We start from the raw sequence: 226,310 nt of genomic DNA on the forward strand, positions 1-226,310 counted from the left end.
CTATTTTCTATTTTTACCCAATTATATATTTCACATTTAATGTGGTCAACCTTAGCCTATGTCCACCCTGTTAAGGGACAAATGAAAAAAATTAGTAGAAAAATAATAGTTTTAAAATTACAATTTTAAAGACCATAAAATTATTTATTAGATAAACCTTATGTAGCTTATTTTTGCTCAGATATGGTGCATTTTAGGTCAGAATGTCCACTGTGTTAGTGTCCACCCTGTTAGAAGACCTCACAAAGGCTGATTGTGAAAATAATTTTTGTTTACAGTTGAAGAATTGTATTTTGGTAATGTTTTACATAGCCTATTGGTTCCCATCTAAATCCAGTTCAAACTAATGTAATAATGTAACTGGTTAAAACCACTTTCATTCTGTCATCACTTTGTCCACCCTGTTAAGCTTCTTTTTTTTTTTTTCTTCTTTTTTTTTTCAATAATTAAAACAATTCTGCATAAAAAAAAATATATAATTAAGTGACAATGAAAATAGAGTATCAATAATGCAGTACTTTTAAAAAGTAAACGATTTGTATCTGAAAACGAAAAATGTACAATTATGCTTTTGTGAGAAAATAAGTACAATTCATACACAATGTTTAGGATAGTTTTCTTTTGATAATTTATTAACTTTAAAGGGACATAAGTATATGAGCTGATGTCTAAGATAATGTGACCATAAATTAGAATCACAAGTATTTGTCCCTAACAGGGGGGACATTTTTTATCTTTTATTTTTTTAATAAATGGTTAAGTTTATTTACCCGAGCTTGACCGAAATCTTTATTCAATTGTTTTACATCACCCTATCATGACATCAGTTTTCATTTTCTACATTTTGTGATGGCCAAAAGTACATATTTATTCAGATACATTTTTTATGTCTTCTTCGGGACACTAAAGGACTTCTGAAGTTTCTGTAGCTCTTTGAAACGTTCTATTATCTTGGCTTATATAGCCAAGTAATTAAGAAAATAATACACAATAATAATTACTATTAGGTTATTTAAACTTTTGTTTTAAGTTTTAATTTACACCAAGGAGAAAACTTTCAGACCGTTTTGTGCCCGTGTCTTATGATGTGAAAAATGTCAGAGAAACACAAAATGCGAAACCCCGTTATGTCATTAATTAAAAGCGTTCTGAAAATGTGATCAAAACGAACGAGACTTATTTTATTTTTGGTTTCATTTTATTGCCTTTATATATTTTCCTTCATTATACCGTTTGGCATTTGTTATCACAAGAATTTACATCTTAAAACTGAATAACAATGTACAAACACTTTAAAGGTAACAATTCTGTACACATTTTAATCGAGGAGTTTTTCATAAATATTTTGTAGTACTTTTTATCAAGTATAACCATAATTTAAGAACAAGAGGCTTTTCTCAAAATTACTCTAACTCGAAGTGAATGATTTCCAGACATCTGTAACATACATACATGGAAATAAATTCTTACAATAAAATACATTCACAAATTGTATCCATTTTAACGCTCTACATTTGACTTCGGCACTTAGGATCCCCAATAATACGTTAATGGTAAGACAATCATGTAACGTCGAATAGCTCTAATCTACATGACAGGGATATTGTATACAAACATGGTAACTTGACACGACCTTACTGTAAAACAATTGACCTTACAGTCAAAAAAAATACATCCATCCTTCGTCTTTCGCAAACCAATTACCAGTAGGCTACATTTTATTCTTCATAGGCCTATAAAAAACATCCTTCATTTTAGTCACATAATACTTGTCGGCTTACTTCAGTCACAGTGCAACACTGAATCTTAGACATGCTGAGAACATAAACCCTCATTTAGGATACTATTTACAAATAATATTTTCTTTTATATGTCGTTTTGGTCCTCAAACGTACCACTCGCTAAAATTCGACGTTAAGCTGCTGTGCCCGCTGCTGTTGAGCGCAGCGGAGTCGGGCGACATGGTGCTGTGCGTCTCCGAGCATGGAGAGATCAAACTGGACGGAGTGGAGGACTCGTACCCGGAGCTTCCAGTAGGAGAGGAGTCGACTACCGGACCTTGGTCATCGTGAACCTACAAAAAAAAAAAAAAAAAAAAAAACCATCAAACGGTTAGTTAATTCTGTCTCAACAGAGAATGGCTGTCAGGCAGATTAAATTCTCACCTTCATGTGTTTCCTTAAAGAACTGGGATGTGTGTACGACTTGTCGCACAGTTTGCACAGATATGGCTTGTCAGACGTGTGAACGTGCATGTGCTTCTTCCGGTCACTGCTGTTGGCGAAACGTCTGTCGCAGCCGTCGAATTCACACTGGAACGGTTTTTCCCCTGCAAGACAAGAGTTTTTCTTTTTTTAAATGTTATACATAAGTTTTACCACCCTGGTTAAAACTAGCACGCAGAATCAATGAATGCTATTTCTACAACAACTCTCTGAAAAAGTAGGCTGACTTTGATGCTGCAAAAGGGGTGATGGCGCAATAGACCAATACAAATCCACGCATTCAAATATAACAGCAATTCGCACTGACAAAGCAACAGGCATAACTGATAAAATATCACTCTAGGATTTATGATGTTTAACTTGTCTAGCAGCTGCTCTAAACATACAGACAAAGTGTTGTTTTTGCTATTACTGAATGTCATTTATTGTAGTAGCCTAGATTATTCAGCAATACAACCAACTGAAATGTCAATTGAAAGTAATATTTAAAATAACTTTAACAAATAATCACCTGTGTGTGTCCGTTTGTGTATTTTCAAATTCTCTGAGCGCGCGAACACCTTGCCACATCCCGGGAAGGGGCACGCGAAGGGTTTCTCTCCCGTGTGGACTCGAATGTGATTCACCAGTTTGTATTTTGCCTTGAAGGGCTTGCTCTCCCGTGGACAGTCATCCCAAAAGCAGATGTGGTTACACTGTTCGGGACCGCCGACATGCTCCGTGGACACATGCGTGACCAGCTCGTGCATAGTGCTATAAGTTTTACTGCAGCATTTTTTTGGGTCACCAAGTTGCTCCGGGTCGATCCATTTACAAATGAGCTCTTGTTTGATGCACTGTTGTCGCATGTAGCGGAAGAAAGCGCCGGGATGGTGCGCCATGTTCATACTCATATTTAGGCCATACTGACTGTAAGGATCGGCCCGCGCATTGGGCACTTGGTGGTACTGCTCCGTTCGCCCGAAAACCTCACCGGGTAATCCAAGGCGTCCGTTCAGGATGTTTGGAGAGCCGTGATGGGACCCGTGCTGCTCATGAATTCCGGGGAAAAGTAGGTGACCCTGACCTTCTGGGTGAGAGTGATGGAGAGGCCCTGCTGTGGAGCTGAAGATGGGGTGTTGTCCGCTACCCGGATTCGAATCCCCAAAGCCTCGGCTGCGCAAGAGGAACTCCCTGGTGGAGTTGAAAGTGGAGCTGGCGTACGAGGCTGCGTGCGCCGCCGCATGCGCTCCAAGAGCGGCCGCGGAATAGCTGGTTGCTTGGGGCGCAAAAGCTGCGCTCTGGCCCGGGGACAAATCGGGGTGGTTCAGTTTGAACGCGCCCATGTGAGCAGATTCCATGAAACTCATATCTCTGTCCTGCGTCTCGCTCACAGCCGAGTGATGCCTTGTGAACGTGCCAACTCCTAAGCCAGAGATCTGGTGGCCGGCGTCCAGTAACATCTCCACGATTTTTGATTAAAGACGCGTAAAGAGATTACACCCGCGTTAAAAAAAAAAAAAAAGTAGGCTATGAACAAGCTGAGTGTCTGTTACTTGCCCGTAATAAGGTTAATTAAAACTCATTCCATGTGATGAAGTTAGAGTGAAATCAAAGAAATCATTTTGATACGATGGAAAAGCTCTAAAATTTTACAAAATGTGTACATCGGTACAATAAGTGCACCAAAGTGGAAATAGTAGCGGGTGCGCAGGTTCTCTGTGCGTCGTATATCCAACTGAGTGTTTTTGCGCTCCTGACTGCGCTTATCTCTGGGGTCTCTCCAGGGCACCCCACGCCCCCTCACAACAGTAACCCCGTTTCCCAAATCTAAGAATCTCATTGGTCTGTGTAACTCCCAAATCCTGTTCACTCGACCAATCACACGTTTACTCACCGTGAGTAATCAGGGCTGACGGTTCATGGTGCTCCGCCCAGTTTTATGCGTTTACGAGAGAAGAGTCTGCGCTTGATGTGAGGGGGAAAAAATCAATGAAATACAAAAATTGCAATGCTATTTTATATCGACACTTGGTTTGAATTCAGTAACTGTGTTAAACACATTGGGTTAGTGGGTTAACATATATTTGCCGGCCTCTCTTATTTACTTCTGTCAAAAATCTTTATTGACTCAAACAGAATCCATAAATCGCTCGCGTAGCCTATAGGCTACACAAAACAGCCGAGCAGTGATATTTTCCCGAGTTGAAGTTTCATTCAATCAAACATTTTATTTTAAACTAGGCCTACTATCTCATTTACAGCACATCACTAAATGTGGTTTTAATGTAATATGTCATGGGTGCATATTTTTGGAGTGCGCGCCATTGCGTTATGGAGAACTGCGCCATGTCAGTGCTGATTCGTCCTCGTTTTTGTATTTTGATCGGTGTTATCACCAAAATGCACAACTGCATAAAACGATAGATTTTGACTGATTGAAAGGGTTAGGCTATCAATTTTTTTTAAATCATCTAATGAAAACGTTTTAGTCTCCAGAGTAAAGACCGATGTGCAGTTTAAGTTAATTATTAATTATAGCTATATTCCACAATGTACCGTTTTTTTTTTAAACGAATAAACTGATATTTTAAAATCAGCTGTGTTAAAATAGATTATTAATTATGTGGGCCTACTAATTTTACTATACAAAATTACGTGTTACAAATTAATTATTTTTATTCATTCGAATCCGGCACATTATGGTATTTGATTTTTGGTGTTTATTAAACTACCATTTTAAGTTATAATCGACCTCAATGTGTTGCATTCGCATAATCTCTGACAGAATCTAGTCCAAAGCACACACACACTCCTTCTTTCCAGCGTCCCCGAAAACCAACACTTTTGTCTCTAGCTTATTTGGACAAGGGCTCAAGCCTTAAGTCTCAGAATGAGCAGTCAAAGAGAAGGAAGAGGGAGGACATGAGAGTGTTGTAAAGAGGTAAGTCACCGGCTTTGAACTGAAACTTATTATGGGGACGGATACCGCTCGGGTTGTCCTGACAACGGCGGTGAGATGGGAAGTCTTTCCATTGTGGATGAGTTGCTGCTCTTCAGAGGAGATCTAACCTTTAGACACATATTTACGCGGCGAGACTTGAATTGGTGACATACACAGACGAGGAGACGCCGCTATGCCATGAGTATAAACTCAACAGTGTCAAGAGGTTAAAATGGAACAACTGACCCTTTTCACCTTTTCTGGAGAGCACAGAACAACTTCATGCATATTTCAAAAACATTCACTCCACTTGTCAATTACAATATATGAGCCTCGCATAGTGCGTATAGTAATATAGTGTGTATAGGCTAATAATAATAAAGACATTCAGAATTTAAAATGGTTTGTTTTGCTTGTATCATTCGTCTAGACTTGAATTTTGAAAAGGAAAATGGTCAAGAGAAACGCAGCCTATATTTCCTGGCATGTTTCTCAATATGCAGTGGACGCCCTTAAGGTGAAGTTTAAATGTCAGCCAAAAAATGGTATAACAACTGACCTGTAAATGAATTCGAAATAGATTCATTAAACCAATTACCTTGAGCACGTCATCATCTATTGCCCTGTGTTTCTGTGAACCGTTTTGAACATCTTGCAAACTTACAAAAAAAAAGGTATTTGACTTATTTAATTTCATGGTCTGTCTTGAAGCAGCAGTTTCGTTTTAAAACACTTTTCATTATTTTAAAATTAAAAACAGATTATAAAAAAAAAAAAAAAAAGAGCAATAGGCTACAAGCTGCAGTGAAATTATTTTGTCAAACATAATCTTGTTTCGTAATCCTTAGAAAATTTAGATTATTTATCAAGTAAATAATGGCAATTTGTTGTATAAAACAACAACAACAACAACAACAACAACAAAACAAACAAACAAACAAACAAACAAAAAAAATCAAAGCTCATGAAAAAAGACGTTCAGGTTTGAATAGATTTTAACAGGCTATTAGAGGTGTTCCTGCGTAACGAACATACACCGTCACTCACATTTAAATCAAATCCGTTTATGTAATCTGAAATATGTCAGAGATGTGATTTATTGTATATTAGCTAATGTATATTAAGCCACATTTAGTAAATTTTTACCCATTGTTGATGGGATTTACTCAATATTGTGATAGAAATGAAAAATGTAAAATAATAGCTGGAGTGACGCAAAGGGTCTGCGAGAATTAATTTAAACATCCTCAGATCTATTAATTTTGGTTCATTAAATTTGTCTTCATTTAAAGAAAGTCTTCCTTCTTTAAATAATCATCATATATATTTCTATTGTATATGTATAAAGATAACTATTTAGAGACTAAATCGCATTTTCGCTGAATATGTCCGGAACAAGTTTTGATCAATTTACCAAATGAGTTTTGGAACAGGTGGTCGCTATTTTCCGCATCACGGAAGGACCAGGTTTGTGCATGGCTGGTCACAAGTTTTAAACAATTACAAATTCAATTTAGAATCATTTCATTTATTCACAAAAGCTATCTGTAGGCTATATATGGTACATTTGGGTCACAATAATGATCCCCGGATCTGTTGGTGTCTCTGACAAGCACTGTGTGTGTGTGTGTGTGTGTGTGTCTGTGTGTGTGTACGATTTTGATATTGAATAAGAGGCGGAAAATGTCCCATTAAGCAAATTGCAAAATGTGTGAACACACATAAATATGCACACACATTTGTAAAGCTCTGAGTGCACAATTACGAACTACAGTGTGTGTGTGTGTGTGTGTGTGTGTGTGTGTGTGTGTGTGTGTGTGTGTGTGTGTGTGTGTAAATGAGCTCATCATTCAGTGGACTAGTCCGTTTACAGAGATGCACTAATGAGCTGAATCACCCATATGCTGTTTAATGTTTCTGCACTGTCGACCAGTGAACCAGATCTCTCTCTCTCTCTCTCTCTCTCTCTCTCTCTCTCTCTCTCTCTCTCTCTCTCTCTCTCTCTCTCTCTCTCTCTCTCTCACACACACACACACACACACACACACACACACACACACCTGTGTGGGCAAAGTCAGTGGAGGAACCTCGACTCTAAAGCTCTGAAATTCTGCCATTCCTTGAGTTTCCTTTCAAACTGAGTGTCAGAAGATGTTGAAGTAGACCACAAAACAAAACCCCTATCAACAGATTTACTTGTGAATAAAAACAAACAAACCTTTCCCTCGGCTGATTCATTATTACTGGAGTCTGTGACGAATCTTACATATGGCACATCTGGTTTGCTGACTCGTATGCTTGACAAAAACCCCAGGAACTCATAAATAAATAAATAAATAAATACATACATAAAACCCTGTTTGGCTAAACATTGGCTGAGACTGGTCATTTAAAAGAGGATAGAAAAGATGTCTATCTGAAATTTGAGGTGGTTTGGTTATGATTATGGCATGAATGTGGTATAACTATAATCTGACACTTAGTTCTGACACAGATCTGGCAAATTTACATAAATAAATACCATAAAAAAGTTTTCCATCATCACCTTCATCTCTTTTCTCTCTCTCTCTGCCCCTTTTTCTCAGAGACACACATACATTTTTGAGGTTCAAACCCCAAAAGCCTCTAGAATCATTTGAAGTTGCTACTCCCCAGGAATAATGCTGCTATGGCAACCATATATATAAAGGATAGTTTGGAGGGCTTAGCATAATATCTGCACTGACAGACAGGACAGAACGGAACCACTGCAGGGAGAAACAGGGAACCGAGTTTGGTCCTATTGAAAACAGTAGCAGCAGGCGTCAGCGCCTCGTCCCACCTGCGTTTCTCAGGAGTGAGCACTTTGTGCACTTGTTTTAATTAAATGTATTAATTACACTTAAAGAGTTAAAATGTCAACTAAAACAAAAAAATAATAGTTTCTGCAGCAATGCCATATAAGAACCATTTTGGTTCCCCAAATTAACCTTTCAGTGAACATTTCTTAAAAGAACCATTATTTTTTTCTTAGAAGACTTTTTTTTTTACTGTATAAAGAGCTTTTTGTGTGAAGGAAAGTTTTCATGGATTTTGAAGGTTGTTCATGGAAACATCAATGTAAAGAACCTTTTTTAAAGAGTGAATCACAGTCTATTTATTAAAGTCATTGTTGTCCTAAATGAATGTTAAATAAATGATTTCATCACATAAACACTCAAAAATTTAGGGTTATGGATTTTTTTTATATAATATTTTTAAAAGTCTCTAATGATCCCCATTGTTGCATTTATTAAAAAATACAGAAAACACTAATATTATTATATATGAATATTATATAGTAATATTATTACAAATTAAATCATCTATTTTCTATTCTAATATTTTGAAAATGTAATTTATTCCTGCAATGACAAATCTGAATTTTCAGCATCATTACTCCAGTCTTCAGTGTCACATGATCCAGAAATCATTTTGCTGATAGAAACATTTCAGATTTTTACCCCATTTTGAAAACAGTTGTGCTGCTTCATATTTTTGTGGAAACCATGATACTTTTTCCTTTTCTTTTTTTATGAATAGAAAGTTCAAAATGACATAATTTAATTGAAATAATATCTTAGACATTGTCAGAGGTGTAAAGTCCAGGTTCAGAAAGTAAAAGTCCTCAGTATTTTGTTCCAATCACCTGGATTTGCTAATTGAGACAGGAGAGAGAACTAATTAGTGAAATCAGCGGACTGAGTTTATAGGTGGAATAAACATATGGCAGGACTTTTACTCTTTGGCCCCTGGATTACCCACCTCTGGACATTATAAATGTCTTTACTGTCTTTTGATCAATTTAATGCATCCTTACTGAAAAAAAAAAAAAAAAAAAAATTCTCTACAAATCTTACACATTCCAAACTTTTGAACAGTAGTGTAAATTAAAAACAACATCATTGTAAATAAAATTTGGGAAATGCCCAAACCGGAAACCATATTAAAATTGTATGCCCCAGTGCATGCTAGGAAGCAAGCAAACATTGTTTTTGGGGCCTATTCAGCAAAAAAAAAAAAAAAAAAAAAAAAAAAAGAAAACAATATTTTACGTATTTTTTAGTCATTTTTACAATTGAACTCCTCATGGCAGCAAAGGCACTACTTATAATATACAGTGTAAAGGCTGAAACATTTCATTTTCTTCCAGAAACACTCCCGCCTGAATCATCATGTTGCAGTGTCAATTATGTGGCAGACATGCTCATCTGACCATATAACCATTCATAACAGTGACCAAAGGTGTGGGAGCAGCTTCAATTAAAGCTCTCTGCTGGAGACAGAGGCACACAGGCTGAAGGGGGCAGATTAAATGTTTCTATAGAGCTGAGGAGATCATTTCACCATGGGGGGAGATCAGAAAGAGATTATGATGATGATGATGATGATGGTGGAGGGAATTTGGTACTAGAAAATGACATCTAAATAAACAGACATTAAACTAACATTACTGTGCAATTGTTGGAACAACATAATTTGGATCACTCTGAATCATTTTTGCTGTGAAATGGAATGTTATTATTGATTATCCAGATTTTAATCAAATTAAAATGTTTTCCAAGAGTGTAAGTTTGTTATTACATGGTTATAACATCTTTATGACATAGATTTTATGTCATATGACTGTTTTGCATATGTATCTCTCCAATCATATTTATACCAACACACCTACAATAATATGAGTGCAGTATCTGATTCGGTTAGAGCGATTCAAGAATAACCAAGGCTTTATGCTGAACTTCACATGAACAAATAGAAAAACAGGTCTCATTGCATCCACTTGTCAGAGTATGTGTTAACGGCAGAAATGATAACGATATCTATGGACTTCAAGGTTATCAGCTTACCTAGCTAGTTCTTTTTTATTGTTAGCATTTTATTCGATTTAAATATCTAAATGCTAGTGAGAAGAAAAAAAAAACTTTTAGATATCAATCTGCATTTGCAATCGACATCACTTATGCTCATCTTTGCTTGCTCCTTTGAAGGTATCTTTAGTAAAACAGCTCTATATTTAAAGGGTTAGTTAACCCAAAAATTATTTCAGTAATTACTCACCCTTGTGTAGTTCAAAACCCATAAGACTTTCGTTCATCTTCGGAACACAAATGAAGATTATTGATGAAATCTGAGAGCTTTCTGTCCCTCCATTGACAGACTACAACTACCACTTTGACACTTCAAAAAGTTCATAAAGAGATCGTAAAACTAATCCATATGAATTGAGCGGTTTAGTCCAAATTTTCTGAAGAGACTCGATTGCTTTAATGATGAACAGATTGAATTTAGGCTTTTATTCACATATAAACATTCATCAACTCACACATCAGTTGTGGTAAACGGAAGCTCAAGCATGTTTGTTTGATGCGTGTGAGAACCAATGAGGTTAATTCTCGTGTTACGCAGAACGTTTGAGCTTCTTGAAGAACCAATGAGGTTAATTCTCGTGTTACGCAGAACGTTTGAGCTTCTGCAAGAACCAATGAGGTTCAATCTTGTGTGTCACGCAGTACGTTTGAGCTTCTGCAAGAACCAATGAGGTTAATTCTCGTGTTACGCAGAACGTTTGAGCTTCTTGAAGAACCAATGAGGTTAATTCTCGTGTTACGCAGAACGTTTGAGCTTCTGCAAGAACCAATGAGGTTCAATCTTGTGTGTCACGCAGTACGTTTGAGCTTCTTGAAGAACCAATGAGGTTAATTCTCGTGTTACGCAGAACGTTTGAGCTTCTTGAAGAACCAATGAGGTTAATTCTCGTGTTACGCAGAACGTTTGAGCTTCTGCAAGAACCAATGAGGTTCAATCTTGTGTGTCACGCAGAACGTTTGAGCTTCTTGAAGAACCAATGAGGTTAATTCTCGTGTTACGCAGAACGTTTGAGCTTCTTGAAGAACCAATGAGGTTAATTCTCGTGTTACGCAGAACGTTTGAGCTTCTTGAAGAACCAATGAGGTTAATTCTCGTGTTACGCAGAACGTTTGAGCTTCTTGAAGAACCAATGAGGTTAATTCTCGTGTTACGCAGAACATTTGAGCTTCTGCAAGAACCAATGAGGTTCAATCTTGTGTGTCACGCAGTACGTTTGAGCTTCTTGAAGAACCAATGAGGTTAATTCTCGTGTTACGCAGAACATTTGAGCTTCTGCAAGAACCAGTGAGGTTCAATCTTGTGTGTCACGCAGAACGTTTGAGCTTCTTGAAGAACCAATGAGGTTAATTCTCGTGTTACGCAGTACGTTTGAGCTTCTTGAAGAACCAATGAGGTTAATTCTCGTGTTACGCAGAACGTTTGAGCTTCTTGAAGAACCAATGAGGTTAATTCTTGTGTTACGCAGAACGTTTGAGCTTCTTGAAGAACCAATGAGGTTAATTCTCGTGTTACGCAGAACGTTTGAGCTTCTTGAAGAACCAATGAGGTTAATTCTCGTGTTACGCAGAACGTTTGAGCTTCTTGAAGAACCAATGAGGTTAATTCTCGTGTTACGCAGTACGTTTGAGCTTCTTGAAGAACCAATGAGGTTAATTCTCGTGTTACGCAGAACGTTTGAGCTTCTTGAAGAACCAATGAGGTTAATTCTCGTGTTACGCTGAACGTTTGAGCTTCTTGAAGAACCAATGAGGTTAATTCTCGTGTTACGCAGAACGTTTGAGCTTCTGCAAGAACCAGTGAGGTTCAATCTTGTGTGTCACGCAGTACGTTTGAGCTTCTTGAAGAACCAATGAGGTTAATTCTCGTGTTACGCATAACGTTTGAGCTTCTTGAAGAACCAATGAGGTTAATTCTCGTGTTACGCAGTACGTTTGAGCTTCTTGAAGAACCAATGAGGTTAATTCTCGTGTTACGCAGAACGTTTGAGCTTCTGCAAGAACCAGTGAGGTTCAATCTTGTGTGTCACGCAGAACGTTTGAGCTTCTTGAAGAACCAATGAGGTTAATTCTCGTGTTACGCAGAACGTTTGAGTTTCTTGAAGAACCAATGAGGTTAATTCTCGTGTTACGCAGAACGTTTGAGCTTCTGCAAGAACCAGTGAGGTTCAATCTTGTGTGTCACGCAGAACGTTTGAGCTTCTTGAAGAACCAATGAGGTTAATTCTCGTGTTACGCAGAACGTTTGAGCTTCTGCAAGAACCAGTGAGGTTCAATCTTGTGTGTCACGCAGAACGTTTGAGCTTCTTGAAGAACCAATGAGGTTAATTCTCGTGTTAAGCAGAACGTTTGAGCTTCTGCAAGAACCAATGAGGTTCATACTCGTGTTAAACAGTATGTTGGAGCTAAATCACTAAATCACTCGATTGATATGGATTAGTTTTACGATCTCTTTATGAACTTTTTGAAGCGTCAAAGTGTTAGTTGCGTAGCTGTCAACATGAGTACAGAAAGCTTTCAGATTTAATCAAAAAGATCTTCATTTGTGTTACGAAGATGAACGAAAGTAATACAGGTTTGGAACGACATGAGGGTGAGTAATTAATGATAGAATTTTCATTTTTGGGTGAACTAACCCTTTAAGCACATACAAAAGACTTGAACCAGAAGTGATGCAACCTGTTTTACAGAATATGGTAGTTTGTTTCACATAACCCCTATTCACAATGAAATTATCTCCAGTGTGTGAAAGCAATAGATCCTGTAGCCTCTTAATTGTATCACCTGTTGCTAAATGACCAGGTCACACCACTAGACATGATAGAATCATCTGAGTTTTAGCCGAAGAAGGGGGGACAGTGGAACTGATGATCGGGCTGAAGAAGCTCTGAAGAGGCTAAAGGTCAGGGAACAATGCCTATAGAAAGAAGGGTTACCAAGATGGACGACACATGGCCTTAGGCCATCCACATCGGAAGAGGCTCTCACCCGCCAGGCATCTGTGGACAACAGGTGATGGAGGACAATACAATAGTGTTTCATAGGCTTTAGTTCAGCATTATCTTCATATAACTGCAAGTTAACACAGACTGATGCTGGAGCCACAGGCAAAGAGGACACTAATGGAGTCTCTAGCTGTGAAGATTGTTTCAGGTCATAAATGCCAGTTTCTTTCCAGGTTATTATGGGATCACACAGTGGAAGCTATATGATATGGTTATTTTAAACGTCTGGTTCACTGCAAGGGAATGACAAGACAATTGCTTCTGAAACTACTAGCTTCATTGCTGTTTTGCCTCCGAACGGAGAAAGAAAAAAAAAGAGTTGGTAGTGAAGTACTTTCATTAGACATTTTAGTTTGAAACATTTATGTATGAGAGATATATATAGAGAGGCAGAAACAAAGTGAAGCCAGAGGGTTTTAGCATAAACACTATCTGAGGTCCATCAGGTTATGATGCCACACTGAGATTCTACTGATGTGCACAATTTGCAGAGGTCTGTGTTTCTTCACCACACTTAGATCAAAGAAGATAGTCATTGTTAGTTAGAAATCTTGACCATAAACTGTCATTGTTTCATATTTTGCATTGTGTATCTATCTATCTATCTATCTATCTATCTATCTATCTATCTATCTATCTATCCATCTATCCATCCATCCATCCATCCATCCATCCATCCATCCATCCATCCATCCATCCATCCATCCAGAAATAAAATACGTTAAAGGAAAATGGTGGAACAAAGCATGGAACAGAAGCAAAACATTATGCACCAATATACATTTCTGGGAAATACCTAATAATCATTTTACTAGCCAAAAATCAATAAAATTCTATACTATTTTGTCTAAAGAGATTAACAATGAAACCTTATGGTTCTCACTTCCAAAGGTGCAACAGGATGACGTAAAATATTGAATTATATTAAAACTTTTCAATTAAAACTTTATTCAAATGCAAAAACCACAAAAAAAAAAAAAATCATACATTTTCCCCGAATATAACTGTTATTTTACTACATAATCATAAGTATAATTGTATTATACAATTACAAAAATAAATTGTTTCATTAAATGAACATACTAAAACTCCCAGTTTCTGTCAATAAAAAAGAAAAAGAAAAGCTAAGCTTTCATAATTACAACAGAAATACCAGAGGAAATATTTTAGGGCCTTTGAATATTGTGTTGTTTGGGCCAAAACGATCCACGACAACCACTGGTTTAAAATGTGCAAATGAATGCATGAATGAATCACAACATTATAATTTATGTAGGACAAAAACAAAAATTAATTTTGAGAATGGCTAAAGATTACATTTAACAGTGTTATTAGATTTTTGTTTTTTTACAGATCTATTTCCAGTGAGTGCTAGATGATGGCTAAGGTAAACTGAAAATGAGCATGCACAAATGAAATACCCAATTTAGTCCGATACCAATAAATTAAAAAAAGTCCAATAGCCAATATGGTACTGTGCATCACTACAGAACATCATGGAATAATAGAATAGAATAGAATAGAATAGAATAGAATAGAATAGAATAGAGCTTTATTTCCACAATCAATTAAACTTTGTGTTAAAAATAATCAATAGAGAGTAGATAAACTACACTTAAGCTGGGATGGAGGATATGCGTTCTACAGCTCTTAAGAGGCTTTAAATGAAGTAGATGATAGCTACTTCTCTTGAGGGTGTCAAGGATCCTCAGTGACTTCAATAGGGTCTAAATCCCATCATCCACGCTTCCAACCGGCCTCCAGCATCAATCAGCGTCAGACTTACTGGGACTCATCGCATAATTAACCCCAAGACAGGACACAGATTAACTGTACATACTGACCCTATGACGTTCTTATTCTTATTTATACTTCAGTGGCAACTCACTAAGTTTATGAATGGAAAAGAAACCTCAAAACTACAAAATAATCTCAAAGGACATGAAACAGGATTTTGTGGAGTCATTAGACAGGATTAAGGCAGTGTAGTGTATGAAACCGGATAAAGTGGGATTAATTAACTTCAGGAGTCTAATCTGATTTCTTCGAAAGGCCACTTCTACCTTAGCAAAGAAGCGACTACATACATACACTCTGCACTTACTCAACACCATCAGTTGTAATAATGTGGTAGAGAACAGAATAATTCAGTCTACACTGTTAAAAATAAAGGTTCTTTATTGACATTGATGGTTTAACATCCATGATTTTTTCCATTACACAAAAGGTGTTTGATAGTGAAAAAAGGTTCATCACACTTAGAAAAAAAAGAAGGTTCTTTTAAGAACTGACCAGTGAAATGTTCTTTGGGGAACAAAAAATGGTTCTTCAATGGCATCACTGCGGAAACCCCCTTTTGGTACCTTGATTTTTAGGAGTGTAAATGTTTGGAGAGAGATTATTCTCCCGTGGGATTGTTTGTGTATGTGGTGGAACAAACATCCTTTAATGAGTCAGTCCTCTTAATTAGTGAATAACCACCAACTGTATATCCATCCCTCTTCATAAATAAAGCGATTGAGAGCAAACGTGAGACAGGAGGGTCTGATCCGAGGGAGGACCTGTACAAGCACTGGGAGGGGTTCGCAGGCTGGACGGGGTCATCTTTTCAAGGCCTTGCGTTTTTATTGACTCCTGGCAAACCAAATAACCAGATTGTGCGATCCGTTATAGACACAGGGACATTGTGGGGCAAGTGAGGATTGGACACGGACACGCTGGCATTCCGCGGCCCTATTGTGACCCGAATGAAAGAGCACAAAGAGACACCCCACTGATCAGAATCTGACGGGACGCCCCAAGAGACACAGGGCCACAACTGACCCTCTTTTCCAGGTGAAAAGGGGGTGAAAGAGTGAGAAAGAGAGGGAGGAAAATAAGAAAGACAGCAAGAGAGAGAAAAAGGGGTTGAGGGGAGAAAAGAAGAAGGGGAGTGACGAACGTCTGCAGTGTGACGGAGGGACAAAGACTCTAGAAGACCCGTGACGGGAAAAAGAGAGCGAGTGGTTGTAGTGGGCGGAGGAAAGAGAAAGAGAGAGATAAAAGAGAGAGAAGGTGGACAAAAGTGTTTTGGTGAGGCAAAAAATCAAAGACAATATATGCCAGTTGGTCACTTCCGGCACAAGCATGGACAGTATGCATGATCAGGACTTTTAGATTTAGATGAAGTTATCCTAAAGATTGAATTGCAAACAAAATAGTGTATGATTTGAGAAGATGCTTGTATATATTAAAAGTATGATGGAGATTTGATGACTCGATTCACCCTTAAACAACATACAGAAATAAGTAGTGTTTACTTATTTATTTATTAATCTATTCATGATGGATGGATTTGTGCTCATAAAAGTAGTCGTAAAAGAGAACTCAAGCTGAATTTGAGTAATATATGTACATTATTTCGAGAGAGATTAAACAGACTCCATCAGCAAATCACTTCATCAAAGCTGAGGCTGAGTGGGAGAACAACATAAGGAGAGAAGGAGACAAAAGAGAGCGAGTGAGAGAAAAAGAGAGAGAAAGTCTTGGTGTCACTGGGTGACCGACATTCTTTGCATTTTATGACCTCATCAAAGTGTGTGACCTCCACAGTGCTATAGAACCGTGACAAACTCCATTATTTAATTTGGATTGATTTTCTCAGGACACCCTCAAAAAGCTGAATGAAAAGACAGATTTCATTCACATGCTCTTGTAATTTAAACAAATAATAACCGTACACTATCGTTCAAAAGTTTGGGGTCGGTAAGACTTTTTGTTTTTGAAAGAAGTCTCTTCTGCTCACCAGCTGCATTTATTTGATCGAAAAATACAGAAATGTTATTACAATTTAAAATGTTTTCTATTTTACAATATTTTCAATTGTAATTTATTTATTCAGAGTTTTTAGCAGTTATCTCCAGTCTTCAAGGTCATGTCACGTGATTGTACTGACCTCAAAAAAATCACACTCACAAACTTTTGAAAGCTATATGAAAGGTATACAGATGTGAAAATGTGATTTGAAATGATGGACTGGAGTGGAGCAGTAGTAGTGGAAAGTAGCACATCAGGCATCATTAAACTCTGTATAGCCACAAGGGGGCGATATAAAAATATGTGGAAACATTTCAGTTATGATATAAAGTAAGACCAAAGTCAATCAAAGACTTCAGTGGTCAAACACACCGCAGTGTCCGATGAGAATAAATATGGACAATGTTTTAATAGTAAGAGTGCAGGGATCTTATGAAGAGATGTAAGGATTACTTGCAGCTTCTTGATTCTTGATGCTGTCTACGTTTGCAAGAAAAACCCCACAAAGACTCTTTATCATGCTGAATGTGTTCATTAAACAAAAGAGGCTGGTGTTATTCACTCTTAAAGCCGACAACACGGCTGACTAACGCTGAGCTGTCCAGCAGACACACACTCTCAGGAGTTTTTATTCCGCCCTTAAAGAAAACCACTCAAGCCTTTGATCCAATGAATAGACCTTCCCTCATCTGGGTGTCTGAATACGAACAAGAGCCCCAAAATGAAGCGTTTAGCAAGCAGGATTAGAATAGAGAGTGATTCAGCCGTGAAAATCCCTCATTTTAATGGCTCTTGGTAAAAGTTGCACTTTATAGCTGATTTGAGAGCACTTGCGCAGTCTGTGTGACTAAGTTAAAAGTTTGAATTAGGAAAGAACCGGCTGATCTCAGATCAGGACACTGTGATGGAAGCCGGAAAGTGATCATTCATAAGGAGTGAGTTTGAAAGAGAAAGGCTGTCCACCCACACTATTTACGAACCACTGCCACAGTCAGCCATTGTTCAGAAGAACACGTTAACAAGAAAGGATGATGGTGAGGAAGGATCACAGAGAATCTTGAAAGGGAAAATATAGAACTGCTGATTTGGCCACTTCACTACAACACATTTCTTTGATAATATATTCACATTAAATCTTCATGTTCATCAATTCATATAAGATGTTTATTCATCTGAATTTGTTTTTTTCATTGAAAACAAAACAAAACAGAAAAAAGAAGAAAGAAGAAGATATAAAGAGGGGAAATGCAATAAAACCAGTTCCCACAAGGAACTAGTTTTATACACTATATAAGCATCATGTACAGTAACTATTTCCTAGTGGGCATTGGTTTTAGATGCAACCTAAAAAGTGGGACAGGCCCATTGGAACTTTCCTTTACTTTTTTGCAACCAGTGCTTCAAAGAAAGTTGTCTTCGCCATGAATCTAGTCTACTTAACCAGTGTCTTTGCAATGTTCAAAGATGATTCCTGCAATAATAAACCAGACATCAACAAAGTAAATTATCAAATGGTGTTTTGTGCTGAATAATACATTAAAAACAGAAAATGAATATTAAACTGTTTTTGTCCTATTTTTGAGAGAAAACATTTGTGAAGTTCGCCATAAAAGGATGCTATGACTCAACACAACTAAACATTGTATGATGCCAGGAAATGGCTGTTAATCATCAAAGTCTCTATTGTGTTGATTATAAATATCAGAGTGAACATTATACATTTCTGTAGAGTAAGTGAGTGAAAACGACAGGAAATCTGTCTGTTATTTTTGATGATAAAAAAAGAGAGAAATTGCAAGATATTGTCTGACTTGCATTTCTTGCAGGATACGTCTTTCCATCAAAAGCTGGTTGGCATTTTGTCAGGTGTGGAATATAGTCCAGACCCATTACGAGAAGCCATAAAACTCCCGTCTCCTGCAAAAGAAAAGGAACGCAACAAAAGAGTGACTGAAGCTGCCATCTGGAAGGGATAAACAAACAAGGCACACACACACACACGTGGGGTATCCATGTTTTATGGGGACAGACATAATGATTTTTATACAAAAAAAAAAAAAAATATATATATATATATATATGTATAGCCTATTCTATCCCCTAAACACAAACATCACAGAAAACTTTATGCATTTTTAAAAACATCACTAAGTATTACGTTTTTCTCATGGGACCAAAAAATGTCACCACAAGGACAAAGATTTTAGATATTGCCATATTTGTGGGGACATTGTGTCCCCATAAAGTAGGGTACAGCTACCTGAACCACACACACACACTGAACGTGTCTTAAACATTGAACCTAAACATTTTAGACAAAATATTTGGCATTTTTGTACACATACTAAATATATATATATTTTTTATACATAACAGTCATACATACAGGGTGTCAAATAATTGAAAATAAGCAATAGAATCTCTTTTTTTTTCTATACTCAATAAATCCTAACTTAGTGACACCTACTGGTCGTAAAACGTTCTCCTTTGCAAAGTTTTATTTCCTTTCTTTTCTTTTTTTTAACTTCCACTTTTTTCTCTAATTTATATTAAATAGAGAAGTTAAGGTTTGTTTTATTTTATTTACAGTTTCTGTGGCTTATCTTGGCCTTCTGTATGGCTGTTGGGAGCTTTGCAGGCTTGGACTGGACACCAATCACAACTGTGCTGATATTCAAACAAACAGGACAATGGCGAATGTGAGATTCCTTTTCATGCGACGGTTATAAACAGAAACTTACATTTTAAACACAATATTTACAGTTTCTCTAGAAGATGTCTCTAAAGAGACCAACACATAATTGACCTTACCCATGTCTGAACGCATGGCTCTGTATTCTGTACTGATATACAAATACTGCTGGAAACTGCAATCGGATTGACGAAAATCGGTGCATTGAATTGACGTATTTGAACAAATCGTTAGAGGGAATAACTCTAGTCAAAAGTAAAAAAAATTATTAAAAAAAAAAACCGGTCCATTATCGCCAGGTACTGACGTAACAATGTAACCTGCTGAAAGAAAGAAAGAAAAACCCACGAAGTAAAAAAATAAATAAAAAAAAGGTGAAAAGTCCCAGTACTTTTGGAATGGCGCTCGGCAAATCAAATTTAATAAGCAGAACTAACTGTTATATAATGATAGACTATTAATTTTGTAATTCTTGGAAATATCAACCTATTTATTAAGTGACCCTATTCTTAAAACAACAACAACAACAACAAAACACAGGGGCCTGTTTCAATAAGGAGGTTCAACCAACTCTGAGTTAAAACTTGAACTCTGAGTTGACTTACCCTGAGATGGGAGTTTTTGGTTTCAGAACAGCTGAAATGAGTTAGTTCAATCAACTCTGAGTTGACCTACTCTGAGTTAAGCGCGTGCACCACAACTATAAAAAGCCATTATCAATGGAGCACAGATATTATGAGTCACCATGGCAACAGCGCCAGACAAAAAGAGGTCTTCATATTTCTTCACATTTTAATTACTGTTATATAGTGATGGGTGTAATTAATTACAAAGTAATCTAAATACTGTAATTTAATTAAAGGGATTACTCTTAATTCTTCTGTAATTTAAAGTTAAATCTGATGTAATTGTATAAGACTATAGAACAATTCTGTATAGCCTATTTAACATACATTTTTAAAAGTTATATTTTTAATTTAACCTTCTCCCTCTACACACTTTGGTCAATTCAATAATAATTCATGCAATTGTATATTGTTTATTTGAAAGCATTAAAAGTGCTGTTTCTTGTCTCTCCTTGTATTGTTCAAGTGTTTAAGGTTGACATGGGATTTAGCAATTAGTAATAAGTAGACCAATAATTTCTAAAGATAGTCATTATTACATTAATCTAATTACACTGTTGAAGATGTCATTTGTAGTTAGTAATACAAGTAACTTGCCCAACTGTTATAATATCAGAGGTGAATCTGGAAGAACAGTATGTTATTCAACCTAATTTTTATTTTTCATGTAGGTGCAATCCTGCAGGCATTAAAAGAACATGGCAGCAGCTGAAATTTAAATATAAAAACATAATTTAGTCAAGTAAGGCTTGAGCATAGTATGGGTGTAGGCTACCTGACTTTACAAACATGTGACACATTAAATAACTAAAGCATCCAGTGTCTAGCAGTGCAGCGACATTTTTGGCTGAGGGAATTCCTGGACGGACTTCAGAGCCAGTCCCAAAGATCCAAGGGCCTTCATAAAATGTAAGAGGTTTACATATGTGTTACTTTTTATATCGGCTATTTTTGATATTTCCATTTATTTTACTTTGGGTTGGGATTTTTGTTGGTCCCAATAGATTCTGATGGTAATATCTGTCTTTTGGAGCATTCCTGTCCCAACAGAACCCCAAGCAGTTGTAAGTCGCCTATCAATACACCAGAAATTATGACAAATAGTGTTATAAAGTATAAGTGTACTCAACCAAATGCTCATCACATGGGGATAAAGAGTTTCTGCTGCCACAGAGAGGCCTACAGAGGTAATGTTAATATTATGAGTCTACACATCAAACAATCTACACATTCACATTTTTATGTGGAGTAGCCTATGGAATCTAAGGTTAAATCTAAGTATAAACGGGTATTCTTATCTCCCCCCGCACCCCCAGAGTGTGGAAGAACAGCAGGAGGACGGTCCATCAACTTCTGTTGCACAGATCAACACAGTTCAGTGATTTCCAGTAAACGCCAGTTTAATTCTGTAGAATTTTTTTGGAACTACATTATGTAACTCTAATCTACTACTGTGTTTTCAGTTGCCAGTTAAGGAGTTATATAGACTTCATCTTATTTAAAAAAAAAAAAAAAAAGCAATATTTTATTTATTAATAAAAGATTAATTTTATTAATAAAAATGTACTGAAAGAATGAATGTGGTGTTTAAACACCACTTCCTCTTTAAAAAAGGGGAGGAGACCAAAAGAAACTCTGGGTTTACCGAAGAAAACCTGCTCCCGACCAGGTTAGGTTCACAGAGTAAGTTACCATGGTAACTGACTCTGAGTATAAGTTACCTCTCTTTCTGAAACAGGCCCCTGATGTTTCAAGCAAGTTTGTATTTGTAGAGAATGTTTGTGTTTTCCCTGTCACCTGTCACATTAATACATTTTTTAACATTATGCAAGGGCAAAACATAAAAAGTAAAAGAAAAGAAAAAATGACAAATCATCAAGACAAAGAAATTCATACATTAAAACAAACAAGTAAACAAACATTTTTGTAGACAGGGAGGTTTTATTTCTAATTTTTTTTTTTTCTTGTAATCTCATTACCTCAAAATCAGAGAAGACAAAAACCAAAACTGAGTGACCAACCAAGCTAATGTAGTTTTATGGACACACGTTTAAATGCTGTGCTTGTATACAAAGGAAATCATTTCACACCAGCACCCCTGTGTATGGATGGGGCACTTCACATTTTCACAAACCTGTTCTTATCCAAAAACACAATGTCTTGATTTTCCTCTGTGATAATGAGGCACACAATGTGTTGAGGCATAAACAGAAACAAAGAGAAAAAAAAAAAAAGACCAAACAAAAAGTTAAATAGACATTCCCCCCCACTGGTTATACACAAGCATACGCAAGCAATAATTGTACAGTATCAACATGATGAAAGAATTCACACAGTCTCACTCTTAAATCAACTCTCAAAGAATGAAGTCCTTCCGTTTTTAACCTTTAGCTTCTTTTTTGATGCATTTAAGGAAAACATGCTATTTACAAAATCATACTTCTGAAACTGAAGATTCAGTAACTGGAGCTAGTTTTCTCTGTGATTTATGCATTACCCTTTCATTTGAATGCTAGCAAAAAAGAGAGGTAAGTCATATTTACAAGGGACAACTCGAAATCGTAATTACTCGAGCGAAATGTAATGGCCAATGTGTATGTTTGCTGTATTCCGTTCCAACTAAAGAAGCAGATGTGTCGATTTCTTCAAATCAAATATGCACTACTAATGTACACGCACACATACACAGCAAAGTAAATGGAATCTGTTGATTCAGAGTTATTGGTGTAAAGCAGGGTCGCCGTGGCAACAGCGTAAGTTAAACAGCGCTCGTGTCCCTCCCTCTGGGATCTCACATTGGGCGGAGAAGAGTTCAGTCTCATCTGAGATTGATTTCATTTAATCCACTTTGACCACGCTGTAGATCTTGGTGACAAACCAAAAGCAGGCAAAGAATCCAATTGTGCCTGGAAGAAAAAAAAACAAACAAACAAAAAAAAAAAAAAACAGATTGAGATTACTATCACACCACACAATATTACCTGAACTACTTTTCGCCTCCCTCGAGATGGCACATAAAGACTGTCTACAAACATCGAACGCTTGGAACAAAAAGACATCCCACAATTTTACCTGCCATTAGTTTAAAATAAAAGAGAGAGTTAAAGCTGAACTCAAAGAGTTGATAGCACAGTGATAAGTGCCATTTTTAAAAGTTTCTTGTTGACATTAAAATGGTTGCTAACGCCCGTCCAAGAAATAGCTTTGTTCTGAAATATTTATATACTTATACATGAGTTGTTGCTTTGATTTGACTGGTTCTTCCACACCAACAGGCGTATTATGATGTTACACTAAAATACTGTATGTTATATATACAAGGATGTTTTATTGCCATTCTCCATGACCTTTCTACTCGTCGTGACACAACAACAGTCACACATCCCTATGGGCATTCCACATTTAATCTCCCAAAACGCAGTCACTTCATTCCTAAATGTGAAATAATGAGTTATGAAATCGGTCTTAGATATTCAGTTGGCCCTTGGAGGTACACATAACCATGTGGCCCGAGCAGAAATTGAGTTCAACACTTCTGCTCTACACACACACACAGACCTGTAAAGAGGAAGAAGATGAGCGCCATGATCATGGTGTAGCCAAAGTAAAGAATAGTGCTGGCGAGTCCACTGATCTGTAGCTTAGAGAAGAAGTAATGGATGGCATAGACCAGAAAATAAACAGCTGTGAATCCGCTGGTCAGGAAGGAACGCCACTGCCAGTGATAGTCCTGCGAGATGACACACAAAACAAATGAATAAAAAAAATATTCACAATTCTCCAAAACATGCATATGGTCATGTGTATGTACTGTCACCTCAGCACACAGGTGGAAGTAGCACAGGAGGATGGTGGCCTCAGAGCAGGTGATGACCAGGATGATGAAGACCAGGAAGAGAAATCCAAACATATAGTACATCTGATGAGACCTGCAACATCAATGATTTACATTGGTTTGTAAACCTAAACCTATTGGTTTCATGGTCTGTAATTCATAAAGCCAAATAGAACAGGAGTACTGAGTAACCATTAATATACTCTGATTCTAAAGTGCACCATGAACTTCACATCAGCACTGACCAGATGCTGTTAAGGATGAAGAACAGCTGGATGAAGATGCAGCCAAATGGCAGGATTCCACCCATGACAATGCCAGGAAGAGGTTTAGTGTAGAAGGACTGCTCTGGAATCTGTCTGGGGATCTGATTGGTCCTCACGGGATGTTCAATGCCCTGATTTTAAACAAAAAAATACACATTTATAACTTCAATGAAAAGAGAGAATTATGGATAATTGATGGGGTTCTGGATTATTTGACAACAAACCAAATCAAGTTTTAAAAAAGGCTATTGGGAAACAATCTGAAAGCTTACGCTTTTCTTGAAACCGAAGTACGCTCCGATAAAGGTGAGGGGCACTGAGATACAGAACCACAGAGCCAGGATGGCCACCAGAGTGCCAAATGGCATGGCAGCTGATGAACCCTCACCCCACAAAATCAGATTCATAACGAAAAAATCAGCAAATACCACCCTGAAAAAGCATTAAAAAATATACATATTAACAACAACAAGCCGTATTTAATCAAGCTACATGTCAAAACACAAGAACACAAAAGTGCAAGTTCAACATTTTGTAAAATGGCTGAAATCTTCCATAACTGTTACATTTAAATGAAATTAAATCTAAAGGAAATTATGGATTTTTGATTTACCCACCCTGGACAGAGAAATGCTGTCAACAGAACGTTGGTCTTCCACTTCTCCCCACCGAAGGCTGGAAAAAGTGAGAGAGACCAGTTGACCTCACATTTTAACAAGGATACAAGCCAAATATTAAACCACAAAGAGAAAATACAGTCAACGTAATACTATAGTGCTGTATTCAATAAAGGAATTTGCTTGATCTGTTAACAGCAATGATCAGAGTTCATGTTTCATTAATTTTACATTTAATTAGGTGCATAAAAAAGGTGTGTCCAAAACTAGCATGCATCTTATATCACATACTTCTGTGGGTGGGAACTGGGAATCTTTAGAAACCTCTCAACCCAATCCAATTCTAATTCTGGGAGTCACAATCCAATTCTAAAACTATTCTTGATGTCTTATTAATTAGTTTACTGACTTCAAATCTTACATTTATTTGTAATTTAATTATACATGTAATTAAAAGTACTTTTTAAAATAATTACTGATTGAGATACCTTTAATACTTATTGAGTTACAGGCATGCAAACTTGAGGCAAAAAAACACAAGAAGTGCTTTTTCCCATTTTTTGACTGTCACCGTTAGCATATAATGCAACAAAGATTGCTAAAGTCAACAGATTTTACTAATAGAACTACCAATCTCTGTTTAAAAATAAAATCAAATAACGATGCTACCGTCTTTCTAAAGTTATTTTTTACCCCTGTAATTTGGCTCCAAATCTCAGGTGAAAACTGTCATTTTGACCCCCTTTTTAAAACAGTGGATTACTCTGTATACATCTGTGACATTTAATATTTTGGCTTTCATCACCATTTATGATTGTCTTTATACAGAAAAAATATTAACAAAATCAAAAATTTGAGCCGGGGACCTCTGGCTGAGTTGACACGGAATGACCCTATAATAACTCTGTGCTGCCTATTATTTCCTATGATCCTATGCATCAAGTTTGATGGAAAGAATTATAAAAATGGCTGATAGAACGATTAAAAGAAGTAAATTCATAAATGTTCATTTATGTTTTTGTTTCTAGCAAGAAATAAGCAGAGAGAAGATCAAAGGGGACCAATAAACAGCTGTTGTATGACTGATGTTAAAAAAGACAGAGCTGAGCAGATGTATCTACAACTGATATCATAGTAAGACACGGCAGGTCTGGAAAAAGAAGAGTAAGCTCTCATTGTAATCTGCACAAGCCGTCGAACACAACTAAAGCTAAAAAGCAGCAGGGGTGTGTATGCCTGCCTGTTCGTGTAGAGGGCTCCTTTGACACTAATTAAATCTAACGAACTGCAGACAGCCCAAATGAAGGGAGGATCAGAGGTCAAAGTTCAGACCTCTGCTGTGTACTTACATTTGTAGTAGCGGGCAGCCACATAACCAGCTGGAGTACCCAGCAGCACCCACAGCACTACCGCACATGTCATCAGAGCTCCACGATTGGCAGGTGACAGGAAACCCAAACAGGCAAAAACTACAGATCGAGAGAAAGGAGGAAAACATTGTCAAGTTTGGGGGTTGCATAAATGTATAAAATTTGACACATTAAGTAAATTCAGACAATGTTTTCAAAAAACTCATCAAATTCCATCACAGGACAGTCCATGTTCATACACTGTATCAGCCATCACAAAGCAAAAACATTTATCCTTATTGTATTTCTTGGTAACGTCTCTTTTTTTTAATCATTTACTATAAAAGTAATTGTCCAAACATCTTACTACACTGGTCACGCTGCATTTTATAAAAAGATATCTTGATTTCTTTTTTTTATTGTCAGTGTTTCTCTCTCATCAAGATCATGTTAATCAGGACATTATTTTGACATTTGTATATTTATCTTAGACGTGTCTTTTATGCCAAAGACACATTTCTAAAGAAAAGTAAACAAAGGAAAAACTGTATTCAATAATATCAATAAGGGCTTGAATTCTTTGCTACTGCTCAGCTCTCCATAAACTTACAGAGAGTAACAAATGTCATGATGAAGATCTGAGTCCCAGAGCCCAGAAACACAGACAGCAGCATGCCTTTCCTGGGAGGCCTGAAGACGTCTCCGTGAACAAGTTTCCAGCCAAATTCCTCCTGGGCATCCTCCTGGAAAAGATGGAGTGGAAAAGCGAGGCTTTAACAATAGCAGGAGCTAACGGAACCCAGTTCAGGCGTGGGTTTTGGCCTACAGCCCAATTACGGCTCTCAGAGATCAAAGAAAAGACGCCGGTTGCTGCTTAGACCAATGATACACTGTGTCACTCTCGATCTGTCCTTAATGAGTCTGATTTGTGTGGAGGGAGGAGGGGCCATGGTGAGACAGGAAAGAGAGAAGACGTAAAAGCAACAGAAAGCAACTGACCCCGCGTGACCTCAAACCCCACAGATGGGAGGGGCTAAATATAACAAGATATGAAGTGATTTGAATGCAAAGTGTGTGTATTTAAGGAGACTCATGTCAAGGGTGAAGGCCAGTGGCAGCACTAAGGCTGGGCTTGCCAGAGCTATAGCCCTGTCATTATACCAGCACAGCATATCCAAAGATTTTACCTTCTGAGTGTCACTATAAACAATTGTCTTGATGGGAGAAAAGTCAATTAGGCCTCACTCAGGTTAGGTCCGCATTAGCGATAATTTAAGTACATTATCAACAGCAAATCATCAAGCATATGCAGTGCTATTTAATTTCAAACAAAAGACTGTGGATTTCAGATAAATCTCAAAATAACTGTCACGTAATGCATCTGCCATTGGTAAGTACTACTTAGGGGGGCTTGAGCCTAAATAGAGATAGCGATCTTTTAACGATTAATCGTGCAACTCTAGTGCTTACTAATTTTGAGAACAACTCCCTTTAGAGTGTCCTTGTGCTTTGTAGCTTTGCAGACCTTTTTCATGCTCAAACAACTTTACATGCTAAAAAAATTTAAAATGCATAATAGGACTGCTTTAAGGGAAAATTAATCAAATGCAATAAATGCAGGAATTATTGACTCACTTAATTTGTTTTGGGGGGGGGGGGGATAACACCCCTACTGTGAAATGTTTTTCAAAGCTGTGTTGCATCTAAACAGCGCTAGATGACTGAAACTGCATGTTTAGATACCTGCATTTTAGGCGTTCTTTACCAACAGAATTCAATTATTTTATTATAGCACACCCTCTGAACTGTTAAACCCCTCTTACACCCCAAACAAAAACATCCTGGATCCGCCACTGGAGTAGGTAGATGTGTGTATATTTGTCTCTTCTCATCAGTGTGACCCTCATTGATGATCCAGGCCACATAAACACGAGTGACATACACATCCTGTAGGTTACGCTTGTTAACTTACAAGCACTGAGTGCTCCACACACTTTGTGTGCAACACAAAAACTTGGCTGTACTAAAACATACTCACACACACATACAGTCATATGAGAAGACTGATCACATATCAGACAGTGACGTGATAGTTGTAGAGCAGAACTCACCACAGAGTCCATCTGGTTGTATCGGGCGATGTCTTTATGGAGTGTTCGGAGCATGATCATAGCGACCATCCCCGAAAGGAAGAGCACAATGACCAGAGAGTTCATGATACTGGTGGCAGAGAACAGAACATCTGAGCATGAGTGTTTTATTTGCTAAAATACATCATGGGTTTATCAGGACATGGACCCTGAGCCAAATAACACCCTCAGTCCCTGCAATCCAACTTTGGTGACAAAATGCAAGGGGGCTGCATCTTTGGTAATGCAAACATCAACGTGCGTAATGGTAACGCACGTTGATGTTGCGTTTTCAATCGCATGTTTCAAGACACCAAAGAAAACAGACTCTTGAACTGCTCACACGGTTCGATCTGAAACACGCAATGGGAAGTTATTGACCAGCTGGTGACAATGATAATTTCATATACTCGCCAGTTGCCGAGAATTCATTTTAAACCCTAATTGTGTTCCAAACACAGACGCTAGATGGCTTGTGCAGTGCTGTGCAGAAGCTATGGTATCCATTTAATGAAATACATTTTAAAGGTATTTGAAAATGCAGTAATTTACGCTATACACATAGGTCATACTTAGGTGGAAAAAAGAAAATCTGTATGAATGAAAAAAAAAAAAAAAAAAAAAAAAAAATCACATCCCTGGTAACACCACGAACCCCACCACAATGGAGAGTATTCTGCAGTAAAGTGTACTAGGGCGCTGCAGCGGGTGCACTGCAACCGCAAATGGGGAGCTTGTAATAATGCAAGTCCGCTTTAAGTGTGTCATTTAGGACAGGGCCATATAATGTATGTAGTGTGTGATATGCGCTCTCACCTGAACCACTGAATGTTCGTGTGTGGCATAGACTCAAGAATATAATCCCATCTAGAGGCCCAGCGAATATGTTTCTCCTCCTGCAAACACCAAACCAGCAGTTATACAATAGTTCTGCAGACACACTGACATAATAAAACACAGCAAGGGTCTCCAATCTCTTACAGGCTAAATGACCTCTTGGTTGATAGAGAGACAGAGCAGGGACTCTGTTACATACTGTATCAAATTGATTGTTGCATTTTAAACCTGGTCTGTAATAATGCATATAAACCCAAATTGACATACTTGGTTATAAAGCCAAAGTAAAGCCTTTCAAATAATCAAATAATCAATTTAAATGTTATCATCATTTTAATTTTCATATACAGTGCATTATGAAGCTTTTAGCTGAACTTTAGCTATGGTTGAAGTTCATGTAATACTGTATTTCTATACATTTTAATTATTAGACAATAATTGGCAGACCCCCTGCAGGAAACCCCTGCTTTACAGAAAACGTGGCATGAAACCAGTACGCCACCTTTTGGAACAAAGCAGAACACTTCTCAATTTGAAATGAAGAGGAAGAGCAATAGAAACTGCATATGATATGTATAAAATCTACCATACAAAATAAAAAAAGAGATGGAAAACACTTAGATTCAGTTTAAAAATTCTGTTTCATTTAGCTCACACAAAAATGCTGTCATTCACTCACCCTGACCGTTCCAAACCCATTTGACATTCATTCATCTTCAGTACACAAATTAAAATATTTGTAATACTCTAATAATTTTTGTCCATACATTGAAAATTTAGTATGGACATTGCCTAAATTTTCAATGTATATGTATTTCAATCAACATTTTCAAGCTTTAAAAGTTAAAGACATCATAAAAGTAATCCATATGAATCAAGCGGTTTAATCCAAGCCTTCCAAAGAGTTCAGGGGCCGTATTCACAAAGCATTTTATCTTACCACTAGGAGTACTCCTAAATCGCACTAAAAGATTTTAGCTAGGAGTTTTCTCTTAAAAGTTATTCACAATGCCTTTCAGACCTACTCTTAGTAAAGAAAAATGACAACTCCTAAACTAAGAGTGAGTCTTCGTTGCTATGGATGACGTCATTACTCATGCACGAGCTTGACTGAAGTGACCACCTTGATTGGCTGATGATTGTAACGCGGGAATGATTCCAAACACCTCCCCTACGATGATGAGTGACAGGTGACAGGTCTGAGGATGCGTGCGCTACACAAGTAGTGCGAAGGACGGAAGATGATGAATAACTGAATAAATAGCCGAAATGAATAAAGAGTAAGGCAAAACAAATAGCCTAGTAGCCTAATGAAACACATGGATTGATGCAATATCTTTGCAACATTATTGAATTAATCTGTCACTACATGCCTCTGCCTACGTTTGCAAAGAGAAGAACATTTTAATTTGAGTCACAATGAAACGTTACAATTAGTTTACATGCAATGAGTAGCCTAGTTTTGGTTGTTGTTGGTGCCTACAATGCAAAATTGCCTAGTTCCTAGTTTATGCCTACAATGCAAAATTGTTCCCTCGCGATGTGTAGGGAAGCTCCTGTAGCCGCCGCAAACACATTTCAAAACATCGCAATGTGAAATGCCACAAAAAGCGGTTTGTGAATAGGTCTTAGTGAGTTAGGAGTCCTCTCGACTTCTTTTAAGCTGTCCCAGGCTTAGGTGCTACTTTTAGGGCTAAAATGCTTCGTGAATTACTCTTAGTGAAAAAAATTAGGAGTCCTAAAGTTACGAGTGACACGCCCATTATTTTTAGGAGTTGCTCCTAAATTCGCCAGTTAGGAGCTACTTTTAGCCTTAAAATTCTTTGTGAATACGGCCCCTGATCACTTTATATGATGAACAGATTTAACAGGCTTTTATCCACATATAAACATTGATCAGCGCACATACAGAGCACATCAATGGTAAGCGGAAGCTGAAAAGTGCTTGCTTGATGAGCAATCCTCATTGGTTCTTTCTTGCACATCAAGCACACATGGTTGAGTTTGTTTACCTTATTTAATGTGCTCTATGTATGTGTGGTAATCAATGTTTATATGCGTTTATAAACCTAAAATAAAACAAAAACCGATTGCCTCTGTTCACTGGACTTGGATTAAACTCCTCAATTCATAAGGATTAATTATACAACGTCTTTATGTACTTTTGAAGCTTGAAAATGTTGATTGATAGACAAAAGGATGAGAGAACATAAAAAAAATTCTTAATTTGTGTTTCAAAGATGAAAAAGTCTTATGGGTTTAGAACAATTTAAAGATAAGTAAATGAAGACAGAATTAAAATTTTGGGGTGAGCTATTCCTTTAAAGTGTTATGAAACCCCCCTGTTTTAGGATAGTCGTTCACACCTCAGAGTTGGAAAAAGTCTCAAGAAATGGGCGTGTAAAGCTGTAGAAAAATTGGAGAATAGAGGGTGGGAAAAGGGGAGACAACAACCAATAAAACACAGACCTGCAGCACAGAGTTGAGGGCATCTTGAAGCATTTTAAAAATCTAACCCTATGAACTGCCCAAACGAGGGAGAAAGGCAGGAAGAACATTTAAAAGGTCTAATAATATTTTCAATACATTTACGAACACTATAGTTTCTAAACAAACGACTTCAGTCAGTTTAACACAGAAAGAATAAAGACAGTTACTTTTTTGCCCATTCTTCTTTAAGAATGAATTTACAGTCTATATTATTGTCCTCTGTGTATCAGAATAATTCCTAGTGCCATCATGTTCATGATCAGATGTAAGGCTGTAACAGTGTCCTTATTTGCACATTTTTCATTTGAAGACGACGTGATTAAATGTATGTGGATACAGAGTGCTGGTTCATGTTTAGAGCACTAAAGTATATGTATATGAAATATGTCCACGCAGAAAATGCTCTCGCTCCGCATGTTGTTTGAATTCCCCGCTGTAATGCGATCTGATTGGTTTAAGAGAGTTCATTCACATGAATAAGTGCAGGGTGTCGCTCAGATAACGGCTGACATAGAATCGTGCCGGCAGCCAGTCACATACTCCGAAAGCACGCTTCTACCTCAGATTCCGTGGCGTTGCTTCGACTTTGCTTTTCAACCCGGAGAAAGGGAATTGCTCAGAAAAATGCAAAAATAACATCTCCACTTGTTGGTCAAATTTACGAGTGCTTTTAATGTTTTCAGTGATGAACCTATACATATCTGTTCGACCCTTTAAAGGAGAACTCCGGTCAATTTTAACATTGAGCTCATTTTTTTGTCAATTTGGAGTGCTGTCAATACAGAGAACAACGACAAAAATCGGTGTTGCCTACACCGTGTTATCCTCTTTTTAAAATTTGCACCCTGTTGACTTCAATGGGGCAATATTTACAATATTTGTGTCATTACAAGTGCACAGGTCATGTGAGTGATTCCTTCAGAGTGAACACGAGTGAATCTGACTGCAGTAGATGTGAAAAATATGTATAAAAATGATGTTATTTAAGCCAGCGCAAATACCTGTGTTTACATCCTGTTTTCGGTTGAAGTCCAAAGTAGTCGATTGCCGAGTTCACGCGCGTGATCATAGGTAACTAAACCTATGCGCGTGAACTCTGCAATCCAAATTGACAAAAAAATGAGCTCAATGTTAAAATTGACCGGAGTTCTCCTTTAAGGCTGATATGGAAGTATTTAAATCAGTGGTGCACGATATATCGGCCGATATGGTCATTTTCTTTACATATTGGTATAGTTCCGATGTCAAAATAGGGCCGATGTGAACAGGCCGATAATCATTCCTGTGTGTATGACGTGTGAAGTTGAAGATTAAGTTGACGATGCTGAATCGTGATCTTCGCAGTAGTGAACGCGCCTGAGAGAAATGCACATTTCATACGGATGACATAAGCAGAGAACAGTCTGTTTTCTTTCGTTTTGAATTGTTCTGTTTAAAACTAGCCTACACATTTCAAGCTTTCTATATATGTCTCAGATCTGTGAGGCAAGTCCGCATTTTTTTTTTTTGTGAAATAAATTTCTAACAATTAAAATATCCACTGTAGCTGCAGCCCAACTTTATTCTAGCCTACACGTAGCATGTACATGTAGAAAGTGTTCGTGTGTTGATGTGAACCATGGACATAATTGAAAGTTTATGCACTGGGATTTTGTTGGGATTCACTTAATATATCAGAGATTGCTGAGGGGTGTTTATAAAAATCTGGGAAATTTCTGGATGTTTCTTAATGACAGAGGTTAGGTACAGAGCAGCCTACACAATCGCTGAACTAGGCTGGAGGCGTAAGTTCAACAGCACAGTTTTTTAGCACGTCTTGTCAATCTCACCATTTAACCCAATGAGCATGTTATACAAAACTCTCAGACATTGACATTGCCTATTCATCCTTATTCATAGTGTGAATTCAGGACACACTTGTATCCTTTATAAAAAATTATTATTTCTTCTGAAAATCTGATGGCATATTTTGCACACAGGTAAAGGTGCCCAATATCAGTTATTTCTGAAAATAAATTACAAAAGTAAAAAAAAAAGAAAAGTGTTTTGGAAAATAGCTCTTTAGTCGATTATCATAAAAATGTGTTTTCTATACAGAGATATCGACATCGGTAAATATCGGTATCGGCCATAACAGCAATATTAATATCGGTTATCGTATCGGCCACAATTTTCACATCGGTGCATCACTAATTTAAATCACTGACCACAAACTTGACGGAGTAGGTGTAGGGAATCTTGAGTTCTCCAGTGAACTTGTTGCCCAGGCTCATGGGAGGTCCTGTACAGTCTGCTTTCTCTGGGTTTGTGTGCTTAAAGCTTTAAAAAGAGAGAGAAACACACTCCATTTGTACATATTAACATATGATAATCATTATCCTCAATTTGACAATTCAATATTTAAATATATTGTTGTGCTTTTTGTTAAATCTTTATGGGCTAAACGGTGATTTTCTCTGCTGCCTTATTTTTGGTTGAATTTTTTACCTTTTGGGCTCTAATTTAGCTGCGACCAGTCTGGCACCAGCAGCCTCGGTCTCCACCTTGTGGTAGAAGATGGTGATGTCCACATGGTTGAAGATGTAGAAGGTGTCTTTGTCATTGAAGTCAGCCTGTGTAAAAAAATGACCATTTCTTACACAAGTTGCATTAAACCGAACACTCAACATAAGACTTATGAAAATAATGTGGGTAAGTTTTACACACATTGACCACACAGGCATCTTTGGCCCGTCCCGTATCAGTGACATAGCAACCAATGGGGAAACCAGGATTACAGAACTTCTGATTGTCCTCCACATCATAACACCAGGTCACTGGCATATTATCAACAATCCTGAGAGAGACAATAAGTCATTAGATGCTATGCTTCATGGTCGTTCTGTGTTACTGCTGGAAGAGGAGAGAGACTGAGTGAATGCCTTACCAGTGATGTTGGTAATTGAGGAGCATTCCCTTTTTGAGGAAGTCCAGTTTGGCTTTATCCTCCGATTTGTCTGTTTTGTAAGGTTTAACACAGACAGTCTTGCATTCCAAATTTTTGTTGAAGGAAAACTAGAAAGAAAAAACAAAAAAAGGATACTCAATAAGGGGTGGGGATCTTTTGGTACCTCAATTCGATTCAAATCGTTTTTTGAGGTCACAATTCTATTAAAAAATCGATTCTCGATTTTTAATTAAATTTAATTTGATATCAGATTTTATTCTAGTTTACAGTTTGGTGTTAATTTTCCTATTTAACTGTGGTAGACAGTTTAACAGGTGTTGAAGAAAAAAAATCCCACTGAATCAAATGTGAACCTTTTCAGGCAATTTTATTTTTGATATTAAAAATAGGAAGAAAGAAGCAAATTACAAACAATAGGACAAATACAACAGAAAAAAAAATATATATAAAAATGAAATAAACTAAGTTTTTCAGGTACAGTAGCCTAGGTTTATTTAACATGTAGTAAGAAATACTACAAGTGAATAATCAAATGTAAAAATAAAACACTGTAAAGTATTCACTGTATGAATTAAATATAAATTGATTAAAGATACAAAAGTGATTCAGTCAAAAGCAGTTTTTAAGTATTGATATTAATGAAACAGACGGCAACAGTTTAGAGGCTGCTGTGAAGTTTGCGTAGAACATAACAGACTGTGGTGTTTACATACTCCACACGATGTGCGTTTTGACATAATTCTGTGTGTATTTGACCATGAACTGAATTCGGGATTGCATGCTTCTAAAAACGGCATCTGTGCTCGCGCTTCGTCTGTGTGTCCTTTAACGCGAGCACCGCATTGAGCTTTTTTCTTTCGCGAGCACCGCATTGAGCATCCTTTTTTGCGGCTTACTGTGATTAATAACACTCTAACGTGTCAATAGCTTTAAGTAGAACTGCAAAGTTTAAAAATGTAACACTTTAGAAAATCGATTTTTGAAATTTGTGAGTCAGAAGAAGATAGAATCGTGATTCATATGTGAATAGATTTCCACCCCACCGGTAATTCTCAAGCATACTGAATAAATTCTATGATAAAAAGAGAATAATAAAATAATTTTAGTGCAATGTACATTTTGAAGTAAGGACAAAGTCAGAGCTTGAGGGGGCATGCATTTTCATTTACGCATTTGCTTTTATCCCACGTGACTTAAGTTGCACTTAAGGTATACATTTTATGATCTTGGTGTTGCTAATATAGGAAAGCTGTGTGATATACCTTATAAGGTGACGGCTCAATTCTTTCTCCAAACAGCACCTGACCCAAGTTCTCAGATGGACGCTTCTCTGCCTCATCAGCACAAAAATCAAACCTGAAAGATTAAAAATAATGAAGTATAAAACTTTCTGGACACAATTAACTATCAAAATAAACCATACACAACAATGTGTTTTAAATGGCAGTCATAACATCACAAAACCTACCACTTGACAATCTGTCCAGTTTGACTGGTTAGTTTTCAGATATGCTTCCTTACTGCACTTCTAAGATGGATTTCTTGTTTAATAATTTATCAGGTGATATGTTTAAACTGAGTGAAAAATGTTTTGTCTGTCAATATTTGTCAACGTTGGCCTATTCTCTATGCAGTTGACTACTGAGTGGGTGCGGCCATTTTAAATGGATTCAAATTCTTAGTGAACAACTTTATTCGCTATGTATAATTATAAAATGTATGCTTGGGAAACAAATAATTTAACTGACAGTAACCCAAACATTAAAACATTCATGAAGCTACAGAGGTTTTTTTTTTTTTTGTATCACCGTAAGATCTATTGTATCACAGTAACAAAATACAGGTGAAAATCGAAAAATTTGAATATCGTGCAAAAGGTCATTTATTTCAGTAATTCAACTTAAAGGTGAAACTAATATATTATATAGACTCATTACATGCAAAGTGAGATATTTCAAGCCTTTATTTGTTATTATTTTTATGATTATGGCTTATAGCTTATGAAAACCCCCAATTTTGAAAATGTTCATAAGCTGTAAGTCATATTCATCAAAATGATAACAAATAAAGGCTTGAAATATCTTTGCATGTAATATATTAGTTTCTCCTTTTAAGTTGAATTACTGAAATAAATTAACTTTTGCACGATATTCAAATTTTTTGAGTTTCACCTGTAGGATATGTACAGTTTGCAACAAAGATGTTTCTGAAACATCTCAAGTGCTTCTCTGTGTGCATATTATTACATACTCTTTATAACTCTTGATTTTGAGGCCTTGGGTGGGTATAAGTATAGTTAACCCGAAACATTACAATTCTGTCATTATTTACTCACCCCCACGTCATGCCAAACCTGTTTGACTTTCTTTCTTTTGTGGAATGGTTTTAAAAGCATTAAAATGAAGTCAATAACTCTAAGTAAATGTTTGGTTACCGAGATACTTCAAAATATCTTCTTTCCTTAAGCAGAACCTATTTTTGCTGTTTTAAGTGTATTTTATTAAAAGAAAGCCATCACATGTGTACTCATGTTAATTCAGACAGAACAACCTCAGGCGTTTGAGCAGACAGTAAGTGCAAGGCTGATTAATAATGCAGAACATATGCCATATTGAATGTCTTGTGAGGAAAAGCAAGACATTTTTGCCTCCATTCGATTATACAGCAGTGGTTTGACTGAAAGGCCTCTGTGTTGTTAACACAACAGCACTCCCTCCTCAGCCTGAAGACGGTCTGAGCACGAATCTCTCCATTCTCCTCTCCTACCCTCCCTGTCCAGCGTCTCTCTAGAGTTTCGCCTCACACCATTTCATCCTTTTTAGGTTTCCCCCAGCTTTGTAAATGTCCAATGCAAAAGGAGTTACTCATGCAAAAACTGTGAGTACTAACTGGTTAACCATGCATAAAGCACAGCAAATTTTGAGCAAAGCCATGCTGAAAGTGAGATTTCTTCAGTGTTGTCCATTAACTAAAATTAAAACTATTAGATTTAGTTTACATTAATTAAAATGAAGCTGAAACAAACTAAAATATAACTATTAGATATAACCAACTAAAATAACATAAGTTTAAGTACTAAAATGATTAAAAGTAAAATTGATATAAAGAAATACAGCTAAACAGAAATATTTTTAAAACAAAAACTTACTGAAAATGAAAACTGAAAATATAAAAATAAAAGTTGATTATTAATAAATACTATAACACTTAACAAAAAATTACAAATGTTTTACTCACGCTGTGTATTCATAGGGCAAAACAGACTCCACAGAATCCAGCCTGTTCACAAACAGCTCAATGGATGACTGTTGAAAAGAGAAGCAGTGAGGGTTAAGGCAATGTCCTCTGTATTTTCTTCTTTCCTTAAGGCAGGGGTGCCCAACCCTGCTCCTGCCGATCGACTGTCCTGCACAGTTCATCTCCAACCCTAATCAAACACACCTGAAGCAACCAATTAAGGTCTTCAGGATCACTTGAAAATTAAAGGCAGGTGTGTTTGATTAGGGTTGGAGATGAACTGTGCAGGACAGTCGATCGGCAGGAGCAGGATTGGGCACCCCTATGTTAGAGTGTCACAGTTTGAAATTGATATTTACTTCTTTTTTTCACGCAAGTATACTATATTCCTGTCATGTGATGGCATCTGTACAAAACACATCTCTAAAAAATTATTAGAATAAAGGGTTTCGAAAAAAACAATTACCATGTGAACCATAGTTCCCACCAAAATGTCATAGTTACTACAGTAAAAGCACATTCATAAAGGATCTCCTCGTGTAAACAGGTTTTTGATGCCTTTTGTCTTCTTGATGATGGTGGTGTCATCACCATTTTATTGTAAAGTATTGTAGGATAAAAATATTAAGTTTAGTAACTATTATATTTGGGTGGAAACTATAGCTACTACAATAACCATAGTTAGTTATTAAAGAAATGCATTTAGCAATCAAATTGTTCACCGAGATTAATGAGCGACCCCCACACAAGAATAAGGAGAAATCACACCTGTTGAACCAGTTTCAATGTGGACATATCATCACCAATACGAGACCTTCTACCCCACTCCCCACTCCCCCCTTATTAAACACACTATTGCATTACATAATATAAAGAAAATTAACGTTACGTCATGCCACCATCTTTAACGAGTCAATGGGATTCATCCAATTCATTATCATGCTTATGATTCTGAAGATACTTTTAATTATCATTAATTGTTGTGTGCACTCACACTTCTGCTCCATTTCGGAAATATTCTGGTTTACTTCAAAATTCTGCGGTGGGAGAACGGAGTAATTCACTCAAAAATGAAAATCATGTCTTTATCACCATACATTAAAAATGAACTGAGGCTGTCAGTTGCTAACATTCTTCCAAATGTCTCATTTTGTGCTATATGAAAAAATAAACACATTTAAAAAGAAACCACAGTGTGGGGACGAACTTCGGCTGATTAAATGAATACAGAACTTTCATTATTTAAGATTCCTTAAGAGTCTACGCTCCGTTTGAGAAAAACACACGAGCATGACCGGAACCTCTTCTCAGTCTCGCAGGCCGCACAGACCCATCGGCAAAGAAAGTCCGTTTCATGGCAGTAGAAGTTTGTAAGAGCGGCGAAGCGAGCAGGTTTAGCTCGTATCTCTTTATAAAGGCAATAGCGTTTCCACAACTAACACACACCAATAGCATATCGAGCTTGCATCACGCAGCTTAGAGACTCCGTTAGAGAGAAACACGACACATCTCATACATTTTACCGAAATCATTTATTGTGCTTATTAATGTAAACATTTACCTTGCAGTCAGGTACATCGCTGTTTTTCTCGTTAGCGTCTTCCTCACAGAAGCTGACCGGGGCCAAACCAGGAAGATAGAAACTCAACGCGTCCCGCAGAGACCCGCACACAAAAAGCAACAATAAGACAACACGGACACGGTGGAACACGACCATTTTGCTTTGACCGACTAGTTAAGGATTCGGTAGATGTATTTACATGCGTAAAACGTAGATGTGTGTGTCAAAATCCAGACATTGGTGATAACTAAGCACAAGAGCTAGCGAAACTGCTGCCTGCGTAGCAGCATCTGACTCCTCAGACACGTCATCCGTTCCGAAATGCATGATGGGATAACGGAGGACTCCAATGCGGAAGAGAGTGAGAATGAAGTCATCGCATAAAAATCATGTCAGAAAATGACATGCTCTGTGAATTAGATATTGGAATTCTTACTTTTAATATCACCAATAATACAAGCCAATATTGTAATACACCCATTTGTTAATATTTACTACCAACATAATGTATGGGATATAAAATATTCTACGTCTGTAATCATATTTTATAGTCTTACAATAACTGATAGCACTTTAAAGCAAGGTTGATACAAGCGTCACAAAACCACATTTTCTTGAATCATCTTTTAATAAAACAAGGAACCACTGAGGACAAGAGTGCTGAAACAGACCGATCACAAAAATGTTTCAAAACAAAGCAGACAAACAAGGGGAACAAAAGTTAGATGCACATAACAAATAGGTACGGTCATTTTATTGTACATCTTCAGTACCCGTTATATATATCTCACAAACATTCGGCAACCATTGTTCACACATCTGACGTTACAAAAAAACTTCTCTAAAACAATTGTAAATGACAAAGTTCTTATGCAGTACATAATTATCACTTCTGATTCAAAGTTCAAGGGTCATGAAACCTTAGACAGCATCTCCACAGGCTAGTATTTCCAGTCTCTATGGTTCTGTGGTTCCTTTGAGGTTTAGGGCAGCAATCCTCCATCAGAACTGATTTAAAAGCAGTTTCAGTGTGTTATAATAATCGTTGATAGTATGGGTTAACAGCGATCTGAGATCAGTTCTTTCAGACTGTACTCACTGAGCGTGCTCAGGAGACGCACAGCTCTGCTGGTGCTGCAGAGGCGGAATCAGTCTTCTCCTGTCCACTCGACTGGCTGGAAGCCATTTTCTTTTTGAAGAGACGCAAACTCAGTTGCACAAGTTCATTGTCCACCACTGGAGCGCTGGTGTAGATCTGCTTGGTTGTGCCCTACACCAGGAATACAGAAGCATTAAACCAAACACTGAATCACGTACAATGGTAATGATTAGCAACACTTCACTGATACATTCCACACAAATAGCACCCCTCACAAGATGAGATTTATACAAGGTTTTTTGTTGTTGTTGAAAGAAATCAATACCTTTATTCAGTGTTTATAAAACTGATCAAAAGTGACAGTCAAGACTGTCAAATAAATGCTTTTGAACTTTCTATTTAGAAAAAAAAATCCTGAAAATATATTAGCCACTATGATGTTTCTTGAGCATCAAATCAGCATATCAGAATGATTTCTGAAGGATCATGTGACACTGAACACTGGAGTAATGATGCTAAAAAATCAGCTTTACCATCACAGGAATTAATTACATTGCAAAACATATTAAAATGGAAAACAGTTATATTAAATTGTAATAATATTTCACTATATTACTGTTTTTACTGTATTTTTGAGCAAATAAATGCAGCTTTAATGAGAATAAGAGATTTCTTTCAAAAACATCTTGCCAACCCCAAACTTTTAAACTGCAGTGCATATATGTTACTTTGTGTTACAGTCTTTTTATCTCATCACGTTAAATTTAGACTGAAAGCGTGGGTAAAACGGAATTTGTCTGAGACTTATTTGCAGCTTAAAGGGCACCTATTATGCCCATTTTTACAAGATTTAAAATAAGTCTCTGATGTCCCCAGAGTGTGTGGTGTATTTTGAGCTGAAACTTCACATACAGATAATTTTTTATAGCATGTTAAAATTGCCACTTTTTGAGGATGAGCAAAAACACACGCCGTTTTTGTTAGCGTCCCTTTAAATGCAAATGAGGCGCTGCTGTCCCTTTCATTACTGCCATGATGCTCTATGTCAGGAGTAAATGAAGACCACTTTGTAGTAATAATAGGTGCCCTTTAAAAGTGGTGTAGGAAACACCAGATGGAAGTTTTTATATATACTCTTCAGTATTTAAATGAAAAATCTAGTTAATAAAATACTCATTTTATTGTAATTTCTCTCAATTCTTTCTTTGATACCTTGAAAATCATGACTAAGTAGATAGTTCCAGAATAGAGCTCACTTTCTCAATACAGTTTCAGAAAGCCCAAGTTTTACAAAAGAGGTGGCCCCAATTAAAGACCATAAGAGCACCTTGTCATTTTTCAGGAGCTGTCTACGTATGGCAATGTCTCGGCGAGCACACAGCGCCTTGCAGCAAGGGCCCAGGCTCCTCAGTAGGTTGGCCCTCTCCATTCGTCTGTTGTATGCAGCCATGTTCAGAGCACCCAGATCATGCTCTAAGAGTTTATCAGCATCTATGGATTCATATTTTGAGATTCAAGTCACTTGTTATATACCCAAATTTGTATAACTACAATTGATTACCACAAAATTTATTTTCAATACATCTGCTGTCTGTAGAGCTTCGTTTCTATTAAAACTGGAGCATTCATTGAAAGGTAGATTTGCACATTCACCTTTAGGGTCTTCCAACTCTCTGGAGCACACTTCTTTAACTCTGGCAAGGAGCTGAGGCCCAGCTAAGCGTCTGGACACTCCTGCTCTGAGGAGCACAGCCCCTGGGGTGAACCGCAGCAGCGCTGCCCCGGGAGTTCTGGGCTCCTGTTTTTGCTTGGGCATCAAACTGGACCAATCTACATCAATCACATCCAGCGGCCCTGAAACAGAACATGCAAATGGTATATTATAAACAGTTCGAATGTGGGATAGAGGATTTTTGAGATGGACATTGCTTAGTTGTATATGCTTACGGCTTTGTCAGTGTGTGTGTATTAGTTTGTGAAATAGGAATCTGTGTATACTTTTAAATCTTTTGTTTTTCTTAATTTATTTAATCAACTGTTCCAACTGAAAAAGTTACGTGTGGCCAGATGTGATGTTTTGTTTTTTGCTAGAATGTCCATTCGTTGTTATAGTCACAACCTGCATGTTTTGCATTCAATCATATTTTTCACTATGGTAGGCGTTTCTCAACTGGTGGGTCGCGGAGTGTGCAGTCAAAGGAAGATATTTTGATGAATGTCGGTAACCTAACAGTTGATGGACCCCATTGACTTCCATAGTATTTTTTTTCCCACTATTGAAGGAAATTGGGTCCATCAACTGTCTGGTTACCGACATTCTTCAAAATATCTTCCTTTGTGTTCAGCAGAAGAAAGAAGTTCATACAGGTTTGAAACAACTTGAGGGTGAGTAAACGATGACAATTTTCATTTTGAAGTGAACTATACTTTTGTGGTGTTGCGTACCAGAAATCTTTTCTTCATCTTGTTGGTCATCCCTCTTCTGACTGTCTGCCAGAATCTCATCCAGTTCATCATCACTGATTGGCTCATATTCCTCACCACCTGACACAACAGACTGCACATCTTCCCCTTTTCCATCCTCTTCTTCTGAATGAAAAAACACACATACATTAGGTAAAATTGAACAATCTTCTTATACTTCAGACTATAGTGAGAAATAGTGGTGGGGGAGACTTACCATCAAGACTATCCATTTTCTCTAATTCAGATGTTTCCCCTTGCAGATGTGAATTGTCGGCTGGTTTATCTACATCCATGAGGGCTTCTCTGGGTAACAGAGGTTCATACTCTCCCCTCTCCATCTTAATTTCACCCCTGCTCTTTGGTTCCCGGTGAGCTTGAAGGTCAAACGGAAGCATCCTTTCCCGTTCACGCTCACGGTCCCTTTCACCACGCTCACGATCCATTCGCTCATGTGCCAGCAGCCCTTCAGGCAAGAGTCGTTCCCTATCGCGCATCTCCCGCAAGTCTCTCTCTCTCATTGGATCCCGGTTGCCACGGAGGAGGGGCTCTCTGCCCCGCCCACCCCACTCACGAGGTTCAGGTTCCCAATCTCTCTGTTGGGTTTGTTGATTTTGCAGCTGACGGTGATCCTTTTTCTCCCGCTCTCGATCCAACTGTTCACGATCTCGTTCCCGCTCTCGGTCACGTTCACGGCTGTCGTAGGAGCCGGCTCTGGAGCGAGCCTGACGCTCAGACTCTGGTGAACTACGACGAGAACTGTGACTCCGAGAGTCCTGCCGGTCTGTGCAAGCAGATAAAAGTTAACATGTTTTAATAAACATTAAAACATTTACAATAACAACCGTTTAGGTATTCTTTCACACATAATTTTTTGTTAGTTTTAAATCTTGCATTTTTATTAATGCATATTGTGTACAGTTACATTCTACACACAAGAAGCACGTTCAATCGGTTCCTGTGGTAACTTACAACAAGACCTGCTTGTAGTGTTGTCAAAAATATAGATATTTCGATAAATATCGATACTGAAATATCTGAACGGTACCAATACCAATGTCCCGAAGTATCGATACTCCCATACTAGCCGAGCTGTCACTTTCACTTCTCTCCAAAGGCGCGTTGACAAACACCACACGTGACCGCACTCGTCTCATTCGCTCTGTTTAAATAGCAAAAGTGAAGTGAATGGAAAGATGGCGAGTGCGGCGCCACGACCGGCTTTGGTTGATTGATAAAGAACACCGCGAGCGGGCATGTCAGAGAATAGCGCGGACACGCGTTAAAAACACACCGCGAGCGGGCATGTCGGAGAATAGCGTGGACACGCGCTTCACACTGCAAGCGGGCTGCGGGCACCCAAAAGATTGTTTGGCTATCAATATCCCTCACATCACTCATTTTTTTAAATTTTGAAAACAGACTTAACAAACAAGCTCCAGGGGGACCATTTAGCAGCATGTACCTGTATGCTACTCAGCATCAATGGGTCACCTCTTTCTGAATTCCCCTAACTGTAACTCCCCTGTAACTACTCACTTTAACTTTTCTGAAACATTAACCAAGATGGCCTAGTATTGTTGGTTTGAGTGTGTTGTCTCGTTTTTTCACTGTAATTCTTAAAGTTAATATAATCTGACTGAGGAATCTTAGAAGTAAATATTTTAACTGTGGTCAAATGTAAATTAACTTGTGCCTATTTAACTTTATTAAAAAAATAATTATTTATTAATTATTTAATTAAAATGATTTAAAGGGCACCTATTATGCCCCTTTTTACAAGATGTAATATTGGTCTTGGGTGTCCCCAGAATGTATTTGTGAAGTTTCAGCACAAAATACCCCACAGTTAATTTATTATAACCATTTGAAAATGTCATTTTTGGGGCCTGTTTTAAAAAGAGCTGTTTTGGTGTGTACCACCTTAAATGTAAATGAGCTGCATATCCCCGCCCTGCTGGACCCAGATGATGAAGAGAGTCCGGCACAGAATAAACACGAAAGAGAATGGACTAAACGTCTCGGAATGGTTATTTGATACATTTATGTACTTACAAAGTTTTAATCGCGTCCCCTTTGCAATTATGGATGTGCAACACACACACACACACACACACACACACACACACGAATTGTGATAACGTTCGCGCAATTTTTTGAAACTACACACACACAAATACTGTGATAACGTTTGCTAAGTACAAACGATTTTTTTTTTCTTAAGTACAAACGAAATTATATTTATGCCAGGGGTGCTGTTGCGTCATGTTGACATTACTTGTCGTACAAGTGCTTATGTGGCAAATGTGAGAAGATGGCTACAGAACCAGAAAACATATGCTGCAGGGAGATAGACGTTTATATAGGCTACTGTCTATGGAGATAGAGCAGACCTTAATTTATTTACATTTGTAATTGCTGCAAAAAATGATACGTGACATAAAACTGTGACGTTGTTTGTTGAGACATCCTATGACGACGACAATAAATAGCTTTAGACGCATTTGTTGTTGAACTGGCTGACATTGATTGAAATGACTATTTGCTCAAAAATCATAAAATACACTTACTTCTTCTGGAGGTGACGCTGGATCGCGAACAGTAGGCAACGATCCACACTTGAGGATTAACTTTAACCCTCGTTCACTAAACAGTCAGTCAGAAAATGATTCGCGCAAACATAAACGTATTTAGGAAGTTTAAGTGGCGCCTTTTCTTCATAAATAAAATCCATCCGCTGCGTTTTCAGTGGCTCTGATGTCAGTGAAGACTACTATGTCCATTCTTACATCCCACAACAGAACACCTAACGTTACTCTTCTTAGGAGACATTACCGGCTGTCGTTGAAACAATGGCGATGGTGTACAGATCACCGAGGGCGGGGTCTATGCCAAAACCAGATTGTCAATCAAACCACGACGGTGGGGCTTGCGCAATTCTACGTCACAGTGAGAGCAATCTTAGAACAGCTCGTTCTGAGACAGTGCTTATGATTTATTGAGATAGTAAAAAAACTACTGGGTGGATTTTTATCATTCTAGGGTGGTTTTGCTCACAGACTGCCAACACACATTTATGTTCAAACACCATGTAAAAGTGAATTTTGCATAATAGGTGCCCTTTAAATTTTAAAATTGTTTAATTCTGCAAATTGCCTTCATTAGCGATTATCGTCAATTTGATTACACAGATATAATTAAACTAAACTGAGCTAGACAATGACATCTCTGAATTCATTAAAGAAATGCCTTTAACTGAAAATTGAATGTTTAATCGTATTATCATACATTACTGACACTCTATCCTCCAATTTGATACTGTTAAGTGCTTTGACACAATCTTTATTGTTAAAAGCACTATATAAATAAAGGTGACTTGACTTAGTTCATGTCGAGCCAGTGAGCATTGTTTTCGCGTGTGATGCACGCACGTTTGTTTAAATCTGTTCATCAAATAACGTTAATGTATTAACCAGCATTTATGACCGATAAACAATGCATTTGTTACAGTATATTTTAATCTTTGATAACAGTAGGTCATAAAAATACAATGGCTCATATAGCTCTGGTCCAATGAAAAAATATTAACAGATAGAACTCAGGACATTTTTGTCAAATATACCTCATTGTCATGTTCTAGACTTGTTATATTCAGCTTTAAATAAAAAAATACCCCCTTAATATTGTGGCAGTTTTTTTCTCCGTGGTATCGAAAATCGATATTTTTTAAGGTATCGTATCGAAGTTTGAAATTCTAGTATCGTGACAACACTACCTGCTTGTGATAGCGAGTGAAAATATCCTGCATCTAATGCCAAATCACTAAATACTGAGAATGAAATGAGGCTGATTTTCCTCATGTAGTATATTTTGTATATAGTATATATATTGTTTTGATCGCTTGTCAATCTTCCCACACAGGCATTCTGAGACACTAGTTTCCTTCATTTTTGGTTAAACTAAATGTGAGATTCCAAACAATTCCCACCCCAAAAAATATTTTTCAACAAAAATACTAAGAAGAATACTAAGAAACTCAAATCTTCTGAGGAGTCTCACCTGAGGAAGTACTCCGACTGGGTTCTCCTCTCCGAAGCTGATCAATCCTCGACTTCCTCTCTCCTCCCATCTGTTCACTGACCGCTGCTCTCTCCCTCTCTCGTTCCCTCTCCCTCTCCCGTTCTCTGTCTCTCTCCCGGGAATTGCCACCTTGGAGAAGTCCTCTGCGGGGCCTAAGCCCCTGAGGGCCTTCATCCCGGTGAGCTGACTCATTGGAGGGCGAGCGTAGTCTTCGCGAAGACGCACGGCTTTGGTTGCTGCCCATGCTACTGCTACGCTGCTGTTGCATGTCTGCTTGCTGCGGTTTACGCAGCATGTGTTGTGGCAGTAACGGTTGTAAAGGAAGAGACTGTATCAGCATCGGAGGGTCAGGGAGCAGCGGGGCGATTGGGGGGTCCGTACGGTCCCGGACCCCGCCACGTGCACCCCTTCTGGGGAGACGCTCTGAGGGAAGCAACCTCTCCGGAGGCCTATCGGATGGCAGGGAGGCAGAGGAGCTCTCGCCTCGCTCTGGTACGTCTTCATCAGACCAGTCACTGAAGTTGGCTTCCAGTTTAGCTGGGAAAGAACTCTGTCCAGCCATTAAAGCCCTCTGGGAGGGAAGGTCATCCTTGTTGATTGGCGGGGGTGTACGTGGGCCTCGTCGTCTCTTGCTGACGGGGGGTTGGGCTACCAGCTCGTCCTCAGAAACATCCGACTCGGGACCTCGTGAGCGCTTGCGCTTCCTTTCTAAGGCTTTCTTCTTGGGTATCTTGCGAGGTGAGAGGAGAGCCTGGGGGGCTTCGGCCACAGTGGAGGAGGGCGGGGGCTCAGGGTTACTACGGTCTCCTTCTCCAGATGCCCCTTCCTCCTCTTTACGGTTCTTCTTCAGATTTTTCTTCTGAGATTTAGTCTTTTTCTTTCCCTCCTCATGAACTACTGGTAAAGGGTCTCTCTCCTCCATGGGAGGAGGAGTGAGGGCGGCAGAAGGGAGGTCCCTCTGCTCTTTTACCCTCCTGGAGTCAGAGATGACAGTAGCAGAAACGTCTGGAGCTTGTTCTCCACGTCGTTCTGCTCCTCTTCCTGCTCCTCTCTCACCACGGGAATCTACCTCTTCATGTCGGCCACGGCCATCTTTTTTATCGCCACGCCGCTCTTCATCCTTCCAGCGATTGGGTTTTTCATCAGTAAAGGAGCGGACAGGTGAGCGAGCGGTCTCCTGAGGACGAACCACTTGACTCAGCAGTCGGTGCTTTTCGCCTGAAACAAAACCATACATTTTATGTGCAAATATTCTGCATATGTGCACAATACACCTATGAGCCAGGTTATGCCAAGTGCATGTTTTCACAAAGGGGTGAAAACATAACCTTGCACTTGCTCAGTTGAAGTCTTACCTTTCTCCTCCGTGCTGTTGTAACCGTCACTGTCTGCAGGGCTAACCTCTCGCCCTCGTTTAGGAGATGGCCGTGGACTGGGAGTGTTCTCAGCACGATGTCTCTTACGGCTGCAAGCAAACAGAAGGGCAGACAGTTTTTAAAAAACCTGAGAAAGTCTATTTTTGTGCACTACTGTAAAAAATTTTATGTTTTTGAAAGGTGTCTTATGCCAAGTAAGGCTGCCTTTATTTGATCAGAAATACAGAAAAGTAAGATAAATAATATTGTAGAATATTACAATTTAATATATTTTAAAAAGTAATTCATTCCTGTGATGGCAAAGTTGAATATTCAGCATCATTACTTTAGTCTCATGGTCTATCAGAAATCATTCTAATTTTCTGATTTGGTGCTCAGAAAATATTTAATATTATTATCAATGTTGAAAACAGTAGTGCTGATTAGCCTAATATTTTTGTGGAAACCATGATACACTAAACTATGACTAATCTAATATGAAAAATACAGAATTTATTTGAAACAATTTAATGCATCTTTATTTAATTAAAGTATTAATTTCTTCACAAACTGAGTGTTACATAGGGCGTTTTCACACCTGAAAGTCCGCACCAAGGTCCGAATCAAAGTTCACGTTTTGATACATTTTATACATTCGGTAAGTTTTGGTTGGGTTTCACATTGCAATTATGCGAGCGCACTAAAGAACTTTACATGACACACTTACGTCCTGTCGTCATCATCCATGTGGGCTGCATCTAGACATTGGTTTGTAAACAGACGTGCGTCTGAAGTCAGCATGTTGTCAATTCAGCGGGTAACTTTGACAAGAATGAATGAACAGACGCATATCGTTGCCACTATACTGTTATTATTACGGCATTACTCCCTTCAGCACCAACTAGTTTGGCTAGTTCAAATTCGCCAAATGACCATCCTCGTTGTGTAAACATTTTATCGTCGCTGGCAAGAAAGGAGGAGAAGACTGCAAGCAATCTTCATTTATATAGCGCTTTTAACAATGTAGATTGTTTCAAAGCAGCTTTACAGAGATAAGCGTATAATTTAAGGTAACAGAGATTGTTTCGGCTTTACAGAGTTAAGTTATTTCCATCTAAAGTTAGTTTTGATTGATTTGCTTCCGTCGCAATGATCATTTGTTATTAAATTAGGGGCCGCTAAGACGACACCATTCTCTCTACACAGACTTTAAATGCGAACCTGTGAGAAACACTGATGGCGTTCACATGAGCATTTAGAATGAGTTCTATAGTTATGTGCGTTTGAATATATGCAGGTTTGGAATTCCCTACAAGCCAAGCCTAAACAAAGTACTTGTCTTTCCCTATAAATTTTGATAAAGAATTTTATTTAATTTTGTTGCTTTGGGGTAGGAACGCGAAACGGATTTTCCCGACAACGCCTCGCAATCCTGCGAGAACCACCGGAACTTCCTGTAAATGGTCTGAAAGTCCGAACCATACAGAAAATGCTTTCACACTAGAAAGAAACCAAACCTTTGTTCAGTTTGATCCAGACCGAGACTACCTCTTTTCGTCTGACCAAATTCGTCTGTTTGGTCCGGACCGTAGTCCGGGGGAGGTTTCACACCTGTAATTATGATTCGGATCAAACTGAAAAGTCCGAAAATCCGGACCAAACAAGGTAGGTGTGAAAGGCCCCTTAGTATTTCTTACTGACCCCAAAGTTTTGAGCAGTTGTGCAAGTGTACAGTAATTTTGTCAGGATCACAAAACATACTGCTTTATTAGAGAACTTCCGAGCTTTTAGGTGTATAAGAGATAAATTATGTCTGTGTTCACCATAATATTAAATTAATACTGAAGTCGTCTGCAAGATAACTTTTTCTATTTCCATAGCCAAACATTAAGTTGCAAGATGGAGCAAATTAGCTTCGGACTTAAAATATGATTAAATAGGAATGCATGATATATTAATACAATATACTGGTTATTGGCTGTTGTTAGAGATATTTAAATTTACTGGTATCAGTTGATATTAGATACATATCTCTGATACTGGATATTTTAAATTGATATTTTCCTGTATTTTTACATTTAAATGGCCTTTGAAATCGATTAAAGGTGTTGTAATCTTTGGCAAATCTCAAAATGAACATCCATTTTTCACAATGATGTGATGTCAATTCAGTTGTAGAACTTTAGTTTTTAATTTATGTAGATAAAGACACATTTTAATTTTATATGGCCAATAACATGAAGAATAATTATTGGCTAATCATCAGAAAGAAAATGGTGTTACCTTATTACGATAAGAAAGACGCTGTAAAATGATTTTAAAAAGTACCACCAGTATGTAGTTATGAATAACGAAGTGTTAAGCATTTTAGCAGCCATGCAGTAATATTTACTCAACACAAGTATTCCACAGAGTTTGTACTTAAAATGTGACCAATTACGCTACAGCACTTACGTGTTCTTTCTCTCTTCATGAGCATCTCGGGCAGAGCGGTCGTCTCGTGGCTCATCTCTTCTGTCCCGCCTTTCTTCCCTCCCTTTCTCTCTCTCCTCCCACTCCCTCTGCCTTTCCCTCTCTCTTAGCTCCCTCTCCCGTTCCCTCTCCTTTCTTTCTCGTTCCCTTTCTCTCTCTCGCTCCTCTCGCTCTCTTTCCCGCTCCTCCCTCTCTCTTTCCCGCTCCCTTTCCCTCTCCTCCCTCTCCCTCTCTCGTTCTCTTTCCTTCTCTCTCTCCCGCTCCCTCTCCCTGACTTGCTCACGTTCCCTTTCAGCCTCTCTTTCCCGCTCTTTCTCCCTCTCTCTCTCCTTCTCTCTTTCCCGTTCCCTCTCTCTTTCTCTTTCCCTGTCCTTCTCTCTGTCACGGGTGCGGTCGTCTCGTCTATCATCCCCTCGATCGTTCCTTCGATCATCTCTCCTTTCTTCACGCTCAAGGTCCTCGCCGCGGCTCTGCTGGCGGCCAGGAGAGGGCGCTCTTTGTTCTGTCGAACAAAGACAAATTTCCATCAACACCACAAAAAGTTGCTCTGATGTTAAAGGAATAGTTCACAAATGTATGCACTTAATTCAAAGTTTTGACTCCCCAATCTCGGAGCCCTTGAAGGCCGCTGTGTAGTTCGCTCCCTGACTTAACACATTAGGGGAAGCATTTAAATAATCCTATGAATGGATATAAAAAAAAAAAAATGCAGAATCGAATCGCATCGAATTTTAATGTGAATCGCCTCGAATTGTTCTGAATTGAATCGAAAACCTATGAATCGTGAATCAAATAAATTTACTGTCTACCCAAAGATTCACAGCCCAACTGCACAGTCTTCACTTTACAAATTAAAAATATACATTGATTCTTATTATAACTACTAAAGTTATTCAGTTAAGAGCAGTGAGTGATTTTATCTGCCTTTTGTTTAACATTAATGACACAAACAGCAGCAGATATTTGCATTAGGCTTTAAGATCGAATGTAAGACCGCCTGAAACCCCAAGTATACTTTACTCATCTGTGTTCTGCTCCATCTCACAGCGTGCACACAGAAAGCGTGCGGGAATCAGTCTCTTTCACAGTTTAATGCACTTTTATTAACTCTTTTTAAAATAAAGCATGTCCCACAATAGACTGCATTTTACGACAGTCACGTTACATGATTTGACTGATTTGGATTGAGCTTTTAAGGCTTTTATTGTATTCAAAAACAGTGTCAGTGTCTCTTTCAATTAGTAATACAACTTCAATTTCTATTATAAAGCGGCTCTCCAGTGTGTTCATGTTTTTAATCGTGGATATTTGACCTCGAGGGACTGAACAGAAGAAATGAACCGGAGAAGATTTCCACGTCAAAGAAGGCGGAGCCTCAGAGCACATCCACCTATTACATAATTGCCACGAACCAATGGTATTTCGGAGGCATTTACTGCTAGACTGTTTCAAACTGCTGAAACGAACACAAAACAAACTTGGCCTGATTTTGTTCAAATTGACGTCGCACCAGTTTGTTCTTCGATTTCGCTTGAGGTATATCGGGGCCTTTACGCTTTCTCCAAAAGCAGGGCCACAGAAGTTGGTATCTGCCAATAATAGGAACATGTCTTGCTTATCAGTCACCTCTTTCTCTGTTGTCACGGCGATCTCTCTCTGCATGTCCTCCTCGCCGTTCATCTCTAGGCTGTTCTCCTCTCGGTCTGTCGTTGTCATAGCGATCACGATCAGTGTTCCTCTCTGAGCTCCTCTCTCTCAGGCCACTGCTGCGGGACTCCCAGCTGTCATGCCCACTAGCACTGCTAGCGTCAGTCTGTGATGCTCTACCACCACGAGATGTACCTGAAACACAAAATTCATCACATCCTCATCCTCTGAGTATTTTAAATAAAATTTTCAAGTTCTCATTTTATTCCATTAATCCTTAAAAAGTAGCTAATTATTGTTACATTTAATGAAAAGTATGTGTTACATTGCTTTCAATTAGCATTTTTCAAGCTGAAGCGCTCCTCCAGCTTGCAAGTGCATCTTTTTAAACTTTAAAGTGGAATTTTTGCTGTGGACAAGCGCAAGACAGGATTCTGATGTGTAAAAACAGCTAAAGTAATTTAGCAACACAGTTGAAAGCTTGTTTTAGGATTTAGGTGTGTTGCAATGTACCAGTAAGATTACTGTTACTATGATATAAAAAAAAAGAGAAAAATTTCAGTTATTCCCACACATATACGATATCAAATTATTCACTGTCAGTATTTATCTTAAACTGAAATTTAAAGAATTTGACTAACATTAGTGCTGCATAATTATGGTGAAAATCATGATTATTTTTGGTCAATATTGAAATCACAATTATTGAAATCACGATCAAAGTCTTATTTCACTACATGAGTAATTTTAAATATCAATGAAATTTCACAATTATCGATATATCAGCAAAACTAATACTATTCAGATAAGTAGGCTAATAACAAAAAATTTAATAATCAAATGTAAAAATCAAAACAATGCATATAACACTGCAAAGTCTTACTGTACACATTAAATATAGACTAATCCTTATTAAAGCTATTCAGTCAAGATCAGTGAGTGATTTTCCTTTGGCATTTGTTTGATTATCATTAATGACAGACTGCAGGTTTATTAGGCTGCTGTCACTTTAAGAGCTAATGCACGGATCCAATATACTCTTACACACGCATTTTCTTTTTCAACTGTGTATGTTTACTTAAGACATTACCCACTGTGTTTGTGTGAATACTAGGGATGCACAGAAATGAAACCGAATGTGCCGAAACCGAAATAATTTCTAATTTTTCACGGGTTTTTTTTTTGTATAATTGTATAATTACTTTAATTAAATTCAGTCATTTTATTGAATCTGATATCTGATTGAAGCCAATAAAATAATATAACCACAATTTTATTTAAAGTAACACCAAAATTGGACAGAAATATATTAAAATAATATTAATTATCAATATATTATTTTTCATTCAGTTCTATGCAACAGAAACAGATTTATTTTTTGACCAATTATCAAAATAATAGTATAGTCCAACAAAGGCAAAGCTATTATTATCAGAGCATGTGAGCAGAGTGGGAAGCAGAGCAGTGAATGAGATAGTAGTATCATTTTACCAGCACTGCCAGGCACACTATACCACGTTACAGCACAGTATAGGGCTATTGCAAACAGAACAGTTTACTACAGATTCAAATTTCATGTTGGCAGGTTAATCGAGCAGATTTTGCTTTTCCGTTAAGCGTGAGTGGTACATGAGTGGAACGTTCGCTTGGGCCGTGAACATTGAGCAGAGCAAACTGGGTGCCGGTACAGACATACCTGCCTGGTCACGCGCGTGAACTCGACAATCGACTACTGTGGACTTCGACCGAAAACAGGATGTAAATACAGGTATGTGCGCTGGCTGAATTAACATCACTTTTATTCATATCTTTCACATCTACTGCAGTCAGATTCACCCGTGTTCACTCTGAAGGAATCACTCACATGGCTGGGCACTTGTAATGACACATCAAGGATGTTAAGAGGCTAAAAGCAGGTTTAAAACTTGCCCCATTGAAGTCAACAGGGTGCAAATTTTAAAAAGAGGATAACACGGTGTAGGCAACACCGATTTTTGTCGTTGTTCTCTGTACTGACAGCACTCCAAATTTACAAAAAAATGAGCTCAAATGTTAAAATTGACCGGAGTTCTCCTTTAATGTGCTTTTAATAACACTGTTTAATATTAAACACGTCCCACAGTTACAGTAGACACCATTTTACAATACTCACTTATTTGGCTGATTTGGAGGTTAAGTTTGAGAGCACTTTGAAGGAAAGGAAGGTGTGTTGGCTGGAGGGAATGCGGCACAATAACCGTATTACCTCGATTATCTTGTTTTCAGAATCGTTGGAAGCCAAAAATCGAAATTGAAAAACAATTCTGATTAATCACACAGCCCCAACTGATATCATTACTCATTCATTTCAAAATAAATAGATATCACAATAATATTGTTATCGTGAATTCTTTTGGCCACAATAACCATGTAGCGAAATTCTAATATCGTCACAGTTTTTTGGATGTAGCTGACAAAGAATGTGAGCAAGCATCTTCTCACCTTTCTCTGTGGCGTCTGATCCACGGCCCCTCCCTCTGCCTGTTCTTTCAGCTCGGGATTCGTTCCTGTTGTCCACTCTGCTCTCATTTCTCATTTCCTCCCTTCCATGTCCTCTTCCATAATTCCTTTCCTCTTGGGTTGTTGTATCTTTCTTTCTATGGGGTTCATTTCTTTCTCTCTCTCTTTCCCTCTCTCTTTCTCTTTCCCTTTCCCGGTCCCTTTCCCTATGCTCCAGGGATTCCCGTCCTGAACGGTCTCGCGTTTCTGCTGCACGGGCATCCCGAGTGTCTTTGACCTCCCCGCGGTGCTGCCGATCTTCTCGGACATCTCGTCTATCCCGTTCACTGCGGCGGTCTCGGCTGTCCCTGCAATCACGCTCATCTCGGGAAGAACTCTGCTCGATATCGTAGTCTCGCTCATCACGGCTGCTGTCTTTCTCACGTTTCCCACGGCTCTCTAAGGGCAGAAAGGAAATTAATTTTGCATCACGTGTATCACCGTTTCCACAAAAATAATAAGCAGCACAACGGTTTTCAACATTGATAATAATAAGAAATGTTTCTTGAGCACCAAATCAGCATATTACAATGATTTCTGAAGGATCATGGGACACTGAAGACTGGAGTAATGGCTGCTGAAAATTCAGCTTTACCATCACAGGAATAAATACATTTTAAAATATATTGAAATACAAACAGGTATTTTTAATTGTAATAATATTTTTTACAATATTTCTGTTTTTAAGATCAAATAAATGCAGCCTTGGTTAGCATAATAGACTTCTTTCAAAAACAATTTTAAAATTTGTACAAATCCCAAACTTTTGAACGGTAGTATATTTTTATTTGCATTTTGTCATAGGAACCAGTCAACAAATAGAATAATGCATGTGTCATGAACCTAAAATGATTTGTTATATGGTTCCCAGTTAATTTTGATTGTGTGTCGTGTTTCAATGAAGTCAGTTCAGTCAGCTGAGGCTCTGAACAAGTCACTGACTTTATGGATGGACTCATTAAAAAAAGAATTGGCTCATTTGTTCGTAAGTCAAGTCAAGTCAAGTTTATTTATATAGCGCTAGGGCTGCACGATATTGAAAAAAAAAATACATTGCGATATTTTTTTCCCAACGATATATATTGCGATATTGCGAGCCATCAATCCAGGCTTAAGTCAATAATTACCATTCCATGATATTAATAATTTCACTAATAAACAAGCTTCATTACAAATGACAAAAAGGTCACTTAATATTTTATTTCAAAATTAGAACATATTTCTGTAAGAATTTGGTGAACGTTCTACACAATCCAACGTGGCGGCGCTCTTAACAGATGTTTGTTGTTCATTAGGCTATAATTCCTCAAAATAAGTCAAAAAAATATTATTCTCTCTTGATACTGATGATACTGACTCGCGATCTTCGCAGTAGTGAACACGCCGGAGAGAAATGCACATTTCATACAGTTTTATTTTGTTTTGAATGGTTATGTTTAAAAGTAGAGATTTCTGTAGATAATAGATATATTTAGATAGATAGATATAAGCTAGCCTACCTTATACGCTGAGTTTCGGTTCATGGATGATAGCTTAAGCTCCAGTTCAGTCGCTGGCGCCTCCGTGTCATGATTATTTATTGTCTGCTATATTTACTTTTTATTTATTAAATCCAGAAAATTGGATAATGAAACACTGATTAAAATTAAGATACAATTAATACAAAACGAAATTAGTTTTATAGAAAGGCTTTGTGCTTTCTGTTTGAGGTCTCTTTGAAAGTTTTAAAGCAGTCTTTTAGTGCCGCATCATAACGGTCGCGTCCGTAATGGAGAACTGTCACGTAACATTGTTTTTTCCTCATAAATGCGAACACTAAAAAATAAAAGACTTTTTAAAAAAGACAACCATCCACAACTTTATAACACTCCAGGCAAAGTAGCCTACCTCTTTTTGGTCAACATCCTCCTTTTTGTTGCCGAAATAGTTCCAAATAGCTGATTTTGACGTACGAAATCATAACTTTTTTGCGGCGGATCCTCTTCGTCGTCCATTTTTAGCTACAGGATTGCCAGTGAATGTTGGCTGTGAGCAGTGAGCAGCGGCACAGCGAACCAATCACTGTGCAGGAACGCGGAACGTGCAAATGTCACCGCAGCAACAAGCCATAGCCTACAACAAACTCGTGTTTACTGTGTTCTACCGTTCTTTTAATACACCATGGGTGCTACTAACCTTCACATCGCATGTTCCGGCGATGTGACTATCGCTCATTCGCACATCGCGATGTCGATGTTAAAACAGAATATCGTTCAGCCCTATATAGCGCTTTTCACAACATAGGTTGTATCAAAGCAGCTTCACAGTATTAAATTAAAACAATACATCAATGTTTGTTTCTAGTGGAACGTCCACGTTTGGTAATGCTGATCAATAGTATCGTTGATTGATTAATTAAATTAAATATCCCCAACTGAGCAAGCCAAAGGCAACAGAGTTATTGTAAGTCATTAACATCAAAAGCCAAATACTCTCTAATGACTGTGTAATATATAAATATGTGTCTCTCACCATCTCTGCGCTCATGCCGCCTCTCCTGCAGTGCTGGACTCCTGTCTCGCTCTGATCTCCCCCTCTCCCTGCCCTGCGAACGGTGACTGGCACTGGGGCTGGACCTGCGATGGGCGGGTGTTGGTGAGGTGTCTCTCTGAGGGGTGAGTGGAGAGCGGGAGCGACGTGAAGACTGAGCGGGAGGGGGTGAGGATGTGGATGGAGGAGGAAGGTCTCGGTAAAGAGGAGAGACAGAACCCCGTCTGTGGCGAGGGGATGGGGAGTGTCTCTGAGCCGAGGAGCCAGAGTGTGAAGAGGGAGAGTGGTGTTGTCGAGAGAGAGGGGAGGGGCTGCGGCGGTGACGGGGTGGAGTTCTAGACCTGAGAGGGGAAACGCATCAGATGAAATTGATAGCTGTACCCACAATATCTCTAAAACAAAACAGTTATGCAAGTTAAACGTCAGGATATTCCACTTATATCTGTCAGCTTGTAGGGCCTTAAGGCCGTGACACACCAAACCTACATCAAAGAACAAGCAGCGACAAAAGCCGACTGTGCTGTCACCTCCCGTTTGGACCAAAAGATTGAGCTTGAACACACAGAAGACAACAGACAACTAGCATGAACATTCTGTGCCTGTGTTAGAGGAAATAACTGTCTATAGCAGCAAGTGGCAGTAGTCTATTCATCATTCAAAATGGAAAACAAAACTAGGACTGCAGCTATACAAACCGTAAACAAAGAAGCTCTTGCTTACCATTTGAGTATGAATCATGTCGATCACTTTCTTAATTTCGGACAGTCATGCCGTTATGAAAATATTTGCGTATTGGAATGCTCAGGTAAGATTAATATGTACAATTAGAAAAGCCTTCTGTGTGTGCACTCTTCACTTTCGCTATTCTCCTTGTGCAGTGGTTTGCAAAGCTGACTAACACTGATTCAACATGATCAATTGACCAAAACGCCACCGGCTGGCTCCGACACCCCAAAAACTGATCTGACAGATGCTTACCAATGGCCCATCGGCTTGGTGTGTCAAGGCCTAAAGAGCCATTACTCCAATCAGATGTGTCACACATGAACCTTTAGAAATCATTCTAATTTTTGATGAATAAAAAGGTTTTTTGTAACAATGTAAAAGACTTTACTGTCAATTTTGACCAATTTTTTTACCAAAATGTATCTTAAAGAATTATATTAAAGAATTAGAATTTTCTTTTCTTTTTTTTTATTCATTTTGTTTAGGATTTGATTGATTTTGATAGTTAACTGATCAAAATACTGCAAGGCTCAATGATATCTCAAAGATATGTCAGAAGGGACACTGGATTAACAATTATTTAATTGCAGCTCTTCTCACCTCTGCTGCGAGGCTTGTTTTTGGGAGGTGGGCTTGGGGGATGATGACTTCCTTCTGGTTGGGGGAGACACTTCCCTGGAGGGTGGGGAAAGGCTTCCAGATCGTTCCTCTGATGTTATTGAGCGTTTGGCTTTGTGGGAACTATCTGATCGGTCCCTGTAATCAAGGAAAGGTCAAAGATTGATATATTGTTTTATTATATTCAAACTAAATTATATTTAATTTGTTTTCACACACCGATAAAGCAGATAGTATCAACTGAATCTGGCCCAGCACTAATGAAATGAGCAAATACAACACATAATAGCTGCATTTCCACTGTTGGGCCAAAAGCAAGCGTGCTAGTACGTAACAGGGCCAGTTGCATTTCCACTTGGTACTTCCGGGGCTTAATCAGGCCTCTTTTGGGCTTCCTCAGCCCAACTGCCAGGGGTTTTTGGTCGCTGAATACCTTGGTCCAAAGCAGACAAACTGGGACTTAACCGGTTAACTCATATAACTCCTGTTTTCTGTCAGTGAGCTCCCTCTGTTGCCCTGGCTAAAAGGATAACAGTATAGTGAGACAGATCTCTCAAACATCCTCAGGTCGCATAATGGTGGAAAATTAATAGAAATGTTCATTCTTTTTAAAGAACTTTGACAAATGTCTAATTTTATCAATATTTTTCTAAATGTGTAAGCCTTTGGACTTTGTGCGATCCTGCGACAAATAAATGGAAGCACGAGCAACTGAATAAGCACGTGTTCTCTTTATATGTAGTTTTCAGTCAGCTAGTTGTGTGATGTTGTTCTATGGAAACATGTTAAGGACAGGTTTTAGAGTAGCGCTGCAGGGCTACTGGCCCAACAGTGGAAACAGCCTGATTTTACCCTCTCATCTCGAGGTTCAAGGGTATTGGCACCGCCCGACACATTAGCCGTGTTTCCACTGTGCTATTGCATGCCAGGGCCAGTCTTGTTTCCACTGTCACTTCCGGGGCTTGATCGGGGCTTACTCTGGGCCAACGGCCAGGGTTTTCTGGCCCGCTGAATACTTATGCATAGCACTGTATATATTCTTAAGGACATCAAAACCTAAATAAAACTCCAGAAAGTACAATATGGGACCTTTAACAATACTACAATGTATGAAACTATGTTTTGTGGATTTCTTTTTAAGGTGACCATACCTGCGCTTTTCTTTTTTCTCTTTGTGTTTCTCCACATCTCGTCCTCTTTCTTTGCCTTCTTTAGGTTTGTCCTCACATTTCTCCTTGTTTTTGTGTTTATTTTTGTGTTTCTTCCCAATCACTGGGTTCTCCACAGGGACAGGTGGAGGAGGACTGGGCGTCCGTGGCCCTTTTCTTTTTCCATGGCCACTCTTAGATGACCTGGTCAAAAAAGTAAATAGCAGTCAAGTATTTAAATTGATAAAAATCTGTTTAAGTTCAACTAAATGCAGATAATTTTCCTAACCTGCTGTCTGTCTCCTCTATCCTGTTCTGGTCAGATACTGGAGAGGAGATGACTGAGGAAGTGGAGGACTTTTTTTCTTTCTTTCCGGAGTTCCCACCTTTCCCTGCTCTATGTTTGGGTGAGCCGCTGGATTTACGGGACGAGGGTGAACCCTTAGAACTGGTGCGCTCAGGAGAAGCCTAAGACAGATCAAGAGCACACCAAAATAAAACTCCAAAGATAACAGTCAGTAATAAAAGGCTAATTAATACTAAAATGAACATTAATTTAGACTTTCTTTTGTCTGTGTTCAAATAACTTACCCTGTCCTTAGAAGAACTACTGGTCCTGGTTTTGGAGACTGGTTCCTGTTGAGAACATGCATACAGATTACTATCTGTATTGATAAATTCAGGATAACTCACATTAACCTTCTTTAAATATTTGGAGTTAATGCAGTAAAATGTCGATGGTAACACTTTAATCAGTAAAATGACTGCAAAAGCCATGATTTAAACAACTTTACAGTTCAAATGTAGATTGACAAAATATACTCTATATCTAATTCCTCCTTTATTAAGCATTATATGGAGGTATTATGAAAATAATATGCCATCAAATCTTTTCTGAGGACAGTCCATTCCCTTCAGATAAACATTCATAGAAAAAAACCAGCTCCACGTTTTTACTTTGAACAAAGTACCTGACACAAACCTTTGTTTAAAAAAAACATTATGTGGGTTTAAATTGCTGGGCTCCAATTGACCCCAGTGGGTAAAAAATATTGGTAAATTTGAGGGTAACAGGAGGGCCAAGAGAGGGAATGGAATATGTTTCACATGTTGCTTGCTAATAAAAAGTTGTCAATTCGTGACACTTTCTCGTCTCATAATTGTTTTATACTTAAAATATACTTAAATATACAATAGAATTGTTTAATTCAGTGAGTGGTATTGGTGATCGTATTGGCCAACATTGCTTCCAATGATCGTAATCGGCCCCAAAAATCTTGAACGGAGCACCCTTATTCTGAAAGTTTAGTCATCAGATTAAGTCATATTGCAATTCCTGTTTTTCCATCCCCAAATTTAAGAACTCTTGAAATTATAAAGAAAAAGTCTAATACCATTTAAGATATTGAAGACTTTTTATGGCCTTAAATTTAATATAACTGAATTAAGACTTTAAGGACCCGTGAGGACCCTGCAACGTGCAACCCAATCTAATATACCTCTTTCTTGATGATGATCTCTTCTCGTTTGTCCATGTTTTCCTGTTCCAGCTTCATCAGCTCACGTTGAATCTTCTGTCTCTTCATTTCAAGAGATAACTCGTAATCGTAGTCACCGTTATCGGAATCTAGTAAAATCAATGACAAATATATAACTGCTGGGAAAAAATGGCAAGGAGACAACGAAGCATTACCTGTGATGAGAGGAGAGACTGTACTGCATTCAAAACCCCTTCATCAATCATCCATCAAGTTCACCCAAAAATGACAATTCTGTTATTTACTCACCTTCATGTTGATCCAAACACAATTCATCTTCAAAACACAATAGAAGATTTTTTTTTTTAATTTAGTCTTATTCACAAATAAAAACTGATCAAAACACATACATAGAATAGAGCACATCAAAAATGGAAGCTTTAACGTGCTTGCTTGACATGCAAGAACATGTCAAGTACAGTTTAGTTTACCATTAGAGCTGCACAATTAATCGTAAAAAGGTTGCGATCTCAAAACATCCACACGACTGACTCGGCTATGTCTATTAAACCTTTGACAAATATGTATAGGTATTCATGTAAAGCAGGGTTTCTCAAACTCGGTCCTGGAGGGCCACTGTCCTGCACAGTTTAGTTTCAACCCTGATCAAACACACCTAGCTGTGAGTTTCTAGTGATCCTGAAGACATTGATTAGCTTGCTCAGGTGTGTTTGATCAGGGTTGGAGCTAAACTGTGCAGGACAGTGGCCCTCCAGGACCGAGTTTGAGAAACCCTGATGTAAAGGAATGAAACAGCTTAGAAAAACAGTCTTTTCAACCACACAGTATCATTATTTCTGTGTTATAATGAATACATTTTAACGGAAGTACTGGGATAAAAGTTTATAGCTCAGATATAAACACTGAAGTCTACAGTAGCGACCAAAATAGAGTAATTTACCTATTGAAACTAACTTGATGCTTCAAATAAAGATTGTATTATTACATTGTTATATCAGAAAGTGGAGAAAAGGGACAGTTAAAAAAATGTAAATGTCATTGAATCATTAATTCAAAAGATTTGTTCGTGAAGTCTTTGTGAGTGAGTCATTGAGTCATTCATTGGATCTGTTTTTTTTTTTTTAATTATTAAAATAATTTTATATCAATAGTATTTTTTTTTTTCTGTTTAGTTGTCTGTTCAGAATTGTGGGAGAATCGTGATCTTCGTTTGAAACGTGCAGCTCTACTTACCATATTTGATGTGCTCTATGTGTGTACATTGATCAATGTTTATATGCGAATAAAAGTCTAAATTAAATCTGTTCATATAAAGCGATCAAGTCTCTTCAGAAGACTTGGATTAAACTGTTCGATTAAAATTCTTGTTTAAAAAAATGTGTTTCAAAGATGAAAAAAAGTATTCTGGGTTTGGAATGACACGAGGGTGAGTAATTGATGACAGAATTTTCATTTTTGGGTGAACTATCCCTTTAAATGTCTTCTAATCAGATACATCAACTTTGTGGGTACTTTGGAGAATCTTCACCTTCTCGACTGGCTTCCCAATCTGCTGTCTCCTCCTCACTAGCAGGAGTGCGTTCCTTTGTGATTTTAATATCCTCTTTCTCCCTGTGTCTGCCTCGGGATGAATCTCGCTGCTAATGAGAAACAAAATGTCAAAGAACTCACCAAAAACAATCAACCAACAATGGCAAATTGTCCAAGCAAATGTAAGCTGTTAGAGCAGCCTACTCTGGTTGTAGGTGAAGTGGGTTCGTCTGCGTCTCTTTTCTGTGTGTCACCATCTACATCCTGTCTCTTATTCTTCATCCTCTCCCTGAGATCCCCAGGGGGCCTCTCGGCTGACCTGCAGACCAGCACACATGCAGAACGTCAAGCATTCGGCCAAGAATTTGAGCAGGTACATTTACGAAACAGCATCTCTTCAATGGAATCTCACCTGCTGAACGTTCCAGAGAAGCCTTTTCCTCGTGATGGGGTTCCATGTGTGTACCGACACGTGTTACCGTAACTGCAGTTCCCAGTTTTTAACCAGTTTCTACAATGAGTCTGCAAGGGAAGACAAATGTGGGACAGTCTGTTGCATTTATACACTTTACAAGGGCACCTGGACCAAAAAAGAATTTTTTAAACCCAGTGAGCTACCACCTAGACACCAGAAATACTTTCTAGGTAAGCAGCTCACCAAGTTTCCATTGCTCAATAGTGGGTGACGAGTATCCCTACCTCTGCTGCATTACTGGCCGTGCTGGGCCCGAGTCTCTCAAACACGCTGGGCCTGCGGGAGGGGGTGGTTGTGCTACTGCTGCTGTCCGATATGGTCTTTGAATTCTCCACTGTAACCTTCCGCCTGATCTTGGACATTCTGCAGGGCTGCATTAGAAAAATGGCAAATAAAAGGCACCAGCATTTTGAAGCTGAATGCAGTGTTGTAGTTAAGACCAGCTCACTGAGTCAAGTCACAGAGACCAGAAGATGGTCAAGTTCGAGTCAAGAATAAGACCAGAAGTTCGATTCAAGACACAGTCCACACGCTCCAGAGTGCATGACCAATATGGCCTACTAGGCCTAGGCTTTGTTAGAGACCAAGAAAACATGGCCTGTTGAGTCATGTACTTGGAAGCATGTGGACTATGTCTTGGCTCAAACTCAACTCTCTTCTGGGTTTGGTCTTGACTCTTATTCTCAACTACAACACTGGATGAATTACATTACATTAATTCTAAGGTCACATTCATATCTAACTACCTCAGCCTACAGCCTATATTATTGTGCCATTCAAGTGGAGTCTGAAATCTGGAAATGGCGACTTCCGAGCACATGAACGACCAATTGAAGACATATTTAAAAAGGTGGGAAGCTCGGAATTCTAAATGAGACACGAGTTCCTGTGTTGTGACGTTGGAAGGCAAGTGTTGATTTGAAACATGGCAGCAACAATGATAATATAGGCTATATAATATAGCTTTAGTCTCAATAGAGACTAAGCCTGTTAAATCACTAAATTTTCAGTTTCAAATCTAGCTTTTGGGATTTATTGTTCACAATATAATTCATTTGTTTGGTCTTATGTACTTTAGTGAGTGGGCTTCCACACTTTTTGACCAGACAATGAATGTCCCTGACTTTTCCAGTCGTTCATGATTACTGCGTGTATTTTTTTTTTTAAAACTGTGCAAAGATTGCAAAGGAAGATTGATATCAGGTACCAATGCCTAATATTAAGAGATTTACACATTTATAATCTACTTATTTGTGAACAAACGTCTCCAAAACGACAACAAACTTCCATGACTTAAATATTTTTCTTTTTTCAGACAGAAAAAATAATAATAAATCACAATTTTAAAATTATTTGATAGTTCCTGTTTTCCCGTGGGAGCCCCGTTCATTGTAAACACTCGCACAAGCACAATAACGTTAGTCACATTTGTGCAAATGCGACTGCCTACCTCTCTCTATAAGGTGCATTAACAATATTATAGCTAGTGCTACTAGCAAGGCATGCGAGGTTTCACTAAAAAGGTGTTTTATAATCATTCGCGTGTTTTAAGCAGCCATTCATTCGCTGAATGCCGCGGTAAGAGCAGCATGTAAGTTAATGCCGCGCGGCCTACATTGATAGCACAAGCCTCGATAACGACCCCGCTGAAACTGCTGCTGATTTACCCGTAAACAAATACAAACAGGAACTTTACCCGAATATGAATGATGCGTCAAGTCCAGTTTCACAGACTGTTGGGGATAAACTCCTAATCACATGCAAAAGTCTTGCAAAGCGGTCTTCCCCTTAGCCGCCGTCATGATGCTGGCGAGACAGCGCAAACTGCACACATACAGCTTCCCGAAGTACTGAGGAGAGGAGGATTATGGGAAACTGGAGGGGGTATTTTCGGTTTGTTTGTTTTATATTTCGTTTAAACTGTTACTTTAAAAATAAACAAATACAATATACATGGAAAATATAGTTAGTAATGTAATATATTAGATTACGTTTTTAGATAATGATTTCTGACTAGGTTTTTCTTTACTTTTAGATAACTTTTGATCTTACTCATTTGTCAACTTCAGCAATATTTTGTACCATATGAGACAAATATAGTGCATTTTTTGTTATAAAAATGGAGATGTCTGCAACAACACCCATTCATTTTTTTTTTTTTTTTTTAATGTGCTAATGTTTTTCTTTGAAAGTCTTTGAAACTGTTGACTGGAATAAATGTATCTTTGGTGGCATACTAAATTCTGTACCATTCATTTTGCTTGCTTAGTTGGTAGCCTACATAACTACAACCAGACTTTAGTATTTAAATCAATGTTAGCCTACTCTTTTTCACATGTGTGCATCCAAATATAAAGATTCTTAATATTTTTATTTATTTATTTTTATACTACTCCATATGGTTAAAAACATGCTATAATGTAAATAAATAGCAACCCTACAGTAGGCTACTTTTGCAACATTTAGTTCCATTCTACAAGCTAATTACCATGACAATTTAAATCTTGACATTTTAATTAAGTGGCTAAAATATTTGGCCACATAATGTTTTGCACATTTATTTTTCCGATAAATGTCGCTCATGGGGATATTTTGCATAGGCCTATATTAACAGAATAAAGTGAGCAATTTTTTGTTAAAGTTTTTTTTTCTTCTTTTTTTTCACAAATGTGTTTATGGAGAAGGCAGGACACTAATTGGCCAAAGTAATAGGGATTTTACTAATTATTCTGTGCCACAGTCTCAGGCTTATTTGGCAAATAGCAAGCTTAAATATGATGCAAGAGCCTTTTCTTATAGATTTCTATTGTTTACCTGGATTAAAAACAATTTCACATACAACCTTTACAACTTAAAAGTAAAAAGTAAGCAGCAAGCCACATTTTTTTATGATCAATCTGAGACCAAGGCTATGTTGAAATCACATAAAGGCCCTCCAATGTAAATGAGAAGGCAGAGACCAGTGGTGCACAATTACATGTCATCTAAAGTATGATACAATTCAACATACAAGTTAAAATAACAAGGTAATGACAAAATGAATAACAAGTTAAAAATGAATGAGGCAAAAGTGAAAGCATTGACTGAATTTAAAAGTTTTGGAAAGATATCTGAGGGTCTTTCACAACAAATTCCTGTTACTCAGAAGGGCTAAAAGCTTCATTATTATTAATATGTCATTTACTTCACTATAATGATCATTACTTTAATGATCAACAAAGTTTTGTATTCTGTATTAATATATGGTAGCCTAATATATGGCAAAAGTGGACAACAACAACTAAAACAACAAAAAAGTACCCAAGAAATGTTTGAGGACTTTCACAGTAGGTGCTTATTGTGGCATTAAAAAAACTATGCCACAAGCAAGCTCTTTGAATGACCATTGTCTGTGTGGAATTTAATTATGTGAATACTTAGTGTGTTATATACTGTATTTCCATTGAGGGTGTTTTTTTTTTACTCTGAAGAGATTATTTTTTACTCTTTTCTCTGAAGAATCCAAATGAATGATATCTTGATATCTTAAACTTTTAAATTCAGTCAGCTCTTTCACTTTTGCCTCATTCATTTTCAACATTGCACAGAGAAATGGTCGTATTGGTGTTATTTTAACTTGTATTGATTGTTGAATTGTTTCACATCATACCTGTTGTGGTTAGTCATGTTTGTATGAAGAACACAAGGAATGTTTTTAATTTATGATAGCAATCTTACATGTATATTTTGAGCATGAATGTTTATCAGGTGGTCCAGCCATGGGAGATTGTAGGGATGGATTTAGAGGGAAAGCTCACACCAACAAAAGAAGCAGTACATAGTTATTACAAAGTGTTGTTAGGCTTTCCCACTGAAAACAAATTTGGAGTGCCCTCTTAACAGATCAAGGCACTCAATTTGTAAAGAAGTTTAGTGTTTTACCTTTTTATATATATTTTTTATTATATCATGTTATGCTATTAATAAAGGGTTACTCTATTTAAAGATGTCCTTGTTACAGTGTAATTATACATTTAAGTACTATTAATTAACATGTGCTAAATGAACACGTACTCTCTCTTCTCCCTCATCATCATTTTAATTTATTTCCTCCAATGGCAAGTTCAGATCTGTTCATGGCAGTCACATATAATGGCATGTGTATTTTTATATCTAAATGAGACAAAAACTTGTTTGGCAATGTCTTGTAGGCTTTGCAATGGGATCTTGTAAAGATCTTAGACTTTTTCAAGATTATTACACACAAATATATTAAAGAGATGGGTTTAAGAGCTGTTTAAACTGCTATTTATTTTTACTTCTTATCACCTTGCTCCAAAACTGATAAGCATCGGTGAACATGATTTCACCAAGTACAACATGATCAACACCTTTGTCTGCCTTGTCCCCAGAGGAAGCACCAGTGCCCTCCTTGTCCCCTTAAAATGCACCTGGGCTTGCCTCGTCCCCAAGAAGAAGAACCTACGTCCTCATCCCCAGAAGAAGCACCTGTGCCTGTCGCCTCCCCACAGGGAGCACCCACTCGAAAGAGACCAGCCTATGGTCTATCAGCCTGTATATATATATATATATATATATATATATATATATATATATATTTGTGTGTGTAGATATTGATGCCATTATGCCATTCCAAAGACTTTGGCCATACTTCCACTTGTTTGTTTTCTTGACTTTCTTGACCATTATTCTGAAACTGAATGTATTAAGAAGCAAATTAGAGACCAATACCGTGTGAACAATGTTTTATTGTGGTAAAAACAGCTGTAGTATATTATGATAGGCTACTTGGTATATTAGAACACACTTGCATACACACAAAACAATAACCTCACTCTAAAAAAAGTTATCAGTTGATGTTAGCACATTTTAAGTACACATTTTGTTTAGTTTAGACTAAAAGTTAAGAATCTGAATCTGTACTGTGTGCTCAGGTTGTTGATGGAAGCCCTTTATTGAGTTTTCTTGATCACATGTAAGGCTATGATCTTTGATGCCAGTAGAGCCTCATTACAGGCCTGAGGGATAAAGCTGGGAGGAAGAAGAAACCCATATCGACCACGATCCTGAAGCTCAAAGGTGAAGGAATATTTTATCCCAAGATTATACGCCCAGTCATCAGAGCCTCCTGGGGCTAAATCTTGTGAAAGAAAAACAGAAGTATTAATATAACAAAGAAAAAGGCAAAAGTTCAAATACAGTTATCAATAAAATATTTGTATTCTAAGAACAGCAGAAAGCTTACAAATGGTTTTTGCACCCGGACCATATTTATAGATATTCCTGTAGTATCTGCGTATTTTTGTTGAAGCTTCCTTAACAAGTTCAAACTGTCAGAAAGAAGTTATAGAAGTTTAAAAAAACATTATTTACTAGAATGTCCCACCACAAACACAAACGCTCATGCATTAACTTCATCACACACCAACTCATTGTGGTTTGGAGCCTCATCATAGGAACAGGAGTAAGGAAACAGAAGCATCTGAGAGTAGGAGTGAATGGAGAGGTACAGTTTGACTGTGTCCTTATGTGAGCGCAGGAACTGGGCCACGGCCTGAGTCTCTGGTTCAGACTCTGGGAACTGACCGCAATATGTAGGATCACATGGATTACTGGAGGCACCCTTCGCTTTAGAACAGAGTGGAAGAATTAAACCAGGAGTAATATCAATTCAAAACAGAAATATCTTTTTTGAGAAAAAAGTAAAATTATAACAGTTGTTTTTAATGGAGGTTTAGTATTTGGAACTCACTGCACCAGTTTGCATCAAAATTTCTGTTCAAATCGGCTCCAGCACACTCGCTGTCTTCGTTAACAGAGCGGTTTTTCCTCCACATACGATCCTTGTTGGTAAATGAGAAATGGTAATGTTGCTCAAGATAAGATTAATGTCATAAGGATTTTTTTCGAAAAAGTAATTAATAATATATACTAAAACTATGTATTATTATAATTTCAACAGCATATTAAATGCACTGGAAATAATAATAATTTTAACATATTACTGTTGTCCACGTGTACTTGTATCCATCTGGGTTCATGACTGTCAAGACGTAAATGTCCATGTTGTTCAGCATCTCTGTGATTTCAGTGTTCTGGTTGTAAAATTCTATTGCCTGGCAAAACAACAACAACAACAACAACAACAAGAACAACAACAACAAAAAAACAGAAAAAAAAACTTTTCATTAGATTTCCCATAATTGCTCTAATTTGCTCCAATTTATTGAACAATTACTGGTCGTGAAAGCTTGTAAAGATGTATTTCTCAATCTGCTATATGTCAAGGTCAAATAAAGGCACAGAACCACAAAGTCAAGCAAGGTAATCCATTATAAAGAATGGAGCAGCAGGACAAGAGGGGAAACTATGAGAGTTGCTGCATGGGTTCTGTTGCTGAAATGGCACACACTCAAGGCACAAGCAATATCTACGGAGAGAGACCAAGCATACTGGCATAATGATCAGCGTGGATTGAGCCAAATACATGCAAACCAGTTGAAATGTGAACAGAAATGATTTCTAACTGGACAACAACCCAAAGCACATTTCCAAAACAACGCTAATGTTACCTTTAAGTGACTGTGGTAGATTTTTCCTAAACCTATTTCGCACCTGACCTAAGTATACCTGGGTCTCGTCTACAATCAACGACCCCCGAACAGCTACAGTCAACGTTAGTTTCTCTGGGTCTCATCTACAGTCGACGTTGGCTGAGTTAGTAATCCCTAACTTGTTCCCCTAACTAACTTGCTTCCCTAACTAACTTGCTGCACAGCAATGATAAACAGACAGACTTCAGCAAAAGTCCTCTAAATGCTTTAATCACGGCCGGGAGAGATCCCGAGCTCAGACAAATTTCAGAGAGAACCCCACCAGCAAACACGAATACAATAGGTTTTATAAAGGAGCATGGCATAAATGAAATGATACATTACATAATTTCCCTACAATTTGATTGGTTCTTCATATGCAAACCCTCTTGCTACTAGGTAAAAGCAAACTCTTTTTTAATGATTACTTTATAATCACAAGTTTTGAAGTTTAGACATCTGTCTAGTTTCATTTCCCATATTTGTTATTTTTACTCTCACACTACCATAAAGTTTTAGCCAAAGGGGAAACATACATTTAAAATTCAAAAGCATATGAATGTTGTTCCTGCAAGAAAAATAAATGTTAGTTATGATTAATTAAAAAATCCATCACATGACCTACGCTAATCTGGCCTTGATTAGTGCATTAGCCAAGATCGTGAAATCTGCCTTCAAGACTGGCAAAAAAAAAAAAAAAAAAATACAGTTTAAACATGCAAAACTCAAACTGACGTGGGACTCTTCAAGATGTTATTTAATATAATATAGAGTTTTATCCAAATCATGTGCAAATGGAAAGTAGAAATTGGTTAAAATGATTAAATGGCTTAAAGAGGTTGGTGAAGAAGGGTGAACGTGATTTCAACATATTTGCTGATCCTGGAACAACATTCCAATCAACCAATCAGATTCGAGGGACAAGTTCACATTATGTCAAGTTTAGGCTTACGACCAGGGTTAGATGCTTTTACACCAGTGTTATTCACCTATCATTTCTCTTTGATTTTAGAGATAAATTAGGTTTAGGGGTGGGGATAGGGGGTTAGCGTGATTTCACCAAGAACACCAAAACATGTTCCTGGATCAACATCCTTGTTGATACATACAACATTCCAATCAACCAATCAGATCTGAGGGATAGGTTTACAGTTAATGTCAAGTTTAGGCTTACAACATGGGTTAGGTGCTTCTACATCAGTGTTATTCAACTATCATTTCCCTCAGATTTTAGGGATACCTTATAGGTTTAGATTTAGGGGTAAGAATAAGGTTTGAACTATGTTTTTGGACAGGATTGTTGTTCCAGGATTAACAAAAGATTTTGATCCAGGAACATTTCTTACTTAGCAAAATCACAGTGACTCTGAGCGTGAAAAGCATGACACAGACAGCTTAGGTTAAGGCTTAAGCTATAATGCTGAAAGGAGATTGAACACTTTATACTAACATATTTGACAAACCACATGCAAAAGGCTGGAGCAATCCACTCCCGTGCATGAATCCCACAGTCCAACCACATGGCCCTCTTCACCTCATCTCTCCTGCCTGACAGCTGCAGCATGAAGACAGACAACCAGACTATAGTCATCATTTAAATTGTGGATGTGTCTGTAATGCGTCTGAAAAATATATTCATTGAACACTCAGATCTCTAGTAAATCAATCCTTAATACAATGAGTGCACCTTTATAACATAGAGTGGCCGCTTCTCAGAAGATGACCCAATAAGAATAACTTTCACCATGTCTGAATGATCTTGGTTGGTCTTATTTATCCAGTAATAGATCTGAGAGAAAAAAGTTGATCAAATTGTCATTTTCAGTTAAATGAATGCAAAGGTTGAGGTAAATTTTCATTTTTTTTTGTCAATTTACATCTTCTAAGGAATGATATCTCTCGTAGAACACGCCTCCACTCCGGGGATCTGATGTATCGTTTCTGGTCTGCATCTCAACCAGTGCTGGTGTGTTTTCCAAAAGAACTCTGCACAAATATCAAAAACCAGATCCGAGTCTTAAAAATCAATCAGTTGCTTTTTAACATGCAGACATCAGATCAATTCTGAACATAATAGCCATAAGTATAAATGCGAAGACTCATTTAAATAATCATAATAAATAAACAAAAAAGCTCCCTTAAAGGTTCATTATATATATATATATATATATATATATATATATATATATATATATATATATATATATATATATATATATATATATCCACAATCCAACAAACTGAACAGATTTGCATACCTATAAGTAATGCCATGTTTGCGTAGAAGTTCAGTGACAAACTCCACACTTGTTGACTGAATGTAAAGGTGAACCTCAGTATTTGTTGTAATGTAACTGGGCGAAGCAGGTTGCCACAATACTGTCTGAACAAGCACAGAACATAAGTTTACATGTCAGCTGAAACTCACAGGAGCAGACTGAGGGTCAGTTCAATAAATCAAATCAATTAACCGCCAATATTTGTAAAATGATTCTTACTTAACTTCTTGTGTAACTACAGTATATTGCATCTCAAATTTGATATTCAGGTAACACTTTACAATAAGGTTCATTAGTTAACATTAGATAATATACTAACATAAACTAACAATGAGCAATACATTTGTTCCTGTATTTATTCATCTTTGTTAATGTTAGCTTATAAAAACAGTTGTTCATTGTTTGTTACCTCACAGTGCATTAACTAATTTTAAGAAATACAACGTTTGATTTTAGAAATGTATTAGTAAATGTTGAAATTCATTTTAACTAAGATTAATAAATGCTGTAGAAGTATTGTTGATTCTTAGTTCATGTTAACTAATAAAAACCTTATTGTAAAGTGTTACCGATATTCACAATCGTCCACTGACAGAATGCCAGTCAACAGATGGCAATAAATAACCTCTCACCTCATTGTGACTTGTCATGTTCCGCACTGTGTCCACATGTTCCTGTGTGGATACAGTGATGGACAAAACCTGGTCACTGTGCATGAATAGGGAAACAGCAGCAATCATTTTAATTGTTATATGCAGATGAAGGGGCAATAGTGTTAAGAAAAAAAAATCTAATCACATGCAAGAAAAATATGGATACATAATTATTCACAATAACCACTTCAGCAAAGGATGTGATTTCTGTTCATTTAAAACATTTGGCTGCCATAACATCATAACACTTGTATTTTAACAGTAATCCATCAGAGCTACAATGTTTGTATATCCACATTTAACGGACGCACATTCAAGGAAATATTTTTAAATGTTGAATAAAAAAAATTGCATTGGAACATATATTGGTGAGATGCTTCTTTTTTTTTCTCCAGTAAGAAGCTTCATTGTTTACAGGAAGATTTCACATGAATTACAATAAACAATTATAAAACACTATGAAAACCTCTTAGCTTACTAAATGTTGACATATTACAGAGGTTTTTGGTACTGGGTGTTGCTACAGCCAACAACTCAATTAATAATTAATATAACTGTATACTGCATTATTTAAAGAAAAAAAAGAAAAGAATTGACTTACTGTTCTGATTTGCAGATACATTTCTCAAGAAAGATGTTAAAACATATCAAGCAAGCCAGTGGTATAAGGGGCCTCATTTTTTTTTTGTTCTGTCTCCAAATAGTTTGTGCAATAATGTAGACACGGTAAGAGGTCAGTATTGATCTAGAATTGTTTGTTTGCTGGTTAAAATGTACTTTGAATTGGCTTGGTGCAGCCTATTTCAAATGTTTGTAAAATGTTTATAAGAACTGCATTTTTTTTATTTTTTTATTATGATATGAAAACAAATGGTGTCATCATTCAATTTTAATAGTAAATCTGAACATTTCTTGCCTGCGATGAGCAAAACATATAGGGTAGAAGTCAACCATAAATCTTAACACTAGGTGGCAGATTTTGACAACAGGACGCAGAAACGAAACGGATGATGTACTGTAAGGCTCCAGTGCAGTAGGTGGCAGAAAAGCAGTTTGACAACCACAATTAAACACTAGAAAAAGTGAAAAACAATGTTCAGCCAGTTCAGCCCCAAGCGGGAAGGAAGTCGACCGGAAGTTGAAGTCGGCCGGGTGCCGCCATCTTGAGCGGAACTTCACTTGCGTTAGCAATCCCATTGACTTCCATTCATTTTGGCGTCACTTTGACAGCGAATAACTTTACATCTGAGGCGTTTGAAGACTCCATTTGTCCATTTTTTATTTCTAAAGAAACACGACAATGTATAAAATGCTCCATTACCTTGTAGCTTATGTTATGGCCCCGTAGAAGCAGTTTTTGTAAAAGTAGGCTAACGATTGCGTCATAACCAAGCGACTCTTTGTCGCACATTAGAGAGATTACCGTATGGACAGGAGGAGAAGCTCGCTGGCAATCGGGGGGACGTAGAGGCAAAATGACAATATAATTAATCAGAATACCTAGCAAACGTTGATCCTGCTCCATGCTCATGGACAATTCCTACTCACACTCTCCGTCTCTGCAAGATTCGGAAGGGAATGATTCAGATTTCTCTTGGAACAGCTACTAGAAGACAGACGGGTTGCTCACGTGGTCCGTGTAACGCTTTGCTCGGTTTGAGTCTGCGCGTCAGGAAAGGAAGTGCTAAGAAATCGCTAAAAATGGGCTTCACTTGTCTCAATTGAGTTCCAATGGGGTCGCTGTGTCCATTTCTTTTACTGTCTATGAGTTCAGCCGACCAGTGGTAAGCATTTCCGGGTTCTGACGAGTGATGTGTTGTCATTTTGGTAAAGATGTCAGCGCACGATCACCTGTCTCTCTGCCTGTGCGATTTAATCAGGTAATAATTTTAAAGTATGTATTAATTTTTTATAGATTGTGCAAGCTAGTGTCGAATAAGTGAAATCCAGTGAGCTGCTGTTACAGTACGAATGTATATCAAAGTCTTCTTTGTCGGTTTATTTTCTGTTTAGATTGAATAGATGGATACATTTATGTATTTTTGAAACATTAAAACACATTGGTGGATGCTAATCTGTAGTTTTGTATAATTGCAATACTTAAGACATTCACAGTATTTCTGATGATGTTGAATGTTTTCATGTCATAAAGTCACTTTAAACCCAAGTGTGATCACCCACATTTATATGATGATGATGATGATGATAATGATAATAATAATAATAAAAAAAAAAACCAAATTGTTCAGCCTTCTACAAGTGGCTTATTAATCAGTACAAATTATGTTAGAGGATGTATAGGAAATCTATAACATAATTCGTTAGAATTAGTTTTGTGATCATGTCTATGCACTAACTTTTTATTAGGAAACCTTTTGTATGCCAACTGCTATTACTGGGAAAGATGGATTATTCTATGTGACTTTTGCCTTCCACAGGTTATTGTGGACACTGCTGTTACCATGCTTCTATCTGAGTCTTGTCCTGACAGCCATCCTCTTCCTCTTCATCATGGGGGTGAGAGCCTGGCTGCAGATGAAGAGGAAAACCAGGAGAGTTCAGGATGGCCAGCCTGCCGTGGCCTTCTTCCACCCATACTGCAATGCGGGAGGAGGAGGAGAGAGGGTGCTGTGGTGTGCTTTACGTGCTCTTCAAAACAGGTCAGCTATATCAGCTCTTTTAGAGTGGGCCATTTATTTGACCAGGCATTTATGGGTCAGTGACAAATAAGGAGTGACAGCACACAAAAAAAAAAGCACTAAAGCTATAATTTCAATAATTGTTAACTATATTGAAACTGTTATATTTTTAAGCTTGTATTCTATTTTTTAGTTACATATTTTATTGTATGGTTGTTTGAATTTAGTCATTGAAAATGTCATATAGAAATACATATTTATAATGATTCCATATGATGATGATAACTTCTACCAGATCAAAAGCTAAGGATGGTAATTATTCAGAAGATTTCTTGTAAAGTCTTAAAATGATCATGTATGACTGCAGTGTTCTCAACATAATATGAATCTTTTAAACCGGCCCATTAGTTGGTTGTCCATGGAAAACTATACCACCACTTTCAAAAAACATGACGTTTATGCACTTAAATTCAACTTAATATCGTATTTCAAGTGAAATATAAAACATTATTTAATGATGTCCTATACATGACGTGGAAACTTGCACCACAGTGTATTTGGTTCCAAAAAAAAAAGAATCAAAAATTCTGCACAGAGCTTAAAGGGTTAGTTCACCCAAAAATGAAACTTCTGTCAGTAATTACTCACCCTCATGTTGTTCCAACCCCAAGACTTTCGTTCATCTTCGAAACACAAATTAAGATATTTTTGATGAAATCTGAGAGCTGTCTCACTCCTTCATAGGATTCTTGGCAATTTCATTCTGCTGGTTCAGAAAAGTTAGTAAAAATATCGTTAAAATAGTCCAAGTGACTATCCAAGGAATCTAAGGAATAATCCAGCTCTCAGATTTCATCAAAAATATCTTAATTTGTATTCCAAAGATGAATGAAAGTCTCACGGGGTTGGAACAACATGAGGGTGAGTAATTACTGACAGAATTTTCATTTTTGGGTGAACTTGTAGCAATACAGATATTTTTCTGTACTGCCCCTTTAAGTACTTTCATTTTCTGTCATGTCCTCCCAAAAAACTATACTCTGGCAGGATTGGAGGAGAAGAAATTAACAACGGAAATGAGTATAGGGTCATGGTTTTAAAGAGTATAGTGGCGGTCATGTTCAACTGAAGAGTGTGCGCTACTTTCCCGTTGGAGGCAGTCATTGCGGGTGGATTTCGTGAGAAAAGTGTGTGTTTTTCGGGCATCGTGGAGAGGAGGTAGTGCTGTTTGGTTAGCCTCTCGCTAGCGGATGTGTCCTTTGGCCTTTCTCAAGTTTTGAATCGGATTGGAGTTTTGCATCGTACTCCCCTTTAAGGATCCTCCTTAATGTTTAAACTTTCTGTCATTTGTCATCATAATGAATCAGGATGAAACCTGCCCTAGGATGTCTGTTATCCTGGATGACATTGAAAGGATAATAGTGTAGCGATAAAAGTCTTTCAAGTATTACAATTAAATTAAATATATATCATTAATTTTATGAAATTATTTCTAGATCATTCTGATTGTTTTTTTTGTCCCCCCCCTCCCTCATTTCTCAGTGTGTGCCCGATAGATGGATGGACTTATTTATTTAGTTTTACTTTAGGTGTGAACTGTTATCGAGCATGACATTTTTTTAATATTGTCTTTAAAATATAATCGCTCATGAAAATGTAGGATAAGACTATATAGTTGAATCACTAGGCATATTTTGATTTAAAAGCTATAGTCTTATATTTGCTTAGGACAGCAAAGTGAGCATGGTACATCGCTGACCCTTATATAAATGTATAAAGTTCTGGCATTTGAGTGAAGCTGTCTTGAAATGCATGGATCAACATGGCTGGGCTTTAGCAGCAGTTTATTACATAATGAAAGACTACGCATGATTTCAGGATTCATACCTTATTTATTCCCGTATATTCACATAGGTACCCAGATGTTTCCTTCGTGGTCTACACAGGTGATCAGGGCGTGACAGCAGAAGAGATTTTAGATGGAGCACGGCGGCGCTTCAACATCAGACTCCCCCGAGCTGTTAAGTTTGTCTTCTTGAGACATCGTCTCCTGGTGGAGGCAAAACTTTACCCACACTTCACCCTTCTGGGGCAGAGCGTGGGCTCCATCTTCCTGGGGTGGGAGGCATTGACTGAGTTTGTTCCAGACATCTACATCGACTCAATGGGCTATGCCTTCACCTTACCTGTGTTCCGTTATCTGGGTGGATGTCATGTGGGAAGCTATGTGCACTACCCAACCATCAGCACTGATATGCTGTCTGTGGTTCGAGAAAGAAACCCAAGGTTAGTCATTAATGTTACTGAATTTAAGTGATTCCACAGTTGAATTTTTAATGATTCAAAACTTTAGTTTTTGGCTGATGTTGGGGTTAAAAGAATGCTAGTTCAAAACTGACCCTATTTGCATTCTTAATGAACTTATTTTTTTGTATTATGAATTAGTGCAGTAGTTCTGAACCTGAACTTACAACAGGGCCTTGATATAAAACATTTTCATTTAAAATAAGTATTAAAAGGAAGCCTAATTTTCAAAGTGTGATTCTAGACCTGGAAAAGCTATGCAAATAAAATCTTAAAATTCCTTGCCCATTTTTAAAATAATTATATATATATATATATTTATAATTATGCTAAAGCTCTAAAATATTTTATCGGGTTTGAAATTGTGGTACAAAAAATAAAAATCATTATCCTTAATCCTTATCCAGTAAATTACGAACGACTTGAACAATCATGTAAATTGTTTGGTATATAATATTTCACAATATTACTGTTTTAGTGTATTTTTGATCAAATAAATGCAGCCATGGTGGGTAGAAGAGACTTTTTTTCTTTTGATTGATAGTGTATATTATTGGCTTATATAAATTTGCAATTACATTTGTGCATTCTAGGTTCAATAATGCTGACTACATCTCCAGTAACCCTGTACTGAGTGCCATCAAAGTGATTTACTACTGTGTCTTCGCACTGCTGTACGGTCTAGCTGGCTCCTGTAGTGAAGTGGTCATGGTAAATTCCACCTGGACATTAGGTCACATTCTGGCTCTGTGGCGCGCTCCTAACCGCACGAATGTGGTCTACCCACCATGTGACGTTCAGGCCTTCCTGGACATCGCTATTGGAGAAGAGGATGAAGCGAAAGAAGCCAAGAAGTGTCACTGTGTGGTCTCGGTGGGTCAGTTCCGGCCTGAAAAAGACCATCAGCTGCAGATCAGGGCTTTTAGAAAACTTCTGGACAGGAAGGGGGCGGAGCCTGCGGGTCGAGAGATCGTGAAGCTGGTGTTGATTGGTGGATGTCGTAACCAGGAAGATGAAGACCGAGTACTGATGCTGAGGGGATTGTGTCAGGAGCTGGGCGTAGCAGATAGGGTGGAGTTTAAACTTAATATCCCATTTGAGGAACTGAAGAAAGATTTAACAGATGCCACGATTGGGTTGCACACAATGTGGAATGAACATTTCGGTATTGGTAAGATAACAAATATCATACTCTCAGCAAGTTCTTTCTCAAAACAGTAGATAAATGTACTTTGTGGAACAAGTAACTAAATAATCAATGTTTGTATAAGTGTAAGTAAAATGTCTATCAAATGTACATATATTTTAATTTTCAACCAGATATTAAATTTATTATGAAATTATTTCATTTGTTAGCATTATTAGTTTACATGAACAAAAGTTTTACTGCATTTCGCAATCTTAGTTAATGTTCATCTCAACATTCACTAAGACATTTTTAAGGTAAAAAGTTGTATCTGTCAACATTAGTTACATGAACATTGTTATTAACTAACGTTAACACGGTTAATATATACGTTTCAGTGTTAGTTAATGTGAGATAATGCATTAACTAATGTTAAAAGCGAGAAGCATAGTTTCTCTACAGTAATGCATTTACATGACTGTTACACTGAGAACACTCATCTTCTCCGCAGGTGTAGTGGAGTGTATGGCTGCAGGAACAATCATTCTGGCTCACAAATCCGGTGGTCCGAAGTTGGACATTGTAGTTCCCTATGATGGCGGTCCAACCGGCTTCCTGGCAGATGATGAAGACACCTATGCAGACGCCATGGAACGAATCCTTTCTATGACTCCTGCAGCTCGGTTAGAGATCCGACACCGGGCCCGTCTGTCCGTCACCCGCTTCTCAGACCAGGAGTTTGAAGGTTCATTTCTTGCAGCCGTGGAGCCTCTAATGTCAACACTGAGACTATGAGAGCGATGGAGGAGGAAGTCATGGTACTCTCACCGTGTCTCTATCTTGACGGACTATAGTGACTCAACCCGATATAGTTCAGTCTAGTTCACAAGCTTGTGCTGGCCCCATAGTGCTGACTATGAATCATTCCATGTCTAGAGCAGAAGTGAGCAATTCATACTGACCTGTCTTGTGAACATTTGCTCTTTATTTAAAAAAACATCCCTAAAGTAAGGGATGCATCATGGGAAAAGCTGGTTCTGGTGAGATGCCACCTTCTGCTAGCTTAAAGGCAAGAGTGACATTGAATGAAAGAGTTACACACTGCAGATGAACAGAAAGCAGCTGATTTAGTTGAATTTAAAACGCATGCTGTTTTGTCTTACCTGTTTTATGTACATTATATATGATATATATTTTGTTTGTTTATAATTCTAATAGGTTTGTGTTGTTTTGTTGTAACAGGTTTCAGAGAGTTACAAATAAGAGTTAAAAAATGTGATATTTCTCTTGGAAGGATGAAACATTATACTAGCTTTATGTTGATTGATCTTTTATTACACTAAATGATATATGAATGGTGGTCTGGAAATATAACAAGACTTTTTCCCACATCATTTTTAGTAGCAATATTTCTGTGTTAATACACATTGGACAGAGCTGTGATCAATTCTTAGCATTGTCACATGCAGCTGTCCAACCTCCTGTAACAAATAAGAATTCTTTTTACAATATAACTGCTATACAGAAAAGGTATCCCAGGAACACAGATTCTGGGTAAGGTAAACAGTGTGTGTCTGGCTAGACTAGATAAAGCGACAGAGAGGGGCCAAATTCAACAGGGCATAGTACCCAGGGACAGGAGGAGGGAACTGAGAGTATTTAAACAGAATTCTTTAGCTTTTAAAATCTGAATGTTCCTCTAGATAATTCATATTTAGGTTTAGGAAGGTTTCTCATGATAAAGACGCCTCATCCACCTGCAGTAATCTGATTTATCTCATGTTTTAAAGTTGATTATGCTCTTCTATTAGAAATGTATTTGACAATTTGCTGATTAATATTGAAACTGACTCGTAGGAAGAAATCGTTGTTTAACTACATAGCGTTTAGTATATCTGTATTAAACATTACAGAGAATTAACACTTATAAACCCAATATTTTCCGGTAATCACCACTGGAGTATCACAATAGAAACCAGTGAGAAAATGGAGACAGTTTCTACAAAAACCTGAACATCAGTGATTAAAAATGTAAGAATGCTTCAAGCAACAAGGGTATTTTTCAAAAATCAGGGGAAGTGCAGACAGTCCACTAATACTCTAATGAGAGTTGACATGTAGTTGCAAAGTTATTTAAAGTCAACAGAATGTTCAAAAGGGACCATCAAAATAAAGTGTTACCAATGTATGATTTTAATTTATAATTTAATATTTATTATAGAATTTTTTAATTGCAATCTTTGGCCAAAGCAATAGCTTGATATTTCTGCCTTTAACATTTTTGCTGTTTCCTAATTCTATAATAAGCTGTTAATGACAAATTCCATTGTAACTACACATATAGTTTAGCAACACCTTCATTATTGGGACATGGTGTCGCAAACTCTGGCAAAATGAGCTTTGAACATAAGTTTCATTATTCCTGGACAATAACTGTGTAAAAGTTCAAAAATGTTGTTTAACAGACTGTAAGGTCGGTGCCTTCAGAAATTGACTTTTATTAATATTTATCAGGGTTGGATGTTTTTTTAAAGTAAGCTGTAACATATTTGATGATTCATGAACCTGATCTATCACCAAATTAACTTGCTTATGACAAAATTAGACATCTGTTCGCTGTTCATCAGTCTGCTCATTTCACTGTCAAGAAAATATCTTGATCTCATGCATCATTAAATCTTGAATTTCTCACTCCCCAGTATGTTCTTGTTTGTAATTATTTACTAGCCACATAGTCCTCTAGACGGCGTTATGGATGAACTGGACATTCCTCTGTTCAGCTCCCCTTTGACCGACAAAATAGAAAGGCAACTGTGAAAAGTCAGACTGTGATCACAAGAGGGCTGCTACGGTTACTTTGCAATAATCTATTGCATTTCACTTTTCCAAGAGTAGGGGGCAAATCAGCAGTTTTAGTTATTGTTTAGAAAGAAGTGTAACAGAAGTGCGTTTCTTGCACTGTCAAACATATCACAGAATATAAATGAATCTATATGCATAATACTAAAAAGCATAATAATAAAATAAATAAACAAGAATCAACTATTTAAATAAAATATATCCATCATGCAGAAACTTCTGTAACACTGCATTACTGTAAATTATAAGGTGACTCATATTTTTACCCAGAAAAACTATTTTTTATAGCATTTAAAGTAGTTTTATGCATTTAAATATAATTGTCACATGGTAACATTATAAATGAATTAATAAACGATTAATTTACTATGAAATCATTTACATTACAGTAGCACTGTGTAATTTAAACTGCTTTTCAAGTACATTGCATTCAAATGTTCAACATCTTTACAGTTAATTGTACACATTCATTTTTTAAATCAGATTATCAGAACATATTCTGGGTAAAACAAGCATTGAGTCTGTATGATAAAGTTCCTCTTTATCCAGATGTGCACGGACAGGAGAGTGATGCCAAATTAAACAACGCGTTGTACTAGGAAAGGAGGAGGAGGTCTAAAAGCCATACCAGTTAAAAACGCATCTGTTTGGTGGTAAAAGCGTCCAGTCTGACTGACAGATGAAAATGAAGTGCTGTGTTTTTCTGTATCTGCTCCTGCAGGTTTTTGGAGGTTTAGGTGAGTGTGACATGCATCATTTGCATCACTTGACTGGTAAGACATAAAGAATAATTATCTTATGATACTCTGGTAAGACTAACATGTTAGTATAGTATTTGATTAACAACAGAAAAAGATAGGCAGATATTGTACTTTGCATTGCTGAAATCTAAGTCAAGCGTTAAAACTACCCATATAGCACACGTACGCCTGCAAGATGTCTGTTAAAGATCACTTCATCTGGGAAGCATCTGCTGTTTACTAACATCTTATAGACGTCTTTAAGATACATACATACATACATACATACATACATTGCATACATTGCATACATTGCTTTACATACATTCTAAATCATAAACATCTTAAAGGCATCTTCTAAACGTTTATTTGATATCTGTCAGGAAATTGTATTGCAGATGAGCAAACACTCTAAAAAATATGTAAATTCGCACATCAAATAGACGTCTCCGTTATGTACGTGTGCTATCAGGGTACTTTGTTTTTATTAATAAAACGTTTAATCTTTGAAATCGTTTAATGTTTAACTTTAAAGCCTAAAAGTAGCCTAATTGTTTGGGACTACTTGTAAATTTCTAAATGAGTAACAGGACCTCTGTGGTGCAACCATAGGCCTTCCTCTGTTTGAGCTCAGCTCTAAAGCAGATGATGCTCTACAGATGGCCCTCAATCAGATCAATGCACGTTATGCCAGGAATCACCTCTACAGAGTATCCAAGGCATCTGTGAAGAGGGTCAGTACACGCTCTTACAAAAACTGTTTTATCTGGCAAAACTGGTGTAGGGTGACTATAGGATAGCCTAGTCATCATGGGATTTTTTTTCACACTTGACATAGTTAACCCTGGGTCCTTCTAAACCCTGTGTAAACGGAATCTTGGGTTATCTTGATCTTGCTTCACGTTTCACATTGCTCAAAATTTACCAAGGGTTAACAATTAATCATGTCTTAATAAGCTGACTTTTCACACAGTACATTCCTAAACCCTGGGCCAGTGACATTGATTGGATAAACACAGTATGTGACCTCATATTATATATTGCTGAGTGCTATTCAAGTTCTTTTTTTTTCTGAATAGACTTTTCAACTATAAAGGTAAGAATGAAATAGTCTCTTCAGTTGAGTTGACCATTAGAAATTTCCCCCTCAAATACTGAAACGTACTATACAACATGAGGTGTTTCTGTGACTAGCACATGAATATAGGCACACGATTGGGTGTTAGTATCGAGTCAAAATGTTCTAATACTGCATCATTTCACACTGTACATGTTGTGGTTCTACAATGTGGGGTTAACACTGCTAGAGTGGTGCTAATTAACCCTGCTCCGGAACAGGGTTTCATAATTGGGTAAAAAACGGTGATAACCCTGCCTCTAAATTACAAGTAGGAACGTTCCTCTACCCGGGTATAAGGTCGGCAAAAGTTATAATGTGACTTGATTTTGTCCATCGGGATGTGATTGGATCATAAATGTGATCTCATGTGAGGGACACGTTGGATGACGCTGTAAGAGGGAGGGGAATTTATTTTGATTAAAGATTACGAGGGCACATAGAAAAAGACATGCATGCATGGATAAATCATTTATAATGAATACTGCAATATTCCATACTAAAAAAAAGAAGAAGAAAACTTCATGGTGACTTTAAAAGTGGGGGCTAGAACAACAATAACCCAGGGTTAAGCCCTAAGATTGAGGGATGGTAAGAGAAGTACAACAAAATGAATAGTTAAAAAAAGCTAGGCAACAAAACCAAAAATATCATTAGCAGCGAATACTAGCTTTCATATTGTCAGTGATTGTACTGTGATAACTAACTGTTGATCATTTTCTTTTATTCATTTTAAGATTGTTCCTCTGGGAATGGACACATATGATCTGCATCTGAGGTTTGGCATTAGGGAGACAGAGTGCCAGAAGACCTCTGCGGCCGACCCTCAGGGCTGCATGTACCGCAAAGGTTTTTTTGTGGTAAGTTATTTCACATTAATATTATGTGATGATTGACATGATTGAGGTCTGGGTTGGCCTATAAATAACTGGTGTTTATGAAGCTTGAAGGCATGTTAGTGCTCTTATTTGTATCTTTATATTGTGACAGAACAGCTGGTGTCTCTAATGGCATAGTTAGTCTCAGTGCAATTGTACCAGGGCTGTGCACCATTCAAAACTGAATTGACAGAGGCAATTTAATCTCTCAGTCAGCTCCCTAGCTTCCTCATGAATCAGTATATATCGTGTACATGAATTCGGCACTGCAGTAAGGATCCTGGCTCACTACACATTTGGACACTGATTACTCTATTTCCGGCAACATGACTTAAGAACTTCCGTTAGGGGAATTGTGGACTTTTCCCTTTGAATTGTGGGACTATTTAGAGAGCAAAAGTTTCAGTGCACTGCTAGGATTTTGCGATTGAGACAGCTCTAAAAATGGCCGACTCCCTGATAAGTGCCCTGACTACTGAACTAGGGAGCTGACTGAGATGCACCCCACTCCTTTTTGATTCCAATTCAGTGGCTGAACTTGAATTGTGGTATAAAACAGGATGCAATATGTAAATAGTTTGTATAACTGCTGTGAGTGGTTGTAATTTTCAATAGAAATTTACCCATCATAATCATAATCACACACACACGTTATCTAGAAACCTCAACAAAGTGAAAGAGAATGAAATAGCGCCTATATTTGTATTTAATGTACAAATGTAATAATTTTATTTTATAGAAAATGGTGAAAGACCTATGTACAATATATTTATATATTTGACATTTCCTATTCACTATCATTCAAAAGTTTGATGTCATTAATATTTTTTAAAAACAAGTAATGATCTGTAGTGACTGGACTGACTTTGTATAATGGTTTGTAATAATTATTGAATCTTATTTGATTCCTGTCCATTCCCATGGTGTTTTAGTCGGAGGCAGGGTGCTATATCAGAGCACGAGTGGCTCAGGAGCTCAGTCGCATCATCTCTCTCAGATGCACAAAGGCAGACAGCTCGAGCTCGGAGTCCAGTGAGGAGGTGAGTGTGAACATAACGTGGTTCACCATGGACTTGCAAACAGTAGCATGATACAGTATGAGCTGAATTTTAAAGGGCTATGAAACCCTAAAACACGTTTTTTTTTTTTATAGATGTTAACAGATATGTACATGACTGAAAACAATAATATCACAAAATATGTTTATCATCAAGGGCAAAGTGGCTATTGTTTTTTTTTTTTCTGAGCCATTTTGTTCTTATATAATGCAAGGTTGAACTAATGTCACTTAATGTGAGGTAAACGTGTACACTCCGAGTTGTGACTGGCAACAAGCAGGAAGGGCGCTAGAATGATTTGCATCAGTAAATGTAACTTGAAAAAAAACTATTCATTGACTTGTGCAGAGGCATGTAAAGTGTCTAGGATAGTTCAATATATTGAATATTAATATGATTATATAAATTATTTACACAACATTTAAAAAAATCCACGACTGAATGACTGATCAATTAATGAAATAATTTGATTAACCTGAAGTTGCTGAGAGGGGCAATGTGAAATCATTTGATGATGACTTCTTTCTACCAACAGGGGGGATTAGGATTATACTACGATTTAAATCATTTTGGGACTAGAGGTAAACAAATTTATGTAATCTTTTTTTACACTTTTTTATTTGGTGTATTGTGACCATGTTGATAATGCTCTTGTCATATTTGTAGACCGCACACATTCAACTTTATCACCAAGCATTAATGTGTCTCCACCAATTCATGCTGGCCATTACGACAACAGGGAAACCAACCATGTTCGTGGCGACCATTTCAATAATCACCTGCCATATCACTGACCTGCAGAATAAAATCACATGAAGATTCTTCATACAAATATTAAGGTGCTACAAATATAAAGCTAAATGAAAAGACTACTGTACTAGGGATATTGCTACTGGCTTCCTATATAATGTTAATAGAAACCTGCTGACATCAACCTCCCCAAGAAACCCAATGAAAAGAACAGAAGCATGGATATCAATATGTATAATTTCATTTTAAATTACACATTTTGCAGAGAGATATGCAGAGCATGATGTTCATAGACCTTAAATGGATCAAGACCGGATACTATAATAATTTTATATTAACTTAATTTAGTCACTTCTCAACAGCCTGAAAAGTTGCATGATATTGTAAGTACATTCAATAAACAAATTCTGAAAAAATGAAATGTGGACATGAGATAATATGCATACTTGTTTGTACATATGCCAAGTTGCTCTTATAGAGCCATTATAGATTGGTACTTAGTGTAGGATTCTGAAGTTGCATGTCATGTCTGAATGGGGAAAATCAGCCAGAATCCTTTGACCGGTAAAACCAACAGGGAAATGTAACTTTTATGTAATAAAATGGTCTTTTCTTGTAAGGTGATAATATTTTGTTAGGTTGTTTGATACGCATGTTCTAGAATCTTTTTAAGGCATGGCTGTATTCATGAGCCAATAATACAGGTTATAATACAGGATATAAGATAAATCTATGTGAATAATGATTGTGTCATTTAGTCACATGACTTAAAAGTCCATCTCTTCATAGGTGAACAATTTGTAAAAGTCAGCTTGAATGTTCACCGAGGACTAACAAGGAACAGCAAGGCAGTAATTTGTTTTACCTAGACAAAGATACTGCAGCAAATGAGAATATCTCAATTTTAAATAGGTCTAATAAAAAAAAAGCAAACATTCCACAGTCTCACAGAACTAGACATTGAGGCAACTCCCTGAACAACTCCTCCTTCATGTTACAATTTTGACAATTACATTTAAAACGCACTTAAAGTGGCTCAAAGAATAATAGTGATCAGAATAGATGCTAGATGTATCCACTGAGCACTGGATCTGCCACATAATTGGTGAAAGTCGTGCCGAACTAATATACCGACCAAACACACAGTCTACATCGACCTATACATCTAATACTCCTCAAACAACAATAACCATCCAATTATTTAAAAAAATGCAGTCTAAAATAACAAAATATCATCATATTATTAAATAATAATATAAAAAGAATATAAAATCAAAATTAAAAATCCCACCCAACCCCAAAGTTCAAAACATTCGTCTTCCCAAAAATCAGTAAGATTATTTTATATTATGCAGTTTTGTCTTCCATGCAGTACCAAGGTGCTGAAGTGGAATCACTCAGTTGTTTGAAAATGAAACTGATGCACTGTCACAAAGTCACAGTAAAGCTGAAACTTCTTGAGTCGTTTTGTACAGAACAAGCTGAGCATAATCAACAAAATGATGGCTTCCCCTCTACAACTATGACAGACATGAAATTAGCAAGCAAGAGTGTCCAAGGAAAGTTGAAGTTGTATCAGTTTGTTAGTTTGGTGCTGTGGTCCCGCTTGGGTGGGGCTGGAGGCGGCCCTCTCCGTAGCGTTGCATAGCCTGAGATATTCCCGGACATGAAGCCACTCCCACTGTGCCTCTGTTGGTCATGCAGAACTTCAGGGGGAGGTGGTGGCAAAGCCATGTCATCCATTGTGGCCACAGGGTCCACTTTGTCTCCCAAGACTCGTGAAGACTTGCGTTTCAGTGTCTTGTTAAGGTCCTCCAAGAAGTTGGGTTGCGTGGTGCCTTTGGGAGAAGATGGCAGAATAGGGCCCCCTTGTATGGAAGGTGGTGAGAGCGGTGGAGACCCTCTAATAGTGTTGTTACAACGAAGTGATGCTGGAGGTTGCGACTTCTTCAGAGAACTCTTGCCCCAGGCAGGCTGGGGCTGGGGATTGACCACAGCTATTTTTGGAGACACACCATTTGGATCACCTGGAAGGGGCGGTGGTGGAGGGAGGTCAGACTCCAGTGGGGGAGGAGGGAAGAATTCATTCTCTGGGGGTGGAGGGGATGGGAAGTCTGCAGTTGATTGGCGGTTCTGATTAAATTTGTTCTGCAAAGCCAAAGGAAGATTTGCCAGATTGAGCTTCCCTGGTTTGGGGGGTGCACGTGGACCTGTAGAAAACTCTTTGGAGGGTGAGATGCTGGAGGTTGATGTTGATGAAGAAGCAGAACTAGGGTTAAACTTGCTCACCAAGTTTCTGCAGGACTCCTGGTACTGGTTGCGTTGAGGAGTCGGTGGAGGTTTCTTCACACCTGCAGCTGAGCTAGAGGGGGACTTTCTGATAGGAGAGCCTGACATCAGAGGAGGAGGAGGAGGAGGGGGAGGAGGAGGGGGAGGGGGAGGAGGAGGAGGGGTAGGGCCTGACATCGGAGGGGGAGGAGGGGTAGGGCCTGACATCGGAGGAGGAGGAGGAGGAGGAGGAGGGGGAGGAGGGGTAGGGCCTGACATCGGAGGAGGAGGAGGAGGAGGAGGAGGAGGAGGAGGGGGAGGAGGGGTAGGGCCTGACATCGGAGGAGGGGGAGGAGGGGTAGGGCCTGACATCAGAAAATGAGGAGGGGTAGGGCCTGACATCAGAAGAGGAGGAGGAGGAGGAGGAGGGGGAGGGCCTGACATCAGAGGCGGAGGAGGGGGAGGAGGAGGGGTAGGGCCTGACATTGGAGGAGGAGGAGGGGGTGGAGGAGGGGTGGGACCTGGAGGAGGAGGAGGAGGTGGTGGTGGAGAAGGAAAAGCAAGGGTACTCTCTGGTGGAGGTGGTGGAAACTCAGGTGACCGCTGTTGCTGCTGGGCTTGACCTACAGGCTGCCATTTTGGTTTAGCCTTTACTGCAGGTGGGGACTGTGGAGCTTTGTGGGTCTCCGCTTGATTGGCCACAGCAGGAGATGCAACAGGAAACTGGCTAGCAAGCTGCTTAACCAGGGATGGCACTGATGAGGTTTGACTGGCGAGGGGCAGTGTCTTGGAGATGCTGTGCTGCTTGGGTAGTGTTGGTGGGGGTTGGTTCTTCAATGGAGGTGGAGGAGGAGGGGGAGGTGGTGGTGGCGGCGCTGGAACTTGAGGTGATGGAGCTACTGGGGATACTGGAAAAATGCCATGGGAAGTTTTGGGTGCTGTTTGGGGTAGAAATCCACCAGTGAAAGTTTTTGGTAAAACTGCTGGTTGAATTGGCAGCTGTGTTGGGCATGGTGGAGGTGGTGGATTTGGAGCTGGAACAACATGCTGTTGAGGAGGGAGAATAGGTGCAGGTGGTGGGGGAAAAGGGGTCTGATTGGCTGGGGGCAATATGTCCTGGGTTACATTGGAAAATTTCTGGGCAAGAACCTGCTTGAGTCCATTGGTTTTGAAAGGTGCCTGGACTGTAGAAAGTGGTGGAGGAGGGGGAAGGCCATTAGCCTGGAGAGGGGGTGGAGGAGGTGGTAAAGGGTGTGATTGGATTGGCACTATGGGTGGAGGAGGTGGTAATGGTTGTGACTGCATGGGCATTATGAGAGGAGGAGGTGGTAGAGGCTGTGACTGCGTAGGTTTTATGAGAGGAGGAGGTGGTAGAGGCTGTGAGTGCGTAGGTTTTATGAGAGGAGGAGGTGGTAGAGGCTGTGACTCCATGGGCATTATTGGAGAAGGAGGTCGTGGTGGTGAGGGAGGCAGAGGGGAGGACTGTACAACTGCTGCTGGGGCTGGTGGACCAAGCTTCAAAACAGCCATGGCTGATCCTGGCGGAGGCATTGGGGCAGGTGGAGGTGGAGGAGGAGGAGGTGGGAAGTTTGCCCCTGGTGGAATATTGTTTGATTGTGGTTTGGATACCGGAGAGACTGGTGGCACTTGGTGCTGGATTTGAGGCTGAGGTTTGTGGTGACTTATAGCCTGAGAAGCATTCTGCAGGCGAGTGATAGTACTGTATTTGGCAAACATGGTAGGAGTAGCATGGTGGGGGATACTGGAAATAGGAGGTGGTGGGGGAGGTGGTGGAGGAGGAGGAGGAGGTGGCGGGGCTGGAGTTGCTTGGGTTGGTGCCTGTGTTGGAGCTTGGTGGACACTTCCACGTGACTGTGGAACTGAATGTGCATTTGGCTGTTGCTGTAGGTGTGGATGCTGCTGTTGGGGCACATGATGAGAAGAATGGGTGCTATGGCTTGAATGGGTAGAACGGATTGATTCTGGTCTTGCCTGAACCAAAAAAAAAAACAAAAACAAACAAACAAAAAAACCAAAAACAACAAATAAACAAAAATCAATAATGTGTTATTTCTTATTTGTATATCTTATATTTGTATATCTCCCTATTCAAATACACTTCATTCAGGTCATCAGATCATTAGTATAGAGTAGACTCTAAAATTTGAAATGGGTGTCATAAAAATTAGGCATTTGAAATGTCAAGGTAGCACTGGCACACAAGAATAGTCACCCAAAAATGAAGATTTCACTACATATTTCAGCACCTAATTTCATGTCGTTACAAACCTGAATTACTTTTTCTTCCTTGGAACACAAATGGAGAAATTTAGATTCTTCATGCAGTTAAAAATAATGAGGACTAAAGATATGAAGATTCAATAATGACCATAAGAGTGGTCCATACAACTTGAACTATATTCCAATTCTTCTTAACACTAGAACGGCCATGGCGGTCATTTTGACCGTTTTGAATTTTATATCTGCAATAACTTTGTTGAAAAAATAAATACAATCCTGCGGGTACCTGACTTTTCCTAAAAGTGTCTGTATTTTCATTTAAAATGTTTTTCATATAAATTACACATAAGGCAAAAAAATAAATGAACATATTTACCTATTTCGGCCATAGACGGTCATATTGACCGCACGGAATTTCGCGGTATTATTATAGGCTAAACCAATATACACAACAATAAAATGTGGTTAAAAATACACTAAACATATTCAACAACAAATCATTTAAATGTAATGATATTCAGAACAGAACAAGAATGAAAAAAATAACTATAAACAAGCCAAAATGAAATGCGTTATAAGCGAAAGTGAAAGTAAGCGGCGTTATAGGCTCACGTAACTCTCTAATTAGAATCAAAATGTTTCAACATTTGCGATGTATTTGGATTTTAAACTATTTCTTTATTATAGGCTTTGTACTTCACTCACGATCCAATATCGACGGAAAAAATCATCCTCTTCACATGCGCAAAATGGTACGAATTGTAGGTATAGCCTACTATAGGCTACAAACAGAGCAGTGGAATTTTTATATGTTAGGTTGACTATTTCATTATTATATTTTATTGTGGCTATAATGAACAGGCTGCAATGTCAAGATGCAATAGCTACTGGAATATGGTTGGTGTGTGTGTGTGTGTCGGCGGGTGCGGACGCGGACGCGATCGAACTGTGTAAACAAATATGGGCTACTCCGTCATTTTGTTCAGGACATCTACGGATATTATTTATTTATAAATGTATAATTAAACTTGTTTAAATGTACAGTTTGGTGTTGTTTTGTTTTTTAAAGACATATTAACACAATAAATGCATTAATCTCTCAATTGGGTATTTATCATTAAAGATATAGAGTTTGGAATATAGCGGTCAAAATGACTGCTTGCGGCAGTTCTAGTAGTTATGGAATTCTGGCACTTCTAGTGTTAAGCCACACAGTAGCACTCTTTGAAAAAAACAGAATTTAAGATTCGTTAAGGGTTTGATATCATTGAATACATAATTGCATCAATTATTACATAATTTATTGCAACTGCATGGAGAAAAGTGACCAGCACAGTCTACAGAATCCTTTTGTGTTCCACAAAAGAAAGGAAGTCACACATTGTGTTCCACAAAAGAAAGGAAGTCACACAAGTTTAGGACATGAAGGTGAGCAAATGATGATGGAATTTTCACCTTTGTGTAAACTTTTCCATGAAATAATTGGTTCATCTTAGTGTTTTATAAATAGATTAATTGAAGAAAGTGGCAGGTAAAGAGCAAAGGTGTGTCTCTCCAGAACAAAATGAGAAAGAAGAACTCACCTTTGTGCTCTCCTCTATCTGAGTCCCTCTCTTCCAGGCCTCAGAGAAGATTGAACTGACCACACTCTGGGAGCGGGCATGGGAGGATGAAGTGCCATCGGACATACCACTGTCTGTTTGGCTAGAGTGGTTTGACTGTGACTCTTTAAGCACAAACAGATTAAACATTAACAATAACCCATACACTTACAGTAATGCAAGTCAGTATTATTCAAGGAAATGCTCCAGAACTGCCAATGCTTATATTTCTAGAAATTACAGTAGAAAAACATGCAAAAACAAACAAACATGTTTTTATAAAGGAGCAGTCAGTAGCCTGGTTTCCATTACAGAATTGCGCTGATATCTTCTAAATGTCTATTTTTTTCCCCTCTGCCGATAAGTCATTCCAAACATCATGGCAACGTATGTTGGTAAGGGTAAAGGTTTACGTATATTGCAGCCACCGCACTAGTCGTATTTTAATCGAAGGAGACGTAGGTGTGTTATCCACGCATTAATGGCAAGCAAAGCCCCTTAAGCCCGGGACACACCAAGCCAACGGACGGCCGTCGGCTAGTTTTTGTGCGTTGACCGACTAAGTTTTCTCAGTGTGTTCCGGACGGTTCCGCACAGTCGGCTGAAAACAGAGAACAGTCTCTGGGTGTTTCTCACTTCTATCTGCTTCAAGGTCTTGATAAACTGTGGCATTTCTTTTGTTGTTTAGAATCCAGTTTTCCGTAATTCTTTTGTCGTTTATGAGTTTAATAAAGAACTCTGTCTCATCTTCTGTCCAAGCATACCATGCCTTCTTTAAAGAATGATAAAAACTGTTTCCATTGCAGTTTTGCGAAATATTGTTTTTTCAAATTGCCTGAAAAACCACCTCATGTGAGCATAAAACGTATTATAAAACGCGATATATGAGAGTTTTTGCGAAATTGACGTGTTTCCATTGGGCGTATTTTCAATTCGCAATTTAATTTGCGCAATGTGAAGGGCAATGGAAAATGCAGCTAGTGATTACAGTAGGTCTAAGTTACTCACCAGGTATACTGACTGAGCTTGTTCCTGACTTGATGCTGGTGCTGGAGAGTGAAGACCAGTCATAGGCAGCTTCTGTGCGCTTCATAGCTTCCTGGTAGTTCACATACAATTGCTTCCCATACTGTGCATAAAACACAATGTGCAGAGATTAGGCTTAAGAAATTTCCAATGAAAGCTCTGGCAATAAGTTATTTTTCAAATACAGAAGAATGTTATTTGTATGAATAATTTGGCATATTAACTTGTACTAGAAGAGCTTGTTGAGAGGCCATAGGTTTTTATTAATTCCATTAATTAATTAATTAAACAGAGGACAGGAAAAGCCATGGGATTACCTTAGCAATACGAATCCCATTGACCCATTGGTGTAGAGTTCTGACATCATCACAGCACAGGTATTTGATATATTGTGACTTCTTCTGGATCTGAGGGTGCTGTGGGCACAATCAACAATGTTACCAAGACAATGAAGAGGACAATGGTTCAAGAAAATTTCTTTGGCTTGCTAATACTTATTAACCACTAGAGGGCAGCAACAAGGGTTTATGGCCTGGTGGATCACTGAGGCCCCCTAGTGGAAGGCTGAAGCAGTTATGTTCATTTTTGAAAACATGAGTTTTTAATAACTAGATAAGACAGTTTGTGAGTGTGTGCCATGTACATTGTAGAGCAGCCTTATTTTACTCATAAATTGAAAAACCCCATTATAAAACCCCATAGGAAAATCTCGAAAGAACCAGCAGTGAATTTTGGTGTGTTCAAGTCATCTCGTAAAGATAGTATTTACGAGTTGCACATGAACGCCACCACAATGTCGTAAAAATATGAGTGGGAAGCTCGGGATTTTCTTTAAGCCCTGATCTTTACGAGTTGGGGAAGTGTCAGTGAGAAACATGGCGGAACACCACAATACTTAAAAGGTATTTAGCAGTGATATTGTCAGGCTTTGCTATTTACAGCGTATTAAGCTAATTGCCTGCACAGAATATGATGGCATTATAATATAACAATGTAATATGTAATGATAAAGTTTGCAGTGGTTCATAAATTAATTAAAAACACAAAAAAGCAAAGCACACCTGATGCACAGGTTTGCCTTGATTTGTTTGCCTAATTCTTTGTTCTTCATTTTCTAGAACTAGAGTTTGAGAACCTTGCTGTATTTTTGTGTAATTAATTAAGAGAAAGTACACTGCCATCTTACTCCAACGAAAGTGACTTGAGCACACCTGCCATCGTTCCCACCTCGTAAGTACGAACTTCTCAGGAGGACTTGTCTTGAACGCACCATTAGACTTCAGGGATCTGACATCAGACCTACACCACTCTATTACCAAATGTTTGAGTACAGAGTTGTTTCATTAGCAGCTGAGGTTTGTTGAGATGTTGTTGAAATGCGCTACCATTCAAAAGTTTGGAGTCTGTCAGATTTTTTTGTTTTTGAAAGAAGTCGCTTATGCTCACCAAGGCTGCATTTATTTGATAAAAAATACAGTAAAAGCAGTAATACAGTGAAATATTATTACAATTTAAAGCAACTGTTTTCCATTTTTAATAGATTTTTAAATGTATTCCTGTGATGGCAAAGCAGAATTTTCAGCAGCCATTAACTCTAGTCTTCAGTGTCACCTTCAGAAATCATTCATCTGTAACATTTCTAATGAACATTTCTAATAATTATCACAGTAGAAAAAGGGAGTGCTGTAGGGACGTCAATATGCAGGGTATTAAAATCACTTTTGAACGCATGTTCGCTTTTCAATTTCAGTTTCTGATTAATAGAAAGTTCAAAAGAACAGCATTTATTTGAAACAGAAAACTTTTGTAACAATATACTGTACATGTTTTTATTGTCAAGTCTGGTCAATTCAATGCATCCCTGCTGAATAAATTATATGAAAATTATAATGAAATTATATAATAAATAATAATAATAGTAAATAAAATATTGCACTACTTTTTAAAAGTTTGGGATCAATATGATCCAGTTTTGGAAAAGGTAACAAACAAGAGCACATCCATTTAAACAGGCTTAAGGATAACAAGCCATAACATCACATCACATCACATCACATCACATCTCTCACACACACACACACACACACACACACACACACACACACACACACACACACACACACACACACACACACACACACACACACACACACACACACACACACACACACACACACACACACACACACACACACACACACACACACACACACACACACACACACACACACACACACACACACACACACACACACACACACACACACACACACACACACACACACACACACACACACACACACACACACACACACCCACACCTTGAGGGCCAGGCAGTAGTCAGTGGGGGCCTTGTACTTGCTTCGGTAGTCCTGACCATAATAAACATTAACATGGTCCAACTGCAGGAAGCACACCAAATCCCTGGAAGCCTACAGCGTTCAAAATAAACATTAATATTGTTTTATATTTATTACCATCTGTTGTTAATTTGGACAGTTTATTCTGTATAGCTTACAGTGAAGGATATTGAGATGATAAAAGCAAATATTTAGAAATATAATACTATAAACTGCATATACAATAAAGCAGAAATAAATATCCAGGGACAAATCTTAACTGGCATGTCGTTAACTGTCACAGAATTTGATACTAACACAAAACCCATGTTTCATTTGTATGCTTGTAACAGACGTGATCAAATAATGAGTAACTAACGTTTTCAACTTAAAATTATATAACAAAATAAGACATAGGGGTTGATGTCAAAGTGGATGACAAACAGCATATGGTTTGTGTAGAGTATCCTCAGTAAATCCATAAACAGGAAATTCCACTCAAGAGTTCATTAGGTTCTATGTCCATTTAAAGAGAACATGACACCAAATCATATGATAAAACAAAAATAAACACACACAATAACACTGACCTTGGCTTTGCCCTTTGGCACGAAATAGATGCCAGATGCCCTCAGCAGAAAGTAGCGCTTCTTCCAAGACTTTTTACCATCCTCCTTCAACCACAGCACTCCCTCAATTTCAGGAACAGACACTGAGCTTCCACAAAAACATTCCTTCAAGACATACAGATACAAAAACATCATTAAGCATTATAAAAAATATGTTATCTTGACAGATGTAGACAGATATAAACTCTGTCAGCCATCACAATTATCACTTCCAAATTAACATCACAGTGATGAAGGGTCACATTCACTAACTGCGTGTGTATGTATTTATTTGCATGTTAAACAAGGAACAATATTAAAATCTGATGTTTTGTACAAAGCAGTTGCATTATAACTACATTTTTAGCCATATCACTATGTAGTTGTATTATAATGTATGTTTCACCTCTAGCAGTGCCTCCTTGTTTCTGTCTGCCATCTCAGAGGTCTCCTTCCTCCCAAGTAAATAGTTCTTAGAAACACAACATGCAACAAGTGAATAAAAAAGCTCCAGTACACACACACACACACACACACACACACACACACACACACACACACACACAAATCATAACTCATTACTATTACTTTAAGCCTAACTTTATGTAAAAATGTGAGCATATACACTATTGTTCAAAAGTCTAGAGTTGGTAAGAGTTATTTATGTTTTAGAAAGAATGCCTAATGTTTAATCAGATCCCCCATCCCCCCCCCCCCCCCCCAGCATATATGTAACAAACAATAGAGCTTCACCTGTGGGTTTTTGAAAAGTGCATACTTTTCAATCCGCTCAATAAACATGAGTTTGTTCTGACTGTCTCTGGTCCAGTTGAGCAAGTTCTCCACAAGGTTCTCATGGTCTTCAAAAATTCTCTCTAAAGAAAAGACAGAAAGTAAGAGGGAGTGAGAGTGATAAAGTATATAATAATCTACATATTGTCCCTCAGGTTCACAGGTCATCTAAGCATGTGCAAGCATCCTCACCCATCTGTAGCTCAGGGATGGTCTCGACCAGGGCCCAGTCTGGACTGTAACCGCAGTGAGATTTATCCAGCAGGCTATCCAGCACCTGCCTGACAGTCTGCCTCTCGTCCACCATCATGGTCTTTGAGCTCTCATCCGACATGTGTACACGTATCACCAGCTGATGAAGAAGGTTAAAAGGAAAGCCCAGTTTGGTTAATTCAAGTACATTTAATATTGACTATATTTACACATACATTTTCATGGTAAGCCACATTTCACAGATTATACACTAGAACGAGTCAAACGTTTAGACATACTTGACTGAATTTTTGCTTGTCATGAGTTTAAAAACCTTTTTATCTAAAGGCGCATGTTTAAATGCTTGAATTTAGCGCTGTGGATAAACATATATTATAACTACGTATGAACATATTTACAAAAATAATAATTTTTTAAATGGATGAATTGGATAGGATAGAGGAAGAAACAGCCAGTAAGTGGATTGTAAACATGGCAACTCCATCAATACCGTTTAAAAATCATTCCAGGATGCACCTCATGTTGGTTGGTTTGTTTGATTAAGTTGATTGACAAAATGGCCAGGGTGTATCCCCAAGCTAACTGTAATCTAGACAAAGGATGACTACATTGAATAAACTACAATATAATCAGGTTTTGGCAGGTTATGATCCATAAATTATGTTCCATCACTGCATGCCATGGCCATCAGAGCCCCTTCCCTAGGAGGAGCCTTCAACATTAGCCAAACAAAATTTAAAAGGCCACGGTTTCAACCTCTTCTCACTCCCTAGGCATCTGACAAATTTTACATGGTCAAGACTCTTGTGTACAACTATACGGACTCCAAAAGGGCATGGGAATTTTACCATCATGAAATTTTGTGGTGGGGTATAATTTTATAATATATATATGAATATATTTAAATCCAAATTAATGAATATATTTAAATCCAAGCAGTGACTGATACTCTGACTTCTTTTTGAAGTACTGTAAATTAAGTGATGAGTGAAAAACTTAATTACAAACCCTGAATATAATATAGTTCCGGTTTCTTTTAAATTATTATTTTTTTGGTCACTTTGGAACTTTATAAGAAACATGCTTTACTCTGGTGCTGTCTTTGAATCAGTTTTGACAAATCTTTTTTTTGTAATGTGTACTACATAAATACAGCGTTTGTCACAGTAATCTTCAAAAGATATTCAAGGCATGTATATCATCATAACTATTATAGCTTGTGAAATATTTCTCCAGAGATATAACATGATGGAACACACTTATATCCAATTAAAAAGATCAGACAGATCAAATGTTTCAAATATAATGAAATAAACAAATAATATGCACCTTTGTGCACTTGTTGGGATATTGTATAGAAGGAAAACATAATTAGTACAGTATGTTACAAATATGTAGTTCAAATTGGAATGGTTGACTGCGCAAAGATTTATGAACTGAATTGGAATATGATGTGGATCTTCAGAAATGTGGTTTTAATAAAGACTAACTGGGAACAGAATTGACAACTGGCTTTCATCCATCTCCATTTCACACCCCATTTTCTTTCTTCCAGAGAGTGAGGAACAAAGAGCGGGGAGTGAGAGAAAGTGTTGCATAGGCACATTAACAGACAGCACTGCCAGAGGTCCTGAAAGTCATAAGAATATCAGGGAGTATGAGGCACTTTTCCAAACCTGGTCTCAGCAGAAAACACTGCTAATTTATGCTCTCTTCCCTCTCACACATATGTTCAAACAAACACGCAGACCCACACTATATCACACATCTGGACCTGGCCTGCCTCATTCTTTGACCTCAGCACAAACAATCTATCACTTTGTGCAATGTTTCAATTGAAGGAAATGATTGCGTACAAACTCAGAACCGTAGCAAACTGAAACACATATGTATGCAGGAAACGACAGAATTTCAGCAGAATAATCACAAAATTTCACGTTCAATTTAACCGATTAACCACTTTTTAAAGTGCAAGTGTATATGACTTATGTTTTGACTCAACTGACTTTGCTCAGGTGCTCAACATAAACTACATGCAGTGAAAATGTTTCTTTTTTTCCTTAATTTAATTTTTCTTTCATTACAATTTACATATATTATCAGTTATTTGAGTGAAAATTTGGACTCCACAAGTAGAATTTGAAAATTTCTTATTGACATCCCGCCATTTTTTTCTTTTATTATTGAAAGCATTTTTGACGCAGTCTCATTCTGTATCGGTCTCGCTGCACCATTGCTGCCAGTTTTCTTTTTACACATAATGAATGGAAACAGTCATCTGTCTTGGCTAAAGAGGCCCAATCACTGTACTGTATCTAATTCATTCACTTGGTATTAGTATGTGCCTGGTGGCATTTATTTTGACAGTCCTTTCCTGATGAATGGAGTAATAGGATACATCGTCTCTTACAAATAAACCCAAAACAGTTTACACGACAATAAAAAAAAAATGTAAACGTAATTTGAAGTAAAACCTTCACCGACGGCTATGAAGGACTTGTTTGTGCATCTTCCATTCTAAGCAGACAGAGTCTCTCAGACACATGGGTGACCTATTTTCTACTGTGCATTCGTTCTATGACTTCTCCCGCTAGAGCGTGTGAAGGGCTGCATCATGCAGTACACAGAGGAGGTTTACTGACCCTTGGGGGGGATTCAGAGATTCACAGTGATTTTGACTTACCTTTTTCACCTGGGCCTCTTTAATTTTCTCTAGTGCCACACGGATTTTCTCAGCCTTCGCTTTGGCAGCCTGCTCCTCCTGTGGATGACACAATGACATGTTAACAAAGAAACACTCGCAGAGCATTACTTTCATCCACTACTGAGGTATGAGATCAGACAGGTGGATTTCTGTTTTGCACATATCCTCACTTACCTGCCCTCTCCAACATGCAGTCATCACATCCATTTCTGACCATTTAAAACAATCCTGAAACAATTGCAAAGTCTCTGTATCTGATCAACCAAGGAAGTTACACGATCACTCTGCTCATGTTAACGGTTCCTTAGAGAAACGGCTGCTCATTCATTCAATACCAATTCAAGGAGATACACAGATTCACCGTCGCACCAGCTTGAATGTTTCAGAACTCCATTAACCAATGTTCTCTTCATAAACGGCAGCTATAGCAAGACTATTTGAAAGGCCTGACAGGTACTTCCAGCTGAAGTTTCAGAGCTGCCGTGGGAATGGCCTGATGAAAATAATTTCAATAATCCGAAAAAAAAAAAAAAAAAGTCTACTGCAGCTCAATCTGAAGAAATGAAAACGCTTCCCCTCACATATCTCTACACCCAGAGTACCTTACACACAACTCTACTGCTCAGCATTGGGAGGGGATTGAGACCTCCCCCTCTCTTTCTCTCTGTGAAACAGCTGCATGTCTCTGGTAGCGTGCCCAATCACAGGGTTTAATCCCTCTCACCAGCAGACCAAGCCGCCATCAGCTATAAAAGACCCTCTCGTACCACTTCTCCAATCAGAATGTACATATGTTTCTCAGCGGCCAATCAATTAGGTTAGTTTCTTTGACCTTCTTTCCACTGGCCAATAAAGTTGAGGCCAAATGCAGATGATATTGTTGTCTGATGCTTTTTCTGTGGTTGTGGGAAAACACCCTCCACCGTGGGGATGCGTTACCCCCTTACGTCAACTTTGATTATTATTATGCCTTGCTTTTTCTAACAGAACAGAGATGGGCAGATTAAGAAATACAAAGTCAGAGAGACAAATAAAGATTTCAATATGCAAAGAATATGCAATGGAATGCATATAATGAAGACAGGAGAGAGTGGGGAAGGAAAAAAGGGGGGTATATGTGATCTGAAAGACCAGCTTCTCTTTCTCGAATCATTGTCTACGGCAAATGCATATTTATGATGCAGAGAGAGAGAGAGAGAGAGAGAGAGAGAGAGAGAGAGAGAGAGAGAGAGAGAGAGAATGAACAAAAATGGGAGAGATCTGCAAACAGCCGAGGCTCAGGCTTCGATAAAAAGCATTAAATTCCCTTTGAAGTCTTTTTTCCTTTCTGTTCTCTCTCCGTCTGTGTTTGAGCAGAGAGTCTGTGTCTCAGCAGTCTGCAGTGAGTCCATCCAGAGTGAACAGGAAAGCAAACACTGTTTGAGAGATCTGATGAAATCATGAGGAAACCAGAGTGGGATTTCAAGAACATCTCCGCTACAGTTGTCTAAATGCATAATGCCTTTGTCTATTCTAATGTCATGACAAATATATACAACTTAGATGACAACTTTATTTAAAGAAAAAACTAACCCTAATTAAAAGGACAAACTCATTATTTAATGCCACTTAAAACCGAAAATCAAATTTAAACCGAAAAATTCTGCACTATTTCTAGGTCACTAGAAATTCTAGAGATCACATTTTGCATACTAAGAAACTTCACTTAGAAAATACTAAGAAAATTAATTCAAAATAGCTATTCCTGTAAACATTTCATATACATGTAAACTTTAATATACTTACTATACTACAACAATTACAAGAAATAATGTTGTAATGCAGTACAATGAACTTCAGAAAATAAGAAACCGTATCAATTGGGCCGTTGCACAAGCTTCATGGTTTAACAAAAGCTCACACATCCTTGAAAAATCAAAGTGGCGTCAGATTTAAATTCTTATTATTTAGTAACTCGACATAACAAAATGCTCTTAACCCGCCATTCCCTGCACCAGAAAAAGCATCTACATTGGTATGACAACATGGGAATTTCAATCACATGCATAATATCTATTCTCAAGAATAAATAAAAAAAAGTTAGTCAATACAAAGCCTTTTGTTAGCTAATTAATGTTTAAATGTTAATGTAAAAAATACAAGGCTGTCTATGCTGCATCTACAAACAGATTTATTAAAGCGATAGCTGACCCCAAAAAATTCTGTCAGTACTTACTCACCCTCATTAGTTAAACACCTGTATGATTTTCATTCTTGTATGGAACAAAAAAAAAAAAATATATATATATTTTGAGAAATGTATCAGTTTTGTTCCCAAAAAACTGTTTGGCTACCAGTTTTCTGCAAAATATATTTTGTGTTCTGCAGAAAGAAAGTCATACAGGTGTGGAATGACATAAGGGTGATCGAATTTTCATTTTTTGGGTGAAGTATCCCTTTTAAAATAATACTATTTTATCACAAGGAAAGTAAAACTGTCTGTGATTCAATATATATATTAAGGGACTCACTAGTGTTACTAAACTACTTGTAAAACAAACACCAATTTCACACACAAATTGTGGCATAAAAACAAAATAATAGGTAAATCTGTTTCAGTTTTATATAAGAGCTCCTGAAATGTCCTAAAATGAAATTATGCAAGTGATGAGCAGCCATTTCTTCAGGGAAGCAGTAACAATAAGGCATCCAAACAAACCAACACAAACACAATGTAGCTAGCAAAACCCAGCACCTCTCTACAAAATATCCTGCCAACCACTAACTGTTGTATTTAAGATACACTTTTCTTAAACGAGGAACAAATAATCTTTGTAACTTTATCACTTTACTGTCATGATTCTGCCTTGTCTCTGTATTTCTCTAGTCTTGAGGCAGGATCATGACAGACCCATGTTTTATGTGCAAGCACATGGCCTTGTGTTTGGACCATGTGCTTGTGTTGTCTCGTCACCTCACCCCGCCCCCCTTGTTATCCTTATTTAGTCATTATTGTTTCCCCATTATCACCTGTTGCCCTCATCATTTGTTCCCTATTTAATCCCCTCATGTCTGCTGTCTTGTGTCGGTTCATTGTCAAACATTGTGTGATTCCTACATGAGTGTTATTCACTATCATTGCTAATCATACCTGTGAGTACCTTGTGGAAAGTCTTGTCATTGTGAGAGTATTTATTAGAAGTATTGTTTGTTTATTGTCTAGTCATAGTTTAGTCTTGTCAGCCTAAGATCCCTTGTCCTGTCCATGTTTTGCCCCCTCGTGGGTTTTGTTTTCCTGTTTTTGTACCAATAAACCTAGTGTTCATTGTACACTGTCTGCATTTGGGTTCATCTCCTTGCATCTTCATGACATTTACATTATGAAAAACACAAACTCCTAAACATTCTACCAAGAATCTGTGAGCGCTGACAACTGACCATTAAAACTAGGAAACCTGACTGAAATAAAGTAACAAAATACAATAAAAGCACATAAGCCATGTTTTCTTGTCACAGAAAGGTAATGTAGGGTGTTATTATATAATGTATAAAAACATTATAGACCCTTTGGACAGGATGATCTGATTTCAACTTTAAATGGCACACATATGAAGATGGCAGCAAAGAGAGAAAAGAAAACAGAAGATACAACACTTTAAAACTGAAAGAAGGCAGTGTGGGTGGAGCAAAGTGTCAAGTCTGGCTAGAAGACTGAGGTTAAAAGGCTTTCTGTGGACACATAAACCCAAAACATGCAGAGAAAGGAAAAAAGAACCAAGCGAAAGAAGGTGTCACCTTGGTCAGCAGGTGAGAGGGTTTTCCTGCAATGTTTTTCAGAATCAGAGAGGTCTCCCTGTCCAAATACGAGTGCTTCAGGGTGCAGGGAAAAGACAAACAGAGATTAATCAGTGCAATGATTACTGTGATTTCAAAAATGATAGAAATACATACTTGATTGTGGTAAAGCATAGAAAGTGTGGAAGCACCTGAGCATCGATAATTCAAAATCAGAAAGAGGTGGCATATAAAAATGTGGAGGGAAAACAATATATAAAAGAAAAACTGTCTTGTGTACTTCTTTTAGTCCACAACAAAATATTGTGATCACAGTTCTCTTATGCTGAGAACACACTGTTCCTGAGGTCCTTTTGTAACCAAAAGGATGACATTATGAATCCTGGAATTATCACAGGTGTGCTAAGACCCAGTATTTTGAGAAAGAACATCCTGTGTACACATATCCTTTACCCCAGTCGTACACACACACACACACACACGCACGCACGCACGCACGCACACACTTACAGTCCTTTGATCCACCTCCCCCTCCTGTGAGGTGAAGTCAAGATGCCGTCTGGTAGCTTTACCATTGGCCCTTCGCAGTAAGACATGCTGGGAAAAGGGGTGGGGGAGGTAGTGACATCACATACAGAAAAGGTGCAAACATAAACACATTAATCATGCAAGCAGACAATGCAAAATGATGCATGCACAAGCAAGGGTCAATATATGCCGTTACTCTGGTAAAACATTATGAATGTTAGGGTTTAATACAATCTAATCCACAATATGCTGCATATACTGTTGATTAGAACAGAAAATAATTTTGACTTGTGCCTCAGTTTACAGTATTGGACGTACAATGGAAGTCTATGGGGAAAATTCTATTTTGTTAATGGGATAGGTCACCCAAAAATTTTAATTCTGTCCTCATTTACTCACCCTCATAAGACTTTGTCTTAATTTTGAAAATATTTTAATTTTGATATTTTTTAATATTCTGTTATCATTTTGGTCCATCCACTTAAAGACTACATGGTTTAGCCAAAATCTTCTGAATTGATTTATTGATTTATATAATGAACAAATTAAATTTAGGCTTTTATTCACATGTGACCCTGGATCACAAAACCAGTCACAAGTCGCACAGGTATATTTGTAGCAATAGCCAGCGATACATTGTATGGGTCAAAATCATTGATTTTTCTTTTATGGCAAAAATCATTAGGCTATTAAGTAAAGATCATGTTCCATGAAGATTTTTTGTAAATTTCCTACCGTAAATATATAAAACATTTATTTTTGTAACTGAATGCAGCACAGTTGCGAACATTAATGGACAACTTTAAAGGCGATTTTCTCAATGTTTTGATTTTTTGCACCCTCAGATTCCAGATTTTCAAATAGTTGTATCTCGGCCAAATATTGTCATATCCTAATAAACCATACATCAATGGAAAGCCTATTTATTCAGCTTTCATAAGATATAAAAAACAATTACCCATGTGACTGGTTTTGTGGTCCAGGGTCAGATAAACACTGATCACACATGAAAAATAGTAAACAGAAGCTCAACTGTAAACTTGCTTGACACTTGAGATGGACAAAAATGATGATAGAATACTGTATCGTGAAGGTGAGTAAATGATGACAGAATTGTAATTATTGGGTGAACTATCCCTTTAATGGGCTTGTATTTAACTGTCAGGTTTTCAGAATGATCCTTTTTGTGGTGAGCATTCAGTTCTAGGCAGATTAACTTTTATTTATGCATTAGCAATGCAAATCCTGTGGGTGGGAGTGAGTTTGCTCCATGTTATCAATACTTCGCAGATAGTTACGTCATGTCCCTTCTCTGGTATCCTTGCACATGCTGTGCAAAATATACTAGTTTATGTGGTCATGACAGTTTTGACATTTTAAGCAATTTCACCACATCAGTTTCACTGTTTGACATGTACAATTTAAGTCTTTTGGCATTACTTTAGAAACAGTATGTATTTTAACATTTACTGTGCTGCTCTGCCTAATCAGATAAAACTGTATTTTCATATATTAACTGTAAATGCTTTTTGTTTGTTTTAAAAAAATACTTTCAGATATTATCCATAGTATTTTTATTTATTTATCAAAAATAGTTTTTTTTTAATAGGTTAAAAAACACTTTAATTTTCTCATAATATATGCTGCACATCACCACATTTCTCAAATAATCTAGATCGGTTTGTTCGAAGATTCAGTCAGTCTAAACTTATTCTTTCTGAGAGCTACTCTGCTCTGATTGGTCAGATGGCCAAGTCTGTCGCGATTGGTATACCGCTTGCAGCGCATGGCGGAAAGGAAACGCCCATTACCATATCTGAATTTTAACTCGGGAGGCTTCCTCAGTGCTTATATACACAGCGATACGAACACTGCACTGTATCAATTTCAGCGTGAGTCCTCATCCTTATGAATGAGTGTCTTATGAGTGTCTTCTTGACATGTCAACAACACAAACCAAACTCTTCTAGGCCTCAGCTACATCTAGAGTGCTTGAGGGCGGGTCAAAGTAGACGTTGTTCGTGGGCAGCCAATGAAGACCATAGGCTGGTATTATGCAAATTTGTTAGCTGGATTCGCTGACGACTCGTTTTGGCAGTTCAGAATAAATTCTTGCTTTTAGGAGACAATAACTTTATTTGATGTGCACTTTGATCTTTTAAACTTTGCAGACCTTTTACATTCACAAACAGCTAGCTATATTACACACTGCATGAAAGGTAATATTAAAAAAGAAAAGAAGCAGAATAGGGGCACTATAACTCTGTGGCTTCTCTTTAACAATCCTTAATCCTCTCCTCCATTGTTTTATTCAATACCATGGGTTTTCAATCTTTACAGACCAATGGACCCTGTACCCCATCCCACTCAAGCAACCTAGAGACCCCACATATATACACTTCAATGGACTTCTATATAGAACGCTAGTTGAGTTCTTGGCTCAATTTTTAAGAACCCTTTATGGCGAAAATGTTCTATATAATAATAAATATCTTAATTGTCTTAAATTATGGCATAATACTTTCATGTTTGTATTGAAAGTATTGAAATTTTTAAATAAATTATGCTTACAAGCGGTTTTATAAAAATAAAAACCGAAACCAAAATGAACGATGCCTGACAGAACCTTATTCTAACCTTATTCTTATTCTAAGAGAGAAAAAGATGCTTTTTATACTGTTTATCTTCACTGCAGTAGCTCTTCACAGAGCCTATGGGTCCACAGAACAGTGGTTGAAAACCCTTGTTTCAAATTAATATAGATGACATTACAGAAGCCATCTCATCAGTTGCTCCTACAGAACTTTTTTTAGTGTAAGCATACAGTACAACAACAAAGATGTTACTAAAACAAACACATCATGCATTTAAATGAGTTAGAGTAGAGTAGTCATGTAGCAAAGCAGGTGTTACTGTCACACTGTAATGTGTACAGTGACCATGTACAGCACAATGTCTGTCACGTGATATTTTCATGCAAGACTGCGACGGGAGGATTTGTGCACGCATTCTCTTTCACACGCAGACATGAAATCACATTGTTCCATCTGTGAAACAGCACTAGTTTACATCTAAAACCGCAGTATGCATTTAAAGCTTAGTAAAGTATCAGGGTTTGTACATCCTGGTGCGGATGAGCAATGCTGTGGTTACAAGAGTGGCGTAATAACATCTCTGTTTTATCGGATTTCCTTCCCAGGTTCTGACAGCAGTACTGAAGAACTATAAAAGCTGAGTGTGCGTGCTTTTGAGAAATTGGTTGTATATGAGTGTCTAAGCAGTAAGTGGGCAGCCAAGAGATGACTCAGCTTTAATGATTCCATGGTGAATTCAGTGAAACCTCGATCATCACATTTCCCAAAACCACAATACAGACTTTGCCCTCAACAAAAGAACAAACAACTGCTATGAATAGAACTGTGTGTGTGTCTGGGTCACAGGGAATGTTGACAGTCCAAGTAAAGAGACCTTCTTTGTTCTAAACGGTTTCGTGAACAACAGGATAAACATTTTAAATGGTCAATGACTCTTTGTTTTTTGGTAGCAATTAGACTGACAGGAAGACATTTATTCAAAATAGAATGATGATGAAGACTAATTATTTTCCTGACTGAAGTTGCGCTGACAGGAAAATAATTTTAAATTTAGATATTTTTTTCTCTTAAACGCCCACATATACACTCTAACATCCACATTAAGAAACTCCTAAATAATTACCGGCAACTCTTTGTACTAAACTAAGTATTAAAGTCAACATGAAATCCAAATTGACCCCATTTAGTTTGATGCACTCTTATTTTCAATTAATCATCTGTGTTATTACATGAAAAATATATTAGTCATTGTAAGCTTTAATAAAAAATAAATAAAAACCTTCTGAAATATTTTTCTTTTTAAAATATCAAAAAGCAGTTTTGTTCAAATATTTTTTCTCAAAGAAATATTTCAAAAAGATTATTTTAAACTACTAGAAAACTGAATTCAATCTTTCATTTTAATCTTCAAATGAGACCTTTTCTTTATTATATCATCAGGATAGTTGAATCACTTTGAAATTTGTGACCCTATTTACACAAAAATATCAAAATGAATTTTAGCTCAGAAAACAAAAATTCGAGGTGATTAAAGTCATTGTTGTATAAGTTGCATATTTAATGTATTTTTTAAATAATTAAAGGCACTCAGTTGTTTTATTAGCTAGCCTTAGCATCGCTGTTCTTTGGGTTCTTCAAGTAATGATGTTAGAAGTACTGAATGCACCTAGATCTGAAAATGTAAATGTAATAAAGAAGCATCGACAACATTCATATTGACTTTGTATTTGGAATCTCTAAACTGGAGTTGTGAGATTAGCCTAGGCTACACTGTATGTGGTAAAGGGACTAGGCCCGATTTACACCATTATCCCTGTGCTGACTGACAATGCCTCTCAATCCAATTCTTTTCTGGTGTTGTGCTTCAGATTTAAGCCCCTCACATCTGCTTTCAGTTTTCATCTCACTCTGCTGAAATTTCTCTTATACCTCTGGTCTTCTATGGACACGCTGTCATGTTTACTGTCCAGTCTAAGTGCTAGCTATGAAATAATTCAAAATGAAAAAGAGTGGAAAAAAGATTTAATATCATGTTTGTGTGTGTTACCTCTGTGCTAGTCTGGCTTTGGCTCTGATTCTGTGACTGTGCCTCACTCTCCTGCCCTCGGATATCCAGAGAGTCCATGCTGGATGCCGAGGCAGAGTTGACGCTTGACCTGGAGGAATGACCGATCGAGCGCACTTCCTGGTCGCTGACCGTACCAGCCGATCCTGTACGGCGATGATGCGAGTTAGAAGGCGGGTGTGAGAGAGTGGCAGATGAATATGAGGAGGAGGACAACGAGGAAGATTCAGAAGTCTGCTTTGCTGCCTCGTCCATGCTCAGGGATGCCTTTTCTAGCTGAGCAGTGATGTCATCCAGGGAAAAGTTGGAGGCCAGGGGCCGTGACTGGCCGATGCCACCGCGTACGGTGGAGGCGGGAGAAGCTCGGGTGCTGCTGCTGGTGCTTCCTCCGCTGCTGCCCCCTCCGGTGTGTTTGGTGCTGGCCGAGCGGCCTGTCGGTCTCTGTCTAGATTTGGCGTCTGAGGTCTTGCTCATGGGTTTGCTGAGCTCTTGTTCGATTGAACACAGGTCAGCCATGAGAGCGTCCAGGTCCACCGTCTCACCCTGGTTAATGGCTTCTACATGGATAGATAGAGGACAATTTGGATTCATACATATACTAATGTTCAGACATTTGGGGTTAGTAAGATTTTTGTTGTTGTTTTGAAAGAAATTAATACTTTAATTCAGCAAGGATGTCACAATAAAGAAATGTATAATGTTACAAAAGATTTAGATTTCAATGTTTCCTGAGCACCAAATCAGCGTATTAAAATGATTTCTGAAGGACCATGTGACACAGAAGATTGGAGTTATGATGCTGAACATTTTTAAACTGTAACATTTCACAATATTACAATTTGGCTATATTTTTAATGACATTGTGGTGAGCAGTGTTCAAAACATTTTTTTTTAATCTTACAAACACCAAACATTTGAACAGAACTGAACTATAGCTACAAACATTTAGCTGTTATGATGGTGGTTTTATGATAATCCATGAAAACTGCAGTATGCCGAAACACCACCATATTAGATACACGAGAAGGCATTGTGAGTGATAAAGAATGTTGAGTAAACAGAGGTGGTGTGTGTCTGTGTGTAGTCTAACCATTGATGTTGTACATAGAGAAACGGTAGGAGAAATTGGCAAGGTTTGTTTCCTGTCTGAGAGGAGCTTTTTGCACTTTCTCAGGACGCCCATCATCCAAACTCTAACATTAGAGAGAAAGAGAGGGGGCGGGGGGATTAGGTAAGAAGAGACAGCTAAATCATGAATATAATCATCAATACAATACATCCATACATTAAAATAAATGAAAATAAAGTATCTGAATTTAAGGCTGTCAATTTATTAAGAATTGTAATAGAATACTAAATTCTGGTCAAAAATTTATTTGATGTTATAACCACTATCACTTTGAGGGGATGAATTTAAATCTTGTTTCATCTTATTTTGATGCTTGTTATGTCTTATTTTAAATCATTTTAATTCATCTTCAGGCCCCCTTGAAAGTCTACTCTGCTGAGGTCCCCTAGTTGAATAAAAAAAACCACTCCATTAAAGGACAAGTTCGGTATTTTACACTTAAAGCCCTGTTTACAGATCATTTCTGATGAAATAGAACGGTTAAGATTAAAATTTGGACACATGCTGCTGTCCCGAGAATTTTAGGTTTATTTCGCTTTCCCCAAAACCTCCAGAATGGGTGTATAGGTGCACTGGAACAATCCTTCATAAAACGCATTAAACTTTCGTTTACAAAGACGTGAAACTCACCGAGTGGTCAGGGGTGTCCACTGATATGCTCACACAAAAATCGCTGCAAAAGATGCTTTCCAACAGGTTTTATCGTAGTTTTTGTCCAACTCCATTGACTTGCATTGGATGTGCTGTGTGAGGTACGGTATTACTCCGCCGCTTCTTCTTCTTCTGTGTATTCAGTGAAATGCCAGCGGTTTGCTTGCAATTGGGAAAGGTGCATTATCGCCACCAACTGGGCTGGAGTGTTTATTATTCAAGCTCTCAACAGAAGAATCTACGGGTGTGAGACGTTTGGAAAAATAGGTCCACAGTTTTACAACGAATGGTAAAACACCTGTTGGAAAGCATCTTTTGCAGCGATTTTTGTGTGAGCATATCAGTGAACACCCCTGACCACTCGGTGAGTTTCACGTCTTTGTAAACGAAAGTTGAATGCGTTTTATGAAGGATTGTTCGAGTGCACCTATAAGTTACACCCATTCTGGAGGTTTTGGGGAAAGCGAAATAAACCTAAAATTCTCGGGACAGCAGCATGTGTCCAAATTTTAATCTTAACCGTTCTATTTCACCAGAAACGATCTGTAAACAGGGCTTTAAGTGTAAAATACCGAACTTACCCTTTAAATGACAGGAAAAGTAATCTAAATGTAAAAATAGGGGAAATGAGCATGTACAAATAAATATCCAATATTGACCTAATTAATTACATTAATCAAATAAATTGCATATATAAATATTTTCAGAGAAAAGCCCACAAAGTGAAGATACTACATCATATTAAAGATATAATACATCACAATGTCACATTGAATGTGAGAGTGTCACCTGTGTGAGTTTGTCCAGTTCTCCCAACCAGGCGCCAAACATCTTGTCCAGATCCTGATCCTCCTTATCGCTGTCTTCTTCAGCAGCATGATCCAGCTCATCATCTGATACCTGCTCCATATCTGCTGTAACACACACACACACACACACACACAAACACACACACACACACACACAGTTACATGATACAGCAGCCGAGGACTCAACCAGTGTGCCATGTCCTCATCAACATGTCCAAACATACAGAACATCACATATATCACGTTCTGCTGACAAAGCACACCAACATTTTAAGATTGACTTATTGACTTGTTGGGTTTGATGTGTCTTATCAACACTATTAGGTTTTGATTCATTTGAGGTGTGATCTGAAGAATGACGCACATCACAGGTTGTCATGATGATTTCGCTTCCACTTATGTAACCCGGTGTATGATATTAATTTCTCTCACCCTATTTCTCCTTATCTCACATCACCATGGCAACCCTCAAATCTTTAAATAGGGTTGTGATGACACCTTCCAATCTGCATTTGACACTGCAAAAGTCTGGAATATTGAAGAAAATATGCCAGTTTTCCCCATTATCTTTAAACATGCTGCTCTGTCAGACACCTTGAGTAGTAATCTCTGCGTAAAGTCAGTCATTATTATTTCAAGGATGCCTTCTGAGAGGGTGTGATGTAGTTGTTATGGAAACCTCAGCTCTGTCTCAAAGACTGGCATAGTTGCTATAGCAACCCTCTCTAGATCTCCCACTATCAGTTACTATGCCGTAACAACGCCTGCTGTACCTTCCGCTGTATTTTCTGATGAAAATGATGTCGATTACTGGCTTTATTAAAATGACTCAAAGTACTTCTGTATTATTTAAGTTATACTACACTGCATCAAACACATATACATGCACATTAGCACACACAGATCAACAAAACACGGTAATTTGCATTGCAATGAAATCATATTTTCTCTAGATATAGAGTAAATACTATAATCAAGGGAATGCTGGGTGTGTTAGTAATGACCTCAATAGAATAGAGGTGTGAGGGTGTAAGGTGATCGCCTTCTAGTGGACAGTAAAGTAACTGCTGTACAGTCACAACAACTGGGACTCAACAAAAACACTCGACTCAGCATGAAAAGCCTAATACATGCTTACAGGCATGCTGAGTCAGGGTTGGGTGAATGGATAAACCATGAACTTCGCTGAACAACCACCAGATGAGTCACAAACCATGCAAAGATGCATATGAATGACAGCCAGATTCACTTTCACTATCAGTTGGAGACACCATTTTCAAGACACAATCACTATTACATGTAATATATATTATTACACACATTATAAATTTATTACTAACACACAACGTGAGACTGTAGAAAGCTAAACAGACCATATTCTCAACTCTCTCATTTCATTTTCCATCTTTTTCACTTTCTCACAACTCGCATGCCTTATGAGGACCCAGAGTGCAGAGATGATCCCTCAGGGATTCTGAGCTCACCTTAACCCTATAATGACCCCCTTCCCTCTTTGATCCAACAAGGGTGTGTCTGGACTAATGCATGCACCAAGCTTTATCTTAGCTTCAACACAAAGTTATAAAACATTTACATAGAAAACATTTAGATCAGAAATCAGAATATTCAAGTGAGCCATGTAATAAACTACACCAACCAACGTCAAAATATACACTACCGTTCAAAAGTTTAGGGGTAGAAGTTATTTATACTCACCATGGCTGCATTAAAAAAATACAGTGATTATTTTTACAATTTAAAATAACCATTCAATGTTTATATTTTTGAAATGCAATCTATTTCTGCGATCAAAGATGAATTTTCAGCAGCCATTACTCATGTCTTCAGATCCTTCAGAAACCATTCTAATATGCTGATTTGGTGCTCAAGAAATGGTCCTTGTATATTATTATCAATGTTATCAATGTTTTAAGAAAAAACATAATACATATTTTCAGGATTCTTTGATGAATTGAGTTCAAAAGTTGAAAAAAAGCATTTTATTTAGAAACCTTTTGTACATGATGTCTTTACTGTCCCTTTTATATATCTTAGGCCACGTTCACAGCAGCAAAATGGTTGTCAGTCCCATATTCAAGTCCTTAATTCGGTTACGTTCACACACAGTTCAGTAACGGGAGTGACAATTATATAGCCAAACTCGTAATACCCAAAAAAAATTCACGACTTACAACCGCATTCTCGGAAAACTTCCACTTCACAACTTCTGTGTGAACGCAACCGGACTGGACAACTTGCGATGGAGATATGAGCGGTGTGTCATCTAAAGGTTCTAGATCCAGTCTCTGTTTTCCACCGGAGCTGCTCCCATCAGTTTTGTGTTTTAAGGCCAATTCTCACTGCAGAGACAAACAAGTCTGCCATTGGATTTAGAATTTTATGAAAAATAACTGTCATGTTCACACTGCCCCAACAGACACTGACTGAACATGGTCAGTCAGGTGAAAACAAACCCTGACCAACGGCAACAGATGCCGACAGGGGTAACTCAGACTGTCTACATCAGGCCTTTTTGGGACTGGGATGATAGTGGCTGATTTAAGGCATAACACTGATCCGACAAAACCCAACAAATGCGTTTGTTGGTGTTTGTCTGTGTGGGAGTGAATTGGCCTTTATGCATTACTTGAATGCTCCGCTCTCCATCCAGATATAAAAGCTGCAGTAGGTTAATGAAGATTTGAGGGATGAACTGACAGCTCGATTGGACTCTTGTCGTATCAAAAGTTAGGCCTATAAGACTTTTCAGTTTTATGGCAACACCATCTTTGACATTACTTTGGTCACTGTGGCTCTGGTTACTAGTAAGACTCACGTTGCACATTCATACAGACAGTATTTGAGACACTACTGTAAGTTACTGTTTAAATGGGACATTTCGAGACTCACACTTGTTAGTGTAATTCTAACAGCTCATTGCAATGGACTATAATGGTTAGTTATGTCGTTTAGATCTTGAGTAAAATAACCGTGAGAACGGTTTTTAGGGGTTCTTGAGATTAGCCTGACTTCATAAATATCATACCAACCCCATCAAGGTAGCTGTACTACTAACACACAAACAAAAAACAAACTGAGAGTCAGTTGCTATTTTTCCATCCACCTATTTATATGCACATTTTGGAATATTGCCTTTAAAAAAGGCTGGATGGAAACGCCAAGATGTGCATAAATTCCTAAAAATGCACATAAAAAAAAATGTATGCGGTTAATTGAGTCGGATTTACCGAATAAATTCCTAGATGTGCATCAAAAAAGACATGTGACTTTGCGATGTAACTGCATAACTAGACCAACCAGTGGACCGATTTCATTGCACAGCATCTGAAATGCCCTTTTGGCCATTCTAAAATGCCTAAGCAAAGTCTGTTGTCAAAGTGGATCACAACTGCGTTCCCAAACAGCAGGCATCCGCCTCAGAAAGCAAGTTCTGCGTTTATTGCGTTTTGTCTGTGTGCTCTGAGGAGTAATATATTATATTATATATAAGAACATTATTATATATATTGTGGCTTCTCCTACTGCATCAACTTCCATATTTCTCAGTGATATTTATCGCCAGTTTATCAGAAAGTGACTATTTTGTTCTATTTTGTGACTATTCGACTTACTGGTTGGAAACGGTGCTTTATTTGCAAATGTTTTATGCAATATTCCAATTATGTGCATAAGTTAAATTTGCAAATTTGGATGGGAACATAGCTAGTGTTTGGGTTAGGAGATTCCTGGTGTTTTCTAACGTCACAGTCCTGCTGACAGACCTCAGATTGGCAGGAGACACTAAACTGAATGTTTTTACCATAACTATTATGAGATGGTTTTAGATACCCCAGGGCGAGCTGCATCTTTCAGGGTTTGCATATGCAAGTCCAGTGTCACATGATATAATCAGTCACACACGTTCTTATAGGTTCAGGTCAACAATGTGCTTAATTCAGTAGAGCGAATATTTCTAAGATATAATTCCAACCCTCCTGTTCTGTCTCACTGCTTTCAGATCAGCAGGATGCTAATGACCCCTTCAGTCACTGGGAACGGCCACAGTTCTGCATAAAACAGTCAAGCACAAAGAGGATAAATAAAAAGAGAGAGAGGGAATGAGAGGGGAGAGTGTGGGACAAAATGAGATTTTGCTGAATTATGGAGCCATAGAAAATAATACTAAAAAAAGGTGGAGATAGAAAAAGAGTACAGACGGAAATTAGAGAGGTGTGTTATCTTGGCACCCTGTTGCTTAACAGCTGCTGATTTAAACTAAGCTCTGCTAAACTCTCTCTCTCTCTCTCTCTCTCTCTCTCTCTCTCTCTCTCTCTCTCTCTCTCGCTTCCGGTGAGGGTGAGGTCGTGTGTGGTGGCGTTGGAGAGCGTTTTCTTTCTCTTTTGGGGTTTTTCCCCTTCTTTTTCTATGATTTTGTTTTTTTTTCTTTGTTTCTTTTCCCCCTACGTTACTTGTTTAAAAAAAAAAAAAAAAAAAAAAAAAAAAAAGCACCGGGTGCCGGTATGGCAGCCGTTCCGGCGCAAGGAACGTCCTGCTTATCCCTTCGTAATGGGTGCAGGTGTGTGCCAGAGGCGGGTGTAACAGTCGAAGATTTGTTGGTGGCGGTAGGACAAAAAGTTGGGTTTGATAACATAATCTCTGGCTCGCGAATGAACAAAGCGGTCGTAGTTTTTTTGAAAGCTGAAGCATTAGTGAATAAATTGACTGTGGACGGATTGTGGGTGAAAGAGGCTTTTGTTCCAGTTTCACCGTTGTCTGCCCCAGCTACTAAAATCACAATTTCAAATGTCCCGCCGTTTGTTTCCAACGATGCAATAACAAAAGAACTTCTACGATTTGGGAAAATTGCAAGCCCTATGAGAACGATTCCTTTAGGGTGCAAAAATACGGCGCTAAAGCATGTATTGTCTTTTAGACGTCAAATTTTTATGTTTCTAAGCTCCCAAGATCGATCCTTAGATGTTTCTTTTCGAGTTAAACACGAAGATAATTCGTACATGGTATACGCGAGCACAGAGAGTTTGAAATGTTTTGATTGCGGCGAAGTCGGACATAAGCGCTTCTCGTGTCCGCATAAAGTGCGCGATGAACCTCAGCCTTTAACGATTGCATCTAGAGCTGAAGAACCAAATGGAGAACTTCAAGCGATTGAAAGGAATAGACAAGACACTGCGCAGATTGATAGAGTGACGGAGGAGGTGAAGGAACAAGATGAGGTGAGTGGAATTGTTTCTAAAAGCGTGAGTGATCAGCCTGGATGTAGTTATGCTGTAGAGAAGCCTGCTAGTGGTTGTGGTGCTACGGATAGGATGGTGAATGAATGCAGTGTAGAGGATGTGCTGCAATACTCTTTAGTGACTCAGGCAAAATGTTCAGAGGAGGACGTAGAAGATGAAATGGATGGTTTATCTCAGAGTACTGAAGATAGCGTGAGAGATGAACAGTGGTCTGAGATGGAAAGAGTAAGAGAAAGTGATTTGTACACTGTTGAACAAATTAACAGTTTTCTTGATGAAACAAAAGGGAAAGCAGGAGTAGAAATTGGTGACTTTTTTCCTGATCTTGAGAAATTTGTTTCTTCGGTAGCTTGGGCCCGAAAAATGAATAACTGTACTGAGCTTTCTCAACAGAAAAGGTTTCGGCTTAAGAAACATATCACATCTGCTAGACAAAAATTGAAAATGTTTGGAAAAGAGCAGCTAACGAGGGGGAAAGTTAAAGACTCATGATGGGTTTCACTTTTTCTTTAATTTTTCTTTGCGGCTCTCTTTCCTTTCTCTTTCTGATGGAGATCTTAAGAGTAGGATCACTAAATGTGAATGGGATGAGGGATATGAAAAAACGTGTTTTTCTTTCTGAGATTATTAATTTGAAAGAGTTAAATGTTATTTTCTTGCAAGAAACCCACAGTAATTTAGATAATGAAGTTGACTGGGGGCTATGGTGGAAGGGAGAACACTTTCTTAGTCATGGGAATAATTTAAGTGCAGGGGTAGCAATTTTTTTTGCTCCTTCCTTTAATTTCAATATTTTGTGGAAAAATGAATTGGAACCTGGAAGACTCTTGATTGTTAGAGCTGAAATACATAATATGAATTTCATTTTTGTGAACATTTATGCTCCAAATTTAGGCATTGAGAGAATAAGGCTCTTTTCTAAATTAGAACAGTTTTTAAGACAACAACTTGATGGAGATTTTATTGTTTTTGGTGGAGACTGGAACTGCACCTTAGATTTCATAATAGATAGGAATGGGGAAGAACCACATCAAATGTCAGCCACTTGTCTTGCAAGATTGGTAAAGAACTTTCATCAGATGTATGGAGAGAAAACAATCCTTTAGTTAAACAGTACTCTTGGGTGAGTTTTAGTAATGATACACTTTCTGCTGCTCGTTTAGATAGGTTTTACTTATCTCATAATATGAGGAACAGGACTCTGAATTCAACTATTACTCCTGTTCCTTTTTCAGACCACAAACTAATCACAGTTGAATGTAGTCTCATAACAAAAACCTATAAGAGTTCTTATTGGCATTTTAATGTTAAATTGTTGGAAGACACATTCTTTTGTGAAAATTAAGAATTTTTGGGAAGTTTGGAAGACTGAGAAAGGAATATATGACAATATTATTCAGTGGTGGGAGATTGGGAAAGTGTTTATTAAAGAATATTGCCAACAATATTCTTCTCATTCTACTTTGTGTTTAAAGAAAACATTAGAGAGTTTGGAGCAAGAACTTACGATTATTGAAGGGAACATGATTGCAAATGCTTCTCCTAATTTGAAGGATATGTGGACTGAAAAGAAAAACTGTTTGAATTTAATCCTTGATGAAAAAGTCAAAGGAGAACTTATAAAAAATCGTTTTCTAACAAAAAGAGACATAGATGCTCCTACGTCCTTCTTTTTTAATTTAGAACGGAAAACTAAACATGGAAAAAAGATGTTGTTTTTAAAAGATAAGGATGGACACCTTGTTTCAGACCCGGAAAGGATGCGTAGACTTGCAGTGGACTTTTATACTGAACTATATTCTGCTGATTCCTTAAATGATCAATGCAGACGTGAACTTTTACAAGATCTTCCTGAGATATCTACAGAAAAAAAACAGCTTTTGGAAGCACAGCTTACTTTTAATGAACTGACTTCAGCAGTAATGGATCTCTCATCAGGGCGAGCACCAGGAATTGATGGACTTCCTGCTGAATTTTATAAACGTTTTTGGACTATTATTGGTCATGATTTTTTTGAAGTTGCTCAGAAATGTATAAGTGAAGGATGTCTAACAAGAAGTTGTCAGCGTGCTGTTTTAACATTGCTTCCAAAGAAGGGAGATTTGACGCTACTAAAAAATTGGAGACCTGTAGCTATCTTATGTTCAGAATATAAAATTCTTTCTAAGTGTCTTGCTAAAAGGTTAAATGATGTATTACATGAAATTATTCATACGGATCAATCATATTGTGTAAAGGGCAGATCTATTGCAGATAATTTACATCTGATGCGGGATCTGTATGACTATGCTTTTTACAATAATGTTGATGTTGGGTTTTTGTCAATGGACCAAGAGAAAGCCTTTGACAGAGTTGACCATATTTTTCTTTTTGAGACTCTTAAGGCTTTTGGATTTGGAGAAAATTTAATTTCATGTATAAAATTGCTTTATAATGAGGCAACTTGCTTGATAAAAATAGGTGGCAGTCTCAGTGTCCCCATAAAGGTTCAGAGGGGTATTAGACAAGGTTGCCCTATCTCAGGGCAGCTTTATAGTATTGCTTTTGAGCCATTACTCTGTAAATTAAGAAGAGAATTAATGGGACTGCATATCAGAGAAATAGATTCTTCACAGTTTATTAAAATGTCTGCATATGCGGATGATCTTACAGTTTTAATAAGAGGTAATCAAGATATTAATGTTGTTAAAAAGTGTTTAGAAACTTATGAAAAAGCATCCTCTGCAAAAGTGAATTGGAGCAAAAGTGTAGCAGTATGGTGTGGGCAAGACAATAATGGTCCCATCCTTCCTGGAGAGTTGCAATGGGGAAGAGAAGGTTTTAAATACTTAGGGGTGTTTTTAGGATCTGAAGATTATAGGAAACAGAATTGGGAGGGACTAGTGGAGAAAACATGTGCTCGGTTGTCTCTATGGAAATGGTTGCTCCTTCAGTTATCCTATAGGGGTAGAGTTTTGGTCTGTAATAATCTTATTGCTGCTACTTTATGGCATAAAATGATGATATTAGAACCCCCAGAAGAATTGATAATGGACATTCAGAAAAAACTAGTTGACTTTTTTTGGTCCGGGTGTCACTGGCTAAAAGCACCAGTACTTTATCTGCCCAGGACGGAGGGAGGTCAAGGACTCATTGACATCAGGTCTAGAATCAAAGCTTTCAGACTTCAGACAGCTCAAAGACTCCTGTATGGTGAAGAAGTGAGCTGGCGTGGGGTAGCCCATGGCCTCCTGAGAAGAGCAGGTAAAATGGGTTATGATCGTCAACTGTTCTTAATGGACATTAATAAGCTGGACTTAACTGGTCTGTCATCGTTCTACAAGTCAATGTTGAGAGCGTGGACTCTTTTAAAAGTTTGCAGAGATTTAAACGGTGAACAGAGTCAGTGGTTATTGGAAGAACCCTTGATCTTTAACCCAAAAATTGATGTGGATGTTCTAAAATCAACTTCTGTGAGGCATGCTTTATGGTCTGCAAATATTGTAAAGATTGGACACTTACTGACTGAAGATGGATGGATTTCTGCAGAGACTCTGGCTACCAAGCTTGGTATAAGATCAGTCCGAGTTGTGCAGAGGCTGTTGAACCATCTATATGAGTGCATGCCGGTGGACTATAGAGACTCTTTATTTTTACACAAAAAAGAAAATGCTGTTTCTTCTTTCCCAGAACTGGATATTACAGCTGCGACTGGCTTGTGGCAAGAAATTGAAGGTGGTATTCTGTCCTTTAAGACACCTCAACTGGGGCGTTTCAGAGACATTGGGAAAAAAGCTCCTTACATGCTGTGTGTAAAAGTTCTTCATCTTCATGCACTTGAAACTGTAAAAGAGTCTAAATGGACAGAATTTTTTGGATCAGACTCTTCCCCGAAAGGTAGCTGGAGGACCATGTACAAGCCCCCCATTGAAAAAAGGTCTGGAGACCTGCAGTGGCGCGTTGTACATGGTATTATAGCTACGAACAGACACAGAGCACATTTTGATCCACTAGCGGGGATAGGGTGCCCTTTCTGTGAACAGCAGGAGACAGTTTTTCACTTGTTTGCTGACTGTAGTAGACTATTACCTCTTTTTGAAATTCTTGGAGGGTGGTGTCAGACTTTGGGAGAAGTTTTTACACTTGAGTTTTATATCTATGGACCTAAATATAAACGTAGCAAGAGAGAGATTTGTCATTTACTCAATTTTATTTTCGGACAAGCAAAGTTAGCTGTTTGGCTCTCTCGTAAAAGTAAAATAGGTGGTATGGGACAAACTGATGTGGTACTGATTTATGAGGGTTTGATGAAGTCAAGGTTAAGAATAGAATTTGAATATTATCGACTGAATGAGAATATTGAAGACTTCAAGTTCAAGTGGGCTATAAATAACTGTATTTGCGATGTTGACTGTAATGGCAATTTACAAATCTATGTATAATTATATATGATGATAATGGTTGTAAAAAGGTTTATGGTTGTTTTGTTATTTTTTTGTTTTTTTGTTTTCTTGTTGGCTAAATAATTGATTGAAGACTGTTTTTTAAATTTTTGTAATAAAAGTTGTTCAAAGGTCTCTCTCTCTCTCTCTCTCTCTCTCTCTCTCTCTCTCTCTCTCTCTCTCTCTCTCTCTCTCTCACACAAAAAAAGTATTTTCTCCTTAAAACTGCAGTGAACCAAAGACAGTCTCAAAAACGTGGTTTGAAATTGCAGTTGTTTTCTGTCACAAATATGTACAAAAAGATATGTAACCAATCACGCCAACGTGCCGGTGGGCCTTAGCAAATCATTAACTATACTGCGAGGAGTCTCAAGAGAAGCCAGATTATCCTGTTATATTTTTCTGTTGCTATGAAAAATCAGGTACATTTAGCAATATAGCAAGTGAATTATGTATATGATGTATATTACGATGTTATGATGAACTATATGCCTTTCTCTACTGATGTTCTGAGTTGTTCAAAGCGTTTGTAAGGATTCAGATTTTTAGAGGGCAGCTGTCTGACTCTGAGATGGTGAATGGGAACATGGTTTGTAACATTAGCAACACATTATTAGCTGTTTGATAACGTAGTCACAACGCTGGTGTGAGTGAGAGGAGGCGGGGACTAATATGCATATTCATGGATCCACATATACTAAATGAAGAAAGGGTGTAAAGTTACATTCAAGCTATTTTATGGCATGAATAATTTTTTACACAGGAAAAAAAACTTTTAAATATGTAATTTTGATGATCAAGATACGTTTTAAGGGATAATGTTATTGACTACAGGGGGACTTTAAAATAAAATATTTGAGATATTCCGAATATGACAAGGGTGGAACATTTCAAAACAAAATGACTGCTGCTCTTCTTATTAAAAGTTATGACATAATTAGCATTATGGAGTCAACAATATGATTTCCAAAAAAGTCGAAAATGTTAAATAAGTATGTTTTGTGACGGTATGATGTGGAATGCTTTACGAATCTTGTCTAATCATAAAATGTTAATTGAGAGTAGAACTTGCTAACATTTGAAACCGGCTCCTTTAATGATTCATTTCATTAAAATGAATGATCCATATATATTGATATGATATACCCCAGAACTTTTATAATGGGATATACAGACTTGTAAAAATGCATATAGTTATGCATATAGTTATTTTAAAATATGTTTAATATTGTAAAGGGATAAACTCATAATTCCTTTTTTTATTAATATATAATAAGCTTTCCAAAACAAAGTAAATTGTTGTGTTGTGTTCAGATTGTGTAGACATGTACTTGTGACTTGTGTAAGAAAGTGAAAGTAATAGATTTGAGAGGAGAATAAAAAGAGAGGAGGAACAGAGGGAAAGACAGGAAATGTCCAGGATGTGCAGAATTCTTTATTTCCCCCGCGAGCTGTTCTGTCAAGGCTCTCCCACCACCCTCAGCAGCTGTTCTCTGACTGACACACACACACACACACACACACACACACACACACACACACACACACACACACACAATGAGGCTGAATATGACATCATGGCTGGCCAAGGAGGAGGACAGGAAAAGGAAGAGGGGTGAACAGGCTACCACCCTTTTCCATGTGCACAATCCCACTCTTTCAAAAACACACACGGTGTCAAAGCAAAGCAACAAGACACACTACAGCTGTCACCTCTTGCACAAACACACAAAAGCACAAGTGTCCATTGCTACATGAGCTTGGCCACAAATAAACACACACGCACACAAGTGGCATGTGTCCTAATGTTATTATTCGGCCTTACCCAAACACAAGACATATGGGGTTCTGAGTGCCATTTAAATCTAATAAATCACTTTCCAGCAGATGCCAACTTCTGAATTAACTTAACACTCAAGCATAACAGGAGAAATGTGTGTGTGTGCCTGTCCTTTTCAGTGGTTTTGACTAAATGTCGCTCTCAGCAGCGTGGGCAGTGTCGGATGTTCGCTAACATTATACTGCTGGTCACGCATTCGGAACTTCTTTTTACCCCTAAGCGAAGAATGGAAAAGATCTTCGCTGTGAGTATAAATAATACTCCTTTATGGGCCTTTATGATCCACATTCAGCACTGTCATATGTTTTGAGAGCAAAAGACTTTATTACATCAGTGTGATTCCACATTGAATTGGTCATATAAATTAAAGCAGAAAGAAAAGAATTCCTCCTTCTCCACTGACACAAATCCATTCTCTCTAAATCAATTCATTTTCCTAATTTTTCAGCTCTCTACATTTTTCCAAATAAAAACAAACTCTGCAGAAATAAAGGCAGCTTTTTACTGACCCACTTTAATAACTAGCAGTAACAGCCGTTCTAACACAACAAAAACACACCAGTCATTATGTGACCAAAACCCTACCTGTGACCTTTGAACATGTCACATTGAGACATTTAAAGAACAAGTTACTGTACTGCCAAACAAATGTCTGATTGTAATCTGCATGGGCAGCAATGACTGGATGTTTCATTAAAAGAGGTTAAAATTTGGGTGGGTATAGAGTGCGGTGGGTATTTTTAGCTCTGCTTTTTCCCAAATCTGTTCTTCAGCTCTTGTCATGCATTACGTAAGGTGAAGAATTGGCTCTGTGAGGGCATGTGAGGAAAAAAGGCTAATGTACATCATATTAGAATTACATGAAAAACCATGCATGACATGTGTTTGAAAAAAACTATGCATCGCTACTATCTCTCATCAACCCCTTCACGAGTGTAGAAAGACCATGCAAAGGGAATACTTTATAAACCGAGTTCTGTTTATTAGCCTCACTCGTACAGCTCTCAGTATCAGTTAGCAAAGCCTCGTATATCCACCAGCCCGTTTGCGCAGGCGCAGTCTCTGATAACAAGTATGGTGGCTACAAAGGCACATTAAACTCCAAGCGAGCATTAGGTGAATGCTCTACATCCCCTTTCTTTAGCTTATAGTATCATCAACAACATATAACCATATTCAATTTGAACATCAGAACTTCAATGTTTAAACTGACTGAAACGTAGACATAATAACCAATGTATCCAAGGAAGGCATGACTTTTTTTTTTTTTTTTTTTTTTTTTTTTTTTTTAAAAGTACAATGTGTCGTACCGAACATTAAGTGGTCCATTCATAGTCCAATATTCAGTCTTTGTATTTGGGGTTTGGTCTGACTGTACGACCAAAACGTGTTGTGTAGGGGCTCTTACCAGCGTAGGCAGGCGAAGTAGCTACGGGTACCTGGACTGGCGGTGGTACAGTGTCCATGGGATCCCGTTGTTCCTCCCCGTAGATGGGAGGTGTTTCACCGGCAGCTGGGTTGAGGGGCTGTAGGTCGACACAGTCAGGCTGATTTGGAGATCGCTCGGCGACAGGCAGAAGGTGTCTGCGGTTTCTCCTGTAGTCTTTGCCTCCAGACTGGATGATGTAAGACCGCGGCTCCTCACAGATCTTTCCTACTGTGCCCATGCGATCATACCCCCGGGGGGTCTGCATCCGGACCACTTCGCCTTCCAGCAGTGGTTGAAGAGGACGGCTGGACTTATCATAGCTCAGCTTCTGGGAGAGCCTCTTCTTCTGGAGCTGGGCTGTGACTTGTTGGGTGTTGAGGGATGCTGGCTGCAATAACTGTCTGCTGACTGGGAGGGTAGTACGGGTCTGCCTTGACATTAGTCTTTGTGCAGGTGAGCCAAGTTGGGCATCGCGAGGAATGTTCCTCATGTTTAAAAGGTTGAGGAACACGTCCGTACCATCCCTTTTCGACTTCTCCATCAGTTGCTTGGCACTTTGCACTGCTCTTTCAGCCAAGCCGTTGCACTGTGGGAACTCAGGACTGCTGGTTACATGCTTGAAGTCCCACTGTGTAGCAAAATCTCTGAATTTCTGGCTAGTGTACTGTCTGGCATTATCTGAGATGAGAAGATGTGGGGAGCCATGCACAGAAAAGTGTCTTTTCAGTTTTGTGAGGACTGTTGTAGAAGTGATGTCCTTGAGAAGGTCAATCTCATACCAGTTAGAGTACGAGTCTACAAGCACCTGAAAGTGCTTGCCATCCCATTCGAAGATGTCAGTTGCTACTGTAGACCATGGTAGGTCCGGAACTGGGTGTGACTGTAGTGGTTCTCTCCGCTGATGGGGTTTCTGACTGTTGCAAACAGAGCATGAGAGTACTGCTCTGTCAATGTCACTGCTCATAGTGGGCCAGAACACTATGTCCCGGGCTCTGCGTTTGGTGGACTCCGCTCCTGGATGTCCGCTGTGCACGATGTCGGTGTACGCTTTCTGCAGTGACTGGGGAACGACAAGTCTGTGACCTTTCATGACGACGCCCTCCTCGATGGTGAGCTCATCTCTGAATGGGAAAAAAGAACTGATGGATGGTGGAGCGTTATGCTGTTTGACGGGCCATCCGTGTTTGATGACAGAAGAGAGGGTTTGCAGTAGTCCGTCTTCTGCTGTGTGCCTCTTTAGTTCATCTAAGCGGCTGGATGAGACTCGGCTGACTGACATGACCTCAAAGTCGTTCAGCTCGTTTACATGTTGAAGTGTGGACGCTCTAGGTGCGCGTGACAGGGTATCGGCCAGGTACATGTGTTTACCTTTTTTGTAGACCAGGTCAATGTTATATTTTTGGAGCTGCAGCATCATGCGTTGCAGTCGTGCAGGCGCTGAGAAGATGGGCTTTCTGATGATGGTGATCAGAGGTTGATGGTCGGTCTCTATGGTGACAGGCTTCCCGTAGATGTAGTCATTGAAACGCGAACACGCAAACACCACTGCCAGGAGTTCTTTCTCGATTTGGGCATAGCGTGTCTCGGTCTCAGTCATTGTCCTTGATGCGTAGGCTATTGGTCTGCCCCCTTGTAAACATGCTGCTCCCAGTCCGTGTTGGGAAGCGTCACACGTGAGTGTGACTGGTTGGTCAACATCGTAGTATGACAGGACAGGCGGACTGGAGATGCATCTTCTCAATGTGTCGTATGCATCTTGGTGTTGCTTCAGCCAGCACCACGCTGTGTCTTTGCGTGTCAGCTGATTGAGAGGGGCAGTTAACTCACTCAGGTTTGGTACGAACTTTCCCAGGTAATTTACCATGCCTAGAAATCGTTGTAGAGCTGTCACATCTCTGGGAACGGGCATTTCAGTGATTGCAGTGGTCTTGTCAGGATCTGCTTTTAGGCCTTCGCTGGTGAACACATGACCGACATAAGTTACCTCTGTCAGCCGGAACTTGCACTTGAGGGGGTTGAGTCTCAGATTGACTGTGCGCGCACGGTCAAGCACTCTCTTTAGGTTTGCATCGTGCTCCGCTTCCGTGCGGCCTCCGACAATTATGTCGTCGACGATGATGGCACATGGGTACCCCGCGAATATCTGTTCCATTGCGCGCTGGAATACTTCGCTGGCTGAGTTTATTCCGAACGGCATTCTTAGGAACCTGTAGCGTCCAAAAGGTGTGCTAAATGTGGTCAAGAGAGATGACTTACTGTCCAGGGATATCTGCCAAAATGAACTTTTGGCGTCCAGTACTGAAAACAGTGTTGCATTGGCCATCTGTGATGCAACCTCTTCAACCGTGCGCATCGGATGATGGGGGCGCTTTAAGGCTGTGTTTAGATCTTTGGGGTCAATGCAGATCCTTATGTCCTTTGTTTGCTTCTTGTTTGTTGCTACCATGGATGACACCCATTCAGTTGGCTCTGACACGGGAGTGATGACACCCAGGTCTGCCATTCTCTCCAGCTCCGCTTTCACTCTGTCCTGCATGGCTACAGGTATGCGGCGTGCTGGGCGGATGACGGGCTGCACGTCAGGGTCTATTTTCATAGAATATGTCACCGGTAGCTTGCCAAGTTCATCCTTGAATAGATCTGCATACTCTGTGAAGATCTTGTGTGGCAGGTTGATATCTGTGTTCACACTGAGTTGGTGAACATCCTTGCTCAGTGTCACTAGCTTCATGTGTAGGCTTGCTAGTAGGCCTAGTAGTGGCTGGACATTCCTCTCCACAACGTGGAATTGTAGTTTGTATTGCTGACCTGCAAGCTGACATTGCAGGACGACTGAGCCCAAAGTGCTGATCATGTTTCCCCCATATGCGACAAGGTTGGTGATTATTGAGCGGTCAATCGGTTCCCCGGTCTCCACATGTTTGAAAGCATCATAGGATAGAACGTTGCACTGTCCACCTGTGTCGACTTTCATCTCCACAGCTTTGCCATTGATGTGAACAGTGGCGAACGCCACATTTTTCTCATGTACATTTGAGTCTATTGTGTCCACGACAACTGGTGTTATTCCATCAATACAGAATGAGTCATCTTCAGCAGTGCTGCCCGTGGCCTGGTTCAGTTCGAGGTGGTGGACAGACTCTCTGGAGCTCTGCATCCTAGAGTATCTCTGCACTGACCTGCAGCATTTCTTGTAGTGGTTCCATTTTTTACATGCATGGCATTGTTGACCAGAAGCCGGACAACTTTCTCTCTTGGCATCATGGCTACCACCACAATTATTACAGTTGACAATGGGCTGTTCATTTCTCCCTATCTGTGCTCTCTGTCGTGTCTCAAATCTCTGCTTCCTCCCACATTTGTACTGTAGACTGTCAACACTAGTAGGAGCATGTGACGATGACAATACCCTGGTGTGATGTTCTGTTTGCTCATAAATTTGACACACCGAGATAGCTTTAGCCAGAGTTAGCTCACTGTCACGCAGCATTATTTTTCTTAGATTATCATCAGTTATGCCACAGACCAGTCTGTCACGGATGAGCTCGTCTTGCAGTGTTCCGAAGTTACAGCTCTTTGCTTTTATCCTTAAATCTGTGACATATGATTCGAATGGCTCACCTTGGTTTTGGAACCGTGTATTGAACTTGTGTCTCTCCACTATAATGTTTATTCGGGGACTGCAGATCGCCCGAAATTTCCTCTTTAAACATTCGGGGTTCTCTTTTGACTCAGCCGGAGTGATGATGGGTCCCGGTGCGTCGTCAACGTCTGGTCCTCTCACCGCGGGCGCGTAGACGAACGACCTCTCCCTTTCAATGGCCTCCGATCCTGCGAGATTAAGGAGAATGTAGGCTTGTGTGCGGGCCGGCTTGTCAGAGTGTGCCGCCGCGATAAAAATGTCATATTCCTGTTCGAATACTCGCCAATTCTCCGCGATGTTCTCATTAAAGACGAGGGGGTCCGGTCTGCGAAATCCGTCCGACATGATGCACTGTATGTCCGTTAGCAGGATAGCCGGGTAGCAACGTTATAAACTGGTTACGGTCCTTATTCGACCGGCAAGTAGTCGTGCGCTCCGTGATGAATGAACTGCACGATCAAAAGTGTCCGTGTTCACTTCTGACACCATGTAGAAAGACCATGCAAAGGGAATACTTTATAAACCGAGTTCTGTTTATTAGCCTCACTCGTACAGCTCTCAGTATCAGTTAGCAAAGCCTCGTATATCCACCAGCCCGTTTGCGCAGGCGCAGTCTCTGATAACAAGTATGGTGGCTACAAAGGCACATTAAACTCCAAGCGAGCATTAGGTGAATGCTCTACAACGAGTACAAAAACAAATCATCAGATGATAACACAAATGTGGATGCAACATGCAAGATTTATTGAGAATAGCATGTCCATTAAGAAAACAAAATATGTTTAACAAAAAACAAACAAACAAACAAACAAAATAATTCTGACATAAAATAAAATATGTGTTACTTAAATGTTTATTTTTGTGTTTATGTGTGTGGCCAATAAAAATATTGTTGATCAAGTACAGATACGATATACTGGCCTGTCAAAAAAATGTTATTGTCGAGACCAGGTAATGAGCAATTGAATGAATAATTATTAACTTCAGTAGAGTGACAAATTAAGCATCTGGAGCTGAAGACACTTTAAAATCCATCACCTCTCAGTGTAAAGCAAACAGCTGAATGCAGCTCACACCCTAGCCAGAAATAGCATCATATCACATGTGCTGAGCAATTGTGAAGCTCCAAAAAAATCTTCAATTAAAACATTAGATGCTTGTGTGTGTGTGTGTTGCCAGATGGTCTCTGAGGGAGGATGGCATATGACAGCATTCCTGTATAGTGCAGTGGGACACAGATCAGCTCTAAGGAAGACAGAAAAATCAAGTAGCTTAAGAGGAGAGTGAAATAGGGGACAGAGAGAGAAGAAAACAACCTGAGGGATAATTCTCTTAATTTAGTACACAGACACACAGTTAAAATCACTAGTATGAGACATTCAAAATACATAATTGGATGCTTTTTTTCCCTGTCCGCTGTTTTCCTGTAACTCACTTAATAAATATATTATAAACTATCATTAAGTCTTTAGCTGACGTAGTTGTTGAATCACTCCGTAATTGCTAAAATAAGCCCAAAAAACACTCTGTGAGGGCATGACTCCACACACATCTCTGACATGAAGTATCCAGCTGAGTCACATGGCGGGTATTGATATGAGTTATAGAGGCTGTTGACAGTGTATGTGAATACATTTATATTTAATTTACACAGTGAAGACTATGCAGTTTTTTGTACATTTAATTACTTTATACAATTTTTGTAGTATTTCTTATTTCTAGTGCTTTTTTCAGTTTTTCAGGTTGGTCTGTTTCATTTGTGTCTTTGTTCTATTGCTTTTAATTCGTTTCTTTGTTAACTTGTCTCCGGTAAGCTTGAGTTTTTTTTTTTTTTTAACTTAGTATTCGTTTTTTTGTGATATTGAAATTGGCGATGAGCATTAAGAAATTTCAATGGTATAAAAAATGTATTTCATAAAAACATTATTTAGAGCAAAAATAACTACTATATTGTGATAAATATCGTTATCATGAAATAAAATTACTCATATCGAGACAAGATTTTGTTCACATCACCCAACCTAACTGATGTTTATCGGTCACTGAGTTCTGGACTCTTTCCAAAACTTTAGAGAGAGTTCCACATATACTCATTTCATATGCTAAGATGTTAGCCAATCATAGCAGTAGGCGTTTACACTGAAGTGTCAAAGCAGACACGCCCCTTCAAACAGAGTGTTCAAAAGAGAGGGCTGAAATCAGGGTAGACAGTGGAAAATATATATATTTTTCTAAATTATGAAACTTTTGATGTAAACATCATACTACCATTACAAGTGCACCTCTGAAAACAAAACAAATGCAGTTCATGATCTCTTTAAATACATTTTTAAACCATTTTCTGCACAGAATAAAAACACAGGGACAACTGGAGAGGGTATTTATATATACAGAGTTCACAGAGTTTGTATTGAAATGAAAGTGAACACTAAGTCACTTGAACAACTGATCAAAACAACCCTGAGCCAAATGTCAGCTACCAAAACTACAAACTCAGAGTCTACACTGTTATTCTGAGGATGGTTTCTGATAGTAACAAGATAACTATGAATACTGGAGGAAGGTGTTAACTTATTTCAACATCCAGGAATGAGTCAAACACCTCTGAAGTACATTTGACAGCTGTCAATCATTGTGCTTCATTGTGGCATTTCTAGGTTAAATTTGTGTAGTCATCACACACAGAGGTAAAAAGGAGTTTGTCACATACAAATTCTCTCAAACAAAACCTATTTCAGGCTGAAAATTTTCTTTTTCTTTCCTTCTCTTCAGAACAACAGAACAGAAAGATAAAGATAAGGCATACAGAGGGAAAGGCAGCAAAAGAGAGAAAAACAGAGTGAGACAGTGACATGGTGTCTTAAGACATTTCATTAGGGTGTGGGTTGATTCTCACTTAGCACTTGATGTCATATCCTTTGGCCAACCAAACAGTACACAAAGCACACACAGCCGGTGGCCCAATGAAAGGGCTCCTTTCATACAGGAGCCACACAAGTCCAAAGTTCGACACGCAAAAAGGTGTGCCACTTTTCCGTAGTCTGACCTTCACTCTGTCTGACACAGTGAGCCAAAATGTTCAAGCAACAAGGAAGAAGTGAAACTTCAATGACACATAATCATATAAACCTGTGCCAATTCTGTGTAACCACAATCTGTAAAATCCATTATGGTCAAATGATCAAAAAAGATCACCACAAAGTCCCCTGAATGAGCATTGTGAACATTGCACGAACATCTTCATGTAGGGTTCTTTACATGCTAAAGAAATGTTCAAGTGTAATATCTGGAGGACTTCCAGCAAACATTCGAAAACGTTTAGGGAACATTCATTTCGGGCTGAAACAAGGATGTTCACAAACTTCCAATTAACTTGATTTTCAGAACATTTTACTTAAAAATCAGACCTGATGCAAATGCCCAAAATGGCCTGGAAACAACCTACATACAATACAAAATTAACTAAATGTGGTCCAAAGGAGAAGTTATGGGAAGAATAACAACTTTTATTTTGTTGTCTTTGTGAAGCTTCAGAAGACTTGGAATGTAGCGTAAAAGTGGAAAAAATGTGGAAGTCGTAAAAGACTACATCAATGGTGGGGTGTTTTGTCATTTTTTAGAGCTTAACAGCTTTGGTCACTATAAATGATTGTTCTATGAGAAAATAAATAAATAAATCGATGTGACGATTCTTAAAAATATCTTATTTTTGGTTCCACTGAAAAAAGGAAGTCATATGGGTTTGGAATAATATAAGGGTGAGTAAATAATGACAGAATTTTAATTTGTTTGGGTGAACTATTTCTTTAAATAGAGCTCATGTGATGGACAATAAACTAATATAACAGCTAGTCATAGGCGGAGGGTGAACCAACTGGTTGAGGCTATGCGATTCCTCCTTAAAAACACATTTAAATAGAATGTGAAGAAATAGATATGTGTCGTCTATCAACAACCTACACCTACCAGCATAAACAAATAATAAAGGCCTTCTGAAGCAAAGCCATGCGTTTGTGTAGGAAAAATCTTCATATTTAAAACTTTATATAAAATAACTAGCTTCCGGCCAAACGAACATACTGATTCGACTTAAGTCCAGGCGCAACTTATGCGAGTAATGTGACGTACTGCTGATATTTACGCTACGCCATGACGTCACAAGTTGCGTAAGTTGAGCTTTAGGTGTAAGTAGACTGCGTATGTTCGTTTGGCCGGAAGCTAGAATTTTACTTTGTAACATGTTAAATATGAATATTTTTCTTACACAAACTCATCGTTCCGCTTCAGAAGGCCTTTATTAACCCCCCGGAGCCATGTGGAGCACTTTTATGATGGGTAGATGCACTTTTATGATGGGTAGATGCACTTTTATGATGGATAGATGCAATTTTACTTCAAAACAGAAACGGCCATTTACTGCCGTTAATAAAGCTTGGGCCAGGACATTTTTTAATTTAACTACGATTGTATTCGTCTGAAAGAAGAATGTCATTTACTCCTAGGATGACTTGAGGATGAGTAAATCATGGGCTAATTAAAATTTTTGGGTGAACTATCCCTTTAAATTATAACGAGAAAATTTGGGTGTGCAGATCTCAGCACTGGACAAAAACTAGTTTTTGGCGTTTTGAGTGGTGAGGGGATTCTAACTTAAACACGTCTAATTGGCCATTGCGTTCAAGAAATCATCAGATATGTTTGTGATTGGCTACACTGCTCAATCCTATTTGTATTAGTTTAGAAGAGCACAATCACCAAATCTTTTTATGTTTATCAGTTTATGAAGATGAGAGCATTCACAAGAGTGCAGAATTCAGTCAGAATTCAGAATTCAGCTCGCACACTGAACAAAACTCCTGCGTTTCAGCGATTACTAATCGTAACGCCTCTGATTGGCCATTGCATTCATAAGCTCAACAGTCATGTGTGATTGGTTATAGTGCGTAAAAAGTAGATGATACATGAGCAGATCTAAATTGAATGCCGCAATCGACGCTTTCATTTAATTTGAATTTTCACTTTATTACAAAGTGATTAAGTTTAAAATGTGCAGGTGAATTTTTGGACCAAGCCCCCATAAATTTTTGACCCATGGCCAGGGGGTTCCAAGGTTTTACACACAATCCGCCTATGCAGCTAGTCTTGGAATTTATACTGACACCCGAAGATGTGAAGGCAGCCTCATGCAAAATAAATTGATTCCATAAGCAAAAGTGTTCAATAATGAGGGTTACTGAGATAAAGTGAGAAGTATTCATCTGGTCATATTAACTTAATATGTCAGCTCCCATGAGGCAACCAGCTCATTTGAAACACTTTTCATCATCTTTCATCAGAGCTTTTGATGCAAGTCTTAAAACAGAGGGTCTGCCTAATGAACACTCTGTGCTGAAGAGTTCAGAACCTTCAACAATTGATGATTTTGATTGGTCCTTAAAATAACAGACTTGGTTTGAGATTTTTTATTCCAGTGGAGGAATAAAAGTAGATTTAAGTGGTTCCATGAACTGTATCCTCCAGATGTTCTATTCGGCTATTCTTTCTTCCACATCTGCCACATCCTGCCTGAAACAAAAACAAAAGGCACATGCTCACGGATAGTGCTGACTGTCGGGTATCCCCTTCGCTTTGCTCTGTGTGTGTGTGTGTGTGTGTGTGTGTGTGTGTGTGTGCAAATGTCTGAAATGCAGTTGTGTACTGCTTCAGGGCAAGACGAGCAAGTAATCCCCTTCACTGGGGTCGCAGGTGGTCTTGAAATGTGAAGCCTATAAGTCACACACACACACACACACACACACACGCACGCACGCACGCACGCACGCACGCCACCACCATGAACCAGTCAGCAGATAATGCAGGTTCCGTGCATGCAAAAAGCACCTGCAACATACTGCAGAGTCTGAAATATATCCATAAGAGGAAATAATAAATATGAAAAAAAAGGCTACTTGTTCTATGAAGACAGATACAAGCTCTGGTGCTGCAGATATTCCATGTGATGTCTCTAGATCCAGCAATTTAAGAGTTCTGTCAGGAACTGCAATTCTTTAAGGATCACCAGAGACTCTAGTAACCACACACTGTTCTCTCCACTTCCATTAGACAGACGGTACCGCAGCTTTATCCTGCAGACTATCAGAATGTTGAACTCCAACATCACGTAATATTAGAACTGAAACCCCTCCCAACCCTTCAGCACTGCACTTGAACAAGAGGGGATTTCTGACCTGTCATAATCCACAGAATAATAGCTGCCGGTTTACTGCATCCCATCATGCATTTTTTGCCCACTAGTCTGTGCCTATTGCCGCTCATGGGCAGGACTTAGAGTAGGTTTTTGGAGCTTTGATCTGCAATGAAGAACATTCATTTAAATGAATGCTTGCAGAGTCTTCCATGCTGCAGACAACTCTGAACAAACTAGAGGATTTGTTGATCATTTAGGTCAGAGTTGCACTACATGCAGAAGTAATAAGTACCAAATGTTTCACAGATATAACTGTGACAAAACAGACTATACAGTTGTGCTGACTGACCCTTTGTGTTTCTTGCAAAACTTTATTAAGGCACAAAGTTATTAACTTTGCAAATTTTGGTAAAACCAGCAACTACTTTATCTCAGACTCACTTATTTAAACAGTCTGCTAACCATAGACAAAGTTAAAAACACCCAGTGAAACAATTATACAGCCGTCACCTTTACACAATGAACACCAGACTACAGAAATCCTGAAGAGACAAACTTAAAAGAAAAAAAAATCCTACATTTCTGAAGTTGACAGTTAGTGGGACATTTTCAACATTATGTTCAGTAATATTCTTCGTAAAAAATATAATTTGAACAATATCAATACTTATGGCTCGATATATTCACTGCGGCATTTTTGGATGTTTTAGAATATTCTGATGCCGCCCATAGTGCTGATAGCCATGCTTAGATTTACAAGATCTTTTAACTAAAGTAAATCTTCTCAGTAACAATACAAATAACAAAAAAAGAGAAGTTAAGAAAGCATCTGATGATAGGGATGTGGATATGTTTTGCACGTGCTCTGCAACTGCAACTTTTTTTCATTCGTGTCTACCCTCAATGGAATGAGTAAACAAAAATACCTGCAATTTTGCATGTCAATGAAGGTGTCAAGCACCAATGGCAGTTCAAAGGTATTTAACAGCCGACGCAAAGGAAAGGCAAGATGTTTTGATCCACTGAAACAAACTCCAAAACACCTTTGTTTTGGCCAGATTTTATTAGAAAAGATGTCACACATGTTCATTCTTCAATTTCTCTTAAAGTATATTGGGGCATTTAAGGTATGTTTACACGACAACAATGTACTAAAAACAGACAATAACGCCAATGAACGAACGGTGTATGATTATGATTCAGGCAGCATTATAGGTCAGAAGTCAGATTGGATTGGAACATTCAGAATATTTATCCAGTTCTATTTGGTTGAAGATCGGAGTCACGCCTGTATGGGGACGAGTTTGTTCTTCATGGAGTCCACATTGACAATTCTTATTTAGTATATTGCAGTATTTATCATTAGTGATTTTTCTGTGCACATCATTATTTTTTTGTTTTTAAAATCATGAGCCCTCGCAATCTTTATCAATTTTTTTTTTATCAAAAACATTAGCATCCCCTCCTCCTTCCCCCCTGACATCACGTCCTTGATGATGTGTACACTGGTATGAGGGCTGAGCATGATATCATGTCACTCACATGAAATCATCTCAGCAATCAGCAAACGACAACGTCCAATCAAAACTATTTAAGCGTAAACAGTGTCTGTTTAAGAACTGCTTTTGTGTATCTTGCACATTTGTAATGGCACTCTGTATCTGTGCACTGTGTTAAAGCATATGTTTATGTGAATACTGTACATATCAGTACATTATTTAGTACATACAAATTATTTATTATTTTTCTGTATGTTTGGGAAGAATGACAAGCAAGTGATTTTGATTTGTCCAAAAAACATTTTTGTTTGTGCCAATTGCACTCCAGATACCCATTCCTAGTATTACACAACTTGCAGTCTGCGTGCAATGTTCTCCCACAGTGCCTCCACAGACAAAAGGGAGCATTTGACTATCTGACATATCTGTCCTCTTTTGCACTTCATGTACAGTTGGACTGTGTAGCATTGGCCAACTGCTAACTCTTTGAAGGCCTGTTGCATGTCAGGGTGGACACGCAGACGTGACAGAAGTCTCTGATCTGTCTCTGGCAGCTGGGAATGGCACGTCCATCCCCCACCCAAAAAACAAACGTGTTGCTGAGAGCTGTGCGGCAAATTGTCGCACCTGACGTCAGCCCATGACCTTTGACTTCAGCTGGCAGCTGGTTTGGTTACAGTGTTGAAAAGAAGGGCGCCCATGCACTGCAAGTACAAGTGAACGCCAAAGGTGAGACAGCAAGAGAGAACGTAGATTTAACACAGTGACATGAGGCTCTCAGGTGACCAGGCTGAGTCTTAACATATGAGTCAGACTAGACATACTTCAGGTTATTTTTAAACATATTCTTTAGTCTGAACTCCAAAAAAGCCATTTACACTGGTTGTAAGCTTTAGACAGGGAATATGAAATACACAGCCTGCTATCAGCGGATCTTTAAAGATTCCACACACTACTGTAGCTTGCAAAAATAGTCAATATTTATTGCAACATTTCAGTCATGAAAGAAACCATACTACATATTTATTTATTTATTTATTTTATTTATTTGAAGCTTTGTAATTTGTGAGATATTTTCTCTAGTAATACCTTGATGTCTTACACATCTACATGTAATCATTCAGGTATACAATGAGTATTTTGGTCAATGAAAAATATGAATGTTCACCAAAAAAAAAGATCTTGTTTAAAACACACCTGTCAAATTCTTAGAAATATACTCTTTGGGTCTCATTCATGAAACATTCGTAAATATACGAGTAAATATGTGAGTGATTTGCGCGTAAAGAGACATTCCCGAAAATTCTTCTCATGATTCACAAATACTTCGTAAACGTCAGATGTGATAGTGAAATGTGTGTGTGTGTGTTAATGAATTCCAATCAGTCGTAAATTGGCGCGTGCACGCTCATTCTCTCAATTACCATAAATCCCGCCCATTAAAACCGACTGACAACTATGGGCATCATATTATGACACCAAACGAAGGATTTCAACATGTCTTCTCAAAACTGAATGAAAAAGAGAAATTTCTCAGATGCAGAAATTGAAGTTTTATTATCAGAAGTTAATTCAAAACGCCACATTTTATTTTCAAGCGTACATAGTGGCGTAAGGATTTTTTAGGTAATAATGCTTTTACCTAAATGCTTTAGGTAAAAATGCTTGGCAGCATATATTAATCGAACAGTCCCAGAAGTGAAAAGAAAATGGTTCGACATGAAGCTTGACTGCAACACTTGTGACTTGCTGACTTGTAAAAAAAAAAAAAAAAAAAAAAAAAGAATAAACACCACCGCCACCCTGGTGCCTTTAGTTACACTAAAGCCACCGGGGTGGCGGTGTCACCGGCTTGGGCCCTCCATCGCTGCTCGCAGCTATATTTATATATATATATATATATATATATATATATATATATATATATATATATATATATATATATACTGTATATATATATATATATATATATGCCAGTTGGTGGCGCTATAACTTTGACTCACAATAGTTACATCCATCTGATCGGCCTCTTACCACGAACACACTGCTGAAGTTTCATCAAGATCAGTTAACGTATGCAGAAGTTATATTACTTCGTGTTTCTCTTTTCTCGCCATTGTTTCCTCGCCACGGCCAAACCGTTCGAGATATCAAAAGGCGATTGGATGAATTCTCTAGGATGAGTACATTAAATTCCACAGCATGCGTTTTTCAAACAACCCATAATAGGCGACTTCCTGTTGGGCGGAGCTAATAACTTAGAGTGCGGAAGTTGTTCGGCCCGATGAGATCTATATGTGTACCGAGTTTCATATTAATTCATGCAAGCGTGTTTGATGAAGCATGAAGCAAGTTTTCAGACCGTGTCCAAGGGGGCGCTGTTGAGCCCCCCTGCCACGCCCGGGTACCAGCTTCAGCCCGGCTCTGATGACCGTGGGTTCTGACCTGTGTGGAAAGTTTCAAGAGTTTTTGAGCACGTTAAGGGCCCCAAAAGCCCCTGAAACCTTGAAAAACAAAGATTAAATGGAATAGACAAATCCCCCCCCCCCCCCCCCCCACACACACACAGACACACAGAGAGAGAGAGAGAATTCTCCAGAAAATCTACATTCAAACCAAAATATCTGACTTCCTGTGGGTCTGAGGTTATGACTGTAAATTAGAAAGGTGTCCTGCTTGATGAGAACAATACACCTACCAAGTTTTGTGATTCTAGGAAAAACTAAGCCCCCATTTTTGACTAAAGGTGGCGCTACTGAGCCATTCCACCACACCCGTTTCTGAAACTTTGCACATGTCTACTGTATAATAAATGTGATGTGTCTGTCGAGTTTCATGCATTTTCAAGCATGTGAAGAGTCTCAAAAGCATCCGAAAAGAATATTAAAGTTTGATGCGTTGCCACGGCAACAGTATCTAAGATATCAATAATCTATTGATAATCTAACTATGTGCAAAGTTTCAAGAGTTTTTGAGCATGTTAAGGGCCCCAAAAGTGGCAAAAAGGCACAAAAAAAAAAAAAAAAGAAAAAAAAAAAAAAAAAAAAAAAAAAAATCCTTACGAAAACAATAGGGCCTTCGCCCTTTCAGGGCTTGGGCCCTAATAAAGACTTGCGGACTTGTGTTCCGTTTGCAGATGCTATTACTGGCTCTCGTAATAAAAGTAAAAAGAAAAACCGTATGTAATTACTACATATAATATTTTTTTCAAAATGCTGTGTAAATATGTAGCCTACCCGATTTAAGGTGAATTAAAATGCATCCTTATTAATGAGCAAAACGTTCGGATGTTAAACGCACTATTTACGCGTGGCTGGGAGCAGGTGTAGATTTCTTTCATACCAACTAACATTTGGAAAATACGAACATTTTAATGAATCCGAAAATTTACGCCATAACCACTTTACACACGATTTACACAAAAATTCGTTCTGCTCGTGTTTCATGAATGAGACCCTTTGCATCTTTGATTCTATATGGGTTTGATAAACTTTGATTCACAAGTGGAAAACATTCAAGACAGTTGCCAATCTTCCCAGAAGTGGATGTCCCAGCATATTCAGCCCAAGGTCAGACCGTGCACTACCAGGAGAAATCGCAAAACGCCCAAGAACTACATAAACAGTGCATAAACAGATGCCCACAAACCTCAATGAACTGAAGCAACTGATGTAAAGGAGAAGTGGGCAAAAATTCCTCCAGAACGATGTGAGAATGATCAAGTTGCTAAAGGTGGTTGTACAAGCTATTTAATCATAAGGTGTACTTAGTTTGTCACACATGGCAGATGTCAACCATTTGAAGCCTTGGCTGGAGCCTCCAGACAGCTCTATGTTTAATATGGTGAACAAACTGGAATGTTTCTGGAAATTTGTTTGGAGTGTTTGTGTGTACGTTTGCATTAACTGTAAATATTCATTTTTCCTGGTTGCTGAAATTATACCATGCTAAATTCAAAAATAGAAAATATGTTAATATCCTGATATCTTAAAGAAAAAAATGTTTCATTAAAAGAACGAAAATCTTGTGAAGAAACCTATTTTGGCATACAGCCATGTGTAAAAGAAAGGGCACCCTTTTGAATACTTTTAAGTATCAGGACATAATAAAATAATCATCTGGTCTTCAGCAGGTCTTAAAATTGGGTAAATACATCCTCAGATTAACAACAACATATGACATATTACACCAAAATAGCTTTCTTCACAAGAAATTATTTCATTATTTTGATTAATTTTTTTTTCTTTATGATATCAGGATATTAACATATTTTTTATTTTTCTATTATCTAACCAGGAAAAATAAATCTTTACAGTAAATGCAAACACATACAAACACTCCAAACTAATTTCCAGAAACATTCCAGTTTGTTCACCATATTTAACACAGAGCTGTCTGGAGCCTCCAAGCCAAGGCTTCAAATGGTTGCACTCATTCCAGGCATTATTCTCAAAAATCCAGCTGTGATTTTAAAATGCTAAACCTTCACTAAATTATGTCTCCTAAAGCTCAATCATTCTTTCCAACCTCGCTTCTGTCTGCACTTTCAATGGTTCCTCTGAAAACACATGTACTGTACACAATGGATTTCTTTGTCCAGGCATTTTTCCTGTTAGCTTGCGGATAAAAAGATGGCAGAAAAAAACAGACACCCAGCTTCCTGCAGACATTATCTGTCATGCAAATGTTTAACGAGACATTTCAGTCACCTCAGAACATTTTCACCATAGTTACAGGTGCAATATTTGACTCTCACATTATTCGTTATTGTGCATGTACACAGAAGACATGCTAATGAAAACTGAATTACATTTTTCACCTTTCCTTCAGCACAGACAAAAATTGTATATCACAGATCACACACCAGCAACTCCAAACAATACCCACAAAAGGGATCCAGACTTTGACAGTAATTTTCTGGATGTAGAAGAATGGCCTACCTTTGGTACAGTGTTGCACTCTTTCAGTCTGCTCAAACTGCCCAATAGGTTAACTTATGCCTGTAGAAAGAGAGAGGGAATACAAGCTTGTGTATACACACAATATGATTGTTTTTCTTTTCTCACAAAAACTGGGACTTTGATGTGACCTGGTTTTAATTAATATGTTAATATCATAATTGACAGTCCCAATTGTAAGGTAAACTGTGTACCAAAAGCTTTTAACCCAGATATTGTGTACACATCAAAAGAAACTGAATTTAAATAGGACTAAAAAACCTCAAACCCAGAGCGGGGGATAAGGACAAAGAGGGTTACTTTAATTAAAACCACACTGCCATTTTGAACAAACAAATCTTTTCCCAGACAACAATGACTCGTAACCTTTACAATCCCTTTCAAATCGAATTACAAAAAGTGTGATGATGACTTAGTTGTGCTCATTCGTCTTGATCAAGAAAGTCATAACACACAACCTCTTATTTGCCCTCAAAACCTTGACATACACACTCCCAAACATCTCAGCTGATGAGAGACAAAAGTGAAGAGTATGAAAAGGATTGTGCGTCCCGAATCCCGAACAAAGAAGACCACAGCTGCACACTGAGGCACAACTGTGCCGACCGTCTGTCCACATGGCAGCATGAGACGCTGCGTGAGTGCCGCATAACAAAGCAGTGGCTCACCGATCTGCAAACCATGTGGTGTCCTTGCAAAATACTCCCTCATTAGATCTTTCTTGAGACACTTGGGGTGTGACTCATGTGTGTTAGACATACTGAACAACACAGTCTCTCCACATTCCACCAACAGTGCTGAAAAAACAGCTCCCTGATTAAATATTGTCTTTAAAAAGTTGTTAAAAATGAAGGAAGGTGTAGGAGTATTTGAATAGTGAGTCATTATAAAAATCCTCTTATCACATGTGATATTGGTTACCATGGTTACACAGTCCGTAAGAAGCGTTCTCAGTGTCTACACTGGTAAAACGCATGGGAAAGATACAATTTTCTCTCTAAATAAAACAAAAGCAACTTGTTCATGATGCGAAGGGCTCATTAGGTGTGCTGACACACTGTCACAAAATTGATTTAACTGTAAGTTCACCTATATTTTGAAATTCAAAATAGGATAGTTTTCTGTTACAAAGTAGTGATGCACCAAAATGATGTATTTTTTTATTTTTTTTGACAGAAACACTGAAACTTTTAGCCGAAAACTTAAACCAAAAATCTAATTTAATTTAGGGTAACTGATCTCTTTTTGCTATTCAGTGTGTTGTGTTCTCAGGTGTTAAATGAAACCAGTCGAAGTAAAGTTCTTCACAACGAGTAACTTCTCTACATCTGAAAACATTTTACATATTGGAACTCAAACATTATTTTTGTTCATGGTGAAGTGTGTCAACACTGCTGACAAATTTACCTGTTGTAGCTTATCCACGTTGTATGAACAAAACAGACACTGACACAGTCAAAACTGACACCGTGTTTGTTTGGATATAAGAGTTTGAGAGAGTGTTTGTTAGATTAGAACTGGGACAAAATATATCTTAAAATTCAGCATTAAATGAAAATTCACCCTATATATTTTCAAAATACATGTTCTAGATCTTATTTGTGAACAATTCATCTATTCATTTAGGCTTCATTTAAAAAAATGTTTTGACCTCGTAATGTTTAATCAAAATGTTTTGCCCCTGCAAGCTCTTGTTCATCTGCCCCCACTTTTGAGAGAAATGCCCCATCTCAAAATCCAATCAACAACCAATGAATAGAAGCAAGTTCTCATCCTACATTTTTTCTTTTTCAATAATCTGTTACACTCAGGTGCAACAACTAATCAATCGGTGTGCCGTGCTCGGAAACCATCAGCAGTCATGTTGCTTTCGGTCTTGTAGACTACAATGGCTGCCGTGTGCACCTCTCCGTTAAGTCCATGAGACGTAGGCTGTCCCATTTTAGGTGTCAAAAGTGTGCTCACGGTCGATATGCGCCCTCGATGCGCACTTTTGCTAAGCCCGCAATGAAGCGAGCTCCACAGCAGAAAGTGGCATTACGTCACGAAAGTGCGGACTCATATGAAGACCACGAGTGCTCAGGGTGCCATTTGGGACAGGGCCCAAGTCTTGTTAAACTTCACAAACTTAAGTGAACGAGCGGTGGTGGGTGTATGTGCATCAATCAGACGGAGCTACTTAAAATTCTACTTGAAACACAAGTTATCATATTTATGAGAGCAGTAACAGTAAATGCACTATTGTTGGAATAGCCCATTAATGTAATATAATTAGCCTATGTTCAGATGAGTGAATGTGTGTTCTTTATACCTCATACAACATTTTGTAATTTTGTTTTTCTTTTTTCATTTAGTCATTTTAAATTCTGCTTTAGTAAGCAATTAGTATTTCTAGGTTTAGCATGTAATGTTTGTAACCCTTTTTTTGCTCATAATGTACTACATACATTCACTATATTTGTTTTAGGCTTTATATTACACATTGTTTGTAGGACAGCATTGGTCAGTATATAAAATACAATTTCTTTTAAATAATGGAATAAATTAAAATTGATTTTTAATTAAACATTTTTAATATATAATTTTTTTTGGTTTTTCATCCAATTAATCGATTAATAAAACAATTGACAGATTAATCGATTATCAAAATAGTTGTTAAGTTGCAGCCCAAGTAACAATCACAGAAGAAACGATATGTCGCTATTTCCGTTTCATTGCGACTTAAACACAGTGGTAAAAAAAATCTAAAATAAAAATGAAATCATCACCCAGGTGTCAGATGGTCTGGGTTCCGGCTTGATGGGAAAACTACTTAACAAAAGGAGTTGTTTTGAAAGGTTGATTCTTTTGCTGCACCGTGCATCTGTTTTTCAGTTTATCTTGGCTTACAAAACATGCAAAACATGTATGTGCTATTGGAAGTTCAAGAAAAGGTTTAAAAACAGAGACAAATTACAATCTTTTTTACACAAATTAGGTTGGTAAGTACTAGAGACCATCAGTATAATGAAGAAAGAAAAAGCACCATGAGAAAAAAGCACACATGGAGACAGAACTGCATGACATTAAGATGAAGTTTGAAGACTGCATGTCCCAAGCTGACTGGTACGGTTCAATTATAAGCTCGAAGTAACTCAAAATTGCTTTTCTTTCTTCCCTCTCCAGGCAAGTAGACCCAGATGCACAGATTCTCACAAGTTCTCAATTAAAGATGATTAAAAGAATGTGTGTTAGCTAAAGTTAACGCAATAACATGTTAAGTTCCTCTGTCCTTACTTGTCTTTAAAAAACTGCAATTCAATGACACTTTATGGAATTCTTGTCATAGATGTTTTTCCGCTGTCTTCAAATGGTAATTTTGAATGACTCTTTTATATGACCCGGGAATAACAAGTCTCAGAGAGTTATTCGTTCATTGTTTTTGTGACCAAGTATGCGTAACATCCTTTCGTTCATCAAATCGGTTTCCTGTACAGAGCCTATTTGTCTGTTATATAATAAAAGGACTAACGACTCAGACAAAACAACAGTTGAGTGAATTAATCATAATGGGTTTCTCATCAGAATATGGTAAGTTTGCATAAACAGACATGTTGGGGGAATTTGCCTACTGAAAATGTAAGGTGTAGGCCTAACATTTAAATTTAACTTTTGTTTGTTTTGCTGAATGAGATTCAAAGATCTAAGACAGGAAAATGATCCATTCTTCACATCACTAGTACTAATTGTGATTTTACTCTTAATATTTGGTGATAATAACAGAGTCCGAGGACGTGAACAGCTCTGAGTAGAACGTCACGGGTTGTCATCTCATAATTATGGCAATTACGACATGGCCTTTGCCAATGCAGCAAAACAGCAAGTAACTTGACATTCTGAAGTAGAAAGACTGAAATAGTATTTTCTTATTAAACATACTCCAATAATCTTTGCTTTATTTACAATTTTGAAAACTATATTTATACAGTGTAATAGCAAACGATGACAGTTCAACGCTGACAGTTTGTCAGATCCCGTCAGCGGACCTCAACAGAAAATGGAAAGAAACGAGTACTAATACCACATAATGGCTTTTTGAGAGCTAAATGTTAAAGAGTGGACATCTCTCTCTTTCTGATGTTCTACAGGGATGTCCTAATGCTAGGTTATTGATTTACTAGCCTCAACACACACACACACACACACACACACACACACACACACACACACACACACACACACACACACACACACACACACACACACACACACACACACACGACATGAATCAGCAGAAAGGTTTGAAACAGAGAAAACAATCTTATAAAAGATTTATGGATAAGAGCACATATATTTCATGAGTATAAATGAGAACATTTCTACTATGAGAGCTTTCAGGATTAGGCCTAATGCTTAAAAAATACTTTAATAACAATACTTTAAATATTTAACAACAAAAGACCTCAGACGGTCATGTTAAACATTGTAAACCATCTGGTTTATTTGGACAATCAATACAAAGGATCAAAGTCAACATGAAAGAGCAAAAAATATATTAGTATTGACTGTATGGCACTGATGCTGACAGAAATATCTTAGATAGAATAGGTAAGGTGGATCTACAAAATCTCCCGACCGTCCTTTAATAGGACACCACTGATCTGATATAACAGTGATATTTATAACACTGGAAACCAAAGGATGAGGATCTGTTAAAGCTCTGGAGCAGGCCCACTCTCTTAACGCATGTTATATAAATATGTGGCCTCTTTTAGGTTTGCACTGTGATCTGGATTTAATTCATTGTTTATAAATTATTAATATCATGTCATAAAGACACACTGTTAACTGTTAAGGATTCTCTACAGCCACAAACAGATCCTCTATGATGTAAAAAGTACACACTGTGTGGGAATTTCAACAGATGGAATATTCTCACAGTGATGGGGGGTTTGACGAAACCCAATTCCAGCTCCTCCAAAGCTACAAATTCTTCCATACAATGACCACTCGCCATACAGTTTTATGAACCTGCCAGAAAAGACAGCTTGCCATAATTTTGCTCAAGTCTTTCCAGATTTTGATACTCACTGCTATCAGTCCACTACTCTTTGGACTGCTCTGCACAGTACTGGGAGGAAAACCAGCCGGAAATTTGTGTGAGCCAAAGCTACAATGCAGAGTAAGAGTAAACCAAGGATGGGTCACATCTAATAACTGCCTAGTAGTCATTGACGTCTTAGAAAGGTTGTTTTATTTTAAAAATGTATTTAAATTTTTAGAAATGGTACTTTATTTGCTCTCTTTGATTCTATTAAGTTTTTGTCCACAAGAAAGAAACATGTTTGGATGAACCCAAAATCAGCCTGATACAGGGCTTCCGTAAAGGGATAGTTCACCAAAAAAAGTAAAAAAATAAATAAAAAAATTCTTCCATCATCATTCTGCCATCATACTCAACCATTTCATTTATTTTTTAACACAAAGATATTCTTTATAAAACCTGACAGATTTCTGTCCCTCCACTCAAAGCCCATTCCACCAATTTGCAGCTACAAGTAATCCACAATAACCAAGAGGTTTAATCCAAGTCTTCTGAAGAGACACAATCGCTCGCTGAAGCCCCCCTAAAAAGGGCCAAGTGACGTCCCTGGCGGGCACAAAGAACTGCAGAGTGCCAAACAGTGAGGCTGACCTGGAAACAGGCCTGAGAGTTTCCTGTCTGGCACGTGGGAGTGTAATTGGGAGCAGCTACACAATAAAATGGCCATAATGGCCAAAAGATTAACAGGAGGGTGACTAGTGGTTTGGAACCTACCAAGAATGTGTGTGTGAGACACTGAGCACTGCACACTCACCATTAAGTGAATCCATGAAAGGGACATAAACCTACTTGTGTACAAAATAAGCCTGTGACTGACAACAAACCCAATCATTGACTCATAACCTGTCTGAGTAGGACTGAGTCGTCGTGAACTTGACTACCGTCCCAGTGCAGATCCTGCTGAATAAATGCAGGTAACTGCAACAATCAATGTAACTGTTTATCAAAATGTAATAATTACATATTTCAAATTAGAGATGAAAAGGTTCAATCAAAAATGAAATAGTTCACCCAAAAATGAAAATTCTGTCATCCTTTACTCACACCAATGCCGCTTCAACCCCATAAGGCAGGGGTGTATAAAAATGGTCCTGGAAGGCCACTGTACTTTAGCTCCAACTTGCCTCAACACACCTGACTGGAAGTTTCTATGCAAGACCTTGATTAGGAGTTGTTCAGGAGTGTTTAATTGGGGTTGGAGCTAAACTCCCCAGGACAGTGGCCCTCCAGGAGAAGGACTGCCATTAGACGGAAGGTGAACGGAAGTCTTATGGGTTTGGAACAACATGAAGATGATTTTTGGGTGAACCATCCTTTTAACTACAAATCACAGACTCTTTTAACTGTAAAGCAGGATTTCTGGTCCAACAGCTGCCGACACCGTATTGAGCTTAACGATTTCTCCCATTCATAAACATGCATAATGACATCAGCACAAAGTGATCTTCCTGACAAGAACAAATTAAATAACAAAAGTCAACAAATAAACAAAACAAAAGCTATACAAGGAATATAAGATTATTACAAAAAAACAAAACAAAACAAAAAAACTAAGATACCCTCAGGTGATACTTTTATTTATAAATAAATCAGTAAAACTGGTGTCTATTTACATTTAAAACTGTGCAGTCCAGTAAAATATATTTCCCCCCTCAAATGAATCTTGCTGTATGTACTAAAACCCCCACTAACAGTTTGTTTTGACAATCTTTGAGAGAGTTCAAGCCTTTATTAACAAGGCCAGACCCTCCCAAAAATTCACAATCTGTCATCCATCCTCTAATCTGAACCTCTCTTGATAGAGCCTGTTTTCTTAACACATGCAAAAAAAAAAAAAAAATCAATTGTGAATCAATGGAAACCACAAATGGCAACATGTACGTAGGTTTGAACTAGGTGTAATTAGCTTAGGTCTAGACTAGAAGTAGTCTTTATCTGTGAAACTAATTTTATCTGAGGAAAACCAAGAATCCAATAAGATTAGATGACTGGGGACATTTCTACCTTCATTACAGGGACACACAAGCCTAGCCAGAAAAGTCAGCAAACAACAAAGGGACCTTCTTCAACCATCAGTGCCCACGTGTTCTGTGAGCTCAAATATTCCGAACGACCCTGGATTGTTTATGTACATGGCTGTAAGACTAAGATCACACTTCACCCCCTTCTCAAGCTCCACTATGTTACATAGCTATAGTTCCCACAGTGAGGCATGAGCTTGATAACAGTTTTAAGAGCTGTAATGCATAAAAAAATTATGAGATATAACTTGAAAAGTGGTTTAAAAGTTTAAAATTCTAAACTCGTTCAGTTGTACATTCAGGTCTCTCACAGCCACAGTCCAGTATCACTATAAGACTAAGGAACTGTCCTAGAAACTTAAGCGTTTGCAGAATAAGCTTACATTTATAGCTAGCTAACAAATAAAAAATAGTTCTTACTAATTAAAATGAGACTAGTTACTGGTAAACTGCTGGTACCGTGGGGCAGAGAGAGTTACAATGTACGGAATTATTTCTTATAAAACAAGTCATGTGCCAGTGCACTAAAAAAACAGCATAAAAATGATTTGCAAACATCAGAAGCATCAGTAAAGCGTCAGACTGTACGACAAGATATTTCTTATATAATATTGTAAAAAAGGATATCTTCATTCTAAAGTTTTTGTTTCCTACAATCTAAATTTTCAAAGAAAAATATAAATGCACTGCTTTCAGATGGCAACTGTATTTTCAAGAGGATAAGATTTAAACATATTTGGATGTGCATTCAGTGGACAAATAAGCAAAGATTTTGCAGTGACCGGATATGCTCTGACCCATCTCATTCCTTTCATTCATTCGCTCTCAGAGCAGGGTCATGGCCTTACAGCTGATTTCAAGACAGTTTAAGCCTTTTAAATAAATTACATCATGCCAGATGAGCCAACGAGATGCTGTGTTTGATGCATTCTTATTTCCCCTTGCCTTGTTCTATTAATTTAATGAAGTCTTCTTTTAATTCAGTATATTTCTTCTAGTCTTCCCTCTCTTTCTCCAATGTAAGCATACTGAATGAGAAAATTCTGTTCTAAGGGAAGGGAAGAACACTCAGTGATATCTTTTCCAGCTGGATGAAGTAGCTGTCGTCATGGTGAGATCACTAATGTCATGAGAGGTCAAACATCATTGGTACACAGATGGAAGGGAAGAAGGAAAGTTCAGAATCTGGGAAATGAGCCACTTCATTTGTTCTTGCCAGACTAGCAAGTTTACTAATGAATTTCAAAATTGGTTGGACAAACATCTCATGAGCAATTAGACAGTGTTTTCAGATTTTCTGTTTTTCCAAGTCATTTTCATGGTTCAGTATGGTTTTTAATTTTTTTAAAAAATAATGTTCAACACTATTTTATGTGTTATGTTTGTTTTCATTCAGTATCCATTTTAAAACCTAACGGTTGATTAATCAGTTATCGGCCAGTGTGGTCCAACCTAGATATCTTTATTGGTAAAATTCACTATCAGTTGACTGTCAACTCAGTTTCACCCGACAATGTTTACTGCGCCTAGAGGGAGAAAATGACATTCTGTGATCAAATACAATCAACTTGTTTACACACTCCACAGAGCCACCCAATGCATTTAGTTATAACTGTGAGTTTTAGTTTGTATGCTCAGGATTTATCATGGATTCACTGCATTTATGGCCAGCAAAGCAAAATTCTAATAGTATTTTTATTTTTCGAATAGTTAGAGAGTGAATATAATTTGAATACTCAGCTTTTCGTGCACACCCCTAATTTTCACCTCCAGCCTTTTGTTATTACAAACTGAGTAGTGCCTTAGTTGAAATTTCCCAATGTTCTCTGAGCAGTTCTCTAAATCTCTACCACATCATATGAGATGGTCCCCAGTTCTTTTGGAAAATCACTGGAATAGGATGTGTTCAGAGCAGAGGAGTCAGTATCTTTGTCAATACTTGGGGTAGAATGACAGTCAGTGTGTGGCTACCAGTGATGCGCGGGTTGATCCGAAATGAGCGGGTGCCTGCGGTCACCCGCGGTTACCCGCGGTTACCCGCGGTTATGAGTCATCCAAAAATATTTTTAAAGATATTCGGGTCGCGGTCGGTCGGGTCGTTTGAAATAAAGATGCCAATTAAACCTTTGTAATGTATATAGTACTAGAGAGCATATGAGCGGAGTGGAGCGGTGAGAATCTCCGCTCATTATCGCTCACGGAAATGTTCGCTCCCCCGCTCAAAGCTAGTACATCAGGCCGCTCCGCTCATCATCGCTCACGGAAATGTTCGCTCCCCCGCTCAAAGCTACATCAGGCCGCTCCGCTCATCATCGCTCAGCGCTCAACGCAGTTTGCTCCGCACTCCACTCAAATCGCCCCCCGCTCGCTCCAAAAAAGGGAAAAAAAAAATCTACATGTATATCACTTTTAGCTTAGACCACAGCCTTACCTCCTAAAGAACTGATGAGCAACAACAACATTTTTCAAATAGATTTTTACAAATTAGGCCTACGTAAGAAGGAATATAGCCAAAGTGTAAAATTAAACGAATAAATGGGCCTAATAATATAAATAACAATTATATAAACAAAAATATAGCCTACATAAAAATTTTAAAAGTAAATTTACTATTAGGCCAGAATTTTGATAAGTGAACTTTTGCGCAACGCGCACGATTAAAATTTAAATGGGCGTATATCCATTGTAGCCTACACACAAACTGCTGTAAAATAAAACGAATAAATGGGCCTAATAATATAAATAAAATTTATATAAACAAAAATATAAAAAAATATACATAAACGTTTCAAAAGTAGACTAAATTAACTATTAGGCCAACATTCTTATAACTGAACTTTTGCGCAGCGCGCAGGATTAAAATTTAAATGGGCTTGTATAAATTTTTTGAATATTACGCTATATTTAATTTACACTTTGTTACAGGTTACCATATTCAATTTGCTAACCTTTTGCTTTCTTCCCAGCGTGTTCACATCACACTGCATGTTTACGAGAGATGTGTCTTTTTAGATTCCAAAATGAACCTTTACTGACTGGAACGATGTCTCCACATTCGTTTTCTTCTACCACATTATAGTTAGTTTTATATTATATTATAGTAGCCTACACCTGTAGCCTATGACTTCTTATTTTCCTTTTTGAAGTAGCCTACTGTTTGAACACCATTATTGAGCCGAGTTTTGACTGAAAATAGAATCCATCTTGCAGTCATCAACAGTACCCACACAGCAAAGGAGTCCGTGGCGGACCCGCCCTCAAGCCGCCAGATCCGCCTGACTGTCAGATTCGTTTTCGCTGCGCTAACAGGATCAGCCCCGCCTCCAGGATCGGCCCCGCCTGCGGTTTTAATCGGCGGACCCAGAACGGATCACATACGGATTCGCACTTCGGACGCGCCTTAACATGTGGTTGTAAATGGTTGTAAATGACATTTCATGTTGACTTCACCTTATGGTTCAACTGCGCATGCGTCGCGACTGAGTGCGTTGTTGTGTTTGGAGCTCCGTCGAATTAATTCAGAAATCTTGTTTTTCTTCTTTACACTCTTTTACAAACGAACTTTTTCATTTTTATAGCGTGTGAACATATCTGGAATACTATTCTCCTTAAAAAACAATCGGATTGCTCTGATATCGCTACATATATCCAACCTTTCGAACTTCCGCTACTAGCCTTAGCCCGCTAGCATTACACGCGTGGTCGCGCCTATCGATCGACTTATTTACACCCGTATCACTGAAAGCTATAATTCGCCATTATAGCACATCTGCTATAATGGCGAATATAACGGATGTGTGTCTAACGTTACCTTTGAGTGCAGGTGAGGACACCTTCGAGCTGCATTCTGTGCAGTTAGAGCTGGAATCCGTGGAGAAGCAGATCCGCAACCTACTAGAGAGACAGGCCGAGCTACGAGATCGACGTTTCGCGCTTGAAACATCACGCGCCGATGCTCACAAGTCAGTGGTTAGTAACCTTTTGACTCCGACCTCGTCTACTCCATGTGTTTCTCTGCCCAGGATGCGATCATCCCTGGTTTCATTCACTCCGGCACCGACACAACAACATGGACCCTGGGTGATTCCACAGCGGAAGACGCGGGCCAGGACCAGAGCTAGGACCTCTCCGCCCCTCCCGGCCTTCGAGATCTCCACCCGGAACCGCTTCTCCCCTCTACGCGAGACGGAATGCGACGCTGTGATCATCGGCAGTTCCATCGTCCGGCATGTCCGTGCTACCATAGGTAAAGGTAAGGTTCGCACTCACTGCTTTCCTGGTGCTCGTGTTCTCGATGTCGCTGCACAGGTTCCCGGGATTCTGAACGGTGACGAGCCCGTCGGAGCTGTCGTGCTGCACGCGGGAACGAACGACATCAGGCTACGGCAGTCGGAGGTTCTGAAGAAGGACTACAGGAGCCTGATCGAGACGGTACGCAGTACATCGCCTGAAACAACGATCATCGTGTCTGGACCGCTTCCCACCTACCGACTAGGACACGAAAGGTTCAGTAGATTATTTGCTCTAAATGAATGGTTAATGTCATGGTGTAATGAACAGAGACTGCTCTTTGTAAATAATTGGAATCTTTTCTGGGAGCGACCTAGGCTCTTCCGTGCTGATGGCCTTCACCCCAGCAGAATCGGAGCGGCTCTTCTGTCGGACAACATCTCCAAGACGCTACACACCATATGACTAGTAAGTCAAAGTCCAAATCACACTCTTTGCTGTCCAAACTTAATTGATATAAGTACCAATGTAGAACATTATATTGAAACTGTGTCTATTCCTCGTTTAGTGAGATCAAATAATAAATCTACTGCAGGATCTAAGAAAAATCTAATTGTGATTAAACCAGAAAATCTCAATATTAGTGAACAAAAACAATTTATAAAGCTAGGTCTTTTAAACATCAGATCACTTACACCTAAGGCGGTTATTGTAAATGAAATGGTCACAGATAATAGTTTCGATGTACTTTGCCTTACTGAAACCTGGCTTAAACCAAATGATTATTTCGGTCTTAATGAGTCTACTCCTCCTGGATACTGTTACAAGCATGAGCCCCGTCTGATTGGTCGTGGCGGTGGTGTTGCTATAATCTATAAAGATATTCTTACTGTTACTCAGAAAACAGGTCACAGGTTTAATTCGTTTGAAGTACTTGTGCTAAATGTTACTCTCTTAGATGTAAGAAAGAAATCCATATTATCTCTAGCCTTGGCTACCGTATATAGACCGCCAGGGCCTTACGCTGATTTCCTAAAAGAGTTTGCAGACTTTCTCTCAGATCTTTTGGTCAATGTCGATAAAGCATTAATTGTTGGAGATTTTAACATACACGTAGATAATTCAAATGATGCTTTAGGGGCTGCGTTTACAGATTTATTAAACTCCTTTGGGGTCAAGCAAAACGTAACTGGTCCCACTCATCGTCTTAATCATACGCTAGATTTAATTATATCACATGGAGCCGATCCAACCGATATAGATATTATACCGCAAAGTGATGAAGTCACTGACCATTACATGGTCACTTGCATACTACGTACCGCTGAAATTTGTCATGTTGCGCCGCGTTATCGACCAGGCAGAACAATCCTTCCAACAACTACAGATCATTTCTCAAATAGCTTACCTGATCTATCTCAGCTGCTCAGTGAACCCAAACAAACAGATGAACTAGAGGAAATGACTAGCACTATGAGCACCATTTTCTCTAGTACATTAGACATCGTTGCACCAATTAGATTAAAAAAGGTTAGAGAGAAAACTAAAGCACCATGGTACAACAGTGTTACGCATGTTCTAAAGAGAGAAACTTGTAATTTAGAGCGTAAATGGAAACAAACTAATCTAGAGGTCTTTAGAATCGCATGGAAAGACAGTATGTCACGTTATAAAAAGGCCCTAAAAGCAGCCAGGGCTGAGCATCTCCGCAAACTAATAGAAAACAACCAAAATAATCCTAGGTTTTTATTTAACACCGTCGCTAGACTAACAAATAAACAGACGTTACCGGAGCAAAATATTCCGTCACAGTGTAGTAGTAATGATTTTATGAATTTCTTCACTGAGAAAATAGAAAGCATCAGAAACACAATTGTAAATGTACAATCTTTAATGGTGTCTTATGATTCAGCCTCAATTATCACCCCGCAAGAACAATTACAGCGCTTTGCAACTATAGGACAGGAAGAGTTAAATAAACTTATCATTGCATCTAAACCAACAACGTGTTTATTAGATCCAATACCAACTAAACTACTGAAACAAGTGTTACCTGTAGTGGAAGAGCCTCTTCTCAATATTATTAACTCGTCTTTATCCTTAGGTCATGTTCCAAGAATATTCAAGTTGGCAGTTATAAAACCTCTTATTAAGAAACCACAATTAGATCATAATAACCTAGCAAATTACAGACCCATTTCAAATCTTCCATTTATGTCTAAAATACTAGAAAAAGTTGTGTCCGCTCATCTGTGCTCTTTCTTGCAAGAAAATGATATCTATGAAAAGTTTCAGTCTGGATTCAGACCGCATCATAGCACAGAAACTGTGCTCGTTAAAATCACAAATGATTTACTTTTAGCTTCTGACCAAGGCTGTATCTCAATACTAGTTTTACTTGATCTTAGTGCTGCGTTCGATACTATAGATCACACAATACTCTTAGACCGACTACAAAACTACACTGGTGTTCAGGGACAGGCATTAAGCTGGTTCAGATCATACTTATCTGACCGCTACCATTTTGTCTGCGTAAATGGGGAAAAATCGAAGATAACGTCAGTAAACTACGGTGTACCGCAAGGATCTGTGTTAGGCCCTCTGCTATTCTCAATATATATGCTGCCACTTGGTAATATTATAAGAAAACATGGAATTAATTTCCACTGTTATGCTGATGACAATCAATTATATATTTCATCACGACCAGATGAAAACGCTAAATTATCTAAATTAACAGAGTGTGTTAAAGATATAAAATACTGGATGACATGTAATTTTCTGCTATTAAATTCAGATAAAACGGAGGTATTACTTATTAGTCCAAAAAACTGCCCACAAAACCTCTTACAATACAACTTTAATTTAGAAGGGTGTCCTGTTACTTTATCCTCTACAGTAAAAGACCTGGGTGTTATATTAGACCGCAACTTGTCTTTTGAAAATCATATTTCATATGTTACAAGAACAGCCTTTTTCCACCTTAGAAACATTGCTAAGCTACGTAACATGCTATCTGTTTCTGATGCAGAAAAGTTAGTTCATGCATTCATGACCTCAAGACTAGATTACTGTAATGCCTTATTAGCTGGTTGTCCTGCATCCTCAATAAACAAGCTACAGTTAGTCCAAAATGCCGCCGCTAGAGTTCTTACTAGATCAAGAAAATACGATCATATAACACCAATTCTGTCGTCTCTACATTGGTTACCTATAAAGTTCCGTATCAATTACAAAGTATTGCTACTGACCTATAAAGCCCTAAATGGTTTAGCTCCCGTGTATTTAACGGAACTTCTATCGCCCTACAATCCATCGCGCTCTTTAAGATCACTAAATTCGAGGCTTCTGGTCATTCCTAGGATATCTAAGTCCACTAAAGGAGGGAGAGCTTTTTCACATTTAGCTCCTAAACTGTGGAATGGCCTTCCTGATATTGTTCGAGGCTCAGACTCGCTGTCCCAGTTTAAAACTAGATTAAAGACGCATCTCTTCAGCCAGGCATTCACATAATACTTACATTTTATACTACAGTTGAATCAGATTGAATGCATTAATATTGCGAACAGCAGCTACGCTAATTATTTCCCATATGCTTTTCTGTTATCATCTCGGGACGCTAGTCCCGAGGTAAATACAGATCGTCAGCTCCAGTTTGTATCCAGCCTCTCATGGAAACTACAGATTCTCCAACACCCGTGCAGAGACGACTCGGCGCCTGTGAAGAGACGACTCGACGCTGGCGATGTTTATGCCCTAAATCAATACATGATTAACTAACTGTATTTCTCTATGTACATTTCTGAAATGCACTTTCTGTAAAGCTGCTTTGAAACAATATGTATTGTGAAAAGCGCTATACAAATAAATTTGAATTGAATTGAATTGAACATGTGCCCCGCCTCCTGACGCACTGTCACATCGCAGACTCGCTACAGACGCTGGGCGGACCCGCTGACCAAACGCGCCTAATTTCAACTGTCGCCATCGTCACTGAATCATTCTCCGCACTGTGGAAAAGCTACAACCGGCAGGTCGACAAGCACGGAGCACGGTAAGAATGGTTAAAATATGCTTTATTTGTACAGTTACTTAGCTGTAAAACATTACCGTTCATACCGTTCAACATACCGATGATTTTATTTCTGAAATGATTGTGGCAAACCAAGTTAGCAAATTGTCATTAGCGTAGATTTGAGTAAAAATGTATTTGATAATTAATAACTTTTGAGTAAAAAGCTATTTGGATGGTATATTCTTTCTCTCTGGGAGGTTAGGTGATTTAATTAACGTTAGCTGTCCGGATTTTTATCACACCCTGAGCGCGTATTTTCTCCCCTCCAGTAACGTTAAACTGTCAGGCAAGATATTATCATGTTAGGCCTAACGTTACCTAACTTACTTTTTTCACTGAATTTCTGGTATAACATGTCCATTTTTGTTTACATTTTGACAGTTCCACCTCCCCATGTAATGTTGTTTCAAAAAAATAATTAATATTATATGATACTGTGTGTGTGTGTGTGTGTTCTGTTGCAGCGTACGTTCAAGTGTCACCAGTCTTATTTTGGAGTTTCATCTTTTCCTGACATCAGAGTAAGTAAGATTTAATACTGTTCCAACTTGATTTAGCCAGATATTTTGTCAAATACTGACACTGGTCCACACTACAGCATTTAGCACTGTACTGGTTTGGTTAGTTTGAGTCCATTTTTGTTTACATCATGACAAATATATTCTCCACCACCTCCCCATGTAATGTTGTTTCAGATAATTATTTCATATCATATTAAGATACTGTGTGTGTGTGTGTGTGTGTGTGTGTGTGTATATGTGTGTGTGTGTGTGTTCTGTTGCAGCTTACAGTTCGTTCAAGTGCCACCAGTCTTATTTTGGAGTTTCATCTTTTCCTGACATCAGAGTAAAGTAAGATTTAATACTGTTCCAACTTGATTTAGCCAGATATGTTGTAAAATTCTGACACTGGTCCACACTACAGCATTTAAATTGTCAAGGCAATTTGCAAATGATCAACTTGAAGATGCAGCACTGGCCCAATGGGGCAGGTGAAAGTTCCTGCAACTGGCCCAAGTGTCTTTCACGCTGGCCCCGGGCCATCAGGCAGTCCTTATTGTCGAGCCCTGCTGTATAATTATTTTTGAAAACACTAAAAATTTTGGTTATTTTCCACAACTCACTAGTTGAAATGTGTATTTTGTGTTACTGTTACGTTTCTTTTAGATAAAATGAATAGAAAAACTGTACCTGTCTCCAGCTCCACCTTAAGACAGTAAGTTCTTCAGCAACTTCACTGTAAGTTGACAGTTCATTGTTGATTCAATTGAGTTCAATAAGGCCACATTTATACTGCAGGTCTTGATGCCCAATTCCGATTTGTTGACCATATCTGAATTTCTTTTATTTTTTGGACCAGCTTCTTTAATTTAAAAGTGACCCATATGCAGTTACACCATGCACTTGGTGAAATAACCCAAGGTAAACGTACTGACCTGTTCTTGAAACAGGAAGTTAAATTTATCTGGTGCTGTTTGTTACTTCCTTCTCGTTTAAGGATGTTTGGTGCCACAAAATTGGAACAGTGATGGAGTTACCTATTGGCCAAACTACAAAAATGATGAGAGAGTGAACGGGGCAGTGAAAAATTCTGAGGAACCTGGACCTGACTGGAAAAAATATGATGCCAGAGTTATTAAATCATGTGGTATGCTATTTTATTTTTAAATAATCTAAATGGCTTTTGTAAGCAAATATCAAAGTATTTTGCCAATATGTTATATGGGAAGAAAATCCTTTTAATTACATTCTCATATTGTTCTGTTGTCTATAGTTCTGTTCTTTTTTACTCTATTAATTTGAAGGTCTACTGAAGTTTAACATGTAGGCTATTTATTTTTTAGATGACTACTTTGTGGCACGACAACTCTTGAAGAAAGCTCTAAATTGCAACACATCAGATCTACAGTCTGAAGAGGAAGAGGAGGAGATTCGGCCAAAAAGAAGGCCAAAGCTGAAGTTAGTATACGTATATTATCCTTTATATTTTACATTAACTTTTTGGCCTCTATATTTTCTCAAAAACATAATTTAGTGTTAGGATATGATGAACCCGACAACCACCACACGTAAAGCCAGCTGAAATAGAGTTAAATGGACAGTATGTTTTCTGGTTTCTCAGAGAAACCATTCTCAACAAATTACATTGATTTACAACTTAAAGGGTTAGTTCACCCAAAAATGAAAATTATGTCATTAATGACTCACCCTCATGTCATTCCAAGCCCGTAAGACCTCCGTTCATCTTCGGAACACAGTTTAAGATATTTTAGATTTTGTTCGAGAGCTTTCTGTTCCTCCATTGAAAGTCAATGGACGGCATACTGTTCACGTCCAGAAAGGCAATACAGACATCATCAAAGTAGTCCATGTGACATCAGTCGCTCGATCTTAAGTTTATCAAGCGATGAGAATACTTTTTGTGCGCAAAAAGTAAACAAAAATAACGACTTTATTCCACTATTCATTTCCTTCTCTCTGTGCCTCGAGTGAGTTTGCGTAGTGTAACTGCGTAGCGCGTCTGTGTTGTATGTCACACGTAGGCTCACTATTGACCAACGCTGGTCATGTGTGATGCGTGTGACGTACAACACAGACGCGCTACGCTATTACACTACGCAAACTCACTCGAGGCACAGAGAGAAGGAAATGAATAGTGGAATAAAGTCGTTATTTTTGTTTACTTTTTGCGCACAAAAAGTATTCTCATCGCTTGATAAACTTAAGATCGAGCGACTGATGTCACATGGACTACTTTGCCTTTCTGGACGTGAACAGTATGCCGTCCATTGACTTTCAATGGAGGAACAGAAAGCTCTCGGACTAAATCTAAAATATCTTAAACTGTGTTCTGAAGACGAACGGAGGTCTTACGGGCTTGGAATGACATGAGGGTGAGTCATTAATGACATAATTTTCATTTTTGGGTGAACTAACCCTTTAAGTTCTTAGGCCAGTGAAAATGTTTATGTAATTACATTTATGCATTTGGCAGACGTTTTTATCCAAAGCAACTTACATTGCATTTTAAGGTACACATTTACATTCCTATCAGTTCTTGCTTTCCCTGGGAATCGAACCCATGACCTTAGCATTGCAAGCGCCAACACTCTACTGTTTGAGCTACAGGAAGGCCTTACATTTATTATTATTATTAATAAGAGTAATTAATAAGATGTTTACTGCTTGTTTTTTTTCACCCTAATTTATAGTCATTTCTTGGGAGACTCTGATGAGAGCGAGGAGGAAGATGCTCATAAAAAGAGAGGCAAACTTTTAACACAACCATCAGCTCCTGTTATCGCACCACCACCTTTTATCCTAAGTAGCGGCACAGCTGCTCCACCTCCACCCATTTCACCGCCTCACTGTTCACAGAGACCAGCAGAAGAGCAAACCCCTTCTGCAAGCAGGGTCTACAGACCTACCTGGCGGGGGGGAAGATGTGGATCAGACAGTATTGCCTGCTCTGGTGAGCAATACCTCATTAGATACAAGACTCAAATAGAGTTTATTTTGTCAGCTTTTTTATTTTTATGCATGCTTAGTCCTGTGTCAAATTTACTATTTAACTTTTATCATATTTAGTCAACCTTATCCTGTTTTTGTTTAGTTCTTTTTTTAGTCAACTAAACTTATGGGCATTCAAGTTTTATTCACGGAACACTTAATTTTTTTTGTCACGCTGTATAATGGTTAAAATTATAATCACTTAATCATTTTAGTTGAGCTTCTGTTTGTGTTTGTGCCAAATTCTTTAGGGAGTCTATTAAAGTCTGTAGTTTTCTTATGTCTCATTAGAACTACAGAAACGCGACCCGATCTGGCAATCTTACATAGCGTGGTTATAGCAGATAAAGTACCGCAAAGCGGAGGCAGAAGTGCCTTTCACCCTGTTACGACTTGACATTATTTTAAGTTTAAAAAAGAATTATGTCTATCCTCTAAAAAACAACAACCTGGTAGCTTCAATGTGATTTCATGACATGTAATGAAAATCTGCTTATGTATTACAGGTGCTGTGAGAAAGAGCCATGTCTCCTGTGCCGCCACCGATGACGACATTACAAAACATGTAATCCGGTGGTTCAACCTGGCATCAGATAGGGGAAGCTCAAGGAGCCGGAGCCCCTGTCAGCAAACCTTGACCCAACAGTAGTGAAAAAAAAATACTTGATCATTTTAGTGTAATGTTTTTCACTAAATAAAATGTTCTTGGTACAATTCATGGTTGATTTCATTTTTTTCCTGTAATGTCTATTCAATGTATACATGAATAAAACTATTTAAAAAAATTAGTAAATACATTTATAGTCTGTAATAACCTATTTTATTATTGTTAGTTGGCTAAAAAATATTAATGTTTAATGATTTCATGTTTTATTCATATTAATAAAGGCAGATACATAACTATTCAAGATTTTTTAAAGAGCAATCCAGCTACTGAGTCAGGTTGACTGAGCATGCTTCAGAATCGTGGTGTGCGCGGAGCGAAATTGGAGCGGGAAATAGGGCGACGCTCCGTCCTTTTAAAAATGCCGCTCTGCGCTCTGTCCAAAAATGCGGGTCAGGAAGCGGGTCGGGTACAATATTTTCTACTTTTTTTTTTTTTTTTTTTTTTGCGGTCCGAGTTGCGGGCGGGTTAGTTGAAAACGTCGGTCGGGTGCGGGTTGTTTATACATTGACCCGCGCATCACTGGTGGCTACACCTCAATAATGTTTGAATCATCACAAAGATTCAAACTCTGGGGGTTTTGCATTGTCAAGCTACAGTATTCACCTGTCTGTCCAATTATACATGACAATGTGTAATTGAATACTTGAAGGATTAAATACACATTTGTTATTTCACCTCTGTAAGACAAAACAATAACACCGGGTCTAACTTTAAAAATCCATGTAAATGCACTTTTCAAGTCAATTTTATTCGTATGCACATGCTTTCCACAAAGCGATTTTTTTTCCCCAGGATGGTAGGGGAAGACTCATGAATATTAATTAGGAAAGTCATCCCTGATTGGTCCGACGACCTACCCCTAACCCCACCCCTAAACCTACCCGCCACTGGGGGTCTGACGATCTACCCCTAGCCCCGCCCTAAACCTACCCGTCACTGGGGTTAAGATCAGGGATGACTTTCCTAATTAATATTCATGAGTCTTCCCCTACCATCCTGGGAAAAAAATATCGCGTCCCGGTGTTGTGCCGAATTTCGACCCCCTGCCAAATGATTACCCCCCTCGTTGAAGTCAGTACCTGATTGCCTAATCCTAACCCCACCCCTAATCCTAACCCCTCCCCCACAACTAATCCTAAACCTACCAATACTAGGGGGGTAATAATTTGGCGGGGGTCGAAATTCGGCACTACACCTGCCTATTTTTTTACAGTCTATGGTCCCGGCAAGATAAAAATTGGAAGTCTCGTGAGAAGGAGAACGAGAACGAGAACGAGCGTGAAACACGAATTGCTTTACGGCAATTCGACATAAACACACACGCATGTATGATGTATTACCAGATTACCCACCTCGGTAGACATAGCTCCACAAGATACAGTTGGCTTGCTCCGATCAAAACAAACGCACATGAGCAGCGGTAGAGAGGGGGAGGAGGCCGCCGCAAGTGAGTTTTTTACGACCGTGTAGTGAAATATACGCCCCCCCACAGCTGTAGGGGGAGCTCGTGGGGAAAACATGCGACAACAAAAGGAAAAATCAGCGAAGAAGTGACTAGAGTTCGCTAGAGTTGCCGAGTTCTCCTTTAAAAAGCATGTTAATGTTTATAATACTTAAACTTAGTATCGCATTGTACCTCTTCACATATGCTTTAACCTTGATCATTTGTTTAAACTATGCGTTTAGGACTTATCCTGATTTATTTGTAATGATACACCGAATCTATTAATGAGGACAAATCTAATGTGTAGGTTATTCTGCTCTGCACATAAAAGTAATACAAAAAGCCTGAATGAATCGATTTTCTTCACAATTTCACTGTAAAATCAGATTGAATTATTCTCCCGAATTAAATATTTTATAAGTGGATAGTAAATGAGATAGAGATTAACACAAACAGGTTATTTTAAAACAGACACATTGTTTTAAATATGCAAAAGAAAATAATGTTTTTATTTATTGAAATCTGTTTTTCTGTCTCCCTTAGTTTCTAAATCAGTTCTGTTTGGGAGGTAAAGTTGGGCAAATTACTTATGGGAAATCAGAGGCAACTGAGTGTGAAGAGTGTGGCTCTGGTAATCCTGAAAGCCAAGGGCTAAGCGCACCTGATGACTGGTGCCAAGCATTTATACCAGCAGAGCATTCACTGGCCTCCAGGTGCTCCATTGCGGTTCCTTGCTTAGGACCTATCTGGTTTCACTTTCCCTGGTGACTGTTTCACGGAGGGTTACAGTTCTCTTTGAAGGTTTGCTCCCTTTTCTGAGGGGGAGCTTTGGTAAAATAACACCAACTAACATCTGAGTCGTTTGTGTACCCCCAGCTCTTTAAAAAAAAAAAAGTGCACATCTGAAATCTAACTCAAAGTATCCATTTTACACTTCTTAAGAAATCAAAATCATTCAAAACATGCAAAAGTCCAATAGCAGAAATTTTATATATATTTTTAAATAAACGTAGCTGCCAGAAGCTGGAAAATATGTAGCCTACTGTATAAAAGTGTCCCATAGCTGGATTATCTCCCTCAAATTTGACATGAAATGTAAAAGCATGTTTAGTTAAACAGATCACACACATATGACTTAGCTCTTCGCCTTGCTGAGATGCATTAGTAGCAGCTGTTTTTTTTTCATACAAAATGAACTGCTTTGTCCACACTCATGCCCAGAGGACCATGCATTCCCTTCTCTACATGGTAGTGAACAAGGAACTGAGGAAAATGGGAAAACATGGACTAAGTACTCATTTTCTTGAGGTCAACAATTCAAAGACTACATTCTACCCTATGAAGGATGTTGATTGTTGACTACAGACAAAAAAAAAAAAAAAAAAAAAAAAAAAAAGGGGCACAAGAACTTATTGAGAAATAAAGAAAGAAGTGTTTTATGATTCAACATCTCACTACATTAACTTTTATTTGAAGCAGAAGCACTTGAAAAGCATGGCACCCCCCAATGAATTTGGTCACATTGCATTCTTTACAGTCCTTTAGTCCTACATGCATGCAAGTATAATGTGTCAATTGCGTCACGATCATAAAAAGTAACTTAACTTAAAACTATATAAAAAATGAGATGTGTCTGTGAACAATAACATCTTAAAGAATGTCCCCAAAATTACAGGTCTTCATGTCGTTTCCCCCTTCTCATGAAACGGGTGAGGAAGGGACAATCCCTGTTTAACATATTCTGAATGACAGGAGTAGCAAGATTATTCTAAACATCAATTATCTTAACTCTCAATTTTAACAGCAACATATAACATAGTCCCAGTTAAATGGCTATTCATGGATATGGATGAAGAATTACGTTAAGAACGATGTTGAAAAACAGTTGGAAAACGTGACAAAAACACGTATGACCTAACTGTTAGCAGGACAATGAGCACGACGGCGCACGCGACACGCAAATTAAAGACGGTTAAACATGCCGGAAATCTTTTCATAGACTGCACTTTCCCCCACTAACATCAAAAAACTGTTTTCATTAATTTATGAACCTTTTATAATTATCGAATGGAAATATGTGGTTTAATATCCAGAACTACACGATTGCCTTCGGGCTCGACTGGGCGGAGACCAGCAAGCTGACAACACTGTTTCAAGTGATATTCATTTTAAAGCGAAATGATGGAAGCATACCGGTAATTACAGTGCGTGGAAAAAAACAACTCCCTTCACCAACGTGGGGTGAAGGGGGCATGAAATATATGGGCGTATGTTTTGAACACACCCAGGATCATGCCAACATACAGTAGGCTACAGCATTTTATGAGAACACGTGACGGACTTTTTATTCTCCTGTGTTGTGGTGAATAAATGTAACATACATGATAACATGATAACATGACCAAAATGAAAGACCATCCGTTGGTCACAGTAGGCTACTCGGCCAAACACCCAGAACTACAAGAGGCTTCCTTTGACTCAACTGGAGATGAAGCCAAAAGCGTACAATCACACAAGCTTATTCTACAGTTCTGCAAAACAACTACAACCCGTCTAGAGAAATTCATTGATTGATGATGGGGAGCTTTTGTGCACGTGGGAACTGTCCCATTGTCAAAAGACAAAGATGAATTCGACCCCTTTCTTTAACAGGCTCCATGCCTTTTTGTCCAGGCAATTTTCTCATAAGGACATAATACAACAGCAGACAGTATAACTGAGCCATTTTCTTTGGAGTGGGATATTGGCGATCCCCATTGATTTCCAAATGTAACCCTACTTTAACAGAACGCAGCACAACTTAAAGCCAAGAGTCTCAGACATAAGATTAGATAATAGTGGTCACTTACCCAGAAGCGAAGAGCTCTGCAATTAATGAAAACAGCCAACAATTATTTATAAGAGTAGGGCCAACTAAAGATAAATATCCCACGGTCCCTGGTGGTGAATAGCGCAGTATATAGGATACCAAAAGGGCAAATTATTAATTCGCCCGATTCAATCCTTCCAGTCTCCTATTGACACATTTCGGTTTCCTCTCCCATTCTCTCTCCCGGAGAACGGAGATTGCTGCGCGTTGCTCGCGTCCCGTTTCCTGTCCTGCCCAGATTCAGCGCTCGACCAATCAGCCGATCATAAGGAGGTGCGTGGATCGCCCCTCTCTTCGCAAGAGCACACCAGCTGACCGCTACTGGTGCAAGAGAACAACGGGCGTGAGGCTTGTGGGTGGAGCTTGACGTCCACCTCCCCCTCGCTAGACCTAATGGGTGGAACTAGACGGTCCAACCACACCCTATCCCTACCATAACACTATCGCTAAACAAAACTTCACCCATTGAGTCCATAGAGGTGGTACTGGACTAGATCAGGCTCCACCCATTAGGTCCAGAGGGGCGGAGCTGGATCTGGACGTCACTGGCTTTGCAGTGAGCACCACTGCAACGGAACGGACAGCAGCACATGTGTGATGTGTGCATGTATCATGGCACTGACTGGATTACAGACGGCTAGAATAATGAAATACATCTGTTTTATTAGATAGTTATCCAGGATTAGTTTTCTGGAGACCCGTTTTGCATAATTTAGACGCAGTCTTGATTTCTACGACTGTTCGAAATTGTTAAATTGAAGTTAATTTCAATTGTTGATAAAATATTCGATTTTATTCTTAGTCAATGATTTTTTAGTTGAGTAACGTTAGTTTATTTGTTTTGGAGAACGAAGTAACAAATGAACTAACAGAAAGTAACGTTCTCCCCCCAGCGGAGAAAACCAAAACTGCATGAGATCAACGGTAAGGTTTTGCCACTTCATTACAGCAAACGCCAAGCTATTAACAAAGTGATAATAATTAAGAATATATTAATAAGTAAAAAATAATAATAAACAATACTAATACTAAAACTATAATCAATTAACTATATTATTAATAATAAATTAAATTATTTATAATACATTATTTAAATGAGGTAATATGTTTATGTAATTATATAATTGATAATTAAAATATTATATATATATATATATATATATATATATATATATATATATATATATATATATTTTTTTTTTTTTTTTTTTTTTGGAATATATTTTTTATATAAATAAAACCCCATTTACAAAAAGAGAGTGGGGACATTTTGTAAAATGCAATACAGTCAATAATCTGTGACTTATTAATTATCTTGAACCTTTATTTAACTGACAAAGGTATACAGAAAATATTTCCAATGTTTTCAGTAACTAACTTAATTGAATTTTGATTTTGATGGCTGCAACATTCCCTAAAAAGTTGGGACAGAAGCAAAATAAAAGTATAAAGATTACACAATATCCAAGTTAAACTGTTTTGAAGCAGTCCACAATAAGCAGGTGAACTGAGGGTATCATTATTGAGTATTAGCCCTTAACGCATACCTATAGTGACCCGGGATGTCATTATATTTTTTCTGCACAACAATAATCGAATCTTTGATGACTGAATAAGTGCAATTCACCTTAATTCCACAAGGTGGCAATGTCTGATAAACAATGATGAAGTGATGAAGTGAAGTTTCACTCATAGCTATACCGCAAGCAATATGGAGCTTATAATATGACAAAATGATTTGAATTTGAATTGTGTAAATTTGAATATGACAAAATAATTTGAATTTGAATTGTGTAAATTTGAATATGACAAAATGATTTGAATTTGAATTGTGTAAATTTGAATATGACAAAATGATTTGAATTTGAATTGTGTAAATTTGAATTATTTGCAAGTGTAAAAATAGTTCTGAATTTGATTTTTTTTTTAACGAATATTGAACATTTGAAATTTAACAAATTGAAATGTTTTTATGGCTGAATTTTATAGACATGTATTTTCAAACAGCTAGTTTTTTTGTTCTGAATTCTTATACTGCAAATATTCAGTTTAAAAAAATACAGATTCAAGTTTTCAAGATGAAGAAATTCGGATCTTCAAATTCAGTTTTCTAAAATTCAATCTCAAAAATTCAATTTTAAAAAATTCAGGTCTTACAGAAAGTAGGTCACAGGTCATCACAGGGAAGAATAAATGATCTCAGATAAGTCGAACAGAGCATTTTGGCTGCACTGCAGTAGTTTTCTGCCGCAAACGCGGTGGTGGTTCAAGATAATCCGTGTATCTTTCGTTCAGTCGTTTTTTATTTAATATTAGTAGAAAAATGAGAAAACAGCTTGAGTATTAGATTTCTATTATTCTAATAATAGTCCGCTGCAGCAGTTGCACGGATAAAGCGGTTGCTAATAAAATGCTAAATCAGATATATGTACAGTAACATTAGGATGACCTTCAATCGATTTAAATAGTAGGCTACATGGGGTTTAATTTTTCGTTTAATGAGATGTAACCTGATATATGTTATCAGGCATAAATACATAGATCCGCTGCTAACTGATGTGTATCTTAATGGTCCAGTGGTAGAATTTTCGCCATCCGTGTCAGAGGTTCTGGGTTCTAATCTGCTCTCGCATAGTTTTTTTTCTTTTTCTCGTATAATTATTTTTTTCCCTCATCAAAACCGATTATGTTCATCAGTGGTTGTATATTAAGCAGGGGCACGTTTGTGTGCATTATGTTTTGTGATTTCACCAGAACGAATAGAGAGTATCCGCAATGGATTGAAGCACGCGTCCGAGTGAAGACAGTGCAGCGTGTGCGCGAGCCACACGAGAAAACACTGTCCACTGATCGCAGCGGCAACGAGCACTTTGATCACTTGATTTAAAAAACACATTTGAGTGCTAGATCGTCTCTTATTTAAAAAACGAACGAAATGAATGCTCTGCCAGATAACTGGAGATGTTTTATTTATTTGTACATTCGTGCCGCGAGATGTTTTATCGACCCTGGCAAAAAGTGGTGGGGACATGTCCCACCCGCAAATTACGCCTATGCCTATAACCTATTTTCCGGACTGTATAGGCTAAGTCACGTTTTATCATGAAACACGCTGTGGTTTATTCCAAAGTGACTCAGGCATATATAATGCATTTAACGTTAAATAATCTAAATGTTGACTTTCAAAAGTAGGCGCGCCGAAAAGGCTATTCTCTGTATTCTGGTTCATTTTTGGTGAGCGCCAGAAAGATCTAAAGAGACCGAGACGAGCTAAAGCAGCGCATCATGTTGTTTTATTTATTTTTCAATGGCATGCTATTTTGTAGTCATTGAATGTACACAAATAAAAATATACATTTTTCTGTTTCGAATGATGTCATATTATCTGTACGAGTATTAAGTTATTTCCCAGCAGTGGAACAAATCCAAGTGATGGCGCTGGCGCATCGCGCTCTCACACAACAGTTCTGGCGTTGCTTCATATCGCAGACTGCTCATTATCAAAATAAAACACAGTCAACCAAACATATAACAATTATTCTGCCTAATTTAATTGGTCTGTTGTACAATATAAAGGGCAAGCTGTGCCGCACACAGTCCTACTTATTCCAGTAGGCGCGCCTACTTTTGAAAGTCAACATTTAGATTATTTAACGTTAAATGCATTATATATGCCTGAGTCACTTTGGAATAAACCACAGCGTGTTTCATGATAAAACGTGACTTAGCCTATACAGTCCGGAAAATAGGCTATAGGCATAGGCGTAATTTGCGGGTGGGACATGTCCCCACCACTTTTTGCCAGGGTCGATAAAACATCTCACGGCACGAATGTACAAATAAATAAAACATCTGGCAGAGCATTCATTTCGTTCGTTTTTTAAATAAGAGACGATCAAGCGCTCAAATGTGTTTTTTTAAATCAAGTGATCAAAGTGCTCGTTGCCGCTGCGATCAGTGGACAGTGTTTTCTCGTGTGGCTCGCGCACACGCTGCACTGTCTTCACTCGGACGCGCGCTTCAATCCGTTGCGGATACTCTCTATTCGTTCTGGTGAAATCACAAAACATAATGCACACAAACGTGCCCCTGCTTAATATACAACCACTGATGAACATAATCGGTTTTGATGAGGGAAAAAAATAATTATACGAGAAAAAGAAAAAAAACTATGCGAGAGCAGATTAAAACCCAGAACCTCTGACACGGTTGGCGAAAATTCTACCACTGGACCATTAAGATACACATCAGTTAGCAGCGGATCTATGTATTTATGCCTGATAACATATATCAGGTTACATCTCATTAAATGACAAATTAAACCCCATGTAGCCTACTATTTAAATCGATTGAAGGTCATCGTAATGTTATTGTACATATATCTGATTTAGCATTTTATTAGCAACCGCTTTATCCATGCAACTGCTGCAGCGGACTATTATTAGAATAATAGAAATCTAATACTCAAGCTGTTTTCTCATTTTTCTACTCTTAATATTAAATAAAAAACCGACTGAACGAAAGATACACTGATTATCTTGAACCACCACCGCGTTTGCGGCAGAAAACTACTGCAGTGCAGCCAAAATGCTCTGTTCGACTTATCTGAGATAATTTATTCTTCCCTGTGGATGACCTGTGACCTACTTTCTGTAAGACCTGAATTTTTTTAAATTGAATTTTTGAGATTGAATTTTAGAAAACTGAATTTGAAGATCCGAATTTCTTCATCTTGAAAACTTGAATCTGTATTTTTTTAAACTGAATATTTGCAGTATAAGAATTCAGAACAAAAAAACTAGCTGTTTGAAAATACATGTCTATAAAATTCAGCCATAAAAACATTTCAATTTGTTAAATTTCAAATGTTCAATATTCGTAAAAAAAAAAATCAAATTCAGAACTATTTTTACACTTGCAAATAATTCAAATTTACACAATTCAAATTCAAATCATTTTGTCATATTCAAATTTACACAATTCAAATTCAAATCATTTTGTCATATTATAAGCTCCATAAAGCAACCAGAAAAAGAATAGGAAGTATCATCAGCAAAACTTGAAATGTCTCAGAGATTTACTGCAGAGCAAGTACTGAACGCAATCAAATAATAGTGTCACTGTCACTTGGTGGTGGATCTGGTAAAGAAGCTGTCAGCAATTAAAATATTGATTTTGAAGATGTTGAAAAAGATATAGTTTTGAGAATATGTTTGAGATTGTGAATATGAGCCAGATGCTGAATGGACTAGGATATGAGCTTTGACGAGGGCAGTGATGATGGTATAAAACATCTGCCAGACATAAAACAAACTGTCCAGAGGGTAACAAAATAAGTTACTCTAATATCATGTGAGTTTTCTATTACAGTGACAGGTAGAGATCCATCCGTGTTAGATATAGATCAGGGTCACTAATATGTATAATAATGATGCATTTAAGGGTTAAAGGAGCCTCGATCAAAGGCTCAAAGTGTTTGCCAGCAAAGATGGGTCATGGCTCAGCACTTTTTGCCAAATTTCATGAGAGGATTTTCAAACAATTCCAAAATCACATTTCTCAATGCAAGATTGCCAAGAATTTGGGCATTTCACCATACCATAGGTCTATATATAATTCTGACAAGATTCAGGGAATCCAGAGAATCCTGTTAAGCAAGCTAAACATCAATTCTATCTATGCAGAGATGCCGACGAGTTCTCTGGGTCAGAGCTCATATCAGATGGTCCAAAGACAGTGGAAATGTGTGCTGTGGTCAGATGAGTCCAATCAGTCCATGTTTCAGCTTGTTTTTGGAAAAAAACAAATCCCAAACACAAAAAGAGCCATCCAGACTTTCATCAGCGACTGTTGCAAAAGCAAACATCTATCATGGTATGGGGGTGCATCAATGCATCATTGACTTGCATGTGTGTGAAGGTACCATGGACATGGAGGCATATTGGGATTGTACAGAGACACACCGGTGGGCCCAAAAGCCATTAGCCTACATATTTAAAACAGTAATATCCTATACTAAACCTAAACTAATCTTGACAAACTATATATCATTTGAAAGCTTACAATCTCTAGTTTCTAATCTCTAAATTACAGAGGAGTCGAAATTGATCAATTTGCAACAAGAATACTTTCATACTCCTAAGGCGTGTTCAGACCTTTATTTTGAAATAGTAATGAACATGAAAAATCATGAAATAAAGGTAGAAATCTCAGTTTGTTTTCATGCCAAGAGGTCAAAAGATAACATCCATTCAATTTTTTTTAGAAAAAAATGATAGATTCACCATTTGTGATGTGGCAGCGAACTATAGCGCACATACGTGTTCTTTTTTATGTGTTTATTAGAGGTTGAATTCATATCAAAATCTGCCAAACTTCCCATACTACTTCTGAATAGGATGTCTACTTCAAAAATTGTATGAAAATTGTGGAAATATATGTTTCAGATCACTCAAAACATATATGGAAATGGAGGTCACCTAGTGAAAAAGTTTGGTACTGCGCCCAAACAAAATCTTACTGAAAGCAAATTTTTTGAGATATCAACCTAAAATTTGAAACACAACTTGTTCAGATTTTTGGCTTTCATTTTCTTGCAATTTTAGAGTCCAACATGTTTTGAAAATATATATTTAATATAAAATAATATATTATAAAAAATTATTTTTTATTAATTTTCTTGTCGAGCACCCAATTTGAGCAACATATTGCTTTGGATGTGCGTGCTTTTGATCTGATTTTATATAAAATATAAATAAATACATTTTTACATTGTACATTTTCATAAACTCAAACTTCTATAACTTTTTTTTCTGTTTCACTTTCTAAATTTATTTCACTTCTACAAAAATCTGCAAAAATGTCTTGTTACATTGGCATATAACATATTCCATAAGCATTCTTGAATTACAACCATTTAAAGGGTTAGTTCACCCAAAAATGAACGTCACGCATTCTGTGTTGTACGTCACACGCATCACACACATGACCAGCGTCAGCCAATAGTGAGCCGGACAATAACCCAGACGCGCAGCGCTGTTACACTACGTGAATTCATTCAGGCCCACACAGACGAAAATGAATAGTTGAATAAAGTCGTTATTTTTGTTGTTTTTTTGCGCACAAAAAGTATTGTCGTCGCTTGATGAACTTGTGGTTGAGCCATTGTAGTCACTGTAGGACTATTTTAACAATGTCTTTACTAACTTTTCTGGGCTGGCAAGTTTCAATCCCATAGAAGCCTGGAGGAGTGATCCAGCTCTCAGAAAAAAAGTATCTTAATTTGTGTTCCAAAGATGAACGAAAGCCTTACGGGGTTGGAACAACATGAGGGTGAGTAATTACTTACAGAATTTTCATTTTTGGGTGAACTATCCCTTTAAGTTCGGAATGTGCATTTTCATTAAAAAAAAGAAAAAAAAAAGAAAAAAAAAAGGGGGGGGGGGGGGGGGGATGACACTTAGGCAAGGCAAGGTAAGTTTATTTATATAGCACATTTCATACACAATGGCAATTCAAAGTGCTTTACATAGAAGAAATTAAAATAATAAAAAGAAATAAGAATAATTAAAACAGTTTAGAAAAATAAAATAATACAGACAGTACAAACAGTCGGACGAACACTTAAGGGAAAGGTGATGTGACACAGTGGGAAACATGCCTCTGAAATGTGTTACAGCCATCAAAATAAAAAAGTTGGTCAGTACAAAACATTGTAAATCTTTTCTTTGTACTTTAAGGGCCCGTCCACACGCAGACGCATTTCGCTGTATACGTATACATTTTTTATCGTATTGGCTTTTCGTCCACACGGATCCGGCGTTTTGGGAGACTGAAACCGCTATTTTTTGAAACCGGGTCCCAAAGTGGATAAATCTGAAAACGACACCCTTGCGGTTTCGTGTGTACAGCCAATCCGTATATTTTGTGAAACGATGATGTCATCACATCACGTGCCGTCTGTGTCACGCGTAACAGCAACAACAATAATGGCGGACTTACATGATTGTGTTCGTGCTGCAGAAGCTACTAAGCCTACTAGCTTTATTACAGCAGAATCTATTGCTTCTATGCAACTGTGGTGAGCAACAAGCGATAATCTGTCTTCTTCTTCTTGGTTCGAATACAGCGCGCAAGGTTATGCGCATGCTCAAAGTCTTCTTCTCCGTGTATAGTGTATCTCTGTGGCAGAATTACAGCGCCCCATACTGGTCGGGCATATATACTACACCGTTTTCAGTCGGTTTCAGTGGTTTCGTGTGTACGCAGATATTTCTTGAGACGACGCCGTGTTTACGGAATTTTTTTTTAGAATGAGGAAAAAAAATGATCGGATAGGGAACGCACCGGCTTCGTGTGGACAAGGCCTAAACAGTTAAAAAAAGGTTAAAGAGAATTAACAAATCACAGATTATTGATTTAAATAGCATTTTACAAAATGTTCCACAAAATTTCAACACAAAGTGCACACAACTAAAGGGCAGAAATGCTCAATGAGGGTGCTCAACCACCAGAAAATTAAAAAAAGGAGGACAGTTTGCAAACCATCCACCAGAAAATTAAAAAAAAGGAGAACAGTTTGGAAACCACAGCTCAAAAAATAGAAAAAATATGTATTGTATGTTCTCACCACAGGTGACGTTTCTAGATGAAGGGGATGATGAAGACCAAGTTTGTCTGATGAAGGGAGCATGACATAAATATTTTTCTATTTTTGGCTGTGGTTTGCCAACTTTTACTTCCTATTTTACAGAATGTCCCAACTTTTCTGAAAATGGGGTTGCACATTTATTTATTTGTTTGATTTAAAAAACAAAACAAAAAAACTTTATTTATAAAACATTCATTTGGCAAAGCATTTGTACAACCTTAAAAATGAAAACATTGTAATATTTTTAAGGTCGGTAAAACTAAGACACCTATATGTTGGATAGAATATAACACATGCATGGGATTTCATTCTGATGTTCCAATACTTTTTGTTTGGAAGCACTATTATATCTCATTCATGGGCTCTGTAAACATGTCGTCACGTTTTGTGGTTCACACAGGAAGTAGATTTAAGGGGGTGCTAGTGCATGTAGGGGTCTGAAACCAGTTCTAGGTTTAGATCTAAATATAAAGAGAACCACAAAACCTCATAATTTGCGACTGTTCTCATCTCATGAATAATATAAGAGGAAACTTGATTAATCTTTCCTTCCATTAAGGAAAGAGCACAATGAACACAGATCATCGTCAGCATCGTGGGTTGGTTGCCATAGAGATCACAAAGTGCACTGCCTCTGACGTGCACCCAGTTTTAGGCTAGATTAAAAACAGGAAACATGAAGATTTACTAAATCAGCTTAAAGGCATTTCCCCCCACATCATGTGTTTGAATGTGTCACCTTGGGAGCCAGACAGTCAGAAAATGCTTTTAATGCACTTTAAAAAAAAATACATGCAGGCCTTTTCTGATCAAGGGTGTGTATGTTTCTGTCATTTTAACTTTGAAGAGCCTCTAGGAGCTGGCTTTCTTTTTCTTCCTCCCTCTCCCTCTCTCTCTTTCACTTTCTGCATCTGTTACTCTCAAGCACAAACCCACTTTAACCCTAAATACCCCCCCCCCCCGACAATACTCAAACAGACAGTTTACTAGAAAACACCTACAGGGGTCTCCTTTACTACCTCCCCTCAATGAGAAAACACCAGCTACTGTATGATGCCATGAGAATCTCTACCAAACGCACTATATGAAACCTTAACATGCAAATAACATCAACCACAAAGGGTGCAAGGAGAAAATGGAAACTTCCTGTTTGGCTTGCGATCTGTTCTTCTGTTACACCGAAGGCTGAATTTGCCATACAAGCACGCCATAGTGCCAAACCGAAAGGTAGATCTGCCGTTTTTAACAGCACTTCCATTGTGTAAAGACTTAGAATACAACAGATGGAGATTTTCAGGACATCTGTGACCCTCTTAAGTCTCTGTCTCTTCCATAGCACCCGATCTGAAACACAGAGCATGTGCAAAGGTAAGATCTTGATTCTGTGATAACTTTAAAAATGCAATACAGTGGGTTACATAGACACTCATGCAAGTTATATGCGATTGTTTTCTTAAGTCTTATCTAATGTTATTTTGTGTATCTGAAGTCTAGTATAATGTATCTAATGTATTATGGCTGATTTAGTTATTAAATGATTTTTACTTGAATAAAAGCAGTTACTGTAGAATTAGTACCTTTTTAAGAATGTGTTTATTTTTTTATTTTGTAGAAAAAAACCCTAATTTAGGATGGGACGGAATGTGACCAGGACCAATGAGACATTGTCCTTGGTTTATAACTGCAAGCAGCTTTGAGCAGAAAGGCCTGAAATGGCAAACTTAAATGTTAAAAACTAAAGTCTACATTTTGATATGAAGTCTCGGTTCATAGGAAAAGTGTGCATATTTTAAGTAGAAATTATGCAATGTAAAGTCACAATAACAAGATACCATAAAATATTTTGTTTACACCCTGGCTACAGTTTGTGTGGGCTGACGGGAATGCCCTTATGGTAGTCAAATATAAATAAATAAATAATCATATTTAAGAAGATTAATCTTAAGAGATCTTGTGGAGTCCATATATATATATATATATATATATATATATATATATATATATATATCTCATAGACTGTGATATATATATACACATATACATATACATATATATATACATATACATATACATATACATATATATATATATATATATATATAGTTCAGATGCAAAAGCCTCTAAGTGCCATCTGAAATTTTCTTCTAGAATGATCATTTTTATCAAGCTCGTTTATTTAAGTTCAGTAATTTCACTTAAATGACAATAGGTAGTTTTCATTGCCATTTAAGTGAAATTACTGAACTTAAATATACGAGCTTGATAAAAATTATCATTCTAGAAGAAAATTTCAGATGGCACTTAGATGCTTTTGCATCTGAACTCTTCATATATATATATACTGTATATATATAGGCTATATAAAATAAAAACCTCATAATAGGCCATAAATGCAGAATGTTTATAACCTGTAAATGAACACGAGACCATTTTTATAAGTGGCAAAATATAAAGACATTTTATTAAGACATTTAAAATTTTTTAATCTTGGTGCTTTACCTGTTGCTTCATATCTTCTTCCTCACCAATTTTTCAATATATCTATAATATCCTTTTGTGTGGATGATGAATATACACAGAGTTTAACAATAAATAATGTTCTGCTACTTTGTCGCTATAAACTGCTGCTGAAGTGCGGTTAAGTGCACTTAGTCATGAAGATTTTCAACAAAACAGTACAACAATATATACAGAAGAGAACTGATGATTTAAATTAAGTCTTATTTATAAATAGAAAATGTTTGACTATTGGAAAAGCAAATAAAGTTAGTTATGTATGTGTAAATTTAAATTTCAGTTTTTTTTATTTTTTATAATTTAAATATTTGTCAGTTCCTTACATGTCAGTCACACTGAAATCTGTGCAACAACATACATTGGTGCCAGTGTATGAGTTGCTAGATTTCTTAAATATCAAAATACAAACTAACTGATTGAGTGAGGATTGGATACATTAATTATTATGCAGTCAGACACATTTACAGTACAATCAGTTTTACCACAAATATTTAATTTGTGAGGCTACAAAGTTGAGTGCATGAAGCTAGAACCCATTTCGCAGATCACACTTATAGTAGGTGAAAAAATTGTGTTCATGTTGTATTACAAAACACTTCTGCTGCTCTTGAGGTGGGATACGGGTAAGGATAAACACAGGTTTGGTGGTATGGTTAGGTTCAAGGGTGGGTTAAGGAGTAAGGGAAGGGTCAACAGTGTAATTATATAGATGCAAATTATATATATAAAAAAAAAAAAAAAATACAATGTAAAACACAATGTACACAATAAATGCATTGTATCAAATGCTTAATTTCAACGTTAGTACATAAGACACTTAATATAAAGTGGGACCTTGCAGCAAATATTCTATACATTTTGCAACAAGCTGACATGTTTGGCATTGCCACTGACAATCTGACAAGAGAAAATGCAGTGCTGAGAGAGTTAATGATTCTTCATGAAGATGATTCACTCTTTCCCTGAGGTTCAAAGCAGTTTGTTCACACAGAAACTGTCTCTATGACAACATTTCTCCACTCTTACAGGCAAAAGTTGTGATGAAAGATTTGTGAAATTAAGAAACCAGTCAAACGGTTGTTCGGGTTAGTTATTCTGGCATATATTTTGTAAGTGCCTGTGTATATTCAGCATACATAAAGTTATTCCGACCACCACGAAACTAAAAAGACAAAACTATAAATTACTGGTCTTATATCCAATGGGATTTTTTTTTTTTTTTTTTTTTTTTAAAGAAGTGCATATAACTTAATGGAATAGCAATGTAACTGTAAGATAGGATACACAGAGAGCCTATGAGCGATCTTGAGAACAGAAGCCATCTTCTGCTGCAACGTGGGTGACTGTGGTGATTTGTGGATTCCATAACCACTTCTACAAAATCAGACATCTTCAAGTATAAAATAAATAATGTAATATAAGTATAGTAAATTAACATTGTGCCAGACCAATAAGAGATTTCAGGTTTTGCAAAATGAAAGGTTGAATACCATGCATTAAGATGTTTTGTGATGTTAATGATGGAACTATGTGACTTTTGTCTTCTCTACACTGCAGGCAATCTCCCACCGGTTAAGCATGTGGCAGTGAACAGCAATGTTAATGTGCCCTGCCCTGTACTCAGTGCAACAGAAATGGACTTCAAATTATTTAAAGGCCCAGACATGGTCACCTCCACTTCTATCAAGATAAATGATACATCCAACAACATAAATAGCAAGAGCCCAAATTTCCCTGCAAATCTCAGTGTTAATGTTTTGGATAACAGAACCAGTTTCATCCTGCTCGGTGTGACTACGAATTTTACAGACCTGTACACCTGTGAGGCCGATATAAACTATCCTCCTCCATTTAAGAAAGCGCCATACACTCCGCAGACTATTGTGTTTGTTGAAGGTATATTTTTAATGGTTGTTAATGTATAACAAGACTAAAAAGATGAGCATTATCTAGATAAAAAAAATTGCCAATATGACTTCATGTACAGTTTAAAGTCACATTTTGTGTTTCTCTTTTTTTGTGGGTTTGTCAACAGAGAGCCAAGTTAAAAGGCGTGATCGCTGTCAACACGAGAGTCACCTGGTTTGGTGGGTCGCATTTGGAGTCATGGCCATATATGGGCTGGTAATGACTTGCATCGTTTTCTTTTTGCGGGTAAATACTTATATTTACATTTATAAAATGTTCATTCAACACATATTTCAATACATGAAATCAGTCTATTACAGAGTATTAGAGTTGTTATCAATTTGGCTAAAAAAAAATCTCATGTAATCAATACAATATTATATTATATTTAAATAATGCAATGCAGTTATAACGATTATAGATAATGCAAATCTTTTTACAGTATAATTTGCCAACTAGCATTTATTTATTTAAGGCCTGATTTAAACTTTGGCTACAGTTCTTTGAAATGTTGACTATTTTATAATAGCTGTTGCTGATATTGCTCTTGGTCAGTAATTGAATTTTTTTTTTATTCCTTTCTCATGCCTGCAAACCAGATCAAGTGCAGTCAAATTGATACTCCCTTCAAAGACAGAGAATGCAGACGGAAATGGCAGGGGGTTCAACATCCAACCTGGCAGGGTTTTTAGACACTGTAGTTGAGCCTGTCTAACAACATTCAACAAGACCTGCCATCAAATCAGACAGCCATGTTTTAAAAAGGGCATATAGCATTGGTGACATCCTGAGAAAGATCCAACTACATTTGATTTTTTTTATTCAGTTTTATACTTTCATTTAACTCACTATTACATGTAGCCAAAATATTATTAGCCTTGCTGGCATGTGTGTGTGTTTTTTAACATTTATTTCAAAATAAACATAATACAACAATCTCTTTCCTGTATACACATATGTTTGCCTGTCTAAAAGAAGACCTACTATGGACTTGTTTTTGTCTTTAAAATTACTATCCCAAACCTGAACCAGCCCCAACATAAACCAGGGAAAACCAGGGAGCATCCATACTCACTATGTTCCCTTAACAAAAGCTCTGAAGTGTGCAACTTAAATCACGTGAGCAAACTCACAACATAATGACACGTGATAGATTATTTAAAAAATACAGACCATTATTTTATTATAATTCATCATAAACATGCATCACTAGGCAGGTAATGAACAATCAAGTTAACATTTATAATTTATTTACGGCTGAAATGTTACACGTATACGTAACAAGCAAAGTATAAATAATGTATACTTTTGAATAACATTATGTCAGAAAGATATCAGCTCTGCTGTTGTTCATAAATGCAGTAGCCTACCATTCACGAGTTCACACTTACAAATAATCAGAGTAAAGTAGTATGCGTATTTGGCGTGCTGTTCGAGGAGAGGGCTCCAAGCTCTGTATTTTGGCCCAAACCCAGAGTACTCCCCCCGTATTTCTAGTTAGGAAAGAAACCAGGTGAGTGTGAGGAGACGTGAGGTTGGTGGAGGGATGCTGAAAACTGTCGAGGAACATAGGTGAGTCGACTGCATGTATATTTTATTTATATATATATCACTGATTGTTGACAGCTGGTTGGAATGATGTGATGATTGGAATGATGTGATGATTGGATAGATAATTTGAATGTGTTCCTCACAAACTTTGTTAATAAAACATCATGTAGTGATGTTGTACAATGAGGACGTTGTCACGTCGCCAGACATAGAGTCATCAGTGTCCCAATGTGTAGTGAGCCAGCATCCTTACCAGTGCCCAAATTCATGTGCACGATATACTGATTCACGAGCTCGGGAGCTAGGAAACAGATTAAGGAAAAAAGGGAAAAAGGGCAAGAAAAGACCTGAATGACTGACTTTGAAGTGATGGCTAGACAACTGGGTCAGAGCATCTCCAAAACAGCTTATCTTTTGGGATGTTCCTGGTATGCAGTGGTTAGTGCCAACTAAAAGTGGTGCACGGGAAGACAACTGGTGAACCAGCGTCAGGGTCATGGTGCCCGAGGCTCATTGATGCATGTGGGAAACGAAGGCAAGCTCGTCTGTTCCAATCAAACAGAAGAGCTACTGTAGCTCAAATAGCTGAAAGACTTAATGCTGCCCATAATAGAAACGTGTCAAAACACATAGTGCTTCACAGTTTGCTGCGTATGAAGCTGCGTAGCCGCAGACTGGTCAGTGTCCATGATGACCCCTGTCCACCAAAGTGCCTACAATGAGCACATGAGAGTCAGAACTGGACCATGGAGCAATGAAAGAAGGTTGCCTGGTCTGATAAAATCATGTTTTCTTTGCAAAACCTTGGGTCCTGGCATTCATGTCATGTGGATGTTACTTTGACCTGATGGCAGTGGCCTCTTTCAGCAGGATAATGCTACACTACACTGCAAAACATGTTCAGGAATGGTTTGAGGAACATGACAAAGAGTTAAAGGTGTTGCCTTGGCCTCCAAATTCCCCAGATCTCAATCTGATTAAGCATCTGTGGGATGTGCTGGACCAACAAAATCCAATCCATGGAGGCACCAGCAGCCATATCACCCTGTAGCCCAAGACTGGTTGCACACTGAAGCTAAGCAGGGTTGAGCCTGGTCAGTACCTGGATGGTCCTAAAGTGGGTCCTAACATCCCAGTATAGTGTGATGGGGACACTATACTGTCAAAAAACACCGTCCTTCGGATGAGACGTTAAACTGAGGTCCTGACTCTCTGTGGTCATTAAAAATCCCAGGATGTCCTTTGGAAAAAGAGGACAAAGTTGGACAAAGTTGCCCATTGGCCTTTATCCATTATGGCCTCCTAATCATCCCCATATATACTGATTGGCTTCATCACTCTTTCTCCTCTCCACCAGTAAGATGGTGTGTGGTGGGCGTTCTGGCGCAATATGGGTGCCGTCGCATCATCCAGGTGGATGCTGTACATTGGTGGTGGTTGAGGAGATTTCCCCCTTCCATATGTAAAAGCACTTTGAGTACCTAGAAAAGCGCCATACAAATGTAACTAATTATTATTATTACCACGCCACAACTTAATGGACTTAATGGATCTGCTGCTAATATCTTGGTGCCAGATACCACAGGACACCTTCAGGGGTCTTGTAACTACTCGCTGGTTATTAAACAGTCCACGCTTCCGAAGTACTGATGTCCATTTTTTATTTATTGAAGAGACACCGTGAAAACTAGACACAAAAGGAAAACAAACCATAATTTACACACAACACCACCACGGACACAAAACCAAACATAATATACAAAACATTAACAGTTTTACCGTATTCGCCTGGTAACCAGCAGTAGATTAAGTCAGGAGCACTAACATGCCTATCTGAATTCACATCTCATTCAGTTGACGCTAACACGTCCAGGTGAAATAAATCAGCACGGGTCACATGACACTCAACTTAAATAAACTGAATAATAATAAAGTACAAATGGCAAACCAAAATTATGACATTATCATAATACACAGAGATACACATTTAAACTATAAAGTCAAAAAATAAACATTAACCACCAAAATCAGCAAAATGTCATAACCCACAGCTGACTTTCCAGTGTCAGCTACACTCCCACCAAATTACCATTGAGTAACAAATAAAAAGAAAACAACAGCAAAAGAAAACAAAAACGCCTACAAAATACAACCAATCAAATAATCAATGGTAATTTCCAGGCTCCAAAATTAAAACAACAACAACAACAATTCAAAAAGCATAATTCATAATTACACATTCTTACACTAAAAAGAACAAATTGTTCACCATACTTCACATTCTAATATTCACCAATATTAAACAGCACAAATCAACATGTATCCAAGATACCACCTAATATCAGCATGGTCCTAATATGACTAAACTTCTAATAAGTGATAGGGCGATATTAATTTTCAACTTATGGCTACAAGAACTACCAACTTTTGGATAGAGCGTTCAATAATAGAGGGTTTAGTGAGGCGTTCACCCCTTTTTCCCAACTTCCGATCCCCAATCTGTATTGTAACTTTCCGTACCAGTCCATCATCAGCTTTGCAAACTTCAATGACCCTGGCCAACCTCCATTCGTTGCGGGGAATTTCCTCTTCCTTGACAATGACAATGTCCCCTACTTGCACGTTCCGCCTTGGTGTGTGCCATCTTTGCCTGAGAGAGATATTAGCAAGATATATCCTCCATCTGCTCCAAAACTGTTCACTCAAATACTGCACCTGCCTCCAACGTTTCCTTGCATAAAGATCTTCCTTAAAGGGTCATGAAACCCTAAACCACATTTTCTGAGATTTTAACACAGGTATGTGTGTTGAACACCATTGAAGACAATGTTAGCATCTGTTAGATTTAATAGTAGGGGGAAAATGGTTACATTTTAGTTTTTTTCCGCTATTTTCGTCTTCCGGTTTTAAAATCTTCATCGTGTCAGAGCACTATAGTACTTTGATGACTCATCGGTGTCTCATAATTATTCACGTGCTCAGTTTTCTTATCCAATGAGAAGACACTTTCTCTTAATTATTCATGACACCACGGGGAACTTTACAATGACAGACAAGACATATCAAACTGTGATATCGCGTAGCTGATGAGAGAGGCAATGATGGGACGCGCGTTTGTTTTCGTGGTGCAAAAATTCCAGTGCATCTTTCCCCGCGATGCTGCCCGAGCTGGACTCCGGCCATCACCCACGGACACATCTAAATATGTGTGTGTAGCAACCATTCAACTGGAGAATGGTGGACTTCGGCCTTGTACACCAATGCAGGTTTCGTCTTGCGAGTGATGCGGTTCCGAGGACTTTTCTATCACTTCAGAGGTGTGTCGTGTGTGTGTGTGTGCGCGTGTGTGTGTCTAAAATGTAACCCTGACCGTTTTACATGCCTTTTGTTAAATAATCACTCGTTATTAAAATTTAGATATTTCGATAATACCTCAATTGTATGGAACGTATGCGTGCAAATTTCTATGTCACTGTCCATCTTTACTATGTGGGTTTAGGGGGCGCGTAGATCTAGGCTATGTAGCCCACGGAACGTTTTTTTTTTTTAAGCGGAACATTTATTATTTTTAAATATATGCATTTATAGTGTGTGTATAAACAAATATGTATTTTATAATGACATAATTATACATAAACGTTATATGTTTTAAATACAATTATACTTAATGTAGGCAAATATATGTAGCAGGGCATTCAGTTACTTTTGAAAGGACAAAAATAAGGCATCAGTGTATTTCATTAGACTTTAACTTTGCCAGCTATAACATTTTTTTTTTTAGCATTTCCTCACGTTTTACCACTGATTTTTAGTGACAGTCGATATGCATGGGCCATTGCGATGACAGTTTCCCCCTCTCCCCTCTCCTCTCCCCTGCCGTACCACACCCACTCCCCTCCCTTCTTCTCACAGCCACCACGCCCATTTAAGTTGCATTTTTCAAAAAGATTGTGAGCTAGACTTGAGCTGAAAGAGGGGGGTTTCATGACCCTTTAACAAATGTACCCGGTGGAGGAAGTGGAACAGACGACTTCATGGTAAGCAGGTGGTTGGGGGTTAGAGGCTCTAGGCTTGTAGGATCACTGAGGCCATCCACTGTCAATGGGCGGTTATTGACTATAGACATAGCTTCATAGAAGAACGTACGTAAAGAAGCATCATTAAGTCTTCCAGTGCTTTGTGCCAAAACTGAACTCATTACGCCCTTTATGGTTCGAATCTGCCGTTCCCAGACACCTCCAGCATGACTCGAACTGGGTGCGTTCAGACAGAAATCGCACTGCTTCGCTGCCAGATATGCTGCCACTCTCTCTTTACTCACTTCCTTTAGGGCATTCTTCAACTCATTCCTTGCCCCCATGAAGTTAGTTCCTTGGTCTGATCTAATATGTCTGACAGCTCCCCGGATGGCTATGAAACACCGTAAAGCGTTAATGAATGCATCAGTCGTCATGTCCTCCAACATCTCTACGTGGACAGCTCTGGAACAAAGACAAGTAAAAAGGAGGCCATATCGTTTATATGTCTTTCGACCTTGCTTGGTGTAAAAAGGACCAAAACAGTCCATGCCACAATAAGTAAAGGGTGGGGAAGGATCAGTGCGGTCACGGGGCAAGTCCGCCATCCGTTGTTGTTCTGGCGGCCTACGAGCTCTCCTACAAAGGAACACACTGGCGTATGTAGTGTGCTACCACCTTACTGCCACCCATAATCCAAAAGCCATTGGCTCGTAATTCATTCAGAGTCTGTCCCCTGCCTTGATGTTGAATCTTTTGATGATGGTGAGCTAAAATAAGGTGTGTGACAACACCATCCCTTGGAAGGATTGCTGGGTAACGCAATTCAAAAGGTGCACATGCTCTGCTCAATCGTCCTCCCACCCTCATTATTCCATCCTCTATGAATGGATTAAGTTGATGCAAAGGATGGTTATAAGGCAGCATACCAGAGTCTTGACTGAGTACATTCAACTCTTCTTTGAAGGCATCCTGTTGTGCAAGCTGAATGAGAGTGAATGAGGCCCTCCTCCTTTTCTCCACACTTAAAGATTCTGGTGTCTTCATCTTCTTTGCTAATCTTTGAATCCGGGCAATGACATTCACAGCTGTAGTCCATTTTGATAATCGTGACAATTGCTGTTGCTCCAACGTTCCTTGTTTAGCAAATACCTCTTTCTCCCAGAGGAATCTGGGCCCTGTGAGCCAATTTGAACTGATCAACTCTTCTACAGTGAGGCCCCTCGAGGCATGGTCAGCAGGATTCTCTCCCGTATTGATGTAATACCATTGTCTTGGATCGGTGGCCTCCCGAATTCTCTGGACGCGATTAGCAACAAAGACATGAAATCTTCTTGCTTCATTGTTGATGTAACCAAGGACCACTTGAGAATCTGTCCAAAAATATTCTCTATCAACTCTGAGTGCCAACTCCTCCTTCAGCATACTACTCACAGCAGCGGAAATGACGGCTGCAGTTAACTCTAATCTTGGTATAGTGACAACTTTTATGGGAGCAACTCTCGCTTTACCCATAACCAAGGCACAATGTATCTTACTTTCACTCATCAATCTGATATAGGAGCACTGTCCATAACCTTGACTGCTAGCATCAGAAAAGTGATGTAATTCAGTTCTCAGAATCGGTCCGAAATTTGGAGGGGTTAAGCATCTTGGAATTTGTACCTTTTCTAGGTTGGGCAGATCATTCAGCCAACTCTCCCACCTTGGTCTCAGCTCAGAGGGTAACGGTTCATCCCAACCGATGCCCTTATGGCACATCTCCTGCAGAACCTTCTTGCCAGATATAATGAATGGGGCCAAGAACCCCAATGGGTCGTAGACTGAAGCCACCATGGAGAGAATTCCACGTCGTGTGGCAGGTTTCTCTAGCCTGATGTCGTCATACTCAGATTATAGTCAGAATGTGAGTCTGATACTGGTCCATTGAGCTTTGATTATGGGGCGTGTTTCAACCGTACCAGGAAAGAAAATGCCTCTGCACTCAATTGGATAGACCTACAACCAATCAGAGCAACGGAGTAAGTTTTCATTCATGTTTCCGATCGACAAACGCCTTGATCACGGTTCTCTTTTCCTCTTTTAAAATTAATGCGCTGTCGATATCTTCTATAACAGACGCGATGGCGGAATTTATACATGATGTTTCATAAACAAAGTTCGGCAGGAGCACGTTCACATAATCAATCCAATCAACTTGTCATCAAACACAATGTCTACACTATCAGCATGAGAGGAAGCATATTATTCACTCATATTATTCACAACTCACGAACATTCCTTGACAGTTTTCAGCATCCCTCCACTCACTCTCGGCTTGTTCTTCCACAGCCAGGAATATGGGGGGAGTACTTTGGGTTCGGGCCGAATACCGAGCCCAAGCCCTCTCCTCAGACAGCACGCCAAATATGCATTTATTCTATCTGACTAATTTGTAAGCGTGAACTCGTGAAATCTCAATTCTCCAGCGGCAGTCATTTGAATTCAACCCAAGCGCTCGTTGATGACGTGGATGATTACGTTACCGTTGCTCATCTGTCCATCATCGCATAAAGCCTGCTCCTGACAATTTGAATGGTCCGAACAATTTTTGTTCGGGCATAATAGCTCCTCAACGGATCGAGTCCTGACCGAACTTCCCGACCTAAAAATTTTGTGGGCGGGGCTAAGTTCGGCTGGCATCCAGGCTAAGGTTTCTCATCAATAACAACCTTAAAGGTGAGTACATCATTCTCTACATCCCACCTTACGCCCAAGACATTTTGTACTGGAAGGAAGTCATGATGGAAATCAACGTTCTTTACTTCGGCAGCATGATCACAGGAACTAATGGACTCCAACACTTCTCGGTTGTTGGAAATAAATTTGTGAAGATGCAGCTTCCCTTTAGCACACACAGCTTGAGCTTCCTTCACCAGCTTGATTGCTACCTCAACAGATTCCAGGCTTACGAGGCCGTCGTCTACATAGAAATGGTTTCTGATAAACCCAGCAGCCAAGGGATATTCACTCTCATTCATACTGGCAAGATACTTGAGGCCATAATTGGCGCAGCCTGGAGAAGATGATGCTCCAAAAAGATGTACTTTCATACGATATTCTCGGGGTTCTGTGTCTGTATCTCCATTTGCCCACCACAGAAAACGCAGGAAGTCCCGATCTTCCCTAATAACATGAAATCTATGAAACATTTTCTCAATGTCGCACATGACAGCGATAGGGTGTTTACGGAAACGGCAAAGCACTCCAGTCAATCCATTGGTAAGGTCAGGCCCAGTCAATAGATGGTCATTTAAGGCGGTACCTTCATACTTAGCTGCACAATCAAAGACCACCCTGATCTTATTTGGTTTCCTATGGTGATAGACGCCTTGGTGTGGAATATACCACACATTTCCCGTATCTGGTTGCTCATTTGCTATTTCCGCATCTCCATCTCTGAAGACACCTTCCATGAACGTCATATAATCATGTCTGAATTTAGAATTCTTGTCCAATTTCCTCTTAAGGTGCTTCAGCCGTCCTAATGCAAGCCTCCTATTATTTGGAAGATGGGGCCGTATTTTGAAAGGAAGGGGCATCTCAAGATGGCCATATTCATTCTGATAGACACCCTCTTTTACTACCTGCAGGAACTGAACGTCGTCTTGTGATTTACTCTTTTCACCTGGAGTATCTACAAAATCCAGCTCAAGTGCTCTGATAACAGCGGCGGGTGTCATGGAGGGGAGCCCTCTGACTGATATGCGGTGGCATAAACCAATCACATCCTTGGAGTTTATACCTTGTGAAGTTCCTCCTATGATGCTCCAGCCAAGGTCCGTCTTGATGGCGTAAGGCTCTTCATCACCGCCAGTGATGACCTGTCGAGGCGCCAGAGCTCTGGAGCAATCATAACCGATCAAAAGACCTACTCCACAATCCATCCGTGCGGGCATTTCATTTGCGATCACTTCTAGATGTCTCCACCATTTAGCTGTTTCACAGGTGGGAATGTGTGTGCGCACAAAGGGAATGAAGTCCCTCGTATAAACAGGAGGCAGGCAGATAGGGCTGTCCGAAGAAAATCCTCTAACCCGAAGTCCACTAACTCTGTGACCTCAACACAACAGAGTCTTTTCCAGAGGTGGAAAGCTTTAGTTTTACCGGTTCCATTAATGCCTGCAAGCTTTCACACACTTCCTGGTCAACAAATGTGTGACTACTCTGGGTGTCTAATAAAGCATATACGCAGACTTCAGACTCTGAGTTAGGTAAAGACAACCATATTGGGACAATCATAGATGTTATATCACCTTCTCCTCCATTCGTACAGCATGTTAGAGAGAATGCATTATCTTCAGTCTGCAAAGCTGTCCATGGAGCCGACATCTCTCCTGGCTGACGATCTTCATGTAACGAAGTTGGGTGGCGCTTCTTACATACCACACACACAGCTCTATTTCTGCAGTCTTTGGAGCCATGCCCTTTTCTCAGACATGCAAAGCACAACTTATTCTCCATGACAAACTTTCTCTTTTCTTCTGCTGCTTTTTCCCTTAGTTTTTGACATTCCTGAATAGAATGACATTCATCACAGAACATCCATTTAACCGAATTTGTGCTACACACGAATGTAGTTTTCTTTCTACAAGACTCTTCAGTCTCACGGTTGATAATGTTACTGAATTCGGCCGTAGCGCATGCTGCATCTAAAGTCTTCGTAGTGGTGGCAAACGTGTTTACTCTTGAACGCTTTATTTCCTTTGATGGCTTCTCTTCAACGATCTTTAGTGCATACAATGATGACACAGGATTACATGCTATACGTGCTTCTTTTGATACAAATGAGGCAAACTGGTTAAAGCTTGGATAATCTTTGTCTTTGTCCAGCTGTTCTGTGACATAACGGTTCCACCTGCTCGTCACCCAGAAAGGAAGCTTGGCCAGTATCCTCTGATTCTCCTCGCAGTCGTTCAGCACCTGAAGACCCTTAACGTGCGGCAAAACATCACTACATGATTGTAGAAAGTCACTAAACTCTCTTAACTTGATGTACTCGGCTGCACCAATCTTAGGCCACCTATTAAGTTTCTCTCTGAAGGCACGTTGCACCACAAAGGAGTGACCATATCTGGCATTCAGCTTCTCCCACGCTTGCTGATAGGCCTGTTCATCTTTCCTGTAGAAGCTGCCTTCCAGAGCCGATCTTGCCTCACCATCAACATACTTCTGTAAGTAGAAGAGCTTATCTGCAGGATTAGAGCACCGTCCCTCTATAAGAGCTTTAAAGGTGGTGCTCCATTCTATAAACTTCAGTGGGTCGCCAGAAAATACAAGGGGTTCTGGGGCAGGAAGTCGAGACAGGGCCATGGACCCTTGTAACGCCTGCACTAAGGATACTTCACTTTTAGTAACTTGCTGATTCAAACATGATGTGTCAGAAACAAGAGGACCGTGATTGCTCCTGTCACCGCTTGCTGAACCACACTGCTGACTTCTTACCCTTGACTCCTCCTCAGTATACACTCTGAGCCTTGCTTCCATAACCTCAATGTCTCTACGATCTTCAAGCTTCTTCAGTTGCTGCCTTTGTGCCTCAATGTCAGCCTCCCTTTCCACTTCAGCTTTTTTTGCAGCTAACAGCGCAGCAGTCTCTGCTCTCTTAGTTGAAATGCTTGCAGACTCAGATGCAGGTTTAGAATGGTTGCTAACAACCATGGCTCTAGAAACTGTGGATCCAAATATGGACTCAGCGTACTCGCAGTCCAGCAGCATACGTAACCTTGCTCTTTCAGCCTCAGCATCAAATTCCATACCATCCTCCACCATGCGTACCCTCATTAATTTCAACAAGTCTGCCGTTACAGCTGAACATGCATCAATTTTCCTCCTAGTTTCTTGGCTTGGTGGTGCTTGGAATCGTATGTTATCATATAGCTCTTTCAATTCAAACTCTTGCCTCTCAACCTCATCCATCATATCACACAAGTCACTTTCAGAGCACTCATGTTTTAACTTTAAACGAACATCTCTGACTTGAAACTTCCATTTCTCACATGCAGATTTAAACTTCTCTTTTTGAGTCAGTTCTTTCTCTTTTAACTCCTGCATCTTTGGTGTTAAACGTTTATCACGGGAAGATTTCTGATTTCATTTGTCTCTAATAAAACAGAATTAAGCTCTTTAAGTCTTGCCTCAGATTTCTCTTCACATGATACATGATGATCCCTCACAACACCATCCATATTCTCATTCTCTGCAAATAAGACTTTCTCTTGTGATGGAGAATCATTTTGCTCAGCTAGATCGCCCTGGACAGACATTTTCCTCTAAAGGGTTTGCACTTTAACAAATAGCACAAAATGTGTAACGTAATCGCAATAGATAGCAGTGAAACAATCTTAGACTGAATAACCACACTTAACTTATCAATGCCCTTAACACTTGAATATTTAGCTACTTAAAAACCTTAAACACATTATAATCACAGAAGTTAAGAACCAGTTACCTCCAGGGCATTTTTCTTCTCTCTAGTTGTAGTATATGCGGCTGCATAGGTAATTAAAGTAACTCAAGTCTGTGAGTATTGATGCTAGTTACATCAATGTCCCGCTAGAGGGCAGTGTTATGTGGTAGATGTGTATAAGTTGGGATCATGGTCTGGTGTATGTGTTCTAGTGGCAGTATTAAAGACGATCAACAGTCACAGTGCTCTCCTCTGATGTTTATATGAACAAAACCCACATAACAAGAACATGATATGGTGTCAGAAGTGCGGGCTGTCGTCAACGTTATAGTCAAGACATCGGCAAGAAGGGCGAGAATATATAAAGTTGAGACACGACTTCGGGCAAAAGTGACGTGCACATTAGACAAAAATGGAGCACTTCAAGCCACCCTCAGCGATGACATTGACTGGCAACGTGAGTGAAAACTGGCGCAAATGGGAGCAGAGGTTCGTGTTGTACATGACGGCAGCTGATCTCTCAAAAAAGAGTGTGACAGTTCAAGTGGCAGTTCTACTACACTCATTAGGTGAGGAAGCACTAGAGATTTATAACACTTTTGAAATAGCAAAAGAAGCACCAGAAGAAGTGACTGTAGATAAAATTTTGGAAGCTTTCAGAAACTACTGCACACCTAAAAAGAATGTGGTGTTTGAGAGACATCAGTTCTGGACATGCATCATGCAAGAGCCGATGCAGATTGATAAGTTTGTAACTGAACTCAGACAAAAAAGCAAAAATTGTGAATTTGGTGCGTCTGAGGACGATATGATAAGAGACAAAATTGTCTTTAGTGTGACAGACAAAAGTGTGACAGAAAAACTGCTGAGAGAACCAAATCTGACTCTACAAAAGGCCATAGACATATGCAGAGCATCTGAGATTGCCAAGGAAAGAATAAACATAATGGCATCAGCGAAAAAAGAAAGTGAAGTGCATGCATTTGACATGATCAAAGGAGCAAAACACAAAAATAAGACTTTTAAAGTCTCACCGTTACACAACAAAAAAGAGAAAGTCAATAGCACATCAAGATCATGTACCAGGTGTGGACAGACACACCCACCAAGATCGTGTCCAGCATATGGGGCTAAATGCAGAGCATGTGGCAAAGCCAACCATTATGCAAAAATGTGCAAAATGAAGTCTGTGCAGACACTCCAAGCTGTTGATAGTTTGTTTATGGGGACCCTGCAATGCACACAGATAAATGCAATAAGTAAAAATGAAGAATCGTGGTACACAACCATGACTGTCAGAGGGATCCCTATTCAATTCAAACTAGACACTGGTGCTGATGCAAATCACCTGTCACTTGAACAAATCAGATAGCTACCTGGTGACGTCATGCTCAAGCCCACAGAGACCATGTTAGTGGCGTATGGCGGCGCAAGGATCAGACCAGCTGGTTATGTATTCTTGAAATGTCACAAGGGACAAAATGAATCAAGGCTGTTGTTTTTTGTCACGGAGCAATCAACTCCACCAATACTTGGCAGAGCCGCCTGTGAACATTTGAATCTGGTTAAGCGTGTAGAGCCTGTGAGTGCAACCGTGCCGTCTTCAAAAGATGAGCTGGTGAAGCAATATCCAGAAGTGTTCCAAGGGCTAGGAGAATTCCCAGGTGAGCATCACATATACATCGATCCAGACGTTCCTCCAGTGGTTCATGGATGTAGAAAGATTCCCCTGGCCATAATGGACAGACTAAAAGAAACCCTGGATCAGTTAGTACTGACTGATGTCATTGCGCCTGTTATAGAGCCAACAAAATGGGTCAGCAGTCTGGTTGTAACTGAAAAGAAAAATGGCTCGCTTAGACTATGTCTGGATCCTCGTGAACTAAACAGGGCAGTTAGACGCCAGCACTATTCCATACCAACACCTGAGGATGTACAGAGCAAACTGGTTGGTAACAAGGTATTCACAATTTTGGATGAAAAAGATGGTTACTGGCAGATCAAGCTAGACAAAGCTTCATCATTGTTGTGCACTTTTAACACACCTTGGGGACGCTTCAGGTTCAAACGTCTTCCATTTGGCCTCAAATCCTCCAGTGAGGTGTTCCAGCAAAAGAACAGTGAAGCCTTTGGTGACATAACTGGTGTGCATGTGATTGCTGATGATATGATAATCGCAGCAGCTGATGAGAAAGAGCACACAGAAATTCTGAAAAAAGTGATGGACAGAGCCAAAGAATTGAACATCAAGTTCAACGCAGACAAAATACAGTACAAAGTCACAAAAGTGAAATACATGGGTCATGTAATAAGTGAAGAGGGCGTTCAACCAGACAGTGAAAAGGTAAAAGCAATTGTCAATATGCCCGCTCCAGAAGACAAAAAAGGCCTCCAGAGAGTGCTGGGCATGACAAAATACTTGTCACAGTACATAAGAAATGAAGCAGCTCTGACTGCCCCATTGAGACAGTTGCTAAGAAAAGACTCAGAGTGGCTATGGATGCCTGAGCATGATGCAGCGTTGGACAGCTTAAAAAAGGCTCTTACTGAGGCTCCTGTGCTAAGGTTCTTTGACCCAAATCAGCAAATAGTGCTTCAGGCTGATGCTTCAAAAGACGGCCTCGGTGCATGTTTATTACAACAAGAACGTCCAGTCGCCTATGCGTCTAGAGCACTGACAGATGCTGAGCGCAATTATGCGCAGATCGAGAAGGAGTTGTTGGCGGTGGTTTTTGCTGCACGTAAATTCCATCAGTATGTTTTTGGAGCATCTGTGATTGTACATTCTGATCACAAGCCGCTGGAGGCAATTTTCACAAAGCCTTTGAGTCAGGCTCCAGCCCGTCTGCAAAGAATGCTCCTGCAGCTGCAGCGTTACAACCTACAGGTGAACTACATCCCAGGAAAAGACATGCTGATAGCCGACGCACTGTCTAGGGCATTTCTGTCTGAAGGCAAACTGCATGACGAAAACATGGATTGTGAAGAAAGAGTAGTATATGCAATGGAAGCCACTGAGGCCATGGGCACCGAATTGCTTGAGAGACTCAAGTCAGAGACAAAAGCAGATGAAGTATCTTCAAAGCTAAGAGAAGTGCATCAGCAAGGATGGCCTGTTCACAAGAAACAGCTTGACAGAGATCTGAGAAGTTACTGGCCCATCAAAGACACAATAAGAATCTGTGACGGATTGATAATGACAAATGACAAATTTATCATCCCAAGGGGAATGAGGCCAGTAATACTGGAGAGACTGCATGCAGCTCATCAAGGAATACAACGCACCAATGAACATGCAAGGAGATACCTGTACTGGCCAGGCATGTCTACAGAGATCCAGAGCATGGTTGAAAGATGTACAGTTTGTCAGCAGCTAATGCCAAAGAACCAAAAAGAACCATTGAAGCCCCATGAGATGCCAGAGCTTCCATGGTACAAGCTGGGTGTGGATATATTCGAGCTCAAAGGTCGGTAATTTCTCCTTACTGTTGATTACTTTTCAAAGTATCCAGAAGTTCAACAGATTCCTGACAAAGCTGCGTGCACAGTAATTCGAAAACTGAAAGCTATATTCGCTAGGCATGGCATACCCAAGGAGATCATAAGCGATCATGTGCCATTCGCTAGTGCAGAGGTGCGTCAGTTTGCAAAAGACTGGGGAATAAACTGGAAATATTCAAGCCCAGGTTACCCACAGTCTAATGGGATGGCAGAGCGGTCCATAAAAACAATCAAGCTTATGCTAAAGAAAGCTGAGCAAGCTCAGATGGATCCACATCTCGCACTTTTATCACTGAGAAACACCCCGGTGACGGGTCTTGGATACTCACCAGCTGAATTGCTCATGGGCCGGGTTTTACAGAGCACTCTTCCAATAGCCAGTGTGGCTCTGAAACCTAAGCACCCTAAAGATGTACAAAAAAAGATGGTTCAGCAACAGCAGAGGCAAGCACATTACTACAACCAACATGCCAAACCTCTGTCTGTGATTCAGCCGGGATCGCTCGTCAGGGTGGAAACATCACAGGGATGGAAGCCGGCGGTGGTGACAGAACAAAGGCCGGAGCCTCGTTCCTACAACATTGTGACAGATTCAGGTCAGACATACAGAAGGAACAGGAGACACTTGCGAACAAGCAAAGACCAAGATCTAACAGGTGTTGTGGAGGAAGTTGAAGGAGATGACACAGAAGGGACTGTGCAGAAAGAAAATGTGCAAGATCAAACTACAGTAGTTGAGAACACTGAGCAAGGAAATCGTACTAGGAGTGGGAGGCTTGTAAAAAGGCCAATTAGATTCTGTGATTTAGAAATGCACTAAGAAAGAAAAAAAAGAAAGTTATGCTTGTGTTCTGAGTGTTTTGGTTAAAGATATAACAAACATATATCCAGGTGATGTTTATTATTTCAGTTGTCTCAAGCTGTATTTTAAGCGAGTGGTAAAACTTGTTTATTATATGTGGTGAGTAAGTATTGTTTTGTTTTCATTTCCTCTTAAATGTCCTAAAAGGGGGGATGTAGTATATGCGGCTGCATAGGTAATTAAAGGGATAGTTCAGGATTTTAGACATGAATCTCTATAGCTTCCCCATAAGCAGTGTGGTGCATTGACCATGACTTACCCCCGACAGCGTCCTGTGAGCCGAGCTCCGGTCCAGTTTTGGTCAAGATGAAATTAGTCCGGCAAGTTTGCTGGGGTCACGGCAATAAAGCTTTTTTCTTCTCAAATCAATGTGTGTTCAAAAGAGTGATATATTTGCAGCACAAAACCGCTGTCTATGGAGAGGTCAGACCTCGTAATAGCTTGGCACTATTTTCTTCCCCGTCATATCACTGCGCGCTGCCGCTACCTACAGCCAGCTGGGAGCCGCGCACGTGTCACTTTGTTTACAGCTCGTAAAGAGAACGATAACATGTCTGACTACAGCAGCGACGATGACAACATTGACTTCGACACACAGCCAAAAGGATTACAAACTGATCGCTCTTGGTGAGTAGCTATGTTAGCTCGTTCGTGTAGCTGTTCTGAGCACGTAAACACTGATTTAAACACTGCCGAACAACTGAAAAAGTGGTGTGCGCCTGCGCAGCTCCCAGCTGGCTGTAGGTAGCGGCAGCGCGCAGTGATATGACGGGGAAGAAAATAGTGCCAAGCCATTACGAGGTCTGACCTCTCCATAGACAGCGGTTTTGTGCTGCAAATATATCACTCTTTTGAACACATATTGATTTGAGAAGAAAAAAGCTTTATTGCCGTGACCCCAGCAAACTTGCCGGACTAATTTCATCTTGACCAAAACTGGACCGGAGCTCGGCTCACAGGACGCTGTCGGGGGTAAGTCATGGTCAATGCACCACACTGCTTATGGGGAAGCTATAGAGATTCATGTCTAAAATCCTGAACTATCCCTTTAAAGTAACTCAAGTCTGTGAGTATTGATGCTAGTTACATCAATGTCCCGCTAGAGGGCAGTGTTATGTGGTAGATGTGTATAAGTTGGGATCATGGTCTGGTGTATGTGTTCTTGTGGCAGTATTAAAGACGATCAACAGTCACAGTGCTCTCCTCTGATGTTTATATGAACAAAACCCACATAACAAGAACATGATACTAGTCCTGGGCATCTTTATCTTATAACAAGTGTACATTAACTTGTAAAACCATCCATCGTTTACAAAAAACATATCATTTAATATTGTACATCTAACCTGCTGATGCACAACTGACAGGTTGTGTGAGAAGATCCTCCATCGACGATGTAGCAAATTTGCACACTAAAGCTCGCAACAGTCCATCACAGAAGGTCACACTGCACGCCAAAACTTTCTAGTTCACCACGGGACAGTCAAACAGCACGCGAAGTCCAAGGAAAGGCGCAACAGAGCCGCGCGCTGAAGACAGCAGCATTAATCACCACGGGAAACAGTCAACCCGCGCGCAGAGACCCAGAAGTGGCAGGCTGCACGCTGAAGCTGGAGGATCACAGCCAAAGCACATCTTGTAGCCGGTAGGATGGAATTAGGCTACGTTTTCACTGTAACTACTCGCTGGTTATTAAACAGTCCACGCTTCCGAAGTACTGATGTCCATTTTTTATTTATTGAAGAGACACCGTGAAAACTAGACACAAAAGGAAAACAAACCATAATTTACACACAACACCACCACGGACACAAAACCAAACATAATATACAAAACATTAACAGTTTTACCGTATTCGCCTGGTAACCAGCAGTAGATTAAGTCAGGAGCACTAACATGCCTATCTGAATTCACATCTCATTCAGTTGACGCTAACACGTCCAGGTGAAATAAATCAGCACGGGTCACATGACACTCAACTTAAATAAACTGAATAATAATAAAGTACAAATGGCAAACAAAAATTATGACATTATCATAATACACAGAGATACACATTTAAACTATAAAGTCAAAAAATAAACATTAACCACCAAATTACCAAAATGTCATAACCCACAGCTGACTTTCCAGTGTCAGCTACAGGTCTTGTGGAGTATACTATGTTCCAAATTATTGCAAGTGACATATCTGTAGGATTTCAGTCGTTACACATTCAGACTTTAGTCTTTTAGTTTTTCGAAGAAAGTGTTTGTTTGTTTGTTTGTTTTATTTCTCATATATTTGTAGATAACTGATATCAATCTCAGACAGGTTTGTTAAATAGTTTGCCAGGTCTTCTTAGGTAAAAGGAAAACCTACTCAAAAGGTTGTTCCACTTTAATAAGGAAGTCACAGTTCTCACGCAACATGGGGAGGAAGAAAGATCTTTCTGAAGATGAAAAGCATGCAATGGTGCAAAATGCATGAAAACAACTAATATTTGCGAAACCTGAATAGATATGATCAAACTGTCAAAAGATTTGGGAATGATTTACAGCACAGAAGAACTCAGTCAGATAAAGTTTCTTTCAAACAAATTAATTGTATTAAAAGGGCAGCTATAAAAAAACAGGTATTTGAAGCTGCTGGTGTCTCTGGAGTCTCGGGAACCTCTCCATGCAGGTTGGCAGTTGTGCATAAAGTTTCATTTTTTCAGCCACTCCAACTAAAGCTCACAAAGAGAAACATCACAAGATCAAACACACTGCAAAATTACTATTAAAAATTATTATTACAAATTAAAAAAATATTATTTAAATAATCTCGTGAAAGCTTTTTGTTTAACAGCCCTGAAGCTCTAACTTCTAATTCCTTTTAATAATCAACAAGCAGTAACACAAGACATCCACTGGAGGACGACATAGGACTTACATTCCATTAGCCAAGATACGCTAGTTTGAGGCGCACTGTTAAATGTTGACTGAGAGTGAGTCTGTTTCTCTTGTAATTCTCCCTCCCTTCCTACAATCACCCCACCCTCTGTGCTAACACTCTTAAAGAACAGTCTACCCACGCGGCTCGCTCATCAGAGCAGCGCGCTTTCCATTGATACAGTTTCACGCGCACAGTGCATTCTCTCACTGAGGCGCGCGCAGATGCAGGCAATTGGTGTGCAGAATATTTCAGCGCGTAGTGATACATAAGCTTTAGGAGCCTTTTGCTAATTCATGGCACAAACTATATATTTTTGTTTTGTTTAAAATATTCATTGAATGCAGTATCGTAAATAAATATAGTTTTACAGTAATTTAGGAAGCTACTTCTACCAGTTCTCGCGGGCTGTTTTGACAATGGATTTACAGAGAATGAATGAAACTCAGAACCCATTTTGGGAATGCTCAAGAACTCCTGGCAATCTGAACAGCTCTGCGTTAAGCGTGGAAGTTAACGCCACCTGTAGCAATGCGTCAATAATTCAGAAATTCAAACCCACACGACCAAAAGGTGAGGACAAACCAAATGCATGTCAACGTTTGCGTATAATTTTATTGCATTGTTATTTTATCTGTTGCATATTTATTTATTTATTTTATTTATTATTTTTATTATTGTTATATACATTTCTGAGTCAAATGACGTTTTAACGATATAAAGAGCCAGTTTATGTGTGAAAAACAACATGAAATGAAACGCTCAACACTTTGCTGATGGTAAAAATGGTCTTTCCCCCCAAACAAATTATTTATTTTTTATAGCTATAACAGTGTGCCTGAACATTAATGAAATAATTCCAAAAGCTACTACGCCCCAGCAACCACTAAAAACTAAAAAACCACTAAAAAATTTGCAGCTTGTTTTTCCCATAATGTTTGTGTGTTTATTTTTTTAAATGCTTTTTAAAATGTGTTTATTTTCTTTCAATAGTACATCAGTATCTTTAACATAACCTCTGTATTTTAAATAATAATAACATAGTCAATATTTTCCCAAGAATGTCAGAGGTAATGGTTAGTGTTAAACCCCAAGAATGCTCTTTGCATTTTTCAGATAACTTCATCATCATAATAATCTTTGAACATACAAATGTGGTGTTTGCTAGGACATGGACAAATAATCATGGGTAAATATGGTCACTACTTCAAAACCCTGACCCCTAGAATGACTGGCAGGCATGAGAATGATGATCCTATTTCTAAATAACAATTTTGTTTTAAATTTATCAGTTTGTGCAAGGTTATGAATCATAGTGACACAAGTCAGGGGGAGTGTTAGTTTGGCAGCAGATTAAAACTGCCTGCAAGGACCTACTGGCTACAAGTATTCTGTCTATTCATTTCAAAAATCTATAATTTGATATATTCAATTTGACAGTGATAATAAAACCCCCCAGCTGGGAATAAAAATTGTTCAATTTGATTACATTTTTATGCACAAACACCCATAGCAGTTTCTTACTTGTGATTACGAAACTACTACAGCATTTCAGTCACCTTTTTCTAATTTATGGATCCAGATGATGGCGACTCACTCAATCGGGTGATTTTGCTCTTTGAAAAGGTGGGGAGATTCTCATTTGAGAGAGTTCTGATGTGTTGACTTACACTGTAAATGACGAAAGGTGGTGGCATACAGTTGTCAAGACAGTGATTCATGCACGAGCATAAATTTGAAGTAGTTTTAGTTGATATATACATATATATATATATATATATATATATATATATATATATATATATATATACTGTATATACATAAAATCAGAAATGGTGATTGTAATGAACTAATTAGATACAGATTCTCTGACTGGAGAAATCCCACTCTGCGTTGTGCCCAAGGGTTCAAGGTGTTGCTGCATGGCCATGTTTGGTAGATGGCTGCAAAGAGCTTCTTTCCCCACTGACAGAAATATCAGTTTATTCTGACAAAATGTATATTTTTTGTAAGCAGCATTTTTTATTGAAGAGTCTTAAATGCGTAAACAAACATATTTCTCATGTCACAGTATAGTCACTGACAGAGGTATAAACAAGCAAACTGGTCTTGCAAACCAATCAATCAATCAATCAATCAATCAATCAATCAATCAATCAATCAATCAATCCCCCTATTTTAAAATGATAAAGTAATGCTAAAAATGCTTCACATGTAGTACAACTGGGCATCTAAATCATTGAATACATTCTCTCTCTCTCTCTCTCTCTCTCTCTCTCTCTCTCTCTCTCTCTCTCTCTCTCTCTCTCTCTCTCTCTCTCTCGTGTACACACATATGGAAAAGAAAACATTCGTTTTTGGAGAAGGGAGGAGCTGAGAAAGGTAGAAACATCTTAGGAAATAAAACAAACTATGGCAATTAATAATGACATCAGTGTGGGTCAAACAGTAGGTGGGGATATTTGACAACTGCTATTAGTAGCCACTTGCAAGTCCAAACACATGACTGGTTTCTGGAAAAAAGCCCAATAAAACGGCAACCCACAACAAAATTATTATTAGCAACTTTATGAAAAAACTAGCTGCTTATAATAAGAGGACATTGTAGTTGCTAGTAAAGGCCTTGGGACTGCATGTGTGTATTGTTGAGCTGCCATTATCATTGCCATGATGCCATGTCTTAGACTTTTTATCTAGAGTCTCTAGAGTCGTTAGTCACATTGTATTTGCTGCTCAAATGATTGGCTCAAAACTGTGCCTGCTGACCAAGGTGCACTGAGATGAATGAGAATGCTAATGAATAGCTTATTTAGTTTAATGTGATAATTTAATATAGTTATTTTAATATCACAAATGTCTGTGTTAGAGTGTTTGCGATGATAATGCATTAGTATGGAGATATGATTTTCGGAATGTTTGAACTATTGACTATTTGACTATTCGGAGAGAGGCGTATTACCCCACTTTATTTATTTTTTCCATATGTAAAAGGAGTGCTTTTCTAAAAACATGTCTTTTTAAATTCCACAATGAAAGGTTTAGAGTAAACATTAACATTTTTCTGATAATATTTCACAAATCTCTCACGCTCCACTGACTTGCTGTCTTCTCCGTCTTGCTCACTCCACTCCTCTCCTGTTTCTTTTTCTATTTCTGATCCTGATATTGGCTTCACCATCTCTTGCCAACTACCTGATTGGAGTGTGAAGTGCGGCATTTTAAGATAAATCACTCAGTGTCAAGGGGGAGCCCACACATATCTTGTTTCATCACGCCTTAGAGCATTCGAGGGTTGTTGGTTCTGCTGGGGCCCCTGTCTGTTCAGGGCCTTTAGAATCATCCCAACCTTCCTCGCTTGCCGCTGGCTAATTGGTCCCATCATGCACTGCTGCAGCATGAATAAATTATGCGGTAATATAGTATCACTGTTTGCTGGCTTTAAATGTATGTAGTTGTTGTTGTTTTTTGTGTTAACATTTTTTTGTGTTAACATATATATAATAAGCGAGTACATCATGAATCCAAACCATGTTTTTGTCTTATCCTGAATCACTACAGTGCACCTATAAGTGTATATATTCTGACTATTTTAGACTGGTACGGGTCATACCACTGTGGAATAGCCCAGTACCTACGTGACTCGTCATAGACATAAACAGAGCGAAGTAGCTCCGGCTAAATGTTCTTCCGCAAGACACATGCAGTTCTGTTTATTAACCGCTAGAGTGCAAAAAGTTACAGACAGCAGCTTTAATGTTTGTTATTTGTTGTGGGGTGATGTTAAGAGCCCATGTTTTTTACTTATCTATGTTAATTGTTGGGGTCTATATGCATGTATATGTTCTTCAGAAGCAATAGTCATAGAGTTAATTACAGGAGCCATGCTAAAGCCCTTTCAAATGCAAGACTGTTGTGTTACCTTGATACAAATTTATTGGCTGAACAGGATATTATGCATTTATTGAACAAACAAATAATTCAAAAAGGTTAAATAAAGAAGTGTTACTGTGGACAATTATTATTACGTTTTATAGGGTTGACTGTGGTGTAGAGAAAAATGAGCTCATTATTTACTAAGTAAGAAAAATAACTGCATTGATTTCATGGTTGGATGCTTAAGCTGTGTTGCTGTCTTTGGCTCTGAAATTGAACTGAGGCTCTTAACATTAGACTTTGGCACCATGCCTGAATAAAATGGCTTTCATTTTTAATTGGCTTCAAATGACAGCAAATCATTTTACTCAGTCTAATTATGTGACATTCTAAAAATCACAGACTTACAGACTCACATTTACTAATTTATTTATCAAATTAAGAAGGACCTATTCATAATTCTGGCACAAGCAATGCCTGTATACCATTTCCAGAATTCCAGAATAAGTAAAATTCATGAAGAAAGCAGCTGAACTGACAAATGAATAAAACATCATAAAGATGAATTATTAAAATACATACATTGTTGTTTGCAAGGACAATCACAAAAAAAAAAAAAAAAAAAATTATTTAGACTTTGCTTACTGCAAATAGAACGCCTCACATGTCAGGTGTTGGTTTAGGAAAGGGTGAGTAGTGAGTATACCACCCCGTGAAGCAAAACCACAGTCCCGGCTGTTATGCTGCCTTCACGTGCTATATGAAAATTCCCTTTGCTTTCCACTGCTGAAGTCATAGAGCTGCTCGATTCTGGATAAATTGAGAATAACATTTTTTTTTTTTTTTTAAATAGAGATTACGATTATCCCTGATTCTGAATAGACAACTAAACAAACCTGCCTATTTAAAAACATATTTAATTGATTTTAATTAATTAATTAATTAATTCATTCATTCATTCATTCATTCATTCATTCATTCATTCATTATTATTATTAATTGGTTTGAAAGAATGATTCACTCAGAATTCACTCGTTTTATTACTGGATGAATCAGCATTTTTTAACAAAATCTCTTGAATAAATGATTTAATGACAAATATGGGTTCTTCTCAAATGGAAGGCTGCGTTCTAGTAAGGTTGCATATGCATCTCGGCTGCAACCTAATGATGCTCTGAAAAAAAGACCATCTCAAATTGAAGGATTTCGTGTTCTTCTTTCAGCTAATATTAAAGGACACATCAACTGTATCCTTTCGCGTCCTTTGCACAATCACCCACAATCCAAAGAACTGACGGAAAACGAGTTTGCACTGAGCTTCCCTGCTGAAAAATCCAGCATTGCTGGTCGGTATGTTTTGCATGTTGGTTTACAGCATGGGATGCTGGTGTGCTGGTGGACCAGCATATGTTGTCTTGTGAGTACTGGTATGATCCCAGCAAAACCACATCAAAACCTGTGTATGAGTTACATATCATGTTTCTTAGTACGTGTTCATAGTTAAATAAATACCAAAACAATTTTCCAAATTAGTTTTAATAAATAATTTAATAAGGTAAAACATATGTTGCTAGTTAAATGTTTACTGGTACACAGTAAAATCCTCAATGCTAAACGATAACTGCTCAGTTTTAATATGGTCCCAGTCTATAGAGTAAAAGTAACACTGAAGCAGTGTAGCAGTTATTGAAATAAAATAGATTCACTCTACAACTGATGATTGAGGATTATTGATGACACCTGCCGTTAACAAACATAATCACTGAAGATAAGAGGAAGAACAAGAGCAGAAAAAAAGAAGAGATGGGCAGAAACACAACTGACTTACAGCCACACAGCCTTAGATTAAATCAACTGCAAATAAAAAGATCTCACCAGAAATTGCTTAAACAACTCCAAAAATATCATCACCATGTTCACTTATTATAAATCCACATGGCTTTATTTCTTTCATGGTACATGTATAAAGGTTGTTGAAGTCTCTGTTATGATGATTAGTATTCCTTTTAGTTGGGCACTTGGCCCTTGACTTCTCTCTTAGCAATTGATGAAAGTGCATGCTATAACTATTGTCTACAATATTTCATGCTCCAGACTGCAATGAAACCTTTTACTACACTTTTTGGAATCAGCGACTAACAGCTGGATTTTAACACGCGAGATCCCAAATGAGCATGGAAGTCTTTAAAAACAGCAATTAATGTTTTTGAACTTTCATTCAAGTTGCTGTTAACTGTCCCACTGAAACAGCTCTTCTCATAAACCATGTTATTGAACAAACTGCTTATGATTACACTGTTATTTGGCATTTTTCTTTGTTTTCATATCTCTAAATGTATGTTTTTGTTTTGCAATGTACATAAGCTCTGTTTAACTGATTTTAACTGATTTACAGATCCTTTGAAACAGGAGACAAAGCCTTTGATCATTTGAACTCACCAGTTTCACCAGTTTGAATTTTTACTTTGTTATTTAAAACTTTAGATGATATTTATTAATAATATTATCATAACTAAGACAATTGTTTTTTAGTTCTATTTTTAGAATGAGCTAAATAAATTATTAAGTGTGCTTGCTGAAAGCAGCACACTTACTGTTCTTCTTAAGTTTTCTTATTTTTAAGTGTGCTTGCTGAAAGCAGCACACTTACTGTTCTTCTTAAGTTTTCTTCTTCTTATTATTCTTATTATTCTTCTTATTAAGTGTGCTTGCTGAAAGCAGCACACTTATTGTTCTTCTTAAGTTTTCTTCTTCTTCTTCTTCTTATTATTCCCGGGAGAAAAATTTTGGCCTGCTCCTGCGCCTAGGCCCTTTAAGACAGAGACACCGCTCCAACTTTAAAACGTCCGGTCAGTACCGGTGTAAGTTGCTCGCGAAGATGACATCACGAGTCCATGTCGTTCGTCCGCCATATTGGATTGAACAGAAAGCGAAACTAAATTTTCACAGGTCACAAATTTGGTCCGAACATCACAAAACTGGACGTACATGATCCTTGGACCAAGCCTCACAAAAGTTACTAGAAGGATTTTTGATTTTCGGAAGCGTTTGCCCATCACAACCAAACGAAATCGGTGGCGTAGTCGCCAAACAGGAAGTCGTCCATATCTCAGGAACTCTGTCATGTATCGAAACCAAACTTTGTACATGAACTCAGGACTCCAATGTGAGGAAGCACAAGATCTGAATTGTTTTTTTTTATTTTTTATTTCAGGCTAATAGACAAACCCATTTACCTATGTCTATGCAAGAGTTTCACCTCACACTTTTAATGTTAATGCATTTAGACAGTAGGTGGCACTGTTGTATTACATTTCACAGAGCTGCCAAGTCAGTGTATAGACTGCATTCGTTTTTACTAGGTTTGTCTTAATAAATGCAGGCATGAATTTCGTTTTTTGCATCGGTCTAATTTAATCATCTTCATTTATTAATATATACAGATTTGTATGCATGAATTGTGCATTTCCAGATCTCAAAACAGTTAATAACAAAAAAAACAAAAAACAAACTTTATACGAAATACATCATGCTCTTCTTCGCTAACCGAACAAACAATTCATTGTCTGTGGCTGTGTTTGTGCGCACGGGAAATATGCTGCGCATAACAATAGAAAACAAGGAGAAACGCGCAGTCACATGCTCAAACAATCAACAACGTCGCTCTAGAGGTGCGTTGTGGACTGCGAAGTGGACTTCACAGGGTATTCCGCCATCTTAAGTGAGATTCCAATCCGAAGGGAGCGAACATGTTCAGTTCGAAGGGCACTGCGCACGTCATAGGGAATAAGGGAACATCGATACATCACTTCACAGGAAGTGGAGAGCGATGATCACCCAACTGTCATTTCGCACACCACGTCATCACCAGTCAGAACGGTCATAACTAACGATGGAGGAGTTTACGTATGTGTGTAAGCATTCATACATTTCGCCATTGTTATACAAATGACAGTATTTTTAACGGTTATTGTTGTGAATATTACATATACTATTTTTGATGATTATAATTTACCTCAGTGAATGCAGCCAGCTTAGCTAGTTTGTGAAGTAAAGTGATTTTATTTCAGGTAGTTGTAAAATAGTGCAATATAATTGTAAATATATAATATAATAATAAAAATTAAAATATAGCTGCGAGCAGTGATTGCGGGCCCAAGCCGGTGGCACCGCCACCCTGGTGCCTTTAGTTACACTAAAGCCGGTGTCACCGGCTTGGGCCCTCCATCGCTGCTCGCAGCTATATTTATATATACAGTGAGGAAAATAAGTATTTGAACACCCTGCTATTTTGCAAGTTCTCCCACTTAGAAATCATGGAGGGGTCTGAAATTGTCATCGTAGGTGCATGTCCACTGTGAGAGACATAATCTAAAAAAAAAAAATCCAGAAATCACAATGTATGATTTTTTTAACTATTTATTTGTATGATACAGCTGCAAATAAGTATTTGAACACCTGAGAAAATCAATGTTAATATTTGGTACAGTAGCCTTTGTTTGCAATTACAGAGGTCAAACGTTTTCCTGTAGTTTTTCACCAGGTTTGCACACACTGCAGGAGGGATTTTGGCCCACTCCTCCACACAGATCTTCTCTAGATCAGTCAGGTTTCTGGGCTGTCGCTGAGAAACACGGAGTTTGAGCTCCCTCCAAAGATTCTCTTTTGGGTTTAGGTCTGGAGACTGGCTAGGCCACGCCAGAACCTTGATATGCTTCTTACAGAGCCACTCCTTGGTTATCCTGGATGTGTGCTTCGGGTCATTGTCATGTTGGAAGACCCAGCCTCGACCCATCTTCAATGCTCTAACTGAGGGAAGGAGGTTGTTCCCCAAAATCTCGCAATACATGGCCCCGGTCATCCTCTCCTTAATACAGTGCAGTCGCCCTGTCCCATGTGCAGAAAAACACCCCCAAAGCATGATGCTACCACCCCCATGCTTCACAGTAGGGATGGTGTTCTTGGGATGGTACTCATCATTCTTCTTCCTCCAAACACGTTTAGTGGAATTATGACCAAAAAGTTCTATTTTGGTCTCATCTGACCACATGACTTTCTCCCATGACTCCTCTGGGTCATCCAAATGGTCATTGGCAAACTTAAGACGGGCCTTGACATGTGCTGGTTTAAGCAGGGGAACCTTCCGTGCCATGCATGATTTCAAACCATGACGTCTTAGTGTATTACCAACAGTAACCTTGGAAACGGTGGTCCCAGCTCTTTTCAGGTCATTGACCAGCTCCTCCCGTGTAGTTCTGGGCTGATTTCTCACCTTTCTTAGGATCATTGAGACCCCACGAGGTGAGATCTTGCATGGAGCCCCAGTCCGAGGGAGATTGACAGTCATGTTTAGCTTTTTCCATTTTCTAATGATTGCTCCAACAGTGGACCTTTTTTCACCAAGCTGCTTGGCAATTTCCCCGTAGCCCTTTCCAGCCTTGTGGAGGTGTACAATTTTGTCTCTAGTGTCTTTGGACAGCTCTTTGGTCTTGGCCATGTTAGTAGTTGGATTCTTACTGATTGTATAGGGTGGACAGGTGTCTTTATGCAGCTAACGACCTCAAACAGGTGCATCTAATTTAGGATAATAAATGGAGTGGAGGTGGACATTTTAAAGGCAGACTAACAGGTCTTTGAGGGTCAGAATTCTAGCTGATAGACAGGTGTTCAAATACTTATTTGCAGCTGTATCATACAAATAAATAGTTAAAAAATCATATATTGTGATTTCTGGATTTTTTTTTTAGATTATGTCTCTCACAGTGGACATGCACCTACGATGACAATTTCAGACCCCTCCATGATTTCCAAGTGGGAGAACTTGCAAAATAGCAGGGCGTTCAAATACTTATTTTCCTCACTGTATATATATATATATATATATATATATATATATATATATATATATAATAAATGTAACAAAAAAAAAAAAATACATTATATATATATGTAACAAAATAAATAAACAATTATTAAATTGAAAAAAAAGAATAAAATGGGTTTAGTTCTGATATTTGTATAATTTTATATAGAAATAAATGGTGTATAATTACATTTTTAGAAGATAGGAGGTTTTTAGTGTTTCCTTTTTTGACAATACTTTAATCCCTCGCCATAGCAAAACCGTTTGAGATATTTATTATCCGTTTACAATTTAGCATCTTTAATGTATTTTCATCATGTTGAAAAAGTTTGGTGGGAATAAAATAAACCACTTAAGAGGAGTGGGTAAAAATACAGAGGCTGATTTTGCAAAGAAATCCACATTCAAACCAAAATATCTGACTTCCTGTTACTCGGAGCTAATTACTGTAAATTAGAAAATTGTCCGGCTCGATGAGACCAATATGTGTACTGATTTTTGTGACTGTACATAAAATTAACCCCCTCACTTTTGTCAAAAGCATTTAGAAAGTGACACACTTCCTGCTGCCAGTTGGAAGCGCTATAACTTTTACTCACAATAGTTACATACATGTGATCGGCCTCTTACCACGAACACACTGCTGAAGTTTCATCAAGATCAGTTAATGTATGCAGAAGTTATAACACTTCGTTTTTATCTTTTCTCGCCATACATTCGTTTCCTCGCCACGGCCAAATCGTTCAAGATATCAAAAATCCATCCGCAATTTAGCATCCTCAATGTCTTGACTTCATGCTGACCGAGTTTGGAGGCGAGTGGATGAATTCTCTAGGAGGAGTACATCAAATTCCACAGCATGCGTTTTTCAAACAACCCATAATAGCTGACTTCCTGTTGGGCGGAGCTAATAACTTAGAGTGCGGAAGTTGTTCGGCTCGATGAGATCTATATGTGTACCGAGTTTCATATTAATTCATGCAAGCGTGTTTGATATATGGACCAAGTTTTCAGACCGTGTTCAAGGGGGCGCTGTTGAGCCCCCCTGCCACGCCCGGGTACCAGTTTCAGCCCGGCGCTGATGGCCCCGGGTTCTGACCTGTGTGCAAAGTTTCAAGAGTTTTTGAGCATGTCAAGGGCCCCAAAAGCCACTGAAACCTTGAAAAATAAAGATTAATTGGAATAGACAAATCCCCCCCCCCCCCCACCCACACACACACAGACACACAGAGAGAGAGAGAAAATTCTCCAGAAAATCCTCATTCAAACCAAAATATCTGACTTCCTGTTGGTTGGAGCTAATGATTATAAATTAGAAAGTTGTCCGGCTTGATGAGAACAATATACATACCAAGTTTTGTGATTCTAGGAAAAACTAAGCCCCCATTTTTGACTAAAGGTGGTGCTACTGAGCCATTCCACCACGCCCGTTTCTGAAAATTTGCACATGTCTACCGGCTAATAAATGTGATGTGTCTGTCAAGTTTCATCCAATTTCAAGCATGCTAAGTCTCAAAAGCATCAAAAAAGAATATTAAAGTTTGATGCGTTGCCATGGCAACAGTATCTAAGATATCAATAATCCTTTCACAGGTCTACATCTGCCGTGTGTCTACATTATAACATAAAGTTTGAAGCAAATCAGGTAAAAATAAGAGGGTGATTTCAAAGCATTTTGAAAGTGACAAACTTCCTGCAGCCAGTTGGTGGCGCTATAACTTTGACTCACAATAGTCACATCCATGTGATCGGCCTCTTACAACGAACACACTGTGGAAGTTTCATCAAGATCAGTTAATGTATGCAGAAGTTATAAAACACTTCCTGTGTCCCATTATTCGCCATAAATTTGTTTCCTCGCCACGGCCAAACCGTTCGAGATATCAAAAATCCGTTCGCAAGAATTCATCCTCAATGTCTTGACTTTATTCACACCGATTTTGGTGGCGATCGGATAAAATCCCTAGGAGGAGTATTTCACATTCCATTGTATGCATTGCATTTTCCAAACAACGTATAATAACTGACTTCCTGTTGGGCTTTTGTAAAACTTAGAGCACGAAAGTTGTTCGGCCCGATGAGATCTATATGTGTACTGAGTTTCATATTATTACATGCAAGCGTGTTTGATTTATGGACCAAGTTTTCGGACCCCATTCCAGGGGGCGCTGTCGAGCCCCCCTGCCACACCCGGTACCAACTTTAGCCCGGCCCTGATGGCCGCAGGTTCTGACGTGTGTGCAAAGTTTCAAGAGTTTTTGAGCATGTTAAGGGCCCCAAAAGTGGCAAAAAGGCAAAAAAAAAGGCAAAAAAAAAGGCAAAAAAAAAAAAAAAAAAGGCAAAAAAAAAAATATATATATATATATATATATATATATAAATATAGCTGCGAGCAGCGATTACGGGCCCAAGCCTGTGGCACCGCAACACCGGTGGCGGTACCGCCGGCTTTGGCCCTTCATCGCTGCTCGCAGCTATATTTATATATATATATATATATATATATATATATAAGACCAAAAATATTGCTTGACTTACCTTATTCTGATTTTATGATACACTCAAAATATTCCACAACAAATCCTTTAAATTTAATGTAAAAATAAAAATGAAAGAAAGCAGTGTTGGGCTCACGTAACCCTCTCATTAGAATCAAAATGTTTCAACATTTGCAATGTATTTGGATGCTAAACTATTCTTTATTATAGGCATTGTTCTTCACTCGTGTTCTAATATCGACGGAAAAAATCATCCTCTTCACACGCGCAGAAATATGCTTGGAAACATCACAGTGGAGCGGTGCTTACTGTGAATGTACGAATTGTACTACTGACTATTTAGAGCAGTGTAATTTTTATATGTTAGGTTGACTATTTTATTATTATATTTTATTAAGGCTATAATGAACAGGCTGCGATGTCAAGATTGCAATGCTGGAGTGTGTTTGTGTGTGTGTGTGTGTGTGTGTGTGTATGTGTGTGTATGTGTGTGTTCATGTTTTTCTATCCCGGTGGGGACTTTAACCTGAATGCACACAGACTCATGGGGACTTGTGTCACAGTGGGGACCTAAATAGAGGTCCCCATGTGTAAACAAGCTTATAAATCATACAGAATGAGTTTTTTTGGAAATGTAAAAATGCAGAAAGTTTTCTGGGATAGGTAGGTTTAGGGGTAGGGTTAGTGTGAGGAGATAGAATATACAGTTTGTACAGTATAAAAACCATTAAGTCTATGGAGAGTCCCCAGATAGTAAACCGTGTGTGTGGCGTGGGCGCGATTGAACAGTGGACACATAAAAACATACTCCGTCATTATACAGGACGACATTCAAACTGCAAAGTGTTAACTTATATTTGTGTACAGTCGCAATAAAATACAACATTGTGCTTTTGTAAAATAATTTCAAGCAATCCACCCCCCGAAAGGCGCTAATTTTAAAATTAAACTAAAATGCTCATGGCTGCACGGGCATTCATAACGGTGCGCATCCACGGCGAGGAACGAGCAGAACAGAGTGAACGTTTTCCAGTTAATTCCTACTTCCATAGGAATTCATTTGAAACGCTCGCTCAACCACTATCAATGTCAGTGCGGACGAACATATTTTACTTTCATTTTTAAGTTGGCGATTCAAAAGCCCCCAGCGGTGTCACAGGTCGATTAACCGGTGGTAAAATATTCTCACCGTCACATACCTAGTATATTTTTATATAGATAAAATAGGCCTACCTGATTTTGAACACAAGAGGACAGTATAGCCCTATGTATGACTTTTATGGGACTAAATAGTACAATTACTATTTTTAAACTCATAAATAATTATTAAATTGAAAAAAAAAAAGAATAAAATGGGTTTAGTTGTGATATTTGTATACTTTTATATAGAAATAAATGGTGTTTAATTACATTTTTAGAAGATGAGGCTTTTAGTGTTTCATTTTTGTACATTACTTTAGTCCCTCACTATAGCAAAACCGTTTGAGATGTTTAATTTCCGTTCACAAATTAGCATCTTTAATGTATTTTAATCATTTTGAAAAAGTTTGGTGTGAATAAAATAAACCAGTTAGGAAGAGTAGCTAAAAACTCAGAGTCTGAAATATCCAAAAAATCCACATTCAAACCAAAATATCTGACTTCCTTTTGCTCGGAGCTAATGACAGTAAATTAGAAAGTTGTCTGGCTCGGTGAGACCAATATATATATACTGATTTTTGTAACTGTTGGTAAAACTAACCCCCCCACTTTTGTCAAAAGCATGTTGAAAGTGACACACTTCCTGCTGCCAGTTGGTGGCGCTATAACTTTGACTCACAATAGTTACATCCATCTGATCGGCCTCTTACCACGAACACACTGCTGAAGTTTCATCAAGATCAGTTAATGTATGCAGAAGTTAGAACACTTCGTGTCTCTCTTTTCTCGCCATAAATTCGTTTCCTCGCCACGGCCAAACCGTTCGAGATATCAAAAATCCGTCCGCAATTTAGCATCCTCAATGTCTTGACTTCATGCACACCGAGTTTGGTGGCGATTTAATTAATTCTCTAGGAGGAGTGTTTTAAATTCCACAGCAAGCGTTCTCCAAACAACCTATAATAGCTGACTTCCTGTTGGGCTGGCGTAAAACTCAACTAAGGGAAAGTTGTTCGGCCCGATGAGATCTATATGTGTACCGAGTTTCATATTAATTCATGCAAGCGTGTTTGATATATGGACCAAGTTTTCAGACCCCGTTCAAGGGGGCGCTGTTGAGCCCCCCTGCCACGCCCGTTTCTGAAACTTTTCAAATGTCTACTGGCTAATAAATGTGATGTGTCTGTCGAGTTTCATCCAATTTCAAGCATGCTAAGAGTCTCAAAAGCATCCAAAAAGAATATTAAAGTTTGATGCGTTGACTCGGCAACAGTATCTAAGATATCAATAATCCTTTCACAGGTCTACATCTGCCATGTGTCTACATTATATACATAAAGTTTGAAGCAAATCGGGTAAAAATAAGAAAGTGATTTCAAAGCATTTTTAAAGTGACACACTTCCTGCTGCCAGTTGGTGGCGCTATAACTTTGACTCACAATAGTCACATCCATGTGATCGGCCTCTTACAACGAACACACTGCTGAAGTTTCATCAAGATAAGTTAATGTATGCAGAAGTTATAACACACTTCCTGTGTCCCATTATTCGCCATAAATTCGTTTCCTCGTCACGGCCAAACCGTTCGAGATATCAAAAATCTGTTCACAAGAATTCATCCTCAATGTCTTGACTTCATTCACACCGAGTTTGGTGGCGATCGGATGAATTCCCTAGAAGGAGTATTTCACATTCCATTGTATGCGTTTTCCAAACAACGTATAATAACCGACTTCCTGTTGGGCTTTTGTAAAACTTAAAGCACGAAAGTTGTTCGGCCCGATGAGATCTATATGTGTACTGAGTTTCATATTATTACATGCAAGCGTGTTTGATATATGGACCAAGATTTCGGACCCCATTCCAGGGGGCGCTGTCGAGCCCCCCTGCCACGCCCGGGTACCAGCTTCAATCCGGCCCTGATGGCCATGGGTTCTGACCTGTGTGCAAAGTTTCAAGAGTTTTTGAGCATGTTAAGGGCCCCAAAAGTGGCAAAAAGGCAAAAAAAAAAAAAATAAAGAAGAAAAAAAAAAAAAAATAGCTGCGAGCAGCGATTGCGGGCCCAAGCCGGTGAAGCAAATCACGGTGAAGCAATCGCTGCTCGCAGCTATATATATTTTTTTTTCTTCTTTATTTTTTTTTTTTGCCTTTTTGTTACACTAGTTTGTTACACTTTAGTTACACTAAAGCCACCGGGGTGGCGGTGTCACAGGCTTGGGCCCTCCATCGCTGCTCGCAGCTATATTTATATATATATATATGCCAGTTGGTGGCGCTATAACTTTGACTCACAATAGTTACATCCATCTGATCAGCCTCTTACCACGAACACACTGCTGAAGTTTCATCAAGATCAGTTAACGTATGCATAAGTTATATTACTTTGTGTTTCTCTTTTCTCGCCATTGTTTCCTCGCCACGGCCAAACCGTTCGAGATATCAAAAATCCGTCCGGAATTTAGCATCCTCAATGGGTTCTGACCTGTGTGGAAAGTTTCAAGAGTTTTCGAGCATGTTAAGGGCCCCAAAAGCCCCTGAAACCTTGAAAAACAAAGATTAAATGGAATAGACAAATCCCCCCCCCCCCCCACACACACAGACACACAGAGAGAGAGAGAGAAAATTCTCCAGAAAATCCACATTCAAACCAAAATATCTGACTTCCTGTGGGTCTGAGGTTATGACTGTAAATTAGAAAGGTGTCCTGCTTGATGAGAACAATACACCTACCAAGTTTTGTGATTCTAGGAAAAACTAAGCCCCCATTTTTGACTAAAGGTGGCGCTACTGAGCCATTCCACCACGCCCGTTTCTGAAACTTTGCACATGTCTACTGTATAATAAATGTGATGTGTCTGTCGAGTTTCATGCATTTTCAAGCATGTGAAGAGTCTCAAAAGCATCCGAAAAGAATATTACAGTTTGATGCGTTGCCACGGCAACAGTATCTAAGATATCAATAATCCTTTCACAGGTCTACATCTGCCGTGTGTCTGCATTATACACATAAAGTTTTAAGCAAATCGGGTATTTTGAAAATTGACACACTTCCTGTTGCCAGTTGGTGGCGCTATAACTTTGACTCACAAAGGTCACATCCATGTGATCGGCCTCTTACAACGAATACACTGCTGAAGTTTCAGCGAGATCAGATAATGTATGCAGAAGTTATAACACACTTCCTGTGTCCCATTATTCGCCATAAATTCGTTTCCTCGCCACGGCCAAACCGTTCGAGATATCAAAAATCTGTTCGCAAGAATTCATCCTCAATGTCTTGACTTCATTCACACCGAGTTTGGCGGCGATCGGATGAATTCCCTAGGAGGAGTATTTCACATTCCATTGTATGCGTTTTCCAAACAACGTATAATAACCGACTTCCTGTTGGGCTTTTGTAAAACTTAGAGCACGAAAGTTGTGCGGCCCGATGAGATCTATATGTGTACTGAGTTTCATATTATTACATGCAAGCGTGTTTGATATATGGACCAAGATTTCGGACCCCATTCCAGGGGGCGCTGTCGAGCCCCCCTGCCACGCCCGGGTACCAGCTTCAGTCCGGCCCTGATGGCCGCGGGTTCTGACCTGTGTGCAAAGTTTCAAGAGTTTTTGAGCATGTTAAGGGCCCCAAAAGTGGCAAAAAGGCCAAAAAAAAAAAAAAAAATGAATAAAAAAAAAAAAAAAAAAAAAAAAAATCCTTACGAAAACAATAGGGCCTCAACAAATCCTTTAAATTTAATGTAAAAATAAAAATGAAAGTAAGCAGTGTTGGGCTCACGTAACCCTCTCATTAGAATCAATGTTTCAACATTTGCGATGTATTTGGATGCTAAACTATTCTTTATTATAGGCTTTGTTCTTCACTCGTGTTCCAATATCGACGGAAAAAATCATCTTCTTCACACGCGCAAAAATGTGCTTGAAATATCACAGTGGAGCGGTGCTTACTGTGAATGTACGAATTGTACTACTGACTATTTAGAGCAGTGTAATTTTTATATGTTAGGTTAACTGTTTTATTATTATATTTTATTAAGGCTATAATGAACAGGCTGCGATGTCAAGATTGCAATGCTGGAATGTGTGTTTGTGTGTGTGTGTGTGTGTGTGTGTGCGTGTGTGTGTGTGTTTGTGTGTGTGTGTATGTGTGTTCATGTTTTTCTATCCCGGTGGGGACTTCAACCTGAATGCACACAGACTCATGGTGACTCGTGTCACAGTGGGGACCTAAATAGAGGTCCCCATGGGTAAACAAGCTTATAAATCATACAGAATGAGTTTTTTTGGAAATGTAAAAATGCAGAAAGTTTTCTGGGATAGGTAGGTTTAGGGGTAGAGTTAGTGTGAGGAGATAGAATATACAGTTTGTACAGTATAAAAACCATTAAGTCTATGGAGAGTCCCCACAAAGATAGTAAACCGTGTGTGTGTGTGTGTGTGTGGCGTGGGCGCGATTGAAAAGTGGACACATAAAAACATACTCCGTCATTATACAGGACGACATTCAAACTACAAAGTGTTAACTTATATTTGTGTACAGTCGCAATAAAACACAACATTGTGCTTTTGTAAAATAATTTCAAGCAATCCACCCCCCGAAAGGCGCTAATTTTAAAATTAAACTAAAATGCTCATGGCTGCACAGGCATTCATAAGGGTGCGCATCCACGGCGAGGAACGAGCAGAACAGAGTGAATGTTTTTCAGGTAATTCCTACTTCCATAGGAATTCATTTGAAACGCTCGCTCAACCACTATCAATGTCAGTGTGGACGAGCATATTTTACTTTCGTTTTTAAGTTGGCGATTCAAAAGCCCCCAGCGGTGTCACACGTCGATTAACCGGTGGTAAAATATTCTCACCGTCACATACCTAGTATATTTTTATGTACAATAGGCCTACCTGATTTTGAACACAAGAGGGCAGTATAGCCCTATGTATGACTTGACTTTTATGGGACTAAATAGTACATTTACTATTTTTAAACTTATAAATAATTATTAAATTGGAAAAAAAAAAGAATAAAATGGGTTTAGTTGTGATATTTGTATACTTTTATATAGAAATAAATGGTTTTTAATTACATTTTTAGAAGATGAGGCTTTTAGTTTCCTTTTTGTACATTACTTTAGTCCCTCACTATAGAAAAACCGTTTGAGATGTTTAATATCCGTTCACAATTTAGCATCTTTAATGTATTTTCATCATTTTGAAAAAGTTTGGTGTGAATAAAAAGTCTGAAATATCCAAAAAATCCACATTCAAACCAAAATATCTGACTTCCTTTTGCTCTGAGCTAATAACTGTAAATTAGAAAGTTGTCCGGCTCGGTGAGACCAATATATATTCTGATTTTTGTAACTGTTGGTAAAACTAACCCCCCCACTTTTTTCAAAAGCATGTTGAAAGTGACACACTTCCTGCTGCCAGTTGGTGGCGCTATAACTTTGACTCACAATAGTTACATCCATCTGATCAGCCTCTTACCACGAACACACTGCTGAAGTTTCATCAAGATCAGTTAATGTGTGCAGAAGTTATACCACTTCGTGTTTCTCTTTTCTCGCCATAAATTCGTGTCCTCGCCACGGCCAAACCGTTCGAGATATCAAAAATCCGTCGGCAATTTAGCATTCTCAATGTCTTGACTTCATGCTCACCGAGTTTCGAGGTGATTGGATGAATTCTCTAGGAGGAGTACATCAAATTCCACAGAATGTGTTTTTCAAATCAACCCATAATAGCCGACTTCCTGTTGGGCGGAGCTAATAACTTAGAGTGCGGAAGTTGTTCGGCCCGATGAGATCTATATGTGTTCCGAGTTTCATATTAATTCATGCAAGAGTTTTTGATATATGGACCAAGTTTTCAGACCGTGTTCAAGGGGGTGCTGTTGAGCCCCCCTGCCACGCCCGGGTACCAGCTTCAGCCCGGCCCTGATGACCGTGGGCTCTGACCTGTGTGCAAAGTTTCAAGAGTTTTTGAGCATGTTAAGGGCCCCAAAAGCCCCTGAAACCTTGAAAAACAAAGATTAAATGGAATAGACAAATCCCCCCCACCCCCTCCACACACACACACACACACACACACACACACACACACACACACACACACACACACACACACACACAGAGACAGAGAGAGAGAGAGAGAAAATTCTCCAGAAAATCCACATTCAAACCAAAATATCTGACTTTCTGATGGTCTGAGCTAATAACTGTAAATTAGAAAGTTGTCCGGTTTGATGAGAACAATATACATACCAAGTTTTGTGATTCTAGGAAAAACTAAGCCCCCATTTTTGACTAAAGGTGGCGCTACTGAGCCATTCCACCACGCCCGTTTCTGAAACTTTGCACATGTCTACTGGATAATAAATGTGATGTGTCTGTCGAGTTTCATGCAATTTCAAGCATGTGAAGAGTCTCAAAAGCATCTGAAAATAATATTAAAGTTTGATGCGTTGCCACGACAACAGTATCTAAGATATCAATAATCCTTTCACAGGTCTACATCTGCCGTGTGTCTACATTATACACATAAAGTTTGAAGCAAATCGGGTAAATATAAGAGGGTGATTTCAAAGCATTTTGAAAGTGACACACTTCCTGCTGCCAGTTGGTGGCGCTATAACTTTGACTCACAATTGTCACATCCATGTGATCGGCCTTTTACCATGAACACACTGCTGAAGTTTTATCAAGATCAGTCAATGTATGCAGAAGTTATAACACCCTTCCTGTTTCTCTTTTCTCGCCATAAATTTGTTTCCTCGCCACGGCCAAACCGTTTGAGATATCAAATATCCGTCCGCAATTTAGCATACTCAATGTCTTGTCTTCATGCACACCAAGTTTGGTTGCGATTGGACGAATTTTCTAGGAGGAGTATTTCAAATTCCAGAGGATGCGTTTTTCAAACAACCCATAATAGTTGACTTCCTGTTGGGCTTTTGTAAAACTTAGAGCACGAAAGTTGTTTGGCCCGGTGAGATATATATTATATTTGTGTACAGTCGCAATAAAACACAACATTGTGCTTTTGTAAAATAATTTCAAGCAATCCACCCCCCGAAAGGCGCTAATTTTAAAATGAAACTAAAATGCTCATGGCTGCACGGGCATTCATAACGGTGCGCATCCACGGCGAGGAACGAGCAGAACAGAGTGAACGTTTTTCAGTTAATTCCTACTTCCATAGGAATTCATTTGAAACGCTCGCTCAACCACTATCAATGTCAGTGCGGACGAGCATATTTTACTTTCGTTTTTAAGTTGGCGATTCAAAAGAGTCACACGTCGATTAACCGGTGGTAAAATATTCTCACCGTCACAAACCTAGTATATTTTTATGTAGATACAATAGGCCTACCTGATTTTGAACACAAGAGGGCAGTATAGCCCTATGTATGACTTGAATTTTATGTGACTAAATAGTACAATTACTATTTTTAAACTTATAAATAATTATTAAATTGAAAAAAAAAAAAAAGAATAAAATGGGTTTAGTTGTGATATTTGTATACTTTTATATAGAAATAAATGGTTTTTAATTACATTTTTAGAAGATGAGGCTTTTAGTTTCCTTTTTGTACATTACTTTAGTCCCTCACTATAGCAAAACCGTTTGAGATGTTTAATATCCGTTCACAATTTAGCATCTTTAATGTATTTTCATCATTTTGATAAAGTTTGGTGTGAATAAAATAAACCAGTTAGGAAGAGTAGCTAAAAACTCAGAGTCTGAAATATCCAAAAAATCCACATTCAAACCAAAATATCTGACTTCCTTTTGCTCTGAGCTAATAACTGTAAATTAGAAAGTTGTCCGGCTCGGTGAGCCCAATATATATTCTGATTTTTGTAACTGTTGGTAAAACTAACCCCCCCACTTTTGTCAAAAGCATGTTGAAAGTGACACACTTCCTGCTGCCAGTTGGTGGCGCTATAACTTTGACTCACAATAGTTACATCCATCTGATCGGCCTCTTACCACGAACACACTGCTGAAGTTTCATCAAGATCAGTTAATGTATGCAGAAGTTATTCCACTTCGTGTTTCTCTTTTCTCGCCATAAATTCGATTCCTCGCCACGGCCAAACCGTTTGAGATATCAAAAATCCGTCCGCAATTTAGCATCCTCAAAGTCTTGACTACATGCACACCGAGTTTAGAGGGGACACGGTGAATTTTCTAGGAGGAGTATTCCACAGCAAGCGTTTTCCAAACAACCCATAATAGCTGACTTCCTGTTGGGCTGGCGTAAAACTTGACCAGGGGAAAGTTGTTCGGCACGATGAGATCTATATGTGTACCGAGTTTCATATTAATTCATGCAAGCGTGTTTGATATATTGACCAAGTTTTTGGACCCCTTTCAAGGGGGCGCTGTTGAGCCCCCCTGCCACGCCCGTTTCTGAAACTTTTCACATGTCTACTGGCTAATAAGTGTGATGTGTCTGTCGAGTTTCATCCAATTTCAAGCATGCTAAGAGTCTCAAAAGCATCTGAAAAAAATACTAAAGTTTGATACGTTGCCACGGCAACAGTATCTAAGATATCAATAATCCTTTCACAGGTCTACATCTGCCGTGTGTCTACATTATACACATAAAGTTTGAAGCAAATCGGGTAAAACTAAGAGGGTGATTTCAAAGCATTTTGAAACTGACAAACTTTCTGCTGCCAGTTGGTGGCGCTATAACTTTGACTCACAATAGTTACATCCATGTGATCGGCCTTTTACCACGAACACACTGCTGAAGTTTCATCAAGATCAGTTAATGTATGCAGAAGTTATAACACACTTCTTGTGTCCCATTATTCGCCATAAATTCGTTTCCTCGCCACGGCCAAACCGTTCGAGATATCAAAAATCCGTTCGCAATTTAGCATCCTCAATGTCTTGCCTTCATTCACACCGAGTTTGGTGGCGATCGGATGAATTCCCTAGGAGGAGTATTTCACATTCCATTGTAGGCGTTTTCCAAACAACGTATAATAACCGACTTCCTGTTGGGCTGGTGTAAAACTTAGAGCACAAAAGTTGTTCGGCCCGATGAGATCTATATGTGTACTGAGTTTCATATTATTACGTGCAAGCGTGTTTGATTTATGGACCAAGTTTTCAGACACCATTCCAGGGGGCGCTGTCGAGCCCCCGTGCCACGCCCGGGTACCAGCTTCAGTCCGGCCCTGATGGCCACAGCTTCTGACGTGTGTGCAAAATTTCAAGAGTTTTTGAGCATGTTAAGGGCCCCAAAAGTGCCCGAAAGTTTGACAAAATAATAATAATAAATATAGCTGCGAGCAGCGATTGCGGGCCCAAGCCGGTGGCACCGCCACCCTGGTGCATTTAGTTGCACTAAAGGCACCGGGGTGGCGGTGTCACCGGCTTGGGCCCTCCATCGCTGCTCGCAGCTATATTTATATATATATATATATATATATATATATATATATATATATAAATGTAATATATATATATATATATATATATCGGACAAGTAATATTCTCTGTCTTGTCACTTTAAAATATATATATATATAAAATTCAGAGGCCGATTTTGCAAATAAATCCACATTCAAACCAAAATATCTGACTTCCTGTTGGTCAGAGCTAATTACTGTAAAATAGAAACTTGTCCGGCTCGATGAGACCAATATATGTACTGATTTTTGTAACTGTGGGTAAAAGTAACCCCCCATTTTGCCAAAAGCATTTTGAAAGTGACACAGTTCTTGTTGCCAGTTGGTGGCGCTATAACTTTGACTCACAATAGTTGCATCCATCTGACCGGCCTCTTACCACGAACACACTACTGAAGTTTCATCAAGATCAGTTAATGTGTGCAGAAGTTATAACACTTCGTGTCTCTCTTTTCTCGCCATAAATTCGTTTCCTCGCCACGGCCAAACCGTTCGAGATATCAAAAATCCGTCCGCAATTTAGCATCCTCAAAGTCTTGACTTCATGCACACCGAGTTTGGTGGGGATGGGATGAATTTTCTAGGAGGAGTATTTCACATTCCACAGCAAGCGTTCTCCAAACAACCCATAATAGCCGACTTCCTGTTGGGCTGGCGTAAAACTTGACCAGGGAAAAGTTGTTTGGCCCGATGAGATCTATATGTGTACCGAATTTCATATTAATTCATGCAAGCGTGTTTGATATATGTACCAAGTTTTCAGACCCCGTTCAAGGGGGCGCCGTTGAGCCCCCCTGCCACACCCGTTTCTGAAACTTTTCACATGTCTACTGGCTAATAAGTGTGATGTATCTGTTGAGTTTCATCCAATTTCAAGTATGCTAAGAGTCTCAAAAGCATCCGAAAAGAATATTAAAGTTTGATGCGTTGCCACGGCAACAGTATCTAAGATATCAATAATCCTTTCACAGGTCTACATCTGCCATGTGTTTAAATTATACACATAAAGTTTGAAGCAAATCGGGTAAAAATAAGACGGTGATTTCAAAGCATTTTGAAAGTGACACACTTCCTGCTGCCAGTTGGTGGCGCTATAACTCTGACTCACAATAGTCACATCAATGTGATCGGCCTCTTACAATGAACACACTGCTGAAGTTTCATCAAGATCAGTTAATGTATGCAGAAGTTATAACACACTTCCTGTTTCCATTATTCGCCATAAATTAGTTATCTCGCCACGGCCAAACCATTCGAGATATCAAAAATCCCCTGGCAATTTTTCATCCTCAATGTCTTGACTTCATGCTGACCGAGTTTGGAGGCGATTGGATGAATTCCCTAGGAGGAGTATTTCACATTCCATTGCATGCGTTTTCCAAACAACGTATAATAACTGACTTCCTGTTGGGCTTTTGTAAAACTTAGAGCACGAAAGTTGTTCGGCCCGATGAGATCTATATGTGTACTGAGTTTCATATTATTACATGCAAGCGTGTTTGATATATGGACCAAGATTTCGGACCCCATTCCAGGGGGCGCTGTCGAGCCCCCCTGCCACGCCCGGGTACCAGCTTCAGCCCGGCCCTGATGGCCGTGGGTTCTGACCTGTGTGCAAAGTTTCAAGAGTTTTCGAGCATGTTAAGGGCCCCAAAAGCCCCTGAAACCTTGAAAAACAAAGATTAAATGGAATACACAAATCCCCCCCCCCCCACACACACACACACAGACACACAGAGAGAGAGAGAAAATTCTCCAGAAAATCCACATTCAAACCAAAATATCTGACTTCCTGTGGGTCTGAGGTTATGACTGTAAATTAGAAAGGTGTCCTGCTTGATGAGAACAATACACCTACCAAGTTTTGTGATTCTAGGAAAAACTAAGCCCCCATTTTTGACTAAAGGTGGCGCTACTGAGCCATTCCACCACGCCCGTTTCTGAAACTTTGCACATGTCTACTGGATAATAAATGTGATGTGTCTGTCGAGTTTCATGCATTTTCAAGCATGTGAAGAGTCTCAAAAGCATCCGAAAAGAATATTAAAGTTTGATGCGTTGCCACGGCAACAGTATCTAAGATATCAATAATCCTTTCACAGGTCTACATCTGCCGTGTGTCTACATTATACACATAAAGTTTTAAGCAAATCGGGTAAAAATAAGAAAGTGATTTCAAAGCATTTTGAAAGTGACACACTTCCTGTTGCCAGTTGGTGGCGCTATAACTTTGACTCACAAAGGTCACATCCATGTGATCGGCCTCTTACAACGAATACACTGCTGAAGTTTCAGCAAGATCAGATAATGTATGCAGAAGTTTTAATACACTTCCTGTGTCCCATTATTCGCCATAAATTCGTTTCCTCGCCACGGCCAAACCGTTCGAGATATCAAAAATCTGTTCGCAAGAATTCATCCTCAATGTCTTGACTTCATTCACACCGAGTTTGGCGGCGATCGGATGAATTCCCTAGGAGGAGTATTTCACATTCCATTGTATGCGTTTTCCAAACAACGTATAATAACCGACTTCCTGTTGGGCTTTTGTAAAACTTAGAGCACGAAAGTTGTGCGGCCCGATGAGATCTATATGTGTACTGAGTTTCATATTATTACATGCAAGCGTGTTTGATATATGGACCAAGATTTCGGACCCCATTCCAGGGGGCGCTGTCGAGCCCCCCTGCCACGCCCCGGTACCAGCTTCAGCCCGGCCCTGATGGCCGCGGGTTCTGACCTGTGTGCAAAGTTTCAAGAGTTTTTGAGCATGTTAAGGGCCCCAAAAGTGGCAAAAAGGCAAAAAAAAAAATAATGAAGAAAAAAAAAAATAATAATCCTTACGAAAACAATAGGGCCTTCGCCCGTTCAGGGCTTGGGCCCTAATAATAAAATATACAGTAGCTGCGAGCAGCGATTACGGGCCCAAGCCGGTGGCACCGCAATCCTGGTGCCAGGGTGGCGGTGCCGGCGGCTTTGGCCCTCCATCGCTGCTCGCAGCTATATTTATATTTATATATATATATATATATATATATACACACACACACACACACACACACACATATATATATATATATATATATATATATATATATATATATATATATATACACACACACACACATACATACATATATATATATATATATATATATATATATATATATATATATATATATATATAAATAAATTTAAGGGACAAGACACAGATAATTTTACTTGCCTGACCTAATTAGAACAAATAAAAAAAAATAAAAAAAATAAGTAGGGGATCACTAAATCGAGAGAATTATTCTGATTTTATGATACACTCAAAATATTCCACAACAAATCCTTTAAATGTAATGATATTCAGAACGGAACAAGAATAAAAAATTAAAAATAAACTATAAACAAAGCCAAAACGAAAAAATAAATATAATAAAAAAAAATAATTTCAAGCAATCCATGGCATGATTTATTTATTTTTTGGACTAAAACATTCTGGCTTTTTTTAAACTCAAACATAATTCTTAAATTGAATAATAATAATAATAACAGAATAAAATGGGTTTAGTTCTGATTTCGTTGAAATCGCTCGCTCTCCGTACCTAACTTTTCCTGAATACAATCACTATTGAAACTGTGATATTGATTTCATACAACAGGTTATTAACAGTTAAAATGAAGTCATTTACATTTTAGATGCAATATTGACTGTTTTTGTTCTGTTTCAGCAGCGGAAATAGTTAAACAAAGATCACAGAAGAACGCATCTCACAGGAACGTGTTTTCTCATAACTGAATGATTCAGCATTTTGAACGAATTGGTTGACTCAAAGATTGAATGATCAATCCATAAACATCTGTTTATGTTTATGGATTGGATGTTTATGGATCCATGTTTATGGATCTGTATGTTATGGATTACGAATCATTTGAACGAATGAATCAATGACTCGCTCATTAAGACGGTCACTTGGCGACATCTAATGGCGGTTTAGTGTTGTTTAAAAGTATAATTCTTTCCAACGTGTGTGCGATTTGTGTGTGCACCATTATAAATGTCCGTGCGGACGTCCGTATTTTTCTTTCACTTTTATATTAGCGATACAAAAGCACCCGCTCGTGTCACACACGTCGATTAACCGGTGGGAAAATATCCTCAGACACATACCTAATAAATGTATATTTAAATACATTATTGGCCTAGCTGGTAAAAAGTTTTATATATTATTTTGATGTCCTTTTGGACACAAGAGGGCAGTATAGCCCTATGTATGACTTGAATTTTTTTTTTACTTTACTGTTTTAAAATTTAGAATAAAATTAGAATAAAATTCTTTTTAAAAACAGAATAAAATGGGTTTAGTTGTGATATTTGTATACTTTTATATAGAAATAAATGGTATAAAATTACATTTTTAGAAGATTTGAGGCTTTTAGTGCCTTTTGGAGGCTGATTTTGCAAAAAATCCACATTCAAACCAAAATATCTGACTTCCTGATGGTCGGAGCTAATGACTTTAAATTAGAAAGTTGTCCGGGTCGATGAGATCAACATACGTACTGAGTTGTGCTACTGTAGGTAAAACAACCCCCCCAACTTTTGTCAAAAGCATTTTGAAAGTGACACATTTCCTGCTGCCAGTTGGTGGCGCTATAACTTTGACTCACAATAGTTACATCCATCTGATCGACCTCTTACCACGAACTCACTGCTGAAGTTTCATCAAGATCAGTTAATGTATGCTGAAGTTATACCACTTCGTGTTTCTCTTTTCTCGCCATAAATTCGTTTCCTCACCACGGCCAAACCGTTTGAGATATCAAAAATCCGTCCGCAATTTAGCATCCTTAATGTCTTGACTTCATGCACACCGAGTTTGGTGGCGATTGAATTAATTCTGTAGGAGGAGTACATTAAATTCCACAGCATGCGTTTTTCAAACAACCCATAATAGCCGACTTCCTGTTGGGCTGGCGTATAACTTAAGAGTGCGAAAGTTGTTCGGCCCGATGAGATCTATATGTGTGCTGAGTTTCATATTAATTTATACAAGCTAGTTTGATCTATGGACCAAGTTTTCGGACCCCATTCAAGGGGGCGCTGTTGAGCCCCCCTGCCACGCCCGGGTACCAGCTTCAGCCCAGCCCTGATGGCCGCAGGTTCTGACCTATGTGTAAAGTTTCAAGAGTTTTCGAGCATGTTAAGGGCCCCAAAAGCCCCTGAAACCTTGAAAAACAATTATAAAAGCAAACCTCTCCTAACAGACAAATCCCCCCACCCTTCACACACACAGAGACGCAGAGGCAGAGAGAGAGAGAGAGAGAATTCTCCCAAAAAATCACATTCAAACCAAAATATCTGACTTCCTGTTGGTCAGGGCTAATGAGTGTAAATTAGAAAGTTGTCCGGCTCGAGGAGAACAATATACATACCGATTTTTGTGATTATATGAAAAACTAAGCCCCCATTTTTGACTAAAGGTGGCGCTACTGAGCCCCTCACCACGCCCATTTCTGAAACTTTGCACATGTCTACTGGATAATAAATGTGATGTGTCTGTCGAGTTTCATGCATTTTCAAGCATGTGAAGAGTCTCAAAAGCATCCGAAAAGAATATTAAAGTTTGATGCGTTGCCACGGCAACAGTATCTAAGATATCAATAATCCTTTCACAGGTCTACATCTGCTGTGTGTCTACATTATACACATAAAGTTTGAAGCAAATCGGGTAAAAATAAGAGAGTGATTTCAAAGCATTTTTAAAGTGACACACTTCCTGCTGCCAGTTGGTGGCGCTATAACTTTGACTCACAATAGTCACATCCATGTGATCGGCCTCTTACAACGAACACACTGCGGAAGTTTCATCAAGATCAGTTAATGTATGCAGAAGTTATAACTAGTGGTCGACCGATATGGGATTTTTAATGGCCGATGCCGATGCCGATATTGAGAAAGCAATCTGGCCGATTGGCCGATATGAGGCCGATACAATACATGTGAATACAGTAAATGAGAGACATAAAGAATATTGGTGAAACTAAATGAACATTTATTGTACATACTATTTATGCAAAATT

The 226,310-nt window shown here is 38.5% G+C and overlaps 10 protein-coding genes and 1 long non-coding RNA gene across 17 annotated transcripts in view; 6 read left to right on the forward strand and 5 right to left on the reverse strand.

The window, feature by feature from the left end:
- Positions 1-1,478: 1,478 nt before the first annotated feature.
- On the reverse strand, positions 1,479-3,971 carry zic2b (zic family member 2 (odd-paired homolog, Drosophila) b). Its single transcript, XM_079859865.1, has 3 exons — positions 2,737-3,971; positions 2,166-2,329; positions 1,479-2,074 (listed from the first exon to the last, which is right to left on the reverse strand). Exons 1-3 carry the CDS (start codon positions 3,665-3,667, stop codon positions 1,886-1,888), a joined length of 1,284 nt encoding a protein of 427 aa, XP_079715991.1. The 5' UTR covers positions 3,668-3,971; the 3' UTR covers positions 1,479-1,885.
- An 18,780-nt stretch (positions 3,972-22,751) lies between these two features.
- tm9sf2 (transmembrane 9 superfamily member 2) lies at positions 22,752-39,743 on the reverse strand. Its single transcript, XM_079847349.1, has 17 exons — positions 39,421-39,743; positions 37,860-37,927; positions 35,885-35,978; positions 34,602-34,729; positions 34,382-34,511; positions 34,163-34,287; positions 33,883-33,994; positions 29,165-29,244; positions 28,331-28,439; positions 26,830-26,962; positions 26,220-26,339; positions 24,871-24,928; positions 24,526-24,685; positions 24,233-24,384; positions 23,970-24,081; positions 23,711-23,882; positions 22,752-23,058 (listed from the first exon to the last, which is right to left on the reverse strand). The coding sequence occupies exons 1-17, from the start codon at positions 39,574-39,576 to the stop codon at positions 22,991-22,993; spliced, it is 1,977 nt and encodes a 658-aa protein (XP_079703475.1). The 5' UTR covers positions 39,577-39,743; the 3' UTR covers positions 22,752-22,990.
- A 295-nt stretch (positions 39,744-40,038) lies between these two features.
- Positions 40,039-65,448, reverse strand: zc3h13 (zinc finger CCCH-type containing 13). 3 transcript variants are annotated; one of them, XM_079851726.1, is made up of 21 exons: positions 65,296-65,448; positions 63,824-63,970; positions 63,537-63,646; positions 63,329-63,443; positions 63,123-63,231; positions 61,595-61,722; positions 60,687-60,731; positions 60,385-60,563; positions 60,099-60,299; positions 58,930-59,085; positions 57,586-57,944; positions 55,018-55,473; positions 52,516-52,731; positions 50,872-51,391; positions 48,418-48,527; positions 47,042-48,280; positions 43,200-43,766; positions 42,965-43,108; positions 42,173-42,373; positions 41,847-42,010; positions 40,039-40,690 (listed from the first exon to the last, which is right to left on the reverse strand). In XM_079851726.1, exons 2-21 carry the CDS (start codon positions 63,959-63,961, stop codon positions 40,529-40,531), a joined length of 5,319 nt encoding a protein of 1,772 aa, XP_079707852.1. In that variant the 5' UTR covers positions 63,962-63,970; positions 65,296-65,448; the 3' UTR covers positions 40,039-40,528. The 3 variants fall into 3 exon arrangements, with proteins under 3 accessions (XP_079707852.1, XP_079707853.1, XP_079707851.1); XM_079851727.1 differs by having other exon boundaries at positions 42,965-43,105; positions 63,123-63,234; XM_079851725.1 differs by having other exon boundaries at positions 63,123-63,234.
- A 2,871-nt stretch (positions 65,449-68,319) lies between these two features.
- cpb2 (carboxypeptidase B2 (plasma)) lies at positions 68,320-74,403 on the reverse strand. The gene is made up of 11 exons (XM_079851958.1): positions 73,726-74,403; positions 73,104-73,179; positions 72,451-72,575; positions 72,070-72,178; positions 71,880-71,981; positions 71,643-71,747; positions 69,605-69,715; positions 69,352-69,442; positions 69,025-69,227; positions 68,845-68,929; positions 68,320-68,739 (listed from the first exon to the last, which is right to left on the reverse strand). The coding sequence occupies exons 1-11, from the start codon at positions 73,800-73,802 to the stop codon at positions 68,552-68,554; spliced, it is 1,272 nt and encodes a 423-aa protein (XP_079708084.1). The 5' UTR covers positions 73,803-74,403; the 3' UTR covers positions 68,320-68,551.
- Positions 74,404-74,540: 137 nt separating this feature from the next.
- Positions 74,541-81,891, forward strand: alg11 (ALG11 alpha-1,2-mannosyltransferase). The gene is made up of 5 exons (XM_079851865.1): positions 74,541-75,004; positions 75,563-75,784; positions 77,678-78,049; positions 78,661-79,238; positions 79,705-81,891. The coding sequence occupies exons 1-5, from the start codon at positions 74,958-74,960 to the stop codon at positions 79,986-79,988; spliced, it is 1,503 nt and encodes a 500-aa protein (XP_079707991.1). The 5' UTR covers positions 74,541-74,957; the 3' UTR covers positions 79,989-81,891.
- A 724-nt stretch (positions 81,892-82,615) lies between these two features.
- Positions 82,616-87,859, forward strand: spp2 (secreted phosphoprotein 2). The gene is made up of 6 exons (XM_079852036.1): positions 82,616-82,789; positions 83,405-83,526; positions 84,647-84,769; positions 85,720-85,827; positions 86,381-86,426; positions 86,512-87,859. Exons 1-6 carry the CDS (start codon positions 82,732-82,734, stop codon positions 86,637-86,639), a joined length of 585 nt encoding a protein of 194 aa, XP_079708162.1. The 5' UTR covers positions 82,616-82,731; the 3' UTR covers positions 86,640-87,859.
- Positions 87,860-87,930: 71 nt separating this feature from the next.
- raph1b (Ras association (RalGDS/AF-6) and pleckstrin homology domains 1b) lies at positions 87,931-165,363 on the reverse strand. The gene is made up of 18 exons (XM_079852058.1): positions 165,048-165,363; positions 141,152-141,211; positions 111,918-112,042; positions 110,439-110,541; positions 109,331-109,905; positions 104,672-104,758; positions 104,162-104,236; positions 100,367-100,444; positions 97,663-97,822; positions 97,432-97,553; positions 97,085-97,150; positions 96,661-96,804; positions 96,053-96,163; positions 94,049-94,147; positions 93,714-93,834; positions 92,688-92,830; positions 89,385-90,855; positions 87,931-89,084 (listed from the first exon to the last, which is right to left on the reverse strand). The coding sequence occupies exons 3-18, from the start codon at positions 112,035-112,037 to the stop codon at positions 88,171-88,173; spliced, it is 4,389 nt and encodes a 1,462-aa protein (XP_079708184.1). The 5' UTR covers positions 112,038-112,042; positions 141,152-141,211; positions 165,048-165,363; the 3' UTR covers positions 87,931-88,170.
- Positions 151,422-156,326, forward strand: LOC307147311 (uncharacterized protein). 3 transcript variants are annotated; one of them, XR_013819278.1, is made up of 3 exons: positions 151,422-152,704; positions 152,881-152,971; positions 156,127-156,326. XR_013819278.1 is itself a non-coding variant. In XM_079851989.1 (3 exons), the coding sequence occupies exons 1-2, from the start codon at positions 152,051-152,053 to the stop codon at positions 152,966-152,968; spliced, it is 816 nt and encodes a 271-aa protein (XP_079708115.1). In that variant the 5' UTR covers positions 151,422-152,050; the 3' UTR covers positions 152,969-152,971; positions 156,127-156,326. The 3 variants fall into 3 exon arrangements, 2 of the variants coding, with proteins under 2 accessions (XP_079708115.1, XP_079708114.1); XM_079851989.1 differs by having other exon boundaries at positions 151,422-152,778; XM_079851988.1 differs by having other exon boundaries at positions 151,422-152,971.
- Positions 156,404-160,730, forward strand: LOC307147365. 2 transcript variants are annotated; one of them, XR_013819287.1, is made up of 7 exons: positions 156,404-156,557; positions 157,363-157,429; positions 157,745-157,793; positions 158,076-158,225; positions 158,422-158,536; positions 159,790-160,049; positions 160,594-160,730. It is a non-coding gene; the product is annotated as an uncharacterized lncRNA (long non-coding RNA). The 2 variants fall into 2 exon arrangements; XR_013819288.1 differs by lacking the exon at positions 157,363-157,429.
- Positions 165,364-173,459: 8,096 nt separating the features above from the next.
- Positions 173,460-179,096, forward strand: LOC307146323 (T-cell-specific surface glycoprotein CD28). 2 transcript variants are annotated; one of them, XM_079850222.1, is made up of 5 exons: positions 174,829-174,944; positions 175,054-175,085; positions 177,792-178,130; positions 178,270-178,388; positions 178,742-179,096. In XM_079850222.1, exons 2-5 carry the CDS (start codon positions 175,076-175,078, stop codon positions 178,832-178,834), a joined length of 561 nt encoding a protein of 186 aa, XP_079706348.1. In that variant the 5' UTR covers positions 174,829-174,944; positions 175,054-175,075; the 3' UTR covers positions 178,835-179,096. The 2 variants fall into 2 exon arrangements, with proteins under 2 accessions (XP_079706347.1, XP_079706348.1); XM_079850221.1 differs by having other exon boundaries at positions 173,460-175,085.
- Positions 179,097-197,582: 18,486 nt separating this feature from the next.
- cckbra (cholecystokinin B receptor a) overlaps positions 197,583-226,310 on the forward strand; it is a 169,114-nt gene continuing 140,386 nt past the window's right edge. Inside the window, exon 1 of the mRNA XM_079851878.1 lies at positions 197,583-198,006. Within this exon, the coding sequence (XP_079708004.1) occupies positions 197,853-198,006 (154 nt within the window). The 5' untranslated portion in view covers positions 197,583-197,852. The remainder of the gene's footprint in view (positions 198,007-226,310) is intronic.

Source organism: Squalius cephalus (assembly GCF_949319135.1).
Source record: "Squalius cephalus genome assembly, chromosome: 2".
Taxonomy (NCBI): domain Eukaryota; kingdom Metazoa; phylum Chordata; class Actinopteri; order Cypriniformes; family Leuciscidae; genus Squalius; species Squalius cephalus.

What these genes read in the sequence shown, in the direction of transcription:
- zic2b (XM_079859865.1), bottom strand. Translation starts at nt 3,667, where the DNA reads ATGTTACTGGACGCCGGCCACCAGATCTCTGGCTTAGGAGTTGGCACG. An exon ending in ACACAAACGGACACACACAG is followed by an intron (nt 2,330 to 2,736) that starts GTGATTATTTGT and finishes CTTGTCTTGCAG; the next exon opens with GGGAAAAACCGTTCCAGTGT. An exon ending in CTTTAAGGAAACACATGAAG is followed by an intron (nt 2,075 to 2,165) that starts GTGAGAATTTAA and finishes TTTTTTTTGTAG; the next exon opens with GTTCACGATGACCAAGGTCC.
- tm9sf2 (XM_079847349.1), bottom strand. Translation starts at nt 39,576, where the DNA reads ATGGTCGTGTTCCACCGTGTCCGTGTTGTCTTATTGTTGCTTTTTGTG. An exon ending in CCTACTCCGTCAAGTTTGTG is followed by an intron (nt 29,245 to 33,882) that starts GTCAGTGATTTA and finishes TGGTGTTTGCAG; the next exon opens with GAGGAGAAACATATTCGCTG. An exon ending in CATCTTCTTCCTCTTTACAG is followed by an intron (nt 23,059 to 23,710) that starts GTCTGTGTGTGT and finishes TTTTTCTTCCAG; the next exon opens with GCACAATTGGATTCTTTGCC.
- zc3h13 (XM_079851725.1), bottom strand. Translation starts at nt 63,961, where the DNA reads ATGTCCAAGATCAGGCGGAAGGTTACAGTGGAGAATTCAAAGACCATA. An exon ending in CAGTCGGAGTACTTCCTCAG is followed by an intron (nt 43,767 to 47,041) that starts GTGAGACTCCTC and finishes CTGCTTGCACAG; the next exon opens with ACCGGCAGGACTCTCGGAGT. An exon ending in AGATGAAGAAAAGATTTCTG is followed by an intron (nt 42,374 to 42,964) that starts GTACGCAACACC and finishes GTTCTGTTTCAG; the next exon opens with GGCCGCTGGATGTGATTGAT.
- cpb2 (XM_079851958.1), bottom strand. Translation starts at nt 73,802, where the DNA reads ATGAGGCCCCTTATACCACTGGCTTGCTTGATATGTTTTAACATCTTT. An exon ending in TGTATCTGCAAATCAGAACA is followed by an intron (nt 73,180 to 73,725) that starts GTAAGTCAATTC and finishes ATTCATGCACAG; the next exon opens with TGACCAGGTTTTGTCCATCA. An exon ending in GGCCACTCTATGTTATAAAG is followed by an intron (nt 71,748 to 71,879) that starts GTGCACTCATTG and finishes TTCATGCTGCAG; the next exon opens with CTGTCAGGCAGGAGAGATGA.
- alg11 (XM_079851865.1), top strand. Translation starts at nt 74,958, where the DNA reads ATGTCAGCGCACGATCACCTGTCTCTCTGCCTGTGCGATTTAATCAG. An exon ending in TTACGTGCTCTTCAAAACAG is followed by an intron (nt 75,785 to 77,677) that starts GTCAGCTATATC and finishes ATATTCACATAG; the next exon opens with GTACCCAGATGTTTCCTTCG. An exon ending in GAATGAACATTTCGGTATTG is followed by an intron (nt 79,239 to 79,704) that starts GTAAGATAACAA and finishes TCTTCTCCGCAG; the next exon opens with GTGTAGTGGAGTGTATGGCT.
- spp2 (XM_079852036.1), top strand. Translation starts at nt 82,732, where the DNA reads ATGAAAATGAAGTGCTGTGTTTTTCTGTATCTGCTCCTGCAGGTTTTT. An exon ending in GCAGGTTTTTGGAGGTTTAG is followed by an intron (nt 82,790 to 83,404) that starts GTGAGTGTGACA and finishes GTGCAACCATAG; the next exon opens with GCCTTCCTCTGTTTGAGCTC. An exon ending in AAATCATTTTGGGACTAGAG is followed by an intron (nt 86,427 to 86,511) that starts GTAAACAAATTT and finishes TCATATTTGTAG; the next exon opens with ACCGCACACATTCAACTTTA.
- raph1b (XM_079852058.1), bottom strand. Translation starts at nt 112,037, where the DNA reads ATGGAGCAGGTATCAGATGATGAGCTGGATCATGCTGCTGAAGAAGAC. An exon ending in GGGAGGTGGATCAAAGGACT is followed by an intron (nt 104,237 to 104,671) that starts GTAAGTGTGTGC and finishes TGCACCCTGAAG; the next exon opens with CACTCGTATTTGGACAGGGA. An exon ending in AAGAGGCCCAGGTGAAAAAG is followed by an intron (nt 97,823 to 100,366) that starts GTAAGTCAAAAT and finishes CTTCTTCATCAG; the next exon opens with CTGGTGATACGTGTACACAT.
- LOC307147311 (XM_079851988.1), top strand. Translation starts at nt 152,051, where the DNA reads ATGGCGAATATAACGGATGTGTGTCTAACGTTACCTTTGAGTGCAGGT.
- LOC307146323 (XM_079850221.1), top strand. Translation starts at nt 175,001, where the DNA reads ATGGAGATTTTCAGGACATCTGTGACCCTCTTAAGTCTCTGTCTCTTC. An exon ending in GACTATTGTGTTTGTTGAAG is followed by an intron (nt 178,131 to 178,269) that starts GTATATTTTTAA and finishes GTTTGTCAACAG; the next exon opens with AGAGCCAAGTTAAAAGGCGT. An exon ending in GCATCGTTTTCTTTTTGCGG is followed by an intron (nt 178,389 to 178,741) that starts GTAAATACTTAT and finishes CCTGCAAACCAG; the next exon opens with ATCAAGTGCAGTCAAATTGA.